This window comes from Bactrocera neohumeralis, chromosome 3 (assembly GCF_024586455.1).
Source record: "Bactrocera neohumeralis isolate Rockhampton chromosome 3, APGP_CSIRO_Bneo_wtdbg2-racon-allhic-juicebox.fasta_v2, whole genome shotgun sequence".
NCBI lineage: Eukaryota > Metazoa > Arthropoda > Insecta > Diptera > Tephritidae > Bactrocera > Bactrocera neohumeralis.
The window spans coordinates 68,001,456-68,289,813 of record NC_065920.1 but is presented as its reverse complement, the minus strand read 5'-3'; the positions used below and the strand labels follow the sequence as shown (position 1 = coordinate 68,289,813).

The 288,358-nt window shown below is 35.1% G+C and overlaps 9 protein-coding genes across 21 annotated transcripts; 7 read left to right on the top strand and 2 right to left on the bottom strand.

Annotated features, from left to right (window-relative positions):
• Positions 1 to 68,026: 68,026 nt before the first annotated feature.
• Positions 68,027 to 128,934, bottom strand: LOC126752452 (ankyrin repeat domain-containing protein 29). 2 transcript variants are annotated; one of them, XM_050463255.1, is made up of 8 exons: positions 128,668 to 128,934; positions 128,530 to 128,564; positions 95,193 to 95,842; positions 78,318 to 78,428; positions 70,461 to 70,658; positions 69,802 to 69,900; positions 68,781 to 69,074; positions 68,027 to 68,715 (listed from the first exon to the last, which is right to left on the bottom strand). In XM_050463255.1, the coding sequence occupies exons 3-8, from the start codon at positions 95,202 to 95,204 to the stop codon at positions 68,506 to 68,508; spliced, it is 924 nt and encodes a 307-aa protein (XP_050319212.1). In that variant the 5' UTR covers positions 95,205 to 95,842; positions 128,530 to 128,564; positions 128,668 to 128,934; the 3' UTR covers positions 68,027 to 68,505. The 2 variants fall into 2 exon arrangements, with proteins under 2 accessions (XP_050319212.1, XP_050319211.1); XM_050463254.1 differs by lacking the exons at positions 128,530 to 128,564; positions 128,668 to 128,934 and adding an exon at positions 114,842 to 115,146.
• A 373-nt stretch (positions 128,935 to 129,307) lies between these two features.
• On the top strand, positions 129,308 to 129,983 carry LOC126752047 (40S ribosomal protein S21). 2 transcript variants are annotated; one of them, XM_050462585.1, is made up of 4 exons: positions 129,308 to 129,429; positions 129,517 to 129,574; positions 129,666 to 129,857; positions 129,925 to 129,983. In XM_050462585.1, exons 2-4 carry the CDS (start codon positions 129,525 to 129,527, stop codon positions 129,932 to 129,934), a joined length of 252 nt encoding a protein of 83 aa, XP_050318542.1. In that variant the 5' UTR covers positions 129,308 to 129,429; positions 129,517 to 129,524; the 3' UTR covers positions 129,935 to 129,983. The 2 variants fall into 2 exon arrangements, with proteins under 2 accessions (XP_050318542.1, XP_050318543.1); XM_050462586.1 differs by lacking the exon at positions 129,925 to 129,983 and having other exon boundaries at positions 129,666 to 129,861.
• A 100-nt stretch (positions 129,984 to 130,083) lies between these two features.
• On the top strand, positions 130,084 to 192,008 carry LOC126752046 (uncharacterized). Of its 3 annotated transcripts, XM_050462582.1 has the most exons (7): positions 130,084 to 131,019; positions 147,531 to 148,294; positions 180,043 to 180,519; positions 180,587 to 180,682; positions 186,965 to 187,374; positions 187,446 to 187,862; positions 189,956 to 192,008. In XM_050462582.1, exons 3-7 carry the CDS (start codon positions 180,058 to 180,060, stop codon positions 190,344 to 190,346), a joined length of 1,776 nt encoding a protein of 591 aa, XP_050318539.1. In that variant the 5' UTR covers positions 130,084 to 131,019; positions 147,531 to 148,294; positions 180,043 to 180,057; the 3' UTR covers positions 190,347 to 192,008. The 3 variants fall into 3 exon arrangements, with proteins under 3 accessions (XP_050318539.1, XP_050318538.1, XP_050318541.1); XM_050462581.1 differs by lacking the exon at positions 147,531 to 148,294; XM_050462584.1 differs by lacking the exons at positions 130,084 to 131,019; positions 147,531 to 148,294 and adding an exon at positions 165,371 to 165,949.
• Positions 192,009 to 209,228: 17,220 nt separating this feature from the next.
• LOC126753177 (uncharacterized) lies at positions 209,229 to 209,854 on the top strand. Its single transcript, XM_050464408.1, has one exon. It carries the CDS (start codon positions 209,322 to 209,324, stop codon positions 209,847 to 209,849), a length of 528 nt encoding a protein of 175 aa, XP_050320365.1. The 5' UTR covers positions 209,229 to 209,321; the 3' UTR covers positions 209,850 to 209,854.
• A 3,329-nt stretch (positions 209,855 to 213,183) lies between these two features.
• LOC126753965 (interferon-related developmental regulator 2) lies at positions 213,184 to 228,892 on the bottom strand. Its single transcript, XM_050465757.1, has 5 exons — positions 228,115 to 228,892; positions 221,339 to 222,035; positions 221,030 to 221,273; positions 217,736 to 217,954; positions 213,184 to 217,675 (listed from the first exon to the last, which is right to left on the bottom strand). Exons 1-5 carry the CDS (start codon positions 228,143 to 228,145, stop codon positions 217,592 to 217,594), a joined length of 1,275 nt encoding a protein of 424 aa, XP_050321714.1. The 5' UTR covers positions 228,146 to 228,892; the 3' UTR covers positions 213,184 to 217,591.
• LOC126753967 (uncharacterized) lies at positions 218,962 to 220,091 on the top strand. Its single transcript, XM_050465760.1, has one exon. The coding sequence runs from the start codon at positions 219,204 to 219,206 to the stop codon at positions 220,050 to 220,052; it is 849 nt and encodes a 282-aa protein (XP_050321717.1). The 5' UTR covers positions 218,962 to 219,203; the 3' UTR covers positions 220,053 to 220,091.
• Positions 228,893 to 228,957: 65 nt separating the features above from the next.
• LOC126753966 (acyl-CoA-binding domain-containing protein 5) lies at positions 228,958 to 233,074 on the top strand. 8 transcript variants are annotated; one of them, XR_007666239.1, is made up of 5 exons: positions 230,005 to 230,158; positions 230,335 to 230,389; positions 231,346 to 231,871; positions 231,945 to 232,521; positions 232,584 to 233,074. XR_007666239.1 is itself a non-coding variant. In XM_050465759.1 (3 exons), the coding sequence occupies exons 2-3, from the start codon at positions 231,404 to 231,406 to the stop codon at positions 232,467 to 232,469; spliced, it is 993 nt and encodes a 330-aa protein (XP_050321716.1). In that variant the 5' UTR covers positions 230,005 to 230,158; positions 231,346 to 231,403; the 3' UTR covers positions 232,470 to 233,074. The 8 variants fall into 8 exon arrangements, 1 of the variants encoding a protein (XP_050321716.1); XR_007666242.1 differs by lacking the exons at positions 230,005 to 230,158; positions 230,335 to 230,389 and adding an exon at positions 228,958 to 229,306; XR_007666237.1 differs by lacking the exon at positions 230,335 to 230,389.
• A 2,475-nt stretch (positions 233,075 to 235,549) lies between these two features.
• On the top strand, positions 235,550 to 236,942 carry LOC126753968 (cyclin-dependent kinases regulatory subunit). Its single transcript, XM_050465761.1, has 2 exons — positions 235,550 to 235,918; positions 235,991 to 236,942. The coding sequence occupies exons 1-2, from the start codon at positions 235,863 to 235,865 to the stop codon at positions 236,157 to 236,159; spliced, it is 225 nt and encodes a 74-aa protein (XP_050321718.1). The 5' UTR covers positions 235,550 to 235,862; the 3' UTR covers positions 236,160 to 236,942.
• Positions 236,943 to 248,136: 11,194 nt separating this feature from the next.
• On the top strand, positions 248,137 to 287,861 carry LOC126754239 (excitatory amino acid transporter 1). Of its 2 annotated transcripts, none has more exons than XM_050466231.1 (11): positions 248,137 to 248,649; positions 273,755 to 274,138; positions 276,397 to 276,492; positions 276,562 to 276,729; positions 276,786 to 276,828; positions 282,884 to 282,926; positions 282,989 to 283,172; positions 283,267 to 283,397; positions 283,458 to 283,887; positions 285,636 to 285,732; positions 285,916 to 287,861. In XM_050466231.1, exons 2-11 carry the CDS (start codon positions 273,957 to 273,959, stop codon positions 285,976 to 285,978), a joined length of 1,437 nt encoding a protein of 478 aa, XP_050322188.1. In that variant the 5' UTR covers positions 248,137 to 248,649; positions 273,755 to 273,956; the 3' UTR covers positions 285,979 to 287,861. The 2 variants fall into 2 exon arrangements, with proteins under 2 accessions (XP_050322188.1, XP_050322189.1); XM_050466232.1 differs by lacking the exon at positions 248,137 to 248,649 and adding an exon at positions 273,413 to 273,532.
• The last annotated feature ends 497 nt before the right edge of the window (positions 287,862 to 288,358 follow it).

Here is a 288,358-nt window from a genome sequence, read left to right as displayed (position 1 = left end):
TCTAATCTTTTAAATTATCGGTCTGAACATGGTATAAAACACAAAACGAAATTCTCGTTTGCTAAGTTCATGATAATTTGTGGATATAACATCAAAATTACAGACGTTAAAAATTATTAGTATTCAAGTGTCGTCTGGGCATCCTAATGGAACCAGATTATATATTGGGAAGCCAAAAAACCTTTTTTCGTATTTTGTCAATAAATGTCGTTGGAGATTTATAGTATATATACAGAGCTAGCAATCACATTGAGTTACACCATATAGTGTTGGAAAAGTGAGATTGTAAGCGTCATTAAACCAAAAAAAGGTTTAAATTCGAGTAAATTGAAAAAAAAAATTACAGTTGTTAAAAAATGAGTGAAAATAATGAAGAAATTCGCTATATTTTGAAATTTTTGTATAAAAAAGGTAAAAATGCCACGCAAGCCACCAACGAAATTTGTGAAGTTTACGGAGACGATGCTGTATCACTTCGTGTAGTACAACAATGGTTCGCTCGCTTCCGTTCTGGAAATTTCGAAAATTCGATTTACACTGATGAAAGTTTTACATTGATGGAATGATGTCTCTAACGAAAAAATGGTAAAAAGTGGTCGACCAAAATGGTACATATTTGTTAATTTATTTATTAGTTTGATATAAAAAATAAGTTGAATTTTGACTAGAAATACGAAAATACTTTTTCGACTATCCAATATAATAAAACACGTGAAAACTACGATTGATAAACTAGATGTGTTGGACTTGTTCTCGTTTCTGAAGTTTCCAAAATAATGTTTTTTTAGAAACAAAATCAAAATCGAATTTAAGAAGAAATATGAGACTTGCAAATAATTAACTTATAAAAGGTACCTACAAGCTTTTAAAATGCAATTTTATTGAAAATTTTACAAACCCATAATGTGAAGACCTCAACTGACTATATATCATTCAGTCTTTGTATGCTTTGATGGTGCTTTCTGCTGAGTTAGTATTGCACATTTAACACTCACAGCTGTACCTTCACACATATTTTAGCCAACTTGTTGTATACTTGAAATACCTGCGGTCGAATTTCTGCGGCATTCCAACATAAACACAGTCATAATCGACAGACTTACACTTATATAAAATTCCACTAAAGAAACGCCGGTTTGGAGGACACCTCACCGTGCGACTCAGTAGAAAGAAAAGAAGAATGTATAAGTGGGACACCAAATTGTTTGTGGCGAAAAATATCAATATCAATCTGTGCAAAAATAATAACGCAATAAATTGAAATTGAAAGTGACAGATTTTGTTCTGAGAGTCTCTCATCATGAAGATTACTTTCATTTTGTTCTTATTCTGCTCTTGATGCCGACGGTTTGACAGTTTTCACAGTATTGGCCCAGCAAATTACCTGATGCTTGAAATAAAATGGTCTTATGGGAGAACGCTTCGATTGTGTAGAAGCGTGTGTAGTTAAAAGCGAATGTTCGTATTGTGGACAAAGTCATAAAAACTGTTTAATAAAAGTTACCGATTACACATAAGACCGTCATAAAGGAAGCAATGATTTGTATGGGAATATTTAGTGTAGCTATTTTTTGCTTCTTTTATGATAGAGAACTTTAATTTCTTGAAGAGGAAATTAGAAAAATAGCTAAGGATATAAGAGATATGAATGATGAGTTATAAATGCAAGAAATTAAATGTAAGGAATACTTCCAAGTGAGAGGACATTGAAGTTTAATACTTATATTTCAACTCAACAACTTATAAGTTAAATTCACTGTAGCATGAGGGAAAATTAAGGCTTAGCGACAGCGGACAGTTTTTTGGAAGAAGTCAGATGTATAAGGTCTAAGGCTATACGCTATAGTGGTCCGATGACGGCTAAATGAGCAGCTTTTTGGGAAGAAAAAGACGTGTGCAAATTTCCAGATCGATTGTCATAAACTGACGTACTAGTTCGCGTATACCCACGGACATGGCCAATCAACTCAGCTCATCATGCTGGTAAGTCTCAAACTTCTAGGCAAACTTATGTAATGGACCATGTGCAAGGTATATACTTTTAATAATAAAAATATAAAGTTAGTACAATGACGTACGATATTATTTATATAACATGTAAAAAAAAAACTAATTTCCCAACATTATAATTATAATCTTGTCACTAATATACTAGTAAGACTTTGTTCATAATTTTAAAATTCTTAATTTATTTAAAAAAAAAAAAAAAAATTATTCTTCTTCCCTCAAAGTAATCCTCCTTAGCCATAATGCACTTGTGCTAACGTTTTTTTTTAAATATCGAAACAGTTGTTAAAGTAAATTTCCGGAAAAGCCTTCGATGCGCGTAGCGACTCCCGTTTAATGTCTTCAAATTACTTAAAATGGTTTCCCCGGAGCGGTCGTTTGGGTTTGCTGAATGGGCAGGCGACAAACAGAGCAAAATCAGGCGAATACTACGGTAGCAACGAGATTCCGGTAGAAAATTTGGCGAAAAACTCATGAAGAATCAATATATTCTACGGTATATTATCGTGTTGCATCTAAGAGTTGTCGGCCCACAATCCTGGTCTCTTTTTACGAACGGCTTCTCGTAAACGACGAACACTCAAATAATATTCCTTGTTAACAGTATGGTCGATCGGCTGGAATAGTGCACCACACTGCGATAATCGAAGAAAACAGTCAAAATAATTTCGCAGGTAATTCGCGTGGTCTTCTCGGCATCAGCTCATCTCTTACACTGTTTCCGGGTCATAAGCATACATCCAAGCTCATCGGCAGTAATATAATAATATGTTTTAGCCGTTTTTTTTTAGCCGTTGTTTTTGTCTTTCGAAAGAATTTTGTGATTTCGGAATCAATCGTGCTTTCACTTTTCTTAGGCTTAAAAAAATATTTCGTGCTATAAAAACCTTAAATACTTTCTTTGATACCCTGATATTCGCCAAATACTATATACATATTGTTTTCATACTAAACACATGGCAAGAACTTATTTTCTGAGACTTGGCACATCAGTTAGCAAGCATTGCCAAACTCAAAATTTATTCTCCACAAAATTCGACAACATATTTGCATAAACGTGTTAGACATTTATTGGCTGAGCGCTGACAATGCGCCGCTAAAAGAACAAAAAAAGTGGAGTGAATAAATGTTTTTTTCTAAAAGTGATGATACATTTTTTCTTTTGTGTGGGCTTATGTCTGAACATATAGGCAGTGAAAATTTTGATATCAAAGCTTCGTTTTTTCTCTACTTTGATTACTTCCCTTTGATTGCTTGCGGTAGTCTCTAGCAAAACAACAAAGCGCCGAAAAAATTGTTTACAAAGTCGTTGACTTGAAACGCCTAGCTCTGCTTGCTTGCGTTTTATTACCCATTGCTTTTCATATTTTTTCTGGTTTTGCATTTATTTTTGTATTTACTTCCTGACACCAACAGCGCTTTGCGCCTAGAAGCACGCTAGTCCAACAGCCGCAGCAGTTAACGCCCACAATATTCTCAAATGAACACTTACAAATCAAATTCACACATATAAATATTCACGTTTGTGTAAGTGTGGATGCGTTACTTCGAAGTTGTGTGTGGTATATGTGGCGCTGCTTGTCCCAAACAGCTAACCAAATTTTCGAATTTCGCAAATGCTCTTCCATTTCACTTGGCACTCGTCCATGGTTCATAAGACCGACAATCAGCCGTCGAAGTAGCCAACCATGCAAATTGAGCGCGTTAAGTGAAAGTAGTGGACGAGCGCCCGAGTTCGCTCGAAAAGACAAAAGGCAATAAATGTAGGTTACAAGTGTAAACGTAGCCGTTTAGGACTAGTAGGGCCTGTGGCGTGTTTGTAACAACCTTGCTTTAGTTGTTTTTATTGTTGATTAACATTCATGAGGCCGGAGTTTCAGCTCAGTCAAGCGAATACACTTTAGATACTGTCTCTTGACAAGTTGTAAATAAACTGCCTCAGATATATACATACATACATACACACGTATATATTTCAAACAAGGCGTTGGGGAAATGAAGCCTAGACCTTGTTTAAGAATTTTTTTGTGATCGTAGATAAGCAGAGCATTGCTCGTAAATAAATAAACAATTTGAGTAAGCATGGCATTTCAATGACAATTCAACTTGAAATGGCAAGTGCTGGGGAGACTTGTAAATAATTCAAGGCTAAGCAAAGTTTCTTTAAGTACATTAAAGGGTTCAATTGCGTATAAATTACTGAAAAAGTGGTATCAGATGATGATGATCTCAAAATCAACTGATTTCAACTCTTTTTTATGTGCATATATGAATCTACTTATATACTCCATTGGCTCAATGAATCGATTAATACTATTGATGAAACTCTAGACCACCTGCAAGATTTTTTCCCAATTTATCAGCGTGAAATAGTCAAAAATTATAAGCATAATGTTGATTCCTTAGCCATAGAACCGCAACTACTCTTGCTCACCTCTTATATTCGTGGAAAAGTGGACTTCCCAAAACTTTTCTGCAACATTTTCAACGATTCAGTAAATATCGCCAGGCAATTTTTTAACTTCGTAACCAAAAACACACACTAATTGACATATGAAGATCAGACCTCACATGAACACAAAAAAATTATACCGATCTAAAACTTTTTATCGGTTTGGTTTGCGCGCGCAGTTCAAATGGACCAGTCTGAATACAATTTGGCCAGACGGCAATTTCGATTTTACATATTCTATTGTATTCAAGGTTTTCTATGTGAAGATTGTTGGTTGGCTGTTTTAAAAAATTAATAATTTTCCAAGATATTCGAAAGCCCCGAAGAGGCCTGAACAGTTTCTCGAATATTTGCATCTTTCAAGTAATGTTTGGAAAAAAATCGTCTACCACCAGCTAACAATTATTGAGTCTTCATCAGTATGATATATGTACTTGTATTTTTATTCGCTTTAAAGTGAATCTTCTGATTTTTTCCGAAATGAAAAATTTATATTAAACCTTAAGGAAGGCAAGATAAAATCCGTTTCATCCCATTTTTAGGAAACAATATTTACTAAAGACTTTACGCTCTCTGCAATACTTACAAATTTCTGCCCCGATGAACAGATTTATGGCCATCGAGCAGCTATTTAACTTTTTGTCTGAGAGACCTCATAAGGCAGGATAGGATCTTAATACCGTATATCACACTATTGATACCGCTACTTTAACTACATCGGCAACGTTTCTAAAGTTTGATATACTTAAACCCTATCCTTCGACAACATTTCCAACGCCATGTTGAAACAAGATTTGTAACCCAAGACCCTTCTTTAAGAAAACATGAAACAACTATTTTTCGATATTTTCGATTAATCTAGTGAATAAGTTTTTGTATTTTTCAATAGCCTCTTTTGATAGATTACGCGTGTGTCGTGTCAAGCTGTCATGTTATTTTAATTCAGTAATTCTGAACAACGTTTACAAATCGTTCATTTTTGTTACGAAATTTCACGTTCTGTAAAGAATATATTTCGCGCGCTTCGCCCAACTTATGTTCAACATATTCGGCCCGCTGAGCATACTAAATATTCGCAACACCATCACCCATCTTGAGACCCTGCATTCATTATTGAATAATATTCGACCAAAAAGCCCACGTCCACCGCGCAGTAAAGAAAATATAACAGCCGTAGCTCAGAGTGTACACGAAGACCGTGGAGAACTGATACGGCGCAGTTCGAAGGAACTCGGGCTGACGTATGGAACAACTTGGCGCATTTTATGTCGAATTCTTAAATTTTAAGCGTACAATACAGATTGTGCAAGAACTGATGTCGATCGGTCATCTCAAGCCACATCGATTCGACCTATGGGCTTTTGAAAAGTTCCAAGAAGATACTACGTTTTCGTGCAAAATTTTGTTCAGCGATGAGGCCCATTTCTGGCTCAACGGGTATGTAACCAAGCAAAATTGCCACATTCGGGACGAAGAGCAACCTGAAGAGATTCAAGGGCTGCCATTTCATCACAAAAAAAAATCAACGGTTTGGTTTAGTTTGTGGGCCTGTGGAATCATCGGTTCATATTTTTTCAAAAAGGATGATGGTGAAGACGTAACCTTGACGGTTATCGCGCCATAATAACCGACGAATTGATGCCTGAAATTGAAGTTAGTGGTCAAGCGATATGTAGTCTCAACAAGACGGCGCCACTTCCCCCACATCGCATCAATCAATGGATTTATTGAGAGAAAACTTCGGTGAGCAGATAATGTCACGTTTTGGGCCGGTCAATTGGCCACCAAGATCATGTGATATCACACCCTTAGACTTTTTCCTGTGGGGATATGTAAAGTCCAAAGTCTATGCGGACAATTCCGCATCGATTCAGGCCTTGGAGCAAAATATCACGCGTGTGGCTCGCCAGTTACAAGTCATGGAAAATTGCACTTAAGGGGGAGCCTGATTTATGAAGTCAAAAAATCGATTTTTTTGAATTTTTTTGGAAAGAAATAAGTATTAAAGCAAAATTTCTAATAGTTATATATTTAAATATCATTCATTTTTGGATAGACATCTTTGATATTCTGCCTATGACCCCGTTGCATCTTGCATGTGCCCCCTTATCTGATGGTCCATTTGAGACATCGCGAGGCCCGGGCAACATTTGAAAGAAATAAATTTCAAAAAATAAATGCAAAAAGTGGGGAACATCGAAATGGTTTGCAATTGTCATTTTTCTGGTAATGAAAATTGTTATATTATATAAAAATAATTTATTTATTTTTGCTATAACAAAATAGTTTTATTTTATATAAAAATAAGATAAAACGTTAACTTCGGCTGCACCTAAGTCATAACACCCTACAAATATAAAGGACTTAGCTTCTTGGTTTTGTTCGATCGGCTTGTATGGAGGCTTTGGTATACGGTATAGTAAAATCAGTTCAAGTAAAGTAAGGAGCGGCTTACTTAATACCCACAAAATTACTCAAAAAACTGAAGTTATAATAAAATATTAACGTAATATAGGAAAACAAACAATAAAAACACCTAAAATAAAAAAAAATTTAAAGTTAAAAACATCACTCAAAAGCTAATATGAAAAATGCAAAGGAACAATAACAGAAAGGGACACTCAGCCGCTTATAAACGCATGAAATATCACGCTCTAAGGGAAAAAAGGCATTATGGGCACACGCAAAAGGATTGCTTGTTGCACCAACACAAAGTGGAAGGAAAATGGAAAACGAGAAAACAAATGAAAATAAAGTAAATTACTTGTATACCCATAAATTACGCATGGCGGAGTTGTAGATGTGCTGTGGTCTTGTGTGGCATTTATATTTTGCGTTGAAAGTTAAGATAATATTATGTTAACTAAAAAGTAATACCCAGAATCGGCCTTGCGTTTGCATGCGCACGAAGTCAAACTTGCTGGCTACAAATATGTTATGAAATACAGTCTTTTGTGTTGTTGTATATTTCCAGACGCTTTGGCTACACTTTTTTGCTGGTATTTATGTACATCCACGTGCGGCCAACGTAATTGAGGAAGCTTGAAAATTAGATACAATTTGGGTTACTCGCGCTATCCGCTCATTATTCGCAAATTTAACGTTATATTCGATATTTTTCTCGACAACAACAACGCCAGTAAAAGGTTTTCTTTTTTTTTATTATGATTCACGGACAGTGGCAATTGCCTTGTGTACACTATTGGCAATTTTGCACCCGAATTACTTAGTAAAATCGTCGAGGTAGACATGGAGAGCGTACATATTATATTCTTTAAGGGCAAATTGAGAATTTTTGTTTTTTTCTTTTTTCAAAAATTCTCAAATTTTTTTTGGCGAATGTTGTTATAGTATCAGTCTTTAGGTGAATAAAAATCCATAATATTTCTTTTAAGGGTTAGCGCTTATGGTCAAACGAAAGTTTCTGAGTACCGTTTACGATTTGACGCAGGGTTATCTCAGCATCGTAACAAATTGAGGAGTCGTAAACGGTCTCGCCATCAACCCAAATAAAACCGAGATAGTTTTCTTCACTAGAAGATACAAGATCCCGGTGGCACCGCTGCCGCAGCTGTCTGCAACCAGCGGATACAGTGAAATATCTATGGTTTTCATGGAAGCCGAATATCGAAGAGAGAGCAAAAAACGCATCGATTGCCTTGTACTGTTATAAGAGGAGCAATTGGAGAAAGGTGGGGACTCGCACCGAAACCATTGTCTTTTATGGAGTATTTACTATGTAGTGGAGGGTTTTAGGAAAAATCGCAGTTGCGAAGATACTCAAAATGTGTGGTGCAATAAGTTCCACTCCAACCATGGCACTTAACGCCATCTTTCACATATTACCCGTAAACATAGCCAGAAGGTGTATGGCTGTGGAAGTTGCCATCAGACTCAAAGAGTCGGTCTAAAAGAACACGTTTCTGAACACTCGAAAGTCCTAATTCACTTTGACTTCATAACAGACCACTTAGATCATGGAGTTGCCAAACCAAACTTGGCTGCTATTTCTCTACCCATATACCGGTGAGGGAGTTGGAAAGAAGCCGTTGAAGGAGAGGGGCAGCGAGCTTCTTCATGGATGGGTCAAAGCTTAGACCTGTGAAGGGGTTTAATGTCAGGAGCTCTCTATCAACTCCAACTTCAAACTTCCTGACTATTACAGTGTCTACCAGGCCGATGTTGCAGCCATTAAGGCAGCAGTAGGTTTACTGCTCCGGAGTGTAGCCTCCTTAAAAGAAGCGACCATCCACTCAGATAGCAGACAGCAGAGCGGTGATACTAGCCTTGAACTCATTAACAGTGCATTCAGCGCTGGTCAAAGAATGCCTAACCTCGCTACCAATAGCATCGAGTGTCTTTGTGTGTGGGTGCCGGGCCATAGTGGAATCGCACGAAACTGTAAAGCTGATGAGCTAGCAAGAAAAGACACCTTCGAACCGCCATCGGTAGAATCGTCTTGTATTCTACTATCAGATAGCTGGGCTTCGCGAAAGTTTGGCCAGCGCTGGGCCAACATCGGTACATGCGCTGTCACAAAAGCCTTTGACCCAAGATAGATTACAAGGGATCGAGTGATATATTTGCCTTCAACAAGGCTAGTATCTACTTAATTGTCGGGGTTTTAACAGGTTATTGCCCTAATGGAGTTAATGCTGTAAGGCTGGGAATCTTACCTGACGCCATCTGCAGAAGCTGAATGGAAAAAGACGAAGTGGAAAAATCTCGACACTTCCTTCTTGAATGTGTCCCGCGCTTGGGAGATAATACTTAAACAGTTGGGAGCGCTTACCTAGTCTCTGGCTCATTCTCCATAAATTTTTCTCTCTCTCTTCTTCTCGGTTTTTGTCACAGTTTATATGTTTTTTTTTTTTAATCTCACTGAACCAAACACAGTTAAGATCACACTGTTTATATCTGACTCTTTTCCCATCCGATTCTGTCCGCGTTCCTCTTGCCCTCTTCGATTCTCAATTTTTACCTATCCATTTAAAAATTCTATGCCTGTTCGTACACCAACCCAGTACTCAACTGATTCAAATATGAATTTGAACTTAATTTATAGACAAGACTTCTGTTCGGTAAAACTTTTTTCATAGAATTATAACACTTTCGTTATCAATTCAAAGCCGATCTACAAACATGCACTTCGCTTTTAGTCAACAGTTTTGTATCAAGCATTGTTCTCTCTTTTAACACCACTATCAGCGAGCAACATAAATATCTTCCCATAAAGCTTACATCGTTTTCGTGATACTGACTACTTCTATTAAGCTTTTATTCCTTATAATTTTTACTATTTTCTTGAATTTCACCTCACTTGTCAGTGCTGATTTTGCGACCCAAATTATGCTCATTATTAAATCAGCATCTTTTTACTAAAATCTTTCTACTGTTTTCCTCGCCGCTTTTCAGTATTTGCCATTTCTTCTACATCCTTGACCCTGATGTTTTTGCTTTCAAATGCAGTGCGAGTAATTAAAGTTTTGCTTCCAGTTCATCTGCTTGTTTCCCTATCCTTCTTCTTCCTCTCATTTTCGATGACTCTGTTAAGTTGTACAGTGGCTTTGTCGTTAGTTTTAACTTTCTCTCTTAATTTTTATTTTACGAAAATACTACATTCACTTTATATACCATTTCGTGTCCTTTGTTGCTGTACTCATAGAATAGTATTTATGGCTTGACCTTTACCTTTTTTCCGTTGCTGAGTACTTGAGTCCTTGTTATAATAGTTAGTAAACCTAAAGTGGTTGTAATGTCGCTGTAATTTTTACTAATGTACTTTTTGTGTCGTGCTCAAAGGAAATTTGCTTGTTTTAGTTGCTCTGGCTTTTTTATTTGTTGTTTATAATCTGTTTGTTAAACATGTGTACGCATTACTCGTACTACTTTTAATTACTTTGCAGTTTTGTATTGAGAATTGCTGTACCTAATGTTGCAAGAAATGTTATATAAATCTTTGGTGGACCAACAGAACTATCAGGATGTTATGTGGTAGTCTCTAATCACTTATGAAACCATATACAATGACCTTTGTTCAGTTAAGTAGCGTGAAACTTCGATATATACCTGGCTTTCTAATATGCATAATATGATTTCTAAGTGTCGTTTCGGCCACTTTTAATTTGTCATGGTCTGTAATTATTATTTTTTTATTGTATTCAGTAATGTCTGTAATTTCATAAAGGAAGAGATAAACGATAAAAAACAACGTTTACAAATTATTAAATTTTATTATCAAAAGAATCGTTCTCCAATTGCAACTTTTGCCTTTTCATTGTCGTAATAACCGCCCATATGTACCCGCTATTAGCGAAGTTGTTGAAAATTTCGAGCGCACATTTTCTTTACATAATGTTTAAGTATCAATAATACAAATAACCGCTCGAATTAAATAATGAAAATATAGCTGCCGTGTTGCTGTAATCCACAATTTGTCGATTCCAAGAGACGTTCTCAGGAATTGAGAATGTCTCAAAACACATCTTGGCGGCTTTTGTGAAAGATTTGAGTTTGTTTCCGTATTAAATTGTTCTCACTAAAGAACTGAAGCTATTGAACTAGCTACCGTAAATGTCGTAAATTTGCTGATTTTGCTTTGAAACAACTTCAAAACAATAACGATTTTTTAAGAAGATCATATTCTCCGATAAGACTCACTATCATCAGAGTGGGGGCGTAAATAAACAAACTGTCTATTCTGGTGCAAAGAAAATCCACAAGTTATTCATGAAAAACCATTACATTCACCTAAATTTGCCAGTTTGTGTGTGTGGTTTTTGTTCTGGTGGACTCAGCGGTCCACACTTCTTTCGAAATGAAGTTAATGACACTATTACAGTCAATGCACAGCGGTATAGATCGATGATAACCAACTTTTTATGCCCTCAATTGGAAGAAATTGATCTTGACAACATCTGGTTCCAACAAGACTGGGCTACGTGTCACACAGCACGTGCAACAACCGAATTATTGCGAAAAAGGTTTGGAGATTCGATTATCTAAAGAAATTGGATGGCCTCCAAGAAGTTTTGATTTACCACCGTTAGACTACTTCTTTTGGGGTTATTTGAAGACATAGGTCTTTAGCAATAAACCAGATTCTCTTCAAGCTTTCGAAGTCAATATTGGTATTCATGACTTACGACTTGATTCAGTGGAAAGCGTAGTCGAAAATTGAGTTCATTGAATTTGCTACTGCAAAAGATGTCGTGGAGGGCATTTGAGTGAATAAAACAGAACTTAATTGCATCGATTACACTTCACATTAATTCGAAATCTTTTGAATTTTCTAAACATTTAGTATATTTTTTTGTAAGAAATAAATCATATCACTCTTATTGGAAACTCCTGTAATACAAGGTCTGTCGCAAAAGTAACAGAACTTTTTAAATATAACTGTTTCTGGTGGCGCCACCTATTGGCGGGTATATAAAATAAAAAGTTTGATCTCTTGTTGACATTTCGTAAAAATTTTAAGACAATTGGATAATTACAATCGATGTTATCGATCAAAAAGTGGCAGCAGCTTTTGGTCATCGGTCGTAAAATGCAAAGAGCAAATATTAAATTTTATTTTAAACTTGGGAAAACGTTTACTGAAACATTTCAAATGATGAAAAAAGTTTATGGTGATCAGTGCCTATCCCGTAGTAATGTGCATGAGTGGCTTAAGCGATTCCAAGAAGGTCGTGAGGACCTCTGTGACGATCAGAAGTCGGTCGTCTTAAGAAGTCAAAAATAAAGACAATGCTGATTTGTTTCTACGATTCCGAGGGTATTGTACACCGAGAGTTCGTTCCACCTGGCCAAACGATTGGTGTTACGCAGCGTCTTTTGTCACGCATTCGTCGTGCTCGACCACAATACCGTGAGGCAGGGTCCTGGCGCCTGTTGCACGATAATGCGCCGTGTCATCGGTCGACGCTTGTCACTGATTTTTTGACAAAAAACTCCAAATTAACCATTAATCACTCACCCTACTCACCTGATCTGGCACCCTGTGATTTTTACCTATTTGGAAAACTTCATTTGCCCATGAAAGTTCACTGGTTTCAGGACATTTCAGCTATCCAAAAGGCGACATTCTCAAAATTCCATATCATTTGAAATGCGAATTGACCGGACTAAAAGCTGTATCGAAGCACAACTTTTGAAAAATATTAATTTTTGTTGTTTTTTAAACTACTTTGAATAAAAAATATAACACTCGAGATTTGATATTTGGTTACACAAACCTTTGGCTACCAGGATACTACATATTGGATATAATTTGTGATTATTACTTTGAACTACTTTGTAACTAGTTTGTGCAATATGTATTTCGACCTTGTGCTATAACTTTCAAATTATATCTGGCTCCTGCTCAGCAAATTCAATTTGAGGGACAAACAAAAAAACCATTCACTTAAGTGGGGAAGTGGCAATAAACTCTGTTTATTTATACATATAATATTAAATAATATACGAATAAAACATTGACAATACAATAACAACTTATAACTTACGAAAACATTACTAATAAAAATAGACTCACTTAACTTCCTTAATTGCACACACGCAATGCTGTAAAGCCCAATTGCAATTGCTGATTGCCTACCAAAATTAAAATACGTAATGATAAATTGCGCTTTGAAACTGACAGGCGGCGAAATTTTGTGCCAGTTTTACCAAAATTGCACGTTACGCGCACCCCCATCAGCAACAACTATTTCACAATGCATACTTGCAGGCGTTCTACGTGCTGGCAGGCGTAACCTCGCTCACTGCGCCGCATTCGTGCCGAAATCTCAATGGCACTTACGCTTAAGCACCGGCTAACTATAATTTTGTGGTTCTTCTCAAAAAAAGAAAGCCCTACGGCATTGAAAGTACTAACTGCTTCCTGTGAAGCCGTGAACATTGAGGTGATTTACTTACATGCAAATAGTATTCTGTTAAAATGTGCAGTTATATGCGGACATACATGTGTATCTATACATATATATATGTATATATATATGCAGTTTTATGTGCAATATAACTCACACGTTCACATTAAGTACACTCATATTAGGCTTTTATGGGGGCTTATCAGTTGGAGGACTTTTGCTGCGCAATTTTCGTGAGTATCATGAAGGATTTTAGTGGATAGTGCCAATATGTTAATTATAAATACTTGGAGCTCAACTGTTGAGAAAGTAATTTTTTTTGTGATTTTTATATGTGCAGTGAAGATTTGTGTACTTAAGTACTCCTGATTTAAGAATTATAATCATATGTAATTTACCCTAAAATCTACTCAAATTCAAAATATGATCTCGTGCGATAGTGAAAAATTTGCTTTGATAGATTGTTGCCCAAAAAATGTCAAAAAACTTTCTTAAAGCATAAAAGGTATAAAAATAACATTATCCTGATTTTAAAATCATTTTTAAAAATAATCTGGGCCTAAGTAAAATGAAAGCACGATTGGTTCCAAAATCCCTCAATTTTTCCGAAAAACAGTGACGTGTTAACAATGCTTTTCGAATACCGGGATGTCATTAAACGTATTATTACTGGCGATGAGTCTTGGATCTATACTTGCGACCCGGAAACAGAAGATCTTCTAATACAAGTATTGAAGGCTTTTCGGGAAATTGAATTTAACAACTTTTTCGGGAATTTGAAAAACCGTTGGCGCAAGTGTATTGGGTTTGGATTACTTTAAAGGGGACGACATAGATTTTGAAGAATAAATTAAAAATTCTGAAATAATGAAAAAAGCCCTTTTTCTTTCATTTTATTATATTTTTTGCTCATAGCAATACATGCATCATTTAATGAAAACTTCACTCGTCAACCATCAGCAGCAATGCAAACCAAAAACCGCATGGTGTTGACCAAATCGCTCGGTTGACAGACTGATGCGGATGAGCGCCCACCGCGACCGCACGTTTGCCGACCAATGTCAACGGCAGATTTTGTTTGCACGAAACCAAATGCAAATAAAAATCACAAATGAAAGCCCAGAGCGGGCAAGTTAAACAATATTTGGTAGAACAATAGCAGCAACGGAAAACAAATACGGCAATGAATAGCAAATAATACCAAAATCGTTGATATGTACTCGTATGTATGGTCCGGCACTCGAAGTGTTACCCATTAAAGTAGTTATAAATTCGGTTTGGAAAATTATTTTTATTTATTTTAAAGTATAAAATGTGTGAAAATAATTATAAATTCAGGACCAATTCACTTTTGCTCGATATGACCACCTTTTGCTTTAACTGTGGCCTTGAGACGATCAAAAAACGAATCGCAAGCTGCCCGAATGTGACTTGCCGGTATTTTGGCCTACTCACGGACAATGGCTTTCTTCAGCATCTCGAGACTGGTGTATTTTTTAATTCGGACCTTGCTCTCCAAAATGCCCAGAGAAAATAATCCATTGGATTCGCAACTGGTGAATTCGAGAGCCATTGTGTGGTCGTAATGAAGTTCGGAACGTTGTTTTTCAGCCATTCTTGGTTCACTCGCGCTTTGTGAGACGGTGCTGAGTCTTGTTGAAACGTCCATGGTTTGCGACCGAAATGTTTGTTTGCCCACGGCTTCAAAGCAGCCTACAGAACACTTTCTCGATAATATGTCGCATTTACTTTGACGCCAGGCTCGATGAAAACAATTGGAGAGCGCCCATCTGCGGTGACAGCGGCCCAAACCATTATTTGTGGTGGGTGCTGCCTCCTGGTGGCCAACCGATGACTTAGGTTCTCGCAGGAACGGTCGGTCAAGTAAACCCCATCGTTTTGAGAGTTTACGAATTGCTCAATTGGAAAAATTTTTTCGTCAGAAAACACAATGTTCGGAATTTGACCGCTTTCGGCCAAGCGAAGCAACTGCTTCGCTCTCTCAAGTCTTACTTATTGCTGCTTCGGTGTGAGATCATGGGCCTTTTGGAACTTGTAAGGCTTGACCTTGAGCTCATTTTTCAATATGCGTTGGATGCTGCGGTCGGATATTTTCAGTTCTTTAGCCATTTGATTGGCACTTCGTCGTGGATTTCGCTCAAGTCACTTCTTCACTTTCCGAACCATCTCACTTGACGTTGCAGTCTTTTGATGACCACCTTCATGACGTTTTGCGATGCTACCAGTATCATTGTAACGAGTGATGGTGCGATAACTAAAAACTTTATTCACATTAAAGTGTTTGAGCTCACGAACAATTGCTGGCTGTGATTTTCCAGCTAAATATAAAGCAATCACACTATTACGTTTGAATTCCATCGCTGATCACTTTTTTTTGCGTTCACTTTTGGCAAAACGGTTTTGTACACTTATAAACCATACTCCGAACAGTCATTCAGCAAATTTATAAACAGCTTATTTTTGTGCGACAGCTGCGCGAACGGTCTGAAGTTGGTTACACTTCGAGTGTCGGACCCTGTATATACATACATATGTATATACCCTGAATTCTCGAAAAAATCGAATTGTTTATATTGAAAAAATTATATTATGTTTTTTTCTCATTTTTTAAATTTTTTTTCTCAAAATCTTTAAGTTTGAATAGTTTTCGAAAATTTATATTATATAAAATTTTAAACAAACCGATTGTTTTGTCAGTATTTTTTTATATAAAAATTTATTTTTTCGGAATATTGATTTTGAAGTATTTTCGAAAAATAAAATTCTATATTCAGTATTTTAAAAGAACATTTTTTTCAACATCGGATTTTTAAAACATTTTCTAAATTTCAAAACAAGTTAATTTAGTATTTTGTAATTTAAAAATAAATACGTATTTTTATTTTTTTCGAAATCATATGTTTGAAGCATTTTCGAATAAAGTTCGAATTTTTATGAAAACTTTTAAACAGTTGTTTTTAAGAGAGTATTTATTTAAATTACTTCGAATTTTGTTATTTATTTTTTTCGGAGAAACATTTCTAGAAAATTATGTTAAACTCACAAATTACCAGCACTCACCTTGACACGGTTTACGCGATGGAACGTAAGCGATTATAATCAGATACGTGTAGGCGCACGGAACGAGTAAGAAAGAGAGCTGGGCGCCGTCCGCCAGTCCCTTTTGGTGATTATGTTGGTGTCCTCGTGTGTGGTGTGAAAGGTGTGGTGTAGATGATGATGAGTTGGTGTGTGTGAGATGAAACATGACGTGTGGTGTGTATGTGTGGGGTTCAGGTGCTCATTTAGCCAATTTCTAAAGCAATTTTGAAAACAGTCTAATTTTTATAAAAGGATTGAAAACATTTTTATTTTTAGTTTTCTTTCCAAACTACTCGCGAAATATTACATTTCTTTATATTTTTTTCGAAATCGATTTATATTTTTAAATTATTTTTGAAAAAAGTTTTCATTTTAAACTTTTCCGAGTGTATTTATATTTTTTTTTTTCGAAATAACTTTTTTAAAACAAGTTTGAAAACCAATTTCATTTCAAAATGCTCACGGAAATTTATTGTAATATTTTCGCAATCGTAATTGTAAAGCCTTTTCCTTTAAATACCTTCTAGTAACTTAAAAAAATACATGAATTTTTATTATTTTCGAGTTCGTATTTGCGTGAAAACATTTGAACTTTGTTATGAAAGTTAGATTGAAATTTAGGAAACAAAGTTCGAATGTTTTTTAATAACTTTTAAAAAGTATTTTATTATTTTGGAAATTTTTTAAATAAATATTTGCTTTTTTTTCCTTCTGAAATAAAAATTTCAAGCTTTTCCCGCTCAAATATTTTACAGTCACGTTTACGAAGAAAATAATGTCTTATTAATAGAGAACTTTTTAAACAGTTTTTAGTTTATTACAAAAATTCCTATTTTATACTAAATTAAGGAATTTATTCGATCAAATCAATTTCGTTAGCTTTGAAATGTCTTACTTATTAATATAATAAGTTTCACTCAGTAATTGCATTTTTAAATTTCATGAACACGTTTGTCCGTACAAAAGATATTAATTTCCCAAAATCACTTAATTTTGCTTAATTTTCCCTAAATAAACTGTCAATTACACATAACTGCATAACATTAGGTCGCAAGCTCGTGATGGATTCTCTTTGTGATTGATGGCTGATAAATTTAGATGAAAAATGCTTATGCTTACCGCCGCGCGAGCAAAAATTCCACTTGCTGCAGAGAAAATTAATTTTTTGACAGTTCAATTACAACTTTTTTTTTGAAAATAATGTAGGTAGTAGAATTACTATCAATATTGCAACAGTGCGTTAACAAGGTTACCGAGCGCACGGTGGATTTGGGTTATTCAGCTTTTCGAAAGACTTCGGGTAGTGTAGTTCATTAAACTAGTACAACAGAATACTATAAAACGATCGCTCAAAAAGGAAAAAAAGATAAATATAAATAAAAGGACGAAGATGAAGGTAAAGATACAAATTGGGAAAGAGATAGATACAGATATAGAGGCTGATATTGATATTAATATTATACTGGTATTGATATTGATATTGACATAAATTTCGATAGAAATAAAAAGAGGGTCAAGGAAGCAGGCAGGAGAATTAACTGCATCTCTTTATCCACAGTGCTCTAACGTATTCTATTTACGAAAAATGTAAGGCACACAGTTTTTTGAAAAAGTAGTTCTTAAAATGCTTCAGAGTTAATTTAGCAATTGACGAAAAAATTATGCAACTTACATCTGCAACAATAAGAAATAAAAATCAAAATTCCAAACCTGGTTAAACCTATACTGAAATCTGAAATTTCTCACTGAACCCAATACCGTTTTTTAAAGACTTTCGAAAATGGAATTAGCACCTCAATGCGCGGTTAGAGAATTATGAGATAGTTGGCGTTGAAGTAAAAATCTATTTAAATTAATAAAGAAACAATTTGAGAGCATCATTACCCTATTTTTTGTTTGAAATACTTAGAAAGCTACTCATAAGTGACCCCTTTCGCGTTCACTACGAAATCGTCTGCAAAAAACAATTTAATTTCAATGAAATTGTGAAAAAGCAATGCACCGATGTGTCTTAATATTTTAGTATGAATTTTACTAGCTGATATCTGGTAAATCCGATGTTACTATAACTGCTATATCCACAAATAAATATTGTAATGAGTGCTTATCAATTATTTTAACTGAAAGGTGCTTAAATAATACCTTCACTGCTTTATAAAGTCCGCATGACCATTCACCAGTATTCCAACAAGAAAAAGTTTGAAGCTTTTCCAATGAAATTAATTTTCAAAATTTCATTTATTTACTCTTGCCGAAAAATTACAAATTCATTGCCTACGGTCAAATCAATCCAGCTTTAGCAACAACCACCAACAAATCACCTAACTGCTAATCGTATCAGCGCTACGCAATTACACCGTTAGTCACAATAAAACACATACGCCGTGTACTGTTGTAGTACAAATGTTTAATGGATTACCTGAGGCCAGCACGCTAATGAGCCCTGCAGCCAGGCTCAAGCTGTGCAAATGGCATAGCAAAAAGCTATGTGCTTATAAACAGACATACAGACACATGCTTATGGTACATGCTTGTTCAACAGAAGCACTTGCACACACATATACTCGTATTGCTACAAGCTGACACTGTCGAAGCACACAGCCACAGGAGCAAGCGAAAATCCGTTCCGCCAATAAATCTGCGAACTGTAGATATGTTTAGTTACCAGCATAAGGCTAAACTCTATAAAATATTTTACGCGTATAAGCATTTGCCAGAACACTTGGGCTATAACTCACTGGCCAGGTGTAAGACGGCGAACGTACCATATAAACTCAAGCAGGCATTTAACCAGCTTTATTGAAGTCAATTTCACTTCTGCTCGCCTTTTTTGTTGTTGTATCTTTGCTTCACACATGTAGTCGTTGTATTTCATTTGGCCTCAATGAAATTTCCAGTTTCCATGCACGTTTGAGACACTGCAACCGCGAAAGTGACACCGCGAACACACATGTTACTCATACGCCACGTAGGTTCAGGTAAGCGGTTGGCGCGCATTTGTCTTATGCGCGTGCATTCTTGTTTTTTGTGCAATTCTTACAGTTCAATTTGCAATCGACGTTGCTGAAATTGTGGCAAAAGCGTTTTGATACATTTTTTATGTGACTTTTAGCAATTATATATGCTTTTATTAACCACTAAAAATTATTATAATATTTTACGGAATTTGGTATTAGTATGAAGTTATACTTTTTTACAGCTGAGATTTATTGCATTTAATTATACTCTCGCAACAAAGTTGCTAAGGAGAGTATTATAGTTTTGTTCACATAACGGTTGTTTGTTAGTCCCAAAACTAAAAGAGTCAGATATACGGTTATATATACCAAAGTGATCAGGGTGACGAGTACAGTTGAAATCCGGATGTCTGTCTGTCCGTCCGTCCGTCCGTGCAAGCTGTAACTTGAGCAAAAATTGAGATATCATGATGAAACTTGGTACACGTATTTCTTGGCTCCATAGAAGGTTAAGTTCGAAGATGGGCAAAATCGGCCCACTGCCACGCCCACAAAATGGCGAAAACCGAAAACCTATAAAGTGTCATAACTAAGCCATAAATAAAGATATTAAAGTGAAATTTGGCACAAAGGATCGCATATAAAAACTACTATAGATATGTCAACCAAACTATGAAATCGGTTCACACTATTTTACCACTGTCTGTGCGTTAACAGACTTCTTCAGAAACACTAAATTTTACGGAAGAATATAACGCTCGCCCACTTTTGAATTCCGGTATATAATCTGATGCCTTCTGCCTTCTCTGTATAATATATAGTACATTAGGAACCAATGATAATAGCGGAATAAAACTTTACACAACTACGGTAGTTGAAAAATATATAAATGACGGATAATGAAATCTCGATTATCACTTTATCATGCGAGAGTAGTAAATGTTCGGTGACACTCGAACTTAGCCCTGCCTTACTTGTTTTTAGACTATTTTTCACGCTCGAATTGAATTTGAAGTCTTGATGTATGGTTGAATTATGGAACCTTAAGCATTTTGGCATTGCCTTATTTTCACGATTTTAGTATTTTCGGGATAAATATCCTTCTTCAAAGCTGTTCACCATTCAATTTTATAAAAATTGCTCAATATGCTGCAGGTCAATGAACTAAAGATTACAGGATTTCTAAGGTGATTTCCGTATAAATGTGTTAATATACGTTATAATTTTGGTAATTTTTACACTAGTATTTAATAACGAAACCGCTCTTGAATACACTTTTGGAGCATTCTTGGACATTTCAGGAGCATTCAACATTTTCTCTACAAAATCTATTCTGAATAGTATTCAGTCAATAAGTATTGATACTGCTATACAAGGCTGGATTAAAAGTCTTTTGAGCTCTAAACGGATACGAGCAGAATGACGATGCTAAAATGACTATGAAAGTCCGTAGAGGTACTCCGCAAGTTTTAGTGCTATCTCCGCTTCTATGGACAACAGTGGTGAATAAACTGCTAAGGAACTTGGATGGCATATGCAGATGACATTGCCGTCTTAACAAAGGGATTATCTACAGACCATTAGCAGTATTATGATCACCACTCTCAATACAGTTCATAACTGGGCATCGCAAGTGGGTGTGTAGTTGAACCCGGAGAAAACGGATCTGCTTGTGTTCACAAAAAAACACAAAATTCCTCTGTGAAGGTTCCCTTCGATAAATGAAGCACCACTCCTTCTCTCAAGAATCATACCAGATACCTAGGGGTAGCCTTGGACAGCAATGCTTTATATGTGTTTAGGCTGATGCTCGGCACAACCTGGGGCTCCACCTATCAGAAGCCAAAGGAAGGGTTCAGAGGCTCGCTGCGCTGTACATAACGTAAAAAGGAGTCGCAAAAAGAAGTACAACTTCAACGGCGGATCTTGAAGTGGTGCTACACCTGCCACCTATAGATCTCTTCGCTGAAAACTGTGCAGCAAAATTGGCGAGAGGACTTCCGGCTGTTGGGGAATTTACATATAGAACCTTTGGACATAGCTAACCACATGATGCCACTCCCGTAGACAGCCAAGTAAGAATCAAGTATTTTGGGAAACAGGGCGGCAGTGGAAAGTGTTGCCAGAAGTAAGCAACTTCACCTCTACTGTGTACCAGACTACAAAGGCATCGAAAGCAATGAAAAGTAGACCAGATTGACAAGAAAAATGTATGGCAAATACCCAAACACGTGATCAACATGCATTGTCTATAGAAGCATCTGGACTACCTGGAGCTACCAGGGTGCAGACCTGCAAAGAAAAATCTAGTTCCCTCTTTACTTTTATTTTGGTAGCAAAAACTAATTTTTCAATGACACTAAAGCTCAAAGATCTCAAAAATTGACCGGGTACCTTTACTAGTGATAGTAGATAGACGGACATATATGGCACCTATATAGTCATCCTGAAGTTTGAAAGCATTTATATTATGTTTATGTGAGCTAGGGAGGAATTAACCAATTTTTTTAATTTTTTACACAAATTCACACTATTGTTAAAACATTTTTTCTGAATGTTAATAATATTTCTCGCAGATTGATAGATTTTTTGGTAAAAATTCAACCACAGGCACCGGGATTAACATACTCAGTAGCTGTTGGCTTAGAAAGTTGTGATCCGATTTTCTTTTTGCGACTCCTTTTTACGTTTTATAGCCAATCTTTAGGAGAATAAAATCCTGTTGGAACAAGTTGCCAGAGTAGGGTACGAATATATTCTTTATTCTCACTTATCACTTATATCATCTGCATTATGTGCTTAGTTTTACTAAAATCTTGTAGCGCATTTAATAATGGTTGAACTTCCTCCACTGGGTTTCATTTAAAAATTCATTGAGTATAATATATAATAGCCATGTCATAATAACCAAATCTACTTTATAACTGTCAACTATCAACTGAAATCCAAAGCCAAAATGTGCATCGCGTGATTAGACGAAATTGCGGAAAGTCAAATATGGCAATGCAGTGGCAATAATTTATATTTCTGTGTGCATACAAATCACGAAAGTTCGAGAATTGTCATAAAAGCATTACGATAAAATCAAAAAGCTGATTATTTAATGGTGCATATTAAAACCATTGTCTATATTTAAGTGAATTTTGCTGCTACTGGTGAAGTTTGTGCTGCTTATTTCCACACAAATACAAAAATATCGGCAATAACTGAATTTTTTGTGTACTTGTATAAGTAGATATTTATGTATATTAGGAAACAAAAATAATACTTTTATCCATGAAATATATATATATATATATTAACAAGTTTAAAACTCCCTTCTTATAAATATAGTGTAATTCCACCATAACTGGTTAACATTTATTGCGCTTGTAAATTTACCCCAGATTGAATTTATGATTATTTATCACGTTTTCCAGCAAAAAACGAGTATGTAAGTATTGGCCATAATTTTTGCTATTGTTATGTTCCGTAATTTACGAGCCATGTCTTGTTGAACATGCACTTGTCGCGACTGTACAACACTTACTTGTGGGGATAAGTAAATTTATGTGTAATGCGATATTTATTGAGTGGCTGGAAATGAAGAAAAACCTAAATAAAAAATAAATATTATTTATGAAACAAAAAATTTGTTTAAAATCAAAAAAAAAGTGCGTTGAGACCCATTTCTAGCTCAATGGGTGACATACCCAACAAACTTTGCACATTTGAAACAAAGAGCAATCTGAAGAGATTCGAGAACTACCATTTCATCAAAAATTGCAATGATTTCGGCGACATTTGGTTTCAACAAGACGGTGCATACATCGCATCAATCAAGGGATTTATTGAGAGAACACTTCGGTGAGCAGATAATTTCACGTTTCCGGCAAGTCGGTTGGTCACCAAGTTCGTGTGATATTACATCGTTAGATTTTGGGGATATATAAAAACCAAATTCTATGCGGTCAATTCACGCCCAAGCTACAAATAGGGACGGATATATTTACACATAATTTTGAAGATATTGGGTATTTGTAAAAACTGTTATTGTTATACAGACTCAAGGCGCTTTGTAGATATACGGCGGTTGTTTTGAACCATACCACACTACAACGGTTCAACTTAAAGCAATATTCACCTCAAACATTTACATGATAGTTGTCGTCTGTCTCACAATATTGGAAAACAACGATCACAGATTAACCACCCAAAATGCCATAAGAATATGTCCATCTAACTCTATTTACCGCTTGTAAGAGGAAAATTATTTTAAAATATTTTTATAATCCTCTTATCTCCTTCGTGTTATCTTTTCTCTGCATCATTAATAATAACGAAAGGGAGACTTTATATATATATGACATAAATAAATTTCACTCTTCACGCTCCTGACAATCCTCAAATCACACTTTGCTTCCATTTACCGTGATCTGTTATATTAAAAAGAGATTACAAACTTAAATATGCGCCTTAATGCGTCTTTTGTAGACTTTGCTGACAGCGCTTTCGTCATTTTACATCATTTACCGTTAATCGCTGCTGTCATTTGAAATTTCAGCCACCCTTGTTCTAGACAAATTCAAATATTCCGCAAAATACTTGACAGAGCTCATAAAATGTTAGGATCATCACCTATTTTTAACACATAATTATATTTTATTGCATGCATTTATTTCAATATGTTGTTAAGATGGTTTTGTTGGTAATTTCAGCTGTTTAGGGGCATTGGTAATGCATGCATGAATAATAATAATAAATTTTTAAGATTTATTGTAGATTTTTACTTTCGAAATAAGAAGTAGTTTCTTTTAAAATTTCAGTTTCGTTCGCGAAAAACTCTTCCTCTAATGATAAGTAATTCGATAAGTCGAAAAATGTTTATAACGTTTCTGCTGTAATAAACTGCTAAATATTATGGACAATAAAAGCAAGGAATGCACCATTTCAGGAATACAAATATTGGGTAACTTTTAGTCGTGCATTGTTCGTGTTACTCTATTTACTTATAAATTCACTCTGTTTTGTTGTTCTGAAGTCAAAATTCTTTTATTTTTTTCCCAAATAGTAAATGCGTTACGATATAGAAGATGAATTACGTGCGACAGCTAATTAGAAACAGTTGTTTAAAGAATTAAAATTCTTCAAGGTGTTAATTTTATTAACAATATTATTGATTTCTGGTAAGGGTGTGTTTCAAAGTTGTGGTTTAAAATATATCAAAATGTATTATTAAAGTTTTTTAATGAGTAAACGCTCCCCGCCCTACGTAGTTACATTTTTGACCTTCGTCAGTCTGGAAAGACGTACAAACAAATTTCGAATCAGGTCAAATGCTCAAAAGAAATTGTTTTCAATGCCCTTAAGCAAATAAAGAATTTTAAAACTATTTCCAAAGTTGCACGCGAAGAAAAACCACGAAAAACTTCAACAGAAATATACCACAGAATTACTACTATCTCCCGAGAAAACCCAAGAAAAGAGTTCCACTGACATTCTACATAAAATTCAAGACGAATATAATGTCCACATATCCAAGAAAACAATTGCCCAGCATTTAGTCGAATTTGGATTTCACGGCAGAACAGCACGCATGAAACCACTTCTAAATAAAATTCAAAGGAAAGAGTGTGTAGACTTTTCCAACGCTTATTGATCTTGGACAACAAATCAATGGCAGTATGTTGTTTGGAGCGATGTAACCTAAGTTAATCACATAGATTCTGATGGTCGATGTTATGTTCGCCGACCAAACTATCAAAAATTTGATCCTCGCTATGTTTCACGCGTAGTGAGTCATGGCAGAGGATCAATCATGATAAATACGTTGACATCCTAAAAACTGTCATTCTGCCATGGACTAAAGACAATTTGCCTATTATATGGAAATTCCAACAAAATAACAATCCAAATCACATAGCAAAGTCAACACAAAAGTTTTTTGTTGAAAATTCCATGAATAGAATCTCTGTTGATGTCAAAAAAGCTGTGGGTACCAATAATATCACAAATATGGATGTCCTTTTTGATGAAATTAGAACGGCATGGCAAGCAACACTAGTGGTGTGCTGTCAGAGTCTTATAACGGCAGGGGATATGAAACAGTATTAAAGTAAAAGAATTAAGCAACAAAATACTAACTGAAAGTAAGCAATATTTTTTAATAGCAGTATTTGTTGCTGATAAAAAATTTTCGTTTCTAATTAGTTGTCGCACTCAAATCGCTGATTCCACACATTTTAGTCAAAATCTTAAAAAAAAACGGATTTTTAATTAAAATTTTTACTATTAGAGGTTAAGTTTAATGTAGGTTTCAATAAAATGAGTGAAAAATTGGTAAAAATAAGTGATTTATTCGAAAATAATTTCATTTACTTCAAAATAAGTCGCGTTTCTAATTAGCTGTCAACGGCTGTATTATGTTATAGAGGTTAGTTGCGTGATCGAACCAACATTATATTTTTAATTATATATATACATAATTTTTATGTATATGTTTTATATATGAAATATGAATACATACATACATATTTGAGAGAATTCAGTTATGGGACTTAGAATGTTTCATACAGCGGTCGCCAATGCTTCCTTGACATGTTACGATGAGTGAATGAATTGACGTACATTTCGAACATTCTTATAAGTGATTTCAGCCAGCACGATTCGATATATTTATTCATTATCAAAAGGTTATAACACTTAGTTTAACATTAACCGCGATCTGCAACCTCTGATTTTACACGTATGAGGAATAAATTAATTAACACCATATTACATATTGAGATCATATATACTACAATTTTTACTCATTTTGTTTCTAATTTTCAAATCAGATGACAACGACCTAAATTTAATCTTTTGAAGTATTTTTTTTTTAATAAATGAAATGAAATGTCATAAACGTGGCAACTTTTTTCAAAAAAAAAAATTTTAACTGTAAAAAATTACAATTTTTTTGCTTTTTTTACACGTAATTTTTGTTCTCAAATACGTGGCAACTCCGCAAACTCTGCCTCTATATCATTACGGGGCGAATTTCTTAAATTTTGTTTTGAATCTTTAATTTAAATATGAATATCTAAAATTTTTAAAAGGTGGCTACTCTCTTTCATTATACACAGCAATTTTATTAACTTATTTTACACCTTACGTTATTTTTTTTGTTTTGATAAATTTTTAAAACATTTGTTTCGATTCCATACCAGTACGTTAAAAGCTTCTATTAGTATTTTTTTGGAATTATTTAGTTTTTAGTTATTGTATGTATATGAAATATTTCATAAAGTTGTCAATTACCTTTATTATTAAAAATTTACTTGCATATTTTACACATAAAACAAAAAAAGTGCCAACTCCTTGTTTTATTTATAATCCTTGAAACATCTGTTTTGCCTCTAAATTATTACGAGAAGAATTCTTTAATTTTTTTTTGCATTTTACAGTTTTTACATGAAGGAAGTTCAACTATTTCTTAATGGTGGCAACTCACTTTCACCAGAATATTAACTTGAAGCGCTAAAAAAGCGTTTATTGTTTTACCAAATAATTAATTTAATTATTTAATTTATTTTTTTCTTCAAAAGAGGTGGCAACTCCGCCTTTTTTGTAAATATTAAACACATTTGTTCTTCTCTCTTTATTCAAAATGCCTTCAGTTTTGTTAATATTTTAGATTCTAAATAAATAAATTCAAAAAATTCCTTAAAGGTGGCAACTCTCTTTCACATATTAAAATTAATATCTGGTTATATTCATATACCTATCTTATTTGCAAATTTTGCACATTCAATTTTTTTAAATAGGTGGCAACTTCGTTTACTTACTACACCTTGTTAATATTTATATGCCCATATACAATGTCATTACTCGAAGAGTTTCTAAAATTTTTAAATTATATTTATTTCATATTTCAATATATGTGTAACACTTTTATTTTTTTTTATAGCCATATTCAACTAAACAAATTTGCTTACAAATTTTTTTAATAAAAATTCATATTAATAACGAAATATTTTGTGCCATAAATATCGAAAACACAGACATCAATAAACTTTAAATTTTAAATCAATTTAATTTTTTTCAATTTCTAGTATCTCTTGACAACTTAGCGCAGCTCATACATTATATTGACTGCTCACAAACGCTGTTTTACTTAGAGATAAGGAAATGTGTCGAAAATCCATAAAAGTTTGTAAAGTTAACAAACCGAAGGCAATAAAGTGCGAAATGAATTAAATTTATATGCAAAGCTATTGGCATTTCTTCTAAGAAAGGAAACTAGGTAAACCAAGCCACAATGGTTGGTGTATCGGGGCGCGTGGGCAAACATAAACAAATTCGCTAGTATACTTTGAGGAGTAACAGCAGCAAACTTTCAGGTACTTTGCAGTGCTTACCTACTTTCTTACGTACTTACGGACTTACTTGCCTGCCTACTCCCACCAATTGTGCCAGCGCGCTCGTCCATGAAAAACAGCACCAAAATGCCACGCTACATGCCACACACTTCAACAATTCAAAACGAGTGTGTGTGTGTGTGAGTGTGGCAAAGGCAGCGAATTATAAGCGAAGTGAAGTCAAAATCAAGAAATTTAAAGCAATGTCTGGGCACTAAAGTAGACCAGGCGAAGTGTGTGGCTGCTAAACAGCGTAGCTGTAAATAGCTGCGGTTGTAGCCGGTACTTAGCGGTGACGCTCTGGAGGAAGCTCAAGAAAAGTAAAAGTATTACAAAGAAAGTTAGGATAAGAAATACAGCGCAACAAAAAAAGAACAGCAGAAAGCGTAAAAAATGTGACGTGGCTCACGCAAGGCATGCAAGGTTGCCTAAGAAAAAAACAACAGATCAACTAACAAGCAAAATATATATAAAAGAAGCTTTCCAAAGTAAACAGGACTTTTTGAATCTAGCGCCCCCTGGTGGCGCCATCTATATGTCGAGTGCGTTAGAATCTGCTATCTTTATCGATTTTCCAGTGATTTCATGACATTTCATAGATTGGAAATGAAGTTATTGCGTTTTAAGTGTCAGTATATTTGTGTTATCGGTGCGAAAATGAGCTTCGAACAAAGAGCCAACATTAAATTTTGTTTTAAAATTGGTAAAACTTTTACCGAAACGTTTTAATTGATGAAACAAGTTTATGGCGATGATTGCCTATCCCGTAGCAGAGTGCACGAGTGGTTTCAACGTTTTCAAAGTGGTCGTGAGAACATAAATGACGATCAACATGTGGGCCAATCAAAATCCGTGATCAACGGAAATTCCATCGAAACTGTGCGTGAATTCATTAAAAATCAGCAGAAATCATCATTGAAATTCATTGAAATGGAATTGAACATCTCCAAAACATCGATTTATCGAACATTTAGGCTTACCAAAGGTGTGTGCACGGCTTGTTCCGCACAAATTGACTGACGACCAAAAATTGCTCAGAATCCAACTTTTGAATTTTATCGATTATTTGCCAAAAAATTTTAACCATTAACCACTCCCTGTATTCACCTGATATGGCCCCGTGCGACTTCTTTCTCTTTTCGGAAAAAATACATTTGCCCATGAAAGAAAGCGTTATACAGACGTAGAGGCCATTCAAAAGGCTTGCACCGGCATACTGACGGCCATATCGGCCAACGAGCTAAAACACTCGTTCGACGTGCTTTTGGACCGTGCTAAAAGCTATATTGAAGCAGAAGGAGACTATTTTGAATAAAATAAATTGATTTTGCCGAAACAGTAATTTGTCCTGTTTACTTTGGAACGCTCCTTGTAGTATGATATATATTTTGTCGAGTTGTGGGTTATTTTATTTGAATTTTAAGCGGGTAATAAAAATTGTTTGCGTTCAGCATGCTTCTCTCTACGCACAGACCATGCTACACATAGCCGTCTCAAGGCAATGTACTAAAAAAGCGTGGCATGAGGCCGCGCAGAAAAATGCAAACAGTTATTTATCGCATTTTCTACGACATGCGACAGCAGTGGCTCTTTATTATCAAAAAAAAATAGACAATTTTATTTTATAAGTGAGTGCTAAACGCATGCTAGCCATCCAACTTCTCTCTGGTCAAATAAAGTTGGCAGGCTCAATACAAAAGTCTATGGCAAACACTTTGACAAAACACTTTGGCAAAAAGTATAACAGACTTTGTTTTCATTTTTTTTATCAACTTTTAGTCGAAATTAGTTTTTATTACTTTAGCTATACGCATTCTTGTTACCATCCAAAATTGGTAGCAAAAATAATTGTTGATATTATTTTCATGAATATTTTCTGTGGTAGCACTTGAAGTTTTTGATGCTGAAAATTATAAAAATTTAATTTATTTAATTTAATTTAATTTTATTTTATTTTATTTAATTTTATTTTTATTTTATTTTATTTTCGTTTTTATTATATTTTACTTTATTTTATTTTATTTTATTTTATATTGCGTATGAGTATCATTTGGCGCAGACGAATTAATCCTTGTTCTGTGTTGTGTATGTTATGTTATGACGGCAGTCATAAGAAAACATGACTGATATATGTACATACACTTCTATGCTCGTTTCTAAACTGATAAGCACATTCTGGCAATATGAGTTTTTCGTTGTTGTCTTTGTTTTTGTAACACTGTGAAGCACTTGCCAAAAAGCTGCTGATAAATGTAGATTAATTGCGGTGTTGCTTTGATTTCATTTTGCACTCATAATAATAAATTGGCATTACGCTATTGTATTTCATAGTAACGTTATAAACATTTCGGGATCCCGAAAATCAACTTTTCATTGTAACTAACTAACTTGGCGTTAGAGGACTTATAAAAAAAAAATTTGAAAATTAAAAAAAAACACATTATATTATGGATAATCCCGAAATCAAATGTCAATCCCGAAAATTCGGGATTATGAAATTTTGGGGTATTTGGTCATTATTAAATTTTTTTATTAAGCACTTAGACATAATATCACTCATAAAAAAATAACATTGAATTATGGATAATCCCGAAATTAATAGGTGATCGCGAAATTTCGAGATTATAAAATTTTATGGTATTTCGCACCATTTCTCATGTTGCAAACTTGTGCCTGTATATTTATACCCCGAACAGGGTATATTAAGTTTGTCACGAAATTTGTAACACCCAGAAGGAATCGTCGGATACCCTATAAAGTATATATATAAATGATCAATATATTGAGCTGAGTCGATTTAGCCATGTTCGTCTGTTTGTCTGTCTCTATATATACGAACTAGTCTCTCAGTTTTTAAGATATCGTTTTGAAATTTTGCAAACGTCATTTTCTCCTCAAGAAGCTGCTCATTTGTCGGAACGGCCGATATCGGACCACTATAACATATAGCTGCCATACAAACTGAACGATCGGAATCAAATGCTTGTATGGAAAACTTTCACATTTGACAAGATATATTCACGAAATTTGATATATGTTATTTTCTAAGGTAACAATGTAATCTCCGAAGAAATTGTTTAAATCGGTTAACTATAGCATATAGCTGCCATACAAACTGAACGATCGGAATAAAGTTCTTGTATGGACCACTTTCATATTTGACAAAATATATTGACGAAATTTGATATATGTGATTTTTTAAGGCAACAATGCAATCTCTAAAAAACTTGTTTAGAACGGATTACTATAGCATATAGCTTCCATACAAACTGAACACATAGTTACTAACAGAAATGCACCTGTGAAGGGTATTTAGCTTCGGTGCAACATAGGTAAGTCTTAACTATTTTCACAACTTTTTAAACCCCTAAAATTATAATGATCCCGAAATGCACAAATTTCTTTAATTTCCAAACGATACTCGATACTAAATTTACTCCTTACCTTATTTGCTTGAAAGTATATACATATGTGTTCATATATTAAGAATGTCTTTTGATTTTCAACTTACATAATCCAGACAAAAATTCAAATTTCGAATAATCCTGAAACTAATAACTTTTTTTAATCGCACAATATGTATTTCGGTACTGTATATCAAAGTTTTCATGTAAAACCCCGAAACTTAAGAGTCCAGGCAACTTTTAGTGAATCTTAGACACAAATATAATCCCGCTTTTTCTCTAAGCCAAAATTCGCAAAGTTTTTTGTTTTCATAATATTTCGGTACTACGCACTAGCCGAAAACCAGAAATTTTCGGGATCCCGAAATTATAATATTTTTTCAGTATTGTAAGCCCTAGCTTTTTGTTACCCAAATTATGTTGACAACTGGGAAAAATATTACTATGTCTCGGCCTCAGACATATTATACGCTGTTTCTTAAGCAGATAAGAATTTGTCTAAGTAAGAAAAGCTAAAATATAAATACATTTGCAAGCTCCACTAAAGTTTATTGAAATGGGATACAGTTTATATTGACCCTATAGCAACTATTAGGTACCGCTATTTGATTTAAGCTAAAGGTCATTTGGGAGCAAATGAGCTCCTTATCAATACGCTCGTAAAGATTTTCGAAATGGTGTGTTTCTTGAAAAATTCTCAATTAATATGAAACGAAATATAAAATAGATATAAAGAAAGGTATATAATTATTATTTTCGTTTCTCGAAAAATTCTCAAATGAAATGAAACCAATATTAAATAGATAAAAAAGGTATATAATTATTCTAGAATAATATCAAGCAATATCGATTTTAAATAACTTCAGAACTAAATTTTGGAATAATCAATTTAAATGATGCCTAGTTATCCCATCGGCATGTACTGGATGGTTGAAGCGAAAACTTTATTTTGAACTTCTGTAAGAGGTCACCAGCGAAAAATATAGAATAAGCATCATGAATCCAAAACGAGGGAAAACACAGCATAAAAATACTCAAGTATGTAGAGTAAGAGTAAGTAAAGAAGAGCTTATTAAAACACACTCGTTGAATATTTTTGCGTTTCTAAGAGACAAGGACTTGAAGCTCAGTAACAGCTCATTTTAGGCTTCAGCAACTCTTCTTTTTGCAAATTAAAAAGGATTAGCAATCTAACCGGAAACTGGGATCTTTAAAACACAATTTCAAGACTAACTATCTGGTTAATTGAAGTAATGTAGAGCTAAGAAAAGATGTTCAAAAAGTATTATCAATCAAGCGAAAAAAAAATTTTAAAAATTTCATTTGAAAGCGAAACGACAAAGAAGACTTAGCAGCAATACATACAGAAAAAGTGATATAAAAAGATAGAAAAGGAAACAACAACAATTTTAAGTCACCTGTGCTCTGCACACTCCCTGGCAACGGGCGCCAAGGACAGCCGATGTGCCATGAAAATACAAAAGAAAACATAAAATCGCAATAAAAAGATGTTCCACAATGAGGAGGCAAAAAGTCGCTCCCGCCAATAGTCACGCTACAAGTCTTAAATGGCTAAGAGAGATTTTATGCCCGCGTAAACAAAGTACTGAATATACGAAAAATAGTCAACGACGTCCTGCTGCGGGGCACCGCTGATCCCTGATAATACCACTAAGTGAATATAGCGCTAAAAGCGAGCATAAGGGTGATGAACAACAGAAAAAACGCGAGTACACACAAAAATAGAATAGCGGAATGCGTGAGCGGGAGTTTAAGTAGATAATGGAAATAAGTGAATGTAAACAGGAAGGAAACTATTTGATGGAGGGATGAATGGATGGAAGTTAAGGGTCAAATTTAATGGAAAGATATGGGTTGGAAGGGCAGACAGGAGAGTAACAAGCAAACAGTTGAGCTAAAGAAAATATTGAGAACTAATTTTATTAAGAGACAAAGAGAGAGAAGAGTATTAAATTGATCTCGTTTATGTGGCAAATTCTTTCACTCAATCCGACAAACTTCTTACAGATTATTATGAGATATTTTTACCCAAGAGAAAGCTTCCGTACAATACCCGCAAGCTCCTGAAGGATTTCATACTTAAACAAGGAAGAATCCCAATGAAAAGATTGGGTAAGGAAGAATTGCGTCGCTTCAAAGTGTCAAACTGGGGATTCCTTTTATTATATAATATGATAAAGAACCGACAGAGTTTTAGGGAGATCTCGTTTTCTCAATGTTTGGTTAGCAAGCATCTACCAGTTAAGTTCTGGTTAACTTAACCAAAATTCATTATTTCGGTAAAGAAGCTTAGCTTAGAAACAGGAAATATGACTCAAGCATTTCAACTTCCAAACTTAAATGAGAACTTGAGGTCCGTGAAAAATTTTGTTCTACAATCCTTAAGAAGACAAATGAAGTCATACAGTTACCAAGTCTGCGGACTATCTTTAACTCGAACTGGCATCCGAAGCTAAATGGATGTTTTTCAAATTTTATACAAGTTCGCTGATCACTTCCTAAACTCGTTAAATTTGTGCATGAAAATAATAATGAGATGTAGGGGTAGGTCCACATATTCCTAGACAATATTAAAGGTAACCGATCTGTGGGTTATAAACTTTGTTAATTTTAGAGTTGAAGCAAGGGCTCATCATCAGACTGTCATCTGCCTACAAGTGCTATTTCACGCTTTCCAGCACAGCATTGATGGGGAGCCCATCACTTACTAGAGACCTTTCATAAGACTTACCAAATACATATTTTTCAAATTTGTATGATCAAATTTGTGACATCCAAAATAAATAGCGAACGAAATTAAATCAAAGTCTCATCTAAAATTTTCTCATTACTTAGTCCTCTTCACAGAGTCTGTACGGCTTTTCAGCTTACTAAATTGACCAATCGCGCCTAAAATGGCTTTACGCTCAATAAAATTTTCACAAAGCCATGTTAGCACAAACCGAAGCAAAGCAATAAAGCGACAGACTAAAGAGGCGCTGAAAGCGAAAAAACAACAAAAAGAAACACAAGTTTCACATGCATTCACTCTTTAGCACTTTTCACATTTACACCACACACAGTTTTTTCGCCTCTTTGGTAGTCACTCGTTGACTTGCTGACACGCCGGCTTGTTGCTGCTGTCAATAGACTACCTGCAGCTACAGTTTTTCTTTTTGATTGCATGATGACCCTGTGTTGGTCAAAGCGACACACGCGGTCTTCATATCCTGTGGTTTAGAAAATGTGTTGTTTATGCAATTTATTGCTGGTTTTGGTGACATGTTATTGTAGGGTGTGGAAAGTAAATAAATGAAATCAACGGAACTGGATTCACAAACATTGTAGAATAGTTATTTGAATAATAAAATGTAGCATCTCTTGTGCACTTGTTCGACATTTTCAATACTACGCTGTAAGCAGCTGGGGTCCCCACAGTATGATACCCTGAAGGCTGTATCGATAGTGAGGCCGCAAAGTCTGTTAAAATTCGCGCCAAGCGCAGGCATCCTTTTGGACTTAGCAACTGAACTCCATCTGGTATCCCCAAACTGGTCTATGCGTGGCTTATTGGCCTATCAGATTAACCTAACATATTTGAATAATAAGAGAAGTGAAAACATAGAATATAATCGATTGTGAGAACCATGCAATTGAATAGAAAAGTAATACATTTGGCCTCAGAAGTTTCATTTATACACATAAGACAGCTCTAAAAGTAGCTCTAGCTAGACCCAGTGAAGTTATTTCTTCTTTTCAAGGAAACTTGAAAAAACTTATTTCGGAAAAATAGTTGAAACAGCAACATAGTTCGATGATCTGGAACTAGTAACAACTCCAACATATGAGAATAAGCCTGCTACATTCTTATTTCATACAACGATATTTTCCAGAATTTTTTTAAAATCATCTTAAATCTAGCGCGTGACTAAAACATCCCCTAAGCACAACAAATTTGAAAATTTCATTGTTTATTTTTGATTTAACTTTCCACTTTCTTGCTCTTTCCACTTAGCACCCGCAGTTTTAGTTTTCAACTCAAATTTCATAAAGCTCTTGTGGCACATAACAGACGAGCAGCACTTAGTACTTGACTCCATTTGCATTATTGTCGGTTAAATGTTGAGTATATCAAGTTACCAACAACAACAACAACTGTGTATGTTATGTGTTTATGTATAGAAAGAAATTTAGTATACAAGTGTGAGCGTTTGATGTTAATAGTTTGGTGACAAGTTGCAACAACAACAAATGTTTTGTATACTGGCAACAACAGCAACGAGCTATTCTACTAATATTTGTTTGTGTAGATAGGATCGGATAGAAAAATAGTATCTTTAGCACTATTTTTAGTTTCTTACTTTCTGCTTTTGATTTATACGAGTGTGGTTGGTAACTTGGAACTCTTCTTGTTGCAAGTTTGAACGCAACTTTCCTAGTTTTTTCGAAGCTTTTGAAAAAGTATATATGTATATGTAATTGATATTTGAATATTTGTTAGGCACTTAGTCCCATTTTACCTCTTATTTATTCTATGAGTCCAACTCTAATGGGCTTTATCAGAAGTTTTTAGGGTTAAAATGCGTTCGGAGATATAATAATGTCTAGAGTAGCCGCTGTTAGAATCTTTTTTTTTTTTTGGAACTGCGTTCGGGCCCAGGCTATCCGCTGCAAATATTAATAACAACACAAATAAAACTCAATTTTTAAAATGTTTTATTGTTAATTATGAATAAGAAATATTAAATTAGGTTATGTTAATATGGTAGGCCAATAAGCTTTCGCGATACCAGATGTAGTTCAGTTACTAGATCCAAGAGAAGTAGTCATCCTTTAAGATGCCTGCGAATTTCAACAGACTCTGCGGCCTCACTATCGATACCTCCTTCAATGCATCATACCGTGTGGACCCCAGATGCTTACAGTGTAGTCTTGCCAATGCGGAACAAGTGCACAAGAGATGTTCGATTGTTTCCCAGGTGCCCTCCTATAGAAATTTCCTGCAGTCTTTTCGATTTGTCAACACCATTCTGCGGGCTTCTGTCGCCACCGGCAGTGGCCAGTTGGTATTCCTATCATGTTCCTACAGTCTCTTCTATCGAGTGCCAATAAGAATTTTCTGTACTTCCGATCAAACGTTTCGCACATGAATTTTGCAGCTTTGCACACAGGTATCTCTTTCCATTAGGTTTTCATTATCTTTATTATACTTTTGTTGAGATCGTCGTATAAACAATGCATGAGTTTTCCAATATTTATCACGTTTTCAGATGTTAACAGTACTTTTTTTGGCAATCTCGCCCACTATTTCATTGCCCTCGATGCCATTGTTGCCTGGCACCCAGTAGAAGTGAAGTTGCTTACTTCTCGCAACACTTTCTACTACTAACCTAATTCCCAAGACACTTTTGGCCGATATGCGATACGAGGTTACTGTCTTGATTGCTGCTTGACTGTCGTAGAGTTTGTCTCTGAAATTTCCCGCAGGTGCATTAGAAGCTAGCTCCGTTGCTTTCGCAATAGCGAAGGTCTCAGCTCGAAATATACTGCAACTTTAAAGGCCGTATGCTTAACTCTGAGTTAAATATTGCCGCTCCAACTGCATCGTTCATTTTCGTGCCATCCATAAAAATGTTTAAAGTATTGCGCGAAGCTAACATACCTTTACGTCAGCCACCTTTTTCTGTCTTTACTTTAAACCTTCTTTCCCAATTCAAAAATGGTTTCATTTAGTTGAAGTTTGCTCAACTTCCATTAACCCACCGAGAAAGAAAAAATATTAAAGTCACCGAAACTCAATGATGTCGTTGAGACCAAGCTTAGTTTTATACAGTTTTCAGGAAGTACTACCGACCGCTTTTATCCGTCAGACCCACTCACTCGCTCCAAAGGCCCGAGTTTGCATCTTGCTTCTAACTTAAGATCCCCGATCTTGAAATCGCATCGTGCGACGATCGCTTGAATAATATGAGAGATTGAACGCAAACTTAGTTCTCTACATCGTGTGTGTTTATCACTAAGAACTATCCGAAATATGTATCCGCTATAAGGCACTGAGTAATTATTCAAGGAATGACTTAGAGTAATTAGCTTAAAATTCCATTTTTAAATCCACAAACACTAATTTTTTGCATAATATTTGACAAGCTTCCTCCAAATCATATCGTTTTGATCTTTCGTAGTGACATAATGAATTTTTCCTGAAAGTTGTATTAACCTCTTCGCCATAACCTAACATTCATATATAAAAATTAATTGCTCCTTAAAGATTGTTGAGCTTCCTATCCAGATTTCCTCTTTTCGGATTTCAACAATTAATGATGCGCGAAAAAGCGAGAGGGTAAGCCAACTTTACATCACGTTATTTCACCATATCTACCAAAATATCAACTAACCATTATTTACTGACTTATCAAATCGACCTCATTTCAACATAAATACAGTACTTTCTACGATTATGTTCAGCTAACGGTATTTTTCTTCCTTATTTACACATCAACACGCTTTGCACGGCATCTCTTTCAGCTTGCTTGCGCTACTTTGCAAACAAATATGGCTAACAGCTATTTGCACTGGAACATTAACGCGGTTGGAACTCCTCATGCATCACACCTTATGTAAACTCTTCGTGCCTGCACCTCATCTTACACGCACAGACTCTAACTAAAAGATATTTACACGAGTCTAACATGTTGTACAATAAATATTACTATAGTGTTCGTTTTTGTTGTTGTCACACTGTTTCTCTTCCCCCTATCGTAGTGTCAGTCGCACAAGTTGTTCTTCATTGTTCTCTTTTAGTTTATCTTGAGCTTTACATACGTTTTGGTGTGCAAGAGGAAGGACTGACACTTTTATTTCACAGCTGATGTTGATATTACCCGCATTATACGGTGAGCTTGTCGTCAGCGCCATTGTTAGTACTCGTCGGTCATTACCAGTTTGTGTAGAACGAATTCTGCGCAAGCATTCAAGTTTAAACATGAACAAGTTGAGGGCAACGAGTGAGTATATATAAAACACGAGTTTAGAATATAAAAGAACCCTAAACCAGATGTCGATCCTAATGTCTTAGCAAATTCGTCGCCGGGAAAACCCTAAACGCCGCCGCACCACATCCCCATAAATTTGTAACGACCTCTCGTCATCGTCATGGAACGAAAGCGACCCTAATATCGGTTAATCTCAACATCTCAGACTCTTCATTAAAATCAGTTATTAATCTCAAGGTACTCGGTGGCATCAACATCAAGGCCAAGGTAAAAAGAAAATGGCATACCACCCACAATGCCCTTCACTTCGCCCACACTGGAACTATTGTCACGCCTCCTGGGCCTACGGCATCTACGCTCGCTGCGCTCGGCTTCTTGTGCACTCAAAAACCAGAAGAGGCCACTCCGCCAAAACATCCAGACTCTTTCACAAAGAGCCGCTCATCTCCCGGCACAGACTACCTCACAATTCGAACTTCAACCACGGTCCCAAAAACCCCTTCGCACATACGCGGAGGCTGCCAAAAACACATCCAAAAACCCAAATCTAAATCCGAACATCGCACAACACCTTCAGGAGCTTTTTCGGGATTTCATCGTATTCACCCTCTTCAGAACTTAATAGTGCCTGAAAATCCTCAACTGTAACGCAAACGGATTCTCCTCCCAAAAGGACCAAACTCCTCGAGTTTACTAGCAAACCTTAGTGATCGCCTCTCTAGTTCTATGACGCTGGTGCATTTAGTCGTACCATGGATAATCTATAACGTACAAATGCTCAACTAATGCCAATAGAACCCCTACGGAACCATGCTTGATTATTATTCAATAAAGCCTTTCTTCTTTGTGAATTTCAAATATTTTGAGATCTTCTTTAAACCCAATATTCAATTTTAAAGTACGAGTATATTTTTACATCCGACATTTCTTCAGTTCACTTAAAAGTCTTGTAAAATGTTCATTCTCACTGCTCGCCTTCGAACGGATGTTCTTAGGCATCAGGATACTTGGTCAAAGACAAGTACTGCTTGAGCCATGTGTAAAAGATCGTTTCTGGCCACTCCCAAGTGAATGGCGATCAGAGAACTTTCCTCACTTGCGTGAACTTCTACACATGACTCCATCCTCCATATTTTTACATTTTCAGTTCACTTAAAAGTCTAAAATGTTCATTGTAGAGTGCATCACAACAAACTCTCCACAAAATTTCTACTTTATTTCTCACATAGTCCCAACTATCACTTTTTTCCTGCTCTCAAACATAAATTTTTCTCTATTATCGCTTTTCATTTTCAATCTCCCAGCGTCTTTTCTCTCATACTCTCCTAATTTCTCATCCCAGTATGTCAAAGCTTCTTGTGCTTTATTTCTCACACGGTCCAAATAAACTCTTTTTCCTGCTCTCTGATACAAATTGGTCTCATTATCGCTCTTTTATTTTCAATCTTTCAGCTTCCACGAGTCCTTACTCTCACACTCTCTGAATTTCTCCTCTCAGGCTGTCAATGCTTCCAGTGCATTTCAGTCTCGTTGTTTCAGTTTTCGTTGTTCCTAGTGGCGTAGCTAGGGGGGGCGAAGGGGGCCGTCGCCCCGGGCGCACCGTCTTGGGGGCGGCAAAACGATCTTCACTGCTGTCAATTCGGGCAAAAATTCCTGCAAATTGTGTCAAAAGTGTACAAGATATAGGGCGAAAATGAGTTTTTTCTATGGCTTTTAAAAGATGTCTTGTAAATTTACTATCATTTTCCTCAAAAACCATATTGTGAGAATTTTGGAACTTCAGAAGATATTTTGTAAAAATTAACTTTTGTTCGAACTAACATGAAACTTGTAGGTAGGTAGATAAAGGGGGGCGGCAGAACATCCTTGGTCCCGGGCGCCCGAAGTTGTAGCTACGCCACTGGTTGTTCCGATACTCATACACAATCATTTGTTTGTCAATATACACATACGAATTGGTACATATGTATGTCTACAGGTTTTTGTATTTGCTCCGATAAGTAAACTTGTATTCATTTTCACCAGCTGATGGTGGAGACTACAGCCAACAGCAACTGTCAAGTAGGCAAATATGTGCCACATGTCCTGCTTATTAATATACAAGCGAATCCCATATGACCCACAAGGATCGGGCAATAAAAACGGAGAGGAAGAATCATAAAGGAAAACATGACATGAAAAAAGTGAAATGGAATATTAGGCCGGACAGAAAAGTCTTTTAATTATGTTAAGACTTTAGAAATAGGAATATTTATTTGCAGAAATAATAACTAAATCGAGGAATTTTAATTCAAAAGACTCAAAAAAAGTTTAAAGATATTATTTCATAGGGCCGATTTCGATTTTAATCATTGTACCGGTCACTATTAACACTCCAATCAAAAGATTCTTCGTTTTGAGGCAAAACGCAGCACACATTATATGGGAAGGTCCCTTTCTTTGTCCACTACTATAACCGACTTCTGTACTGCGTATAGCCATTGATCTCATTATAATTGAAAGCTTATGCAGCATCTATGATTTCGCATTTTTTAGTAGCACTTTTTAGTTTTTAGTATACGCTTGTTTTTCTGAAATACATAAAGTACATTCGGCGATTTTTACGAAGAGTAAAACTATTCAACAAAAAAGTTTCATTAAATTTTGTGTTCTAGTGCCGAAACGTTGAGAATGTTGAAAAACGACTTCGGTGATAATTGTTTTTGATTGGTACAAATTATTCAAAGGGGTGCGAGAGATGGATCAATGAAAACTATTTTCAGGGATAATTTAAGCCTAAAAAAAGTGAAAGCACAATTGGTTCCAAAATCACTAATTTTTTTTTTTTTGAAAAACGGCGTCGCTTTAAGGGGTTATTCTCATGTAATCACTTCGAAAAATCGTTTTTTTTGTATTTTGACAGGAAAACCTACTGAAAACATGCTGTGAAAAATTCAGACCTAAATTCATAGTATTTGATAAGTTACAGCTCATAGTCACCGACGTGTCGTAAGCGACTGACATGTATGCAGCTGCCACGTTTCTAAACGCATTGGTCTCGAATCATCATTTTCTGAAACTGTCATGGTCCTAAAAAAAAAGTATTCAACAGATTGCTTTAAAATTTACATACATTATGTTCTTCCACTCATTTATAGTTATCGTCCCTAACGGATTTGTTTATTTTCGAAAATATTTTCATATTTGTTTTTTTAAACGATTTTTAACGAAAAAAACAAGATTTCCGTGACTTTTTTTTTGAAGTGCGACATTTTTTTCAAATGAAATTGATTATATTTGGTAGGGACGATAGCCGCAGAACTACTGAATAATAATCCATTCGATTTTGTTATTTCAGACAACATGAACAGCCGCTATCACCATGACCAGTGAACTACTTTGTTTTGTTGAGGACTACTTTGATTAAAAAAAATATATATATTAAAAATTTAAAAAACGAAAAAAAAATTGTTTGGTACATTTCAAAATACAAACAAACATATATTAAAAAATTAAAATGATTGAATTTTGTTGTCGCACAAAAAAAATTTTCCCAAAAAGGTAAAATGTATGCGTTCACATGAGAGTACCCCCTTAACATCTGTGAAACAATGCTTTCCGAAGAGTCTTGTATTTATGCTTACGACCCGGAAACAGACGATCAGTTAGCCGAATATCGTGGGAAAGGTGATCCGAACCCGAAAAAACCACGTCAAAGCAAGTCAAAAATCAAGGTTATGTTGACAGTTTTCATCGAGGTGTGATGCAATCCGAATTCCTTCCGACCGGCTAAACTGTCAACAAGTCAACAACTATTTTAGTGTTATGCGTCGTCTGCGCAAAACTATTCGTAAAATGAGGCTGGAATTACCATCCGACAACTCTTGGTTTTTGCACCACGATATGCACCGTCGCATACTACATTGATTCTTCGTCAGTTTTTCGCCGAATTTTCTACCAATATCGTACCGCAGTCACCGTATTCTCGTGATTTAGCTCCATGTGACTTTTGGCTATTCAGCAAACTCAAATGTTCGCTCCGAGGGGAGGAGTATATTCCGGAAATTGACTTTAACAACTGCTTCGAGGATGCGAAAACACGTTGGCACAAGTGTACTGGGGCCAAGAGAAACTACTTCGAGGAGTCGACATAGATTTTGAAGATATTTGAAGATAATTCTCAATTTTGAAATAAATAGGTTTAAAACATATTAAATTATATGAGAAAATAAAATAATTTTTATAAAGAGAAATTCAATTTGCTAATTTTGTGCAGAATTAAATAAATTATCGCAATGAAAAAAGCTCGTTTGCAAATTATATTTGACTAACTATGCACATTCACATATACATATAGTATATAGTATACACTTATAGTACATGTAAGCAACCCCTTACACAGTGTAATTTCATTATTTTCCCCATTTTGAAGTCCAACAGTCACTTGCTGTGAGATTAAAAGCGGAAGCAAAAGAAATTTCATTTCCTCAGCAATTCCGAATGCTGTTTTCATAAGATTAGCAACTGCCATGTTGGGATGCCTTTGCGCTGCGCTGCCAACATGGTAGTTAGTTATTGCAACGCTTACTATATTGACCGTACAACAAAAACCACTGAGCGACACTGCAGCAATGCAAATTAGAATCATGACTGAGCAAATACGTGGAAAATGTGGTAGGCGGCATTAATCAGTCGAGCCATGTTGAGCATGTGGTGCAACCGGCATACATTCATTCATACACACCAAATGCAGCTTTATGTGTGGGAGTGTGCATATAAACATGTTTATATCAAATATAGGGGCATATCTCAGCATGCAGGCAGGATGTTGCCAGCTTTTAGCTCGCCTGATCTCTATGTTTATAGCCGTATTCTGCTGCAACGAACGCCCTTTCTTTCAGCCTTAGGTCCCAAACCAATCAACGCAACTGCCACCATAGCTCATTATGGCCAAAATGTCGGCATAGGCGGAATGTCAGCATGACTTTCACGTTGATGCTTCATCTACTTACCCATTCGTCTGTCTGTGTGTTGGTTCGTCAAATTGTGTGGGCGTTTAATTTCGACCGGAAAGCCGTCAATATTTCCTCATTTCCTCCAGATGGACCAAATGAAGGAGCGGATGTGCATTTATTGCAAATTATAGACCTATGAATATGGGGATATAAGCACATCATGTGACCAACAGCAATGTTCGTAAGCATATTTACAGTTATCTGTAGTAAATATGTAGATCAAATGTAACAAATGAGTGACCAGAGCTGGACGCTTGAAAATTTTTCACTTTATTTTCGGAAATGCAAATGGCACAAAAAATGCATTTAATTTGGACAACCAAATATGGAGAGGGAGGATGGAGTCATGTGAAGAGGAGGATGGAACCACGTGTAGAAGTACACGCAAGTGAGGAAAGTTCTCTGAGCACCATACACTTGGGAGTGGCCAGAAACTATTCTTTTACAAATGGCTAAAGCAGCTTACGACTTCCAGTTTTAGACCAAGTAGCCTCTGGGTAGGCAAAAAACATCCATTTGAAGGCGAGCTAAAAAGAGAAGCCAAACCATACTTCCACAGGGTAACGCGCTGGGTTTGGGACCCACCAGGTAAAAAACGCCCGCAATAAAAGGAAACAACAACCTCGAATGGAAGACCCTCTTTTGATGACGACCATGGCAAATACATTAAGGATTACGATTTAAGAGCGGTTCTTAATTGGGAAGATGCCGTTGCCCAGCTGGTTGACGTCTTCGTAACAGTTAAATGCTGACATCACCGCCACCCAAGAAGTACGATGGACGGGACAAGGACAGAAACAAGTAGGTCCTTGTGGCATTTACTACAATGGCATTATAAAGGAACGCTAATTTGGTGTGGGATTCGTGGTGGGAGAGAGACTCCGTCTTGGAGTTCTGGCATTCACCCCGGTGGATGAACGTCTAGCCACAATCCGCATCAAAGCGAAGCGCTTCCGCATATTGCTGATTCGCGCCCACGCCCCGACGGAAGAGAATGACGATGTTATCAAAGATATTTTCTATGAGCGCTTGGAGGGCACCTATGAGAGCTGCCCCCACCTCGATATCAAGCTCATGCTTGGAGACTTTAATGATAGAATGGGCAAAGAAGATACATTGGCACAACGATCGATAAATTCAGCCTATATGATGCGACATCACCAAATGGATTGAGGCTGATCGACTTAGCCAGGGTCAGAAAAATGGTTATCTGTAGTACTGTATTAATAGATCCCAGTATAGAAAAATTCATCAGGCTACCAGGCTGTCTTCAGATCGAAAAGTCACCAACCAGGTGTTGTGATAGAAGAAAGACACGTCACCAGTGTTTTAGACGTGCGTACGCTGCGATGTCCTAGCATTGACTCGGACTACTATCTTGTTGCAGCCAAGATTTGCACCCGCCTCTGTGCAGCAAAAACATATGTCAACAAACACAAGGGAGGTTTGACATCGAGAAGCTGCAATCATAACAGACAGCCGAACGAGTTTCGACTCGAGTTGTTGACGAGTGCTCTCAGAGAGCAGGAGTGGAGTGAGAGAGGGTATAAGGGAACTATGGGACGACTATTCAAGCTTCTTACGTACAGCTGCAAACGAAACCAGTCATTTTCAGAAAAGACAAAAGAACAGCTGATCGATGACAATGGTGTCGACGTTCTATTTCCTGACCATGAAGAAGTTCGAATAGCAATTACCCGCCTGAAGAACAACAAAGTGGCGACAAGGTGGCGAAAAACTGATAAAGAGCATGTTTTAGCCTCTTTATAGAAAATGGTCGGATGAAAGCATGACCGACCATTGGAATTTAAGTGCGCTCTGATTGATTATTTTAGCAATAGTTGGTTGTAGAAATCTGTATCACGCGTTGTATAATCGCGATCAGGTTACGCTGTACGACGTTAGAAAGCAAAACATTTGTAGTAAAGAAATTTTGCAGACAGTTTAGTAATCGCATGACTCAGTATTGTTGAAGAGCGTTAAGAATGGACACCAGCAAAAAGAAAATGTGGCATATCTTACAGTTTTTCGATAAAAGCGAAAAGGCAAGCCAGGCAGCTGAAAATGTGAATAGTGTTTATGCCTATGAACCCCAATCCTCGAAATCTGTAACCCTCAGTCACCGAAATAATGAATAAAAAGCCATGCGAATCTGAGAATTGCTGCTGAAACGCAAAAAAATCTATTAATTTTGAAAGCGTATGGTTTAATAAAAAGTGGGCCACTTCTCTGTTGAATAATGTCAAGCGGCAACGGTGGCCAAGATTGATGTTCTGAAAGGTTTTCCTATCTGCTCGGTTGAATCAGCAGGGAAGCATTTACTATGAGCTGTTTTCTTATGGTCAAACTCTTACTTCGGTCCTGTATTAGCAGCGTCAGAAAGAAACGTCTAGAAACGTCAGATTTTAGCCAATAGGAGAGAAATTGTGTTTCATCAAAAAACCGCTAGACCATAAAAATCTGTAGCGACTCACCAGAAGCATCAAAAGCTTAGATGGGAACTTACTGGTCGAAAATTCGCCTCAAGAGAAGCTTATGAAAAGCAGTCAGTCAATTTGCAAAATGAAAGCTTACACACACAGCTACTTGAACCGGTATTTACCGACAACTACGAAATATCACCTGAAATTAATTTAATCTTCTCTGCTAACTGCATTTAAATAAGATTATTCGTTTAAATTAAAACACCTGAATCAAATATTCGAAAATTTCATTGCAAACAAATGCTGCAGAAGGCGTTTGCATTGGCTTAGAGACAACTTTGAACTGTGCTACACTGCAAGGCTAAAATCAATAGTTTTTCCAAAACCCTTGAGTGGATTAAAAGCCTAAAAATATGCAAATACAAATGTGTGAAAATGTAAAATGCAAATAAGTGACCAATTGCACATGGAAATTATACAACACAAGCAAGCATGGAAATAAATACATGCAAAATGTTTCATATAAGCAACAGAGGCGGCATATATGTGAGTATACCAAATGCAGATCCCAAACAAGAAAGTGTCCGTAAAGCCTTTGGTAAAATCAACGCAACAAATTGGCTTAACTATACATACTTATATAATTTTATTATTTTGTTTTCTGGGAAAAGCTGTTAAAAATAATCGTCAGTGTCTCGTTATCTCATTAATTGTTCTCCTTTTTTTTTGACACCTAAGCCCCCTTTCCGTAGACCAGGTCACATATGTATATATATTAAGGTGTTTTTTTTTTTGGAACTATTAATTTTTTTCAATTCCTTGGAAATACCCTAAAAAAAATTCCCTGAAAGTTTTAGCCCTTAATATTAACATTAAGGACTGCGCCAAGGCATGTAAAATTTTTCCATTGAAAATACACGACAATCGTGATTTTTATACTCTCGCAACAAAGTTGCTAAGGAGAGTATTATAGTTTTGTTCACATAACGGTTGTTTGTAAGTCCTAAAACTAAAAGAGTCAGATATAGGGTTATATATACCAAAGTGATCAGGATGACGAGTAGAGTTGAAATCCGTCCGTCCGTCTGTCCGTCCGTCCGTGCAGGCTGTAACTTGAGTAAAAATTGAGATATCGTGATGAAGCTTGGTACACGTATTTACTAGCTCCATAAGAAGGTTAGGTTCGAAGATGGGCAAAATCGGCCCACTGCCACGCCCACAAAATGGCGAAAACAGAAAACCTATAAAGTGTCATAACTAAGCCATAAATAAAGATATTAAAGTGAAATTTGGCACAAATGATCGCATTAGGGAAGGGCATATTTAGACGTAATTTTTTTGGAAAAGTGGGCGTGTCCCCACCCCCTACTAAGTTTTTTGTACATATCTCAAAAACTACTATAGCTATGTCAACCAAACTCTATAGAGTTGTTTCCTTCAGGCATTTCCATAGATAGTTCAAAAACGGAAGAAATCGAACAATAACCACGCCCACCTCCCATACAAAGGTTATGTTGAAAATCACTAAAAGTGCGTTAACCGACTAACAAAAAACGTCAGAAACACTAAATTTTACGAAAAAAATGGCAGAAAGAAGCTGCACCCAGGCTTTTTTTAAAAATTGAAAATGGGCGTGGCGTCGCCCACTTATGGACCAAAAAACCATATCTCAGGAACTACTCTACCGATTTCAATGAAATTCGGTATATAATATTTTCTTAACACCCTGATGACATGTACAAAATATGGGTGAAATCGGTTCACAACCGTTATTTTGAATCCATCTGATGCCTTCTCTGTATAATATATACATTAGGAAATGAAAATACAATTCAATACTCAAAGTACACAAATTGATCTAATCTAATTAATTTTACAACAAAATAAAAATATATGTAAATGACGGATAATGAAATCTCGATTATCACTTTATCATGCGAGAGTATAAAATGTTCGGTGACACCCGAACTTAGCCCTTCCTTACTTGTTTATCTTTAAATTTCTATAGCTCAGAAGCATTTTATGGCATCGCTTTGACTTTAGACACATATTCCTCAGAATTGAACACTCTACAAAAGTGCCCATTGCGACAAAGTCGAAACTCACACCGGCGAGGTAGTACGGCGCTCTAAACCTGATTGTTCCACGAAATTCACATTTTCTTGTATATATCTCGCAAATGACAAGAGCTATAGAAAAAATGTACATGACAAACTTGTAGAAAATTTTAGTTGCTGCAAGAAAGGTCCGAGGTCAAAATCGCTATCATTAATACTTCTCGAGATATTCGGCTTTTTAAGTAAGGCTTTATAGAATTTTCATAGATGGTATGCAATAAAAAATCTATGAAAATTCCATACAGCCTTACTTAAAAAGCCGAATATCTCAAAAAGTATTAATGATAGCAATTTTGACCTTGGAGAATCAATGAAAACCATTTTGAAAGATCATTAAGACCTCAGAAAAGTGAAAGCACGATTGGCTCCAAAATCACTCAATTTTTTCGAAAAAAAGCGTCGCGTTAACGTCTGTGAGACAATGCTTTTCGACTACTTCGACGTCATGACACTTAATATTACTGGTGATGAATTTTTAAACCTACGCTTACGACCTGGAAATAAACGATCAATCGGCCGAATGTCGTGGCAAAGGTGAGCCGAAGCCAAAAAAAAACACATCACAGAAGGTCAAAAATCAAGGTTAAGTTGACAATTGTCTACGATTATCGAGGTATGGTGCACTCCGAATTCCTCCCGACCGGCCAAACTGTCAACAAGGAATACTATTTGAGTATTATAAGCCATTTGAGCGAAGCTCTTTATAAAAACAGGCTGGAATTATGCGCCGATAACTCTTCGAATTATTTCGGGGGTTATTCCTCAAAACTCTTCCGCATCCCAGGCAAATAGTTTCGATCTTCAGTAATTCGTAGAGATACCGACTTTCACATCAAAATAATCATTAGTGTATATTTCCATCAATTGTGATTGAGAAGTCCATTCAACATTGATAAGAATAAGTCAATTCTTCTTTACTTATATTGGTTGATCTTTTGTAGGTAATAAGTGTAACGCACGTACTCAGACGCTTAATCATGGAGAGCATAGAATCGAACAAAAATCTGGTATAAATCACATAGACTAGTATAACTAAATAGAAAGATAAAAGCTCTGGTTTATACCACTTATTGTCAGATTTTCGGCAAGAAAGCTTAAAATCAAGGCAGTAAACCTAACGAGTTAAAATCGACCCTAGATTTTATTCTACACCAAAATTAATAAAGTTACTAAGAGGCCTTCGCCAAACTGATTGCGTAACTGTCAATCTTATTAAACAAAAACTTTTTCCAAATAAAGCCCACATAAATCTTTTATTATTGCTATGATCCCCAAAGTTGGTGATTTTCAATGGAAGATCTTCATTGAACTAAACTTGGAGGATGGATGGTATTACACTGTCCGGCACTCGAAGTGTAATTAAAAAACCCATAAATTCGGTTTGGAAAATTATTTTTATTTATTTTAAAGTACAAAATGTGTAAAAATAATCATGAATTCAGGACCAATGCACTTTTGCTCGATATGACCACCTTATGCCTTAACTATGGCCTTGAGACAGTCAAAAAACGAATCGCAGGCTGCCCGAATGTGACTTGCCGGTATTTTGGACCACTCACGGACAATGGCTTCCTTCAGCATCTCGAGACTAGTGTATTTTTTACTTCGGCCCTTGCTCTCCAAAATGGACCAGAGAGAATAATGTATTGGATTCGCATCAGGGGAATTCGAGAGCCATTGTGTGGTCGTAATGAAGTTCGGAACGTTGTTTTTCAGCCATTCTTGGTTCACTCGCGCTTTGTGAGACGGTGCTGAGTCTTGTTGAAACGTTCATGGTTTGCGACCGAAATGTTTGTTTGCCCACGGCTTCAAAGCAGCCTCCAGAACACTTTCCCGATAAAATGTCGCATTTACTTTGGCGCCAGGCTGGGCGTCCACCATTATTTCTGGTGGGTGCTGCCTCCTGGTGGCCAACCGATGACTTAGATTAGATTTAGATTTTGAAAGTTTACAAATTGCTCAATTGGAACAATTTTTTCGCCAGAAAACACAATGTTCGGAAACTGCTTCGCTCTCTCAAGTCTCAATTTTTATATTTCAAATTTTTGTGAAATATGACTTCTATTGCCAATTTAATAGTTCGAATTATGGTGAACTTTGTGTTATAGAAGTTCGAGTTATGAATAGCCATGTGTATAAGTTCACGCAAGTAAGAAAAGTTCTCTGAAACAATTCTTTTACATATGGGTCATTCACGATTTTCGGCCATGGCCCAAGTATCCTCTGGGTAGCTAAAATACATCCATTTGAAGGTCAGCTAAATTAGGAAGACAAAGCATTCCTTTCCAGGGTTGTACGCTGGGTTTGGAACCCGCCATGTAAAAGAAACACCCTCAATGAAAGGAAAAAAATAGCCTCGGATAATTTGACCTTATCAGTGTGGTTTCAGGCCTGGAAAATCAATAACTGACCAGGCGCCAAATCTTTGAAAAGACCCCAGTGAAAAGCATATCGACACACACCATCATCTTCGTCAAAGCTGCTTTTAACAGCACGAGAAGGAAATGCTTTTATGCCGCATAGTCTAAATTTGGTATATCCGCAAAACTAATACGGCCGTTTAAAACCAAATGAGGTTTCAGACAAGGCGACTCCCTGTCGTGCGACTTCTCAAATGCTACGTATGGAAAAATCTGAATAAAGGAGGTACATTATTCTACAAGAGCGTACAACTACATACTAATATAAAAAATGACTAATGAACTGCAGCGGCATGAACGAAGACAACATCTGATGAGTTGACATTATGAGTTTTCGAGAGAAAGGTTTAGCGAAAGATGTATGGTTCTTTGCGCATTAGTGACAGCGAATATCGCATTCGATGGAACTATGAGCTGTACGAAACATACGACGACATTGACATAGTTCAGTGAATTAAAAGACAGCGGCTACGCTGGCTAGGTCACGTCGTCCGAATGGATGAAAACACTCCAGCTCTGAAAGTGCTCGACGCAGTACCCGCCGTGGAAGCTAAGGAAGATTAAGATCACTACTTCGCTGGAAAGGACCTGGCTACACTTGGAATCTCCAATTGGCGTCAAACAGCGGAAAGCGAGAACGGCTGATGCACCGTTGTAAACTCAGCTATAACCACGTAAGGAGTGCCTACGTCAATAATGAAGGTCCTGAGATTGTCCAATTTTTACTCTACTCTGTACACTACGCTGGTTATACTCTCGCAACAAAGTTGCTAAGGAGAGTATTATACATAGTTTTGTTCACATAACGGTTGTCTGTAAGTCCTAAAACTAAGAGAGTCAGATATAGGGTTATATATACCAAAGTGATCAGGGTGACTAGTAGAGTTGAAATCCGGATGTCTGTCTGTCTGTCCGTCCGTGCAAGCTGTAACTTGAGTAAAAATTGAGATATCATGATAAAACTTGGTACATTTCTTGGCTCCATAAGAAGGTTAAGTTCGAAGATGGGCAAAATCGGCCTACTGCCACGCCCACAAAATTTCGAACACCGAAAACGTATAAAGTGTCATAACTAAGCCATAAATAAAGATATTAAAGTGAAATTTGGCACAAAGGATCGCATTATGGAGGGGCATATTTGGACGTAATTTTTTTGGAAAAGTTGGCGTGGCCCCGCCCCCTACTAAGTTTTTTGTACATATCTCAGAAACTACTATAGCTATGTCAACCAAACTCTACAGAGTCGTTTCCTTTAGGCATTTCCATATACAGTTCAAAAATGGAAGAAATCGGATAATAACCACGCCCACCTCCCATACAAAAGTTATGTTGAAAATCACTAAAAGTGCGTTAACCGACTCACAAAAAACGTCAGAAACACTAAATTTTACGGAAGAAATTGCAGAAGGAAGTTGCACCCAGGCTTTTTTTTTTTAATTGAAAATGGGCGTGGCGTCGCCACTTTTGGACCAAAAACCATATCTCAGGAACTGCTCCACCGATTTCAATGAAATTCGGTACATAATATTTTCTTAACACTCTGATGACATGTACGAAATTTGGGTGAAATCGGCTTACAACCACGCCTTCTTCCAATATAACGCTATTTTGAATCCCATCTGATGCCTTCTCTGTATAATAAAACTTTACACAAATACGGTATTTGAAAAATATGTAAATGACGGGTAATGATATCTCGATTATCACTTTATCATGCGAGAGTATAAAATGTTCGGTGACACCCGAACTTAGCCCTTCCTTACTTGTTTTTTGATTTTAAATTCTATTCCCTGCTCTGCTCTAAAAAAACTATATTTGGAAGTAAACTCATCTAAAGCCAAAAAAACTTTACGTTACTTCATTACACTAAGATATTTAACGGCTATTATTACAAGAATACCGCATATTTTACAAAATGTCTTCCACAGTTCGCCATGTCGTATGCGCAACTTTTTTGCTAAAGTGAAATGTTATTTGCCAAACGGTCCAACTGGCCAGAGTCCACGAAATGAAAATAGTTTACAATGCACAAATGTAAAACAACACATGTACAAATTGTATATAATGCATATACTATATATATATAGTGGTATACAAATGGTATATTACCAGCACACATGTTGCAGAAGTGTAACTATCCTTAGTGGCATGCAATTTAAATGGCTTTCGTCGTGAAGTTGTGGCATTACAAAGTTTTAAATGTTGGCCAAAAGTTTTAACAAACGAAAAGCACGTGGACAAACAACAGAAGTGAGGCAGTAAATATTAAGTGACTACATCAAATGGAACTTTAAGCGATATTTGGCAAGTGACACGGAAATAATTTAATTTGCAAAGATGTGGCTGGGAAGATGCAAAGTTTGACAAAAGCGGAAAGCTTACAGGCTAGATAAAGTGTTCAGGGTGGATAAAGTTTATTAAAGATATTCAGTTCGTTCAAAGAAGCTAGGAAAAGTGGCAGGTTGGGTGAAGGGTTTTAAAGCAAGGGTTGCCAGTTTAGACTCTGATCCACATAAATTTTGAAATTATAGAAAAAGGGTTTGCAAAGGTTTGTCGTCAAATTTTTTCATATGAATGAACTTCCCACTGAGCTCATTGATTGGTTGTAGGAGGCTCAAGACTTTCTTTACTTTTTCTCTAAAAAATTAAGACGATTCTGAAGGATCAACTCAGTACTCATGATCGATACATAATTTATTGGAAAATGATTCATTTAATCGTGTACTGGTTAGACTTTTTCCTGTGAAGATATGTAAAGTCTAAAGACTATACGGACAATCCCGTCTTCGATTCTGGTCTTGGCGCAAAATATCACACGTGTCATTCGCCAGTTACTAGTCTAAATGTTCGAACGAGTCATAGAAAAATATAACTCATCGGATGGACCATCAGAAACGTAGCCGCGGCCAACATCTGAAAGAGATAAACTTCAAAAAAAAAAGAATATTATTTTTAATATAATAAACATTAAATTTGAAGTTTTCGTTGTTTTTTTCTTTAAAAAAGTAGAGAAAATCGTAATGGATCACCCTTTATAAATAGTTAAATGAACTATTGATAGATTTACAAAACATAATTCATCACAGTGACAAAGGCTCTTCAACTGCCTCAACATGCCTCTAGCACCGCCTTGACAGTGCTCTTGAGTGCGAAATGTTTTCCTTGACACTTCACTCAAGTACCGCTACTTCTAACCGAAAATAGAGTGTTATTGTTATTCAATTTCACAAACTCTTATATATAAATCTGTACATATGTAATTGAATATTGTTAAGGTCGTTTTTTTATTTGTTTAGTTAACAAGGTTTATTTGTATAAATCGCTGCGGGTGTTTCCTTTGCTTACTTGTTTATACTAGTAAGTAATCCACAGGGTATTTTATCGTGCAGAAAACAAAGGTGGATTAGTAAGAAAAGGACTACTTATTTCTAGAAATTTTTCTTAAACAGTTAAGGCAATCGTTTTGTTGAACACAATGTATAACAATGAGCATATTTTTATGCCAATAATGAAAGCAGAATATTTTTGAGCTAGTGCTCTTAACAGTGTTCCAAGGTAGACGAAGTTCTTTACCAGATAAAATTTATCGCTCATACCAAACTCATTTTACTTGCCTGGTTTTCCAATTTGGATAAACTGAAACTAACGGCTAGATTAGATAGTTCGATGATACTCCATCTTTCATTAAGTTTACCACGAAGTTTCTAACCTCCAGAAGAAAATGTCGGAAACTTTACAATATATAAATTATCAGAGTGAAGAACTGTGTCGATTTAGGCAAGTACGACTGTTTATATGCTCACTAGTCCCTCCGCTTTGAAAAATCGATCTGAAACTTAGTAAACGCTATTTTCTCCCAGAAAGCCATTCATTTTGTCAGAACTGTCGATACCGGTTTACCATAAAATCAAGGTGCCATACCAATGTAGCGCTCAAACTAAAGTACTTAAAGGAAAAACTTGTTTATTTGATAAGGTATCTTCACTAAATTTGGTATAGATTAAGGTGGGCCAAAAATAGTTTTTATTTTTTTTTTCTCTTAGTTTTCTCATCCGACATGACTAAAAACCTTTTGAGCTCTTAATATTAATATTAAGAGGTGCCTCATCGACATTTTCGATTTCCCATATAAATAGCACAGGAAATTTTGCTTTTTTTGTTTGGATTTTTAATGTACACAAACAAATAATCGTAAGCGAGAATCAACACTTATTCTTATAGGAAATTTACCGATCTACAAAAAAGGTCTAGAACACTTTCTGGCTGAGTCAACTCATTCAAAGTTATTCGTAATTAAAGTCCAACAGAAAATTATAAAAAATGATTTCCACAATTTTCCATCTTATATTACAAATTGATGGCTAATAAACATAATAAATCATATATTTTCGATTTATCTCATTTTTATTTAATTTAATGCAGACAAACGGATGGATAGAAAGACATGGCCAAATCGACTCAGCTCCTCACGCTGATCGTTTCTGCTATATACTATTGTGGGCAAAAAGTAGTAAGACTTTATAATTCATACCAAAATCCATTCGTCGATATATTTTTTTTGGGTTGGTATGACTGTGATATCTGTGCGAAACGTCACATTAAAATAATCAGCAGCTTTTAGTATACGCTTGTCTTTCCGAAGTACATAAAGTGCATTCATAGTGCATTCGTCGATTTTACTATGAGTGGAATTATTATTATTAAGAAGTTGAATTAAATTTTGTGTGCCGAAACATTCAGAATGTTTGAAAAGGCCTTCGGTGATATTGCATTGTCACGAGCAAGTATTTTTGATTGGTACAAATTATTCAAAGATAGTCGAGAATGCATTGACGATGAACCACGTCTAGGACGGCCATCAACAACAACTGGTGATCAACACGTCAATAAAATAAAATTTGTGAACAATTTATTACTGGCGATGAGTCTTGAATCTATGCTTATGACACGGAAACAGACGATCAATCGACCGAATATCGTGACAAAGGCGAGCTGAAGCCGAAAAAACCACGTAAAAGCAGGTAAAAAATCAAGGTTAAGTTGACAGTTTTCTTCGATTATCGAGGTATTGCGCACTCCGAATTCCTTCCAACTGGCCAAAGTGTTAACAAAGAATACTATTTGAGTGGTATGACTCGTTTTCGCGAAGCTATTTGGCTGAATTATGGGCCGATAAGTCTTTGTTTTTGCACCATGATAATGCAGCGTCGTATACTGCATTGATTCTTCGTGAGTTTTTCGCCAAATTTTCAAACAATATCGTGCCGCAACTACGGTATTCGCCTGATTTAGCTCCATGTGACTTCTGGCTATTCAAAAAACTCAAACGATCCCACAGGGAAACTGTTTAGAGCCAAAAAAAAAGAAATTTACTTTAACAACTGTTCTGAAGAATGGAAAAAATGTTGGCACAAGTGTATTGGAGCCAAAGCGGGATTACTTTGAGGTCACACTTGTTACTGACAGTCATAGCAACGTAGAAAAAAATATTCAAATTGTAAAATCTTTTGGGCCACAGTAGTATATGAAACTTTCTATTGACTATGTATGCCAACACGAATGCCAAAAACAACTATCTTTATTTGTTATTTAATTCAAACGTTTTTTTATGTACTTAATTTTTCGTAATGAGCCCATAGAAGTTATCTAGCTGCCTGCGTGCAAATTCGATTTGATCTTAAACGCCGATTTCTTACACTACGCCGAAGCCAAGGAGCAACTTTTTACCACCGCAAGGCGAATTCAGTTTTCGAGTTAAGTTGCTCGCATACACAGACATAGTTTGGCCTTCGAGGTGCAGATAGGAATGTGCATTTCACGCTGCATTATTTGCGGTTGCCACCAACAGGAAAGCACTTCATCAATTACCCATGCACCGCAAAAACTTTTACAACTTTTAGCCTACGAAGAATCTGGTCACAACAACTTATTTTTGCTCTTTTGCTGTGGTGGAATGTTTTAATTGGTGGTGGCAAATGCAAATGAAAAGAAAAATTTAAACTTGGTCCTGCACTGGAGTCTTCTTAGTTGACCTGCAGCGAGATAATGAAGCATGCATTAAAAATCAGATAAAATTTACTAAATGAGCGCAGGAAAGTAGTTTGCGCAGTAATTTTCGGCAGCTGGTCGGCCTTGGAAGTTTAAATGGTGTGAAATTTGGCGCTTGGTGAGTTTTTGTGCCAAATTTCTGGGAATAGCTTGTATACGAAAATAAAGGGTGGGCCGAAATGTATTTTTTTAACAGAATAAACAAATAAATAAAATCAGAAAAAACATAGAAATTGTTTGTTTTGTATTAATGTAATATTTAATTTGAAAATTAAAAATATATTTTTTACAAAACTTTATAACAGACTTGCCACCTTATTTTTATTTTAAAATTTTTATATAATTTAATATTTCCAAATAAATTTCTACTCGAATGTCCCTTTTTAATATTCTAATTAACAAATTAATCATAATTTTTCAATTACAGAGTTGCCAACTGTCTCAATTTCGAAATGATCTGTCTTCTAAGAGAATAAAAAATAACAATATAATTTCTCTCGAACCCATTCCTAACAAAATATTTCGGTTTTTAAAGAGATTAGCCAAAATTTTCGAACAGAGTTGCCAACTTATTTTTATTTAAAAATATGTATAAAACCTTAGGAAAGAAATTCCTACTCATACAGTAGAATTTTTCATTATTTTAATTGACAAATTAATAAATTTTTTTTTTATTCAGTGTTCAGGGTTACCATCTGTTTTAATTGCGAAATAATTTGCCTTCGACAATTTGAAATTCATGAATTTGATTGATTTCAATCCGTTTAAAGAATTTTTTAAGAAATATAGAAGCTTTTTGCTTTTCTTTCCTATATACATATGTATGTATATCAACTCTTGAACCTCATTTATATTAGCGAAAATTTATTCGTAGCTACATATTTCATGAATTGTCCAAAATTTCAAGAAGCATTTCACCACAAAACAAATCATTAGTTATTTAACTAACAATACAGAAGAGCTGCTAGTGATGTAATCTTAACTGCATCAGCAGCTGCCACGTACAGCAGAAAGTGCTTAAGAGGCTACAACGCCACAAAGTGTGCAACAGAAAACGTGATTAATGCACATTTTGTTGCTGCCACCGAAACCACCAAGGAAACAAAGTACCGTTTGATCTCAAACTGCACCGTTATAATGCCCTAAGCAGTGAAATAAGTAAATTTGCAATAACAGCAACAACATGGCATCAATGATGCTATCAACTGGCAGCAGTCAGCAGCCGACAACCAACAGCTTGCATTTCACCACTGCCACACCAAATTGATTTTTAATGCCAGTGAAGGTAATACACTCGTAGCAGCAGCAACTCTTCAAGCGTATCATGAATAAGCCAAAGTGGGCGATAAAGACTACAGCCATCGACACCTATACACACACACTCAATGACTGGAACGTCGAGTCCGAAGGCGAGAATGTGGGATTTCTTAACGACTTCGGAAGCGATAAATGGGTTTATTTCGGCTTTGCTCGACTGTTGGCTTTTGAGCCAAAATTACTTGAAGAATTTGCGTTGCTTCACTGAACTTTTGTGGTTATGTGTGTTTGTGAGTATGGCGATGTGTGTATTCGAGTTTGAGAGTGTGGTTTTGTTGGTCTTTTTTAGCAGCAGCTTTTGTTTGTAGCTCAAGTCTATGAATAGGAAATGAGTGTGCAGAAATGGTGCCAAAAAGTATTTCATTCTAAATTTTGGTGGCAGCGATGACAACATCATGTTTTGTAATTTCTTTCCTCGACTTTATTTGTGGGGATCCAATCAGCAGGCATCTCGGATCTCAAGGCTATTCCGGAGAATGACTTCCGTGACGCTTTCAATCCTTGGAAATCGCGCATCGACGCAGAAGGAGCCTATTTTGAAAGTTTTTAAATAATTGTAACGATTGGTTCAATAAATATTTTTAAATCGACTCAGTCCTATTACCTTCTGGGGACAAACCCTGTAAAGACTTGATCTTAATATTACAGTCGATGGCGTTAAGATTCCGACTGTAAAGAACCCTAAGTTGTTAGGTGTGATTTTCGACAGTCTGTGCTCCTTCACTCCTCCCACGACCGCGATTATTTTCAGAGTGTAGAGCCACATCAAAATCCTCAAGTCGGCAGCCGGCAGGACATGGCGAAAACACAAAGAAACGTTGTTGGCAACTTACAAGACAATCGGCAGACCGGTTCTTAACTACGCCGAAACAATATAGTCGTCTGGATGCAGTGAAAAACAGATGAGGAAAGCTACGACCATATGCTCCCAGCTAAAGAGCATAATGAACTCCTCTTCTAGCAGTTTCTGCTAGGGCACTTTCGCAGTAATCATCCCTGTTGACATTTGCTTGGAGCGAAACCACCTCCTAGGAGCATCAAGAGTTCCTTCCTCAACTACGTCGACAACATAAAACAATACACCGACCATACTTCGTACGCAAAAACTTCAGACATGCACTGACCGCCTTTCACAGTGGAGCCATTAACGCCGTCACCGACTCTTCAGTGAATGGCGTACTTGGAGTCAAACCACCACTCGTGGCAGACGAAGAGCTCGAGTTGCCGCGAGAATCGAGAGTGATCATTACGCAGCTTCGTTTTGGATACTGTAGTTGGTTAAACTCATACTTATCCAGAATAGACCCCGCTACTTCAAACATATGTCCAGCGTGCAACGAGTCACCGCATGACTCTAACCACCTCTTTGTATGCCCTGCTAACGAAAAACATCTTACACCCTTCTCCCTTTGGTCGGACCCCGACGAAATAGCACGTTACCTGGGCCTACCTTTGGATGACGTCGATACCAACTTATCTAATCTTTCCCATTCCAATGAGGATTATTTACCCGTTGCCACAATTCAACAACAACAATTTATACGGGTCGCAAAAAAATATAATATGGCTCTAGTAGAAAATCAGGTGTTCTGTTTTGAAAACCCACTCACATCGTGCATACAGGGCCCGACACTCGAAGTGTAACCAACTTCAGACCGTTCGCACAGCTGTCGCACTGGAATCAGCTGTTTATAAATTTGATGAATGACAGTTCGGAGTATTGTTCACAAGTGTACAAAAGCGTTTTGCCAAAAGTGAACGCAAAAAAAAGTGATCAGCGATGGAATTCAAACGTAATATCCGTAGTGTGGTTGCTTTATATTTAGCTGGAAAATCACAGCCAGCAATTGTTCGTGAGCTCAAACACCTTAATGTGAATAAAGTTTTTGTTTATCGCACCATCACTCGTTACAATGATACTGGTAGCATCACAAAACGCCATGGAGGTGGTCATCAAAAGACTGCAACGTCACGTGAGATGGTTCGGAAAGTGAAGAAGCGACTTGAGCGAAATCCACGACGAAGTGCCAATCAAATGGCTAAAGAACTGAAAATATCCGACCGCAGCATCTGACGCATATTGAAAACTGAGCTCAAGGCCAAGCCTTGAAAGTTCCAACCTGCAACAAGTGAGACTTGAGAGAGCGATGCAGTTACTTCGCTTGGCCGAAAGCGGTCAAATTCCGAACATTGTGTTTCCTGGCGAAAAAATTTTTCCAATTGAGCAATTCGTAAACTCTCAAAACGATAGGGTTTACTTGACCGACCGTTCATACGATAATCTAAGTCATCGGTTGGCCACCAGGAGGCAGCACCCGCCACAAATAATGGTTTGGGCCGCTGTCACCGCAGATGGGCGCTTTCCAATTGTTTTCATCGAGCCTGGCGTCAAAGTAAATGCGACATATTATCGGAAAGTGTTCTGGAGGCTGCTTTGAAGCCGTGGGCAAACAAACATTTCGGTCGCAAACCATGGACGTTTCAACAAGACTCAACACCGTCTCAAAAAGCGCGAGTGAACCAAGAATGGCTGAAAAACAACGTTCTGAACTTCATTACGACCACACAATGGCTCTCGAATTCACCAGTTGCAAATCCAATGGATTATTTTCTCTGGGCTATTTTGGAGAGCAAGGTCCGAAGTAAAAAATACACCAGTCTCGAGATGCTGAAGAAAGCCATTGTCCGTGAGTGGGCCAAAATACCGGCAAGTCACATTCGGGCAGCTTGCGATTCGTTTTTTGACCGTCTCAAGGCCATAGTTAAGCCAAAAGGTGGTCATATCGAGCAAAAGGGAATTGGTCCTGAATTTATGATTGTTTTCACACATTTTGTACTTTAAACAAATAAAAATAATTTTCCAAACAGAATTTATGCCTTTTTTATTGGTTACACTTCGACTGCCTGTAGAGAAGGATTTAGAGTATTATACTTAGTATTTTAACTTCTGTACCCTTTATTTGATCGAATATAGCAACATGCTGTTTTCAGATAGAATTATTCTTGAGACGTACAACTCTATCCTAAAGCAAAATCTTCCATCACTAAAGCCATAAAATTAAAACCTATCATTATTTCTATTATAATACTAACTGTTTATACTCTGTAATCTATATTTTGATAACTAACCATCTATTTAATTGGCTCACAGTCCTGTGGGAATATTCAAACACGGCGTAGGGGCATCAGCTGTCTGTACTTGGCGTTGGTTATGTCGATGTCACAAATTGGTTATATTCGGCAACTAATTATGCTTCGTTGGTTACACTTTTCAAAGATAATTAAATAATATTCCACTGAGATTTACCGTTAGCACAAAGCTCAAAATGTGTAGTCATGTAATTAAATGCTAAGCACGTGATTTGGTGCAGGTAATTTCGTCTGCATAACGGTCATAACTTGTATATGTATACATGTACACAAACGTGTATTTGGACAAGTGTACTTATGGGGTCAAAGTTGGTTGCATAGAAATGATTATGGTTGCAAATAACTGTGTACAATGCGGGTAATGTACCGCGTACGTGAAACTGGATAATATTTAATTAGTATTTTGCCAGTCAATACGCATTGAATTTGGGAAAAAATAAACTAAATATTAATTATGATATCACAATAAAGCAAAAGTTGTGAGAGTTGAGTTTTCCACGAATGAGATAATGGAATGAGGTTAGGTTGAAGTGATGCACTTGGGAATGTTTTTGCACACAAAATAAATGGTAGTTACTTTTCAATAGTAAAAGTCGGGAAACATAGATAATGAGTATTGATCCCAGGCAGGGCCAAAGCGAGACGAATCCAAATTCGTATGGTTTGGTTGGTTTTTTTGCATTGCATTTGCAAAATGGTTTTTTTTTTTTGCATTAAATTATGTATAGAGACTATGGTAATAGCAGGGTGTCTTAACTGGTTTCATTCTCTTTATCAATAGTTTTGGGTTCTGGACCTTGTTAAAATCTCATCAGTCGTAATTTTTTTAATGTTTTTGGTTTCATACCCCTGAAATTACGAGAGAGGCGTAAATTATATTTATAAACTGGAAAAAATTGAGAAAAAATATAAAATCCCGAAAATTTTCGGGATCCTGAAAATGGAGTTATCGGTCGGTCGTTTAAAATTCTCAAAAAGAACAAAATTATTACTTTGGATTGATAGACTATTCCGGGATTCCGAAAATGGAATGTACTTATCCCGAAATAACATAATTTGTGGGTCGGTTTCATGCACTTGAAATTCTCAAAGTGACCAATATTATTATTATGGATTGGTAGATTATTACGGAATCCCGAAAATGGAATGAACATATCCCGAAATAACATAATTTGTAGATCGATTTCATACACTTGAAATCCCGAGAGAGGCCAAACTGATATAATATGTAAAAACTGGAAAACTTGCAGAAACAAATATAAAATCCCGAAAATGGAATGTACATACATATCCCGAAATAACATGTACAAATAATGTCGGTTTCACACTTGAAATTCTGAAAGAAAGCAAAATTATAATGGATTGGTAGATTATTTCGGGATCCCGAAAATTAAATGAACAAATCCCGAAATAACATAATTTGTAGGTCGGTTTTATACACTTGAAATACTGAAAAAGACCAAAATTATTATTATGGATTGGCAAATTATTCCGGGATCCAGAAAATGGAATGAACATGTCCCGAAATAACATAATTTGTATTTCGGTTGCAAACACTTGAATTTCTAAAAGAGACCAAAATTATAATTATGGATTGGTAGGTTATTCAAGAGAATAATGGAAATCCCGAAAATTTGCCAAATCCCGAAAGTGTAATGTTCAAGCCTCGAAATAAAACAAATTGTTGTACGGTTTCTTGCACTAGAAATTCTTAGAGATTGCAAATCCCGAAATAATATAGTTCCTAAGTCGGTAGAAATTTACAAATTAAAAAGTTTTCAACACATACACTCTTACTTATATGATATCATATTCATGTCTTCTCTGAACTTACCGCAAAGCTTGCATATCAATAGCGGCTACATTTATGACATATCGAAGACAACAACCAAGCTGTTCAATTGAGGTATCGAACTTTGCTTAGTAGCTTTAAGCTACCAAAACTTACCGCCAGATGGAAACTGGGTGGAAATTTTGTTGTAAATACTGCGTCAAAGGAAGAAAGCTTACATGTGGGTAATTCCAGGAAGAGAGGTGTACCAGACCATCTAATTTCACAAAATACTTTATTATTACTAAAAAAATTATAAAAACAAGAGTTTTTATAATTAATAACTGGACGAGATATTCAGAAAATATTAGAGTAAATTTAGTCTAAGTGTCACACCTTTGGCGAACTAGCAAAGTGTTAGGATTGATACAAATCGTCTTAATAATTTTGTGGTAAACTCAAAACACGTCGTCGATTTATGAGCATCTTTTTGGAGTTTATGGGTAACACAAAGGACGAATATGTGTCCAAGTGAGATTCAGTAACCTATCAGCCCTACAATGACAATAAGACAAACAACCGCTCGAAGTAATCAAAATATTGCTGCCGTTCAGGCAAGGGTCGCTGAAGACCGCAATTTGTCGATTCCAAGACGTTCTGAAGAATTGGAACTGTCTCAAACAACAACCTGGCGGATTTTGAGAAAAGATTTAAGCTTGAATCCGTATAAAATTGTTCTCACTCAAGTACTGAAGCCGTTGGACTACTAGAAACGTCGTGAATTAGCTGATTTTGGCTTGGAACAACTTGAAAACGATAACGATTTTTTTAAGAAAATCATCTTCTCAGATAAGGCTCACTTTCATATGTGCGGTAAATAAACAAAACTGCCGATTCTGGTGCGAAGAAAAAGCACAAACTATTCATGAACAACCATTACATTCACCTAAATTAACAGTTTGGTGAGGTTTTTGGTCTGGTAGTATCATCGGTCCGTACTTCTTTCGAAATGAAGCTGGTGACACCGTTACTGTCAATGGAGAACGTTAAAGATAGAAAATAAGAAAGAAATAAGAAAATAATAAGTAGATCTTGATAACATCTGGTTCCAACAAGACGGGACTACGTGCCACACAGCACGTGCAAGAATCGAATTATTGCGAGGAAAGTTTGGAGGTTCGATTATTTTAAGAAGAAGATTTATTTTAAGAAATTGTGACATTGAATGGCCTCCAAGAAGTTGTGACTTAACACCATTAGACTACTTCTTCTGGGGCTACTTGAGGTCATTGGTTTTTAGCAATAAACCAGAATCCCTTCAAGCTTTAGAAGTTGATATTGAGCATGCTATTCGTGACATACGACTTGGTGTAGTGGAAAGAGTACTTGAAATTTGGGTTCATCGAATTCGTTTTTGCAGATCAAGTCGTGGAGGTCATTTGACTGATATTATATTCAGAACTTAATTATATCGATTGTAACGGGCTTTTCAATAGGACGCTACAAAAGTAGACCGATAGGGACAGCAAACGACATCATATTTTTTCCCGCTCTTTTGACATTTTTATTCAGTAAGGTTTGCCATTTCATCATGGAAAGATATACGATCTAACAACGAGTCGATATTATTTAAATTTGTGTTTTTTTTTTTTTTTGTTTTTTGAAAGGAAATGAAGTGGAAGTTTGAGTAAAGCTTTCACGGGAGAAGCAAACTTGAGCTTAATGAAAGCTTTCATGAAGCATACATTTTTTGCTTAAGAAGAAACTGAGTTTATTTGAAATAATTTTTATAATTTAAATAAATATTCTTAAGCCGTTCTTTCCACGAAACCCGCCAAGGACAAAATAAGTATATTTCGCTAAAAAAAAAACTCATAATTTTTAGTTTTCAAATATTCATAATTTTTTATTTTACTTATCGAATCAACTCTCTATGGACTCAGTTCATTTATATGCGAATTTAAGTACAATTTTAATAAATTACATGTTCAATAACTTAATAAATATGTTAGCGTAAGTTAGTATGTATATGTGTAGGTTATAATGAATATAACGAATTTCAATATTAGTTTTACGAAAAAACAATTTGAAATATGATTTTTGAAATACTTTTCATAAACTGCCTAAATTTTGCCAATGAAATACTACAATTTTATTGCACCGTTCGTTAATTGCTTATGACGTCATCACTTTACATTACCTAATTCACGATATCTTACAATACGCTTAACGGTATATGCGACAAATTTTTTACGCGCCTCGTTGCATTGCCGCCATTATTTACAAAATTTTATTTATTAATAATATTTTCATACAACAATTTATTGGTTAGCAAAAAATTTTGGAAAAATACAATGTTTTTTATAATTTAATAATATTTCTATAAATAATAATTTACAAGGTTCTGACACACTTAATATTTAAGTTTAAGTATTTTGTAAATAAGTTCAAAATTCTTTTTTGTGTAAATTCAAATATGATTTTTTTTTAATATTTCTTATTTGTTTGGTATATATTTAATATATGGACGCATTATATTATATTTTCATATATTTTTTATGAATAATCGAAAGTTTTTGTTAGTGAAATTTATAAAGGCAAATGAATGTATTGTGCTAAGAGTTTAATTTGCGCTCTCTTCTCTTACTTGTCACTCTCACTCTCTCGTTTTTATTGAATATTATTATTGTATAAACTACAGTGTCAAAGTTTAACGGTATTCATGCGAGTATCAGCTTGTGCTTATGTTTTTTAAAGTACTCGAAAATTTAAATTTTTTTGTTTTGGTTTTTTTTGGCGAGTGCGTCAGCAAGTATTTAACCTGATTTCCTAATGCATAAGAAGTTTGCAATGTGTAGCGGTGTAAATTCGGTTATTTTGTTTATTTTTTATTAAATATTTTGACGTGAGACGTACAAATGGTTGCTTGGACAGTTTTGCAAAGCTCACTACGAATTTGGAGGCCTTTATCGCAAACATATCTAACATACTATGGCTTGAGATTCAGAACTTTTAGTTTTTTGCTTTTGTATTTGTAATTTTTGCTATTTCTGCTTGTCAGTTGGCTTCTGTGAAAATCTGCTGAGTTGAAAATTTTATAGCCCAAATTACAAAAAAAAACAAAAATTGAGGGAAATCGGTTTATTATTAAAATTATTTTATGTAATGTAAACAAAAAATAATTTATAAAATTTTAAGAAAATATGATTATTATTTTTATTTTTTTGTTGTAAAAATAATATTATTATATTTTCAGATTTTCCTAATTTTTAACACAAACAAAATAATTCATATTTTTTTTTAAAGTAACGGTAAAAACTAAAAAATATTTAAATTAAAATGAAATAATATTTTGTTTTTATTAATATTTCAATTAAAATAATTAAAAAATAAAAAACAGTTTAAGTATTTTATTTTTTAATATTCTTAATTTTTTTTTGATTTTAAAAATCAGATTAAAATCAGAATTCGCTTTTATAAAAACAAACATAAAATTTTAAGTAAATCTCATTATTATTTTTATTTCTTTTTACTTATACAAAAATATTGTGACTTTCCTACAAATAAAAAAAAAAAACAAATTAAATAATCCAATACACTTATATTTTGAAAAATATCGGCAAAAAATGAAAAGAAAATGACAAATTTTTTAATATACATACATATACATATAAACACAAAAAAACACTGACTAAATTTTTTAATGTACTTCAATACATAAATTTTGTTTCTATATTTTAAAAAATAAAAATTAATATAAAATATTAAAAAATGCATTATTTAAATATAAAATATATTTTTTATATTTTTATATTTATATAAAAAATATTTTTTATGTTTAAAAAAAAGTAAAAAAACAGTTGAAGAAAAAAATTTTCAATAAAAATATTTTTGTTTAATAAAAAATATTATAAAAATTAATTTAGAAAAAAAAATTATAATTTATTTTTAACAAAATAAGTTAAAAAAATTGATAATTGCAATATTTAAATATATAAATATCATTAAACCAATAGTTTTTCTAACGAAAAAGAAAAATTAAAAAAAATGTTTTTCAAAAAAAAAAATTGCAAAAAATATATTTCTAATTTTATCTTTGCATTACACCAAATAAATTATTCTAAAAATATTATTTTTATAAATACAAAAAAAAAATTCAAAATACTTTAAATGGTGGAAATTAAAATAGTTTTTAATAAATTTAAAATAATAATTTTAAATTATTTATATAATTATTAAAAAAAATTCATTTCTTTCGCCAACATTTAATTTAATTTTTTAAATATAGCAATTATACATAAAAATTTAATTTTCTACAATTTAAATTAAATAAAAAAATAAAAATATTAGCTTTAAAATTTAAATTAATTAAAAAAATACAAATATTAGTTTTGAAAAAATTTTTGTTTAAAACAAAAAATTATAAAAATATAATAAGAAAAAAATATATAAAAATATAACAAATTTTTTTTAACGAAAGAATAAAAAAATATTTAAATATATAAATATTAACAAAACAATATATTAAATGAAAAAAGAAAATTCAAAAAATATATTTTTTAAAGAGGAAAAAATTAAAAAAATATCATACTTTTTTAACTAAAATAAATATTATAAAAAGATATTTTTCCTAAGCAAATTTTAAATTTTTATTTTTTGCAATACACCAAAAATAATTTAAGAAAATAATTTTCTAAACTTACATTTGAATATTTAGTGTCTTCATAAAAAAAAATATGGAAATAAAACAAAGTTTATATTACAAAAAAAAAAATAAATAAATGCAATATTATTTTGAAAATGATAGATCATTTACTTCGCCAAAAAATATTTTTTATTTATTAAATTTTTTTTAAATATAGAAAGTATACATATAAATTTAATTTTCTACAATTTAAAATAATTTTTTATATGTAAAAATTAAATAACTAATTTTTAGTTTTCAAAATATATGTTTTTTTCAAGAATAATTTATGTTTGCCCTTAAAAAATTAAACATTTCTATATAATTTTTCTTATTAAAAATTATTGAAAATAAACAACTAAAAATATTGAAATTATGTAAAAAAATTAAACATTCCGATATAATTTTTCTTATTAAAAATTATTGAAAATAAACAACTAAAAATATTAAAATTATGTTCTTAACCAAAAATAATATTTACAAATATTTATATACTTTTATATTATAGTATTTGGAAATATTATTATTTTAGAAAAGTAATTCTTCACTACTTTTGCTATTTGCAACCTTGTTCGCGGAAAAATTATATGAAATTTTTTTCTCAAAAAATATAAAATTTTTTTGTTTTTAATATAAAAAAATATTAAATATTTTTTTAAAAAAATAAAAAAATATTTTTTCTAAAAAAATTAATTTAAAAACATACTTTTCGTATAAAAAAACCTTTTTTGATTTAAATTGTTTAATTTTAATTTTTATATTTTATTTTTAATTTTTTATTGGAATTTAGTTTTCTAAAATTGTTTGATACATGTACAATTTTTTTTATTAAAAAAATCAAAATTGTTGTAATAATTTTTTTTTCTGAAAATAACATCTAAACCTAAAAAGTAAACAACTAAATATATTGTACCAAATATATATACATACATATATGTATATTATCATCATAAACATATTTAGATCAATAATTATGTATATTTACAAATTTAATTCGATATATGTACATACATATGTAATTCATAAAAAGAAACAATAATTCAAGTAAAATACAAATCACACATTTGAGAATAATGCAGAAAATAATAGTTATAGTTTTATATATGTATACAAAAAAATCATTATAAATTCCACATCATACCCACCAACCTCACAATATTTACCACAATTTGAACATAAATTTTTCAACTCAGCGATTCGAACGTAAGAACACATCTCTTTCGCTTTGGCTATTCCATTCTATTTTCGAGTTTTGTTTTCCAAATAATTCTACGCACGATTACAGACACTCGCGCCCACAATTGTATAGCGAAACTAACTAAATACGCTTATATAAATGGCGTTACCCCAAACACCATTGTTATCCAACTTTAACAACTTAAAGCTGCCGCTTGTCTACTCCACACACAATAACGGTATTTATGTGGCCGTACCAGCACGCGCACGCACCAGACGCAAGCGATCCTGCAGATAATCACAGATCGACGAGTATTTCTGCTGGCGCGCCACCTGCAAAGCGGTGAGCCCCTCCTGGTTTTTCTGCAATATATCGCTGCCTGCGGCGATCAGTTGCTTGCACACCGTTAAATGACCGAACATGGCTGCCGCATGCAACGCTGTTTCACCATTCTGTAAATATTTAATTTTTGAAAATTACTTTTTTATTACTAAAAGTGTTAGAAGTTGCCACGTACCGGTAGTAGCCCTAGATTAGGTCTGTGTTTCAAGAGTTCAGTCACAACCGCCGCGTGTCCCTTGTGCGCCGCCTTAAAGAGTGGCGTCGCGCCGTCACAGCGCACAGCGTCCACAAACGCGCCATTTTGCAACAACACTTTGCATATGTGATCGTGCCCCATTTGTGCGGCGATCCACAGTGGTGTGGCGCCATCGATGCGCTTCATATCGGGGTTGGCGCCCGCCGTGATGAGCAGGGATAACACTGTGCGATGACCGTTTTGTGCGGATATAAAAACGGGTGTGGCGCGATCCTGCTTGTTTGAGGAAGAGAAGATGATAACTTTAGACTCAGTTCAGCATTTAGAATAATACAATTATACAATTCTAACGCAACTTAACTTAAATCGAAATTAACTTATTGAAAAAACACTTAACCCTAACTTAAATTGTTATTTCAAATTCCTGCACTAAGCATTGCTTAACTAACTCAATCTTCACGTGATTTAACTTAACTTAACGTGTTTTAACTTAACTTAACTTAACTTTACTTTTTTAAACTTAACTTAACTTAATTTAACTTAACTTAACTTAGCTTAACTTAACTTAACTTAACTTAACTTAACTTAACTTAACTTAACTTAACTTAACTTAACTTAACTTAACTTAACTTAACTTAACTTAACTTAATTTTAACTTAAATTAACTTAACTTAACTTAACTTAGCTTAACTTAACTTAAATTAACTTAACTTAACTTAACTTAACGTAACTTAACTTAACTTAACTAACTTAACTTAACTTAACTTAACTTAGCTTAACTTAACTTAACTTAACTTAATTTAATTAACGTAACTTAGCTTAAATGAATTAAACTTAACTTAATTTAATTTAGCTTGATTTCACTTAACGTAACTTAATTTAACTTGACTTCACTTAACTTAACTTAACCTTAACTTAAATTTTTATTTCGTTTTCCCAAACTAAGAATAGCGTACTCAAACTTAACTTAATTTAACCTTAACATAATTTATTATTTTACCTTCATACACGCATTCACATTGGCGCCACAATCCAACAATTCGCGCACCAATTTCACGTAACCACCCTGTGCGGCGACAAATAGTGGAGTACCACCATCCTAGAGGAAAAGAAATATTACAATCATATTAGACTTATTTATATTTATTGATAAGATGAATAAATTTTTAAAAGCAATAGAAATCATAATGTACGACACAAAAGTTTCGAGGTTATGTGACAAAAGTGTTAACGCGAAAGTTGTAAATCATGTTTGATGCTTGGCCTACAACTTTGCTATTTATGCTTTTCCATAAGATACGTTGTTTTGCCGGAAATCGAACTAAACAGTTTTTAGGCCTTCCAAATTCAATCAACTCTCTCCCTTTCCCTTTTTCTTTTTGCAATCAGATCAGCATTTGCATTTATTTTGCATTTCATTTGTGTTATTTTGTTTTCTTTTTTCAATGAGTTTCATTCTACTGTAACTTTTTTCATTTTTCACCATTTTTAAAAGTTTCAGCACTGAACTAATTTATATATTTGCTTTTTGGAAAACTTTGGTTCTTTTTTAAAATCAGATTTGCTAAACAACTTGAACTTCAACTTTTCATATATTTATTTCATCGTTATTTTTCGTTAAGTCTCTAATATATTAAACAAAATAAATGTTCAACTCACCACCGATGGCGTATCCACACTGGCACCGGCTTTTATCAATATTTTCACCACATCTAAGTAGCCACCCTGTGCTGCGAAAAATAACGGTGTTGTGCCAGTAGCGCGTCGCGAATTTGGATCTGCGCCCTGTTCAAGCAATTCCAGCACACATGGGGTATGACCGCCCGCTGCTGAAAGTATGAGAGGTGTGGTGCCATCCTGAAAAAGAAACACAAAAACGAAAATAATAATAGATAAAACCAGTAGGTATTACTGACGAAAATATTTTAAACTTTTTAACATCTAGAAATGAACACACATGCATAAAACAAAGTTATGATTTCCTAAACAATTAATAGTATTTTCGATATTTTTTCCCCGCTACAATTTATCTAAGTTGTCGAACCACAGCACTTTCAAGTTTTTTCGCATCGAATTTCACCAATTACGCATTCGGTTCAATTATGCAACGCTACCGCAAAATAATGAAATGCATACGAAATTGAAATTTTATCGCCTGCGCCAAATGAAATCGAAGGCATATGAAAAACTCGCTGTAATATTCGCAAAATTATAAAGCGCCGCGCTGCGAAGGTGTTCGTTTCGCCATATCGAATGCACGCAACTGATTTAATTAAACCACAACAAACAAATAGAAATTAGGAAAATCGCTGATACGGAAAATTGTTTATGTGTGTGGTGGGCATGGAATACTAAGCACCTGATATTTACAGAGTTGTGTGGGCTAATAGAATCACGGCAAAAAAAAAATTTAATGAGAGAGTGATAACGTAAAGGAATACCTGAATCTCAAAGAGATTTATTACTTTCTAGAAAAATGAGTATTCCCCACCATCCATGTCTGACTAAATGGGATTAATCTGAGGGTACTACAAACAAGAGTAACTTAGGTAAAATTTTATCAGCTCTGTATATTTAATATAGTTGACTAATTTTAATATTTATTTATAAATATCCAAATAATAAATATGGATTCGAAAATTTACGGTTGTATACATATGTATTATGTTTCGGTCAATATGGCCCAGATTTAAGAACTTTTTTTTTCCAGCCGATCCTCCCCAATCGATGACGATAGTGCGGGCGTTCCATTGCCCGACCATGAGAAGTTCGAATAGCAATTACTGAAGAACAACAAAGCGTCGGAAGCAGGATGGATTGCCGGCCGAGCTTTTCAAGGACACTATTCAAGTAACCGAAAATAAGTTCGACCATTTATCCTAACAGGCAATTCACTTAGACAGCTTATAACACCGTTGAGTTGTGATTGCTAGAACTGACATAAAATTGATTATTGAGATATAGATCGACGAAGCACTTTGAGCCCATCACAAATTAGGCTATGTTAATTTCGGCTATGTCTCCTACTTTGCCGGAATGTTTCAAATTCAGTCTTGCAAAAGATGAATAATGGGACAGGAAGTACGTGGAAGTTTCCCCATCACCTTTTTATGCTTGCATGAATGCCTATTGGATAATGTCCTGTAAGAACGCTTGCAGTCCACGCGAAGTCCATAGACCCAATATTAGAACGCAAGATAACAACAGAGACCAACTCCGACGAAACGGGCCATGAGTACTACGTCTTGCTATCTCATCGACTTTGCAGTTGCCAATAATTTCGCTAGAACCAGGCGCCCAAACGGGTCTGTAGATGAAGTAGCTTGATAGTATATCTAGTGAGAATATATACTCCTTGGCTTTGAACGACACAGTTTGCGAGCTCAACGATAGTATTGCCACTCTACTGTCTGAGTGAATGCTTACCTCCCTAACAGAAGATGCAATTCGGAGCAGTAAGCCGCTGTTTGGGCATGTTCAAACTTCTTAGTGAGTATAACAATTTCGAACGCCCTCCACCAGACGAATACACCATAGAACATTATTGGCTTATCTATCTTAAAGATATATGTCGTACATATTTACTACAGTTATAATTATAGAGGTTTTTTCGGAGTTGCAAAACTATTCCAAAATTTTTGCATTTGATCTATAAAGAGTTTACTTCCTAGTCCTCGCTAAATGGAAATTCCAGCCACCAAATTTTTTACAGCTGTCTAGATGGCTTTTTAATTGCTGGCGCCATATTTCTCCTTAGTTGTCATAACGATTTCGCTCTTCTTCAATTGCTGAAAACTCTTTCTTCTATGATCTCCCAGGATTCTTAAGAGGTATAATGGGAGTGAAGTACAAGGAAACTCTGGTTCGGTTATTTAGTGGGTTTGTTTGTATGGCTACCTATTTATCTCAATTCAGCGAATCACAAATCATCGAGCTACCTATTTGTCTACGTGTTTCCTTAACACTAGAAACTTGAGTGAATGCTAACGAAAAATTTAGCTTCTCATTCGCACAACATCTTACTAATGAGCCAACCATTGATCTATCTGCATTTCCGGAGGTTTCTCGCGCCGAAAGAGTCCACAAAAGCAAAGAAAAACTTTAGCACATTTTCCAGCAAAACACTAAACCAACATGATTAACACATTTGCTTACAAATTTCGCGCGCACCAATTAGCAATCGACTACGAAATTTCACCAGACGCGTTCGCGCAGTCGCAACTTTTCGCATCGCAAACACACACACATGCACACAATCGTGCGGTTGCGCTGCGGCTTTGTGCATTGCATACAAATGAATTTTCGCTTGAGTGCAGTTTTTTGGCATCGCATGAGGCGCTGCGGCACGAAATGAGTGCAGACGTGATTCGATTTGCCCACACCCCGTGCGATTGGAAATTAATGCGAGCCAAAAGCGTAAACAATGAACACGGCGCACACCCGCAAATCCCAAGTTGAAGACAGACAAACGCACACACGGATTGACTACATTCATTCACATATTAATATTAAGTGAATTGAGGTGTTCCCGCCAAAAAAGGCGCTTGCCGTTTGGCATTTGCTTTGGCGGTGAAAATTATTTATTATTTATTTGTGCGCCAAAGCGTGGTAAGTCAGGCGAGGTCTAAGAAAAGCGAAAGTGCAGGCTAATGTTGGGCGAATGCCAATAAGCGAAATTATTATTTTAATTAGAAATTATTAAAAATATTAAATTAACTTCACTTTTTGAGAAAAATATGAGTTAATTTATTTCTCGAAATACAATTATATTAATTAATTAATTCAAACAAATAATAATTCATTGAACGTAGAGTTAAATATAAATAACAAATTAATTAAATTAAATAACAAATTAAAAATTTACTAAAAAAATTCAAATTTAAATTAAAATTTATACTTTAATTACTTTCTTAAGTATTATAATTTTTTTTTATTGAATATAATGGTTCCAATAATAATTATTTAAAGATAAAAATTAGTACGAAATAAATCATTTTATCAAAAAGAACTTTACAATTAAATTTAAAAAATTAAAATCAATAAAATTATTGAAAAATTCAAAATTCTAATAAAAATGATAATTAAATTAATTATTATATATTATAATAATTTTATTAATTTCAAAATGTAATTATGAAATTATTAAAAATACGTTTCGAATTAAAATTTTAAATCGATTAAAACTATAATTAAACAAGTAAGGAAGTGCTAAGTGCGGCTGTCACCGAACATTTTATACTCTCGCATGATAAAGTGATAATCGAGATTTCATTATATGTCATTTACATATTTTTCAAATACAAATTTGTGTAATATTCAAAAATCATTAAATATATATTATACAGATTAGGCATCAGATGGAATTCAAAATAGCGTTATATTGGTTGTGAACCGATTTCGTGCATGTCATCAGGGTGTTAAGTAAATGTCATATACCGAATTTCATTGAAATTTATATTAATTACCAAAAACGCCACGCCATTTTCATTTAAAAAAAAAAGCCTGGGTTAATTTCCTCCGTAAATTTAGTGTTTCTGACGTTTTTTGTTTGTCGGTTAACGCACTTTTAGTGATTTTCAACATAACCTTTGTATGGGAGGTGGGCGTGGTTATTATCCGATTTCTTCCATTTTTGAACTGTATATGGAAATGCCTGAAGGAAACGACTCTTTAGAGTTTGGTTGACATAGCTATAGTAGTTTCCGAGATATGTACAAAAAACTTAGTAGGGGGCGGGGCCACGCCCACTTTTCCAAAAAAATTACGTCCAAATATGCTCCTTCCTAATGCGATCCTTTGTGCCAAATTTCACTTTAATATCTAATATTTATGGCTTAGTTATGACACCTTATAGGTTTTCGGTTTTCGCCTTTTTGTGGGCGTGGCAGTGGTCCGATTTTGCCTGTCTTCGAACTTATCCTTATTATGGAGCCAAGAAATACGTGTACCAAGTTTCATCATGATATCTCAACTTTTACTCAAGTTACAGCTTGCACGGACGGACGGACAGACGGACAGACGGACGGACGGACAGACAGACATCCGGATTTCAAATCTACTCGTCACCCTGATCACTTTGGTATACATAACCCTATATCTGACTCTTTTAGTTTTAGGACTTACAAACAACCGTTATGTGAACAAAACTATAGCAACTTTGTTTATTAAAAATTTTATGTTCGTTGCCTTTAAAATCAGTATTAAAGCCGTCAGACAGTTTTAGTTTCCAAATATTTGCTTCGTATTTTTTTTCAAGAACTTTGCAACTCCTGCGTTTACTATAAACCAACTTCTTGAAAATTATGTATTGATGGGTTTGCTTCTTCCTGGTTATATTCGCGTCGATGTACTTGTATGTACTATATATCCAATTCAAAATTTGATTAATCATCATCATCTTTACTCTCATCACAGTTTTCTGTTATTCGTTCGGTATCGTTATGAGTAAGCGGCCTACAAGTAAAAATCTATGCTTAAATACATGGTATTGCACATGTGCCATGATACATAACTCTTGCAAAAATAATTCGTGTGAAGACCGAATTTGTTATTTGGGCAAGAAATTTTCCAAACTAATAGGAAATACTTACATTTTATTATACACTCTCAATAATTCACAAAAATAATGAAAATTTTGCACTGCAGTTTCAATATATCAGAAAGAATTTTACTCTTTACTACGAATATTCACAAAAACTCATTAAAATTTGCGAAACTCGACCAAAGAGGAATAGTCATAACGCGTAATATTCATTTGGCGAAAAGATAACTGGAAATTAAAAGACGATGTAGCTGCCAAATCAACGAGAAGTTAACATTGCATATTAGGGTGTGTCATTCTGAAGCAACCTTTTTTTTTCAACTGAAAAACAGGCTAAAAACTTTCGAAAATGTGAAAAAGAAAGTCGATTAATCGGAATCAATCTTCAGTAGTCGAAGTCGATTAAGAATCGATTCTTGACATTCGAAAAATCGATTATTTTACGAGAAAACTCGATTTTCGAGTAGAATCGGAATCGAGTTTACCATCCCTACTGGCAGCCATCACGTGCACATATAATAACCTCCGCACAATAACCACCACAAAAAAAATGATTTTTTTTCCATGTAATTTATATGGAAAACAGAAAATTTGAAACAGGCACCTCTTAATATTAATAGGTATTAAGAACTCATCTTTTGAGTGACTTTGATTTTCACATTTTCGAAAGTTTTTAGCCTGTTTTTCAGTTGAAAAAAAAGGTTGCCTCAGAATGACACACCCTATTGCATATACATATATTATATGCAATGCTATGCAACGATGGGTTAAAGTAAAGTTGAAAATAAAATTAATGAAATTTTATTACATTCACAGGGCACCCTTGGCAGAAGGTAGTTCTTTGGCTCTATGTAACCATAGTTAAATATATGTATAATGTTCTATGGAATTTTTATTTGGTGGAAGGCGCTGGAAAGACCACACTCGCGAAAAAATTGGCGATTTATATTGGTACTTAGATGACTGCGAGCCTGGGCATTCTAGAATCCTCGTACACTTTGATTTCATTCCAAAACAATTGGATTACTAGATCGCCGAGCTTGACCCTCGCTGTCGGTTCTCTGCGCACATATCTTCAAGGAAGACAAGATGTCTTGATTCCTTATCCTCGGTATCGATTTATTGTACGCTTAGACTGCTTTGGGTGTCTAGCGAAAGCGGTACTGCAGGAAACTGTAAGGCTGGCAAGCTTGCTAGAACAGATACCGCAGTTTCAATAACTACAGAATGGAAACGAGCAGGAGCTCCGTTGGCTTCTTGTGGTTCACTACTGCACAATTAAGCCACAGACTCAACTCAGTTAGTGTTGGTCAAAAAACAGCAGCTGTGCAGGCACAAAGTCGCTCTGTCTCAGGCTAAATCGTAAGAGATCTAGAGAACTCTTCGCCACTTTCCATGGTTATAGAAGCTCTAACTGGGTACTGCTCGATCGAGACTCATGCAGTAAGCATCTTACGCATGCCAGCTGCATTAACTGTTTGAAAGAAGGTGAGATAGAATCATCTCAGCACTTACTCGTCCAATGTCCCGCTTTTGTCAGATCAAGGCATAACACCTTCGATCTCCTATTTCGTGCACCCAGGTGAATTAACGGGTATATAAATATAATACAATTAATATATTTATACCCTGAACAGGGTATATTAAGTTTGTCACGAAGTTTGTAACACCCAGATCGGAGACCCTATAAAGTATATATATAAATGATCAGTATGTTGAGCTGAGTCGATCTGACTGTCTGTCTGTATATATACAAACTAGTCCCTCAGTTTTTAAGATATCGTTTTGAAATTTTGCAAACGTCATTTTCTCTTCAAGAAGCTGCTCATTTGTCGGAACGGCCGATATCGGACCACTATAACATATAGCTGCCATATAAACTGAATGATCGGTCTTTCACATTTGACAAAGTATCTTCACCAAATTTGGTATAGAATTTTCTAAGGCAACAATGTAATCTCCGAAGTATATATAGCATATAACCATACAAACTGAACGATCGGAATATTCTTTATGGAAAACTTTGCATATATTTACGAAATTTGGTATAAATTATTTCCTAAGGCACCAATGTAATATGTGAAGGGTATATTAGCTTCGGTGCAGCCGAAGTTAACGTTTTTTCTTGTTTTATATTATTTTAATATTTCTAAAACTTTTACAAAAAACTCAGCACAATGCGATCCCTCGCCACTAAAACTGCGGTTAATTAAACCCTAATATGTTTATCTTTGCATGCTTTCATTCTCAATTCAGCAGATAAATTTTTACACAAAAAAATATAAAAACACATCAAAGAATGTGGCCTTGACTCGCGATAACTTACTCGAACAAGTATATACTAGTATAAGTACATACATACATATGTTACATTCATATTTCCACGCTATTTTTAGTACTTCATCCCAAGCACGCACCCTAAACGGAAATATAACGCGCAAAACTGGGGAGAATTTATTCATCAATAGGGGTATTCACGCGTGCGATATTTTAATGTATAAAATTTACTTGAGAGACATACCAGTCACAGAACGTTTACTCCGAAGACATCAAGAGACACAGACACGCAATTTCAGGTCTAGTTATCGTTTAGTTACAAAAGTTTACGGAACAATTTTTTTTTTTTAAATTCCTGGTAATCTTAGCTTGGAATACTCCCTATGTTACTCCAATATCGTCCTAGCTGTTTTATGCCTACGCAGTTAATCCACGCCCACGTGAATACCCTCAATAAGAATTTTAATTTTATTTTTAGCTTTCAAAAGCCAAAGGGTGAGCAGACAATAACAACAAAAACAGCAATGTCATTATTTACGTTCTCTCAGCGCATAAAGTAAATGCCACTCAGCCAACTATGAATGAACGGCAATGCTTCCAATTATATATATATATATATGTAGGTTAGTATATATGCACGTAATAAAAATATGTGTATATATATATGTATATATATCTACAACACCACCACTACTTACCTCATCTTTGCAATCCACATGCACTTTGCCGCTGTCAAGTACGCGCCGCAGGTTGATTTCATCGCCACGTAGCGCTGCCAGATGCAACAGCACATCGGACGGAGTCTCCTTCTGCAATAAAAAAGAACAAAAATAATAATTTAAGTCATAAACAAGAATAAATTATAATACCCATCACAGGTGCATTTCATATAGATTTAAATGGTATAAAAATGTCTTTATCTTGATATTGATTGGTAAGTTTATATGGCAGTTATAAGCTATAGTGATCCGATCTGAACAATTTCTTTAGATAATGTAGCGATGCCTTGGACAATAAGCTGTGCCGAATCTCGGGAAGAGACCTCTTCATATAAAAAAGTTTTCTATACAAGAACTTGATTTTGAGGGTTCAGTTTGTAGGGCAGCTATATGCTATAGTAGTCCGATCTGAACAATTCGTTCGGACAAAGTATCAATATCTTGAGCAATAATCTGTGCCAAATTTCGGAAAGATAACTTATCAAACAAAAAAGTTTTCCATACAATGACTAGGTTTTGATCGTTCAGTTTGTAGGGCAGCTATATGCAACAGTGGTCAGATCTGCACAATTTATACGGATAATATAGTAATGCCTTAGACAAAAATCTGTGCCAAATTTCGGAAAGATATCTCGTCAAAGAAAAAAGTTTTCCCTACAAGGACTTGATTTGGACCGTTCACTTTGTAGGGCAGCTATATGTTGTAATGGTTCGATATCAGCGTTTCCAACAAATGAGCAGCTTCTTGGTGAGAAAAAGACGTGTGCAAAATTTCAGATCGATAACTCAATATATAGGCAGACAAATATGGCTAAATCGCCACAGCTCGCCACGCTAACCCGTTATATACCTGGTATATACCTTACAGGATCTCTATCGTTTCCTTCTGGGTGTGATAAACTTCTTAACATACTACATATACCCTGTTCTGGGTATAAAAGTATACATGTGAGAAAGAACAGCTGAATATGAGAGCTAAAAAGGGGGCACTAAAATAAGGTGAGTGCAATTAAGCTTCTTTATTTCTCTCTTCTCCACATTTAGGCTGTCAAGTCTTGAAGATTGCTATAAGTCATATGTGCAACATCGCACACACATAAATATTTGATTAGAAATTATGGTTGAACATAGAGTGTAACCTGAACCTTTTTGACGTGCCCCATTACACACTCACACACGCACACAACGGCGCACATGTTGCAACATAAAGCCAATAAGGCCTCACGGCAAACCAAATTGTGCACGAAATTCTACTCACATTACAGCAACAACAACAACAAATAAGTACAAAAAGTCAAATACAAAAAAAGCTGCCAACCTCATTGACTCCGTTAGTGCCCCAGTAGCCGTATTGCCTTTAAGAAACAAGCTGCCAATTGCCGTCGCACAGCAAAGGTGATGCAACAGCAATAATGTTTCATATTTCACACAGCTGGTTCTTCTGTTTCTCTTTCTTCTTTATTAAAATCTATAAGACAGCTATTGAGCAGCAGAGCGAGACTGCAGCAGAGGTGGGCGCGGTGCCGGCGTATGCGCCGTTAAATTGCACCTGATGCTGTAATACACCGTACAGGTACGTATGTATGCCGGTGTGTTTGCATGCAGCTCCCATGCGGCACTACCTTCAAACTGGTCACACCAAACAACCGCCTAACCGTGACAGCGACACATTGTTGCTGTGTCATGCGACTGCCGGGCATTTGCCACAACGCGCTTGTTGCAACACAGTTTGTTGTTGTTATAAGACTTGCTAGCTGACATGTGCTGTTGCCAACAAGCACATGTAAATGTTTGTGTCATTGTGCACACTTAAAGTTTTATCGCATCTGTCGCACTGGTGGCACCCAAATTTGCCGCCTCACACATCTGCTCAACAGCTAGTGGAGCTTGTTAAATTCAATGGTTGTTGGGACAACAGCCGAAAGTTATTGTATTTCCCAAAGTTTTGGTTTTAAACTAATCGAGATAGGTGTAATGTTATATATGGTGTCTATAAATGATCAGGATGACAAGACGAGTTGAAATCCGGGTAACTGTCTGTATAGCCGTTGGTCTATGCAAGGGATAGCTATAGTAAAATATGGGATACCCTGATGAAAGTGGTACACATGTTCTTTAACGTTTAAGCGATGTCGGTAAGGTAGACGGCCGTAATCGGAAGATTGCTGCGCCCACAAAGTGTCACTAAACGAAAATTTATAAAGTGTCATGACTAAATTCCAGAATATGGCATAAAACTGTTATTTACTACAATGAATCGCATTAGGTAGAAGTATAGGTAAATCGTCCAAATCCTCTCAGGACAAATATTTTCGATATATCCTCAGTATTGTATGAAAGGGCTTCTAAAAGCCGGCATCAAAATTGTATTATGGGATGGATGAAAGTTCATACTTCACGACATGCTCGACTAATTATTTCGCTTATATGTAACGCTATCCTCATATTTTTATATTACAGTAACAAATTGAGCGAAATCGGACCTATTTCCCATATAACACAATTTTAAATTAATCTTCCACTTTACCGTATAAAAATCAAGCGCCAAAATATTTAATGGTATAAAACTTTACAAAAATAGTGTATTTACGATAATTGTTGAAGCCCTCAGATACCGAATATATGGACCTCGGTGCGTCTGGCTGACTTTTTATAATACAGAAAATATTGGTTAATCTTTAGATATATTATTGAAATGCGACAAGGGTCTTTTCCTGATAAAAATGTAGCCTCATGTCAAAAAGCACAAAAATCGGGTTATAACTTACTCTGGATCCATGACGACTTTAAAACTTTATAGCTTATTTTATGTAGTAATAATATACCATAATATCAAAAATGGATAACATTTACCCATTATAAGAATAATTCCGGCTGGTTTTATACCGAATATATCGAAACATATGTAACAAAATATGAAATACCGCAGCTACCATATAACAGACCAATTGAAAAGTCCCCGACCTACTATGGTAAAACACATTTGTTTGGCAAAATTCGTTTATTTTTTTATTCAACATAGTACCTCTGATATAGCGACTCTCTAACTTTTCGATACCACTTTTGCAGGACGATTTGTCCTTTTCTTCAAAATATGGGCTTCGGTTGGACTTCGGAGTGAAATAATGGAGCCATGTTTCATCCTTTGTCACATATCGATACAAAAACTCGGGTTTACTATATTACACTTAAACATCTCCAAATACTGCTCCGAATGATCTACTCGTCGTTGTTTTTGGTAAAAAGTGAGCTCGCGCCTCACCCACTTTGCATAGAGCTTTCTCATATCGAAATATTCATGAAAGATATGATTTACATGTTCAGTTGATATCTTTAACTTCACTTGACTGTCATTCAAAAGTATTTTGTGGACTTTTTTGATTTTTTCGTTGGTATGAACCTCCTTTGGGCATCCACTAGTGGCGCCATAGAAGACTTTATGCCACATATATCGATCAGAGGGTGGTTTACCTTCATAGAATTGCGTGGAAATATGTTTCCGAATATACTTGAGTAATATCACCAAGTTAAGATAATCAGTCCAATATAATGATTTTCAACTTTTTATCTGACTTTAAAGGATCGTCTTAGTGTGACCTTCCTACAAATTTTTGCAATTTTTTTTAATGTTGAAATTAACTAATCAGTCCGATTTTTTTATAAATACATTCATGACGAATCGAAATGATTTTTTATGTTTATTTATTGGGTGTATAATAGTCAAATAAATTGTTGAAATGACATGTAAAAAAAGGTCCTGTACGATGTTCACGATTGCGGCCGCAATTTTGGTCTAAAACAAATATTTGAAAAATATTATTAATCTGTGGGAAAGTCGCTATCGCCCCATGGAAGTTTTTTCGTTTTTTTGAAATTTGACAAAGTGGAGGCGGTTTGATCAAAAAGGATCGAATTTGTCCCTTTTTTCGACCTTTTTTCGTAGAAAAAAATAGAAATATTTAAAAAAAAAGAATAATGTTCTCTCCAAATTGAAACTAGATATCTTCAAAACTCTTTCTTTGAGAGTTGAAACCGTTTTGAAAAATACCATTCCGAGGAAAACGCGTTTAAAGATTAAAGTCACTATGTTCGCTACCATTTTCCCTTTCTTGAAGAAACGCTGTAGCGACCGTAATAATTTGAATTTCGATTTCAAAATTTGAGAGAATGTTTATTTCTCGAAAATTTCACACTGAGACGATCCCTTATATTTAATCTCTTAGGTTGGGTCTATATGAGATATGCTTATCTCGGATATGATGCAAATTATAATAATGAGACTAAATGAGCCTACGACCTACACTATAATTAAATTAATAAGATGGAACATAATTCTTTTATCCTTTTGTCGATTAATGAATATTGAATTCATTTGCAACATTCCTTAATACAAAATTTTGCCAGCACCTCAAACTACCATATTTCCTCGGCTTCCTATACTATAAAATAATTCTTTTACACTCGCCCTATCTTATATGTTTTTATTTTGTTTTATAAATTCTGTATTTTTGTACAATTTGCTTATTTAATTTTTTTTCTAATTTCTATCATTTTCTTCAACGAATAATTTTTTTCAATTCATTTACATTTTATACTTATTTTAGTTTTATTCCACGCTTTGCCTCAAATATTTAAGACACATTTATAGCATAGCATCAAAGCATTTTGTAAATTACCATTTTCGCCTCTTTGATATTTTCTTATTCAAAGATGTTTGTTGTTGTAGCTTGTAATTCGCCCAAATTTGTAAATATCAGCTCAGCGCAGTATGGCACTATGCCATTTAAAACTATTTTCGGTGTGGCAGTTGGTGGCAAGCAGCTGTCGACGAATTTATCTCATTGTGGAACATTTGCCAATTGCTGTCGAATAAAGATATTCTCAAATGAATGGCAGACTTGAGGGTTCGTTAGCATGGTACTTATGTTAGCAAAGCTGTGGAATGAATGCTTTTTTAAATTTTGAAAAATTTTCTGATTTTTACACATTTTAGGTAGTAAGTATTAGTACTAAAGACCGAAAGAATATCAGACGAAAGCATCGACACCTTAGTTTTTCCATATCATTTATATTTTTTGTAAAAATTGCATTACATTTGCATACATGAACCTCAAAGTGTCGGTCTCCAATTTGCATATTTGTTTTGCTTTGCTATTCTTCACCCTCCACCTGTAAGTTGGACTCATTTGTGGTCAAAGCTTATATTTACCAACAAATCCTCTCCTCGCCACACAAACACCTTTGCCACAAGCCACAGCGGAAGCAAGCAACAAAAAACACTAAAATACCAGCACAAAAACAATAGCAAAACAAAGCATATTAGCCACAAGAATGATAAATACGACGGTGCAGTCAGTTTGTCACAGCCCCAAGCTGTCGGCCGCCGGAAGTGCAATTTTCGAATATTTTATGGGTTCAAAGGAAAGGCAAAAAGCAAAACGCAAAGCGTCGAGGTGAACGGTGTGGGACAACTACTGTTCGTGGATATACGAGTATGCACATAGTTATGTACATACACATTTCAGACTGCGGCGTGCGACAAGACTTCGCTTGACTTTTAAACGCCCGTAAGCGTCTTGAGCACTCCACCGCTTTAATGGCTCAATTTAAACTCTTGTTAATGAGGCGAAATAATTTCAAATTATACTAAATTAAATGAGCTGAAATTGCGAGCGGCGTGTGAGAGGTCCAAAGCGAGAAGAGAAGCATATGAGATGTGAATGAAAATTGATATTAGCGAGGAAGTGCAGCGAGAAAACAAAAGTGAGCTCATTAACTGGACTAACAAAATTATAAAAATTTAAATTACTGTAATGAAAATGTTTGATTCCGCAAAAATATTTCAAAGGTATATAGAAAATAAGTGGGAAATAAAAAAATCGAAAAAACGAAAATAAAATATTTAACTCAAAACGTAAAATTTTTTTATAAATTAAAAACAAAGAAATTTACAAATCAAATATTCAATTTCAGAAGTATTGAAAGTCATTTAATTACGATTAAAAAATAACAAAAATAAGTGTTTAAACTTAAAATTGTAAAAAAATATTTCGAAATATTTTAAATTTCTAAAACCAGTCAAATCCTGTTATATAATACAAAAATTTTGATTGCTACAGTCTGTGAAGACTCAGACCTCGAAAGCGCCGAAAGCGTAAACACAATGGAAGAGGAAGCTCTGCTCTCTGGGAGGTGCAAAAGTGCTAAGTCGGCGAAAGACTTAGGTACAAAACCTAGGGCTAACCTCGTAAAAGAAGAGGGAAAGTTACAAGGCTTAGCTGCAAGTCGAACTACGGCAAAGATGGAAGAAGGCCGAGCATATTATACAACGAGGCCGCCATTCCCATCCTCGGATCCGAGAATCACAAACCAGATCGAGGAAGAAATTACAGCTAAGGCAAAAGGTCGGTTGAAAGTCAAACTACGATGCCAGCGAGACGGTCGAAGAAAAAAGACGACGCAGCAATGCCAAACATCGATCAAGAGAAACCCTCAACGTCAAGGACGTCCAGCGCGATAGCCAAGAGGCATCTATTCGTGGCACTCATCGACCGAAGCAACCCCCTTTCAGAGATCGCAAAGAAGAAATAAAAATCAGTAGAGATGAAACAGGTTAACGCGATCTTTGAAGGACTAGTGGGAGAACCGAGCACGCCTATGCCAACTTTCGATGGTGCGGGATAGTTCAGTGAGGTCGAGATATTAAAATGTAAGGACGACCCCTCACTGCTATGGATAAAGGAAGCGGTTGCGTAGCTTCAAGGGCTCTGGGTGAGAGCCGTTCTGAAAGAAGTGGACCGCAGTTGCATTCCGTTCATACCGTAGGCGAAATTTCTAATACCTCACAAGGTAAAACCGGAGGATGCTCTGCGGCTCCTTACGAGACAAAATCCTGTTGTGCCGATGAAAGATTGGAGGGTGCTAAAGGTAACTAACTTAAGCAAGGTAGATGGCAGCCAAAACTACATCTTCCAAACAAACAAGTCGGCCGAGGATCTAATATATGAACGGTTTTGGAAGATAGCGTGGGACGTAGGTGGCGTGAAGCGAGAGGTGGAAACAAATCTAAGAGAGATTCTAGAAGCCATATTCTCCACGTAGCAGGTAAGCAGAGCCGGCACCTCAACCCGACCCTTGAGGAAACACGAACAAAACAGAGAAGGTTCTTCAAAATAAATCTGCATAGGACCAAAGTGGTTTCTGAAAGGTGGAAAAGCAAAACCCTTGGTGATAGGCGCAAAATTTGAACGGAAAGCAACCAAACTAATAGCCTATGCAGACGCTATGCATTGCTATACTAATGAAGAAGACATTTCTAGATACAATTAGTAATGTGATGTAGAACGCTATAGGAGTCATGCACCGATGAGCGATGTTGGCCAACCTAGAGGTAAATACCGATAAGAGGGTTAGGGTACTCTTTGCTAGGAGGTACAAAATCACGCCATGGAAACTCCCGAAGCTCAATAGAGTTGAATTAGCAATTAAAGAGCATACCAAGTACAGGGGACTAATTTTGGACAGTAAGCTGATGTGGAAAATCTGGATGTGGAGGAGAAATAGGCTAGTGGTGCGCCATACGCCTTTATGAAAATGATAGGATCCACTTGGGGCCTATCACCTGGCCTTATGCATTGGTGTTCCACAGCGGTATTCAAGCCAATCTTACTTTATGGTGCTCTGGTGTGGTGAACAGCTTTGAACAAAATATCAAAATTTCATGCAGGAAACCGATGGAACGAGTACATCGACTCGCTGTTCTGTGTATAACGGGAGCGGTAGAAACCACTCCTACGGCGGCACTAGAAAGGTTGCCCGACATACCACCGACATTGCAGTGAAAAGCTTTGCGGTCGATTTGGTACCCAAACACCAAATGAATTGTCTGTGAAAAATTTAATGGAATGAATTCTCTGCTGAAAGGAAATGAAATCGAACCATTTCTGAAGCGAATGGTAACAGGAGACGAAAAGTGGATCAAATACGACAATAGTGTGCGAAAAAGATCATGGTCTGAGCGTGGTGAATCTCAACAAATGTTCGCAAAGCCAGGACTGAGGCATCGAAAGGAAACATCCACTATGAGCTGCTCCAGGCTAGTCGAACGATTGATTCAACATTTTACTGTCAACAACTGACGAGATTGAAGCAAGCAATCAAAAAAAAAAAGGCCAGAACTGATAAACATAAAGGGATTCGTCTTCCATCTAGACAACGCTAGACCACACACATCTTTGATGACCCTGCAAAAACTGGGCGAGCTTGGCTGGAAAGTTTTGATGCATCCACCATATAGCACTGACCTTGCGCCATCGCACTATCATTTGTTTCGGTCAATTCAGAACTCCCTTAATGGAGTAAAGTTGGCTTCATGAAAGCCTGTGAAAATTACTGGTCGCACTTTTTGCCGAGAAACCAGAAAAGTTTTACACTGATGTAATAATGTCTCTAACGGAAAAATGGCAAAAAGTGGTCTATCAAAATGGTACATATTTGGTTCATTAAGGTTCATTATAATTATAAACAAAAATAAGTTAAAGTTTGATTAGAAATACGAAAATACTTTTTCGACTACCCAATATTTACAGATTTTTACTATTTTTTCTTTACAACTTTTGCGATAATTATAATAAATACTTTAAATGACTTTTCCCAAACTTAATTATTAGCATTTAATATTTTTTCTCAAATTTTACTGCATGCTTTTAAGTCTTCGCTACCCGTGAGTAACGTAGCAAGTTGTAATATGAGAAAAAGATCCATCACTTCATTTTCATTAGCTTACGACTAATAATACCCCAACTCGGTACGGCAGCCGTAATCATTAAATGATTGATGATATGATGCTTTAATTGATTTGTCGGCGAGGAATTGAAGTGCTTTCAGATTCTTTGCTTAATTGATAGTTAAACTAATTTTGAGTGATTTAAAAAATCGCTGATTTATTATAGATGAATTGTTGTTGTTAACTGACAGTGTAGAATTGTAAGTTTGTTACGGAATAATTTACTGAAATTTTAGAAAGACTTATAGATAAAAATTAATTTTTTTGATAATTTCACTAAAATTGTTTCTTTGATTTAATTTGTATTTTTCGTGAATTTTTTTAAGATGCATAAAAAAACAATTTTTGAAATTCACAAGTAGATATAATTTCTTAAGATATTTTGAAGAATTAATATTAAATATCAGGAATTAACTATTTTTTACTTAAGCACTTTTTCTGGTCACCCTATAAGTCATGCAAATTATGCAAGCAAACTCTGTTTACTTGACTTATCACTTGACGTGTGTAGCGCTTATCTTCCAGTATAACCCGCTGCAACTATAAAAATAGTGTTAATAGCAGGAATTTTTCAAAATAATTTCACTTTTTCATAGACAGATAATTCTCAGCCACAGTTCAGCATTTTTATTTAACAAATAATTATACTAGGCACGTACAAATTGACGTCACAATAATGCAAAATGACAGGGAGGGAGCCATAAAGCCACTACAAGTAAAATATAATATCGGGTGATTTTTTTGAGGTTAGGATTTTCATGCATTAGTATTTGACAGATCACGTGGGATTTCAGACATGGTGTCAAAGATAAAGATGCTCAGTATGCTTTGACATTTCATCATGAATAGACTTACTAACGAGCAACGCTTGCAAATCATTGAATTTTATTACCAAAATCAGTGTTCGGTTCGAAATGTGTTTCGCGCTTTACGTCCGATTTATGGTCTACATAATCGACCAAGTGAGCAAACAATTAATGCGATTGTGACCAAGTTTCGCACTCAGTTTACTTTATTGGACATTAAACCAACCACACGAATGCGTACAGTGCGTACAGAAGAGAATATTGCGTCTGTTTCTGAGAGTGTGGCTGAAGACCGTGAAATGTCGATTCGTCGCCGTTCGCAGCAATTGGGTTTGTGTTATTCGACCACATGGAAGATTTTACGCAAAGATCTTCGTGTAAAACCGTATAAAATACGAGCACGAGCTGTAACTGAAGCCGAACGATCTGCCACAACGTCGAATTTTCAGTGAATGGGCCCTAGAAAAGTTGGCAGAATCTCCGCTTTTTTATCGACAAATTTTGTTCAGCGATGAGGCTCATTTCTGGTTGAATGGCTACGTAAATAAGCAAAATTGCCGCATTTGGGGTGAAGAGCAATCAGAAGCCGTTCAAGAACTGCCCATGCATCCCGAAAAATGCACTGTTTGGTGTGGTTTGTACGCTGGTGGAATCATTGGACCGTATTTTTTCAAAGATGCTGTTGGACGCAACGTTACGGTGAATGGCGATCGCTATCGTTCGATGCTAACAAACTTTTTGTTGCCAAAAATGGAAGAACTGAACTTGACATGTGGTTTCAACAAGATGGCGCTACATGCCACACAGCTCGCGATTCTATGGCCATTTTGAGGGAAAACTTCGGAGAACAATTCATCTCAAGAAATGGACCCGTAAGTTGGCCACCAAGATCATTAATTTAACGCCTTTAACTATTTTTTACTTGGGGCTACGTCAAGTCTAAAGTCTACAGAAATATGCCAGCAACTATTCCAGCTTTGGAAGACAACATTTCCGAAGAAATTCGGGTATTCCGGCCGAAAAAATGCTTAAAAAGTTGCCCAAATAATTTCACTTTTTCAAGGACCACCTAAGACGCAGCCGTTCAACATTTTGAAATTATCTTCAAAAATAATGTCATGAACCAATCTAACGTTTCAAATAAAGAACCGATGAGATTTTGCAAATTTTATGCGTTTTTTTTTAAAAAAGTTATCCAAGCTCTTAAAAAATATATTACTTCAGTATATGTACCGCTATGTTAGGTTGCCAGCATAAAAAATGGTAGAAGGGAGTTAAGAGGCACATCTGGTATGATATTAAAAAAAAATCGATTTTTTCAACTTTTGATAGATTATAGCTTTAAAAATGATAAACGGAAATAGTATATCGATATCTCTAATAGTTTTTGAGTTTTAGCCTTCTAAAGTGTAGCTTAAGTGAATACTCAGGGAAAAATCATCCGATCAGTAAAAAGTTGTTTATGCTCGTTTTTAATATACCATACAATTACCAACCAATTTTTTTAACTGATCAAAAGTCTAGTTTTGGTAGACCAAAAACGACGAAAATTTTGAGTAATACTCCACTGTTTTATTTAAACGCCGTCATTTTGTCAATTTTTGTTTTTTTTTTTTTTTGACTGTACGGCTTTGTGAGGGCAATATCTTCTCGTACGGAATTTTTGAGGTTTCATATTAGGACCATCGCACCATTGTTTATTTTTTTGTTTCGGTGAGAAAATGCTTTAAACAAATTATCAGAATTTCATGAAAATTTTGTACAAACAATACGATTTTTCAAAGAACTTTCATTTGATACCATTTTATTTATTTATAAATTTTTCGCAGTAAACATTTTTTAAAATCTTGGCCACTTCTCCTCCCTTTTGGTAGAAATCTCTTAATTCCCTGTGTAATGATTTCTATATTGTATAAACTGTTTTATATTAAAAATTGTTTAATTTAAATGCAGTTGGCAACCCTCATCTGAAATATTATATACAGCTGACAATCCTCTTTCTTGCATTTTTTTTCTTATCATAGCAAATGTGTTTCAATAATTCGTTCGTTTTGAATTCACCATGAATATTGTAAGCCGGTGGCAACCCTTATCGGAAAAATATTTTATTTTCTTTTTCTTTTTTACTTTTTCTAACGTTAGTATTTCTCATATTATAATAGCATTGCATAATTCGCTCAATTGTTATAAAATATGAATTTTGCAAAAAGGTGGCAACCCTCATCGAAAATATTTTCGACAGTTCGCAATTCTTTTCATTTCTAACAGTAGCCATTTTTAAGGCTATTATAACTCACAAATTTTCATAATTCATTAATCCTTTATTCAAATAAAATTGCAAAGAAGTGGCAACCCCATCATTTTTTCATTTCCAACAGATACTATGCAGCTCTACTATAATGCATATTTTCATAATTCGTTAATTTTTTTATTCAAATAAAATTGTAAAGAAGTGGCAACCCTCAGCGCAAATATTTACTACAGTTGGCAACCATTTTCTTTTTCGAACGTGAAGACTTTCCGCTCTATTATGACAAACATTCTTTTATAATTCGTAAGCTTTTTATAGATTAATAGATTAATTGTAAACAGCTGGCAAACCTCAACAAAACTATTTTAACCCCTTGGTAACTCCTCATTTCTAAGCGTTAGTTTTAGTCCTATTATAATTTATTTTTTTATTGAATTAAAATTTGAAACAGTTGGCAACGCTCATCAGTCATATTCACCAACAATATTGACAACTGTTTTCATTCAATTTTTAGCTCTATTATTGAAAGTGGCAACACTCATCGGCAATTTTTTACAAACAAGTGGCAAGGCTCATCATATTCTCTACAGTTGACAACTTTGTTCTTTTAATTTCTAACTCTATTAATATTTATTATTAAATTAAATTGTAAACAAGTGGCAACACTCATCGGAAATATTTTGCACTATAAACCTTCTTGAACATCCTCCATGGCTTAGAAATTTTATGAAACATTTTTTTATATTATACAAATTTTTCGACTAAAAATTTCACACAGGTGGCAATAATTTAACATTTTTCGTGTTTTAAAAGAGCCGGGTAGTCACAAAATTTTTTTTTTTAATTTTACATTCCCAAATATTTGCAAGCTTACTTTTTTGAACTCTCAAAATTTAAAAAAAAATACTAAAAAAATTTAACGGTTACATACAAACTTTCAATATCTTTTTAACTGTCACAACAACTCTTTTTTGTCGTCAATAAAACCTGAAAATATTTGCGAGAAAAATGTACTTTACATTCTATAGCGAATTGCACTGAACTCGTTACATGCAAATTTTACGTTCAAATAAATTAAAAGCAAATTTAAATGCAAAACAAAATAATTTTATTCCAATGATTACAGGTTCAAAGTCAAGCAGTTGACGCTTAATTGCCAACGCGGCTGTGCACTGAATGCACATGTGAACAAATTGAGCAACAAAAAATATAAAATGCAAGTATTCAAATAAGAGGAAAGACACAAAAACGGCGAAAAAGTGGAGCGATAAGACGCTACAAGTAAAAAGACCGGACGAAATTTGCTGAATATATGTGAGTGTTCCATAAAATAATTCATTTATAGCTCGCTGATTACGTAAGAGGCACCTAAAATATTTATCACAAACGAGGAAGGTCGCTGATAAGCGCTCTTTGTTTTATTTCCAAATTTGGTTACAAAATGAACAGCAAGCGACCAATAAATCAATTATTTTTATCACGCGCTATCAAAAGTACATAATCATGCACACCTTCCATTGCAACAAAAATAACCCAAAACGGTAACTATGTACATTCTATATGCCTTCATGCCTCTTACCATTTTCAATGACCTCACCCAACAATATACCACAACACACCTCAAATGTGAAATCAAAATAAATTGTTGTTCTCTGAAATCATTATCAAATGCAGCAGAACATTTCGATCGCGATATGACTGACTCGTGCTCGTGCTCGTAAAGTGGCGTAGTATTACCTGTTAACCGTCGCCCAGTTGCCTCTGCAGTTGCAGGTTATTCACTTGCAGAGGTACACTTTCATACGTACAGACAGCCATTCATAACTATGTACAATTAAGTATATAGTTTTCTGTATATACATACTATATATCACATGACTTCAAACATAGTCTGTCATACAACTGATCGCGATATGCGATCTAAATATCTGATAAATATTTTATTATATTTTCCTCATATTTACTCGCGATATAATATTAGATCTACAATGAGTAGATTCCTCTTTCTTAATCAACATTAAATGTAAACAACATACATCGATAAAAACCGTCGATATCGGATCACTATAGAATATAGCTGTCATTAGATTACATTAAATGAGGACTGCACCGTGATCTGGGGTCTATTGCGCCTTCTAAGTCACAATGTCTCATCTATCCCCAGCAAATTGATGAATTCCGATATACTGCTAGGTACTATTAATGCGAATTGATCCCTATTTGGAAACATGGATCCAAGGGACTTTATACTACGCCTACAGACTGCTGTGCAGTCAATTAGCAGGTGTTCTGGAGTTTCAGACTCCAAGTCACAGAACCGACAATTCGCATAAGAAGCTAGACCCATGTTAACTAAGTGCTTCTTCTTGAGCTTACAATTGCTAGTATAAATTGCGACAAGTAGCCTGAGTTTTGTGAGGTTGATTACATATTTAAACCTTTTAAGGTTGTAACCACCCATTAGCAACTTGGCATGGCGCATGCCTAGGAGTTGTTGCCAATGCTTCTCCCTACCCACTGCTTCATCATTGCGGATTAGCTCCTTTATGGTGTGCGGACCAACCGCAATGTCCAATCACGTTGGTGGATTCTGCGGAGCGAGCAAGCTCATCAGCCAGTACATTTCCGGCTATACTTTTGTGACCTGACACCCAAATAAGGTGCACGTGGTTACGATCTGATAGACTATTAAGTTGTTCTAACTATACAATCCTGCACCAATAGCGACTTGACCTCGTATCCAAAAATCGCTTTGAGTACCGCTGACTATTGCTTAATAAAGCTATACGTTCTTTGCGGTAGTAATATTGGAAGAGGAACTCTACACAGCGACTTATAGCAAAGATCTCTGCTTGGATTATGCTCGGATAGATATGGATAGTTTTGTGCATGGTCCTGCGACTCCTGATTGTACTATCCCTAAGCAGTAGCTTGAGAGCGGTATCGTTCCATTAGGCCTTACTGCTGAAGGTAACTTTAAACGCTATCCCTAGGGAGAAGAGCCAGTGGTATTTCGCCACTTAGGTCTTTCATGCGTTGGGAAGAGATTAATTTCCCTTTGCCAAACCTTTCTGCTGCCATTTGGAACATGACCGATTATGAGGTGAAGCGGTGTGAGTTCCAGCAAGACTTCAAGTACCGCCATCGGACATGTAGGCATGGCACCCGACACGCAGAGGCAGGCGAGTCGTTGCAGCTTCGATACAAACTGATCGATTTAACTCAAGCGCTTGTATGGAAAACTTTTTATTTGACAAATTATTTTCATGAAATTTAGAATAGATTACTTCGATCGGACCACTGCCCGATCATATAAGAATCTGTCTTCTTTAAGTAACTTAAGGCATAAGATCATAAATAACCAAGATGACCGACTGTTAAAACCCAAACTACTCCTTTTGAATCGAATGTTTTATCCATTTCCTCTAAGCTTCAACCGAGATGGTCTTTGAGTTCTTCAGCGATCTTTCTATGACCTCTGTCTACTCATGACGCCTTTCCCAGAGCACATATTTCTATTTAGGTAGCTGGAAGACCCACATAAAAGCAAATTTGATGACCAGAGCTTCAGAAAGTTAACATATGTCAGATTTATGACATGTTCTGTTTGAAATGTGATAGAGCTGGTGAAAAATTCATGAATTCTAAACCGATAAATTCGACATTGAATGGATTCTATATACTCCTTGCATTAATAGTGAAATCACCGGTTGTTTTCACCGATAACTTCCGCAAGGAGCTTTAGGCTTAGTTCATTTTTACTACGGTTCATCACTTAATCTTTGAGTGGTTTCGTCGACTGTCTCAATAAATTCCACAGTTAATTTGGTAAACCTTATTTTCTTAACTTTAACTAGAACTTCCTAATCTTAACTATAACAAATCTGGTAAAATTTTGGAAAATATTTTTTTCGAGAAAAAAATCTGTCTCTGGTTTGCTTTGTACACAAAACTCAATCACAATTAGTTATGTCGATTCATAAGAGATTACGAGAGCTTTTGCTATCTCCCACTGTTTCGATCTTATAACCGTTACTGGAAATTAACTGGTGGACTACTTGCTTAAGACAAGTTTTATATTTTCTTGGCGACCTAACCGAATGTTTTATGACCCTGATATAATTTCTTTATTAGCAACATTTTTAATAATTTTGAAAACATATTCGAAAACAGAAATCATGTGCAACGAATGGCTCGAAATTTTGTGTCACGGCTACGGAAAGGTGAACATGTTGCAAAAGTATTTTGGTGTGTCTAGGAGTCTACTATATCATCGTCCACAACCTCTGCTAATGGCAATAATATCAAAAAAGTCAAGAAACAGTGTTTGAAAATCATTGTTTTGGCATCGGAGAGATATCAGAATATCTCAGTATTTCTTAGGGATCGAGTCAAAACATTTTGGTTAATCTATTAGGTATGCACCGTGTAAACGCTAGATATGAATCTTTTGCAAAAATAACGTCGAGGAGAGGTCGTCATAAGAGATGCTTGATAACGTAGCTGGATTTATGAATATAGCGTCGAAAGTGTTCAACAATCTAGCGAATAGCGCCTAAAAACTAACCGAAACCGGAAAAAACACATCAAAATCGGTCCAAAATTGCAACGCCACGTCGTTTTCTTTGATTACCGTGGTGTGGTTCACAATGAATTTGTTACAAAAAGCCAAAGGGTCAATAGGGAATACTATTTAGCCGCTTTGAGGCGTCTATGTAAAGAAATTCGTCGTAAACGACCGGATTGGTTGGCAGAAAATACATGGATTTTTCGCCACTATTCTAGCTTGATTTTGACTGATTTTTGGTCAAGCACGAACAATAGTCATCGCTCAGTCGCCGTATTTGCCAGATTTTGCTCCCTGTGTCATTTTTCTATTTTCGAAACAAAGAATCCACGACAATTTTTTTGGTCAGTCCGGTTCAAATTTGATCAGTTGGTATTTGAGAGTAGAACTATAGTATTTAAAATATGCATTAAGCTAGGTTAGATCGTAAGGAATTATAACTTACCTTTAATGACATTTTTCTCTGCGTTTCCTTCCAATAACTTTGTCTTGGTTGTATGTAATTGTCGGCAAATGCTCGCCTTCTGCGGCTTAATTAATATTGCACAATTTCCTTCACGCGTTCCAATTCAACTTAATAGCACTCTTCACAAAAGCAATCACAAAAACACATGTAAAGATATGTATATATATACTATATATGTATATTTTTATTTTTACATATGTGTGTTTACATATAGACTCTATAAGTTTTATCACGCTAATTATAGGTCACCCGCTTTTTGCACACCATTCACTCACTAACTCACTTTATGATTATTGCACGAGCACTACTAATAACACTATATGTATACAGATGTGTATGTGTATGTATGTATGCACTTTTATATTGAATCCTAACTAACTTTGCACCTTTCGCCAGAAACTCAGACAGCTGCTTTTGCTTAAATGAGGCATCACTCAGTGCTTATTTTTTTATATTTCTTATTTGTACATGTGTTTGTGTGTATGTGCAAATATACTTATGTATATTAGTTTGTCACTTCACTGCACTTTTGCGTGCATTTACTTCTTGTAATAAGAACGGGGACATTCACTTGTCTGGCTGCGCCGGCGCATTACAGCCATTCACTCGCTCGGACGCTGGCGTCAGAACTGCAAAAGAAGAAGAAGATGTGAAGAAAAAATAAAAAAAAATATTTAGTTAATATTTATGTACATATATTAGGGTGAGCCATTAAGCAACCTATGACGATTTTAAGTATTAAAGTGCAGCTATAGAAAATACTGATAAAAAATATAAGAACTTTTTAATAAAAAAATTCACCTGAGGTAGCGTTTTTAGGAAATGTTATGGTCTACAAGAATCCGCGATTTATAAAATCTTCTCATAAATGGTTCAACAGGTGTGGTATTTAAAAAAAACTATTTTTTTTACTATGTTACCCACAACTAGGGAGAGGCTAGTCTTACAGAGAGCAAATAGATCACTAGATATCTTACGATCGATCTTGGGCCAAAAGACTTTTGCGACAGCACAGGTACTGATGATATCCCAGTGCTGGCCAAGCTTCCGCAAAGCCCAGATATCAAGTAGCAGAGCACAAGAGGAAACGGAAACACCGACCCGCTTTCATTCTAACGATAGCGGTTTTAGGCTGCCTTTCCTTGCTAGCGCAACAGCTTTGCAATTTCCTGGGATTCCAAATTATTACAAAGACACTCGATGCTATTGATAGCGATCTTAGGCACTCCTCAACCAACCCTGAACGCACTGTAAATGAGTTCAAGACTAGTATTCGCCGCTCTGCTGTCTGAGTGAATGATCACTTCTCTGAAGGAGGCTGTACTCCGGAGCAGCAGATCTACTGCTACCTTAATGGCTGCAACCTCGATTTGGAAGACACTGCAATAGTGAGGAAGTCTGAAGCTGGAGTTGATAGAGATCTTCTGACAGTAAACCTCTCCACCAACATTCCCTCCAAACTTGGACCCATTTATAAAGAAGCTTGCTGCCCCTCTCGTTCAACGACTTCTTGCTACCCACAACTTCCTCATCGGTATATGGACAGAGAAGAAGCTTCAGTTTGGCGAGTCCATGATACAAGTGTTCTGGTATTAAGTCAAAGTGTGTGAAGATATCAGAGTGTTCAGTTACGTGTTCATTTAAGAACTCAGATTCTCTGAGTCCGATAGCAACTTACGCAGCCATACACCTTCCGAGGATTTATACGTAGGGTTAAGTGCCTTGGTTGGAGTGAACTTTAGTGCACCGAACATGCTGATGAGCACTAACCGTTGAACTCTCTCGAGTTTTTTACAAGTGTGTTCTTTTCTAGAGCCCTGCACCACATAAAGACGCCATAGAATGTAATGGTCTTGACTACGGTGTCATAGAGCCAGAGAAGCATCTTTGGTGAGAGACCCCACTTTTTGCCAATGGCTCCTTCACAGCAGTATAAGACAATCGATGCTTTTTTTTGCTCTCTTTTTTTTAACCCCAAAATTTGATAATAATTTTTTTTTTTGGCTCACCCTAATAATACACAATATATTAAGAATATAATATAAAAAGTTAAATATACATATATTTGTATGTGTGTGTGTCTGCTGGCTAAAATTATTATATCACCGCTGACAACGGCAACAGGTTTACAATAGCACAAAAAACAACAGCAACAACAACAACAACTAAACACCATAACCAACAAATGCAATCAATGCGCTTCAAATGCCGCAGCTTCAAAGAAAATGTGTAGAGAATTGGAGCACCGCAACAAGCGAGCGCAAGCGCACACACAGCGTTGCACACACACACAAGCAATCACAGATTCCAGTTTTCTTAGCCTCATTTTGTTAAGCGGCTTTTTGCCGTCACCGTCACCGTTTTTGGCTTCATCTTCAGCAGCTGTTGGCGTCTTGCCGTTTACGGTTGTGTTGTGCTTGCGGAAAATTGCAACAAACACTGCAAGCAGCAACAACAACAATGCAGCAAATAGTTGCATTACATTGTTGGCAATCGCATTGTAGTGGAAAATGTTTTGACTTAGTAAATTGCATCGTGCGCGGGTAATTACCAGCCAAAGCGATTAAATACAGATATAGACTACGCGACAGGCCACATTCTCAGCCACACGAACACACACACAAACAGTTATACAAACATCCTTATGCACTCGTAGTTGCAAAAGTTCCCTCGCAACTGCCAAAGTACTTGCAAACACAAATCAGGCATTTGTTGTTGTTTTCTTTTTCTTTTTTCGATTTGCGACACAAATCACATTTCCTGTTACTTTCTCCAATTCCTGGCGCCCTTCTGTCGCTGTCACGCCTTTTGACAGCTGGATAATGCTCACGTAGCTTGCAGTTCATTAGCCCTGAGAAGTGCTAGTTGACTTTATTTCTTATTATTTCAAGCAAACGATAGTTTTTAGTCAACCTTGTAGGGAAAGACTTCCGTGCGACACTTCTTACCTTCCATCTTGCGAGCGAGAGCAATAAGATCAGTTTTACAGCCCCAGACTAGCTCAAATTCTTTCACTATCCGTTATTTCTAACAAAATAAAGGTGAAAATCTTTCATCGTCTTTCTGGCGAGAACTCTTACATACTTGTAGTTTACCGTTAGAACATCTTGAAAAAAATATAACTTTTCTTCTTCTTTATTGGCGTATACACCGTGGTTATAGCCGAGTTTAAAACAGCGCGCCAGTCGTTCTTCTTTTTCGATGTTTGGCACCAATTGAAGATTCCAAGTGTAGCTAGGTCCTTCTCCACCTGATTTTCCAACGGAAAATGCCCAAAGAACCTTAAATCTTCCGCAGAACCTTTCTCTCAAAAACTCGTAACGTCGACTCAGATGTTGTCATCGTCCATGCCTCTGCATCATCTTGCGCGCTCAGATACAGAATTGACGGATGTGTTAATTATCATGATCCAAGACCATATAACTTCAAATGCTCGACCTTCTTTAGAATTTTCCAAATTGCCATATCTTCAAATAAAAATACTTTAGAAGTTGGACGTTATAACATGCATCCTCCTTCGATGGATTCAAAATAGTGGATTAACGTTATAAATGCCAATAAAAGATTTCAGATAGTTTTCTTCACACATTGCGTCAGTTCATTTCGACCACTGCCTCAGTGGTCGCCATAAAGGTTGAAACTCCCTGCGCAGCTTCTTAAGTAAGACTTGTTTTGGTCTTGGTTTAATCAGGCTTTCAGATGACGACCTCTAGTTATAACGACTTTTGGAGGCGGTATAAAAGCCAGCTAAGGAGAGTTGACACATACATATATGTTTCAGAATTCTCAACTCTGACATCGACTTACAATATGTTTAAACTGATTTGGGTTCCTAACAGAAAGCTGCAAAGCTTGTGAGCTTTCTAAGTAAGGTACTTCAGTCCCACTAATTGCATTATGATAACGGAAATGAGGTCCGTTGACTTCTTACGGTAACTACTGCATGGTTGGATCTCAGACCAGCATAGCAGGGGTGAGTCAAGTACTAACAACTTTGCAATCGCAAGTTTCTTCTGACCCAGGGTAAAGCATAAGAGATCTAGTGAGCTCTTCGCCGTCAGCAAAGTCCATATTTCAATGGTTGTAGGAGATCTAATTGAAAATTTTACAGGATGTCAGTTGAATCAGCTGTTTATTATATTAAAATCCTCAGAAAGTTTGAGGAATTCCTAACTGTTAACCTCTTCATATTCCTTATGGTCGATTGTTCAAAATACGCACCGCCAAAGTGAAGAATAAAGCCATAAATAAGATATATAATAAATGATCAGTTTTCTGAAACCACGGCATCTGTCTTCAGTTAGTCTTTATACCAATGCAGCGTTTTCTCAAGAAGAAGAAGGTCGATATCTTCAAAGTTTGTCATACATTATCGCCATACAAACTGAACAATCGGAAACAAGCGCTTGCAGAAAAGTTTTCATTTGACGAATATCTTCACGAAACTCGTCATAGATTGTTGCCTACCAGCACTACAGTGTCGGATATTTTTAGATCGGACTTATATAGCTGCCATACAAAGTAATCGATCAAAATCAAGATAAAATACTCTTTATACCCTTTCATGCTATAAGAAATGCGCATGTGAAAGGTATTATTGCTTCAGTGCAGTCGAGCTTAACGGTTTTTCTGTTTTATATTTTTTATTTCACAGTACTTATACCAATCAATTCCAAAGTCCTTACCATTTCCTACTGGGTATGTTCGTGCTATAAATGCATGTTACAATTTGTACCAACAGCAACGAATCAAAGTTTATTCACATCTGCAACATTTCAACTTTAATTACTTTGCTAATTTATTTGGTTAGCATTTATTATTGCAGAAAAAAGAAAAACAACAAAAAACACAAACTGAAAATTTCTTTGTTCACAAATGTTTGTTTAGTAGCTTTTTACCATGGACTTCCGTTGATGCCTTTTTTACAGCGCTGCCATATAGATATGCTGCCACACAGCCATAAACACACACACACACACTTAAACAGATGGAATGCATTTCCATAAGTCTGCCATTAATTCTATTTGCAGCTGACTGAGCTGATGCATTGTTCGCCGAGAGTGGGCGTGGGTGTGGTTGCTGGTGGGGAGCTCAAGTGCCGACCACTGCAGGAAGCTTGCCACACTTGTCTGTTAACCGACACAGACATTCATATATATAGGTGCATACTTATGTGTGTGTGTGTACATATAAGAGCGGCATATGCCACACGCCCACGCACCTTGTTCCCGAACTCAACTCGTTTGCACTCAAGATTTTCATCCAGATTGTTTATTATTGCAGCAGCGCTACTTCATAACAATGTTTATTGTTGTTGTTTTGATAAAAACACATGCACGCTGACTTTCAAGTGCCAAGATCACGGCTTTCTTGCCACTTAATGACCAGCGTGAACTTCAGCGTTTACGGACAATTGAAATGAAAATCGCTGTTGGGAATTTCGAAATTCAACTTTGAGAAATTTTCAAGATTTAATTTTAATTTTTATTTTTTTTTGTTTGGACCTTAGTATAGGGAACATTTGGCATAAAATCGAAAAAAGAGGAAATATTTTAGGTAACCTTTTGAAAGAAAGCCAGTTTTGACAAATATCGACCCATTACTTCTGACTCTTTGAAGTAATATTAAGATCAAAGATATTCAAAAATCTTTGCTATTTCAGAGAGGAACTCTCGATCGAACAAAAAATATTTACTACCGAGTAAAATTTGTAGTAAGTAAAACCTGCTTGATAGCACACTACTGTCTAAGCTGGGGCAAATTTCTCTTGCCCTTCAAATATATGTTTGATTTCGAGGTTCGAGATTTATCATTCGACAGAGCATTCTTTGGCATATATTTTTTGAAGATTATCTCTTACAAATAATAGGAAGCTTGACACGACTGAAGCGTGATCTGAAAAAAGGGCGATTGAAAAAAATACCTCTACTTAGATTACCCGTTATGAGCGAGTCTTCATTAGTTCGATCTATCTTCCAACATACAGTGCTGATATTTTTGACTTTTTGAATGAAATTGCTTTTTTCTTTGCTTGTATTCTAAGAAAACTTCCACAGGCCTTACTTTATCGACGGTTTCTAACTAGAACTTAACACTGCTATTGTTGCGACTAATATACCATATGATCAAATTTGATCCGGACTGGTCCATTTAGAACTCAACACTGCTATTGTTGCGACTAATATACCATATGATCAAATTTGATCCAGACTGGTCAATTTAGAACTCAACACTGCTATTGTTGCGACTAATATACCATAGGATCAAATTTGATCCAGACTGGTCAATTTAGAACTCAACACTGCTATTGTTGCGAATATACCATATGATCCATTTTAATCCGGACTGGTCCATTTAGAACTCATCACTGCTATTGTTGCGACTAATATACCATATGATCAAATTTGATCCGGACTGGTCTTAGATCCGAATAGGTACACAATTTTTCCTAAATTTACAAGTTTTTTATGTTGATGTGAAATTTGATCTCCATATGTCAATGAGTGGAGGTTTGACAGTTGTTTGTTTACGACGAGAAAAGTTTGTTTGTTTAACCATGGGAAAAAGATAATGAATCACGGCTACGGAATAGTTGATAATGTTGGAAAAATGTTTTTCAGAGTATACATTTTCACGAACACGAGTCTTTGAGTGGCACAAAACATTTACTAAAGATTGTGAGGTCATCGAAGAGCATCGTCTCTTACTAGTCGCCCTCTACCTCCATTAAATGGCGATGACTTAGTAAAACTTAATGACGCGTTGCTTGAAAATCGTCGGCTTGGCAACAGAGGGATAGCAGAGGATCTCAACATCTCTAATGGATCGAATCAATCATTTTGGTTAATATTTTGGATACGAAGTGTATCTGTGATAGATCCGTACCAAAAATCTGAACCTTTGGCAAAAACGAAGGCGAGTAGAGGTCGCAAAAGAGATGCTTGACAATAAAGCTGAGTATCCGACTACATTCATCACACGCACCTTTATTAGTGACGGCTCAAATCCACGTCTGAATATAACGTCGAAAATTTTCAACAATTTAGGGAATGGCGCTCCAAAAATGAGCCGAAACCGAAGAAACCAAAATGCACTGAAAGTTCTAAAGGCCATCCCAGCCGAAGCATACAGGTATAGGTATAACAAGCCTAAAAATTTAATTAAGCATTCACATGCTTGTATTGGCTAAGAGTTCAGATCAAATTTGTGCAGTTAGTATAACAATGAAAATAACATATAACATTTAAACGATAAAAGCATCCTGTTCTAATAGAACGTTGAGGATCCTAATAAATCAAGGGTTGTGCCTGTGGAAATTTCTTGTTATGGCAGAACATGAACTGATAGAAACCTTTAGATTCCATTACAGTATTAATTGTAGTGTTGATTGTATAAGGGAAAGGATATAGGTTAGGTTGGGTTAATCTGGTAGGTCAATGAACCACGCTTAGACCAGTTTTGATCCTTTGCAATGCCAGATGAAGTTCAGTTACTTGGTTCATAAGGAGTAGTCATCCTTTAGGAAGCCTGCGCTTGACACTAATTTTAACAGACTCTGTGGCCTATCGACACCTCCTCCAATGTATAGTCTTGCCAATGCGGGATAAGTGTACAAGAGATGCTCCATTGTTTTTCTGGTGACTTGCTCTAGACATTTCCTGAAATCTTCTCGATTTGTCAATGCCATTCTACGGGCGTGTGTCCCCACCAGACAGTAACCAGTTAGTATTCCGATCATGTTCCTATAGTCTTGAATATAGATTTCGATAATACATACGGAAAAAATATGAGACATGTTATTATGTCAGAGAATTATCATAATCACACCTTTTTAATTGCTCGTGATTCTTCATATCTTGCTCTTGAATATAATCTCTATATCAAAGAAATTTTGTTCTATACTTTATACCTTGTCTCTATTTATAAATTCATAACCAGTCTCCATAAAGTAAGTATGCCATTAGAAAACCAAACAATACATATGATGCTCTTTTTATTGGTTCTTAAATGATCTAATCGATTTCCACGAAGTCAGCAGCTTTACGGTTATTTTATTAGCAATTAAGTAATGAATGCATTACCAACTGTTGCGTTTAGTTGGAGACATACTTTAGGTGCTTCACTATGATTCTTTTCAAGCTAGATTCTAGCTGCTAGAGCATTGGGTAACGAGAATGCAATGCGCTGAATTGTGGGCCTCGCGCTGCGTTCGTGACGAAGATGACGTAATACTGTGCAATTATTAATTATGAATACTAATCAAGTCGACTCTGCTGTAACTAGAAGAGTTTCACCGGAAATGCGCAATAAAAACAGCTGAGCTAGATTTTTTTGCAATTTTTTTTTAACTATTTATTATTGAAATTCGAGTTCTGCTTTTTGAGGTTATAACTAGAGATGTTATTATTTTTAGACAGTAAAGTCAAAGTTAAACCATTGAAAAGTTTAGTTAAGAGAATAGTAGAAGAAGAGAACAAACATAATTCTTACCAAATTATCGTCTATGGAAAAAATATTAGAATTTATACGACAAAAATATGCTTCAGAAAATTTTAGAAAAATTATTATAGTTTATCAAGAATGCACTCAATGTAGTATACATTTCCAAACTCCGAAAAGCTCCAGAAACTAAAAACAAAAATGATAAATCTGATTTACTTTCAAATCAGTGCAGCCCACAGTGTTATATGATCGCTTATAAACTAACTAAAATTTGGTTGATACAAAGTTTGCAACACCATGAAAAAAATGTCGAAGATTCATTTAGCCATGACTTTCCCTTTATCTATATTTAACAATTGAAAAGTCCCTGTCCATTTCTTTGGCGAAATTCATTTTTCTTATTCAACATAGTTCCTTTCATGGAAGTTACACTGCTTATAGCGATCCTCCAACTTTTTGACACCATTTTTGTAGTACGAGTTGTCTTTTGCTTCAAAATAGGCCTTAGTTTCGCCATTCACCTCTTCATTCTGCGAAAATTTCTTCACAGTGAACATTCTTTTGAGGCCTGAGAACAGGAAATAGTCGCGGGGGCCAGGTATGAAGAAATGGTGGATACGCAAGCAATTCGAAGGCCAATTCATGGATTTTTGCCATTGTTTTTACTGACTTGTGGCGCGGTGCATTGTCTTGGTGAAGCAGCACCTTCTTTTTCTTCAAATGCGGCCGTTTTTCGGAGATTTCGTCCTTCAAAAGATTCAATAGTGCTTTGTAATAGTCGCTGGTGATGTTCTTACTTTTTTCAAAATAGTCAATAGAAATTCTACGCGCATTCAAAAATATGGACGCCATTATCTTGCCTGCCGAAATCAAGGAATCTGAGGAAGCTACCATGAATTGACAAGGGTAGGCCTATCTCACATAATATTATGGAAATCCTCAACTATCTTCTGAGATTAATATCTTGGACTTTGTGGAAAGATATTGAAAATATTCGAAGTCAGAAACAAACAACCAGATCTTCTAAGACTCTCCGAACTTCACCCACTTCGAAAGTAATACATGGTAGATATTACTATACTGAGACAACTACCAACAAAGTGGTCATAAAATAATTATATTTCACCTAATACTAATATGTGAATCGTCGGCTGTCTTCTGAGATTAATATCGTGGACTATGTGAAGATATTGGAAATAGTCGAAGTCGGAAATAAACATCCAGTTTTTTTAAAAGTCTCCGAACTTGGCCCATTTCGAAAGTAAATTAATTTGGATATTATTTTTCTGAGGCAGCTACCAAGAAAGAGCAAATCTTCTGCTGTCTTTTGTGTTTAATATCTTGCAATATGTGAAAAGATATTTGAAATAGACAAAGTTGGAAATGAACATCCAAATTGTTAAGACTCTCCCAACTTCGCCCGATTCAAAAATAAATTGAGTTGGATATTATTATTTCATATTAATATGGAATTCTTCGACTGTCTTCTGAAATTCATATCACGAACGATAAAAGAAGATACTGAAAATAGGCGAAATCGGAAATCAACATCGAAGTTTATTTAAGACTTTCTCCGAACTTTGTGGCACAGTGAAATATTCACGACCACTAAAGTTAATCAACTTCGAAATAACAAATTAAAATAGTTTTGGAAAGCATATAAGTAGGTATAAATATCGAAAGCATAATTTTCGAAAGCTCAAAATTTATGTATATATTTCAAAAAAGAATTTCGAAATATGAAGAAATAGTCATTCTCGAAAGTATTTGATTTGAAAAATAGTAATATTCGAAAATGAATAGATTTCAATACGACCGATTTTAAAGCTGCCCACCTTTTTAAGACTTTCTCCGAACTTCGTGGCATTTCGAAAGTTAATCGACTTCGAAATAACAACGTAAACAAGTTTTGAAAATCATAAATATCGAGAGCATAAATTTCGAGAGTTCAAAATGTATACTTTTTAAAATTAAATTTCGCAAACCGTCATTCTCGGAAGTATTTCATATGGAAAGTTATTAATTTTCGAAAATGTGCAAAATTCATTACGCCCGATTTTAGAGCTTCATTATCTTTTTTTTCAAATTTTATATTATAGTTTTTATTAAAAACTTATTTTAATGAAAAAAACTTTTTTCCAAATTTTAACAATGTTTTATCTATACGATACCACTGTGCTACATGCACAGAATAACGAAAGCAAAACTTTTGAAAGTATATAATGAGCATATTTTCAAAAAAAAACTGGAAATATGAAAAAATTGTAATTTTCTAGATTAAATATTTCAATTTTCGAAAACATTCAGAAAATAATCTCGAAAGTATTTGGTATGAGAAAATAACAATATTCGAAAATTTGCAGATTTTAGAACGCCCGATTTTAGAGCTTCCGTTTTTTAAAACTTTCTCCAAAACTTCGTGGCATGGTGAAATTGCCGCGCTTACTTCGAAAGTTAATCGACTTCGAAAATTAAAAAATTGTAATCTTCGAAAGTATATACATACATACATACATTTAATATGAAATTATTTTTATTTTTCATTTATCATTTTTTTATTATACCCTTTATAATTTTTTTAAACATATTTTATTGTAAATAAAACGTATAAAAATATTTTCCAAATTTCATCAATTTTTTATCACCACCATACCACTGTGCTGCATGAGCCTATGATTATTCAAACCATTTTTCTATCAAACAAACGCAACACTGCAACGCATCTTAGGGATATACACACATACAGCCTGCAATTACCACAACAACAACACAGACATCAAATTAATTAATTTTGACTTTGCTTGAGCCTTTGCTGGCAATCAAAAACATGAAAAAGAAGCCAGTAACACCTTTTTCGATTTTATTATTTTTTTACGCGAGTTGCCATGTATTAATTTCGTGTTTCCTCCAGACAACTGATTGCTTTTCGGCTTGGCGGTCTTTTGGGAAATGCTGAGCCGGCTGATCGCAGTGAGTCTTAGTGAGTTTTTTAGAGTTTTTCTTTAGTAATTTTCTATTTTCTAATTTTTCATTTTTTATTTCTTTTTTGCTTTCATTTTTCATTCTTAACCTTTATTCGGCTTCGCAGTTACTGTTATGTGTTAGGTTAATCTTTTTGTGTTCATATTTCTTTATTAACAGCTTTTGATTACTTTCGAATTCCATTGCCGTTATCATTACAATTTCCCGTACCACTGATTGCTTTTTTGTTTATTTGTTTATAAAATGCATGTCTTACAACAACTTCTCTAAAAGTTTTCGTTTGTTTTGTTTTGAGCATAATAATTTATAGCGCTACTTTTCTTCACCTGCTGCAATTCTCCCGTCTCGTTCGTGGATACTTCCCTCATTTTGCTGCGCATTTAAATCTTTTTCGTTTTCGAATTCTTCACACTTGGCTTCTTGCCACAAATCTTATTAGTCTGACGTGAAAAAGCACTCGCGATTTTCCAGCAAAAAGACATGAAAGTAAAGAATAAGGGAAATAAGACTGCAAATAAGCGAAGACTATGTGGTGTTGATATAGTAATTGGCCGCCGTGACGCGCCACGAAGCTGCCATCAATCAGTCCGAGAAATACACAAATACTTTGCATTTGGCGCTTTTGCGTTGTCTCCTTTATTGTTGTTGTATGCTAAAATTTCTATTTCGGTTTCATTGTTTTACTGTTTCTTTGTCGAGAATTCGCCGCCATTTGGTCCAATTGGCATGTGGACTCGACTCTTTCATTAAATAGAACATTTCTCTGACGCGACAAAGCAATGAATGTGTGAAGATCTGTTTGTATTTAGGTGTGTATATATGTTCATATGTATTCCACCAGATATTTGTTTTTGCACTTTCCAAGATTTATTTATGCAACCTTGAATTCGCTAAACGGAATTTTTGAGAATTTTATTTTGTAATTTTGTGTTTTCGTTTCTGTGTCGAAAAAACCTTGAATGCTCTTCTTTTGCTCGCGACTATTATAATAGAATTTAATATTTCGAAATATGACGATTTCAAAACATTTCGATATTTTTTGTATGTCAACGACTAAAAACCTTTTATCATATTGGCGAAACACAAGCATGACAAAGTGTCGGTTTAGTGTGATCTTCCAATGGAAAATCGACCATAAAACATGACCTCACTTAACTTAACACGATCTAACCCAATTAGTTAGAGATATTATATGAAAAGCTATAATATAATTATTACGCCACTTCTAAAATTTTTTTTAAATATTATTGCCTCGCACTTATATAAAATTTTAGGAACTTCCGACTTATCTTTGAAGAGAAAGCCTCCAAAAGAGACTAATTTTGAGTAAAAAATATGTCACGACACATAACAACATGTCGGTCGGTAGGCTCTTTGAATCATTTTGCGAATATCGACCCAAATCTATAAAAAATTTCAAACGAAATATTTTTCTAATGGGTGATCCATTTCGAGGTTCCCAATTTTTTTAATGAAAAAACACAGAAACTTCAAATTTAATGGAGAATGTTTATTATCATTCAAAAGCACATTGTTTGGCGATTCTTTTTTGACTATTATCTCGCTCAATATTTGGCCGCGGCTACGTCTCAGATGGTCCCTCCATTATCAATGACTCGTTCGAACATTTCGACAAAAGGTGAATGACACGCGTGTTGTTTTGCTACAAAGCCTGAATCGAAGTGGGAACGTCTGCATAAACATTAGACTTTGCATATTCCCACAGTAACGTCTAACGGTGTGATATCACACGATCTTGGAGTCCAATCGATCAGCCAAAAACGTGAAATTATCTGCCCACCGAAGTATTCTCTCAATAAATTCATTGATTGATGCGATGTGTGTGAAGTGGCGCCGTCTTGTTGAATCCAAAGACGCCGTTTGACGGTTACGTTCTCACCGGCATAATTTTTGAAGAATTATGGACCGATGATTCCACCGGACCACAAACCACATCAACCGTTGTGTTTTCTGGATGTAATGGAAGTTCTTGAATCCTTTAGGTTCTTCTTTGTCCAATGCGGCAATGCTTATTTCATAGCCATTGAGCCAGAAACGTCGGACCTTCTTGGAACTTTTCAAAAGCCCATAAAGCGGTGCGATGTCGCTTTGGAAGGTCGAGTGGCTTCAGTTCTTGCACAAGCTGTATTTTATACGCTTTCTTTTGTAATATCTTGACGTAAAATGCGCCAAGTCGTTCCATACGTCAGTTCGCGTTGCTGCCAACGGCGTTTTCCACGGTCTTCGGATGAACTTTTTCAGGCGTAAGTGTTTCAATGATGAAATGATAAACAATACTGAACGAAATGACATGACAGCTTGGCATGACTGACGCGCGATTTGTCTAAAAGTACCTACACTTGGATCATCCGTTATAATTAACAATATATAACAAATTAGAATTCAATGAAGTATCAAATTTAGAGATCTGAATTCAGTAAAGTTATAGTGATTTCTTATGTAATAATATAGTGAAAACTTGTGGCAAATATGGTAAACGTTGTGGGTTCGATTTCCGGCTTCGAAATATTCTAGACTACAGAAAAGTCATTCCCTCCTTATTAGAAAAATTCTCTCGTAAATGTCTTCCACTACTCACAAGTGGCGCTAAACGCGTTAGATTCTTCAACCTACTTTAAAGCGTTACTTAGAGCCACACATACATTTGTACAAATATGTATGTATGTATTTACAGTTAAAGCACGGTCTTCTGTTTCAATTAAAGAAGCATTAAAGTTTTATAAAAAGATTCTATACTTTAACGGTGGATTTTTTTATATTAACATAAAAATGCAGTCAAATGCAATATCTGTAAACCGCTTCACACTCGTCACCTTTATGTCATAACATTTCGTTTTTTATTATTGTCACGAATATACAAACTTTATCGGCGATTCAGCACCTCATTATTACAGGAAATTGATGTGAAAAGTTGACTATAAAGATTTTAATTGAATAAATACCACAATTCATTTCATTATTTTCACAGCTGCGTTGCTTGTCTAGCTACTAGTACAGTAAAAATCCAAAGTAACAACCTGAGGAGGAAGACCTGAAGTATTTCCCTGGATTATCTTGCTTCAAGCAACACTTGAAAAGATATAAATGGTCTATGGCTGTTCCATGTGGCGCTGCTCATCACTTAATGCATTTAGTCCAAGTTTTTCCAATATTTTGCTTCTAAAAATTTCCGAACACCCAAAAACCTAGCAATGCAGCTGATCAACTTTTTTTTGAGAGATTCTTATGAGACTAAACCAGAAAACGATTTATTTAACTTCAAAATGTTCTTTTAAGAATATTCAATTTTTATTCACCCACTAGGTACGTTTAAGATTGAAATTATTTTAGATTGAACCATAGCTCAGGACAGCAACATTCTTTGATCGCGTTACACCCTTTACTTAAAAAAGTCTTGCGGTATTTTCGGTAGTTGGCGCTGAAAGCACGTAGTTCTAGTTTTATTCGTCGCATCGTGTCATGCTATACCTTTTTGGAAAGCTCATTTCACGCACTAACACGTGTTTGATTGATAGTCGTTTCTTTTAAGTCGTTCGTGAGTTATAGCGTCGCAAACATGGAGCAAAATAAGAGAAAATACGGCATATTTTACAGTACTACTACGATAAATGCAAAAATGCATCCCAAGCCGCCAATAAAATTTGTGCAGTTTATGGACCCGATGCAGTTTCCGTTTCCACAATGATGGTTTAAACTTTTTCGTTCTGGTGTAGAAGTTCATGCGCCATGCTCCGGAAGGCGATTTAAAATTGCGATAAAATCGCTGAATTGGTCGAAAGAGACCGGCATAGTAGCAGACGTAGCATCGGTCAAGAGCTGGGCATGAGTCATCAAAAATTCATTTAAATTTCAATAAAAAAAAAAAATTAAATAAAAATACCGCAAGACTTTTTTGACAATCCATTATTTCAATGATCCGTTGTGTGTGACGAAATGAACTCTTGGCAAGTCCTCTTGGCTGATCAGATTGAAAATTGAATATTCTTCATTTGTGTTTTAAACGCTATTCTATTGCTTCGGGAGAAGTTTCCACTACTCGGACACATTTGAGAAATTAACAATAGCTTGTGTATACGACACTTGTGAGTACCGGGGACCAAAAGAAAATTATTAAAAGCGCATCATAAAAATATTTGTTAAACTGAAAAAGGATTTCAGAAATAAGAATTACACATACTTAAAGAAAATACTTGCCTCTAATTATGGTTATGCTTCATATGAAAATTTTACTTGTCCCGCATAATTTGCGCAGTCACTGTATATTATTTATTGCTGTCATTAACAAGTGCCAAAAATTTCAATTATCAACATTTTTTAATAATTACAAAAGGCAATTGTCGCCTATACACCTTACATAATACTCCAGTACGACAATATCAATAACTGTAGCTAACGGATGTATGTGTTTTCATAGATATGTACTATAGGTATGTATGTAAGTTGATCTGCTACACTTTAAAGTGCTTCACATACCAATTCATAAAAGTCTTTCAACACAGCTAATCAATCAATCAACAATTTTCGATACTTTGTGTGGCGACACTTTTCATTACTTGTCGCTTGTAAAGTGGTTTCTTATTGTTTTGTTGTTGTAGTACTCTAGACATAACTGCTTTGTACTTGTTTCTAACAAACTGATAAAATTTAAAGCATCATATAATATACTATGTAACAATAACAAGAATACTGTGTAACTTTGCAGTAAATTACCTTGTCGACAGCAACAACAACAATAGCAAACCATTATGGTGACGCTATAACTATAAAAGGCGCACAAGTGGCAAAACTATTTAAAAATGTTTAATTAACAATTAAACGCCAACTGCTGGCAAACAAAGAGACGCACACACTGGCTGGCGCAAAGAGCGAAAATATTTGACAAAATTGTTTATTTATTTTTCAATTATGGTTAATAAAGAGTTTATTAGTGGTGTATGAGAATGGCAATAGAGGCGGCAATTATATGGTTTGAGAAGTACCGCTTTTGGTAAAAAAAAAATTTTGAGGACTGGAAATTTGAGTGAATGATGCAAACTGGTCAAGAAGCAACCTCCAAAAAAAAAAAAAAAAATTTTGAAATCAAAAATATATTTTGAAAGTAAACTATAACATTCTGTCCGTTTACTAAAGTTGGCTTTACATTTTTGTTGAGAAAATAGATTTTTATTGGTTGTCTTCCTCTGCTTCCCCCGGCGGGTACTGCGTCGAGCAGCTCTCAGAACTGGAGTGTTTCGTCCATTTGGACGACATGACCTAGCCAGCGTAGCCGCTGTCTTTAAATTCGTTGAACTATGTCAATGTCGTCGTATATCTCGTACAGCTCATCTTTCCATTGAATGCGATATTCGCCGTTGCCAATGCGCAAAAGATCATAAGTCACCCGCAAATCCTTTCTCATCAGGACAATGCACCGTGTCACAAGAGCATTTTGACAATGGCAAAAATCCATGAACTAAACTTCGAATTGTTGGAGCATCCACCGTATTCACCAGATTTTTCCCCCAGCGTGGCAAGCGTTCTTCATCAAATGAAGAGGTCATAACGGCTGTTGAATCGTATTTTGCAGACCTTCCGGATTCTCACTTCAGAGATGGAATCCATATGACTGGAGGAACGTTGAAGGAAGTGTATTAACGTTCAGGGAGATTATACTGAATAATAAAATGTATTTTGAATCATAAAATTGTGTTTTTCTTATCAAACGACAAAACTTATTGAACAACCTGGTAAAGCTAATATTCTTTTTGAAACTACAGACCCAGTAAATTTTTAAAATATTGTATATTAAGTTCTCTATATAAAAGTGGTAAGGAGTTTCAAACTAATATGGGTAACATAAAATTTGTATGGCCTTTTTAGATCTTCCAGCATTCCGGCCTTCCACGAACAGCTGTTATTACCGAATAATCTAAAGTCTCACTTCCTTCGTTAACGTAGTGTCCTAGCTCCTATCGAATTATTGGCTTGCTGTCTCTAGATAAGCGCTAAAAGGTTTCTAAAAATTCTTTAATAAGCTTCGAACTGAAAATTATGTTTCGAAAGAAATTAATAGCATTATCAACTCTGAATACCCTGGCGATTTTATATTATTTTTCGACGAAATAGAATGAAAATAAAATTTTGAGAAACAAGTTAGAAAAAACCTTGTAGTAAGTATTTGTTCAAATCCTTCAATACAGAAAACAAAACAGAATAGTTTTTGAGTACGTAGATCGTATATGATAGGTTAGGTTGGGTTAGGTTAGGTTAGATGGCTGATCAAAGATCGAAAGGGGACTGCTGTATGTAGTCTTTTATGAAGCCATAAAAAAGAAGAACTCCTGTGTTCGAATGTCATACACTTCAATTAAAAAAAAAAATAATAATAACTAAACTTAAACGAAAAAGCGTTGTATTTAGAATTGTCCAAAAACGAATATTACTTCAAGTTGAAAGGAATAATGTACACGTGTATAAAGTAATCCCGAAGAATGTTCCGAAATATTTAGTTTCAAAATAGTGAAATAATCAATTTAATAGCTTCGTTCTTTCTAATTCAGGTCGTGGAATTTTGCACCTGCCTTTTTCTTCCCGAGAATCTGAACGGTCGGAATAAAGTGCTTGTTTAGAAAGCTATTTTATTTGAAGAGATATCCTCACCACATTTGACATGGATTATATTGCAAGTCAAATCTGCGAACAAATTTTTCGAATCCGACTACTACTAGCATATAACCGTCATACAAATTGGCCTATCGAAATGAAGTACTTGTATGGAAAACTTTTTTATTTAACGAGATATCTTCCCTGAATTTTGCATGAGTTATTTTCTGAATCAAGACTGTAATTTCCGAAAATATTTTTTAGATCGGACCACTATAGAATATAGCTGTCATACAACCTGACTGATCAAAAATAATTTTTTATATGAAAAACTTTTTTATTTGACGAGATATCCTAACTAAATTTGGCATAAAATATTTTCCAAGGCAAAGCTTAATCTCCGAACAAAATTTTCGAATCTCCGAACAAAATTTTCGAAAAACTTTTTTATTTGACGACTATCTTAACTAAATAGCATATATGTTCAGATCGCACATAGTATATAGCAAACAAACTGACCGATCAAAATCAAGGTAAACATCTTTTGATACACTTTTATGCTATTCGAAATGCACCTGTGAAGGGTATTATAGCTTCGGTGAAGCTAAAGATTACTTTTTTTCTTATTTTTATTTTATTTTTTCTTTATAATTTATACTTATAAATTTTATTAATTTCTATAATATGTTAAACAATTTAAATTCTTTGAGCTTAATTTTGTATCATATTTTTACAAAATACTAAATTAATGCACATCAAACAAAACATTAACATTTTTATATTTATAAACTCCTTTTTCTACCACCTAGTCGTGTGTCCGACTATGTGAACACCCCCAATGTGCAGATCTGTATCAACTGCCTTCCTTCCACGCATTGAGTGGTTCAAACGTCGTCTTACCAAATTAGCCACAAAGGAAAAGTTAATCATTAATTATTAAGAGATGATACATTTTTGCTTATATGTGTGTATGTCTGTCGTTATTTATGTGCGCTTAAATGGCAAGAATTTTAAATTGCTTAATTAGACGCACTGTCATCGTCTTTAAATAGCGAAAGTAGTTCGAATATTTTTCAATTTAACATTTCATGTGAACGTAACTTGTTGCTGTTGTTGTTGTTATTTTTACTGGTCATTGGCATTCTCATGCAAATTTGAGATTTATTAAATTTGAATTTTAATTTGGCTTTATTAGAATTTTTTAGTTTTTTTTATTCTCTATTTTTTATGCATCAAATTTTTAGTTTGTTGCTAAGCGCTGATCTCATTTACCAAAACGAAAATTTACATATAGATATGTATTAATTTTATGCAAAATCACACTTAAAATGTATTACACACAACATTAACAACGATCTAGAGAACCAGAGAACTGGGTATCTTGTGCAAATTCATCCAGCAAATACGTCAAAAAACAGAGCATCTGCCTTATCTTTCAACAAACGATATCTTTGTACCTATGTATGTATGTGTAGATGATTGGCAAGTCACATGCATGCATATGTTTGTATTTTTTAGAATTTTCTAATGGTCATTAGTATTTTTTGTTGTATTTTTTAACATATTTCACTACTTATTTTCATTTTTTCAACTGATCTTACCCACAATAAGCACGCGCCCACCCACAACTCGTCTTAACTGCAACCACTTGACAGCTCAATATTTATTTATCACTTAGCGGTCTGCATATACGCCCACACATACAACTGATAAGAGCGTAAAATGCGTGAAACACGAGTTTTGTATTTTTTTTTTTTTTTGTAATTACTTTTAATAACTTTTTCTAGTGACTCGCGTCACGTACCGGCTGCCGTGAGAATTTTACAAACCACCGCACAAACCGTTAATGCATGTGTAAAATCAAAAAAAGCCCGCTCGTACAAGTCAAACGTCGCGTACAGCGCTGTTGTCGCAATGCAACTGAAGCAACTCAAACCAAACAAGCTGGCGCTGGCCGTCGCGTATGATCGTGTTGGGTCGATCGGTGATGAGCGCCAATCGAGTTGGCGCTGTTCGTTCGTAAACAGAGCGCATAGCGCCAAACAGCTGTTGTGATAAGTAAGTTAAGCAAGTGGGCATCCGGCAGTCTCTGGGTAGGCGGCAATATTTTTGGATCATTAAAAGCAAAGCAAATGCAATTCGATACCGATCGTAAGACGAGTTGACGAGACGGAGTACAAAAAAATTGTTTAAATATGACTCACAACAGTTAATTTTTTAATAGGTTCAAAGGAATTTGAATTTACGAACTTAAGCAGGAGTACAATGAAGTCTAATTTTTCAAAAATCGTTCAAACAGACCCAATAAGCTTTAATTATCGTATTATAACCCATAATGGTGTGATGACATTAATGCCTAAGCCTCCTCTCAAGAAATTTATAATTAAGATTTTACTGGTCAACTTGCTGTTTTATAGAAACAGAAAGTTGTTGAGGTATGCACTGAGTCCTATGGTCTATTGTACCCTTCCCTCTTTTTCAAGGACTCACATAGGCCAATCACCCTTATAAACTAGAGGATCATACTAACCACTATGGAATCGATCCATTCCCTGTTAAGATAAGTGGCTCCCAGACTCTTGTTTTTGAGTCTACAGATCGCTATGCACTTTTGCGGACTTCTTGAATAAAGGCTTTGCATCGACTTATACTTGAGGTATTGTGGATATAATCACGATTTCTTTAAGTTCGTCCGAAGCTTATCTTTTAGTTACTTGTCTCTAACTAACTTTATCAATAACCGTAATGGGGTACAGTACTGTTGGATTTGTCCGCGACTAGGCTTTTGGCTACTTGTATCCAGCGTTTCTGTAACTGTAATGATAGTTTGCGGCTCTTCCAAATCATACACTTCTGATCAAACTAAACAAAAGCTTTTTGTAAGCAAATGAGACCACTTGACTTGCTTAAACGAACGAGCCGTCCAAGGCACAGGCATTAAGGTCATAATTGGTTATAATAAACCAATTTGTCCAAAACTGTTTCTTAGAATCTTATCGAATTTGATTATGACTGACAAAAAAACTATACTTTCACTCATTTTAATAAAAATGTAATCAAATATTTCATGGACTTATTATAAGCTTCTGTTGGGTTGGCCTTCTATAGCTTGGCGAAATTGGGGTTTTTCGGTTTCAGTTTATTTTTTGAGCGCCATCAGTTAGATTGTTGAACAGTTTCGACGTCATATTCATAAATCCATGTCTCATCACCAGTAATGATGCATTTAATGAATGTAATGCCTCAGCTGCTTTGTCAAATATCTCTTTTCCGACCTATACTCGGCGCTGTATTTGCTAAAGGTTGTTGTTTTTTGGTACCAATCTAATCTTGAGATCACTTTATACCCAAAACATTAACCGAAATATGTTAAGTGGATCCCTAAGAAATGTTGAGATCCTCTGCTATCTCTCTGTTACCAACACGACGTTTTTAAAGCATTGCTTAATTAACTTTTTTGATCTTCCACAAAGATGGTTAGACGAATCGTATGAGGCAAGTTTTAGTTAACTTCTCGACCTTCACTGAATATTTTTTGCCACTCAAATACTTGTGTTCGTGATAAAGTAGACTACCCAAAAGACTTCTGCAACATTTTTAATGATTTCATAACCGTGATTCCATAGGAAACACAAAACTTAAACAAATTCGCTGTTAAATTGTTTCATGGTAAAAATCGCAGACAAGCTTTTCGCGTCGTAAACAGACAGCTGAAAATCACACATTTATTGACATATGGAGATCATATTTCCTACTATCATAAAAAGTTGGTGCCAATCTGGAAAAACAATTTTAACGACCGGTTTGCGCACGCAGTTAAAATGGAACAGTCCGGGTCAAATTTGATCAGGTGGTATAGAATTAATTCATAGTTTTTTTAGAATTTTTTAATTTCTCAGATTAATTTCATGACTTTGGAAATATGTTTTCTAGTTTTTAGCCCACAACACGTCCTTAAAATGGAACAATCCGAGTCAAATTTGATCAGTTCCTATAAAATTAATTGATAGTTGTCTAAGTGTTTTTGAATTGCTCAGATTAATTTCATGACTTTGGAAATATGTTTTCTAGTTTTTAACCCTGAAATAACCGTTGTCTTGCTCGGTGTGGTAACAAAGTTTGAGGTTAATGTTTTGCAATCATCAAAACAAGTTTATGTCGGTAAATTGGTTTAATATATTGTATTTATCAAAAAATATTGTTATTGTTATTTTAGCCGCAGAAAGCATTTCTGAAGTAATTTGGAGTTATACTGCCGTTTTGTCAGTGCTTGACCGTATAAAAGTCCGGGTCCGTTCCGATTATGTAGACTCGTCTATCGCAGAATTTATTTATTAAATGACCTTACGGTTATTTTACATGGTAAAGTGAGCTTCTCAATAGTTCTTTATGGCCTCTGAGTAGATTATCAGTAAGAATGTGGTAAATGTTAAGTTGGAGAATTTAACATTTTTTGTTTTGAATTAGAACTTTATACAAGGTTAGATTAATAAAGTACCCTGTTCGCTTGTTCCCTATATAAGTAGTGACTCTAATACTACCAGCTTCACTTTGGCAGTATCAATTTACAAACAACTCCAAAAGAGAGATTCAATATTCAATATACTTGTGGTGGGCTTGAAACGGAATGCCATCACAGTTAGAATACGTTTTAGTCCCCAAAATCGAAAGTAACAGTTTTTTTTATTAATCGAGGTCTCGGCCCTGATAGTATTAAACCATCAAAAAAAGATAGTATTAGACTATGTATCTTTAAACAAAAATCATTAATGGGTTGAAAAAAGTCTCGCGGTATTTTTGTTGAATTATATTTTTTTATTGAGATTTAAATGAATTTTTGATATCCAACATAGCTCTCCTATGCCGGTCTTTATTAGGATACGGAATTTAAATAGGTCTCCATCTAATTAAGTATTTAACTTGTTACTCAAAAATATTGAAGGACAGCAATAAAATTTGAACGAAAGCAGTCAGTTAAAATTTTACTTTCGTTAAAGCTCTCTGCAGTATTGAAGTTTCGCATTTAGAGTAAATTTCGAACAATTTTCGCAGTATACGCCCCAAGCGGTCTAAAATTCTTTATTATCTCTCCTGTGACAACCTCTTTTACTCGAAGAGAATTCCTAGTCAGTACTGTCAGCCATATCCAGTGAAATTCTTCATAACCGGCCACCGGCGTAGTGTTTTTGCCCGGCTATGTAAGCTGTCCACATATGATGGCGTGTGTTTTAAACGGTCCGGTTATCAGAGATAATTTGAACGAAATACTACCAAATTAGTGTCCGGTCATTGAAGCGTAATCATATCCGTTTATAGAAATTGGCTTTATATGAAAATATTAATGAAAACGTTGTGTTCATGAAGTTTATCCGGTTATTGGAGGTGTCGGCTCATAAGAACTGTCCGCAGTAGAGAATTTCACTGTATTTGTAATTCAGTTGTTGTTGCACTAGTTATTCTCTGATTGCAAGTGTATGACTCTTCAGCTATAATTTTTTGCTACACACAAAGTTGCTTGGTGCACGAGCAACACGAACGCCCTTGCGCCTCGCCAAACATTGCGCATTTTTCTTGCCTTATCAGCATTTTTCATGCAATTCTTTTGCTATTCTGTTCTACGACAATGCGAGACTTGTTACTGAACGCCATGCTGCTCACTAGAATTATATAATTACCTATGTTGTTTTTATTCGGAAAATGATGCGTGAGACACTTTAATGGCGAGAGCAATTTTATGAACAATTTTCTCGGAAATTATGCGAAAGAATTTTGAAAACACAGCAGTTGTGAAAGTGTAAACATTTACTTCCAAAGAAACTACATATATTTCAACTAATAATATTACTACAACAATGTTATCTACCGCCATAGAACCCTACAAGGAGGAAAGTTTTTAGAAATGTGTTGAACTGCATATTTAGTCGGTTTATCTGCTTTATAGAATGTTAGACAGACATCTTCTTCCTTTTTTGAGTGGCTTTGGCGTGTTGTTTTTTTGCTTTCAGCTTTTTTTTCCCTGCACTCCGCTGATTGTTGAGTTGTTTGCACGTCTAACTCATAAACCCATGTCTCATCGGCAGTTATAATGCTCTCCATGAATATGGAATCGGAATTCGCATGTCCAAAGAGACTTGTTTACGGTACTCATTTTGAAAAAAATTCAGCTTTATCGGAACGAGTTGAGCAAAAATGCGTTTCATACCCAAAATATCCGTCAAAATTATTCGGACGGACTCGCGAGAGATGTCGAGCTCTCTTGCTATCTCTCCAACACTTGTTGATTTTCTAACACCATATCCTTCACTTTTTTAATATTTTCATCAGTTGAAGAGGTCGAAGGTCGTCCAGAACGAGGCATGTCTGCAACGATCTCTCGAAAAATTCTTTGTTCGACATTTTTATCCTCCTTTTATATACTCTCTCTTGCTAAGATCTGTGGACGTTTTAAATCGTCACACTAAAGTTTCACACCGATGCAACCGACTTCATAAAGTCATTATGCCACACGAATTTTAAACATTGTCCCAGTCCGATACTAAATAAAAATCTATAACATCAATGTTCACCCTTAAGGACAATAAAGACATGGATCTCGAGAAAAAAATATTAGTAAAGTTTCATTGAACTGATTCAATCACACTTATAGGTACTCTTGTTAAAGGGGTTGACGCGTACCCGAACACAAGGTAACGCTCAATCGTAGCAAAATCGATCCATTTATAAAGAGAGTGACCACTGGTAATGAAAACTGGATTTACGACAACGTCAAGCGAAAACAGTCGTGGTCGAATAGCGCTAAGCCAACCCAAAAGATGGTCAATCAAATATATTCTTGGTCAGGTTTAATGTTTCATGGGATTGAAGGCATCTACCACGAGCCGCTCTGTTACGGCCAACAATTGTATTGTCTGAAGAGGCAAATCGTTCAGAATCAGACAGATTTCGAAAGTAAGAGAGAAATTGGAAAGTTTTACGCATCCATCTAGATTGTCCGGGCCTGGCAGCAAGTGGTTACCAAAAAGAAAAGATGTTTCACCCTCATTGGTAAAAAAACCCTAACAGATTTCGTGGTTTCCAAGCAAAAAGTATTTCTGTGACTTATTTCCGAAGCGCTTGAAACTTTACTGGACAGTTCTAGAAAATTTGAAGATCCGAGCTAATTTTTCTAGAAAATGTAAAACCAACAAACATATGAAATGTGACTTATGACTTCTTCAGGAGCGGTGCTACTGGAATTTGACTGAAAAAGGGAATATAATTACTTAAGCTCCTCTCAAGACATTTTCGCTAGACTATCGAAGGAACTTTGCGGAAAACTTAACTTCATTTTGGTAGAAATTGGTTTAAGTAAGAATTACAGTTATTTAAGGTATTCAAGTCAATTAATGTAGGGTATTCTACAAAGGTTTTTGTAATCGAAGATTTAATGAGATATAAAACATGACGCCAGTCGTTTTTCCTTTTCGCTGTTTGACGCCAATTGGAGATTCCTAGCGAAGCCATGTTTTTCTCCAACTGGTCTTTCCAACGGAGTGGAGGTCTTCCTTTCTTTCTGCTTCCCCTGGCGTGTACTGCCTTGCCAGAGCTGGAGTGTTTTTGTCCATTCGGACGACATGACCTAGCCAGTGTAACCGCTGCTTTTTGATGCGCTGAACTATGTCAATGGCGTCGTATATCCCATACAGCTCATCGTTCCATCGATGCGATATTCGCCGTGGCCAACGCGCAAAGGATCATAAATCTTCCGCAGAACTTTTCATGTCATATGTAGACGTTCACGCAAGTGAGGAAAGTCTCAGTGCCATTCACTTGGGAGTGACTAAAAACGATCACCGATGGCTCAAGCAGCTCACGACTTTCGGTGTTACATCAAGTAGCCTCTGTATAGCCAAAGAACATCCGTCTGAAGGCGAGGTAAAGTGAGAAGTCAAACCATCCCTACTCAGGGTTGTGCGCTGGGCTTGGGACCCGACACGTAAAAAACTCCGCCTATGAAAAACTACTTTCTAAATGTCTTAGTATAAATTCGGAAGAGAGTTTGGTAATTTATGAGTTATCAAGTCAGGAACATTAGCAGAAACCTTCGTGCTCTATTGAAGTTTTATGGTCATCGCTTTTAAAGGGTTCCAGATCAGAGACCTACTGACAAGAGGAATATTGGCAGGATCCTACATTCTCTATCGTGATTATGTAGTCTTTCCTTTTAAAATACCTCAGATCTCAAATCTCTCAAAGATCAGAAAACAAATCTATATACTAGAAGTCTTGTTAATAGCCTTCGTTCTATATTGAGGTTACGTGGTTTCACTTTAAAAGATTCCAGATCTCGATTTTATTAATCCTAGGAACCTTAGTAACATTCCTCGTCCTCTAATTACACTTTTATGCTGAAATCTCTAATAATCTGCACATTCTCGGCGCTAACGCAGTGGCACTTCAAGCTAAGTAGCTTCTATTTCTGGTCTACCGCCCAGCTCACTTGACAACCACACACAGATATAAACATATATCATATTTATCTCGAGCACACAGAGGCATCCACTTAGATGTTATTACATAAGTGGGCTCCAACGGTCGCCTCTCATGCTGTCGCTGCCGTTGTCATCTATGTTGTTGATTAAATGTTGCATGCAACATCTACCATTTAATTACCCACATTTAATTGCCACCATTGGAAATGAGAAGTGTACACATGTATGTATGTATGTATATATATAGAAGAGTGCATGCAGCTTAAATAATATGTAGCTAAGTTGGCTGGAAATAAAATGTTGGCTGTCATAATTTTCCAGTCACCGCATGCGATTTTTTCCCCACTTTTTGCGCATCTTTGTCGTACAGTGTTGCATTGATTGTTGCAACATTTGTTTGTGCGACTGTGATTTTGTTTTTGTTTGTGTGGCATCCGTTGCATTTGCCGCCGCACCGGTCTGTCCGTCATAGTTGACGCTTCCGTTGTTTGCTCCATTTTCAGACGAGTTTCTGCGGTCTGTCGGTTCATTATTTTCATAATTTTTTCTCGCACAGCGCTCTTGGGATTATGCTGTGAGTTCTACGTGGAGACGTACATATATCTATATACTTATGTATATATAGGTATGTAGGCAAAAGTAAAAATTGAATCACTGCATAAAAATGATGATAATGTTACCGAGCTCTTACGTGCGTCGGCTTGTTGATCGTCTTTCGTTAGTTGTGCAAGTTTATGTCAGAAATGTCACGTGCATTACGTGTGCAGTTATTTAGTTCTTCTTCGCACCAAGACTGGGTGTTTAAGTGAGGTTAAAACAGCTAAAATGAACTTTGATGAAAAAAAATTGGCTTGGACCGAACCCACTTTGGAACCACTCTACATTTTAAAACTAGTACAAACTTGTTTAAGCTCCACCAAGAGCTTTTTATGCCTTTAGCTAGGAGTGAAAAGTGATTAAACAAATCCAAGCCCCCGCTTACATCTGATCAACCTGGACTGATAAAAAACATTTTCAGATTTTAGCCTTCAAATAAGCTTCTTTTAAGCCAATACAAGCATGCCTAATCCAATTTTCTATCACTTCTTATAAGTCTCATCTTGTTAGGTTCTCGTTAGGTTAGGTTAGGTTAATCTGGTATACCAATAAGCCACACATAGACCAGTTTTAGTCCTTTGCGATACCAGATGGAGTTCAGTTTCTAGGTCCAAGAGGAGTAGTCATCTTTTAGGATACCTGCGCTTGACGCGAATTTTAATAGACTCTGCGGCCTCACCATCGATGTCTCGATGTGTATCATACCGGGTCCCCAGATGCTTACAGCGTAGTCTTGCCAATGCGGGACAAGTGCACAGGAGACGATCCATTGTTTCCCTGGTACCCTGTTCTAGATATTTCCTGCTGTCTTCTCGATTTGTCAGCCCAATCCTGCGGGCGTGTGTCGCCACCAGACAGTGATCAGTTAGTATTTTCATCATGTTCCTACAGACTTTTCTATAGTTTGCCAATAGGAATTTTGTGCACTGCTGACCTATCGTTTTGCACATAACTTTTGCAGTTTTTCACCCTGGTAGCTCGTTCTATCGGGTTTTGATATTCTTTACCATGCTTCTGTCGATATCATCATATAACCAATGCCTGGGTTTCCCAATGTTGATCACGTTTTCGGATGTTAGCCGTACACCATTCGTGGCAATCTCGTCCACACGTGCCTTTGGGGCTCGATGGCTTTGTGGCACCCAGTAGAAGTGAAGTTGCTTGCTTCTAGCAAGACTTTCACACTGCTGCCTTGCTTCCCAAGAAATTCCGGCCGATATGCAATACGAGATTACCGCCTTGATTGTTGCTTGGCTGTCGACTGGGCTGTCTGGGATTGTCTGCAGGTGCCAGCTCCGTGGCTTTCGCAATAGCAAAGACCTCAGCTTGAAATTTACTGTAGTGGTCCGGCAACTTAAAAGGTTGCCTTATGCCTAACTCTGGACAGTGTATTCCCGGACCAACTCTTTCGTTCATTTTCGAGCCATCCGTATAGATGTTTAGAGTGTTGCCCAAAGTGGAATCATGCCCGAAAGTTCTATATGTGAAATCTCCTGCTGCCAGTAGCCGTTCGATTTTGCTCCACAGTTTCCAGCAAAGAGGTCTATAGATGGCAGATTTAGTACCAGTTCAAGTCCCGCCGTTGAAGTTGTTCCCGTTGTGCACAGCGCAGCGAGCCCCTACCGACGTAGTTTTTGAAAAAATGTCAGGTCTTTTGGTACGAGCCTAGCATTGACACACTTAATACCCAAGATATTAACCGACATGTATTGGTGCGATCTATAGAAAAATGTTGAGATCTTTTGTTAGCTCTCGGATGCCAACGCGATGATTTTCAAACACTGATTCTTTAAAAACAAATGTTATTGATTCAGTCCGAGTCATTCTTGATCAGTATATAGACCTATTTCCTTCATAATGACCTTTTTTGTACCGCCGTCCTCTAGCGGAGATCGTTTCATCTTCGGTCCCGTTTTCTACAGAAATGTATTGACGGTTCTTCCCAAGAATGAGTGGATTTGTTGGTTTTCTGAACCATTTTGAAAGAAACCATATATTGACTTGAATTTGCTCGAGTCTTACAGAAGTCTTTAACAGGGATCTCAGACTTTAAGCCGATGTCCGTATGAACTGAACGTACTGAAAGTAAAATTTGCGAGTTTTTCAAAATGTTCCATTTGATTTCTCGACGGCAAGGATTGCTAAGTAACCCCATGCAAAAAACTAACTCGAAAGCCACTTTGTATTTCTTTACTTATTTTAGCCGTATCCGGAATTCGTCAAGAGCAGCACAAGGATCCATTCTAGGCCCAGAATTGTGGAATATCAGCTATGACGCTATACTAAAACTTGAAATACTAGACGAATCGTACTTAATTGGCTACGCGGACGACATTGCAGCAGCAATTACAGCAAGAGACACAGAAGCAGAGCGGAGCGAGCTTAATCAGGTCATGATACGAACGCAAGCATGGCTCGACTCACACAATCTCCAGCTCGCTACGGAAAGAAACAGAGCTACTAGTGCTAGAAAATAACACACACCCCTCGAGATAAGTATGCAAACGACTACGGATATTTTTAGGACACAAAAAGCAGTAAGCTACATAAGCGTAAGGCTGAACCACAGATTAACCTTCTGGGTACAAATCCAGCATACCGCAGGAAAGACAGCGAATATCAGCTCCCAACTGAGCAGTCTAATGGCTAACATAGGAGACCCCAGCCAAAAAGAAAAAGAGAAAGATCCTAATTTTAATCAGCATCTTATTATACGCAAATGAGATCTGTGCAGACGTGCTTAAAAAGGAAACCGGCGTAAGATAGTGACTAGAGTGCACCGCTTCACAGCTCTCAGAGTTGCGTCAGCCTACCTAACAGTGTCAGGCCATGCAATATTAGTTATAAGCGCTAATGCCTCAATTGACCTTTTGGCATGCGAACAGAAAAAGCTATGGGAGCTAAAAAAAACATCCAAAAATAACAAGACCGCAATAGAACAAATAAAGTTACAATAGCATGGCAATAAAGATTGGAGAATGAGAGTCACGGCAAATGGACGGCCAGACTAATAAAAGACCGAAGCTTATGGACAAGCTGTAAATTCAAAAAGTCGACTTTTACACAACTTAGCTGTTATCCGGTCACGGATACTTCAAAAAGTACCTTCACAGCATGGCAAATGTCGAAGAGCCGTCATGCCCGTGTGTTCCAAAATAAACAGGACTTTAATAACAAAAACAGAAAAAATAGTTTTTTCAGAAAAATCAATTTATTTTATTCAAAATAGTCTCCTTCTGCTTCAATACAGCTTTTTGCACGGTCCAAAAGCATGTCGAACGAGTGTTTTAGCTCGTTGGCCGGTATGGCCGCCAGTATGCCGGTGCAAGCCTTTTGAATGGGCTCTACGTCTGCATAACGCTTTCCTTTCATGGGCAAATGCATTTTTCCGAAAAGGGAAGAAGTCGCATGGTGCCTTATCAGGTGAATACGGGGAATGGTTAATGGTTAAAATGTGATTTTTGGTCCAATAATCGGTCACAAGATGTTCTTCGAATGTTGGATTCTGAGCAATTTTTGGTCGACAGTCAATTTGTACGGAACAAACCGTGCACACACCTTTCGTGAGCCCAAATGTTCAGTCAAAATGCGATAAATCGATGTTTTCGAGATGTTCAATTCCATTTCAATGAAATTCAGTGATGTTTTGGCTGATTTTTGATGAAAACTGTGCGTGAACAGTTTCGATGGAATTTCCGGTGATCAAGGATTTTGATTGGCCCACATGTTGATCGTCATTTATGTTCTCACGACCACTTTGAAAACGTTGAAACCACTCGTGCACTCTGCTACGGGATAGGCAATCATCGCCATAAACTTGTTTCATCAACTGAAACGTTTCGGTAAAAGTTTTACCAATTTTAAAACAAAATTTAATGGTGGCTCTTTGTTCGAAGCTCATTTTCGCACCGATAACACAAACACACTGACACTTAAAACGCAATAACTTCACTTCCAATCAATGAAATGTCATGAAATTCTCACTGGACAATCGATAAATATAACAGATTCTAACCACCAGGAGGCGCTAGCTTTAAAAGGTCCTGTTTACTTTGGAACGCACCTTGTACAACGACGAAATATTCGAAACGTTGTTTTCCGATTCGATGAGAAAAACGGCTGAAATGATCGATATGAAACTTTCACAGGACTTTCTTAGATATGTTTGTCAAGTAATCTTCGAATGGATTTTGTTTATTATTTCGATATTTTAGCCATTCTGAAATGTACATTTCTTTAGAGATAATTCTGGAAAGCCACCATTGCGGCAAAAATTCAAATTTTAACAGTTCTTCGATAATTACACATTTTCGATTCAGTTTTTGAGATATCGATCTGAAACTTTGAACACGTCTTTTTAATCCCAAGAAGCTGCTTATTTGTTGTAATCGACGATGTCGGATCACTTTAGCATATAGCTGCCATACAAACTGAACGATCAAAATCAAGAGCTTGTATAGAAAACCTTTTTATTGGCCGAGATATCTTCACAAAATTTAACATCGATTATTCTCTAAAGCAACACTACAATCTCAAAAGAAATTATTCAGATCGGTCTACAATAGCATATAGCTATCATGCATACAGATATACCAGAAGCAAGACCTTGTATGGAACATTTTTTTATATGACAAGATATCTTCACTAAATTTGGGATGAATTATTGCTCAAAGAAACTGTTCACTATGGATCTCTAACAGGTCAGCCTTCAGATAAAAGTAAATATTAAATATGTTTTCATAACTGGAGAACATACATATGTCCCCTGAGGTCCACTTAACAAAATTAACCCACACAATTGCACCTTCTTCAGCACTTGAAAATTAATAGCCAACTGAAAAACACAACAACAACTTCACAATGAAATTTGAAACGCAACAATGACGTACGCCAGCCAACTAAACGATTTCGTAGCGCACCACCCTCCGCTTCGCCACCTTCTTGAGCGTTTTCTGCACAACACAGCATTTAGTTGTTTAAAGTTCATTGAATGCGGCGACGACGACACTTTTACGTCAACAATGAACAACGGATTTTGCCACGTAAATGACGTTTAAGCATGCTAAAGTGCTGTAAAAACAAAAACATATGACAACAACAAAAATAAATGCATTTTCATGCAAGCACACGTAGGTGCAGTGCAATCAAAAAGCATTTACAAGAGCAAAAACAAAACAAAAAACAAAGAAAACAACAAAAACATAAGTAAAACAACAAAAAAATACATAAAAACAACAAAAAATACAACAATAACAACAATGCTTACGCTCAAGCGCACTCATTTGCACAAAACTCACTTTAAGCAAATTCATTCTTTAGTTTTCAGCTTGACAAAAGCAATACAACGCTTGAACGCCTCAAAGTAGACAAGGCGTGAGAGCGGAAGTTGCACCAGCAAGCAGCGTTAGAGCTTTGTGATGGACTAAATGAATGACTGGCTGACTGAAAGAATGCTAGGATGCAAGCAGACAACGGAAAAACAACAACAAAAGCTAGGATATAACGGCAGGCGAAAGAGAAATGTACACGCCTAAAAGTAGACTACAAAATTGTTGGCAGAATTTTTACGGCCTTTCACTGCTCCACAGGCATTTGCATATACATACATATGTATTATATATACATACATATACATATACATATGTATGTATATAACACTATATGACGTCGGCGTTAGCGCCGCATGGTAGTCAGTCAATCAGTGAGGCAATCGGCCTAGCGCACATTTCGACAAAGCATTTACAAGCCAGCGTGCAGCCTGAGGTGTCATTTGGCCGGAGCTATAAAACTGTAAAGCAGCGTTAAAATTCCGTTTGCCTTCTTTTGAAAGTGAGTGCAAATGCATCATGGCAACTGCATGCCGTGTAAGCTGTGACAGGGTGGTGGGTAGGCAGTTCGCTTTCGAGGACGACAGGAGTCAAAAGTTCAGTGGATTTTGCTCGTCATTTTCAACACGCGATGTGTTTTTTGTTGCTTTTCGACGGCATTTACATCCCTTAAGATGATTTTTGTTGTTTTTGCATTATCGGTATTTTTGTTGTTTTTTCTATTGCTTATGATTTTTGTATTTTTTGTTGTTATTGTAATTTTTTTGTTATTGTAATTTTTGTATTTTTTGTTTTTATTTTTGTTGTGTGATAATGTGCTGAGAAGGGTTGTCGTTGTTGTTGCTAGCAGTTTTTAATCAATATATTTATTTGCGTAATATACTTAATACTAACCTGTTCAGCGCTTATCATTGATTCTCCAAAGCTTGCTGGCGGATATTGATAATTTTTTTATATATGTAAATATATTTTGCTTTCAAATTGCATAATTTATTAATTTTTATTAATTTAGCTACACTTATCCTTACTCACTTCTCCGTAAAAATATTTGCCTTAGGCATATTTTCTTCCAAATCTTACACAAACGCACCATATGCTTGAATTTTTCACATATTTCACTTCATTCTGTTGAATAATAAAATTTAACGGTGTTTTTTTATTAACTTTTATTTTAAAAACAAATAAACAGTGAATTTTTGCTTGCAGACAACTTTGACTGCTAAGCACAACTGCTCGCCGCAGTGCCTAAAAGTAGACATCATCTTAAGTGACAGTTAAAGTAGCGTTGCCACACTCTGCTTTTATTCTGAAGTAGAAAAATATTTTCAAAAATATTTAATATGTAAAAACTCTAATATAACAAATATATTAAAACGTACTAAATATTTATTATTTAAAAAATATCAATTCTCAATATTAAATTTATATATTTCAAACCAAACTTAAATAAATTCATTTTTGCGAAAATAGAATCAATTGAATATACGTACATTGAGTTTTACTCGTTCTTTTAACTTTTGTTTACTTTTTGTATACAATTGATTATAATTTTTACGTATTCTCTACTTATATACAATTAACATAATTACATATATATTTATCTATTATCACATTTATCTCATTTACTCATAAATTTCAATATAAAAACTCACACATGGCAACATCGCACCACAAAACGTCGACCAACTTCGCAACTGTCAGCGCAGCCAACTAAAATATTTTCGCCTTCTCTTTCTTTCTTTCTTTTTCTGCCTCCATTGACGAGTGTCAGCGAATTTATATTTTTCACTAAATGTAAGCAATAAATGCGAAATAATTTGCAAATTTATGTTTAAAATTTGTGTTAAAGTGTTTAGTAAACATTTGTGTATTTATTTGCAGTAGCAAAAATGGAGAACGACGCCGGCGAGTCTGTAGATTTGTACTGCCCAAGGAAATGGTATGTGAACACGTGTTTCCATAGCTCTATTGGAGCACCACTTGCTTTTGCAGCCTGCTAATAAGCAATTTTTTATTGTGTCGTTTTACAGCTCTGCTTCCAACAGAATCATCCACGCTAAGGATCATGCTTCAGTGCAATTGAACATTGTTGACGTTGACCCCGAAACCGGCCGCATGACCGTTGGCTCAAAGACCTACGCTATCTGCGGTGAGATCCGTCGTATGGGCGAATCTGATGATTGCATTGTGCGTCTGGCCAAGAAAGACGGTTTGATTACCAAGTGAGTGTGCTGAAATGCGTGGCATGCAGTAAAATTTACTAATCGTGTAACTTATTTATTTTTGCAGGGCTTTCTAAATGTAGATAATACAATAAAGTTGCAGTTTTAAGATTTTAACTGAAAAAATATGTGTTTTTAATCATAATGGCATTTTTTCAAGAGCGTTATGAGGATTAAGATCTGCGCACCATATGTTTTAGGAATTGCTTCAGCATACAAAGCTTAGTTGGGGAGTTTTGACGAATTTGTTAACTAAATGTTTCAATATTTTGAAATTTTAATATGTAAATACAACCCTGTTGTTACAAACGAGTCTCGAAAATGCAACCCTGCGGGTTTGCAATTCTGATTGGAAACGAATGACAATTCGTCATAGAAAAGCGCAAAATAAACGGTGAAATGATTTTTCATTGAATGAAAATTCCTCGGCGATGCATATTCGGTGAATGCACGGAGTTTTTCGCCGTCGGCTGCAATTAAACAAAAGAAATTAAAAATACTTCAGAAAAAAAGGCAAGAAATGTTGTAAGCGTTTGTGAGATGTCATAATACAATAATAACGAATTGTTTGTGCGCGAGTGAAGTTGAGTTAGTTGAGAAAAATCGTTTGTGTATATTGGTGCAGTGCACAAGTAAAAATTTAGAATTAGTAACGCTAAAAGCTAACAAAGGCGAATAGCTTTTAATAAATTGTCTAAACAAGTGATATAATTGGAATTTTTTATTAATACAATTGCAATAAGTATTTTAACGAAACGTAGTGCATATTTAACAACAATAAATAAATTTGCACCACTCCTGTGCAAAAAATCGCACCCAAGGCCACTTTGCCCAAAATAGATACATGCAATTGCATCCAATTGGCTAATTGTGCGTGGTCGCTTTTGTTTGAAGCGTTACGTGACACATAAAATATAATTACATACATATGCCAATAAATATTTGAAATTTATAACAAAAATTTGCTGCGAATACATTTTGCAAAAGTTGTATAAGTGCGTTTATTCATCTTTGCCACAAGAGTCTTCATTCATTATATGAAAAACAAAACAAACATCGTCGCACGGGCGTACATTAACTATCCAGTTCATGCAAACGGATTTGTGTAGGGTTTTTATCTACACTTCTCATTTACATTTGCTTGTTCCCACAGTATTATAAGGTAATTTCATTTTACATATCTATGGATGTTATGTTTTTTTATATCAACTCGTGTTGTTTTATTTGTTTATATACACATACTTATCATATTTTATTTTTAGCTCATAAAACCATTCGTATTAGCAGTATATTTACAAATATTGAGGTCATATGTTCCATCTATGCTATAGAGGAAAATATTGTTATCTAAACCTTTTCAAAGAGCAGCTGTTATGCTGCGAAGTATTAAATATGTATATTATGTGTTTATTGCAGAATACGTCGCGTCATAATGACTTTATTGCACAAGTTTATTAAATGATGATACGACAAAAAGCATTAATCTCTTTCGGGTTTCCTAATTAAACCTGTTTAATCAATGATTCATAGGACTAATAATCCGGTTTTTTGCTGCAGTTATTTACCGGCACTTAGGTGACAGAATATTATAACTCTGATTTGAAAATTTAAGCGAACACCATTCGCTGTATTCAAATTTACTTTAAAAGTGGTTTTGAGGAAGTTTTGCCATTAAGACTGCTTTATTCAAGGTTATAGACAAAATATTTTCCTTTCAAAATGCGGCTGAGCATTAATTGTACTAAAGTCATATAAATACATCCTATATGCAAATATACATACATATTCCCGTACTTCATATCACCTTTTCCACGCTTCTAATGCTTTACTTTTGCTTAAAGTTGGACTAAATTTTGTTCGTTGCAAAAACCATCTTTGCGTGTACGAACATAGAAATAACAACTCAAACCAGTTTAAGCCGTCTAGTTTCTTACATTTGCACTGGAGGTTTAAAATTTATTATTTCTACGGTTGAAGTGTAATTGGAAAAGTTTGCTCATTAAAAGAGAAGCAAAAAATTGCACAAAGAAATCTTCAAGAAACAAAAACGAAAAATATAATAAAAAATATTTCTGCAAAAGCAAACGTATACATATGTATGTATATGTAAATACATGTCTGCTTATGATTTAGAAAGTAAAATAAAAAACAAAAATATAAATTTGCAAACAAAATGTTGGTTTATGTTGTGCTTTTTTTCTCCATTTTCTCACTTCGCGAAGCCAAGACGTGATAAATAAATAAACAAAAAAAATCGCGACACATGTTAGTGACGGCAGCGCTGCTTTCTAAGTACACTTGCACCGAGTTTGCACCCGTAAAGCACTTAAAGTGAGCGATGACTAGCAACCAAACGGGTGCTAGTGCACTTGAATGTATTTATCAAAAATATATATCTACATACATATGTAAAATGAGCAAGTTTGTAAGCTCGAAATGCTTGCGGGATATTGTATGTGTTTGCATTTATGAATTTCCAGATATAAATTTACGCGAGTATTTATTTTTATAAAAGTGCATACATATCTATTATTTATTCAGTGAAGAAATATGGAGATAAGCGATCATGTGCTTCACAGTTTCCTAATGCTTTGGAGGATTCATTGCATTTTAGAATTATTATTTATATTTGTTATGATGACTTATTAGTTGTTGTTGAATAGGCCAAATTCGCCATTTGCTTCCATCAGATGAGTCAGAAGGGTTGATTCTTGTGAAGTCAAGTGTTTTTTTTTCTCGAAAAGTGATCAGTTGCGATCACAGTGGCTCTTCAAAATATCTATTGACCCATAAAAAAGTTTAGCCCTTTTAATAGTTTGAATTCTTATATTTTCAATAAGTGCTTCTTCAATCATAAAATATCAGCGAAATATAAACAAATCGCAGGGCTGCATATTTAGGAATTAAAAAGATTTCAATTCAAAAATTAATTTTTAATTTCGATTTAAAATTTATTTTGCAATTTTTTCGTTATAAATTTAATAATTGTTTTTTTTTTTTTTTTTAATTCGATATTAAGGATAAACATTTTATGTTTGTTTTATTTTTAATAGGCTTATAGTAATTAAAAATTGTTTCCTTATTTTTTCTTGTCTTATTTTTAATAAAGTTTGGATGCACGTTTTGTTTTACTTTCAATCTAGTATTTAGGATAAAAATAATATTATTATTTTCGATAAGATTTTTACCGCAAATATTTTTAGTAGCATTATTTGTGGCTATTATTCATGCATCGTGGTTTGCTTGACGAGTGCAACTGTACTTGCGACTTAACACGTCGCAAGATTTATTTACAAATGTGTTTACCTCATACATACATACATATGTACATACCAAAATATATACATATGTACATACATATATTCGTATGAAATGTGACAGTTTTATTGAAGCTCTAAGTCCGTATATACTTGAGTTCCCGCTTGATTAATTCAATGCTGGTGTTACTTGTTTGGAACACTAAATATCAAAAGAATTGTTTCGACTCATTTTAATTACATAAATGAACAAATCGACTTAGCCATTTTCGTCAGTCTGTCTGCCTGTCCGTCCGCCTGTCTGTATACTTATATACGAACTAGTCCTTCAGTTTTTAAGATATCGTTTTGAAATTTTGCAATCGTTATTTTCTCTTCTATAACACTATAACATATAGTTGCCATACAAACTGAATGATCGGAATCAAATGATTGCATGGGAAACTTCCTCATTTGACGATATATCTTCACGAAATTTGGTATGAGTTATTGTTCATAGAAATAATGTAATATCAGGAGAAATTGTTCAGATCGGATTACTATAGCATGTAGCTTCCGTATAAACTGAACACATAGTTACGAAAAGAAATGCACCTGTGAAGGGTATATTAGCTTCGGTGCAGCTGAAGTTAACGTTTTTTTCTTGTTTTTGTTTTTAAAGGAGTTTTGTTACAGAGTGTATCAACTTGACAGCGTTCATATAAACATGATATAAATATATAATATACATATGTATGTGTGAAGCCGCGAATAATTTTATATCTGCATATGACGCCGCGGAAAGGAATGGCAGTAAGAACAACAACAATGGGGTTGATAAACACATACATATGTACATATGTATGTACGTATATGTTTCTTCATATGAAATTATTCCCAGCAGGAAGCAAACGAAGAAATTAATGCACATGACTAAATAAGCATTTACATATTTGTATATATGTACATACTTATGTGTTCATATGTGTATGTATAAATTTGCATAAAGTGTGCAATGCAATGCAAAAATTTAGCCAATATGTCTACAAGTGCATAAACTGCATACATACAGACATGTATGGCTTGGATGTACATATAGGGGATATGAGAACACTACTTGTAGGAATATATACATACGTGAGATGAATTCTTTCATCTGATTAGTTCTGTAATATTTATTTAATTTTAAAAATTTAATTTCTCTCCGCATGCTTCTTGTTGTAGCAGCAGGAAACCGCACTGAAGTAATTTGAAGAAAGACTGCCGACTACGTAGCAATGACTGTCGTGAGAAGGGTTCTACTGCTTTCTGTTGAGTTGCCCTTTCGTCTTTCTCTCCTAATTGAATAGAACATGCACATATTAGAAGCCAACACTTTGTTTTAAGGGAGCTGCGTTAATAATATTAGAACTGGGAGCATAACAAACTCTCTTTACTATCTTCTTCTTCATAGTTTCATATTTTGTTGTTGTAGATTCAAAATTCATACTTTTCGGAAGTTTTGTTAAGGTCTCAGTCGGCCAAGTGCCTGAATATAAATCTTATGGAGATTGGACTCTTCTAATAAACTTAAAATATATATTGTATATCTTACAGCCGGTTTCACGAACCTAATTTAAGTGAAAAATAATTAATGTCAGTATCACCATTTGATTAAGTTTTTATTTAAATGGCCAGCTTTGCCATTTAAATATTATTTAATACGATCATATGCAACTATGTTTACGTTTTGCTGATTTGAGAAATAAATACAATGTATTTGTTTTCATAAATCAGCTGTTACTCTTACTAACATCCCTGCCTTATAATTTTTGTGTCGCCAAATGTGAATAATGGTGAAACGCAGAAAACTTAAGTCCGAAGTTAAATAAAAAATAAAATTGAATTTAACTTAATTTTCAATTAAAAGTTTTCGTGAAACCGGCTATTAGAGTATATAAGCCTACTATATACAAAAATATAGTATTATACCTTTCAGTAGGTTTACATCGGAAATAATCCATATAAATAATAAATCCAAACTTAAGTTTCTTTGATTGAAAATTTTTCACGATAAAATTTTATGCCATTTAATATTTCTCTTCTGGTCTTATATTTTATTATATAATTACACCTTTCATGCATACAAACAATACAGTTAAATATAATTGGCCGAAAAGTATATGCAACGGCTGTCATATGCGCAAATTCAGTCTGTATATACGCCATTGTGCTATTCTAAATAAAGAATTTTTGTCTTGTTGAAATTTCTAGTAAGACTTTAATTGCATTTAATGATGGCTATAAGGAAATTGTGCAATGCTATTAAAATAAAATTAAAAACATATGCATTGTTTATTGTATACTATAGAAAAGGTCGCAGAAGACGAATTGAATATTCCCTCGTTTCAGTAAAAAGTAAAGGTTTTCTATAAATTTTTATTGAAAATAAATTCTTTTGTATACCCTACATAAGGTATATTAATTTCGACACAAAATTTGTAACTCCAAGAGGAAAACGTCGGATAACTTATAAAAATTATATGTCTCTGTCTCTATATACTCCAGCTAATGCTTCAGTTTTTGAGATATCGATCTGAAATTAGGCACCCGCTCTCTACTGTCCAAGAAGCTTCACAATTGTCGGAACCGATATCATCGAACCACTATAGCATATATGTATGTATGTATGTAGCTGTCATAGTAGAGGAACGATTAAAATCAAGTCCTTATAAGGAAAAACTTTTTATTTGGCAAAATCTCTTTACGAATTTTGGCACAGGTTACTGCCCACGTCAGCGCCCCAAATATACTAACGTATTGATCAGATCGGATCAATATTGCATATAGTATGTCGTACAAACTGAACGATCAGAATCAAGTTGTTGTATGGAAAACTTTTTTATTTGACAAGATATCTTCACGAAATTTGGCATACAGTATGGTCTGAAACAATGCTACAGTCTCCGTGAAATTTTTTTAGAACTGATCAATATAGCATATAGCTGTATGCAAACTGAACGATTTTTTTTGTTTTTAGTTCTTTTGTTTTATTTATGTACATTTTTTTATATTTTATTTGAATTTATTTTTTATTTTATTTTTATTTTTTTTCATATAGTTTTAACTTTAATTTTTACTATTTTCTTTTTTTTTATTATATTTTTAATTTTTTTATATAATAACTTTTTTATTTGAATTTTTATTTTATTTTTTTCTGTAATTTGTTTTTTGTTTTTCCTTTTTTATTTATTATTTTATTTTATTCAAATATTTTTTATTTTATTTTATTTTTTTTTTTAATTTATTGAAATTTATTTTTTTATATAATTTTAATTAAATTTTTTTAATTTTCTTCTTTTTTTATTATATTTCTAATTTTTTTTTTTTATAAAATACTAAATAATTTTTTTATTTTTCATTTTTTTGTATTTTCTTTAATTTTTTTGTTTTGTTTTTTTCTTTTTTTTTATTTTTTTTTTTCATCCTTTTAATTTTATATTTTACTATTTTCTTCTTTTTTATTGTTTTTATAATTTTTTTTTATATAATATTAAATATTTTTTTTGTTTTACATGTGTATATCTTTTTAAACCCATGCACACTCTCTTCCATAACAATAATTATCACTTGCATTCAAAAACCCGCGTCCCAGCTATCTATCCGCTGCGCTGCGCAGTTTTCTCTATTCTATTTTTTCTTTTTCCATTTTTTCTACTCATTCAATGTGTAGAAAAAATATTTGCTTGCCTTCTATATGATATTTGCTTTATTCACCAACTTCTGTATTTATCTACATACATATGTACACATATACTTACATATTTTCAAACATATTTGCACTTCATACCCGTGTTTATATTTGCTTTTGATATCAACATTGCAAAGACGTGTGCGAGGGGGTGTAGACGTCAGCGGTGTGTATATACATACAATATTGCCTGGGTACGTGTAAACAAATGCTAAACCCTGTCACAATTGATTTCATATCTTTACGAGTGTTTGTAGTAAATACAAGGACACAATGTGTAAAAATTATTAGTTGAATACCCCATTATTACATTTTTTATAAAAAATATATTTTGTTTCACCAAATTGAGGTGTCGCAAAAATTTTTCCACTTAACCTCTAATTACTGTCAATTTACCCTATATTCTGTTATTTAATAATTGCAGGATTTTGACCAAAATTTGTTTCAAAAGCTCATACTAAGATATTATGCTAGAAATTATAGAAATCCGTGAAGATATCCCTAAGTTATCGCGAACTGTCTAACGAACTGTGATAGTCGAATTTTAGAAGCTTCTTTTGAGACGAATTTTTCTTCAGCAAAATCATTCACCTTAGACAGGAACAGGTCACTTGGTACCACGTCCATACTATAAGCTAGATACATAGTACATAAGAACTACCCAACCAAGCTTTCAGAGCTTCTGGCGATTTAACGATAAGTATGACCTGGCGTATTGTCCTAATCCTCATCCTGGCGTGTTGTCCCGAAACAAGGAACAGGAAATTGAAGAACACCTATTTCTAGATTGCCCAGCAGTTTGTAGCAGCAGGCTCAGGGCACTAGGTTTCATTTACGTGGACAGGGATCACATCACCTCAGTCGCGCCCAGCAAGCACCTGGAATTGTTCAGAGTGCTGGACCTTTGTGACCATAAGTGATATAGGAGAGGGCACAATAGACATAGGTCGCAGCCTCAATTATTTTCTGTCCTGATCGAACACAATTGCTCTCCTACTAGTCATAGATGGCTGGATCTACACGATTGCTACCTTGAGACGGTCCAATAGTTAACAGCAAAAGAGTGAATTTAGAGTTTAGTCGTAGGAGAGTCACTCATAGAAGATCATTGCTTGACCACCGTTCACCCCGGTTCACTGCCTTTCGGCCACGGCCGTTTTCGCTTGTTGTCTTTATTGACTCACTTTATCATCCGCTTCAGATGCTACCACGACAGTCGGGTCTAAGTAACCGGCCCCGATTTATATCCGGCCTAGAACTGTTAAGTCGGCACCACTCGAAATTAATTCAGGAATAATTCCTGCCGCTACAACAACAACATCTACTTTTTATTATTAAATAAAAAATAAAGATTTCTTTCGGAAATATCTTTTTGCGGGGTTGCAAACTATTTGAAAACTGTAATTACAAAAATTAATATTTTTTCTTTTTTGATTCAAAATAAAGATTTCGGCCGGAAATATTTTTCAGCAGGGTTGCCAACTGTTTGAAAACTGTAATTAGAAAAATTAATATTTTTTCTTTTTTGGTTCAAAATAAAGATTTCGGCCGGAAATATTTTTCAGCAGGGTTGCCAACTGATTGAAAACTGTAATTGCAAACATTTTTATTTTTTTATTTAAAATAATGCTTTCGGTCAGAAATATTTTTCAGCAGGGTTGCCAACCTTTTGAAAATTGTGGCTTAAAAAATGAAAATTGATTAATATTTAATTCAAATTAAAGATCTCGGCCATAAATATTTTTCAATAGGGTTGCCAACTGTTTGAAACCTGTAATTAGAAAAATTAATATTTTTTCTTTTTTGGTTCAAAATAAAGATTTCGGCCGGAAATATTTTTCAGCAGGGTTGCCAACTGTTCGAAAACTGTAATTCCAAAAATTAAAATTGATTAATTTTTAATTCAAAATAAAGATTTCGGCCGTAAATATTTTTCAGCAGGGTTGCCAACTGTTTGAAAACTGTAATTGCAAAATTTTTTATTTTTTTATTTAAAATAAAGCTTTCGGTCAGAAATATTTTTCAGCAGGGTTGCCAACCTTTTGAAAATTGTGGCTTAAAAAATGAAAATTGATTAATTTTTAATTCAAAATAAAGATCTCAGCCATAAATATTTTTCAATAGGGTTGCCAACTGTTTGAAAACTGTAATTCCAAAAATTAAAATTGATTAATTTTTAATTCAAAATAAAGATCTCAGCCATAAATATTTTTCAATAGGGTTGCCAACTGTTTGAAAACTGTAATTCAAAAAAATCAGTTTTCGGTCGAAAATATTTTGAGGAGCGTTGATAACTGTTAACAGTGCATCTGTTTTGCTGACACGTACTGTAGACTCTGTCGTTTAATATTACATATGTATCTGTTTCTTCACTCGTCATTTAACACACGTGCTGCTGTAAGTAGATATGTGTAAATCTGTATGTAATGTATATTTCGTATACTACATATATACATACATATGTATGTATATGCATTGATATTATTATCTGCTCTGTTACCACCAAAAAATGTCAAATAAATCAGTTCTCGACGCCCGTCGCTCTTTTATAAATAATAGTCCCTCGTCATTTTCATAACGCAACAATTTATGATCTCACGTCGTTGCACATCAAATATGTATTACATACCTATATATTGTATGTATGTATATGTATATTCTATATCGATTTAATGCTGAAATTGCATTATTTATATGACAATTGTTTGACTTTTCGCATGATTCTTTTCTCCACACACTCACACGAATTTTCCCATCATTCGAAACAAAAGACACGAATATTATAGAATCCTCCTTTTTCCCGCAACTAAGCCCGGTCGCACGATGATGATTTTCGCTGCCGAGAAACTTTCGTCATTTACCGTATTTTTATGCTGTGAGTATCATAACAAAAATGTAACTGTTATGTCTATGAAAGTTATTTAATTTCCGTGGGCTGAGTGTAGGTCAGGAATATTACAAATTCAGACTTTTGTAAATTTATTTGTTGTGTGCAAACAATTTCGTTTAAATGCGCACTTTTGTAATTATTTCGTGACTCTCTAGTAAAAGTTGTAGCATTTTTGGCAATTACAATGTATATGGTATAATACCGTTAAGTCCTTAGATTGTGGAATATACATTCATATGTATGTAGTTCAATTAGACATAATATGATACTTTCGATGTGGAGTTTTTGTAAAAAACTTAAAATCGTTCAGCGCTCATATTTAGATTGAAAGAGATTGAAGCTTTTAAGTGAGCTTTCAGAAATTTAGAAAAAAATTTAGCAAGATTACTAAATGTAATTGACTTTAGTATACAAAAATTATGCTGAAAATTAAAAAAAAATCTAAAAAGCTTTTACATCAATGTTCGACTACTGTGAGCTTTTGGAAAGCTTTCAGAAATTGAAAATGTCATAATGTGGAGCAAAATTGCCGGACTTATCTGACTTTACTTAATGTAAATGCTAAAATGTTTTTAAAGCAAAGCTCGAAAGCTTTGAGCTTTTACAGAGTTTTCATAAATTGCGAAAATAATAAAAATTATTAGACTTTAGTTAGTGAAAGTGTTGCCTAAAAATCATATTTTTCTTAAAAAATGTTTGCAGCAAAGCCTAAGAGCTTTTACGAATTCTTTGTTAGAGCTTTAGTTTTCATATTATATGTATCTTGAACTTATATCTCAATTTAAAAATGATGTTAGAGTCATTTCGGATCATATTAGAGCTTTAAGGAGCTTTCGGCAATATACCAAAATTAACCTGGATTTGTTTCACAGCAAAATTCAAGAACTTTTAGGAATTCTTTATAAGAGCTTTATTTTTCGAGCTTGCCTTGAGCGAAACCCTTCAGTTTCAAAATTAAGTAATAGTCACATTGGATAGCACCAGCGCTCCAGGAAGCTTTCATTAATGGAATAGCCGTAATTGCTTTTATAGTAAATTTCTAGAGTTTTACGATTTCTTTATCACAGCTTTAGTTTTCGTATTGTGCTTGAACGGATCTCTCAGTTTCAAAATGAAGTTATTTTCATTTTGGATCATAGAGTTTTAGGAATGCATTGGTAATGCATAGAAACTCTAGAAAATTGTGGACGGCAGTTAAGAAGCAATCTTCAATCACAATGTGCAGAAAATTCGATTCCAAAAAGTTTCCATAATTTCATAAAAAAGCTTTCACGATTCGTCACTGATATTTCTAAATATACGCGACAGAGTTATGTTCGATGCGACACAAAAATCAGCAAAAATATCCATAATTTTACTTAAAAACTTTCACAGAAAGAAATGAGAGCTTTTATGGATTTGTCACAGATACTTTTGAAATTGACACAACAGCGTTATGTTCGATACAGTTCAAAAAATCCGTTTAAAAATATCCATAATTTCACTAAAAAGCTTTCATGGAAAGAAATGAGAGCTTTCAGAAAGTCGTCAATAAGAAAAAGTAATAATCAAGAAATTTGTTGTTTTGTCTATAATGACCCTAAAGAGGTCTTCTATAATTAAAATTAATTTAAGGTTATATATTAACTTTCCTTAACACCCTGCAGCGAAATATTGCATATAAACCGCCCAAAGGTATGCTTCATTTCAGTCTGCATTGCCAGTGCATCCCTGATGTAACTATACATAGTCTTCAATTAAAGTTGAGTCATGCATGACTGGAGGATATGTATCATACATATGTATGTATATACGCCATAATTTTGCCACGTGCACTACTTTTAATTTACCGTTAGCTCTATTATACTAAAGTACATGAACACTGTGATTTACTTTTATTTATACATTCGCTACAATGTATTGCAAACTAACATTGATTGACGAGCTTTAGTGATTAGAAAGTCATTCGATATATTAATTAATGATGCACATGCCTCAGCACAAGGATCTGCTCATGGCACCCAGGGGGTCGGCAGTGGGGCAAGTAATGTCACATTTACTAGTCGATTGAACAAGTTCGTTGATGCGTTCGAAAGGACAAAAGCACATAATCGATATAAGATTAAAATGTTTACCTCTTTCGATGTCTCTATGAGCTTGTATTCATGTGCTGGCTGGCAGGAGGTCGCACAAAAATTTTCAAAGCCAAGGGGAAGGATGAGCGTAACAGTAATTAATTTTGAAAATGATTTGCAGTAATGAATACCGGTATAGGATAGGATCAGTTCAGGTCGTAAGGTTGACTCTAATCAATAGATCATGCTTCGACACCAATAAACTTTTAATAGTGGTTCACCAGATCCCTAGAGATTGCCAAAGCGTTTTGAGCGTACCACAAATGTGTTAAGGAGATTTATATCAATCCCAGCCACTTCGCTAGGTTCGCCCAATGTGTGTCTACTGAGATAAGAGGATTCTAGCTCACCTTGCCACATATAGCTTTGGAAAAAAGGTGGATATTTAGTCGCACCGCGTGTGAACCTATTAGACAGAGTCCAGTCAGAACATTTAAAATAGCCGCGAGCTTTGCTAAGAACGAGTTGTTGGGAAGACCTCTAACGGTTCCCTCTGGACCAGAAGGATCTCACAGTCGCTTAAGTTCTGGTTGACCAGCGCTTGCTGTGCTCACTGGAGAGCCATAGGTCCAGCAATAAAACGCAAGAGTTCATCGAAGAGGTAGGTTTGCAGTTTCCGCTGATTCCTCTGTGACCGAACACACAAACAATTCTAATAAGAAATAAACTTGATGCTATTGCTTATGAGGTCACCTCTTGATTAATTTTGGGCGCACAGTCTGCGTGCTCAAAGTCAGTATAGCCGCTCGGCTATCGTACGGAATCGTCACCTCTCGGAAGGAAGCGCATTTCGGAGCAGTATATCTACCGCTACCTTGATAGCAGTCACATTGAAAGACGCTGCTGTGGATTGCGAGCTTGAAAGTAGACTTGATTGTGAGCTCCTGACAGAAGAATCCACCTACTACCCTCCCTATTAACTTGGAGCCATCCGTGAAAAAGCTTACTTCACCTCTTCTTCAATGGCTTCGACCCATTCACAAATCCCTCGCAGCTTTCTTTCGGATAGGCACCTGTAGAAAGGCGAGACCGCCGTTAGGCATTACTTCGCAGCGGAAGAGCCGTTAGGCATTGCAGGTGTGTAAGCAGAAAGAAATGCCAGGAGAAGGTTCCGCGATGCAGGGATATTGTCTGGAATGTAATCGAATTCCACTGTGTCTCTTCTCGAGACATCATTGAGTGCCAATGTTGATGCTGTCTTTAGTGCGCCACATATGCTTATGAAGGTCGCTTTTGAACACATGAAACATGATTGGCTCAACCACGGTTTCATGGAGCGAGAACATCACATCATTTTGGTAAGGGCCCATCTGTTGTTGTTGTAGCGACAGATTTCTGCCGAGTTGACAGTCCTTTACCAAATAAAAATCTGGGTCCGTTCTGGTTACGTAGACCCGATTATCGTGGGAACGGTCTCTTTCCATTTGCTCTCTACAGAAGTATAGTATAAGGCGACCGATGCGTCCCCCAAGCATTTCACCCTGTCCACCAGTTGAAGAATAGAGGCTTCTAACGAGGTGGGGGTAACTGTTAGTTCCACATTCCCGGTATAAGGGACTTTTTAACTATCCAGGGCAGTATTTTGAACTTACTTTCTCTTCATTTGATTCTCAAACTCGGTCGCAGGTCTACCATCCGATCAAATTTGAATCAACCTACCAAAAAAAGCTACGTTTTCACGTATTTTAAGACAAATCTGAATTATCGCCTTCAAAATAAGCTGATGAACCAAGCTTTTTCAGCTGCTGAAACGACCTCCAAAGCCGTTTCCGATTGTTTGGTTTTTGGTTTTGGCTCGTTTTTGGAGAGCAATTCGTTAGATTGTTGGACAGTTTCGACGTAATTCGATCAGGTATGCACTGGCGTGCAGAATGAAATGAAGCATACTTTTAGATGATTTATTTATATGCCATATTTCTCTGCAGAGTATTAAAGAATGTTTATGGATAACTTTATTAAGCTACATCATGCCAAAATCTCAAGCATATGGCAAAAAACATATTTCAAGGTAATAATAGTTAACCAAAACCTTTTTTCCGTATGGAATTTGCTAATTACTTTGCGGTAATTTTGAAGCCAAATTGAAGCCAGTTTTACTTGGCGCCCACATTCAATGCCAATCGATGCATAAATACATTGCTCTGATTTATTTTACTTACTCATGTAAATATACACCCATATTAAGCGCCTAAATGCATATTCATATCCACCCACTTTAAGCGCCTGAATGTATATTAAAATCATTTTAAGCGCCTGAATGTATACTACCATATATTTTCATTGTACATTTACTACTACATACAGTTATTTTTTATAACTTTTGCAATTTGAATGCACTTACATAAAGGTAAATATATATTTTTATATGCCACACCCCTCGCTTGGCGCCCCTCAGCCGCTTAGCATACCTCACAGGGTTTATTAAAAAATGTGTATACATAAAAGTATAAATCCACAACGAATGCGGTGAGTGGTTGGTTGGCACAAAATTGCTGGATGACCTGAAAAATTCATTCATGCCAGCAACGAACTGCAACCCACGCTTGCCAACATTTACCGTTCTTTTTTTACTTGCCACTGCCAACGAGAACGCCCTGAAAACACGTGCACTTTTCGCATCAAGGCTGTGCATATGTGTATATGCACTACTTAGGTAGGTGTGTATCACTTCTTACATTTTATGCACCGTTTGCCGGCAGCAGCGCGCCACACATGCGCTTACACACCCACTTATGCAACTCAAGCTCATGCAAGTCATGGCACAACACACACGCTTTTTTCGCTTTTTGTCGACTTTTTGCCCAACAAAGGGGCTTCCGTGACGCCTTGTGCCAATGTTAAGAGTGTGAAATGTTGCATTACATTTTATTTTGCATGCGCCGTGTATATTTTGTACGCTGCTCTTCAGTTTTATTTGAGTTTTTACTTGTAAGCGCCTAAAAGGCGACTTTACAAATTTTCATTTTCACATTTCTAAGGATTCTTGTTATAAAACTCAATTGTATGTGTGCACTAACATGTATGTATATATGTATGTGTGCGTTTGTGGTGCTCTGTTTCTTAAATCTTGTGTATTCCGACTTTGTTGCAAAGTTCTTACAAGAAAAGAATTTTGCAAAGAAAAGAAATGCAAGTTCGTCTTGAAGCACACTTTAACGGTGTAAAAAGCTGTTATAATATGTATAGACTATGTTCTTTCATGCATTGTGCAAGAAATTTTTTTTTATTATACATAAATGTATATATTTAAAAGAAAATTGTATACAAAACAGCTAATCTACTTATGTTGAATTTCTCAAGGTAAATGTGCGTTGTACCGTTACAAAAAATAAACAAAGAGAAAAGGTTTATTTTATAATACCCTTCACCCGTGCATTTCTCATAGCATGAAAGGATATAAAAAATACTTTATCTTGATTTTGATTGGTCAGTTTGTATGGCAACCTTATGTTATAGTGGTCCAATCTGAATATATCCTTGGGGGATTGTAGAGCTATCTTGGAAAATAATATGTGCCAAATTTCGTGAAGATATCTCGTCAAATAAAAAACTTTTCCTTATAAGAACTTGATTTTGATCGGTCAGTTTGTAGGGTAACTATATGCCATAGTGGTCCGATATCTGCGATTCCGACAAATAAGCAGCTTATTGGGCAGAAAAGAACGTATGAAAAATTTCACATTGATAACTTAAAAATAGAGGGGCTAAATCGATTAAGCTTTACCGATAATCAAAATCAACTGACTGGCCTTTTAAAAATCTGCATTTTCGTAGGATCGTACGTATATAACTTAGGATGAAAAAAATGCATAATGGCACTCTCATCAAAAACCATCATCGCTATTGGCAACACACCGATGTAATCGATTTTCACAACCAAAAAATGTATACGTCATAGACAAGAACGGGTAGTAATCACTTGATAGCCGACCCGAACTATTAAGTGGCCGCATTAGCACCTCCCAACCAAGTTCTCGAAGCTTCTGGGAAATCATTATCGATGTATACTAGCTTGACGTTGTTCTGAAGGAACGCTATTCCTGTCTTATGGGATACAACTGGTCACTTCTGGACGATGTCTTCTTCAGACGGCCCAATTATTGACTGGAAAGGTACGAATTAAGAGTTTGGTCGTAGAACAGCAGCTCAGAGTACATGATTCCCTGTCAGTGTCACCAAACACTTTGGAAAACATACCTGACCGTCCTGATCCTGGCTCGGACAGGTGCCGGCTTACTGCGATTTGACCGCGACCGTTTTCGCTTCGTAAGTAATCTTTTTCCATCATCTGCTTCAGAATTGGATAGATTTTGTTGTGATTCTGCGGCGAATTGGTGATGAAATTGCGGTCCGTACGGTTTATGTGAATCAATACATCTGGCATCTGTACTGTTTCAAATCGGGTCACTTAGATCATGGAGGCGCCAAACCGAACTCTGGCGGTTCTTTCTCTGCCCATATACTGACGAGAAAGCTATGGGTGGGAAGAAGCCGCTGGAGCAGAGGAGCAGTGAGCTTTTTTACGGATGGGGTAAAGTTGGTGGGAGGAGCTCTCTAACAACTCCAGCTGCAGACTTTCTGGCTATATTTGCAGCCATTAAGATAGCAGTAGATCTCCTGCTCCGGAGTGCAGGCTCCTTCAGAGAAGTGACCATTCACTCAGATAGCAGAGCTGCGATACCAGCTTTGAACTCATTTACACTGCGTTTAGTGTTGATCGAAGAGTGCCTAACCTCGCCATCAATAGCATCAAGCGTCTTTGTGGTAAGACTGGCACGGGTGCCTATTGATAGTGGAATTGCAGGAAATTGTATAGCTGATGTGTTAGCAAGGAAAGGCACCCTATAACCGCTATCGGTAGAATAGGAGCGGGTCGGTGCTCCCGTAACTTCTATGTGTTCTCCTACAAGATAATTCAGCTTCTCGAAAAAGCCTTTTGGTCCAAAATTGATCGCAGGAGATCTAGTGACTTATTTGCTCTCAGTAAGGCTAGCTTCTCCCTAGTTGCGGGGCTTTTAATGGGTCATTGCCTTATTGGCGTCCATGTTGTAAGGTTTGGAATCTTGCCAGGCGCCATTTGCAGAAGCTTTATGGTAGAAGATGAGGTGGAAACAACTCAACACTTGCTTCTTGACTCTCCCACGGGCGGACTACATATACCAGTTCACGTGCAATCTTCGATCAGCCATCTAATCTATAGGCAATATTGCAATCTTCAAAGAAATAGTTTAAATTGGATCACCACAGTATATAGGTTCCATACAAACTGAACGAACGGAATCAAAGTTTTGTAAGGGGCCTTTTCTATTGTGGCTTTGCTGCAACCGAAGTTAACGTTTTTTCTTGTTTATTTTTTTTTTTAATAATGGTAAGCGCCAACTTTTGTAATAAAACTAAATTCCTGGCCTTAAATTATATCATATGCTGTTTATTTCTTCTCGAAAACCACAAGTCTGAAAAACCAACACATGTATATGTATGAAGTTGTTTTCTAATATTTGGTATCCCCTGCAGGTTCTAGTGAATTGTTTATGCAATATTTAAAAATATTTAAAAATAAAAAATACATATTTTTCGCATGAATTTCATCACTAGCAATGCTCATCAACAACAATCTCATTTCATCCTATCGGATCATCATTATTGATTACCACATTTGTTTATCTCAACTTTTTTCTTCTGCCTACCTTTGAATTCCCGCAGCAATTTATCGGCTTTTCCGCAACAAACGTCAACAACCACGGCAACCGCAACTATGAAGCAAATCAAAACAAACAAACTGGAAAATAATTAAAACAAACATTGGCATGAAAAGAATCTGCACAGAAAAAAATCTATATGTAAATATTGAAATTGCGAATGCGTAAGGCGTACGCCCAGTGAATCCAAGTTAATCTCCACATCAACAATGTCTGGCGGCCACGTAGGCTGCGCGCAACATCTAAGCACCCACACTGACTAACTTACACCAACAACCAACCAACTGTATGTGTGTGCGTGCACGAGACACGCTAAAAATTCGAGAAAAGAAAGAAAAATAAAGCAAAAAATCAGTGCATTGAAAGTGAAACCGAAAATTGTGAATCAAGCGACGAGCTTTTTGCTCGCCCCACGCGGCGCGTCATGATTTCCATTTCATTTTATGCAAATAACAATTGTAAAGAAAGTGCGCGCCACCGCCGCACGCCATGAACGAGAGACAAAAATTTAATAAAACTACAGCTGTTTAAACGTGCATAGGTGTGTGTGTGTGTGCATTTTGTGCAAATCGAAATTGTAAAAGAAAACAAGTGCAACGAAGAACGCTAAGAATAGCACACAGCACCGGACCGAGCGAGCACAGGCCAATAACGCGCTGATGCGCACACACTTTACTCTGCCCCTCGGCGACAGACACCCCACGATTTCAGCCTCGCAACGCCGCAATCTCGGCTGCATGTAAGGCGGGGGCAAATTTTTACGCTGCTGTGAGTATTCTGCATGTCTGCTCGGCGGGTCCAACTTAATTGCTCTTGAGTCTGTTGTTGTTATTATTGTTGTTATTGTTATTGCTTGCATTTGGTAGCAGTTACAAAGGTGTTTCATTTATTGTTATCATTTCGGGTAATTATTTGCTCTCGTGCTTGCATGTTTTACGAGTTACTTGTATAAATACATACATAAATACTAGGGTGGCTCAAAACTATCGATTTTTTCACTTTTTACTCTAAATAATTGTTTGATCGATACCTTAAAAAAACTTTTTTATTTGTAGGAAATTGATTTCTCTACTAAAATGATCGCTTGAAATCTTTCCGTAAACTTCATCGTTCGAAAGCTCAAAAATATCAACGAAAACGTACGAACTTGGAAGCCATTTGATTAGGCTATTTCTCGAAATTAACTAATCGCCAAACTTTGCATGCAATGTGTCTATGTTTAGAAGTGAAACATGAGGCGACGCATTGTCTTGTTGAAAATAGAGATCCGTCTCGATTTCATCAAATTCCGGGGGAAAAGTCGGTCAACATCGTGTTATAACGCTCGCTATTGATGGTAACGGTATTTCGAAAGAAATAACCATGGTTAAAGCTACTAAAGCATTGATAGTGTGCAATCAATTACCTGGTAAAACGTGGGCCTGCAAGCCAAGGAATGTCAGGTGGTTGTACACCATGATCGTGCGACCGGTAGTCACATATGGACCGGTGGCTTTGGCCTCAAAAGCATCGCAGATTTCAGTAGGGCTCCAACTATCGAAGCTGTAGCGATTTGCATGAATCTGCATGTCGGGTGTCATGCGCACGTGCCCGACGGCAGCAGTTGAATTACTGCTTGAGCTCACACCACTTCACTTAGTAATCGGTCAGGTAGCTAGTCACACACTGCTTCAAATGACAGCAGAGGGGTGTGGCAGATAAAAGGTAATCTCATCCCAGCGGATGAAAGACAGTTGTTTAATATAATTGGCTCTTATCCCAACGGACAGCATTACCAAAAGGGTAAACTTCACTAAAAAGTCCAAGGTTATCCTTAGCAGTAAGGCTAAATGGAATGATTCCACTCTCTATGGGAAGTTTTCCGAGCATTTTTCAAGCAGAAATCTTTGCCGGTGCGTAGAGATAAACCTCTAACGAAACTATCGCAATGAATCTCTGTCTATGAAGTCAAATCACAGTCTATCGTAACGTAATACGGTGCACCTAATCTGGCTGGTGAACTGGCTGATGAACTCGCTCGCTCCGTATCATCCACTTACATGGTAGGGCCTGAACTTCTTCATCACGGTGGGTCCTCAAACCTTAAAGGAGCTACTGCGCAAGGAAGAAAGAGTAGGCAGAGAGAGGTATTGGCAACAGCTTCCAAGGCATGCACCGTGACAAGTTGCTAAGGGGGGTTACAATTTCAGCAGGTTTAAATATGTAATCAACCTGCCTAAGATCAAACTCAGGCTACTTGCCGCTTTCTATACAGGCTATTGTAAGCTGAAAAAGCACTTACATAACATGGGCCTATATCCTTGTGCAAATTGCCGGTTCTGCGACAGGGAGCCTGAAACTCCATAACACCTACTAATGGACTGCATAACAGTTTGCAGACGCAGGACAAAGGCCCTTGGGTCCAGGTTTCCAAATAGGGATTACATCACCTCACTAGCACCTAGCAGTATATTGCAATTTACCAATATGCTAGGGCTAGGTGGGTCATTGTGACTTAGGGAAGGCATAATAGATCTTAGGTCGCAGTGCAAACTTCATCTATTTATTTTATCTTATATATTAATTACGAAAAAATAAGATAATGGATAGCGAAGTGTCTTCCTATTAATATTAAGAGCTCATATTTGCAGAGAATTTTTTCAGGTGCCTAAAAATTAATTTTTCAAGGTAGAAAGTGAGAAAAAAATAATCGATTATTTTTGTGCCACAAAGTGTGTATATACATATGTATGTATGTATGTATATATATTATTTTTTTATTTTTTATATTTTTTTTTGATCCACCCTAATGCATACATATGTAAGTACTTATGAACAACAATTTTTATTGTTACTCTGGCATGTCATTCATTTGTCGGCTATTTTGTTTGGGTAATACAATCAATTTTGTAGTTGTTGTTACGTGTTAAATTTTTGTTGCTTGTAATTTCTCAATTATTTACTATTGCTAAGTGCCAACTTACTTAATTGCTTGAGTATGTGTGATAACAAAGTGTTATTACGACTTTATACACCGCAGGCCATTTAACAAAAGGGTATAATTGCTTTGTTCGCTAAAATTTTGTTGTGAAGTGTAAGAATATTATGTGTATAAAAGTGTATCAAAGAGCTTCTTGCTCTCCCAAGAAGTAGTAATCGAACAAACAATCAGTCTAAGTGAAAAAGGCTGGCATAGTCTTAGTACTTAACGGAATGACTGGAGAAAGAGCTCACAAATGGTCCATATAAGTTTTCCTAGTTGTCCTTTCGATTACACACTATCTAAAGCTGCAAGATTCAATGCCAGCAGTTATTGTTCTGAATTAGTGCTTGATCTCTGCGAGACTGTGCAGAACTATAAATTCCGAAAAACCATTGTGGTTCCATGATTAGTAACCTTTAAAAATATTTATCAAGATTCTCATTTTCACATAAAGTATACTTCTAGACCGTCCTTTCAAAGTGTCTTGCTTCGTGTAAACAATCTTCCGAGTGGCACACGCCAGCATCTCCTCTCCCAAAAAAGGGAATAGACATCGTCCACCCACCATGAATTTGTTCCTCCTGGACAAACCGTCAACGTCAAGTTTTACGTGGAAGTCCTCAAGAGACTCAAACGAAGGGTCAATCGAGTCCGTCAAGACATCGCAACCGCTTGGAAGTTGGACCACGACAACGCCCCGGCTCACACCGCCTTTCTTGTGAACAGCTACTTAACCAAGGCTGGCATCCCAACGCTTCCGCAGCATTTTGAGACGACAGAGGGGAGCCAAGCAGCATGCACCTCGGCTTTCAAGGCTATTCAAGAGAATGCCTTCCGTGACGCCTTCAATGCTTGGAAATCTTCGAAGTTTAATCTTAAAACATAAATCTAGAAAGTTATCAAACATTTTATCTGTCGTCTTCTCATCGAATAATTTCCGATTTGCTTCAAAGTTAACTCGCTTTTCCTTACTTCTTACTGTACTTAGGTTCGTTAGCACTACGTTATTTTTCCACTACTTATAATATTGTCAGCGGAATTCCATTGTACTCGCAACTTCGTTGCAAAATACTTCAACGATTTATTGTAAACACATATTCTCCACTTGTAGATATTAGGCTTAATAGTGCAATGCGATTTCGCTCAAAGTGCAAGTGCACTTATGTACAGAAGTGAAAGCAGTTCAAGAATCTTCTACTTGCACCTAATAATTGATTGACGACGAAACGAGCATTGAATATAAAGCGTTGGATTATAATGTATTTAACACACTTCTAACTGTTTTTCTGTTTTTCTCGGATATCAGAAAAACATATTTATATAAACCGTAAAGTAGGCCAGCTGTCATATCAGAAAGAAAACAATCGACAGGGAAAGGGCATAACTATATTTTAAGTAAGAACCTTAAGTGTCTCCAGTTAAATAAGTTTATTTTTTAGCCCCTAAGATTGACTCAAAAATTCTTTTAAAGCTTGAAGGGTTAATGGAAGATGTCTCATCCTACTAATATTATTACAATTCTACTTCTTCTTTATTGGGGTTGATTTGATTTGCCTATAGATAAAAAATTAAGTGGTTTCCATCATAACGTCCGAAAGCACTCTAGCCATTCGTGTGAAATGTCGTCCAGTAGGCTCAAAAAGCTTTAAACTTGAAACGCAAAGTAAGGCCCGTTCTCTTGGAACTTACATGCATTAAATTAAGCACTTCGGTAGTATATCAATTGGAGATTTCAAGTGTAGTCTGGTCCTTCTCCACTTGGTCTTTCCAAAGTAGTGGATGTCTTCTTCTTCCTCTGTACTGTGTCGAATACTCTCAGAGCTGGAGTATTTTCATACATTCGGACGGTATGACTATGTCAGTGGCGTTTCATGTCTCGTACAGCTCATCGTTCCATCGACTGCAGTATTCGCCAACCATGTGGCAGGACAGTTGGATCTACGTATCCGAAACCGAAACAGACCCGAATTTTTTATCCGGTCAAAGACTTTCAACTCGGCAAAATGCTGTCGCTACAACAACGATGAGTGACTTATCGATTTTGGTCTTTGTTCCTCGAGAAAGGAATAATATCAATTAGCGTATTTTAATAGATCTCAGTTCACTTTACACCTTTTTTCTTTGAAAAAGTATAAGGCCTTAAGTTGCGTTTTCCATAATACCCTTTCTTCAAAGGTGATACACTGATTATAGCGACTCTCCAACTTTTCGATACCATTTTTGGAGTTCAACTTGTTCTTTGCTTCAAAATTGGCCTCTGTTTCGGCAATCACTTCTTCATTCGACGAAAATTTCTTCCCAGCGTGTATTCTTTTGAGATCTGAGAAAGGAAAACTGTCGCTGGGACAAATATAGAGAATACAGTAACTGCGGAAGCAATTAGAAGTCCAATTTTTACTATCGTTTTTACTGACTTGTGACACGGTGCATTGTCTAGATGAAACATCACTTTCTTTTTCTTCAAATGCAGCCGTTTTTCGGCGATTTCTTCCTCCAAACGGTCCAATAACGCTTTGTAATAGTCGCTGTTGATGGCCCTTTCTTTTTCAATGTAGTCAATAAAAAATATTCCTTGCGCATCCCAAAATACAGACGCCATAACATTGCCAGCCGAGTGTTACCTTTTTCCATGCTTTGTAGTGGGTTCAATGTATGCAGTCTACTCGGATGACTGCCGTTTGGACATCGGTATGAAATGCTGGAGTCATTTTTCATCCATTGTCATATGGACGCAAAAATTCGGGCTTATTACGATTTAACATCTCCAACCACAACTCCGGACGATTCGGTTCGTCGTCGTTGGTTTTGGTCAAAAGTTAGTTCGCTCTTGCACCCACTTTGTACAGAGCTTTCTCATACCCAAATATTCTTAAATGATTATGATATATGCAATCAGTTGAAATTTTTAGAGTGCCTGCTATCTCTTACAACTTCACTTTACAGGCTTCCGAAATCATTTTGCGGACTTTTTGATATTTTGGTCGGTTGCAAACTCTTTTATGAGTTCAACGCGCTCATCGTCTTCGTTGCTTATTTTACCACGTCTAAACTTAGCATAGCAAACCTTAATGATTTATTTTCCTGAAACAGTCTCCGAAAACTTGTCATCAAGTCAAGTTTTTGCTTCAAATGTATTTTTTCCCCCAAAAAGCAATATTTTATCAATATGCCACTTTACTTTTTTCGGTTTTTTTTTCACAATAACAAGAGTAGATTCACTCAAAATGATAGAATTCATAAACTAGTGATCCAACAGCTGTCAAATTTATGCACGCGACTTTTAAAATTTAGCACTAAATATAAAACGTATGGCTTAAATTTTAGTAGCGCCATCTATGTATGTGTCAAAGCGAGGACTTTTCAATTGGCCAATAATGCAACGTAATTCCACTCGAAATCCAGGAGACGACAGTGAATCTTTACATTGAATTTATGATTCAATTGAATTTATAATTTGATAGATTTTTGAACTAGTTTAGTGGTTCAAAGTAACAGGAGATAATCTTCGTTTTAAAAAATTTGTATATGCCCAGAGTGTAGAAAATATACAAAAAATCGAAGCTAATTGATAAATTTAAGATATTTACACCGAAGCAGAAAAATAACAGTCATTCAAATATAAATATTTATAATATTAAATATAATATTTTTCATGAAAAAATGCACTTTTTCAGGTTGAAAATTTATATTTTCTGCGGTATCTTTGAACAACACATGAAAAGTGATCTAGCGCCTCGTGAATAAGTATTTCCTTATATCAAGTGAACTTAAGAAAGTCAATTGCGATGTTAAAGTCCCGCGTGCTTTTTTGCGGTTTTGCGGAATACCTTTTTGTTTAACATACTTGTATTTAAGTTCACCTTGAGTATACATTAGATATTACATATTCGTATCGATATCCGCAAATTATATTATCGAAGACATGTGACAGTATAATTAACTGTAAAAATAGCTAGATAATGGCTACTAAATTTTATAATCCATCGTGTAATGCAATTTGTGTCAATATTTATTGCTGGAACCGCGAAAGGTGCGATTTATGTACGTCATTAAATATTAAAAATTTTATTGCAAGTGTCGTTGTTTTGATAAGCAGCAAACCGAGTGGTGAGCTCTAACTGACCCCACGTTCAATTACAATGCCAAGGTTAGTTGTTAACTACATATAACTTGTTTTTAATATTTTTTACTGATATAAGTTGCTATTTACTGATAGATTTGTTTACGCTGTGCTGTGCACTATGTTAGGGTGAACCTTTAAAAATGAAATGAAAGTTTTTTTTTTTTGGAAATTTTAAAATTTTTTACAATAATAAATAAATGAGTCAAAATATTACAAATTAATTAGTTTAAAACCCTTTTGGACACTATTCAGATGCGTCACATAAAGGTTAAACTTTATTTTATTTTAACGCTAAAATCAAACCTAATTTTTTCCGTTAAATACGTGTTTGTGAACTTATTTTTTAAAGCGTCAGTGTGTTTAAACTACGAAAATCTACCTAAAAAAGTTTGTTTTAATTAAAGTACCACCCTAATGATTATTGACTTATGCACATATGGAAATAAAGCATCATGTTTATAAATAAATTTAATGTATTTTTTACTATGTGATGCAATTAATTTCGCATTTAACTTATCGCTATTGATTATCTCTTGAGTTAGAAAGTTATTGCTTGAAACAAAATATTATCAACTCTCGGTGGCAAGGTTGTATTTTTATATTCTATATATATACATATATTTTGAAATATTATTTTTGAATATACAAACCTATGTACGTAGAAATTAAATTTATTTGGTTTTTTGTCGATAATTCAGTTGAATGAACTTAAAAAAGTGCTCGTAAAATAAAGTTCAACGTTAATATTTGCTCAGTTCAAAAAATTTATAAGGAAAGAGACTCCAAAAATATTCAGTTAACCCTACTTCAATGTCATTAAAGGACAGATTTTTCTTGAAAATATATTCCAAAATATAAATGCTGTTCGTAAGCTTCGAATAAGAACGCAGTTCCTAAATTTGTTCTTAAAAGACCTGTACATTACCTTAGGCCCTTGCATTGACTAATGACTTTCATTGTATAGGGGATTCATTTCGAGGTTTCCCACATTTTTTATCATTGAAAAGAACATTCTTTGGCATTTATTTTTTGATGATTATCTCTTTCAAATATTGGCCGCGGCTACGTCTCTGATAGTCTATTCGGTCGATTATTATCCAATAATGAATGCTGGGTCTCAAGATAGGTGATGGTGTTGCGAATAATACGCTCAGTAGGCTGATTATGTTGAGTGAGCAAGCGTTACACGAAACATATTTTCTTTATGATGAAATGCTGAATTTTCAAAAATAAAGTTGAACGTTTTGTAAACGTCTGATATTAAGCAAAGTCTCTCTTGGATGATGAAATGCCAAATAATACTGAACAAAAATAACATGACAGCCTGAGAACACTCCCGACTGATCTGATATTGAACAAAGTATTTCTACTGGATCACCCGTTATTAGCCATTATACACTAAAACGAAAATGTTTGAAGGGTTTCTAATTAACTTTCTCGAACTCAGCTCCATCCACTAAGCATCGTCCAAAAGCTGGGTGGTGTTTGACCACAAAACAAATAAAAATATAAATAGACTTGCCACTATAACTGACCATATCATTATGACACATCTAAAAGCACTTGTTTAGTTATTCATGACTCTGACATGTCAACAAAAACCATTGAGCTCCACTAATGTCAACTGTTATAATTTTAACTTGAAGGTGTCACCAATGGAGTACCTACAACACACGCATCCGCCTGAAATTATACCCATTCATTTTCGAAAATCACCAACAATTTGGTGACACTTCAGTGGAACGCAATGGCATTGACTATTAGTGACGCCTCTTTTTTCACGCTTGACGTCATAATGGCACAATCGGGGATACACGCAAAGAAAATTATAAATATGAACCTGTTAAACAATATTTACACTTGATTACTACTCAATCATTTGTGCTGCATACGAAAAGTAACGGAAAAATATGATTTTTATTACAAGTTAACGGGCAGTGGTCGTGTTATGATGGGGAAGTACGAGCTGTTTGCTCGATTTTTGTCAATTGAGCAATTGTGTGATGACTGCTGATTACTGTGCGTCATTAACGAATCGATAAATGTATGTATGTTTGTTTAGACATACAATCGATGATTTATAAAACAAATGGAATACTTTTACAAGAGGTTTGAATATAAATATATTAGAATTAGTAGAATTGTCATATTTTTTGTTTTCTGCGACCTTGTTGCTTTATAAGTTCTATTATGAGTCGAAATTCTTCCTAGCGATCAAAGCAAACATCTGTACATTTAGAATTTTCTATATTGTTGGATGAAAAAATTTATCCGGACGCTGCTTGTATTTCATTTAATAATTTCAAAAAGACGTTGAGAACTGCAGACAGATTTGGAAAATGAACGAAATGAGAGCCACATTGCTTAGTTTAAACTTACATCGACTTTTTGTCGATTTATTGAAAGAACTGCGATGTCGAGGTGTCCATTTAACAGTTTAGAAAATATGCGATAATATTCCCAACGGTCCAAACTATGTATTTTCATATTATGGTGATACTTTTTATTAACCAAAGTACATGAGGCGTCTTCGATGTTGTCTTTTTATTTTTTGTTTGTTAAATTCCATTATTCTGTTAGTTCGCCTTTTCTGCGTTTTGTCCGAAGTTCAGTAATCTTGGCTAGGTTGTTTGAGCTTGACGTTTTGAAAGCGATCCCTAATTGACAAGGAAGAATAGGTCGCTACGAAAACTGATCTCTGAGACGTCCAACATAAAACATTTCGCCAGACCGAGTGATAACCGACAATCAATGGACTTATTGAGAGAACACTTCGGTGAGCAGATAATTTCACGTTTTGAGCCGGTCGATTGGCCACCAATTTCATGTTATAACACAACGTTAGACTTTTTGCTGTGTAGATATTTCAAGTCTAAAGTACTTATATGCGGACATTCCCGTTTCGACTCAAGTCAATTGTGTCAATCGCCAGTTACCAAGTCGAATCTTCAAAAATTAAATGCCAAAGAATGTTCTTTCGAATGATAAAAAGCATTCTCCATTAAATTTGAAGTTTCTGGGGGTTTTCTAAAGAAAAAGGGAACCTCGAAATGGATCACCCTATATATGAAACGATTCAAAAAAAGTCAGTCCCTAGATCTCGAAACCTTATCAAGTTCACTAACCATCCAATGGTAACTAATTATTCTCCTTAGATCTTTGTGTACCCTTTCATGCTATAAGAAATGCTCTGAAGGGTATTGTAGCTTCGAAGCAACCGAAGTTACCTTTTTCTTTGCTTTAAATATAAATATAAAATATGTCGTACTCGCGCTGCTTTGCCTGTCAGGTGTTGGAACTTGTCCATTGTCTAAAGTCCAAAAATTTTCTGATGAATTTCTTCAACATTCATATCACGCTTCATTGCCCAATTATTAAAACATCTATTATCTTTGTCTCCGGCTGCTAAAAATTTTTATTCTGAGTGTTGCGCTTCCAACCAATAGTAATAAACTTTTCACATACGTATAAACTATAGATATATACAGACACTTTTCATTACATTTTCTATGTTTACAAATTTAAATGGGTATGTGCTTTAAATGGTCTGAAGGTCTCATATCAATATACATTCTATACATATGGTATTATACATACTAATGTATCTATGAATATATTTAGTGTAGGTAAACATAAACAGAACGTTCAACTGGCGTGTAACAGTTACAGCCAAAGTTGATATACGCAGTGAACTATGGCTACATTGGATCACCAGACATTTCGTTGTTGTTTTACATACATACATATGTACATATATCATTGTCTATGTTACATACTCACTTACATGCGTTAAAGTATTATCGTCACGGCCACTCCTGAATAATTAATGATAGCTTTGTATATCCAGATCGGTCGTGCAGTCTGTGTTCTCTTCTTTTTATTTATTTCTCTAATTTTCGTTATGCTTCGTTGCCTTATTTGTTAATTTAGCGTTTTATGGATTTTACGTTTTTGTAAAGTATGGAATTGAAAATAAATATTTATAAAAAAACAAGTTCCGACTTTAGAAAAATAGCAAGGGAAAAATAATTTACAACAACTATTAGTTTAGACTTGGTGCAAGTTTACGAAATCAAGTAGGATATTGGAGGTTAGACTAGATCTCTATTTTTTGTGTGTTTTAATGTCATAACATTTTTTTAGGCATCAATATCTTATCATATACTATATAAAATATTTTGAACTTCTGCAAGAAACAACAACTTCTGCTGAAGAGCATGTTATGTTGTGTCTAAGAACTCGTTCTGTCTGTTTTTAAGACCCTAAACTATTATAGCTAAGAGGTTTTGATTCGAACATTGTATTTTCTTTATTCGAACTAGAAAATCTAACATTCCTTTTTTCGAACCTGCGTGAAACGTTCAGTGAAAACGCGTTGACTCCATTTTCGGCCTTTCATTTACTCTTCGACTGAAACTATTATATTCGCGCAGTTCTTTCCTTTAAAATTTGAGCGTATTTTGTTAAAAAAACATGTAGAATATTATTATTCAAAGTATTGCCCATCTGAATATCTTTCTGTCAAATCCTGGAATCCATTCCAAAAGTATTTCGCTAGCTTGGCGGCCAAGAATGAATCAAACCAATTTTTGATATCCTGTTCTCTTATGTACCGTATTTCAGTGAGGGCGTTCTGTATCCACCCGACCAAATAGTTAACAGAAGGGACAAGATGTGAGCTATAAAGCGGTGAGGCGAAACCTTCCAGCCGCTGGATTCCAAACATCTTTTAACCGGTCATGTAACATGAGTCCGTGCTTTCTAGACTTTTTCCGGCAAACGTTCGACCCAAATTAATGAGGTGTTGCCGGTAGCGTTCCTCGTTAATAGTTTCACCCGGTTTTAGAACCGCCTTTGTAATTCCATCAATTACTTTGGCGTCATGGATATTCGGTTTTGTCTTTGATTTGACTGGTTGAACAGGTTTCACTTATGCTATTTTGAGGGTTGTCACAATGCATCCGATTTTAATCACTAGTCACAATCCTATGCTATGGCGACTTCTTTTTGTAAAGAGTGATCCATTTCCAGGTTCCCTACTTATTTAAAGAAAAAACCTTGTTTTTTGAAGACTATCTCTTTCAAATGTTGGCCGCGTCTACGTCTCGGATGATCCATTCGTTGAGTGCTATTTGCGATGGCTCGTTCGAGCATTTCGACATGTAACTGGTGAATGACACGCGTGATGTTTTGCTCCAAAGCCAAAATCGAAGCGGGATTGTCCACATAGACTTTAGACTTTACATAACCCCACAGGAAAAAGTCTATAGGTGTGATATCACACGATCTTGGTGGCCAATCAACCGACCCAAAACGTGAAATTATCTGCTCACCGAAGTAGTCTCTCAATAAATCTATTGATTGATGCGATATATGGGATGTCACGCCGTTTTGTTGAAACCAAATGTCGCTGTGATCACGAGCTTCAATTTCGGGCATCATGGCGCAAAAACGGTCGGCCATTGACGGTTGCGTTCTCACCGGCGTCATTTTTGAAGAAATATGGATCGATGATTCCACCGGCCCACAAATCACACCAAACCGTGGTTTTTTCTAGATGAAATGGCAGCTCTTGAATCTCTTCAAGTTGGCCCTCGTCCCAAATGCGGCTATTTTGCTTGTTTACATACAGATTGAGCCAGAAATGGATCTTTAGCCGTTGATTTGGCTGGTTCGGCAAGTTTCACATATGATTTTTAAGTTGTCTTAATGGATCCATTTCTCATTACTGGTCACAATCCGATGCAAAAAGCGACTTCGTTTTGTAGCTTTCAAGCAGCAATCGTCTTGTATCGTACCTCGACTTCAATTTATACTGCTGCTTTTAAACATTTTGAAATGGCTGCTTGAGTGACTTCCAAAAATCGTGCGAACTCTGCTTTGTTGGGCAACAATCTTCGTTGAGTCATGCTCCCAATCTTCTTCCAAGCCAAACCACTTTTGGCACGTTCGCTCAGCAGATTCAGCATAAACTACCGTGGCGAATCGCATCAGACCTCAGATATGTGAAAGAGAGGGACAAAATTACATATACTGATAAATAGATGAGAGAGAGGGAGAGAGAAAGAAAGAAATCGCGAGTAAGTCTTAATTAAACAGAACAGGACAGAATACCAGACTGAATTGATAAAGTTCTCAAGGTAGTATTTTTTATGTACTCTAAACGTTTCCGGAGTTTTACCTGGGTCGAGCCTGTCAACTCAGCATTTTTTTAATTATTCAGGATAGTAGTTCCCTCATTACCAGCTGAATGAACTCTTCATAATGTTCGTCGGCTTCCGTCGTAAAACTTCTATAATATGGCAGGAGTTTTGTTATAACATTTCATGAAATGAATTTTTATCTCTTCACCGGCTATTTACGACTTCTCATTCATAGGAGTGCACCGTATATAAGTATTTTGTATGTCGAGCATGCTCTGGAATTCTCATTAAGCATATTAGAACGCGTCGACGCATTTAATGCGTGTCCCATTAAAATAATGTTTCTCATGTGTTTTATTTGCAATCACACATTCTCTTATACTGTTGCGCTCCATGCATGTATAATTAGGTGTATGTATGTATGTATGTACAGCTATCTAAGTATGTTTGTATCTACAAGACAGTCTTTTTTGCAGTTAATTGACACATTGCCTTATCGCGTTGACTTTACTCCCACCAGAGTTGCCCTCAAATGTCCTTGAACAAGATAACGACGCGTTGGAAAGTGCCTCCCCTTTTTCCTTTCCTTTCCTACATACACACTATGCGTCGCTCAAATGCTTGAAAATCGCTTCAATTGCGCTAGAATATTCATACTCGCGTTTGACGGTTGATATAATGAAAATCACTCGCTATACACTGATGTACATGCTTGTGCTAAAAAATAGCATTAGTTTATATGTTGAAGCATCTGTTAAAGTATCAAAAATCAGATAATTAAATAGACATTTTTTTGATAGGAAATTTTCTGATTTTGTGTAAAGGTCATTCTTAATACGTATGTCAAATTTTCGACTTGGTTTAACTCAGCAACAGTGAAATGATGAACTAAATTCAGTTTTTGGCGATGAAGCTCCATCAATGCCCAGTCTTTATCGATAGTATGGTGCATTCAATTGAGGTCGTAGATCACTCCAAGACGAATTTCGTGAAGGTCGTCCAAAATCAGTTGTTTTTCCGGAAACTATTGATGCTGTGCACATAATAATATTGCAAGATCGTCATGTGACGATGAAGGAACAGAATACATATGTACATACAATAATGCGTGGACATTTGACTGTAAAAAAATTTTTCCCCGTTGCATCCCAGGCATGTTTTAGGGTGGTAAGGATTAAAACAGTTGGCACCGAGGTCATTCATCGGTAGGCCCAGGAAACGTGCTGTTTCGACAATGTCTCACCATAAGGAGAGAGATGTCAGATGTGTACGGTTAGCAGGACATGCAAATATGTCAGAGTTGATTCTGAATAAGTAGCAGTTTCACCTGCTACAGTTCCAGAACAAAGCTGTGCAAGGATCACTCTCGATTGTCGCGGCAACTCGAGCTCGTCGTCTGCAATGAGTGGTGGTTTGACTCCAAGTATGCCATTCACTGAAAGGGAGTCGGTGAAGGTGTTTATGGCTCATGTCTGAAGTTGGTTGCGTACGAAGTCTAGTCTTATGTCGTCGACATAGTTGAGGAAGGACCTCTTGAGGCTCCTAAGAAGCGGTTCCGCTTCAAGCAGATAACTGCAGGGGTGATTTCTGCGAAAACACTCCAGCAGATATTGCTTTAAGAAGAGTTCATTATGATCCTTCACTGCATCTAGGCAATCATATTGGTGTGCCGTATTTAAGGACTGCCTTGTATATTGCCAACAATGTTTCTTTGTCTTTTCCCCATGTGCTAGCCGGCAACGACTTGAGGATTTTGTTGCGGGTTTGTACTTTGGCAATAATAGCGGTCGTGTGAGGAGTGAAGGAGCACAGGCTGTCGAATGTCATACCTGTGGTTTTAGGGTTATTGACAGTTGGAATTTTAACGCAATTCACTGCAATATTAAGGTCAAGTCTGTACTGTTCCTAGTGAGCACCATATTGTAAAAACGATAAAGCGATTTTCGAGGATTAAAATTAGTTTTTGTTCTCTTCAAAAAAGTTATAGAAACAGTGTTTGGAAGTCCTGGATCAACTCAAGCCCGCACTTAACCCATCATTACATTCTTGATTGCTCCCAGTCATTCCCAACTAGGCACTATTAGTATATTTTTTAGTTTCTTCCACCCTGGGAGTCCTATTTAATGGATCTCCATAATGCCTGGTTTCTAAATAAGATCTCAGAGACAAAACTCATGTGATCAATTATGATATTGAGTCCCTTTTAATGGATTAGGCTACATTTCCTACCTTAGTATACATGATGGTGCTTTTTTTATTGTTCGGAACTGTCCAAACTCAGAACACTTGTGCAAACATAAGTGTTTACTATAGATTTAAGTGCGTACACCTACTATTATACCACGTAAACATTCAACTCTTTATTACAAATATAGAGTGCCAAGAATTAGTCATTTTTTACCATCATGCTGAGGCTTACTTGTGATGTAACTAAAATTTATCGAACTTCGGGTATTTTTTTTACAAAATTAATTACATACCATTTTTTGTTCTATTTTCCTTCTTACTAACTTAATATCTATTTATTACTCACACGCGAATATCTGTGTTTAATTGCACATTACAAACATCGGCATTGTTTTGCTGCCTTATCATTTGTTACATTGGCATTGCTTCAGTAGTATTGATGATTGCGCTAAAATAAAGTTAAAACAATAATAGTAGGTCGATTGATTCTTAGCTGGGGTTAGTAAGTTTTCATAGGTCTGATTTTCTTCTCAAACTTTTCAGTTAATCAGTTTCTTCTAGAATATAAGTATATATATTCCTATATAGAGGTTTAGGTTAGGTAAATCTGTTAGGCCAATACATAAGCCACGCATAGACCAGTTTTGATCCTTTGCGATACCAGATGGAGTTCAGTTGCTAAGTCCAAGAGGAGTAGTCATCCTTTAGGATGTCTGCGCTTGACGCGAATTTTAACAGACTCTGCGGCCTCACTATCGATACCTCCTCCAGTGTATCATACCGTGGGACCTCAGATGCTTACAGCGTAGTACAAGAGATAAAGAGAGAGATCTAAACATTTCCTATAGTCTTTTCGATCTGTCAGATGCATTTTGCGGGCGTGTGTCGCCACCAGACAGTGACCAGTAATTTTGTGTACTTCCGATCTACCGTTTTGTACATGACTTTTGCAGTCTTGCACCCAGGTAGCTTGTTCCATCGTGTTTTGATTTTCTTTACCATGCTTCTGTCGAGATCGTCGTATAGGCAAAGCAAAGGTTTCGCAATGTTTATCACGTTTTCGGATGATAGCCGTACACCATTCTTGGCAATCTCGTCCACTATTTCATTGCCCGCGATGCCTTTGTGGCCTGGCACCCAGTAGAAGTGAACTTGTTTACTTCTGGCAACACTTTCTACAGCCGCCCTGCTTCCCAAGACACTTCTGGCCGATATGTGATACGAGGTTACTGTCTTGATTGCTGCTTGGCTGTCTACGTAGATGTTGATTCTGGAATAGCCTGCAGGTGCAAAGACCTCAGCTTGAAATATACTGCAGTCCATTTTCGAGTCATCCGTATAGATGTTTAGAGTGTTTCACGTAGCTACATAAGTATATACCTTTACGCCAGCTATCTTTTTTGAAAAGCGAAGGGTCATAGTACCAGTCTTTTTACCAACCAAGCTATGCTTTCTATATGTAACTAGTCGTCTTTCTGCGCAGTTTTCAGCGAAGAGGTCTATAGTACCAGTTCAAGAGCCGCCGTTGGAGTTGTTCTTAAAGCTTACGTTATACACAGCGTAGCGAGCTTTTCGGAAAATTTTTCTCACCAACTCTGGGGGCCTATTCTGTAACTCGATTCGAAAATAAATTTACTCGAATTCGGATTTTTTATATTTTGTAACTCGATTTTCGGATTTTCAAGCCAATTTTCCATTAAAATATTCGTTAGCAGGTTTAGTACCAGTTATAGAAGACAAAAACGAATATGAAGTTTTTTTTCATAAAACTTTCACATAATACACAGCGAACGAATTTCGAATCGGAAAATTTTCGAATCGAGTTACAGAATAGGCCCCCTGAACATAGGATTTCGAGAAAAACGCATTTAAAATTGTAGGAGTCGATAACACTTAGTTGAAAAATCTTACAAATACGGCATATCTCCAAAAATATTTGCGCGATCAAATTAAAATCTTCGGATAAATTTCTCAAGTATACAGACATTGTTTGTACTTTCGAAATATAAAGAAAAAAGTCTAAAATCTATCTATAATATGAAGTTTCATTAAATATTTCTGATATTTTTCATAACTTTTGACTTTGTTTATTTTCCATAAGAACAATATTTAATTGGAATCCCCTTTTATGTTATGTTATATGCGTATCTACAGTTTATCAAACATATACATACATACCCCCGCTTAGATGAGTGCTTATCCCAACAAAAGGGCTGCTAATGTTCACATATAAAGTACTAAATAGATACGTAACAAACGCTCTCTCATTTCATATAAATATCACTTACTTTCCAACAGTGCTTTCCAAACTGTTGTGCTATTCTGCTCCCCATTTTCGACGAGTAGTTTGGCTCATTTATAAGCATTCATTCATTCATTAGCATTACACCACTGCATTGGTTCGGTTGCGTTGATTACGCGCTCACCATTTACGCCTTCAATTGTTTCGGGAGAGCGCGATAAGCAAACATAAAAACGATCGATTGAATGTTGTCTACCTAAACGACAACAATTCGCTTAGACCAGTCTTATGTGAGCGATCCTCTGAAAGCGTTCATTTTACGGACTTAAATGCGTCAAAATATTTGAATCAAAAATAGAAAAAAAAAAACAAAAACAACATTTAACATAAAAAACCGAATACAGCGCGCAACAACTCATTAAATTTTAGTTTCGTGTGTGTTTATGTTTGTGTTTGAACACATTATTTTACTTTTCATTCTTGGTGACAGCATAGAGAATTCTATTTCGCTTGTGTACATAGTAAATTTTGACCCACGCGATAAGCGTTTTGTGTAGCGATAAGAGTATTTTTAAAAGTGAAACTAGCCAATCATGGTGAAACAGTGTGTATTGTGAAAAAATGAGGAAATATTGAAAGAATAGATATATATAAATATTTATAAATTATAAAGTGTATATCAAAATAAGTGAAATTATTAGTGCAGCCAATTACTATTTATCAAATGCAATCGCTGTGACCCAAGGGGCGGCAATAAAATGTTCCGGTTAGTGTTCTTGCTCATTATATACTACACATAATATTTTAGCAGTGAATTTAACGTTAAATATGATAATAATTAATTTTATAATGACCTATTTATACCCACCAACCAATCACCAAATCTAACTATATCGATTCGAATTAGTTGTTTCCAAACTTATGACATTGTAGTGGGCTGACAGCGTCATGATATAAAGAGTGGCTCGAAAAGGTTGGATATTCTTGGAACTTTTCAAGAGCCCATAGGAAAGCGATGCCACTTGGGAAGGTCGAGTGGCTTCAGTTCTTACAAACAATACTGAACAAAAATAACATGACAGCTAGACACGACTCACGCGCGATGTGTCCAAAAAAGACTATTGAAAAAAGTATCTCTATATATTTATACTATGATAGTATCTATAAGTAAGATCTGAATTCGATGCTGACAAATATCAAAGTGATGTTTCTAACGACTATCGGTAGGCTAGTCAAAAAGCCTCTACATTTATTCATACCAAGAAAAAGCTCCTTATGATAATCTATGTTACTCGGAGTCCTATTAGAATCCTAAGTGTTATCCTTTGTTCGAATAGAGACAGAAATTCGAGGAAGCATCTACCGAACGGAGTCTATCAAATAAAATAAACAACGTTATTGGTTTTAATGTAGCTAAAAGGCCTTTAAATACACTCAAACTTGTCTCGGATAAGTTCATATAAACTGTGTGTATCGATAAATAATTTTTGCCTAGATTGAATTTTCCCTAGATTGAACTTAATCTCTATGATTGTGTGAAGTTTCATCTCCTTACGTCACTTTAGGTATGGGCAGCATGTCGTGAAGTCATCGAAAACATATCTCAAGCGAGTCGCCCATCCACCGCTGTTAATGACGATAATATCGGTGAAGTCAAAAAAATGGTGCTTGAAAGTTTTAGGTATGAAGCATTTCTATCTAGATTCGTAACAAAAAACTTAATGCGCCGCTAAAGTCTAGCATGATTGTAACTGACTTGTTTGGCCAAACAAGAATCGAGAGCCAACCCCTGTTAATGACGCGTATTCGCCAGATTTAGCCCTGTGTGACATTTTTTCGTTTTCGAAACTGAAAAATCCGTTTTGAGAAACACGCTATGAGTTCATTGACAATTTTGTTTGGTTTATATGAGCCTTTTCAGAACAAATTTGATCTTGAGTGCATTAAAAATAAATAAGAAAATTACACCAATTACCTGCCAAACCATTCCTTATAACTAACCATAAGAATATAAAGGCCGTCGGTGCCCAATGCGTTAAGCTTGAGTACTATTCCTAATATCGTTGATTCAAATCACCTTCGGAGAAAAGTCGAATGGTGTAGAAAAGCTTTTAACGACGAAGAAAATTTTCACAAAACAAAACGATGTGGGCCAAGTTTTTAGAATATTTCGAGAACTTCTTCTGCAGTGACTTTATAGTCATGGAGCGTGTGCAGCAACGCCAGGCCGTTCAATCTATCTATGTTCGCCCTCAGGCACGTTATCATGCCGCGAAGTGTCGAAAAGAAGTGTTCAGAACTCGCATTCGTCACAGTAAGTGTGCAGAATAAGCTAAGAAAACTATGAATTATGGGGTGCTCGTATACATCGTCTACATCGCCGTTCTTCAATGTTTCCAATGCTGTAGTCGGTAACTTGTTGTCTTTTGACTTTTGCTTCTGGCCCCAATGGGACTGCCAGTGATCAGGTTCACCTTTGAGCTTTAAACGTCGCACAACGTTGTCATTATCCAAAAGACATTTGAATCTATCTATCAAATAATCAAGAAGATTTTCCATTTCTTTGGTTTTCAGAGCACACACTTTTTCTGGAAGCAGCAAACTCAGTTGAAATCCAACCAATACTTTTCTCGAAAAGCACGTCTTCAAATCTTCGCCGATTGTATCAAACAGAGAAATTTACACCTTTGTAGTATTCTTCGCAAGTGCTCATGCAGAATTTTTCACTTTTTGTTTGTCGGCCGCAGATTATTGGTTTTTTTTCGTCAACTTTCAGTTCTGCCGCCATTTTTTCGTGTCTGAATAAATGGATCGAAAATGTTCCTCAGCTTTTTGTCTTCGATTTCGGAACGTTACAAGCAGCGTATCTATGATATTTGATGCCTTTACCAGATCGATTGATTCTTTTTGAAGAATCACGCTGAGATAGAATATCACAAAGCTAAAAAATCTCAACTATAAATTTAAATGTGCACAGGGCTGCAATGAGTATCGTTGCTTTTCCCGCTGTCTCCTTATTTTTCCAGTTACTAATTCCTCTATGTTGGAAAACTTGGAGGATAAACCGAACAGAATGTATCAATTGAACATATCACAGATGGAGCTGAATGTAGCATGAATTTTAAATTCTCTATCAAGCCGCGTCGTTTCAAATTTAGCACTTTGTGGATCTGACTGGATTTATTAACAATGTAATCTGCATATGTTGGTACACTTTGTAACTTCAGTGGTATCATAGCATTATTTATTAAATGGAGAACAGTCTTTAATTTTGTTTCTGAAATAAAATGACAAATTTCTGGATTATATTTCTGTTACTTTATATTTTTTCAGAGTAGTAAACTTACTAATAGTCCATGAGGGGTCCATTTCCCCCTCGCCACTGGGATAATGATCTCTATAAGTTATTTGTCAGTATATTCAAAATGAGTAGAGTTCTTTTTAGTTTTTTGACCTGCTAACTATCGCTGACAAATTTGAGACAATATTTTGTGACTAAAGACTGTGTTGTGAATAGTAATTTGTCAGAAATTGAGACTTTACTTAAAAATGTCCGGCATTCGAGGTGTAACCAACTTCAGACCGTTCCCGCAGCTGTCGCACTGGAATCAGCTGTTTATAAATTAGTTGAATGACAGTTCGGAGTATTGTTCACAAGTGTACAAAAGCGTTTAGCCAAAAGTGAACGCAAAAAAAAGTGATCAGCGATGGAATTCAAACGTAATATCCGTAGTGTGGTTGCTTTATATTTAGCTGGAAAATCACAGCCAGCTATTGTTCGTGAGCTCAAACACCTTAATGTGAATAAAGTTTTTGTTTATCGCACGATCACTCGTTACAATGATACTGGTAGCATCGCAAAACGCCATGGTCATCAAAAGAGTGCAACGTCACGTGAGATGGTTCGGAAAGTGAAGAAGCGACTGGAGCAAAATCCACGACGAAGTGCCAATCAAATGTCTAAAGAATTGAAAATATCCGACCGCAGCATCCGGCGCATATTGAAAAATGAGCTCATGGTCAAGCCTTACAAGTTCCAAAAGGCCCATGATCTCACATCGAAGCAGCAACAAGTATGACATGAGAGAGCGATTCATCGGTTGGCCACCAGGAGGCAGCACCCACCCACAAATAATGGTTTGGGCCCCTGTCACCGCAGATGGGCGCTCTCTAATTGTTTTCATCGAGCCTGGCGTCAAAGTAAATGTGACATATTATCGGGAAAGTGTTCTGGAGGCTGCTTTGAAGCCGTGGGCAAACAAACATTTCGGTCGCAAACCATGGACGTTTCAACAAGACTCAGCACCGTCTCGCAAAGCGCGAGTGAACCAAGAATGGCTGAAAAACAACGTTCCGAACTTCATTACGACCACACAATGGCTCTCAAATTCACCAGATGCGGATCTAATGGATTATTCTCTCTGGGCCGTTTTGGAGAGCAAGGTCCGAAGTAAAAAATACACCAGTCTCGAGATGCTGGAGAAAGCCATTGTCCGTGAGTGGGCCAAAATATCGGCAAGTCACATTCGGGCAGCTTGCGATTCGTTTTTTGACCGTCTCAAGGCCATAGTTAAGGCAAAAGGTGGTCATATCGAGCAAAAGTGAATTGGTCCTGAATTTATGATTATTTTTACACATTTTGTACTTTAAAGTAACTAAAAATAATTTTCCAAACCGAATTTATGGCTTTTTTAATTACACTTCGAGTGCCGGACCCTGTAGTGAGTAGAGACTGATTTCTGAATTGCGCTATAAAGCTAACTAAAGTAACTTTTCAATTGACCTATTAATTTTCGAAAAAGGCTATGTCGATAATTTGTTATAACCATAGCTCTGGCGTAGCATACCTCTCCTCCTGTAAAATTAGAAATAGTACATAAAATGTATATATGAATATACCAATTTAATACATACTACATACATACATATATCTACATATGTGTTAGGTGTTTACATATTTATACATTTATACTTATTTTGGAAATTTTACTCTTCACTTAATTAATCTTATTTGAATTATTTATTGTAAATAAAGCGTTCGTGAAAAGCACATAAACATATTTTCTTTGCCGAGTGCTCAACTTATTTGCATAGCTATATACTTTGTTGGCACAAAGCAAATACTTCGTAAGTTCACGCACATACCTAGAAGTAAATGTGTCTGCAGGTACATACATAAACCCATACAAATAAATCGATATTTAATTTTTTTGTATCTTATACCCAAATAGTTTTTTATTTCATTTTGAATGATTAATTTTGAAACTAGCCTTTTCTATTTCTTTTGGTTGAGTATAGACACACATACCTATATACAAGTAGGTACATATCTACTTTTGTGTAAAGTGTGTCACGCTCACTCCTTACTTTACTAGCTTCCCTGCTGCGTTATCTCAATTAATATTGTTGTTGGATTTTACATTTCCCTCTGGCTAGTTTTATTCTATTCAATTCAAATATAATAATAAATATATTCATCTTTCTCTCTATTTCCCACTCATTGCTCTTCTATTTTACTCTCAGTTGAGTGTTTTTCAAAATAACCTGTTCTAATTTGGATTTTTGAGTAGCGCATAGTTTGTGTATTGAGATTACTATAAATTTATATGTATCTACAGACGAGGTATGGATTTGAATTTTGGGTTCAATAACTCTAATCGCTGTAAATTTACTTTTTGAATTTTATTAATTTTTTAAATTAACGAATAATAATAAATAATATTAATAATATTTAAAATAAATAGTTAAGAGAGTGGCGAATAGAACCTTTGTAAAACTTTCGAACATACCGAACAGAGAAAAACCAATTCAAAGACAAATACATATATTTATTTCTACAAAGAAACTTATATTTTCAACAGCGCACTTTTTTGTATTAGGTTAGGTTACTCTGTTAGGCCAATAAGCCACGCTTAGATCAATTTAATTCTTTGCGATACCAAATGGAGTTCACTTGCTAAGTCCAAGAGGAGTAGTCATCGTTTCGGATGCCTGCGCTTGACGCGAATTTTAACAGACTTTGTAGCCTCACTATCGATACTTCCTCCAGTGTATCATACCTCTTAACCTCAGATGCTTACAACGTAGTCTTGCCAATGCGTGACAAGTGCACAAGACATGCGCTATTGTTTCCATGGTGTCCTGCTCTGACATATCCAGCAGTCTTCTCGATCTGTCAGCCCAATCCTGCGGGCGTTTGTCGCCAACAGACAGTGAACTGTTAGTATTCCCATAATGTTCCTACAGTCTCGAGTGCCAATAGGAATTTTATGTACTTTCGATCTACCGTTTTGCACATGACTTTTGAAGTTCTGCACCCAGGTAGCTCGTTCCATCGGGTTTTGATTTTCTTTGCCTTGCTTCTATGACGATCGTCGTGTAGACAATGCATGGGTTTCTCCCATTTCATGTACGTTTTCGGATTTCGGAAAAATTAACATATTAACGTTCATCGAAAAATAATTTTCTCAGCTTAAGTCCATTTATGGCTTATTGGTTTCGTCAACCAAAAAAATTATCGCTGTTGGAGTGTTTCAAGCCCTCATGTGGTTCAAGAAAGGCAATTGTATCCCTAAAAATTTACCGTTTGGTACGGATTGTGTTTTGGCGGCATTATCAGATCTTATTTCTTTCAATTTCTTTAATAATGGTCCATTCCCCACTGTAACATTATGGCCACTATTTTTTTAAATGATTCTCTCTGCCCATAGAGCACACCAAAAAGTGATTTTTTGAGATTGTAACGGGGTCTTGTGGATTATCAACACTGTAACCTGCTACTTAAAATTTTATCTCTCGTTATTTTTGGGACACCCTGTATTTAATTTCAACTGGTTAACCTAAACATTTTGAGATAAGATGTATATATGTAAGTATATCTATTTATTTTTATATAGTTGATTGACAATTTCATAAAGTCATGTACTGCCTTGATAGTGAGTAAGTTAAATTTGCGATGTTTAATATCTGAGCTCTGTTTTGTGTGCAGTTTCGAGTATAAAAATAATTTCTAAAAGTTTACCATTCGATCACAACACAATTTTGAGAGATTGGTGTGTTCCTGTCAAGTCACTTCGTGGGAACTTACTTCATAATTGAGAATTTGAAGGCTTAAAGACAGTTCGTTAAGAATTTAACTCATATTTACCACTATAACTAGTATAAGCAATCAATTGGAACACGCACCTTTACTGTAAATGTGATGTTTGGTTAGGAATCTGTTAAGAATCAAAAAGTGGATATTTTACATATTTTTTCCTTTGTCATATATGACCTTTTTATTAATACCGAACACTAGAAAAATTATAACTATATTTTTATTATGCCAATCAGTATGTGATTTATGCCGGTTGCTTGTTCGATTCGCTACTTTTAAGACGTTGCGAAGACACCTGTTAGTTACTTGCGATTATACGAGATGTTCGCACTAGTAACTAAATATTATATATTAAGAGGTATAATGAGTGCTCGATAGTTATGACCTCCTGTGATAGAGCCTTGGATAATATATATAAGTATATACAAAAAGACTAAATTTTCTTCCAAATTTTGCTTGTTTTGCCGGCTATTATCGAAATAAGCTCCATATTGTGTAAACACTAGACAAAAACTTGCATTAATCAATCAATAATTCTTTAATTTTCAGCAATATGTAGACACGGATAGCCACCGTTCAGTTCACCTACATGCCCAATAAAAACTTCGATAAAAATGACCGTGCTGATGTTTGGTTGAGTATTAAGTGCTAAGCCAACTAGACACCATGGCCGATAGTAGTTTAATGAGTGATTAAATTTTTTTATGATTCATGTGACAATATCGAACGATTTTTTTTTCTTATCTCAAACATTTTCTAGCACCTTGCACACCTGTTGTGGCACCAGATGGTACTTTTTGGCAAAATATGCACTTATGTGTGTGTTTTTTTATTCCACTTTAGCAGTAATTTGTTGATAAATGATATTATGGTAGAGTGAAATATTTATTGTGATAAAAAAGTTCATAAATCGTAAAAATATCGCTGACTTTTTAGATAGCTATTTCCGACTATTATTGCTTCAAACTGTTTGTTTTTGAACTAAAATAAGAAAAACGTCAATTTCGACTGCAACGACTTTACAACTTTACAAGTGCACTTTTTTTTAAATAAAAAAGGGTATAAATAATTTGTTTCTCGATTTTTGTTAGTCATATTGGAAGACAGCTACTATGCCCCACAGTAGTCCGATTTGAAATATATTTGCGGAGATTGTAGCAGTGGCTTGGAAAATAATTCATGCCAAATTTCGTGAAGATAGCTTGTCAAATAAAAAAGTTTTCCATACCGGAACTTCATTTGAAACGGTCCATTTGTAAGGTAGCTATATCCCATAGTGGTCCGATAGCTGCGATTCTTGGGTAGAAAAAGGCGTGTACAAAATTTCAGATGGATATGTCAAAAACTGAGGCACTAGTTTACGTATATATAGAGAGACGAACATGGCTACAACGATTCAGCTCGTGACGCTGATCATTTATATATAAATATATATACTCTCTAACGATTTCTTTTGCATATTATAAAACTTAATACATTGTTTTTGATATAAATACTTATATTTATCAATAGTAAAAGCATTCTGTGGCAGTTTACACGATTAATTTTCGTTTTTCTTCGTACTATAATCCACTTTTTGACAACTTATTTTGACAGCAGTCAAGTTACAGTATTGTTTTATCAAAAGCATGCCATAAACAATGGTTTACAGTGTATTGTATATTATATTTTACGCCTTATAGTAGCGTGTCTCTTATTACAGTTCTTACTGAATGTTGGGGGATATCTGACTTGATAAATAATGTAGCCTTAATAGAGCGTTTTGCATGCATGATTATTAAGTGAGTCAATTAGCTTCTAACCCTAACCCTGCGTTCCATATATGGGAGGTTACCCTTTTGAAAATTTCTTAATCTATCCATAAGAGAGTGTGGTAATTTTTCGATCAAAGCTTATTGGGAATTATGGTATGTTTGCGATGAAGAACTGTCAAGAGTAGTGGAATTGTTTTCATAACACTAAAGAGTAAAGTGTTTAAGAGAGTTAAAGCAAAACTTTGTATGGATAAGAAGCTCTGTGTTGGCATTAGTATTTAATGTCAAAAAACAAAATTATCCATTAACTCGAGTTTGTGCTGTAGGTTTGAAGTTTCTGGAAATAGTTATGTTTACGTACATGGTACACAGGGGTAACTAATACATATTTTTCGATCAATACGCAGTGCTTCAATAAGCACACATCTAATATACATATGTACCATAAGTATTTGGGAAGCGCTAAGCCTTTAAAGATGGACTTCAAGTTTAAGTTAGGCTGGAGCAATTGTGGAGTACTACATATGTATAAGAGCTAAGTGCTCCATAGTTAATAAATAACTGTAGATTGTTTGAAAGTGCAAACACATTTTTCATCAATGTGAGATACAAATGAGTCATCCACAAACCCTCATTTATACCTTTTGGATTGATAATATATAGGTTTCGTGGAGCTCGATCTTTCAAATAGATACAATAGAATACAGGGTTTTTAACAGACATATTTTCTTTGATAATAAATTTCTCATTGAGTTCACCATCTAGGGTGTTGCAATAAAAATTTTGTCAAAAATGTTTTTTTTTATTCAACATAGTTTTCTTCTTCTTAATTAGCGTAGACACCGCTTACGCGATTATAGCCGAGTTAACAACCGCGCGCCAGTCGTTTCTTCTTTTCGCTACGTGGCGCCAATTGGATATTCCAAGCGAAGCCAGGTCCTTCTCCACTTGGTCCTTCCAACGAACTGGAGGTCTTCCTCTTCCACTGCTTCCCCCGGCGGGTGCTGCGTCGAATACTTTCAGAGCTGGAGTGTTTTCGTCCATTCGGACAACATGACCTAGCCAGCGTAGCCGCTGTCTTTTAATTCGCTGAACTATGTCAATGTCGTCGTATATCTCGTACAGCTCATCGTTCCATCGAATGTGATATTCGCCGTGGCCAACGCGCAAAGGACCATAAATCTTTCGCAGAACTTTTCTCTCGAAAACTCGCAACGTCGACTCATCAGTTGTTGACATCGTCCAAGTCTCTCCACCGTATAGCAGGACGGAAATTATGAGTGACTTATAGAGTTTGGTTTTGGTTTGTCGAGAGAGGACTTTGCTTCTCAATTGCCTACTCAGTCCGAAGTAGCACCTGTTGGCAAGAAATATCCTGCGTTGGATTTCTAGGCTGACATTGTTGGTGGTGTTTACGCTGGTTTTATACAAGGATAATACACGGATTATAGCGACCTGCAACTTTTCGTTACCATTTGTGAAGTACGATTTGTCCTTTGCTTCAAAGTATGCCTCAGTTTCGGCAATCACTTCTTCAATCGACAAAAATTTCTTCCCAGTGAGCATTCTTTTGAGATCTGAGAACAGGAAATAGTCGTTGGGAGCCAGGTCTGGAGAATACGGTGGATGCGGAAGCAATTTGAAGCACAATTTGTGGATTGTTGCGTTTTCACTAGCAAACACAGTGCATTGTCTTGATGAAACAGCACTTGTTTCTTTTTCTTCAATTGCTCGGACGTTTTTCGGCCATTTAGACCTTCAAACGGTCGCTCTTTTTTCAAAGTAGTAAATAAAAATGATTCGCATAATAGACCCCATAACCTTGCCAGCCGATTGTTACGTTTTTCCACGCTTTGGAACGGATTCATCGTGTGCAGTTCACTCGGATGACTATCGATCGATTGGCCTTCTGAGTGAAACGATGGAGCCATATTTTATACATTGTCACATATCGACGCCTCGGGTTTTGTGCTTTCACATCTCCAAACACTGTTCCGAATCATAAACTCGTCTTTGTTTTTGGTGAAAAGTGATATCACGCAGCACCCACTTTGCACAGAGCTCATGTCACCACATCTAAACTTAGCATACCAATGGTTTATTTTCCTGGGGCAGTGTTCTTAAATGAAAAAACTGTATACGTCAGTAAAGAAGGAGTATCCGGAAACTGGTGATCGAGCCAAGTTTTTGCTTAAACTGTATTTTTAGCCTTCAAAACGCAATATTTTAATTTCTTTTTATCCATTTTTTCACAATGATTCAACAGCTTTCAAATTTATACACGCGACTTTTAAAGGTTAGGGCTGACTAAAAATCGTATGGATTTAATTCTAGTAGCGCCATCTACATATGTGTCAGGTTATGGACTTTTCAATTGATATGTTAAGTGTCTGTTATAAGGTTCTCGATACCTACATTTCTATCCCTAAGCTATCTCAGCTGTCTATTTTTGCGCAAGTTATATACTTCTTGAATAGACGAACGGGAACATATTGGGTAGTCGAAAAAGTGTTTTCGTTTTTCACATTGTGTCATACCATACAGTGTTGGAAAGGTGAGATTTTAAGCTTTATTTAACCAAAAAAAATTAAATTCAGGGATGTTGAAAAAAGATACAGTTGTTCAAAAATATGTGAAAATAATAAAGAAATTCGCTATATTTTGAAATTTTTGTATAAATTAAAGAGAAGAATGCCACGCAAGCTACCAATGAAATTTGTGAAGTTTACGGAGACGATGCTGTATCAGTTCGTGTAGCACAACAATGGTTCGCTCGCTTCTGTTCTGGAAATTTCGAATAACACTGAAGAAAGTTTTACATGAATAATGCCTTTAGCGGAAAAATGGCAAAATGGTACATATTTGTTTATTTATTTATTAGTATAAATATAAAAAAAAGTTGAAGTTTGATTAGAAATACGAAAAGACTTTTTCGACTACCCAATATTTATTTTAATCATGCATTATCTTGTCATTTCTAAACAAATGATCTATGCAAATATTTGCTTACACCTTCAACTGGAATATACTATATATATATGTATGTATATACAAACATATTCATATATTACAAACAATGCGCGTGTTCGCTGCTACAAGTTATAGTGCATTTCTGTTATCAAGTTGTGTCCACTGGAGGGGACTCTTATTTGCATATACCTTGCATTGTTTGCCATTTTCACTTGACTCGTAATTATGCACACGAGCGTAGTATACAGTGTTATATAGTATGTCTGTTTGTACATACATATATGTATATGTGAAATTGATTACACGCCTTCGTTGCTATTCTAATCGCTACTTTATTTCATTAACTTGCGTATTTACAGGGGTGCTCACACTTTCATAGAAGTATATAAACAAAGCGATTTTTTCTTAATGCTGTCAAACAATATAATAGATCCCATCGCATTGAACCGAACTGAAAGACTATTTTGAATGTAAAGTACTATTTTGACGCCTAGTTACAGTTTGACGCGATTCTGGGCTTAGAATTGCACTATATCGAGCTTTCCAAAGCATGTCTAACCGACTCAATCGACCGGTAAATGTCAAAGTTATTCAGTATTTACCTCCAAACATATTGCACCCTGTATCTAAATGAGCTTGGCCACACAAATTGTTATTGCGATTCTGAAAAAGGTTTTGTTTGCATATTCAACGTTTGTGTAAATTACTAATGCCACACAATTGTTAACCGACTCATCACTTTTGTCACCTTATCGGCGTACGAAAGCCGACGTGTAATACTAATTTCTAATTTAAATTTGCATTTTAGTTTGGTTTCTTTGTTTGTGTCTAGTTTTTTGTCGTTTATTTTTTGTATATATGCCAAGTATGGTACATAGTACTAATGACTTTCTTAAACAGGGTCAAATTATAAGTTGATATTAATTTTAAAGAGACCAAGTACTCTCTAAGCTTTGCGATGCCTCACCTGTCAAACAACACTGTTAATGAACATTTGCGAAAAATGTGTTATATAAAATATATAATGTCGAGCAAAATCTTTCATTGCCTACCGACGATCGCGTCGGCCAATTGAATACTTTTTCTCTAAGGATGGTGCTGCGATTTTAGCATCGATCACTTGTGATAATCACCGAAAGTTGTCAAACAACACTGTTCAATGAACATTTTTTGCCGAAATGAATGTTTTATATAAAATATATAAATGACAAAACGTTCTGAGATGTTATGCTAAAAAATGTCAAACTTTCATTGCCTACCGGGAGCGAATATATATAGCAGCATATGCACTTACTTTATTGGCAATGAAATTTCTATTCAAATATGTCAACTCCCAGCAACACTAAAATTTCTTTAAGTATTGATGAGATAAAACTAGTCTATAGCCGATAAAAGTTTAACCCCTCCGAAAAGAAAAATAGTGCACTGCACTGCAAAAAACAGAGCGAGTTTGTTGATATTTGACCCGTTCCCAGATACGACGGGCTGCCACGTATTTTCAACAGTCCGGTCCACGTAACCGAATGGACCTAAATTTTTATTCAGTCAAGGACTGTCAACTCGGCAGCATTCCACCAAATTACCTCAATGATCTTTTCTCTCGCTACAACAAAAATAATTTAGTGAAAACAAAATTCTAGTCTACATTGATGTGTCAGCCAAAAAAAGTTAAACAATTAACCTGTGGGGGGAAACCGAATATACCTGTGGTAAGGCATGCCTGTCGTAAGAGGCGACTAAAATCCTGGCCACCAGTCCAGAGCCGTATGGAAGCTCAACTGGTAGTAGCTTCGGCTACGAGGTCTGACCGGAGACTTAATTCTGGTACCACGGGGAGCAGGAGCCCTTGGAGGTCACTCCAACCTGCTCATGCGGACTGGCCCCTCGGGGAGTATCGTGGTGGTTGTGGTTAAAACCCAAATGCGGGAAGAACTGACCTTGTCAGTTGAATGTGGAGTTGCATTGCAACCGGGTGCCGGACCCAAAGCACTGCCAATTGGTACTGAAAATGCTTAGCATTCTTAGGGCGCTGATCAACGCATTAATTTTATCCGCTGTGCTTTTGAGCGCCGTGGAGTAAGGCTGTCGTCAGGTACCCACGTTAAACACACCGGATGTTGACAGCAGTGACGTAGGAGCCAAGTCCTGCCGTCCTGCACTACCTGACCCATTTGCCAGTTTAACCAGACTGGAGAAATTTTTATCTTAAATCTAATTTATCTTCTCTATTTAGCTCTGCAGCTCGTATCCAGCAGCTTACACAGTCGTAATAGCTCTGCAGGGATACCAAGTTCAGATTAAGCGGCATAGAGAGAGTATGGCAGCTATAACTTACAGTGGTCCGATCTAAACGCATCGTGCGTTGCGTGGGGCAAGAATCTATGCCAATGTTCGTGAAGATATTTTGTCAAATAAGAAAGTTTGTATAGTTCGCATATATGTATACAGCTGTACGAAGAGACCATCTCTGGTCATTTATATATGTACGTATATACTTTATAGGGTCTCTGACGTTTCCTTCTGTATGATGTAGGCTTCGTGGCAAACTTAATATAACCTGTCCTGTCGAGGGAATGAAAAGATTAGGAAAATTTACAGTTAAATAGATGTTGTTACCTTTCCGTTTGTTTTTTTTTTTTAAAGCGATGAAATAATACACCTCGGGAGGAGGAATACGCAATTGTTCATTCAGCAAATTTATACATTTTCGTACACTTTTTATCGTCTTATACACCTTTTATCTGTTGAAAAATATTAATTTTTTATTTTTATCTTCTGATTGTTAAAGAATTTGCACTTTATTGCAAAATACGCTAAATCATTGTTCAAACAAAAAAAAATAAATTATTAGTTTTTGGTTATGACATCTTTATCTTGAGATTTGATCAATATTTTAACCAATCTATATAAAATACATCAATGTGCCAATGTTGTTATAAAATTTTTTACTAATGTTAAATAAATATTTGTTTAGTTCATGTGTTAAAAAAATCATTATCAAATGTATTTCATATATATTTTCTTTTTATATACTTGCAGGTAGTTTGACGTAGAATGCTATCCAATTTTCACAAATTAATGCGGTGCTCTTCGAGCGTATTGCAATCATCAGCACCTGTGGGTGGCCGCAATGGCGGTGGCGGCGGTGCTGGTTTTGCCGCCGGTATTGGTGGATCCAATTCACCAGCCTCACCTTTTAACATCAACGATGACGATCCCAATATTGCCACTTGCTCGGGACGAGGCGACTGTCTGAATGGCACATGCCTCTGTGAGATCCGTTATGCCGGCGATGAGTGTAGTGGCTTCAATTTGCCATATTACGCCGGCATCTCGGCTGTTTTCTACTTTGTCGCTTTAGTGTCTGTCGTGCAACTCTGCATCTGCATTGTGGCCGAGTATCAACGCTTGAAACAGCCCTCGATGTTGCGCGCCTGTCGGCTTACAACACAAAAGGTCTTATACTTTCTGGTATTCGTGGCAGCATCGCTGCGCGGTGCCTTCTTTACGACACCGGTAAGCCAACGCGCTGAAGTATATAATAATTTATTGTTTTAATCGTCATATTTTTCATTTATTGCAGTTGGATTTACAGCCACAATGGGCCATCACACTGATGTCGGCATATTATCCGATGTTAATGACCTGCGCATCACTCATCGTCTGCATGTGGGCTGAGGTGAGTAATAAACGCTTAAGATTGTACATATAATATATGTATAAGTATGTAGATATGTATGTGTTCTTAATGTAAAATGCGTAAATTTAATATGCAATACAAAATTTGTACGTACTCCGGCTCTTTGGCTCACTTAGCGGAAGCGAAGTAGTGTTTTTAACGATTTTTAAGAGCCGATCTGTCTAATATTTACTATATGAATTGATGCTTATAACCAAATAAGAGGATCCCTTATATGTTCCTAACCTCATAATCAATAAGTAAACTTGAATATATTAGAAAGATTTAATAGATTTTTAAAACATTATCTTGAAGGCCCAAACACTTTGACATTTGTGGCAACAAATTTTCCCAGCACTTCGAACAATTTTATTAAAGCATCAACGAATCGTTAGTTTTAAATCTCACCAGGCACCTAAAATAGTTTACCTTATAGTTTGTTTTTGGAACTTTTGAGACAAAGACAAGTTTTTGGGTGCCTAACACAAATAGCTTTTTGAGTGCAGCTGTATGAGTGCGCAAAATTTATTGTCATCGAAGCCATTTAACTATAATTTCTATGAATGGTGCCGAGTACACAATCCTTGGCCGGATAAAATCCGGGTCCATTCCGGTTACTTACACCTGACTATCGTGAGAACGGAGGAATGTTAGGTGAAGTTCGACGGGCTCTTTGTATGCAGGACTTATATAGGTTTAGTATGCCAGAGTTAATTCCACATAGATATGAGTTTAATCTACTTTGATATTCAGAATAACGTTGCGCAAAGATCACACTGCGAATCGAGCTCATGATCTGCGATGGGCGGTGTTTGGACGCCAAGATAGCCTTTCACTTGTAAGAAAATGAAGGTTTTAATAACTTCTTTCTAAATGGCGTTCAGTATTTGTCTGAAGCACCTGTAAGTCGCGTCCTAAACTACGTCTAATCTCGGTTCCGTATTGTAGGAAAGTTTTCTTAATATTCCTACTAGGATGTGGCTTCTGTGAAAGCATTGTAGCAAGAACTGCTTAGAAAAGACGTTGTCAAGAGACCTCCAATAACTGTCCAGAGTTTGATAAGTCTATATCTTCATCAACTGCGTCTTTTTATTTGGACTTTTTTCTTATACCAACGGGTAAATCCAGCGACAGCCGATCCTATGGTATATAAATAGGCAGAGTCGCAATTTATTCGTCCAAAGACTGTAAAACCTGCAACGTCCTCTAAAAATATAAGCAAAAGCCCTCGGTATCTCTGATTTACAATACTATTGCCATGAGAAAATTTAATTAAAGAATTCAGGTAGTTTATACATCGATCCATCTCTTAATAATAACTTTTACGTCGGAGAACACAAATTTCTTCACATTAAATATATGTATGTGCATATGTATGTATATCTATCCCTTTCGAATGCATATCAAACTTCACAGAGCCATTGGTGTACTATCTGAGCTATTAATGCACATTTTCGGTGATGCATCTGCAGATATTTTGATTTTGATTGAGAAAGCCTCGTAGAGTACACCTTCTTGTGATAACTGTGGTTTTGTATTTATTTGAATTTGTTCACTGTTTATGATGATATAACCTGAACAGGGTATATTAAGCTTGCCGCGACCTTTGTGAAGCACTGAAGGCGCTATAATGTCCGTCTGTCTATATAATAAGTGAACCTAGTGTCTCAGTTTTTGAGGTATTGAATATCTGCAAGAATCGCCGATATTGGACAACTACAAGATATAGTTGCCATACAAACTGATCGATTATGATCAAGTTTTTTTATTAAAAATATTTTTTATTTCGCTCCAAAGGTACCCATGAAGAAAAAAGGTAGACAAATGGCGTCCACGCTTGCAGCAGACTGGTCAACATAAAATAATCTGTCCGTAGATTTCTATCGTCGGAATAATTTTCAATATTTTGAATGCTTTTGAATATTAAACCTCAAATTTCATGATTTTTGCGACAACTTTTTTATGAATAAAATCCTAGTTCGGATGATAGCCACATGTGTGCTGAATCAACCGTTTAAAATTTAATTTATACAATCGATGAAACAGTTTTTGAGAAATCGTGGACGCCAGTTTAAAAAATGTAGTTTCGAGAAAAAGACGTTTGAAAATTTAAAGACCTTAGTCTCTTAATCCTGCAACTTTCCAATTACATTAAAGTTCGGAAAATTATTTTACTAGCACATTTTATGAATGCTCTAGATTGGACTTAAGAAAAAAAATCGATTTTTTGAAACCGCCACACGGGTTGACTCCCTTAAGAACTGCATAAGATATCTTCATATAAGCTTTATTTTAATAAAAAATATTTTTCTTATTAAGTAACCATAATTCAAAAAAAATTGTTGCAAATTAAAGATTTTAAAAAATATGTGAAAATATTCCTAACCCTAAATAATTCGATTAAAAATATTTACTAATAATTTCTTATTTCCTCTTTTTCTTATCTTAATGTCGATTCATACAGAGCACCCTTATCTTACCTTTGGTTTGCTCGCACTCAATATTTTTCAAAGTGAAATCTAATTTTATTTGAATCAATGTGCACTAAACAAATATTTCTTAGGGTTACACATACGTTAGGGTGAGCAAAAAAAAATGTCGAGCTTATATTTTTAAATAAAAAACAGAAATGAAATAAAAAATTAAAATCATTAAGGGGTTATTTACAGTTAGAAGGCCGATAAAAAGCGAATTATAAAAATTTTTTCTTACTTGGTATTAGTAAAAATATTTATTTGGAAAGGAACTACAGCTGATTTCGTGAAAGTAATGTTAAATCGAGTAATTAAGTGAAGGAATAAGCAAAATATTTTTTTTTTTTTTTTTTTTTGCAAAATGGCGGTTTTCAAAAGTAAAAAAAACACGATTTTTGACCTAAAATTTCGGCCTTAAATTGTTTATGAAAAAATATTTATGATTGAGAAAAAATCTTCGATTAATTACTAGAAAATATATTTAAGAAGCTCGTGTTAAAATTTGAGACTAATCGGTACAGCCATTTTCGAGTAATGTTAGCCACCGACTTTGAAATGGTTTCAAGGTAATAAGTCTACCTTGCGGGGATATTTTTTTCTGAATATACATACATAGGTCCATTTAACCCATAAATTTAATATTAATATTTTTTTTTGGCTCAACCTAATGTACATTTGTGGTATATTTCACTCCATATTTCGATAAGAACTAATTATCTATTGGGTTGTTCATTAAGTAATTTCGTTTGATGCCAACAGCTGATCATTTTTGATTGTTTACGCAGCCAACTTCACATTTAACTGCTTTGCTGTTATATATTTGAACAGCTGACATAGTAACGTTTGTTTGTGAAATATTTTCTTAAATTGTTTGGTAAATTTCTTTCCGACAATTTCGATCTTCTGGATGGACCACGTCCTAGAAGGCCTCTTGAAGCCGATGTTGATAAAACAAAGTCGTTGGTCACTGCAAATCGTCGAATAACAACATCTCGAGAGATTGCTATAAGATTAAATTTGTGGTTGTTGTTGTAGCCGCATAAACATTCCTGCAGAAATTTCGTGGAATGGTGCCGAGTTGACAGTCCTTGGTCGGATAAAAATCCGAGTCCGTTCCGGTTACTTAAATCCGACTGTCGTGGGAACGTTAAGATTAAATGTGTCTAACGCGTACGTTCATGTTGCATAATAAAACACATAACGTTTTAATTGCACGAAATTACTTAGTGAACGACCTAATAATTAATAAAATTGAGACATATTAGTAACAGACTGTAAGGCACTCAATTTTATTGCCTTCAGGCCGCCACAATTATAAAAACTTATAGAGTACAGGTAACTCACTACTTATGTCCATGGGTCAGTAACCGCCCTATGGCCTACTGTAATGTGATGTAATGCGCCCAATTATAAAGCAATATTAAATTTTACAACTTTTCACTCATTGAGTTAAGTATTTCGCACTCTCATCCGCCCATTATCGCCGCAGTAGTTGAGTTATCTAAATTTCGGTATATTCGATTAATAGAGTTATATTGAATACTACAACTACAAATTGACAACAACTCTATAGTTCACTTTGAGTGCAAGTGTCCTCGATTTTGTGTTATATTTATGTTTATAGGTGTTTTGTAATCACTGAACCATATTAACGGTATAAAAACACGTCAGGCGGATCGCAGTTGATAATTCGGTACATTTAATTAAGTTTTTTTTTAGTACATAGTACAATTATCGCGGCAATTGGAGGTGTTCTTAGGTATTTTTTTTTTACTTTGTTTATTTTTTCCATTGTTATTTCCTTTCTACGTACTAAAAACAGTAAACATTTTTTCATGAATTTTTATCAGCGCGTTTTATTTATTATGAAAGTTCATATTAATAAATTTTTCATTAACATTCAATAGGAAACTGCCGAATCGCGAGGATCTGCGCGTTTTGAAGTCACTGAAATTAAAAAAAAAGTTAAATATTTTCTATTAATAAATGTATATTTTTTAAAGAAAAACTATGATAATAATAGTGTAAAAATTATAAAAGATAATATATGATGATATGTGGAAAAGTAGAGCAAAGACTTCAGTATCAATTCAAGTGTGCGCTCAATTAAGTGAATTTAAAATTCCGTGAAAATCACCGAAATCATTATTGTGGTAATTTTATTTTTCCAATAAAAAAATTAATTACAATACTTACAATATTTTTCTAAAAAAATAATATAAGCACAAATTTTATAAAAAAAAAAAAACGTCCTGACTGTATAAATATTATTATGCTCTTGCAAAATGTTGCTACAGGGTAGATTGTGACAAAAATTTCCCGAATAAATGATATTTCGAAAAAAATATAATTTTCGAAGTTGGTAGAGCTGTTCTAAAGTACTATGCAAATATGAGCGCGATCTATCAACCAATTCGTTTACAGCAGCTGCTTAAGTCGGTACACCTGAGTAATACGTTGCGATTTTTACAATGGATTAAAATATCGAAGAAAGTATGTGTTTGTTGCGAATGTTGGAAAAGGCTTACGATGATTCAGTTTTATCAAAAACACAAGTGATACAAAGCCTACGAGATGGTCGACCTCTACAACTGATGAAAATATTAAAAAGTGAAGGATATGGTGCTGAGATCTCGTTGAAGATGCTTAGTCAATCAAAGCTGCTGAAGACCACTTTCTTTTAAAGTTTTGAAGGTCTTTTGGTCACTTTTTTTTTGTTGCCTTCAACTCTTTTTTTACTAAAGCCCAGTATCTCTCAATCGGCCGTAGTTCTGGACAGTTCGGTGAATTCGCTTCTTTAGGTACGAAAATCACTCCATTCCGTTAGAACCACTCTAAGGCTTTTTTGCTATAGTGACATGAAGCGTGGTCAGGCTTAAAAACGTGGGCACTTCATGTCGGCTTAGAAATGGGAGCAATCTTTTTTTTAAACATTATTTCACATACATATATTCGCTGTTGATTGTATCCGATGTATTGAATGAGCTGCTTCTTTTGCCACAACTGCAAATTGCCTGTCACACAAGAAATTTCTCTGGAAATTTTGTCACCTTTTTGGCTTTGAATTTTTCAGCAACATTGCCTCGAGGTAGCTGAGAAAATTCCACTAAAACGTAGGTCTCGTCATCCATTATGCAGCATTCGAATTTCTTAACAAAATCGTTTGTCAACTTCTTAGCTTGTTGTTTTGTGGTTTCGTTTTTGAAGGCGTTTCTATCCGGAATTTTCTGTACCTTGGACGTCTTCAGCCCAGCTTCCTTCTTCGTCCTGCATACGAAAGATTCTGAGCAGCCAGCCTTCCTCGCCAATTTCCTACCCGAAAGGCTTAGCTCTTTCTCGATCATGTGGCCTCTTCTTTTTACCAGAACCTTCTTCTTGTCAATACGTTCATCTTCCTTAAAGTGTTTACTAACGCGAGAATGGTTTTAGAGTTAGCCCCTACCTCTTTGGCAATCGAAGAGACTAACTTTTGTCACACATATCTCATTTCAAGATACTTATAATACTGACGCGAACTAAATTAAAGCAATAAAACTAAGTTTAAGTTAATGGCCTTGAATATAAGTTACGAATATTTAAAATTTGATTGTTATTTACTCACAATTTCTTTGAATAATGAATATTGAATTCTTTCGCAACATATTTAATAAAAAGTTTTACCAGCGCCTGAAGTAATATCCGGCGCTTTGATTCCTGCAAGTTGCAAGAGTATCAAATGTTCGGTTACACCCGAACTTAGCCCAGCCTTACTTGTTTTTTTTTTTTTAATTTTCTGTCACTGACCGTATCTCACCGTTTTTATTTGCAGATTTTCCATTTACGCGACATCCGTTGGGAGAAGTCACAATTTCTATCGAAGAGTTTCCTCGGCTTTGTAGCATTTAACTTATTCCTCTACAGCTTATTCGGCGTTGAGGTATTTTCTTCGTTGATTATCAACGATCGGCAGAATTATGCGCACATCTTCAACGGCTGTTATGCCGTACTCTTGCTTATTGTGGTCGTTTTCTTTTTGATCTATGGCGTCGAAGTGTTTTTCAAATTGCGCGGCGGCTTCGTTTACGATCAAACTGGCAAAATACTTGGACCCAGCGAAGCGATTGTAAATGCCTCACAACTGCACCAGTCACGCTTGGGTCTACTATCACAGGCGATTATGTTAATCGTCATTGTGGGCTTCCTCACATCAGAGACATTGGGTGATTTCTGGAAAACAAAGTGAGTTTCACATTAATACTAAATTTTATGAATCAATAAATATTATTTATTTCCACTTTTTGTATTTTTAGGGTGCCAGTGTACTCACGCAATTGGCATGACATTGTCTTCCGCATTGTAGAGATGGGTGTTGCTGTTTGGTTCCCTTGCTGCTTGTGGAATTCAATGGCGCCCGAACAGCTGTGGATCTTAAATCCGCGTAAATTGCTGTCGCGTCAAATTGACCCATCTATACCGACCACATCGGCGGAAACCAAGAGCCTCTCACCCGAGGAAGGTCAATCGTTTTTGACGAAAAAAGACTGTTGGATTTGTTATGATAGTGACAAGCCCGAACCGCTCATACAGCCATGCCGCTGCACCGGCGATGTCAGTTCTGTACATCATGAGTGTCTCAAACGTTGGCTCGTGGAGAGCTGTAGTTCGCCAGATGCGCAGTTGTCGTGTAAAGTTTGTGGTTTCCCGTATGAAATTGAGAAGAGCAAAAAGTAAGTAGTTTAATTAAGTATTTAGGAGAAATAAAATTATTATAATTTTTAACTATTCTTACACTAATAACTAACTATTTAATATTTAGACTAGTTATCATTTGATATTTCATGTCATTATGGTAAAAAACAAGAAAAAACGTTAACTTCGGTTGCACAGAAGCTATAACACCCTTCACAAATATAAACGGTTCATTAAAAGAACTTGATTCCCTTCGTTCCGTTTGTATGACAGCTATATGCTATGGTGATCCGATCTGAAGTTTTTTTTCGGAAATCCTTGTATGAAAACCTTTTTTATTTCAGAGAATATCTTCACGAAAGTCATTCGGTTCCAAGCCATGACTGTCAGGACGCTAGCTGACTCATCAAAATGAGTACAGAAAAATGCAGTTTCAGTTGATGTGTAAGAACTTGCATTGCCGTGGTAAAGAGTGATCCGTCTTCGGTGGTTGGTTTTCTTGTTTTCCTGGCAAGCAGATGGTTCTATACCTTTCAGAATTTACTGTTCTGCGTTGTTCTAGTGGTATGATTGCGACATGTTCAGTTTTTCCAAAAACACCGGGAAGCGTGAACAATTTTTGTTGGATTCGGCATATCTTGAAACGCCCATGCATTCGACTGATCTTTACTTTCGGACACATACGCGTAAATCCACTTTTCATCATCTCTCACGATTTCTTAGATGTTTTTTGAAGCACAGCTATCGTATTTTTTAACTTTTCGCCCGACCAATCAGCACGAGTCTTTTTTGGAGCTATGTACAAATTATATGGGATCCAACGTGTAAATTTTTGTACAGTGCAATGTTTCCACGAATGCCTATAGTTGTCTCTCTCTTACGATGGGTCACATGACATTCTGTCAACATTAGTATGTGCATAACATAAACAGTTTCCGGAACATTAACTGATTTTGAATGACCTTCACGAAATCCGTCTTGCAGTAATCTACGAATTTTCGATAGTTTTCAAGCATAAATCGACCGATATTTCGCGTTCGATATTCATACGAAATGCATCAGTCGTCGCTGGCTTGTTGGCATAGACCATAGACTTCACGTAGCCCCACAGGAAGTAATCAAACGGCGTCAAATCGCACGACCATGGCGGTCAATTGACTGAGCCATTTCGTGAGATAACACGTTCACCAAACTTGGCTTTCAATGAATCGATTGTGACATTCGCTGTGTTCGGGTTAAAAATATTCGGTTATCATTGAGCGGTAGCGATTCCCCATAACAGTAACGTGCCGGTCTTGATCATCACGGAAGAAGTGCGGCCCAATGACGCTTCCGGCCATAAACCGCACCAAAATTTTTTCGAGAAGCAATGCCGACTCATGGAGTACGTGTGGATTGCTGCCTGACAAATACGCATATTTTGCTTATTGACGAAGCAATTCAGTCAGAAATAATGAACCTTATCGCTGAAGATGACTTTTCGATGAAAATCCGGATCATTTTCAAGTTGTTGCTCAGCCCAATTCACGAACATACGACTATTCTGGTGGTGGTGGCGGCTTCATTTTTTGCGTTAGTTTGATCTTGTAAGGATGTAGGCCAAGATCTTGTCGCAAAATTCGCCACAACGACGTTACAGAGATGCCAAACGCTTGAGAATGACGTGTGGGAGACTGATTTGGGTGTTCCTCAATTGATGCGCTAGCGGCAGCAATATACTCGACACCACGGTCACATCTTTGTCTCACTGTCACGGGAACGTTTTGTAAATTTTCTACTAGACGCTCAATTGTTGAAGTGGCAGGACGATTATGACGACCATAAATTGGACGTACATAGCACTCTTAAAGTTGAAACCACTGACTACGAATTCCGGTAGTAAATTTAAATAATTTCGACTCGTTGTTGGTCTTTCCATGATGAAATGGCAAACCTTGTGAAGTGTATTATAGCTACAGTTTAAGCGAAGTAAACGTTTTTTCTTGATTTGTTACAAAATTCCATACTTTATAGGGTCTTGCTAAGCATTAAGGGTTTCAAATCAAAAAAATTAAAATAAAGAATATGATATAAATTGATTTCACTTACCCTCATATCACTTAATATACACATCTTTTCACCAAAATTGCAGACTCGACTGGGAGAAGGGCTTCAACTTGCAACACTGGACCAAGACAATCATACTGATCACGCTGATGTGCGTCGCCGGCGCCAGCGCTTGGGTGGTCATTCAACTGTATGTTGATCCGCTGGTGCGCGTACTCACCGTCGGCATTGCCGTGCTCATTGGCTATGTGTGTGTCAAGTGTTTGGGCGAGAACACAGTGGTGGCATATCAACGCGCCAAAGTCAGCTCAATTAATATAGTGACGAAATCGGAAATGGAAAAGCTACACACCATTTGTCAAGACGTCGGCGAACGGCCAACAACAACAGCGGCAGCAGCGGCGGCTGCAGCAGCTGCAGCCAGCGTTGGACCAACACCAACAACAAGCGCTATGTTAGCCAACACTGTGCAATGATTATGACCCGCTGAGGAGGGGGGCAGCAGTGCCGTTGAGTCGGAGCACACACGCTTGTTGAACGGTGAAGGTGAGGATGAGCAACAACAACTACAACTGCAACGACACGAGCGTTTGGTGGAAGTTGAACAGGTGAATGGGCGGGTGACAGTAGCTGCCACGAAAATAGCACCACCGAATACGATTATTAGTCTGACTAACGTAACAGAGAAGAAACGAAATAAACACTAACTGACTAACGCGGTAATGGCGAGGCGGAGCAAATGCGACAGCAATAACCACAACAACAACAATGACGATTGCGACTATGACGAGACGTGGACGACAGCGCATGCGTTCCGAGGCAAGTTAATTAAGTTGGACAAAGGCTGTCCATATAAACAGCTATGAGTTTACACAACAACAGCAAATTACTGCAGCAATTATGAGAAGAAAAAAAATATAATTATAAAAAATAGAAATACAATAACATTACTCGTTCGGTTTAAGCAACATTAACCAATAACTTTCATTCATACATATATACATCTAAACATACATACATACATATGCATATACACAAGCACAACTTAAAATAACCGCCAGGCAAGCAAATCAATCAAGGTAAAGTAAACAATCGAAGGAGTCAGTAAGCACGAGCTGTGAAGGAGAAGGAGCTACACGGGTGAATATAGCAACGAAAAACAACAATAACAAGAACACGCCCTAGTCTAAACAGGAAGAGCTAAAACAACAACAATATCAATAACTTTTAATGGCCCAGCAAAAATAATGTGAATGGCCAGCTTCTTTTCAACTTTTTTGGAGTCAGTAGAGTGAAATGACTTGACCACGAAGTTTGTGCCAATGGTAATAAAATTTACAAAAGCATCCAAGCACCTCGGCTGGTTGGTGTTATTTTAAGTTGTCGTTTGCGTACAAGCGCGCAACCCTTGACGTTTGTTAAAGGAGAGTAAATGTCAAATTTCTCATACAATCGCGTGCATTTTTCATGTTCATACATAAATATATATATAGTACATACATACATATTTTATAATTTAATTGTATTTACAAAATCAAAGCGAAAAAGTCGTGATCTGCGTCTAATATGAGCTGCATACATATTGGCATCGCATTCATTAATTTCATGTTTCTATACACGAATTTGTTTACTCGATTCTCTATGTTAATGAAAATAGGAATTTTATTATGCATATTTTTTCCATTTTTTTGTGTTTCGCAAACTAAATTTTAAGCAATTTTGTGAAACAATTAATTCTTTTTTCGGCAAGCACTCAAATATCGCAAATCAAAAGATGTTCAAATTTGAAAAAAGTAAATAAAATAAAATAAAAAATTTTATAATATGCCAAATCTACATACATACATACATACATACGAGTACATGCAAACATAAATAAATGCGTACACATTTTCATTACAAAAATTGTGTTGTAAAAATGCAATTTGTGCAAACAAAAACAAAAAATATTTAATATATATAAATATAAATAGTAATAGCCAACAAACGTCAGTATCATTGCAATTGAGATTAATTACAAATGTTTAAGTGAAAATATGAAGTAACAATAAAAGGCTTTCAGAGTACATATAAAATTACATATACAGTACATATAGTCATAACAACTAACACATTAACACAATAATAAAGTTTGACGCGCCAAATACACCACAGTTGAAGGTAACGACGCATTTGGAAATATTTTTAATATGTATAACCTTCTGCCATAAAAACTTTTGAAACCCATGAAAACCTGCAGCTTTGTGTTATAAAAATTAATTTTAAAAAATTTAAAATTATAATTATTAAACAAGAAATAAAAATTATAATTTAAAAAAATCAAAAAATTTTAATTAAAAAAAAAAATAAAAATTATAATTGAAAAAAAAGAACAAAAATATTTTTTTTTAATATATCAGATACGAAGAAATGAAGCTTCATTTATATTCCTTTTAGTTCTTCTTGAACCTAAAAGCACTGATTTACCTTAAAAATTATAATTTATGTTATAAATTCTTTGAATAAAAAACACTTAAAAATTAAAATATTAAAAAAAAATGTTTTTTCGAAAAAAAATATTCAATTTAGAAAAAATATAGCTTAATTTCATTTTTTTTTTTTTTTGTTTAATCCTAAAAAAACTCATTTGCCTTTTTTACCTTGAAAAATATCATTAGTAACACAAATTACTATTTTTCAATTTTTTTATTTAATTGAAATTAAAATTTTGAAGCATTTAGCTTTAGAAAAAATATAACTTAATTTATATATATATTTTTCTCTTTTTGTTTAACCTAAAAAACTGATTTACCTGTTTTACCTTGGAAAATATCATTAATTACGCAAATAAATATTTTTCATATTTTTTTGTATTTAATTGAAATAAATTTTTTGAAACATTTAGCTTTCCACACAAATTTAAATATTTTGACTTAAATTTAAATTTTTCTAATGTTCCAATTAAAAAAAATCAAATTTTTAACTAAATCTGAGTCAATATAATGCAGCGTTTGTCGATAAGGGGTTATATTCACTTTTTAAGTCAGGAAAAACGCATTTTTTTCATGAATATTTTTGAAGAGATATTGAATTTAATAAAAAAAAGGAAATACAAAAAATAAAATAAAATAAAAAAATAATACAGATTAACAAAATTTCATGTAATTTAATAAACAGAAATTAATTTTGAAAATTTTTGGATTCCCTTCATTCTAAAACCGATGTTCAGGAGGACATCCTAAATAAAATTGTCAGGCGCGAAGGAAGATTTTTGTGCTTAAAATTTTTTCTACTGAAATCCAAAAAACAAAAAAATATAATTACTCAAGATGAAGATGATGGTAATAAGCGAAGAACTAGTGAAACTTTTGAACTTTGACAAACACATTCAGTTTTTTTTAAACAAATTTTTAACAGTCGAAATTGTTATAAAAAGTCATTTCGAAAAAACGCGTTTAAACTTTAAAGTTTTGGGAGCTGATTGCACTGATTAAAAAATCTTATAAAAACGCTCATAACTCCAAAAGTATTTGCCGGATCAACTCCAAAATTTCGAAGAATATTCTCAAAGATATCTGTTTTCGATATACAGTTGTACTTCCTGAACTCAAATCGCCATAATCTACAAAAAAAACTTCGTGTTAGAGAGACTTCGAGGTTATGGCAGGAAATTTGTATGAAATTTGACTTCTATTGGCAATTCAAGAGTTCGAGTTATGGAGGACTTCCAGTTATAGAAGTTCAACTGTATATGCGAAGTAAAAAATCGATTTTTTGAGATGCACAAGTGGCTATAACCCCTTAAGATAATGTTTAAGACTTCTTCGAGACTCGACCTCGGTTTTTATATAAATCTAAGCATGTAGACTTTCAAATTACGATAATATTTACAGAAGCAAATTCTTTTTAAGACTTTATTGAAAGTATCTTGTATTGATAGTGCAAAAGATAATGTGCTTTGCTGAAAAAGAAATCAATGCGGTTGCGTTTAATGTGTGTATTTGGCGACTTTTAATATACAAAGCGCATAACTAACATATTTCCACTATTTTATTGAAGGGAAAATTTTTTTAAAATTATTTACACGCTAATTTGAAAATAATAAAGCATTATAATTAATTATATTACAGCAAAATTAGCATTGAAAGTATAAATTATGCATTTTTTTTATTAAAAATTAATTAATTAATGTTTATTAAATTTTTTATAAAAAAATAATTCTTCTCTTTTCTTATTTAATACAATTAACAATATTACTTTTTATTAAAAAATTCTTAGCTGAAAAATGCTTACTATTGAAAAAAATATCTCAACTTAAAAACAAAATTTAACCCAAAAATGTTACTTGCGCTCTTTTTTCATTTCTAACCAGGGTTGCCAATTTTTTTATTAAAATTTTTAAATTTAAATTTTTGATATTAAAATTTTGAACTTTTTTTAAATTAAGATTTTTGGGTTTACAAAAAAAATTATTTAAATGTAAATTAAATTACTTTTAAGGCATTATTTGAAACCCTGTTTCTAACATACAAAATATTACTAAAATAATTAAAAGAGATAATTTTTTTAAACAACTCAACTTACCATCGTCACTTTGCTATTGCTTTTGCTTTAACTTAATTTCAAAACTGCTAACAAAACACTCAATTAAAACAATTATTTATAACGAGTTGCTTGATTACAACAATTATATCGAAAAAATAATGTTATTCACTTTTATTTTTCAAAATAAAAAAAAAGTTATGAAATTAGTTAAAAAAACAACAACAAATATTTATGTATTTTTCGAAAACTAAACTATTTTTATGTTTTTTTGAAGAAAAATTGTATAGTTTTCGAAATCAGCAAACGCTGTGAAGCGAAGTTGAGAATATGCGCTCAAACCTACAGACTTATAACATTAATGTAGCAGCAAATAAAAAACTTACAGAAAAAAGAGAAGTAAATATACTACACATACATATGTTAACTGAGTTCAAAATGCATAGGCAAAGAAATGAACTTGAAAACAAAAAAAATTAAAAATTTAAAATTAAAGTCAGAAAATTTGAAAAATAAAACTAAGAAATTAAAAATAAAGTCAAAAACATTTAAAAATGAAATTGAAAAATTAAAAATAAAATTGAAAAATTAAAAATAAAATAGAAAAATTAAAAATAATATTGTAAAATAAAAATAAAGTCAAAAAATTTAAAAATAAAATTGAGAAATTAAAAATAAAAATTAAAAATTAACAATAATATTGTAAAACTAAAAAATAAAATTTCAAAACTTATAAATACACTCGAAAATATTTTAAAATAGCATTGAAAAAAATTAATAGTAAACTCGAATTTTTTTCAAAAATAGAATTGAAAAAATTTTCTAAAATAGAATTGAAAAAAAATCAAAAATAGATTTGAAAAAAATTTCAAAACAACAACATAAAATAAAATGTAAAAATATTATTGATTTAAATTGCGCATAAAATAATTGCAAATAGTATTCAGTTCGTTCATTGCCCGCATTACACTGTGCAACATAATAAAATTACTTACATAAATGCTGTAAATTCAGTTTCAAATCATCACACATCAGAGTACGAATATTATTTATAATAACTAGTAAATACATACATATACAAAAAAACTTTAAAATATTTAAACGACAACATGTACGTATGTGTGCAAATACTCACACACACACATACATAAATAATATTATTTTTAATACGAATTATATTTAAGTGCTAGTTAAGTTAATATAAATTACGATAATTACAACAACACAACAACTCTTTATTATAGAGTAAAACGAGAAAGCTACAAAAAGAAACAAAGAAAACAACAAATAAATAAATAAACAAAATGCAACCTTGCAAACACGTATTAAAATTAAATTTAAAATACATATTAATAATGAAAATTTAATTGTAATCAAATTATTGTGATAGCAGCATACAATTCATTTAACCATTTAATCATAAACGATATATGCATGTAAGAAATTTTACAAAAACAAAAAGAAAACAAATATTTAAGAAAGTAAGCAAACGTTTGCATTCATTTTAAACAATTTTTAATGGAACAAAGCCAGTGAAGTAAGCTTAACAAAATAATTTTGCTAATAATATATACTGTTAAATGACCCCCCGCCTCCCAGCAGTCGACAATTGCATGTGCGACGCAACACAATTTTGACGCAATCCAAATTTTTTGCGCACTTACAACAAATTTGATATAAAATATTATATATTTACGCTTTGTAAAGTCATTAGCCGATAAGCGTGCGTTCCATCTTTAGCTGGTGTGTCAATAAAGTCTGTTTAGGGCGCTGCACTCAACGTTTTATGTGTCGACTGTGGAAAGTGAAGCTTCTTTGAGCACTTAAATTAGAAAAGCAGTCATGTGACGTTGATTCACCAAGTTGATTTTTCAGAAAATATTTTTCAGTACATATGTACATACATACATAAATCAACACAGTGAAATACTACAAGCATATGTTTTCGGCAAGGCTCGGTAGTCTCATCGGGTAAATTCCAATCAAGTCGATTTTATAGATTCTATGGCATGAGCCCCACAAATCTGTGCCCGATGTCTTCATATGAGTGAGACGAGTTTTGGTATGTCGAGTATTTCGGTCTCGGATATTAATATTCTTAAAGCATACCTTTTAAATCGTTCATAAATCATCCTTCAACCATCGCCAGATGCTCCGTACCTTTGGTTTTGCGTTTGGTGGGTGACCCGAAATTTTTATTCACGTAACAGATTTCAAAATATCAATCCATTTTCGATTTTGGATCCTTGAACCTTAAGTCGCCTTTTCTAAAGTCCATTTGGTGAGAAGGTAAGCCAACAGAAAACATAAGAATCCGAAAATTTTATTCACGGTACGATTTCAAACACCAACCCATTTTCAATTTTGGATGCTTGAACCCAACGTCGCCTTTTCTGAAGTCAATTCCACTAAATCTTACCTACCCAGAGATGCCTGTCCATGTCATTAACATGCAAAGGTTCATAGATTTGAATTCAATGATCAACATTAAATGAGATCATCGTCTTTTCAAGCAATCATTACTGCTGGATTATCCTAGACTCTATATCGGAGGATTTGCAGCAGGAATTCAAAGCAATAGTTTACTTCAATACCAGATACCAACTTGAATATACTATTTATTGCATATAGCATCCGATTAAACTTGACGCGGAGTGACAAAAAACCAACAATTTCTTGTTTTTCTTTATTGGCGTAGACACCGCTTATGCGGCTATAACCGAGTTTGAAAAGTCTCTCATCCGAGACTGTTTTCGTCTTTTTATTGGTAATGTTTTTTACGTGGTTGGTCCCAAACCTAGCGCATAACCCTGGGAAAAAGATATTTCGCCTTCTCACTTTGGCTCGCCTTCAAACGGATGTTTTTTTTTTTGGCTACCCAGAGGGTACTTTGTCTTAGACCATATATAAAAGAATCGTTTCTGGCCACTCCCAAGGGAATGGCGCTCAGAGAACTATCCTCATTTGCGTGAACTTCTACGCAAGGCTCCATCCTCCAAAACAACAATTTTTATATCATCATTATCGCCTTCAAAACAGACTATTTTTTGAGCTGTTTACAAGCCAAATTTTATAGATTGTTTTACAGTTTCCCCGTCGCATTCAGAAATTCAATTAGCAGTATGATGCGTTTGTTGAATGTAGAGTCCTCAGCTACGTTATGAAGCATATCTTTTGCAACCTCTACTCAAAGTCGTTATTGCAAAAGATTCAGATCTTTTAATGTGAGTCTAATTCTACCCAAGTCATTAACCAAAATGTGTTGAGTCAATTCATAGGTGATGTTGAGATCCTCTGCTACCTCTCTGATGCCAACACGCCGATTTTCTAGCACTACTTCTTTAACTTTTTTCGATATTATTGATGGAAGACCCGCATGAGGCAAGTTTACGATGACTTCGTGACCTTCGCTGAATGCTTTGTGCCGCTCGAATGTTTGTGTTCCTAGTAAAGTAGACTCTCAAAAACACAACATTTTGAACGATTCCTTAAGGTTCAATTAGAGGTGCCATACAATAACACCCATAACCAAAATTAATTCGATAGGTGGTATGGTTATGGCCATGGCATTATGGTACGTCACCACTTATTAAAAATTTATATGGTTATGGTTCTTCTTCTTTATTGGCGTAGACATCGCTTACGCAGTTACAGCCAGGTCCTTCTCCACCTGGTCTTTCCAACGGAGTGGAAGTCTTGCCCTCGTTCACAACCGGAAAGGCTTTGAGATGTCCTTACCGATCCTGACGGAGCTCCTTAAATTTTTCGCCCATAATGAAAATCACCAAATAAACTTTTCACGTCCTCCATTGACACATGGAAATCAAACTTCTCTCGAAAATAAAAGAGGTTGTACCAAGCTAGGAAAAAACTTCATCGATTCGGTTTGCGCGCACAGTTTATATGGAGCAATCCAAGTCAAGTTTGACCAGATGGTAAGTTTGTTCTATAGTCTTGCGGTATTGTTCGAAGATAGCCCTTAAATAACCGATCATTCGCTTATAAATGGTTTAAAATATATTTTACAACATATGCTTGACACGCTTTCAACATTTTCAGCACCATTCCCTACATATTTTTTCATGTTTCATTGGATTCAATTTCACTAAATAATACAGGTCACTCTGTGTGTGCAAGTATAGAACCTTGATATACGTCATCAAGTGATATATAAGTCACCAAATTATATGCAAGTCATCATTATGTTTTAAATCACGTTCATGAATCAGGGAACAAAATCGCCGTTGCACCCGAAGTACTCATAAACGCTTTCGAAAGGATCAGCTGTTGCTGACACTGTAATAAAAGATTTCTGTTCGAAGGAACGCGCTCAGCGCATCGCTAGTATTGCGTCACACAATTTTTTCTCTCACCACCAAACTGTAGATTATGGCTATGTTCGTAAATGCATCATGACGCGCATCATGACGATTGCATAACAAACAGAACTGCAATAATCAAGCGTTCAAAAAAGCAACACTTCTATCAACTGTCATACATAATTTCTATCAAATGTTTTATTTTAACGAAAAGTGCAAAACTGTTTTATTTTAATTTTTGTATTGGAATTTAGTTAAATTATGTTAATAATAATTGTATAAATTATTATTTTTAAATTTTTAGTGAAAATCTCAGTAATGCGGAGACGCAGTTATTGCTGAGAGTACGGTTGAATATGTCCTCGGGAAACGACTTTATTGTTTTAATAAATGATTTGTTTTTAGGTATTTTTCTTTTTAAAGACAAACATTTGTACCTACAAATTTTTCTTTTTGACTTCAATACCCTTCTTTTTCTTAAATTTAAAGAAAATCTATCATTTCTTTGCTCACAAATTTCGTCTAGTGTTAGATTCAGCAAAATTTCCATTTTAGTACTATACGCGTTCAAAAATGCAAACAAATGTATCTGCAAATTGTCAAAAATTATATAAGTATCAAACGTCAAACTTGCAGTGTTGCTTATGCTGCAAGTCATGATGCATTTACGAACATAGCCTATCACCGCCACTAAATCACTAAACTGAATCCCTAAAGCCGCACCTCGAGCTTATCTTCAAAATCAGCTCATATACAAATATATAGTACACATGCATAGCTGCAATATAATATTCATAATAATCCAGTGCACTCACAAAATACTACACACGCCATTTAGGTTGCACGGCATAATTTATTTGTTATATAATAAGTGTAATAATTTAAATAGTTGTTATGCTTAAGACACACATGCTTTATATGTATGTAAGCCTTGATTATTGAAAACGATGATAAGAATTGTACACGTTCATAAAAAAAGCAATTAATTATTAGTAGTGGTTTATATGCATAGCATTTTGGAGTTCATACATATTACATAGTATATGTATATATGGTAGATTTTTACATACATATGTATACATATATAATTTCATTCATAAAAAATCTTTACGAAATCCACGTCAATAAACGATATTTAAAAGGGAATTGTTCGAAGGTGTTGTCTTTGTGTGATTTTATTTTTATTTTTGGGGGGTTAATGGGACAATAAAACATTAGTGATAACGAGTTGATGTTGGAATGAGTCCAATTGTCTATAATTGGTAGTTGCTAATAATAGTTATCGAATCCATAAGTAAATCAACCTTCTTGAGTAAAAATAGAAGAAGAGAACTGAAGGAGCTTATCAAAAATGGTATTCAGAAACCAAATCGCATAAGAATTAACGTAGGAAAACAGTCTTTATATTCAAAGCAACTTCTTCTACTTCTTCTTTTTTTGCGTAGACACCGCTTACGTGGTTATAGTTGAGTTTACAATAGCGTGCCAGTCGCTTTTCCTATACCATGTTTGGGGCCAATTGGAGATTCCAAGTGTAACCAGTTCCTTCTCCACTTGGTCTTTCCAACGAAGTGGAGCTCTTCCTGTTCATCTGCTTCCCACGACGAATACTTTCAGAGATGGAGTGTTTTCATCCATTCAGACTACTTGACCTAGCCATCGTAGCTGCTGTCTCTTAATTCGCTCATCACGCCAATGTCATCCTATATCAGTTGCAACCATGAATCTTCCGCAGAACTTTTCTTTCGAAAACTCGTAACGCCGACTCATCAGATGTTGCCATTTCAATGCCTCTGCACCATATATCAGGACGGGGATAGTAAGTGACTTATAGAGTTTGGTATTTTTTCGTCGAGAGAGGACTTCACTTCTCAATTGTCTACTCAGTCCGAAGTAGCACCTTTGATAAGAGTTTTTCTACGTTGGATTTCGAGGCTGACGTACGACTTCGAAGTTATGACTGTTAACAGTGACGAGGGAGCCAAGTTGCGAATGCGACGACTGTTTGCTTGACGACAGGAGATATTTCGTCTTGCCCTCGTTCACTACAAGACCCATTTGCTTCGCTTTTTTGTGCAACCTGGAGAAAGCAGAACTAACGGCGCGGTTGTTAAGGTCAATGATATCAATACCATCGGCGTACGACAGCAGCTGTACACTCTTATAGATTGTACCTTTTCTCGGTTCATCTCTGCAGCTCGAAGTACTATGTTTTCATCAGCAGTAAATTGAAGAAGTCGCACGAAAAGGAATCGCCTTGTCTGAAACCTCGGTGCGGATTGTGGTATGGCGGTATTATTAGGCCTTACTTCTTTCGAAATGAAGCAGGAAATGGCATTGTAACACGATGTTGACCGACTTTTTGGTGCCTCATTTTGATGAAATCGACGCGAACGATCTCTATTTCTAACAAGGCTGTGCGCCGCAACATGTTTCGTGTCCAAATATGGGCACATTGCATGCAAAGTTTGGCGACCTGTAACTTTCGAAAAATGGCCAGTCAAATGACCGTCAAGATCATGAGATGCCTGTAGACTATTTTCTCTGAGCGTAGTTGTATCAAAGGTTGACGCCAATCAGCTAGCAACGCTCGAGAAGCTGGAAGACAACATTCAGCGCACTTTAGTCGAAATTCCAGCCGAAATGCTGCACTTTACATCGAAAATTGGCGTACTCGACTGGAAAAAAATTATCTGCATAACAAAAATGAATGCAGAGCTAATTTTGAGTAAATTTGGCATCACGCCGTTCCTGTTCGTAGATCCTACACCTATAATCGCTTCATTGCCCGATTTTTAATCTGGATTGTACAGCATTATCTGTAAATTCTGGCGAGAAATCTTAGTATAGTTTTATCCATTTATATAAGGGCTAGTAAAAAGATCTCCATAAGTTTTGCACTAAATTTAAGTTGTTTTTGGCGTAGCTAGAACGAACCGATTTGGGTCAAATACACCATTTTACCGAATCTCGTTTCCGTTTTGAAGCTAATTAATGCCAATCTCATAGAAACTCCCGTCACTACTTAAAAAAGCTGAATTTTAGGTGCGGACTATAAAGCAACGTTCCAAACAAGCTCCCGGAGTTTCTGTTGAGTCACTTTCAAACTATATGACCTGAAGTTGTCCTGAGGGAACACAATTCCTGTCCTATTGGCCAAAGCTAGCTTCTTCTGTGTGATTGCTTCTTTTAAACAGTCCAATGTTTGACAGCACAGGTAGGAATTAAGAGTTTGGCCGTAGTGGAACTGATTCTCTTCACAACACAAGCTTATATCATACCGGTGGTTGTGGAGTATTCCGCAGATATCAAACCTTACCGAACTTTCCGTAGTAATCCAGGTAAGTATCGCAAGGGATGTACAGAGGAGCTCGAAAACTTTTAAAATGCCATCACTGACGTCGCCATTGTGGGAATGGTGTTTTTCGGAGTTTAATCTTGTTTAAGAGTATAAGTTGGTGAAGTACTTATAAATTTTAAGTTCAGTCGTCATTCACTTCGATATCAGTGCAGCCATCCTGCCTTTACTAAGCATGTATTTGAAAATAATGATTTCGTGATAAGATTTTATATGTAAAAGGTGATCCAATGAGAGGTTCCTGAATCGAAGCGGGATTGTCCGCATAGACTTTAGACTTTACACATCCCCACAAGAAAAAGTCTAATGGTGTAATATCACACGATTTTGGTGGCCAATCGACGGGCCAAAGTAAAATTATCAGCTCTCCGAAGTTGATTGATGCGATGTGTTGGAAGTGGCGCGGTCTTGTCGAAACCAAATGTCGCTGAGATTACGAGCTTCAATTTCAGGCATCAAATAGTCACTTATCTTGGCAGTCACCAATGGACGGATTATTCCACCGGCCCACAAACCGCAGTAGTTTTTTCTGGATGAAATGGTAGCCCTTGAATCTCTTCAGATTGGTCTTTGTCCCAAATGCGGCAATTTTGCTTGTTTACATACCCATTGAGCCATAAATGGGCCTCATCGTTGAATAAAATTTGATTCGATACCGTCGGATCTTCTTGGAATTTTTAAGAGCGCATAGAGCGAAGCGACTTTAGTTGTTTCACAAGCAGTATTTTGTACGATTTCAATTTAAGATCTCTACGTAAAATGCGCCAAGTCGATCCAACGTCAGTGTGGTCTTCATATATGTACACTCTTAGTTACGGCAGTTATATTTTTCTTCTATATTTCGCGCTGAACGTGATCTGTTCGGTCGAATATTATCCAATAATGAATGCTGAGTCTCAATATTCGTGATGGTGTTGCCCAGTAGACCGATTATGTTGACGATAAGTCGAACGTAGCGCTCGTGATCTGTCAAAAAAGGCTTTTGAAAAGAGTATCTTCACTTGTTTCACCCGTTATATGTCTGATCATAGCGGACATATTATTGGGTTTGGAACAGATGGGAATTACAATAAAATATTGTACAATAAAGAGAATGCACGCCGATGACTAAGAAACACGAGCTGCTAATGTGAAATCCCGACGAATGTAGAAGAGCGATACATTGAGCCCTCAAACAATATCGTCTTAAAAATTGAAGGCTTAAGTTTGCGCTTGTAACTATTTAGCTGCACCAACAGTATAGACTTATTTTGCGGGGAAATGCCGGGTCTTCGAACCATGTAAACGTTATTCACTAAGCATTGAGCACATCAAATATTTCTAAATTGTGCAGCGAGCGGACTAGCGCTGTGTTTCTTAAAAGCTTATCATCTCCTCCGATGAGGTAAAGCTTATAGTCTTTAAGTGGGAACCGAAACTACTTTACACTTTGTAAATTAAATGTAAAAGAAGTAAAAGTTCGTAAAACGAAACTATGCCATACATTTCAGTCATTCAGTTTTTCTTTTTCACAGCACTTAAGTCGTAAATATAAATTTTATGTAAACGTCCTTTTTAATAAACAAAAACCCAACGATTGAGTTCTAAATTTATTTGTTAAACAAAATATACGTCAGCGCACTAGTGTGACTACTAGAATAGAGTGGCTTGGATGTTGGAAAATTACTAGTATTTATATAAAAAATACGCGGCTTATTGAAAAATGTCTTTGGAAACAACATATCAAAATGATTTCAAGCCCTATAATGTTCGATATGATTTTTTGTATTATGCAAATGCCAATGCAAATGCAAATAATGCACAAAATCAGAATCAACAGCAGAGCAAACCATATAATTGGCTGGCGCAATGCAGAGACGGTATACCGTGGAGACGACATGTCGCCCTAGTGGATATCAATGGTCCAAACACAGTGGAATGGATCTCTACACCCAGTTCACAGTATTTCGAACCACAAATCCGTAAAGGTGAACAACAATTGGAATTCGATTGGATGAAAAAGAGTGATGAAAAAGATATGAATGAAGCTCCGATGGTCGCGGATCCAGCTACGCGTAGTGATTATTATCATAAGGTACGCTTTTCACCATGGCAATTCATTTATCCGGAAAATGAAAAAATGCCGCTAGCACAAAGCGATCTCTATCAGCGAACATGTCCTTATAATGCGCAAAGTGTAAAGTATTAGTGCTGTTGGTTCGCAGAACTTATCCGAGTCGAAATTGTATACGAATTATGATATTCAGAATATCATTTAATTTTTTGTCTTGTTCAATTTGGAAATAAAATTTGATGTTCGTGTAAATTAATTACGGTTGAAACAGGGGAAACGTGCGGTTACTTGGTAATGTTTACATGGGATTGACTTCTTCGAGAAAATCCGGTCAAACATCGACACTAATGCTCTCCATCGATACTAAAACATTCTATCTAATCTAAACTGATCTAAGCAATCTAACCCAACTCTTTCTGTACATGCTACAGCTTTAGCTCCGAAACACCAAGGGAACTGTTATTAGTAAATTTGTATGCTTTCTACTCTCAATATCAGGCGCTTTTTTCGAGGAAGTTTAGAAAAATGTTTCTTTCGACTCTAAAGAATTCTCTTACTGGATACATTAGAATAGCTATCCGTATTCTACCCTCAATATTGGAAATATTTTTCAAGGAAATCCAATAAGTTGTTCCGTTCGACCCTAAATAAATCTATCGAATCTAATAATGCTACGTCTTTCTGGATGCAGTCGAACAGCACTCGGTTTTTGCTCCGAAACAGCAAAAGAACATTTACTAGTAAATTTCAATAAAAAGGTTCATTATACTTTTCCGACCGACCGGTTCTTGGTATACTGCTCGAACCTAACCTTACTTTTCGAGCTCTAAATGGGAAAAAGAAGACGAAGACGTAAAATAACGGAGTAAAAAGATCTCGTCACGATATTCGTCCCCTCGCGATTGATCCGTTTAGAATTTTTTTTTTAAGTTTTTGACTAGTTTTGAATCATTGAAATATATGATAATTGTATAAATAGTACATTTCGGCTTCTAGGGTTAATTCAACGAAAGTGTCGACAACTTGACAGGAAACGATCAGGAAAAATGTATAAGTAAAGGGTGTATTTTTTAGACCACGGCTGGCTCGAATACATTCCAGTCGAGAGACGCACTGTTTGTCAATGTCAGGTGTTAATTATCTCGAGTTTATATGCCTAGACAAGCGACTTCACATAAGCCCACAAAAAAAAAAGTCCCGCAAAGGTTTCCTTCATTAAATTGATTGTTTCGTTGACTGTATGTGATGTAGCGCCGGTAAAAGGTTGCCTACATCAACATGCTCCACTCCAGGCATGAACCAGTCATTTATCATGGCTCTATAGTATTCCTCATTGACTTTAAGATTATGACCGGCTTCATTTTTTAAAGTAATATGCGCCATGATTTTCTTGTCCATAGAGCACACCAAACAGTGATCTTTTGAGGTTTTAACGGCGTCTCAACACTCACCATCATCACTCCAAATGCGACAATTTTCTGCATTGAAGTACACATTCAACCAAAAGTGAGCTTCAACGTTGAATACAATTGTCTTGTAAAAATCGGGACCACTTCACCGAACGTGCGACGCGCTTGATGGTCGCTCGAGTTGGATTTTAAAAGCCCGCAAATCAAGATCTTGTACGGCGTCTCTGAGGATACGTAGTGTCTACTAATTTATTCTGGTGGTATGAACGAGCGATATTTTGAAGAACTTCGCTTTGATGCGGATTGTGGCTAGACGTTCATCCACCAGGGTGGACGCCAGGACTCGGCGACGGAGTCTCTCTCCCACGACGAATCCCACACCGAAGTTGCGCTGCTTTACATGACCACTGTAGTAAACCTACTCGTCTTAGTCCTTGTCCCGTCCATTGCACTTCTTGGACGGCGATGATATCAGCCTTTACTCTTAACAAGACATCAACCAGCAAGGCAGCGGCACCTTCCCAATTGAGGAGCCGAACATTCCAGGTGCATGCCCTTAAATCGTAATCCTGAATGCATTTGCAGTGGTCTTCATGAAAAGGGGGGTCTTTCATTCGAGGTTGTTGTTTCCTTTTCATTGGGGGCGTTTTTTACATGCCGGTTCCCAAACTCAGCACACAACACTGGGGAGGGATGATTCGCCGTCTCACTTTAGCTCGCCTTCAAACAGATGTTTTTGGCTGCACAGAGGATACTTGATCTAAACCGGAAGTCGTGATCTGCTGGAGCTATATATAAAAGAATCGTTTCTGGCCACTACCAAGTGAATGGCGCTCAGAAAACTTTCTTCACTTGCGTGAGCTTCTACACATGACACCATCCTCCTTATCATATTAGCCTTGTATGAAATGGAAATGAAAATGAAGTTGAGAAGCTTTAAATATTTATTTCTCAAATTTCTTTTCACAAAACAATATAGGCAAAAATTTTCACAAATCAACAGATGGACAAAATATAAATTCAAAATCAAGCAAAACCGGAATACTATGAAAACCCTTTTCGCATTCTATAGGAACTAGTGGGCACTAATATTCGCATGATGTATCACTTAACGCTGGATGATGCTATTGCCACAAAAATATGTGATTGCGGAACGACAACCTATCGTAATGACTACATACCACTTGCATTGCCGCGCCACAAAATAGACCCACTCTTCCTGAGGGAACGGGAAAATGTGTACAGAAGATGCGCCATCATCGATGTGCATGTACCAAATAAAAATGATCCACACGGACAGTGTGAAACTTGTAAGCTGCCCGATTGGCTACGACTTGATTCGAAGAATATCGCACAGTGTCGTGAGAGAATACTTCCTTTACACATAACAGCCGAACAACATCGTGGCATAAAGGAAAATGTTATTCCAAAATGCGAAAAATTGAAATTGAATCGATTCTATGAAAATTCTATGTCTGCGACATATCCGCAATTATATAGAAGCATTATGGGCAAGCATATCTGTGATGAAACTACAAGGAGAAGCTCACTGAGATGTTACATATGAGATTACAAACAAACTATCTCAAAGGAGACCCTACATTATAAAGGGAAGAAAGAGTGACACAAATGCGAATATTAGTTACGAGTTTTGGAAAATAAATACGTTTTAGTATATAGAAATATATGTGGAACCAGTAGCAGCTCACTGCTTCCAGGTCTCTATGGCCACAGTGTTAAATAGCTTCTTCTGTGCTCCATATGTATTCCCTAAATACTTTTAAGCAAAATCAATAAAAAAAAAACAGTTATCGTCCAAAAAATTAAATATATATGATCTCTCGTGTCCAGTTTTATAAAGATCGGTCTCAACTTAATTCAGAAATTGCTAACTGAGGACAAATTTCAATAATTGTTGAACCAAAGTAAGGTAGGTGTGAGATGAGCTAGAGGTAGGCTAGGGTTGAGGCTGATTGACTTTGCCGGGTTTCGAAATATGGTTATCTGTAGTACTAAATTCCAGCATAGAAAAATTCATCAAGCTATCTGGCTGTTTCCAGATCATGTTGTGATAGACAACAGAGATGGTTGCCGGCCGAGCTAATCAAATACAGCGATGAAGAGCTGATAAGTAGCATGCATCAGATTCTTTGTAGAATGTGGTCGGATGAAAGCATGTTAGACAGTTGAAATTTAATTTTGCTCTGCCCAATCCACAAAAAGGTGAAAGGTTAAAGCCCGCCGTCAACAAACTGATTGGACCTTATTAGTGTGGCTCTAGGCCTGGAAAATCAACAACTGAACAGATATTCTCTATGTGCCAAATCTTGGAAAAGATCCGTGAAAAGAGGAGCGACACACCACCTCTTTTTTTAAAGCTGCTTTTGACAACACGAAAAGGAGCTGCCTTTATACTGCCATGTCTAAATTTGGTATCCCCACAAAACTACTACGGCTGTGAAAACTGACGTTGAGCAATGCCAAAAGCTTCGTCAGGATCAGGAAGGACCGGATTGCCTGTCATCAAACAAACAGTCGTCGCACTCGCCGCTAGGCAACCACAACACTGTTGAAAGTCATAACTTTGAGGTCGTAGATGGCTACATTAGGAATCCCTATTTGGCAAAAAGGAAAAATGACTGACACGCTGTTGTAAACTCGGCTCTAACCGCGTCAATAAAGAATTATCCCTGCTTTGCCGCACACAGTACTAACAAGACACATGTTTGAAACTGTAGACAATTTTGTCTGTCTTGAAATAAGATCGTCAAATCACTCTTGCCAATAAGTGCGACTTTGGGATTAGTAGGCAGAAAAAGTAATGCCCTCTTTTGAAAAACTTAATCGTACTTGGCGTCACTTGAAACCAAAACGAATTTGACCCGGTTTGACATCAAATAGGGTGTATGTTTGGCAGCTGTTTTCTTACGACATGGGAAGTTTATCTGACTATTTTTACCAGGAAAAAAATTGAACAAAGATTATGCATGAAAGTTTGTCTTTCCAATGGAATCATGGCTACGAAACCTCGATAACGCCGAAAAGGTTAAAGAAAGACTGTTTGACAATCGTCGTGTTGGCATCAGAGGTTTCAGAGGATCTCAACATCTCTTATGAATCGACTCTATACATTTGGGTTAATAATTTGGGTATGATGCCTTTAGCATTGACGTGGCAAAAGACGTGAAGCTAAGTATTCTACATTCTCTACTCTACGTGGATATATGAATATGACGACTGGACTGTCCAACAATCTAGTGAATGGCGCTGTTTTCGAAAGCAAAAAACAACACTCGCTGAACGCCATTCCAGTCAGGACTTGTGTATGGATTTGATTGAGCTTTGGTATGCTTGTATATGCTCAAAGTACCCTAAAGATTTGTGTTACATGAAAGTCAGTCCGATTCAAATTTGATCAGATGTAAAATCCAAGAATTCTGAGCATTGGTATCCCTATATTGGATCAAACTAGCCTAAAGACTGGTATGCTTGTGTTAGCTCAAAGTAGTCTAAAGATTTGTATTACATGAAAGTCAGTCCGGTTCAAATATGATTAGAAGTAAAATCCAAGAATTCTTTGCTATAGTTTGACTTAAGGCTCTTTAGAGTTATACTACGTGTTACATTAAACACAAAATAAAGCCAACCTGGAAAATCATGTCTAACACGATATTTCACTTTATTTATTTTTTATAAAACATAAAAATATTCATGAGTATTTAGAGGTTCGATTATTTGAAACCAAATTAATAGTGCTAAGCAAAATAAATATATAATAATCTAATTAAAAAATGTACACCACCTACGACCGTGAGTTTGCCTGGCCTCAAAGGCAATATAATTATAACCTTAAAAGTCTCTACGTTCCCATAAATCCCACAAAAGCGTATGAAACATTAGAACAACGAGAGCAAGCGCTAGAGAAAGAACCATCCGAAAATGACGAGAAGGACAAAGTTGCCGAGTTACCAATGCAATTAGAATGGACCTCAACTTTGCCGTTCGGGCATTTATTAGATCGCAAACTAATACCAATTAATGTGACGAACGAGGAGCAACGGCGCATTGACGAACTGGTCGAGAGCGACGATTTCAATTTCTTGCCATGTCCGCATAAAAAAGCGGATAAAAGGATGGAGGCTGCGGTGCGTTCTATATCAGCACAGACTGGTATTGAATATGATGAACTGATGAAAGATGTTTATGAACAGAGAGATCAATGGCATCAAACGGCTATTGGACAAGCGGAAATTTATATGAGAGATGCTTTCGAAAGGAAGCGAAACGATAAATTAGTAGCAAAAGAGACGGTATTTTGAGGTAGTGGCAGAATAAACTTGTGAAAATATTATTGATTAAGATATGAGAGTGTCATTTATCCTAACTGTGCCAAGATTAATTTTTTTTTTGTTTTTATATTTTGTGGGTCATAATCGTTGATGCAACATTTACCTAACATTCTTATAAGGGTGGCCTAAAAGTACTTAGTCATCCAAAAAAAAGCGAAAAATTGTGATTTATTTCACAAGATAGTCTCCTTGTAGATTGATACCCTAGTGCCAGATCTGTTCCAACTTTTTTAACCCGTCTAAAAAGTACGTTTTTTGAATACTTTCAAAATAGATCCCAATAACGGTGATAAAATCATCATTCCGCTCAAATTTTTGCCCGGGGAGAGACTTTTAAGTTTGCAATCAAGAAAGAGTCGAACGGGTCCAGATGTGAAGTATGTGTTGGATGTGTCAACCGGTGTCATGGTGGAAGAAGAATTTTGTCAACTTTCATTCCTCGCCTTCTTCGGAACAGGTTCGCAAGGTAAAACCTAATGTTTCGACTTTTTTTTTTGGACTTTTCTGTGTACTAATGAATCCATATTTCGTCGACGATCACGAAAAGATGTAGAAACTCCTTAAATTTCAGTTTAAACTTTTGTGAGTCGCTATTGCGCTTGTTGTCCGGAATGTGCAAAGGCACCCATGGCGTCGACAGCTTTTTCATAAAATAAATAATTTGCAACGAAGCAAATTTCGTTCTGTAAGAACATGAGTATCCCATATATCAAGCTTCGTAATCAATCCTAGACATTTCATGTGAGTGTGAACGGTCGCATTAGACAAATTTAATATTTCAGCAATCTCTGGAGTTGTTATTCCACAATTTAAATCGACCAATGACTTTATTTTATTTACATCGGCTTCAAAAGTCCTTCCAAAGGCATGGTGCATCCTCAGGATCGAAATAGTCGGAACGAAATTTTGCTAACTAATATTGGCATTAGCAACACATCTCATAATTTTCGCTTTTCTCGAAATGCATTTTTTTCCTTTTGATAGTTAAACAGCAAAATATGCCGAAAATGCTGTTTTCGATCTTCTTATCTTCGATAGACCACCAAACAAAAACTATTCAAAAAAAAAAACTTTACTAAATCAGCTGTTCAAATATATGACGGTAAAGCGGTTAATTGTGAAGTTGGCAGTGAAAAAATTCAATAGTTAAGATCAGCTGTTTTTTTTCATTGGTACTGTTTTTTATGTGGCGGGTCCCAACACAGCGCACAACCCTGCGGAGGGTATGTTTCGCCTTCTCACTTTAGCTCGCCTTCAAACGGATGTTCTTAGGCTACCCAGAGGATACTTGGTCAAAGACCGGAAGTCGTGAGCTGCTTGAGCCATATGTAAAACAATCGTTTCTAGCTACTCCTAAGTGAATGGCGCTCAGAGAACTTTCCTCATTTGCTTGAACTTCTGCACATGACCCCATCTTCCCTTGAAATCGTCAGTTCTACTCTCTCCACGAAATTGGCAATTGAAAAGGCAAGTTCTTTCTTAATTAATAAAAATCTATATAAGTATAAATCTCTATAAGTCACCCATCATCCCCGACAACAACTGATGAGTCGACGTTGGAAGTTTTCGAGAGAAAAGTTCTGCGAAAGATTTATGGTCCTTTGCGCGTTGGCCACGGCGAATAACTCGGCTATAATCGCGTAAGCGGTGTCTACGCCAATCAAGAAGAAGAAGAAGATCAGCTGTTGTGGTCAAACGAAATTACTTAGTGAAAGCATTTTTTAAGGTTATGAAAAAATGTAAAGTACTGAAAAAACTATTTAATTTGAACGCACCTACGCGACCTTAGAAAAGCGCAAGCCGTAAAATATGCATACACTTGTGCTCACACAATTAAGCCACATGAACGTCATGATATATACAAATTCATAAAAGTTGATTTTATTAAGAAATCGAAAAAAGGTTTCACAGAAATAAAGGAAATGACTTGTATTCATTGTTTTTCAAAGCTGAATTTTAGTATGTATTTTCCGTGCTCATATAATTAAGCCAAAAAAGTGGCAGATAAAAGAATTCGATGTTCTGTTTAGTATAATATTTTGTTGGAAACCCCTTTAGCAAAATCAGTTGCCGACACCGTTTGCTTATTGTACGTACCAGTGTGCTATATTGGTCCGAGGTAATTTTGCTCCACTCGTCCTTTAGGATTTGTCACAATGTAACCTTATTCGGGGCCGCAACTGCCCTCTTAAGAATCTCCCAAAGATTCTCAATTGGGCTTAAGCACTTTTTTGGGTCGTTATCTTGCTAAAAACAAACAAGCTTGTGGTACATCATCGACGTAATTTCCATTTAAATTTTCTGCTAAAATGTCTCTGTACATACTGCCAGTCATTTTGCCCTTAACTGGTACAAGTGGTCCTAACCCATATGAACTGAAGCATACATGACCATACCATGACTGATGATCGACCATGTTTCAGTTTTTTTGTATATCGTGGGTTTAATTCTAGTAGTGGTGGTTGCCTGACATAGCATCTACCATCATTCCCAAAGACATTAAACTTGGTTTCATACTACTAGATCCTCCATACTACTAGATCCTAGAACTTTGAATTTTTTTTGCTGACGCTCTCTCGCAAACGCTAGCCTTCGTTTGTTGTTCTTTTTGATACGGTTTGCGTTGTGCGATTCGCCCATTTAGGAAGTTTTCCTGTAATCTACGGTGGACTGTTTTTGCTGATACACGTACACCATGCTTATATTCCATTTGTGCCCTAATTTCCCTTGATATTAAAAAGGATTCAACATTACTCATCCGTACTATTTATCTATCGTTGTTAGGTGTTGTGTTTCTCGGTAAATTTTCAGCGGTTTTATATTTTTTAATATATTGCAAGGCATTCGTAACCTTTCCACTAGAAAAACACAATTATTCCGGATATTTTCGCAATATTTTTATAACACTCCCTATGGCTTTTCACTCACTAGGAGTTAAGCTTTTATTTTTGCCCATTGTTTAGAAAACTTTAAAAAAAACGCCTTTAAATTAATTCTGTATTATATATTATTCACTTTTTTAATATTTTTTTACGCAAAACTTTCCTTATACTGGCTTAATTATGTGAGCACACACGACTAGACCACAGCAAAACAATTCTAATTTTTTCGACAACTATTTTATTGCTCTGAATATGTTGTTAGCAATTTCGACACAGATAACTGAACTTCTTTCCATACCGTTATATATATACGAAGCTACTTCGATGACTTTATACTCTGGAATGTGATTTTGTCATACAGTGGCTCAATTATGTGAGCACAAGTGTACATAACCTAGAAATAAAACACAAAACAAAAAATATTACGGTCTCCTTTAACCCGTTTTGGTTTTTTATTTTATTTGAATTTGCTTTATTTCAAACTATACAGTCACGCTTGTTTAATTTCATTTAAATTTTTTTTGGTGCCTATGGCGGTTTTTTTTTACTTTTTATTTCAATGTTTACTATTTATGTTTAATATACTCTGTATATACAAACAGCTAAATTAAAAAATAATTCGGCTGCTAATTTATTTATTGATTATATATTTATATGTAGTTATCTTGTATATTTATTTATATGCTATTGTAATATGTGAATATTTCAAAAAACAACAAAAATAAAATATATTTACTTAAACTATTGCTATGTGTCACAATTAAGTAATTGCAATAATGGGTGTTGTGAAAAAATAATAATAATTAAAATACGTGAAATTTTTTAAGATCACAAAACATGCCCGCTGCCAAATATTCAACGAATTTTACAGCCGTAAATGTAGAACAATGCCACTGTGAACGATATATTATTTCAATTTTGACATTTCAACGTTATATATTTTGGTCCTTTAGTGACTTTTTTATTATTTACTTATTTATTATAGTTTACTTGAAATAAATTTTGTGCATTTCAAGAATTAGAATTGAAAAAAATTAAAATAAAAAATTAAAAAAAATTATAAATTAAATAAAAATAATAAGAATATGCTAACAATGAGCACGTTATAATATAGTGCTGCAACTGACTCATTCTATATGCGTGGAATTATAGTCACAAAGGACGAACACATCAAATTGAACCTTTTATCTTAAGAGCTAAGTAATTTTTATTTCTCGCTTATTGCTAGTTGCTTCGGATACACTTAATCAGTAAAAAAATGTGTGTGTTGCATTATATAAATCCAGCAACTTCGGTTACTGTGACAATTTACAGCCATTGCAGGGCAGGAAAAGTAAACATTTATATTTTTATTTTACAAAAACAAAAAACAAAATTACAAAATAAAAAATAAAATATTTTTATTTAAAAAAAAATATTTCAGATTAAAAAAAAAAGTTTACAAAAAAACATTTAAAAAAAAAATATTTTTATAAAGAAACTAGATTTCAGAAAAAAAAAATATTTTTATAAAGAAACAAGATTTGACAATAGAAAAAGAAACTAAAAAAAGACTAACTGTATGCGAGTAGTTAGTCACGTGTTGGTTAGTTAAAAAATCTATTTTCTGCTAAAATTACTAGCTATTTCTATAAGATCTGGATTATCCGATAGAGATAACGTGAAATAGTGAAGAGTTCGAGACTAGAATCAAGTTATAAACAATTAATTATATATGCTTCATAGTACTCATTGCTTTTAATATGGATTTCGAAATTCTAAAACTAACTGAGAAGTGCAAAACAGTTAAAAATAAAGTTCAGAGAAGTTAAAACTAGAATAAAAAAATAGAACGCAAATCCTAAAACCACACATAACTTTTTTTTTTTAATTTTTGAATATTTTTAGCTTGCACTAAGCGCCATCATTCTACCAAGTTTCTTTATCTTTTAGTTTAGTTTACATATGTATGTATACAAGCAGCAAAGCAAAGTTTATGCTACAAAAGTCATCGGTTCGGACTCGTGCATATACATATATCTGCTTAAAGACTATAGCTAGAGCGGCGTTTAACAAAACTAGTTATAGACCAGAGTTGACAATTTTCAAATTTGTTAATTTTTAGACACTTTTTCGACTTTATTAAAATTACCTTAATTATTTGCGATCAATACTGAGAATATAGTGGCGTTGAGAGATATTCTTCAAAGCTGCATAACAATAGAAATTAACAGTAATAAGCTTGCTTTCAGCAACTTTACAAGAAATTTAGGTTGTGATAAACAAACATTAACTTTTGTTGCAAACTTTTGAAATCATTTAAAAAAATAATATACAAAGTTTTCAATTTTTTTTAGGTTATAATCAAAAAAATGTTTATTGTTAATTTACTGTTGTAGGTACCAGTTCGCAGATAAAAGTGTTAAAAAATTAAGGTCAAAATTACTAAACATTTTAACAGCAACTTTTTATATTTATAAGAACTCAAAAGAAAAATCGATTTTTTTTCAAAATTTTTAACACTTCTCAGTCTACGATAAACAAAAAAAGACTTTTTGCAAAAGTTTAACATTTTTTTTAAGGTTAGAATCAAAAAAAAAGTTTGGTTTTTATGAAAAATAGACTTTTTAATTTATGATAAACAAAAATAGTCTTTTTGCAAAATTTCGACACTTTGTTTTAGGTTGGAATAAAAAAATTTGGTTTTTATGCATAATGTTCAATTTTTTTTTGTGTTATGATCAAAAACTTAAATTGCTGATGTAGCTACGAGTTCGCAAATAAAAGGTCAAATCTGTAACATTTAACAGTAACGTTATAAACACTAAAAATAAAATTAGACTTTTTTAAAAATAAAATAAAATTACATTTAAAAAAAATATCATAACATATTCTTTATTTTGTAACAATTTTTAGGTTATGATAAAAAAATTAAGCTTTATGCAAACTTTTGACATTTTTTTAGGTTATGATCAAATATTAAATTCTCTGTTATAGTTACGAGTTTGCAAATTAAAATAGTTAATAATAAATAAAAGTATTTCAGATTTTAACAGCGAAATTTTACAAAAATTGTAACTTTTTGGTAGAGAAAGAAAAAAATTAACGAAAATCAAACAAAATTTTCAGTAATAAGTTTACTCTAATCCCTTTACAAGCGCACTAAAGAAAATTAATCTAAGTGTTTTTTTTTAAGTTTTTGCGAAATTTTGAAATCTTTTTGAGGTTATGAACAAAAATTAAATTTGCATACATACATAATAATAAAGGTCAAAATAATTAACTTTTTAACAGTGGACTTAAAAAAAATATTTTTTCAATAGAGAGAGAAGCATAATTGGCGAAAAAGAAAACAAAATTTGATTAAGAAGAATTCTAAAATATATTGAACAAAACGAAAATTCATTTTGCATACAAATAGTCAATAATAAAGGTCAAAATAATTCGCATTTTAACAGTGGAGTTATTTATTTTTTCCAATTAATTAAAGTAAAAACAAAATTTTATTTAAAAATTAAATTAAATTCTAAAAAATATTGAACAATATGAGCTGAGTGGTTAAAATTGTTATTAAAAATCGTGTTAAATTGAATAACTTGACTTTACAAACGCGTTTGATATTATTCCAGCAATTTAATAAAAGCCTGGCAGAAGACTGGCAACTGACAAAAATGAATCAACTCAACACAGTTTCTCGCTGCCGACTGCTTGACAGCGCCAGTTGGCCAAAATTCAATATAAATTAACAGCTACTTTTCGCTTAGCATTAAATATATTTAGTAATTGGTAAGTTTCATAATATATTATATAATTCTAAATGTTTTTAGGCAAAACGCGCTTACTTGTGCTTATATAATACACATAAACCTATATACATATGTATTTCTGAAGAATTGCAATGCGTTTGTCATTTCATTAACGTTTTTATTTCAGAAGTTACAGTGATTAAAATTAATTCAGCAACAGAATAATTAAGCCAAAGTTATTGTAAGCAAAATATATGCATGTAATATAAAAAATTAATAAAGTATTTAATATTTGTTTTGTTTTTTGTTTTGTAATTTTACAGCTTCTCACTTGTGGAATTTAAGAACGAAACTTGAACATAATAGTTCGTACAGCGTTTGTGGTAATATAGCTCGTATGTTTGTATATATATAAGTATGTATGTAAGTAAACATGTTTAAAAACTAAATAAATTTCAACTAGCATTTGTTTTATATTTTATAAGTATGTAAATATGTATATTGTTTGTAAGTGGTATGTTATATTTACTTGTTGTTGTTGTTTTTTGTTTACTTCAATACAGTTTCATATCATAAAATTGCTACATAAATTTAAGTTAATTGTAAGATTTGCATAAATCTTGTGTACACGAATTCGTTGCAATAAATCCATAGGGGGTCTGGGGGGGAGGTAAAACTTGAGCGCAAATGAAATGTACACGAAAATTCAGCAAAGCGTCCGTCAGTTTGACCGTCAATGAAATTCAAATGGCGCAAAAAGTGACGCGCATGCGTACACCAACTGAGGAATGAGCGCTGCTAGAGCACGCAATAGCGTTAAATACAATACGTTAAGCAACAGCAAGTTAGAAAAATGCAAGTTTTCTAGCTGCCGACGCTTTAGCGCATACATTTTACGCCTGCTGCATGTTGGGAGCAGCAACTAATTGGTCAGCAAACTGCACAAGTGTCATCCTACGCATGCGCCACAGTTGAACCAAACTTCTGGTCGCTACACGGCGCGCCGCCAGTTGTATGTGTTCTCCAAAATATGTTTCGTTTTTCTTTCTTTTTTAACTTAGTTTAAGCGTTCTCTTTTTCTATACTCTAACAATTAGCTGTGTGCCTAGTAATTATAACTGCAGCGTTTGTCGCGATTTTTGCCACGCGTTATTGTGCGTGCCTTGAAGGCGGCGGCGTTTAATAAGTGCTGCAATAAAAGATTTGCGATTAAATTCTGAAAAATATATGTATATATGTGTAGACTTACGCGCTCCAGTTTGGATTGTTTGGTTTTAGCGTGTCCATCATCGACAAGTTTAGGACCTAGTTGAAAGATCTCGCGTATGAAATCGTTCTCTTGCAACTGTGATGTCATGCCTGGACCCATAATGGTGCATAGCGCTGAATATTGATGATGTACGGCCCAGGAATCCAAAACCAGGCACTCAGTGCCAAAGCGAATGTTGATTTCGGGTGATGTATCCTCCTAAATGACGAGGGGGAAAAAGTGGAATTTCGCTTGTTTAGTTGAAAGCGTCAGGCATAAGTATATATGAAAGCGGGTAATGATGGATGGATGTATGTATGAATGTATATTTGATGTCCATGCCAAATAATAGTTTATCCAAAATGCTGATTTTATGCAATATTTACAACAATTAATAATTACACTCGTTCAACAGTTCAGCGACTCAAAGCAGCGGCGTGCATTTCTGCACGTTTTGCAGCACTTATTCAACACATACACAAAACGATATAAAATTTTTGCCAAAAAAATAAAATAAAAACACGTTAACTTTAGTTTGGATGACAGCTAAATGATATAGTAGTCCGAGCTAAATAATTTCTTTGGATATTGTACCGTGCCAAATTTCTTGAAGATATCTCGTCAAGTAAAAAGTAATCCGATCTGAAGAATTTCTTCGAAGATTTTACCGTTACCTTGAACAATAATCCATGCCAAATTTTTTAAAGATAACTCATAAACAACAAAACAGTTTCCTATAGGAGGACCAGATTTGAACCGGTCAGTTTGTATGGCCGCTATATACAATAGTAGTCCGATCTGAACAATTTCTTCGGAGATTTTACCGTTACCTTGAATAATACTACACGCCAAATTTTGTAAAGATAACTCGTCAAATAAAAAAGTTTCCCATAGAAGGACCTGAATTTTACCGGTCAGTTTGTATGGCAGCTATATACAATAGTGGCCAGATATCTACGCTTCCGACAAATGAGCAGCTTCTTGGTGACAAAAGGACGTGTGTAAAATTTCAGAACGATATCTTAAAAACTGAGACGCGTACATACACACATATACAGACTGGTGGACATACAAACGGCCATGTCTAAATCGACTCAACTTATCACGCTTATCATTTATATAATATATTATACATACTATACAGTCTCTCCGAAGTTTCCTTCTGTGTGTTAGAAACTTCGTGGCAAACTCTATATATCCTCTTCGGGGTATAAAAATTATGCTACACAAACTGCTCTTACATGAAATTAATGTCAATCAATATTTTTTTTTTGTATTCCACTTTTATCAAACTCATATTTTAAAATTATAAATAAAAAATATTATTTTCTATCTGGTTTTTCTAGCAAAAAAAAATTCTTGCATAATAAAAAATAAAATTTAAATTGTAAAAAAAAAGGCAAAATTTTTAGTAATAAATTAAAATAGTGCAGCTGTTACTTAAGACTTAAAAGCAAAACCTAGCAAAATGCTTGTAACCACCTACCAACACGACTACGTGCCGCCCTACACCAAACGTTATGAGTTCGTCAAAAAGCTAGACAAAGCGGAAAAGGAAAAAGAGGAGTGTCAATGCATTGATACAGCAAAAATCGAAGTGCCCAAAGCCGCACAAGAGAAGTGCGAAAGCACCGCGGAATGGACTGGCATTGCACCGATGGGACGACTCATCGATCCACGCATCATACCGACCAAACTAACACCCGAACAAGCCGACAACTTAGCCAAAGACACGGATGGCGATTGCTTTAAAGCGCAACCGAATCGTTTTCTGCAAATACTGCGCACTGCCTATCCAGATTTGTATGATCGCCTGAAGCAAATGCCTAAAGATGAACTGAATAGACGTTTGGAGCGTCAACGGCTCTTTACCACATATCAAATTGATTATTGTAATATGAACGAATATCCGGAGGGTATATATGAGAGTCTCAAAGAGAAGGATGACACCGCTAAACTCAACGCAACGAAATTACTGCAGAAAGAGGGCGCTTGCGATGTCTTCCGCGCCAATGTAATGAAGGAATTGGACAATCAAACACGCAATCCGACCATCACAGATCCCTGCGAACACGCGTACAAGCCGTTCAAGATCTCCTTTACGGACAGCGCACGCTTCATCAATAGCGGCAATAATTCGCATTGGCGCAGCAAAGCGTTTGTCACACGCACCAATTTCTCCGAGTATATGGAAACGATTAGCCGCAATGGTTGTGTTATTATGAAAAATAACATACATGATCACAGCAAGTGCGGCAGCAATGGCAAACACTGCCGTCATCCGCTGCTGAATGTGTGCATAAATCATGTGCGCTGAGTGCAGAGTGTGCGGAATGCGTGCAGAACTCAAGTTTGTAACGTGTTTTATTTATTTTTTTACTTTATATGCTTGATAAGTGTCAGCAGTGTTGTCACTATTGTCGGAGAGTCAGTGAATATTTTTTGGTTGACAGTTTGGTTAATGCATACCTGCGGTTTAATTACTAAGGCTATGTACACATATAAACTACCGAATATTCAAGTTGTAATTACACTACTCTGCTCAATGTTAAGGCATTAAGGAAATTTGAGTAAAATTTTTACTATAACAAAATTTTTGAAAAAGAAAATCTAAAAGTGATTTGAGTTTAAATAAATTGTTAAACTAATATTTTGAATTAAAGTTTGTTTATTGTAAGACTATTTAATGCTAGCGACACATGATAGAGGCAAAATTAAATAATTATTAAAAATAAATAGAGAATATTTTGAAATATTATTTTTATATTAAAAGTTTTATTTTAAAGTTCGTTAACAAATTGAATTAAAGACGTTAACTTAAGATGCACAGAAGCTAGACTAAAAAACCTTGCATACAGGAACTTGATTTTGATCGAACAGTTTTTATGGCAGTTATATGCAAAAGAGGTCAGATTTGAACAATTTCGTCGGAAATTGCACCACCACCTTAGATAACGAGTTCCCGCAAGACTCTAACCATATCTATGGTCCGAACCCGTCAAAATAGCACGTTGGAAGACCTCGATTACAACATATCTGAACCTTACAATCTTAAAGGGAACTAGATAATCATTACAATAACAAAAATAACCCCTACCAAATTTGGTGAAGACATCTCCACAAATGAAAACGTTTTTCATACAAGCACTTGGCTCTGAACGTTCAATTTACCACTAAATATCAGTCAACCATTGCATACTTCTTCATTACGCATACTAACAAACCATAAGCACGATTGCGACTTGCTTTTCACACTTGTCGAAAAACAATAATAATATAAAATGTTGCACTTACCTCCAAATAGTGCAGCACATCACGGAATGTAGCGCGTTGAGCTTTGCGATCACGTTTGGCGCGATATTTATGTGAATCAGTGGCTAACTTTTTAACAGCATCGATCAAATCGCCGAGATACTCTTCCAAGAAGTCTTTATCATGTGCGCGACCACACTCGAGTATTAGTGCTAAGGTCTCACCAGCTGCTATGCGCACATCCAAATGTGGCGACTGCAATAGACCCATCAATTTTTTCACCGAGCTAAAAATACGAAATACATAATATTAAATGAATGTATTAATAAAAATTAAAACATTATAACTCACGGCAACATTGGCTGCCCATTGGTCATGAGTGAGACAAAGTCACCCGACGGTATGAGTGTCAGCAGTAAGCCCCAAGCGGACAGTGCTTCGGCGTGTAATGTGCCTGCCTCGGCATTCACCGATACTGGCGATTTTTCATCACCACGCAAATAGCTGGCGCTGAAAATGCCTTCGAAAAATTGCATTAAAGTGATAAGATCGCCAATATCCTCGCCACCGAGGAAATTCAATAGACCCAAGGCGGTGCAGCATTTGGCACGGGCATCGAATGAGACAGCCTTGTCTTGTACGGTGGTCAGCAGACACTGGTTCAATTCTTTTGAGATCTCCACATCACCGCCCAATTGTAGCACCACTAACGGTGCTAGACGTGCAGCGCCCGATTGTTCGGCACCTTTGCCACGTCGTATGGACTTTTCAATGCAATCGATCAAAGTCACCTTGCGATCGTCTACGAAATCGGGCATATAGCGATGCATGAGAATTTCACAGATATTCTGCAAAGCTGTGGTGCGTGTCTGTGCAGACTTTTCAGTGGCATTTTCGAGCGCTTGCATGAATTTTTCCTCGTAACGTTCATTGGATGAGAGCTCATCCATATCGTTTATGGATGAGGGTGCATTCTCAGAAACGTAAGAATACACGCTGGCATTATCGTTGAAGGACTCGTCCTCAGAGTTGGAGTCACCGTTGCGGCCTGTAAAGGAAAGTGAGAAATAAAGCAAATTTTTAGTATATGGTTTGAGCCCAAAGTTGATTTCGTATTAATTATGAATAATTAGAATAATAATAATTGGAATAATATAAATTTGCACAATATACTTCACTACAACAAATTTAGAGCGACCGTATATTTCTTCTACTGCAAAGCTTACGGTCCCAACTATCTTCCATGAATTGAGTTTAAAATGGCGTATATACATATATACTAGGCAATATCGTTCTATTTAACTCTTTGAAAGTCCCCATACGTCCTGCCGCCAAAATGTATCACATTTTATAGTAATGACCAGACCTAATCTTACATATAAAACAAAATGGAGCTTTACAGCATAAAACTACAAATTCCGAGCACACTGTATGTTGTATAGCAGATAACATGAACATTGCGTCATAGGTTTGGTATATAAATGAGAGTTCTATTAAACTTTGCCGCCACACTCTTACCACCCGGCAATAAGTATTCCACAGCATCAGCAGATATGCTATATTTAGAAATGTCATATGATTTGTATACAAAACAATAACAAAAAAACTATGCGTGGGTTTGAATTACACACATACATACAAGTACATATATGTACGTACATCTCTATGCAAACAGCCTACATATATAAAGGCGGCATTGCTCCCAAATAAAAATAAATGAATAAAAATATAAATAAATAATAAGAAAAAACCTCCACTGGGCTTCCTTGAAGCAGTTACACCCTGCACAAATTCGTTTTTATAGCACGAAGGGGTATAAAAATACATTTATCTATATTTTGATCGGTCAGTTTGTATGACAGCTATATGTTATAATGCTTCATTATAGGCAATTCCAGCAAATGAGCTGCTCTTTGGGGAGAAAAGGACAAGTGCAAAATTTCAGTTCGATATCTCAAAAACTGAGCGACTAGTTCGCGTATATAGAGGCGGAGAGGCACACGGAAATCGCTAAATAGATATTTATATATAATAGGATATACGGCGTTTGATTCTGGGTGTTGCAAACTTCATGCTAAACTTAATAGACCCTGTTCAGGGCATTAAACTTGGTAAAAATCTCAACAAATAAAATTATAAGACGTTAAGCACAAGTAAACACAAAGTTTCCTTAATGGTTGGAATGCCATGCAAAAATACTCCGACTGGTGTGTGTGGTTAGATATGGCATGAGTGCTTTATTATACCATTACAACTGCCGCCTACATTCATACGTCAACGGCGAAAAGTCGAGAGTCATCTAGAATTGCATTAGTATTTATATATATGTATGTATGCATGTGTATGGTATATGACGCGATGTAGTAGAAGCGAAGAAGAAGAAGCTTTGGCGCATTTTTATGAATGAATCATCTACGCCCATAAGCATACAAACGGGACCACCAGTCCACGCTAGTAAGCGCACAACTATATGTATGCTTGTATGTAAGTTGCATAGAAAATTCATGAGGCCACATGGCAGTTGGGCGACTACCGCGAGTGGTGAATAAATAAAGTGCAAAATCAACAACAATGTTGTTAGGAAAGTTTAGCAAGGTGTAGGCAAATATGCTTATTTACACAGATATTTGATTGCATAAGATAGTGGGGTTCTATAAATAGGTGAAATGTGTAAATAAAGAGTAGGTGGTGGAATGATTTATTGATAGCACAGTAGTGATTCGAAGGTTCAAACAATTGTTTCTAAAAAACACAATGCAAATTATTTACAAATCTAAATACCAAATTTAAGGAATTACCACATTAAAAAAAATATGCTACCAGAGCACTTGCAAGTAGATATTTATTATTTACAATTAATAAAAAAGTGCAAAGTGTCATATGTACCATAAATATATTGACACTACATAATTTATGATAAAGCGAACATAACTGATGCAATAAAATAAATTGCATGTAAGCGGTCATCAAATTTCAGAGTGTCAATGTGCCCTAAACACAATATATATGCTGATTCGCAATTACTTCAATTCAGATTACTTTGTTTAATATTTTGTGTGGAATTATAACGCTGTGCGACAAAAATCAAAATTAAACAAAAAATGCTGAGATTGCCATATTAAATATAAACAGGGTGCAATATATAGAATATATCGATATACATTTTATTGAATATGAAGATATATGTACATTTTATTAAGCGTTTTAGCAATATTAATAACTTCAGTTACTCAGCTAAAATAATAAAATGGGAATCATAATCAAAAATTACGTTGACAAATGCTACTAAACATTTTTACTAATTTATTTACATATAAAAAATATATAATTCATATTAATATATAATATGTTTGTGAAAAAAGAACCGTAGCTGCTAAATTTGAGTCATTTCACCGAATTTTATTCAATTACACTAATAAGTAAGGTTATACTATACATACGTACAAAGAAATTCATATATGTATGTGTGTATACATACATCATATTTTACTAAATATATATTTTTTGTATTTCTACATAGTATGTAGATAGGCATATCTGTACTTTATTTTGTTTGTAGGTGAACGAATTCTTCTCGGGTATACAACTTGTATATATCCAATAACCTGGCGGCCTTCAACAAAACAATTACCAAAACAATTTATTTAAATGTATTTACTCTTAAACAAGTTTGTTTGCGCTTTGAAATTGACTACAAGCGCTTTCTCAGACACAAATTAAGCTGAATTGAATTAGCCATATCCGTCTGTCACTCTGTATTTATGTAAGTATGCACGTGAAGTTTTCGAGATTTGGATCTAAAATTTTGTTCAAGTTCTTCTCTAGCTGAGAAACTGCTCATTTGTCGGAATTGCCGTTATCGGAGCTGCCATACAAAATAAACTCTTACGCAGTTTTATTCTGGATACTGTAGCAGGTTAAACTCCTACTTATCCAGAATCGACATCGCCATACCAAATACTTGTCCAGATTGAAACGAATCCCCGCCTGACTCTAACCAACTGCAATAGCATATAGTTCTCATACAAACTGGCCGATCAAATCAATTTTAACGTATTTTTATGTATATCATTTTGGTTATAAGAAATGCACTTAAAAGGGGTATTATAACAGAAACGATTTGCGTACAAATTTTTATGACTTTGTTACTAATAACTCCAAATTTCTACACTTACATATATATTTTTAATGAAATTGTGTTACTCGTATTACTTTTCACTTTTGTTGCTTGGCAAGCAGCTTGGCAATCGCAAACTTGCAAAACGAATAGAAAGTAACATTTAGCACACATTTCATTAGATATTTATAAACTCAGTTTCTTAATTGTATATCAGAGGCATACACAAAGAAACTTCCGCAAGAAAGCGATGCATCACAGTCCACCAGAGAAAGAAATTCCAACGCAGAAGCGAAAAACAAAATATCTTTGAATTCATATGAAATAAAGTATTTTTGTATACACATTTATATATGTACTTTCTATGTTTATAGTAATATATGTAAGTGTATCTAAGACATTTCGTTTGCTACTGTGCATTTGGCACAAGGTGATTTCCGCTTCAGCTAAAACGAGCACATGAACCAGAAAGGCGTATGACAACATAGGTGTTTTTATGTTTGCATGCATGCACGGAGTAAATATGTTAGCATATACACGAAATGCGCAATCTCAAATCGTTAAAACACACTACTTAACGGTTTGCCTAATGCACAGGCTGGCTGACGGCTCGGCAAACGAGGAAAATCCCAGATGTTTAAACGCCAAATTGCGAACCATGCACAGCAACAACAATTTTGTGTAAGAAACAAGTTTTACGAACTGAATGTGCAATTGAAACAAATGAAATGAAAAAAAATATCTCTGGCATACCGCATGCCTTACACAAAGCAGCGAACAGCTGATTGCATTTGTTGTGTTGGGAGAGCCGATGACATGACTGCAAATGCAGACTGCTATTAGCCAGACAGACTGGCCTTCGCAGGCATTCTCAGTGCAATACAAATCATACTTAATGTATGTGCATATGTGAATATGTATAAACTGTGTTTGTGTGCATGAAATGAAAGTTGCTGGCCTGGTTGGGAATTTGGCCAAAGCAGGTTCGAGCCAATTTGGTTGAAGTTGGAGTTGTAGTCGGTTTGACAAGTATTAGAGGCCATTGATGTAACTTAGGGTGCAGTTTCGTACATAAACAAACAAATATACATATGTACATACATGAAGGCATGCTTCAAAAATTTACAAAAGTAAAAGGAAAAAAGCCAGCTTGGGTAAATGCGAAGTAGGCCAATCGAAAGAAAAATATGAAAGGATCATTGCATAAGTGAGCTAAGAGGAATGCGGTGTGCATATAGGAGTGTAGAAAAATATATGTGGCTAATTTACTGCTAACGGTTTAAGTACATAAAAGTAAAATTCGAAATATTGACACCAGCTGCCCAAATCTAACCCAGACTGGCTCACTTTCCTATTTCACTCAATTAAATATCCACTAAAAAGAACGTACCGTGATTCTGCTTTAATGAGACAGAATTGGACAGAAAAAGACGTGCGCGAAATTTCAGATCGATTACTCGGTACTGATGAACTACGTCATGCATATTCAGACAGACGGACTTGGCTGAATAGATCTACATATGTATATGTATATACACTCTTTAAGGTCTTCGACGTTTCCTTCAGAATGATACAAACTTCTCTCTTCAGGTTACAATATCTCAAAAAGTATTCGCTATCATACAACAGCTATTGTATTGTTAGTAGAATAAATATAGTACTGTTACAATAACTCAAAAATGGTTCGCTATCGCACAACGGCTATTGTATTGTTAGTCGAACAAATATATTACTTTATTTTCGGAAAATACGTATTTTGAAGATACGCGCTTATCGCAACTTCAACAAGTTTATTTTGTTCAGGAACTGAATACATGATTTTTTGCTATCAGCTAAATTATATACAATGTATATAGTTATATACATATAATGCAAAGGTAGAGGTATGACAATATTAGAACGTACCAATATATGTATGTTGAGATACGTATACATATTTATGCATATACATATGTTTCACTTATTTACCGTGTGCGATACGCAGGCACAAACCAGCTGTTTTCACAAACAAAAATACGTTCGAATTCATACAAATGTGCCAGCACAGCTGAACTTTAAACGTACAAAATTATTATGTATAACTATATATGCTATATTGAGTGTATATAGATTTTATTACAGTCTGCGTGAGCGTGTTGGCAAAGTGTCTATACATACATACATACTCTATCTACTGGCTCACAGATAGAAGCGAACTGTTGCTTCGTTGGCTGGCATTGAAAATTTTTATAAAATTATATAGAAATACTTGTGTATGAAAAAGCATGCTAGAGATTATTACGACACAATAATAATCAAAAGATAAGAATGTGGCGAGGAATATACATGAGCATAAATTTATAACCATATATGTACAAATGTATAGTTTGTTTGTACAAATTAAATATAGTTTTCGTTTATTTTGCGTTTAAAACACAATTTTCTAAAAAATTTGTATTTTTCGATTTGAAAATAGTATGTAAATCAAATACTTTCAAAATTTTTGGCTAAGCAACATATGTATTTATTACTTTAGACAAGAAATTCAATATAATTTGTTTCCGTTTTAGCCACATTAACAACAGAGTGAAAACTTGTTTTGTGCGAAAATAATAAATAGTTTTATTAAATATTTATTTACTAAATTTTACCACGAGATTGTTGCCCACTAAACCATTTTGCTGAAAATCATGAATCATTACAAAAGCAAAAACTACTGTGATAATTACTAATTTTTATAATTTGTTATTTTTTATAAATAAAACTAATTAGTGGGAAATTCAGTGAAAGGGCACAGGCGGGTTATTAATTTAATCTATACGCACACATATGCATATTTGTATATTTTGCTGGTGAGAATCTCCACCACAAGTTCCATTTAGCGTATTTTTGCGAATTTCTTATTTATTGACACTAATACATTGCTTTGTTTATGCTATTTTAAACACATTTGCGCAGAAAAGAATTGCACTTACATGTAAAATACAAAATATACTAATTGAATTCGGAAAATTGCAATTATTTCACTTACCTTTGCCACCTTTCTTGTTGCGTCGCGGCATTTTCTTGTCTTTATTCGACGTCTTGCGTTTAGATTTAGGCGATGTAGCGGAAATTTTGAATGAGCACAAAGAAGCCGTTGTAGAGTTGGTAGCAATCGTATTACCAGTTATAATACCCGTCGTTCTTTTGACTAAATACCTCTGCTTATCGGTTAATATTGTTAAGGAAGTTGAAGTAGATTGAAATCCCTGATGTGATGACAAGGATACGCGCAAATTAAGAATGCCTTTTGTAGCGCCTTGTTTTTCTTTGTCTGCTTCCTGGTTTTGCAGTTGCAGATACTTTTCTATATGCTTTTGAAAGAGTTTGGCGCGCACGTTTGCCGACTCTTCTTCAATTGTTTCCTCTACGGAGGTGCAGCACAAAGCGTGAGCAATGATGAACGACTAACTGCAAGGGACTAGCGTTGACTCTTTTTGAAAGGATTGACAGCCAAGCACGAGGTTATTTAGCGTTTTGTTATTACACTATATTTTTGCGCGGCTATTTAAAATTTAGAAGGTAGTTTTCAAATTATATTTAATTTACGATATTCCTGGTTATTTAATCACTTTTTAAAACTTGTATAAATTTAAAAGTTTTTCTTTGTGTACTTAAATTTTATTTTTTAATTGTCCAAATTTTTTCTTTATTATTTTTTAATTAATTTTCAAAGATTGATAGGTTTGGGGTTTTAAATCCAATTAATTTTGGGAAGGGTAAATTTGTTTAAAGTTGCACTTAATCAAGACGTAGCTATGTAAAAGTTTTGATTCTTCCAATTTTTATAAATAGTAGAAAACTTTTTATATTCGTTTATTTGTTGTTGATTTTTTACTTTCGCAAATTTCACTGCACTACACAAACTCACGCTGTTCAATGTTCCCAAATTCACCGCGTGAAAATTATTTATGCGTTTCAATTCTTGCTCAGCTTCAGTGAATTTCAATGAATAATGCTTTTTATTTTGTTGTTGTAGTTGTGCTTTTGTTGTTGCAACAAATTTCATGATTAATCGCAAGTTTCGAGTTGCTGATAAATTCTGTCTCTGTTTGTCCACCAGATAACGATCCGACTTATTCACAGCACTACCCAGAAACGGCAGAATGTAATCTTCGTATCGACCAGCTGAACCACCTCCGCGTCGAAGAGGGGCGTTAACGCGAAAAATTCAATAACAGGTAAATTTGTGTTAATTCTTTTACATATACCTTCTGCTCTTTAGTCTAAAGTTTTAAAATTTTTGCATCTGTATAATTAGGTTTGGCAATTTCGAAAAAAAAATATATTGTGAAATATTTTTCCGAAGTAGGTATTTCACTTCGTTGTCGAACTTCACAAGGTCGTTCGTCACCGCGCGTCACACTTACTTTTAACAACTTTGTGAAATGCGAAAAATTATTGCATTCGCCGAGTTTAAAAAATTGCTAACAATTTTGCAATTGCAAATTTTTATTGGTGATATATTTTATCAACAATTATACACTGACTGCGAAATAAAACTCCACGCGTTGTTAACTCAATCAATTCATTTACACGAATGAAAAAGCGAAAGAAGAATGCGCGAATTTCTGAGAATTTCAAGCAGAGAACGTACGTTCTCTGTTCAAGATTGACGGGAACGATGAAAGTGAAACGGACAATTTTAATGGGATATGAGATTTAGTTTTCAAAAGGAAAATGTTTACATGTTAGGAAAATGTTTGGATTACTTTTTTATTATTTTATACTAATGCATATTAATATCAAGCAAGCATTTAATTAATTTAAAAATAGTGTAATTTTTTGCAACACTTGCTTGAAATTATGCTTGTCCAACATTTGATTGATGTATGAAAATCAACCCAATGATTGAAAGAAAGAGTGATAACAGAAATAAACAAAGGCAATTTTATTTAGTCAAAAAGAGAAATTATAATAATTATTCTACAAGTTTTAGGCTAGTTGGAAAATATATTGTACAACTTAAAACTGTATATAAAATTATAAAAGTAATTTAAACAAAGCTGAAATTAATTTATACGCAATATCAAGTATGTACAAATGCGAAGTTTCTATTATTAATAACAAATACGATTATGCCTGAAGTGCAATTAACATATAAATTAAATATTAACGATATAACTTACAAAAATGCAAACTTTATAACAAGCCAGGAAGTTTTCAGCATGTATTATTGCTTTAATCGATAAAAATAAACATTTTACAGGTAAAATGTGCTAAAGGAGTGCCTCAGCAAACAGTTGAAGTATTTAGTATAGAAGGTAATACACATTACATGTAGGCATGTAAAACTTTACGTAGTTATATGCCTACATCTGCATACATTGCAAATATGTAGTAATATTATCGAGCGGAAACGCTAGGATGGAGCAAAGGTCGTTTACTGAGTTTAAAAACAGATTTCAGCGCTATATCAAAGGTCGTTAACGCAATAGTATTTGGTTTAATACATTTGAGTATGAAGAAATTGAACAAAAGCATGTCCATAGAGAAAAGGAAAAAACGAATTAAAGTAGAAAATAAAAGCTGATTGCAACAGCAAATATTGAAACTATTGGGAGACCATAAACAGATTCGCTCCGTTAATTTTTGCAAATTTCATAAGTTAAACACTCTTAATCCATTCATTTTCCAGCTGGCTTCCAACAAATCGCTTGCATTAAATTTGTATTAACTTTTTTTTGTAGTACGTGGTCGCTTCTCAGTGAGGTAAAACTTGTCTAGCGACTATTTTTGACCCACTGAAACTTATACCGCTCTTGGCACGTCAGTGCGTAACTTGCCGGGTTCGGATTTAAAGCTTAATGGAAAATGTACGTATAGTTTCCGCGATTGATTGTGCACTTTAAACAAGTAAAGTTTGCTTGACTTATTTGTAAGTTTTTCCACCCCTGGAAACTTTAAAATTCGTATGATTTATGTTCAGAAAATAGTTCGTGTGGCAATATTTATCGTATATAGTACATATATGTGTAGCTCTTCAACTTTCAGCGCACGTAATCTAAGGTTTAACGCCTCTCCCGACATTTAGTGTTATATATTGAACTTTAATACTATGCCTCAATTGATTACAAAATTTGCATAAACTATTTTCAAGTTTTATACATTTATGTGAAGTATTTAATCTTATCACACACACATATATATTTAATAACTTAATTCGAGCAGTTGAAGATTAACTCAGCATTATCTGTTAATAATTCTATACTCATTCCAGTATATCAAACCTAACTAGAAACGCCTTATTACTTCGCAACAAAAATACTGCCGATATAATGGCTTCTATAGAGGAGCGTTTTCAAGCCGCCGTCAATGTGATCAAAGGGTTGCCTAAAAATGGCCCATATCAACCTAGCACCGCCATGATGCTCAAATTTTACGGTTACTATAAGCAAGCAACAGAAGGTCCGTGTCATCAAAAGCGTCCTGGTTTTTGGGATGTTGTTGGCAAAGCGAAATGGGATGCCTGGAATGATAATCGACACTTAGAGAAACATCAAGCAATGGAACGTTACGTCAATAATTTGCGTGAAATAATTGAAACGATGTCATTTACCGAAAACGTACAAAACTTTGTTGGTAGTATTAGTGGCTTGGACAATATAAATTTAGAGGAACTGGATAAGGTTGCACCGGGTATGCGGGAACTTGCAGAATCGCACCCGAATTCCCCATTCAATTCGAGAACGAATAGTCCACAACATGGTGTGAGTTTGAATGGTAGCAGTGGTGAAGAAGATGAGGTATGGCAAATGGTTCTTTATTCTTATGTAGGAACATATTAAATATGTAAGTAATCACATTTACTCTTTTCAGCTTCCCACTAATTCTCCGATAAACGGTTCCGTCTCACTCCATAATCATCTCACTGATAATAATTTAACAAATGGCACAACTGAACTCGATGGCATTAACGCCCCACAAACAAATTCTATAGTTTCTGCAATACCAGAAATACCTGTGACACACTCCACCTATGCTATGTCTAACGGCACTGTGGATCAGTCTGATGATGAATATGGTGATCCGGTGAATATGAATATAGATATTACTGAAGCAATGCAGCATAATTCTGAAATGCTTAAGCAAATTCAAGCCACAGTGCTGCGCATGAATGCAGATTTAGTAGCAGTAAATCAACGCATGAATAGCTTGGAAAAGTTGTTGAATGATATGCGTACAACTGCAGCGCAGAAAGCTACAAACCAAAACAGAGCCCGTGGATACCCGAAATGGTGGCCGTTTGCTGATATTTCACCGCTTTGGTTTACGTTACTAGTGTTATGGCCTTTCGTGATTAGAAGGTTATCACGAGCAGTGACCGCACCACGTCGGAAGTAAAAGCATGCGAAATCGCAAGGTAGAAGATGTCACAGTAGAAATATTACAAATGGTAAGGAATGAAGAAATATACGATGTTTCAAGATATGTTTCTAAATCTTCAACTGCTTGTAGTACATTGACGTTACTGGATGAAGGTTAACATTTGTTGGTAAAGAACGATCTGATACTTTCACAGCTTTACTTTATTTACTTTTACTTTTGCGCAAAATAAACTACAGAATTGATACTTTATATGCGAATTTAAATATGCGCAAATAACATAAGTAATAAGAAAGTGAAACAGCGGTATATAAAACTGGGATCAGGTTTTGTGATGCATTGTAATGTAAAATTTATTTTTACAAGTATATGTTTATATTTTGTATTTTTGCAGCTTATTCTATTGTTTTTTTATGTAGATCCATATGTACCTTTATTCAACATTCCCTAGTGAAATAGGTAGTGCTCAAAACTATCGAAAATAATCTTTAATATAAGCATACTGAAAATGTAATATTCTTTATATTCGTTTTGGTCATCAGCTTTGTTATTTGGTTGTTAGTTCTATTGAATATGTATTGTTTAATGTTTAATAAATACAAGGTGATTTCCAAAAAAAAAAAACAACATGTTTTTTTGGCAAAATCAATTTATTTTATTCAAAATAGTCTCCTTCTGCTTCAATACAGCTTTTTGCATGGTTCAAAAGCATGTCGAAAGAGTGTTTTAGCTCGTTGGCCGGTATGGCTGCCAGTATGCCGGTGCAATCCTTTTGAATGCCCTCTACGTCTGTATAACGCTTTCCTTTCATGGCCAAATGCATTTTTCCGAAAAGGAAGAATTCGCACGGTGCCATATCAGGTGAATACGGGGAGTGGTTAATGGTTAAAATGTGATTTTTGGTCAAATAATCGGTCACAAGCTTCGATCGATGAGACAACAACAAACGCCAACTTTCATCTTCGCGATATTCGGGCCGAACACGTTGAATACGGCGCACCAAACGCTTCAAAACTTTAAGGTAAAATACCGCATTAACGTTTTGGCCGGGTGGAACAAATTCTTTGTGGACAATACCCTTGGAATCATAGAAACAAATCAGCATTGTCTTCCATTCAGCACTCTGGCGTTTCGTTTCGGGATCGTATTGGAAACAGCACGTTTCGCCACCAGTCACAATATTGTAAAGAAAGTTTTTGTCCTTTTTGACCTCATTAATGATGTGCTTCGAATGTTGAATTCTGACCAATTTTTGGTCGTTAGACAATTTGTCCGGAACAAACTGTGCACACACCTTTCGTAAGCCCAAATGTTCGGTCAAAATGCGATAAATCGATGCTTTGGAGATGTTCAATTCCATTTCCATGAATTTCAAAGATGATTTCGGCTGATTTTTGATGAATTCACGCACAATTTCGATGGAATTTTCGGTGATCACGGATTTTGATTGGCTCACATGTTGATCGTCATTTATGTCCTCAATACCACTTTGAAAACGTTGAAACCACTCGTGTATTCTGTTACGGGATAGGCAATCATCGCCATAAGCTTGTTTCATCATTTGAAACGTTTCGTCAAAAGTTTTACCATTTTTAAAACAAAATTTAATGCTGACTCTTTGTTCGAAGCTCATTACACTTACCTTACGATCCTGTACTGTGTCTCAAGTCTCTAAATTTGAGATTTTAAGTTAGAGACAATTTTTGAGACTTGAGACGATTTTGCTATTCTGTAAGTCTGTTATTACACGCGTCAACTTTTGTTGCTAATTCTCGGGCGATTCTCTTTTGCTTTCGCACATTACGTTCACACGAGCAACTTTTGTTGCGGAACTCTGTTCGAGTTTTTTTTTCATTCTCTTTCACTTTACTTTAACCCATTGCCGTTTCTTTCTCCTGATAGGTATTTGGGCCACTCTATCACATACATTAATCAGTTCTGTCAATTAAGAAATACATTATATTTATAATTCAAAATTAAAACAAAGATTATATAACAGACCTTCATATATGTATATCACCCTTTTCACTATCGTCTGAATCAATTTGTATGGCTTCCTCCATACATTTCACAATATCTTTAATTAATTCGATTTTTTCGTCATACTCCATTTTCGAAAATACTCCATTTATGTATATATATTTGCAAATTACTTAACAAAAGATGAAATTAAATTTTTTAAATATATTCCAATTATTAATTTCAAAAAAATATACGCAAATGCAACTATGTACTACGAAAGAAAGAACACGAATGCCGAAAAACGTCGAGCGAACTGTTACAAATAAGAACACAAAGCGTGTTGCTGAACACTGGAAACTCGGCGCGATTCTCCCCTCCTCGTCGCCCCCTCGCAAATAAACCAAGAATTGCCGCAACAAAAGTTGCTGCGTGTAATAACACACTAAGTGACAGTCACAAAATCTATTACGTTTCATTATTCAGAGATGTTTTTACATTTGAATGAAAATAAACATGTCGATAAAAAATATTAAATATTCTTTAACATATCCAAAAAACATAATTATCAATAAAAATAAAAATATATGTTGACTTTGATTCATAATATTTACGAAATCTATGTAAAATTGATTTATTTTTAATTTTTTCGTGTTTGAGTTGCTTACAAAATATAAAAAAACGACAATCGATTAATATCTATGATGATCTTTATTCTCTTATTCAGTATATTCAAAATGGCAGACAAGAGTTCTTTTTGGTTTTGCCACCTGCTAACTACCAGATCTCAAATTTGAGGCAATATTTTGAGACTGACGCTAGAGACTGTTTAGTGAATAATAACGAGTCACAAATTGAGACTTTACCTCAAAATGTCTCAAATAGAGACTGGACTGGTTACAGAATCCCGCTATTAATTAAAAACCTAAGAGATTTGTAAGTTTTTTGTATTCATGTATCTGCCCGTTGCAACTCTGTTATTGTCCATTTTGGTGAACACTACCATTGTGTTTATGTAAATACGCCTGAAGATGTCGCTAATGTTTTGTATCACTGGTACATGGCTATCTCGCATGTACGCATGCTTTTTTACCTTATATAAATGAAACAACAAATTCAAACGGAAAATAAAACGATCGACGCCAGTTTAGCGCCTTGCGGATTTTAATTAATTTTGTAGCGAGAGGAAGAAGCATATATATGTGTATATTTCGCGAAAATTGCTAAAACATAACAATTTAGAAGTTCAAATCAACTGATAAAAGTACAAAAAGTTAACAAACGTATACAAGCGTCAGTTTTTGTGTAAAGCAAATTATCAGCCTTAAAAGCAACGTCGAAACAATTTGAAAAAGGATCTACAGGTTGCCGAACAACTGCACCAGGTGCAAAAAACGTGAAGGAACTTCTGTCATTTGTTGGTATCTAGAAAATTCGCATAAGTCAAGCACCATGAGTAAGGACATTTACTATTCAGATAAATACTACGATGAAAAATTCGAATATAGGTAAATAGTTTTGTTTATTGCAAATTCGTTGTTGATTGTTTAATAAACATGTGTTTGTTTTTAATTTTAAAGGCATGTTGTGCTACCAAAGGAACTTTCGAAATTGGTGCCTAAAACGCATTTGATGACGGAGAACGAATGGCGGTCTATTGGTGTGCAACAATCTCGCGGTTGGATACATTACATGATACATAAACCAGAACCACATATTTTACTATTTCGCCGACCAATACAACAGTAATAATTATACATTACATTACAATACTAATTATAACAAATCAACAGGACCAGTAACCCACCACGTTTTGCTATTGTTAAGATCTCGGGCGTGCTGCACTGCCATAATTTAATTAAAAAATAATCCAAAAAAGTAAATACTCTTAATAATTGCGTTCGCTGTTTCAAAGAAAAACCAACTATGCGCATAAGAATAGTTAAAATAAACAGTAACTCGCCTTTGTGTATTCGTATTGAAAACTCCGTTGTACAAAATGGCTAATAAATTGTAAATATAAAAGAAAAAGGCGTGTGCCGGCCTGCCTGTTGCCTGTTCAATAGCATAGATATTTGTAACCTGATCATGATTGCCATATATTGTATTTTGAAAGCCATCACGGTCTGCAAATATTTTGAATTTTTGAACATACTCGTATTACTACTATTTAAGTTCACATTCGGATTATGTTCAGTTGAGTCTAATCCATTTTTTCGCGCTTAATTTAGCATTATATTTTCATCTACACATTCATTAAATGTATGTATGTATTTAGATAAAAAAATCCTATTTTTTCTGAATTTAGTGAATAGGTTCTCTCAGCATGTTTACAATTCGAAAACTTTATTGGCTAGTGTCTTTTAGTTATAAGACTTTATGAAATAGTAGGTTTATAATTTTTACAATCAAATGCATGCCACATTTATTGATATACAAAATAAGAAGAAATACACTATAAAATAATGTTTGTGATTTCAATAATAATACAATAAATACATATAATCGGCGTTTGTTTCTTAAAATTTAAAATTGACTTTTAATGTTTGCATTTAGCGAGTTAGTGCGTGTGACGAATATATGCGATCACTATAGTGTACATATGTATAGCTGCCTTATAAAGTGACCAACCCACCAGCCGTTCCCACGACAGTACGGTCTACGTAACCGGAACGGACTCGGATCTTTAACCGGCCAAGGACTGCTAACTTGGCAGTATTTTGCCGCTACAACAACATCAACAACCAACCAAATTCAAGTTCTTGTATGTAAAGCTTTTGATTTGTCAAGCGTATTAAAGCGTTGTTGTAACCGTATCTTAATTTTAACCGTATTTAAAGTATTATCCTGTTTTTTAGTTTATAATACATTGAGGTTATGTTACATACATTTAGGCGAATAAGCGTTTTCGTTAATATTTATGTGATTTTGAACTTTTGTCTTTTAAACCTGTTGTATTTAACCAAGGCGCAGCACTGGTATGTCTTAAACCGATTTTTTTTTTACAATTTGAAAGTTGTAGTTATTAAGTAAAAAAAAAATAACATTAAATTAGCTTTAAAAAATGAGAAATACGTGCAAAATAATAATAAAATACATGCTAGTCATTATTCCGGTTCTTTACATGTTCCCACCAGCGGGTGTGCGCTATATTTGATCATCTAAGGGTGACACACATACACACAGAGAATTATAAGAGCGTTGGTTGCAACCCGTTGCGCTGTTATTGCTGTATATGTAAGTACATAATACAATATGAAAAATTGTATATTTTTTACAAAATTAATATATTACATATGTATATGGCTTTTGCTACAACAAATATGTCGCTGTTCACATCCCCTATATACCATACATAATTACATACATATGTATGTATGTGTGTATGTACATATACCGGTGTACTGCAGCAAAAGCTTATTTTATTGGACTAATATACATACATATGTACATATGAAAGTGTGTATGTATACATATATAAACCGGATCTGTCCATCTTAATTTTTTTATGCCATACATTAACAATTACCACCTCTCCGCGCTGCACAAGTGACAAATTTATTCGCATTTCGATTCCCAAATTCTTCAAATCGCAGCCCTACAGTGACCAAGCGGACAAAGTTTTAATGTAGGGAGGTATTACAGTGTATACCATACACATTTTTCTATTTTTTATTGAAAGAAAGCAGAATTGCAAATTTTTCAATTAAAACATTTTGGATTTTCAATTCTGAATTCCAATTTTTAATTTTGATTTTTTGTTACCGTAGTTTAGGAATAGAAAATTTAATTTTTAATATTAAAAAAAAAGTAATTAAATTTAAAAATTGTATATTTGAAGCGTGAAGTTTGAAAATTTAATTTTTAACTGCAAAATTGAAATAAAAAATTGATAAAATTATTCGAATTATGCCATTTGGTTGCGTAAGTTTGCAGAGGCAATGAATATGATATATCCGTCCGAGATATAAGTCAATATGGTAGAATATGCAGTACGTAGGTAAGCGCGAAAATATGAAAATTAAAAAAACATTTTTTTTGTAAATTTTTCATTACAAAATTTTGTATTAACTTATTTTTCTATCCGTTATTTGAGATTCGAATTTGAAAAATATTTGTATTTAAAATTTTCGGGATTACAAAAAAAATTTATTCAAATGTCAAGGGCCGCTTTCTCAGTGTCTGGTTAGCAGCCATCTGTCAGTTAGGTTATGTTAATCTGGTAGGCCAATGAGCCACGCATAGAAGAGTTTTGGTCCTTTGCGATGCCAAAAGCAGTTCAGGTCCATAAGGAGTAGTTGTTGTTGTTCTAACGGATATCTAAACCCCGTTAGGTTGATAAGGATTATCTAGGTTGTCGTCGACGTCATTTAGCGGGAGACCCAGGAAACGTGCTGTTTCGACGGGGTCGGACCAAAGGGAAAAGTTTGTTAGATGAGTGGGGTTGGCGGGGCATGCAAAGAGGTGGCCAGTGTCATGCGGAGACTCATTGCATGCAGGACATATGTTGGTTATGTCGGGGTTTATTCTGTACAAGTAGGAGTTTAACCTGCTGCAATATCCAGAACGACGCTGCGCAAGGGTTTATTAATGAGGAGTACCCATCCTTTAGGATGCCTGTGGATGACGCGCATTTTAACAGACTCCGTGGCCTCACTATCGATACTTCCTTCATACTTCGGAACCCCAGATGCTTACCGCGTAGTCTTGCCAATGCGGGACAAATGCACAAGAGATGTTCCATTTTTTCTCTAGTGCCTTGCTGTAGACATTTCTTGCCGTCTTGTCGATCTGTCAGCTCCATTCTGTTGGCGTGTGTCGCAACCAGACAGTGACCTGTTAGTATTCCCATCATGTTTCTACAGCCTCTTCTTGACAGGGATTGATACCATCGAGACGCATCTGTAATTATTTCATGCTTGTCAATTGAATATCTGCAAGTAGCAGAGACATATACATACCATAAATTACGTCTTTTCCGAAGCGTAATGCCTGTTAATTATGAATTAGACACATCAGCTTCACAGTTCCCAGGAATATCACTATTTCCTGGTACACATTGCAATGTTATTGTGAAATAGGATATTAGATCCACTAAGAGATCAATGCATTCTTTTACTGACTTTGACGAAACTCTAAGGGACTTTAGTGATCTCAAGGCCGCCTGACTATCTGTATATGTACATATATGAAAATATTCCTTGTTGAGAGCACACTTTTTGTCAGAGCAAGAAGGTTTTCTTTAATTGCTCTGATCTTCGCTAGGACACTGCGATGGTTTGGTGGACGGAGGGCAATTTTGGTGTCTAATTTGCTGAAAAGAGCCCATCTTAATTCGATTATGTATTTTGGACTCATTCGTATAGATGCTTTTCCCTGCGTCATCGCTAAGGAACTTAACATTCAAGATCCAACGATTTTGAACCATTTAAATAAGGCTGGCTACAAAAAGGAGCTCAATACTTGGGTACCACATGTATTGACTGTGAAAAATTTAATGGATTCTGCTATTCTTTGCTAAAGCGAAATGAAATCGTACTGTTTCTGAAGCGAATGGTAACGAAAGACGAAATTGGATCAAAAACGACAATAATCTGCGAAAAAGATCTTGGTCCAAGCGTGGTGAAACGCAACAAATGGCCGCAAAGCCAGGATTGACGCCTCAAAAGGTTATGCTGAGTGTTTGGTGGGATTGGAAAGGAATCATCCACTATGAGCTGTTCCAGCCTGGTCCAACGATTGATTCTACATTTTATTGTTAACAACTCATGCGATTCAAGCAAGCAATCGAAAAAAATGGCCAGAACTGATCAACAGAAAGGGCTTCGTCTTCCATCAGGACAACGCTAGACCACACACATCTTTGATGACTCGGCAAAAACTGGGAGAGCTTGGCTGGGAAGTTTTGATGCATCCACCATATAGCGCTGAACGTACACCATCGGACTATCATTTGTCTTGGACAATGCAGAGCTCTCTGAATGAAGTAAAGTTGGCATCAAGAGAAGCCTCTGAAAATTACTTGTCGCAGTTTTTCGCCGAGAAACCAGTAAAGTTTTACACTGTTGGAATAATGTTTCTAGCCGAAAAATGGCAAAAAGTGTCAAAATATAATTAAGTTCATTATAAATATAAAAATAATAATTGGATTAGAAATACGAAAAGATTTTTTCGACTACCAAAGATTTCGTTAGGGGTATGTAGGAATTTATTCTTATAATAAATGACAAAAAACATTTCCCTTTTATGTTTATTCATTAATTTGCAAAATATGGGGTCGACTCGTCTCGTATTCACACCAATACATGTGTGCATTTATATTTCAATACATCTGTGCATGTATTGGTACTCAGTTGAAGATGCCTGCTGCAGTTCACGCACACAAAGCAATTTAAATAACATGTTTTTCTTGCTTAGGTGATCAAATAATTCTTAAACCACATTTAATGCGACAATTTCATAAGTGAAAAGAGCTTTAACAATAGAGTGAGCACTTCCAGAAATTGAAGTAACCTTGAATTTCAAATGAAGTTATGTTAAGCTTTTGAAATCAGCTGCACAAAAACAAAATAGTTAAACTCATAGGTATGTAAATGTATGTATGTATTATGTAATTGTATTGATAGGATGAATACGTCAACTTACATTTTTTTCTCAAGCTTTTTCGAGGTTATGATTAATGTTTGTATTTTAATGGGTGATCCATTTCGAGGCTCCCTATTTCTTTTAAAGAAAAAACACAGATACTTCAAATTTAATGGAGAATGTTTATTATCATTCGAAGGAACATTCTATGGCATTTAGTTTTTGAAGATTATCTCCTTCAAATGTTGGCCGCGGCTATGTCACAGATGGTCCATCCGTTGAGTCCAATTTTCGATTACTCGTACGAGCATTTCGACTGGTAACTGGCGAACGACACGCCTGGTGTGTTGCTCTAAGGCCTGAAGTGAAGCGGGATTGTCCACATAGACTTTAGACTGTACATATTCCTATCGGAAAAAGTCTGGCCGTGTGATATCTCACGATCTTGGTGGCCAATCGACCGTCCCAAAATGTGAAATTATTTGCTCGCCAAAGTGTTCTATCAATAAATCCATTGATTGATGCAATGTGTGGGAAGTGTCGCCGTCTTGTTGAAACCAAAAAACTCCGAGATCAGGAGCTTCTTTTCAGGCATCAAATAGTCGACATCACCGGCCCACAAATCACATTAAACCGTTCTTTTTTCTGGATGAAAAAAGTTTAAAGACGCCGAACTGCAAGCAATATGAAGATGATACTTTGAGTCAAATGCAAATTGCAGCCATGTTGTACAGCAAACAATTTCAGATCGTTTGAAAGCTGTGGGAAAGATCCAAAAGTGTGCAAAATGAATTGAATGAAAGACAAATAAAAAACCGGTAAAAACACTTGTCTAATTTTACTTTGAAGACATGAAAAAATCAGTTTCGTTTCGATTTGTCAGTGGTGACGAAATATGTGTTTACTTTAAGGGATTAAAGTCGAGGTTAATCCGGAACTACCATCAACAGCGACTGCAAAAACAGATCGATTCAGTAAGAAGGCATTAGAACGGTGTGCTATATCATGAGCTTCTAAAACCTGATGAAACTGTTAATACTAATCGCTACAGAAAACAAGTGATCAATTTCAACCATGCATTGAACGAAAAACGAGCAGAATGAGCTCGAAGGCATGGCAAAGTATTTTTGTTACACGACAAAGCAAAATTTATTCAGGATACAATCAATGTTCTTGGCTGTGAGATGCCATCCCACCCGATGTATTTACCAGAGTTGGCCCCTTCCGATTGCCATTTGTTCTCATTGATGGGATACGCATGGCTCATGGCTGAGCAGCACTTCGATTCCTACGCAGAAGTCGAGAATTGGGTGCTTGGGGTTTGCTTCAGAAGACGAACATTTCTATTGGCATGGTGCCCACAAATTGTCAAAAAAGTGGACAAAATGTGTAAAAAGCAATGGTTAATACTTTGAATTTTTTTACTTTTCCATTCAAAACTAATATTTCAAGTTTTCTAAAATAAATTTTAAATGGGTAAAAGCAGTTTCCTGCACGTTTTCTTCTTCTTAATTGGCGTAGACACCGCTTACGCGATTATAGCCGAGTTAACAACAGCGCGCCAGTCGTTTCTTCTTTTCGCTACGTGGCGCCAATTGGATATTCTAAGCGGCCAGGTCCTTCTCCACTTGATTTTTCCAACGGAAGAGGCCTTCCTCCTCCTCTGCTTCCCCCGGCGGGTACTCCGTCGAATATTTTCAGAGCTGGAGTGTTTTCATCCATTCGGCCAACATGTCCTAGCCAGCGTAGCCGCTGTCTTTTAATTCGCTGAACTATGTCAATGTCGTCGTATATCTCGTACAGCTCATGGTTCCATCGAATGCGATATTCGCCGTGGCCAATGGGCAAAGGACCATAAACCTTTCGCAAAACTTTTCTCTCGAAATCTCGTAACGTCGACTCATCGGTTGCTGTCATCGCCCAAGCCTCTGCGCCATATAGCAGGACGGGAATTATGAGCGACTTATAAGTTTATTTTGTTCGTCGAGAGAGGACTTTACTTTTCAATTGCCTACTCAGTCCGAAGTAGCACCTGTTGGCAAGAGCAATCCTGTGTTGGATTTCCAGGCTGACATTGTTGGTGGTGTTAATGCTGGTTCCTAAATAGACGAAATTATCTACAACTTCAAAGTTATGACTGTCAACAGTGACGTGAGAGCCAAGTCGCGAGTGCGACGACTGTTTGTTTGATGACAGGAGATATTTCGTTTTGCTCTCGTTCACTGCCAGACCCATTTTCTGTGCTTCCTTGTACAGCCTGGAGAAAGCACAACTAATGGCGCGGGTGTTGAGGCCGATGATATCAATATCATAGGCATACGCCAGCAGCTGTACACTCTTATAGAAGATGGTACCTTCTCTATTTAGTTCTGCAGCTCGAACTATTTTCTCCAGAAGCAGGCTGAAGAAGTCACACGATAGGGAGTCGCCTTGTCTGAAACCTCGTTTGGTACCGAACGGCGCGGAGAGGTCCTTCCCGATCCTGACGGAGGTTTTGGTGTTACTCAACGTCAGTTTATACAGCCGTATTAGTTTTGCGGGGATACCAAATTCAGACATCGCGGCATAAAGGCAGCTCCTTTTCGTGCTGTCGAAAGCAGCTTTGAAATCGACGAAGAGGTGGTGTGTGTCGATTCTTCTTTCACGGGTCTTTTCAAAGATTTGGCGCATGGTGAATATCTGGTCGGTTGTTGATTTTCCAGGTCTGAAGCCACACTGATAAGGTCCAATCAGTTTGTTGACGGTGGGCTTTAATCTTTCACACAATACGCTCGATTGAACCTTATATGCGATGTTGAGGAGGCTAATCCCACGGTAGTTGGCGCAGATTGTGGGGTCTCCTTTTTTATGGATTGGGCATAGCACACTTAAATTCCAATCGTTGGGCATGCTTTCGTCCGACCATATTTTACATAGAAGCTGATGCATGCTCCTTATCAGTTCTTCGCCGCCGTGTTTGAATAGCTCGGCCGGCAATTCGTCGGCCCCTGCCGCTTTGTTGTTCTTCAGGCGGGCAATTGCTACTCGATCTTCTTCATGGTCGGGCAATGGAACGTCTGCTCCATCGTCATCGATTGGGGAATCGGGTTCGCCTTCTCCTGGCGTTGTGCATTCACTGCCATTCAGCAGGCTGGAGAAGTGTTCCCTCCATAATTTAAGTATGCTCTGGGCATCGGTGACTAGATCACCTTTGAGGGTTCTACAAGAGTATGCTCCGGTTTTGAAACCTTCTGTAAGCCGCCGCTTTTTTTCGTAGAATTTTCGAGCATTACCCCTGTCAGCAGGTTATCAAGCTCTTCGTACTCACACATTTCTTTATTTTTCTGTCTGCAGATGCTTCCCTCTTCAACTCTCGGTATCTATCCCATCCCGCACGTGTTGTGGTCGATCGTCACGTTGCGAGGTAGGCAGCCTGTTTTCTCTCCGCTGCGACACGGCACTTCTCGTCGTACCAGCTGCACGTTTTAGCATTCAAAAATTGCCGTTTTCAAAAACCATATTAAAAAAAATTTACGTACACCGTCACAGTGCTCTGACGCCTATGTATTCGTTCCAACGGGCGTTCCTTCCTCCGAAGATTATGGAAATAATAATTGATAGGTAGGAGTGCTACCCATATGGGCTTAATTACCGCTGATTGCGCCATTTTGATGCACTACCGGAGGTCCTTATACTTTTGCTATCTCGTTCCTTCGTTACGATCAAACCATATGGCACTCTCGATGAGACTACTTACGTCCGTTGTGTTTTTCGTGGACAACCATTCAAGGTTTGGTTCCTTTGGGTTCCTAGTATTTTATATTGGTTTCTTGATAGAGCTGTACGTTTACAGAGAAAGTGGAAAACCGTTCCCTTATTCTCTTCTAGCTTGAAGCTATGGCAAATATTGTTAAATGGTAGGCCCATTTCTAGTATTTTGTATCGGGTTCGTTATAGAGCTGGACGTTTATAGAGAAAGTCCGTATTCCCTTCTAGCTTGAAGCCATGGAAAATATTGTTATATGGTAAATATGTTTTTAGCTCTCAGGCTCTCCAAAGGACCAGTGGTTCAATAAGAACTGTAACTCTGTATATATATATAGTCTGGTTAAGCTGGTTCAGGATGACGCTATGTCCAAATAAACAATAAATTAGCTGCCAATTAATAACAAAAAAATCATAAACAGTTATATTAGGCTGTATTCGCTGCTAACATGTGCTAACCTAATGACGCGCAATGTATATTTTGCTTTCGTAAATTTCATGAATGAAACACTGTGCCGAACAAGAACGAGCCAACTTCACATGAGTACAAGGTCACAGGGAGTAGCTTTTTCATTCACTAATTAATATACATCGGAAAAGAGACATGCTTACATATGTTTACATAAATCTCCGCATCAACTGATTGACTTTGAAAAGATCAATGGTGTGGTAATCCAACACAATCGTAAAACAAATTGCCAGCCGAGAGTGTTAGTGTTGCTCGCGAGAAGAGTGCTACACATAAGCACACATACAAACAAAAGATGTCTATATATAAATGCAAATCTTAAGAAATATTTGCTAACAAATTTTACATGTACACCCTACAATTGGTAAAAGAGACTTGAGGGACAGCGCAGTAATGCTTTTGCTTTCCAAAATGATAATATGAGAAAGCTATATAAAAATATAATTTCATAATAACTTTATGGGAAAAATGAGTTGTTCTCTAAAAAAAATTATGGATTCGAATCACAGATGAGTTCAATTCTAAATTTTAGAAAAAGTTGCTTTTCAAATTCGAATCCCAGGTGAGTAAAATTCTGAATTAAAAAAATACAATGCAAATTTTCTCTAGAGAAAATGTTCGACATTTTCACTTAAAGGGTTACATGGGTTTACGGGTTTCGAAAAATCTATTTTTTTATTATCTCATTTGATTTTACAACACCTCTAGAATATTGTTCTAAATTCTCAAGTTGATCAGAGTAATAGTTTCGGAGATGCAGCCTTGAGAACTTTTACGCGTTTTTCTCGAAACTGTGATTTCTCGAGAACTACTTAACCGATCTTCTTAAAATTTTATATAGGTCTTTGAGATACAATTATTAAAAACTTGGACGAAGGATTTTTCTCGATTACAACAATTTGAAAAAAAAATATTGCGAAGTTTTCAATGAAATTTTAATTTTTTTATAAAAATTTCTGCCAAAAATCCAATTTTTACGTTTTTTTCCTTCGTCCAAATTCTAAGTTCAGTTTCCACTTTAGATGATCATGTAAAAAGTTATCTGCCAACGCGAGTGCATCATTTATCTAAGGGGTCACCGGAAATGGCGTCGCAATGACCGAGGAAACCCATATACCCCTTAAAAAATCCTCAAAAACATTGAGCGGTTTAAACCTAGCAGCACCCTCCATTAGACATTAGTTAGTAATAGTTTTTTTGCCCATCAATTTCCCTTCTTAGGAACATTTAAGTGAAATAGACTAGAAATAACTTGGGGAATGGAAAAAGTTAAGGTCTTAGCTAAGACGACGACATTTGCCTTATGATCAAAAAGAGTCAAAATCCTGAAACATAACAACGAGCCGACGCTAACATGGGAAAGCGGTTAGAACGCTTCCAAAGAAGCGAAACTGGAGGTGGTGGACCACAGCAGTATTCCATCGGTGCCCAAAGCGAAGGTAACCATATCGTGAGTGGTGGATCTGGAACATGCTCTGCCGCTGCTTAAACGACAGAATCCGGACGTGCTGATTAGCGACTGGAGGGTGTTAAGCGAAATCGGTTAACGAAGATCGAGAACAAAGCTACATCCTCCAGATCAATAAAGCGGCAGAGGATATTCTGTACGCGAGGACGTAGGAAGCGAATTCCTTCGCGGACGGCTGCAAAAACACGTAAGAGATGACTGAAGTGGAAAAGGATCTCGGCATAGAAGAGATCATGGCGACTTCACTTGTCCTACAGGAGTTGTAGGTGGAGAAAGAACCCAGTCAGCAGTCTGATGGTCCAAAACCAAGAGCTGAGGGTATTCTAAGTGAACCTCTACAAAAGTAAGATCGCCTCTGCCGAGCTTGCTCTCAACTTAGCGAAGGGTGGCAACGACGTGGCTTTAGTCCAAAAAACAATGGATTACATTGGTTAACGTGGTCGCTGGGCTGAAGTCACAAAACTACACAACATACACTACAAGCATAATTAACAAGGTAAGATCAGCGGTATTGTTGAAAAAAAGTATATTTTCCCATATTGACTCCAGTCTTTCCACAGATAACCTGACGGTTGTGGCAGTGAAGGGTGCCAACCTTTGAAACCATTTGGAATATTTCGAAGTTCCCCAAACATACATATACTTGTATTCAGCCTCAGTCTGCTAGTAAGTAGAGTGCTCACAGCTCACAGAGAAAACCTTTCGCTGCAAACAGAGCTACCTTGCGAGAACCAAATTCAACAAAGCAGAGGGATGTGAGCAAACTAAAACGCTACGAAGCTCATTGTTTCAAAAAACTTTTAGTTATAGTAGATGAATGATGTTGTTGTTGCTTTGTAATTTTGTTTGTTGTTATTTTGTATTTATTGTTGTTGTGATACTACTTGTACGTACTTTACAAGTGTACTCATACTATAATAGTACAATTTTGATGCTTCCGATGATTGAGAACTCAATTGCACGATAGCTGGCCGAGTATCAGCAAGTGGTTGGCCGTATATGCGCCGCCGGTGGGAGGGCGGAAGCGCACACCTACACAGCTACATAGCTACCCATGCGGATACATATGAAGTGTGTACGCCGGCAGACTGTGCGGCATGTAAACATAGCAGCAGCTAAGGGCACAAGAGGGCTGCCCGAGCAGCGCGAGCACACAGACGCTGTTGGCTTAATGAGTTGGTGGGTAGCTAGCCGGTCGGGCAGTTGGTGAGACAGTCGGTGGGTGAGACAGTGAGGTTGTCAGCTAGTCAGTACCGCAGTCAATCAGTCAGTCAGTCAGTCAGTGCGTTAGTCGTGGCTGAGTGGTCGCTGAGTGTCGTTCACACACACATACATATGTACATTTTATATACTCTTACATGTGTAACTGCATGTGCATGGGAGAGATTTCGCTGTTGCTCGACTTTTTCGCGGGCTTTATTGGTAGAATTTGAATTTTGTCAAATTCAGTACCTTTGCAAACGCGTAAGAAATAAGTTGTACGCTTCGCTTGAACGCTCCCAACGCAAGCGATGTTGCTATAAATATAATAATTAATAGAAAATCGGTGTGACGCTCCTGCTTTGACAAATTTTATATATATACATACATACATTATACACATGCATACATATGTGTGTGTGTATATATGTGTTTAAGTACTCTATGTGCAATTAAAATAAATAATTACGTTCTAGCAGAAAAGTACTGGCCGATTACGTTGACAATAAATTATTAAATAAATCAAAAAATATATACATATTTATATTAAAATATATTAAATAAATTTATAATTTTTTGGCATTTTCTTTTTTGAAAAACTTTTGGTTTTCAAGTCGCGCGCAACATACGTGCTTTTCGGTTTTATAGCTTTTTTGCTGCAATTAAAAATTCGAAACGTGCGTCTCGAGCTAAACTACAACGATTACCGCAATTAATCGATTAATTATAACCGAAATATTTGTTTAACAACAAAGACACGCGCCAATTTAACGGTATGTGCTTTTGAATATTGACTACTTAATTAAGAAAATGTAACGGTGATTCATTTGAAAATTTATAAATTTTTTCTGTTAACTAGCAAAAGTTTTTAGGGGGTTATATCCACTTGCAAGATGGAAGAAACGCAGTTTTTCGTGATTTTTATTGGTTTGAAGAGGATTTACATATTTTATAATATAATATTTAATGAATAAAAAATTAAAGTAGATTTACAGCAATTAATGCTCCGCCGGCTCAAATTAAAATTTTCTTAGAATATTTTCAAATATATATTTTGACAAAAAAGTACCCAGATATTGTAAATAAAACGAAATTGTAAAAAAATTATTTTAGACAAAATGGCGGCTTTTCCAAAAAAAAAAAAAAAATTTTAGAAAAGTTTTACTTTTACTTTGATTTCAAAATCGAAATTATTTAAAAATTTTATTTTTTTGTTCAATATCTGACAAATATACCGTAGAAGATCATAGGAAAAATTTTAAATCGAACAATCCAGCAATTTCTGAGCAATTTTCCTCACCAACTTTTGAAAAAGGTTTGGAAGCCGATTATAATAAGTTAAAAAATTCTTACAAAAATCTATACAAATTTCTGCCGGCTGAAACTAAAAATTTTCGGTGAACATTTTCAAATACACATTGTGACAAAAAAGAACTCAAAAATTATCAATAAAACGAAATTGTAAAAAAAAAATATTTTGGAAAAAAGGCGGCTACCTCAAAAAAAGTCGTTTTTTTTAAGAAAAGTTTTACTTTTCAAAATGATTTCAAAATCAAAATTATTTCAAAGTTTTATTGACCTTATATTATTATGACAAATACAACGTAGAAGTTCATTTGAGAATTTCAAGTCGTTCAACCCAGCCGTTTCTGAGCAATTTTCCTCACCGACTTTTGAAAAAGGTTTGGAAGCCTATTAAAATGAGTTAAAAAACGTATCTTACAACTAGCTATAAAAATTTCTGCCGGTTGAAATTAAAATTTTCTGTGAACATTTCTAAACATACATTGTGACAAAAAAGTACACGGAATTTGTAAATAAAAAGCAAAATACTATTGTGATCAAATTGAAAGGTGAATTTTTAATTTATACTTCGCGTGTTTTTCGAATCGGTAAATTTTTTTTTTTAAGTTGATAGTACTGTTGGTGACATCTATTTCACGTCAAAATATTGCCACATTTTCAATTAATATCGTGCCGAAACCACCGCATTCGCCTGATTTACCTTCGCGTAACACCGTTTTAACTCAATTGAGGATATAAAAGCTGAATCGAAGAAAGCTCTGATGGCCATCGTGACGGAGGATTTTTCCAAGTGGTATGATGACTGGAAAATTCGTTGGCATAAGTGTATTGCGGCGGGAAGGTATTACTTTGAATGAGATAAAATGGACAAAATTCACCTTTCAATTTGATCACAATAGTATTTAATTATTCATCAATATTTATTCTGCCGTCCTCAGAGTAATACCCACCAGATGTATTGCATTTATGCCAACGATTTTTCCTGCTCTCGAAACACTTTTCATGAGCACTTTTTGGGATGGCCTTCTGCTCCTTCTGCGAATTTTGTTTTATCGCTTCGATCGACTGAAAACAGATTCCATGGAGCGGCAATTTCAGTTTGAGGAACAAGAATAAAAAATCACACAGAGCCAAATTTGGAGAATACGGTGGTTGATCGATGGTATTCATTGCCTTTTTGGCTTTAAATTCACTTAAAATCTTACTCTTTAAAAAAAAAATTCAGCATTATCAGGACGAGTCGAGCAAGAATGCATTTCATACCCAAAACCATTCGAACGGACTCCCGAGGGATGTCGAGCTCTCTTTCCATCTCTCTAATACTCTGCTGACGATTTTCAAGCACCATATTCTTCACTATTTTTAACATTTTCATCAGTTGAAGATGGCGAAGATCGTCCAGAACAACCTCTCGATTGTCTTTGAAGATTTTGTACCACTCGTAGGCTTGTGGTTTTGAAAAAACTTAATCCCCGTAACGATTCCGCACTCGAAACGAACAAAATTTGAGACAAACTCTTTGTTCTATATTTTTATCCATTGAAAAAATCGCAATTTCCGGGTGCTTTTTCGTCCCAATCTACATAGTTACTATACAAAACAAAAAATAAATTTGTTCGATTTTTTGAAATCCATAAGTGGATATAACCCCTAATAACTAAAAGTAATTTTAAGTGTTGAGATTTTCTTTGACTCAGCAGAACTTTAACTAGATCACAAAATTTACTCATCCTGCTGAAGCTGTGCTGCTCTGTGATGTATGCGTGTGATGTGATTTGAGCTTATAATCTGTTCTGAGCTTATATGATCTAAGCGTATGATGTGATTTCAGCTTATGATGTGATGTGTTCTATGTTGTTGATAGTGAAATGTTTACTTGCCTATCATAACTCTCTTATGAAATTGAAAGATAATGTAAGTCAAGGGCATCATTCAGCTTGAAGACGTTGTGCGCTACTAGTTTTAGTTGCTATTATAGCTTTCGGCGTACGAAAATCACTTGTTACAAATAGAATAAGTGAATTAATTGAGAAAAACGGAGAACTTAATTTAGAAGAATAAGCGCGAGCGTAAAGATCAAGTGTTTGTTTACTTAGTAGTTTGCGGCAGTAGCGTGTTGGAGTGTTGACATTGATATATTTGTCGTGCTTATATATATAAAGGGTGCTTAAACAGCGAGTTTTGGTAATACGAATATCAATTTAGTTTAATTTATTTCAGTGAGCACAAACCAGTGTTGCTTTTGCAGGCAAATTATATTGTAGCTGGTAACGAAAACTAAATATATCATACAGTAGGTGAGAAAATTGTAGCGCAGACAGTTATGTTAAAAAAATGTTTGATTGTTATGTAGAGTTATATAGAATTTTTCGGAATCCCTAAGGAAAGTTATTTTTCAGCGCAAACTCATTTCTTTCTTAGACCAGAAATTTGGAATACCTTCGAAAAAACTTATACGTATGTATGTACATATATCTCATCTATGGTTGAAGTCGCCTGGATTGATGTTTCTAATGCGAGGATATTATAATCATTCAGAAACGGTGAAAAATGTTGGCCAAATTAACTACCAGCTATGTACGTGCGATCTTTGATCAGTCATCTAACCTTACCAACCATCTTACTAGATAACATATAAATTCAATATTTGTATACCCTGAATAGGTATATTAAGTTTATCACGACGTTTGTAACTCCCAGACGGATTCTTAGCAGACCCTATAAAGTACAATATTATTTATGTATAAATGATCAGCGTGACGAACTGCGCCAATTTAGCCATGAATTTATAATTTTGAGTTATTTTTATACTCTTTCAACATGTGGCTACAGAGTATAAAAGTTTTCTTCACCTATGTTGTCTGTATCACCTAAAAGTAATCGATATACATATGTAGATAAGGTTATATATACATATATAAATGAGCAAGATAACGAGAAAAGTTGAAATCCGGGTGACTGTCTGTATGTCCGTCCGTCCGTGCAAGCTGTAACTTAAGTGAGAATTGATGAAGATTGGTATTCAAGCTTATTTTTAGATAAAATCTCATATCTCGAGACCTGCTCGACCGATTTGAACCAAATTCAGCGCATAATATTGCTTTGACACTCCTATAATACAGTGTAAAATTGAGCGGAATCGGGCTAAAATCACGCCTATAGTACTTCCCATACAACACCATGTTATTTTTCCCCTTTCCAGTATACAAATTAAGAATCAATTAAAATATTTGAATAAAACTTTTGCACGAATAGTGGCTTTGTCGTGTGGCACCTTATTTACTAAATCGAACCAAGACTATTCAAGCCCCTATCTATAGTTGACTTTATACCAAATATCTGTCAATGTGTGATATATATTTGAAATCTGGAGAGAATCAGTATGTCTATATGTTAAAAGTGGGTTGAAGCGGGTCAATACTTCACTTAGCCCCCATATAAATATTATAAAGTTTTTCGAGTTTCCGTGTGACTTTATACCACATACATACAAATATCGACCAATACGTGAGTTAACTTAATAAAATAGAGAAAACTTGTTTTTCTATTAACGGTACGGTACATCTTTGTGCTCAGAAGGAGTAAAATCCAGTGAATCTCAAGTTTTTTTTATCATATTTTATTATATTAAATTATATTTATTTTTTTTTATAATAGTTATTTTAATTATTTTATATAATTCAATAATATTTTTTTGTTTTATATTTTTGTATTCATTTATATTTAATTTCTTTGATTTCAATATTTGTTATTATAGTTAATTTTTTTTTTTTACTTTTACAAATAAGTTAATTTTAGTTGTTTTGATTTTATTGAGTTTTATTTAATTTTTTTTTATTTATTTTTTATTATTAATATTATACATACATGCATGTTATTATGTTATTTTGTTTTAATTAATTTTTTATTAATTAATTTAATTTTCATTTTAAATTTAATTTAATTTGATTTAGTTTAATTTTAATTTTAGTTTTAATTTTAACACTTTATTTTATTTTTTATTATTATACATATAGATATATGTATATACATATATTTTTTTCCAATTTAAATTATTTTCATTTAATTCATTTTTGAATTTTATTTTGCTTTATATATTAATTTAGTGTAATTTTATTGCATGCCATTTATTTCATTTAATTTATTTTAACTTTAATTTTAGTTTTAATTATAATTTTAATTATTATTTTAATTTAATTTTTGTTCTAATTTAAATTCAAATTTTATTTTCAATTTTAATTTTAGTTTTAATTTTCATTTAATTTTTTTTTATTTAAGTATTAATTTTTATTTTAACATTGGTATTAATTTTAATTTTAATTTTTTTATTTAAATATTACTTTTTTTTAATTTTGGTATTAATTTTAATATTCTATTTAATTTTAATTTAAATTTAATTTAATTATGTTAATTTGGTTTAATTTAATTTATTATATATTTTTACAGTATTTTTTCATATCATTTTATTTTATTTTTTTATTTTATCTACTTTAATTTAATTTTGAAAATTATTTTGCTTTGTCTTAATAAATTATTTGGTTAATTATTTAATTATTTTCTTTTAATTCCAAATAAATTATTTATTTATATTTTTATTCATTAAATTACTTTCTATTTACTATATAATAATAAAATGTATTTAATTGTTTACCACTTGTTGAAGTACCCTGTTTGTCAGCACTTGTGTAGTACTTTGTCTCTTCTCGAGCGTACTTACACACGTATAGTATGCATGTAAACAATCAACAAAAATAAATAAAGAAAAAAGCAAATAAAACTTAAAAAAAAGCGAAATAGTTTATTTAAGTTTTCATTTTATGAATGCTTTTTTCAAAGTCAGTTGAATGGAAAAATCTAATTTAGCATTTAAAATTGTCGTGCGTGTATAAATAGCATATATGTATGTATGTGCATACATACACATGCTTACAATACATTTGTATGTAAATAGTTTTTGTATTTGCATGCGGAAAACGCCGATTGCAACAAACAAGCAAAAGCACGTGGGAGGGAGTGCCATTGGCAAAGAGTTGTGCATATTCATACGTATGTATATATATATATATATATATATATACAAACAAACCTACATACTGAAATGAAAATTTACATATCCACTTATTGTATGTAACAACAAATATACGCACGTGCCTACAATAAAATATGTTTCAACTAGAAGAACAACAAAATATATGAACACTTGTAAATTATATTAAAGCGCAGTGTAAATATCAGCAAGAAAAACTATGGAAAGTTTTCATTTACCAAAAAATTTTGTTAATATGATTCCTGTATATAAATCTTTAAGTAAATCGAATTTATTGAATACGATTTTATAATTTCCTGGAAGTATAATTTTTAAAATTATTAATTTGGTAACGATTTACATTATTTGTTATTGCTACCGGTGGTTTTAAATGATAAAAAATGTAGTGTTGTGCAATTTGCTCAATCCCGTGATTTCGGTATCTTAATTCAATTAGTTTAAAAAAAAACAAAAAAAAAATGCAAACAAGTAGAACTTCGTAAAAGTGGTTGAGAAAATAAAGTTATAAAAGTAAGGTTATAAAATATCGAATTAGAGTATAAATAAACAGCCATTCCACCATTTAACCTTCCTGTTTTAATATGCATTTATTGGATACCCTTACTAGCTAATCCCGAAATTTTTTTTCACATTTCTAGAAAATGCTGGCTATGCAAGAATCACTATTGAAATTGATGTGATTTCTGTAGAAATAATAATTTTGTACGATATTCTTAGCATATATAGTAAGCAAGAATAATTGATTACATACAAGTATAATTAATCATATTAATTAGTTCATGAATGATTTAACGATATTTCTGCGAATGCTATATATCTTATATATAACTAGTAAGGAAGGATTAAGTTCGGGTGTATCCGAACATTTTATACTCTTGCAACTTGCGTGAATCAAATATTTCAGGCGCTGGTAAAAAATGTTGCGAAAGAATTCAACATTCATTATTCAAAGAAATTGTGAGTAAATTAAAATCAAATTTAGAATATTAGTGACTTATTTAAGGCCATTAACTTAGACTTAGTTTTATTGTTATATTTTAGTTCGCGTCAGCCAATATGATTATAAAGATATCTTCCAATCAGATATGTGTAATATGTGATGTTAACTAGGTGAAAGAGGTTAAATTTAGTATACATAAACCACATAATAAAAAAAAAAACTTTCCATTGACTTTCACTAAAATTTCACACATTTTGTCCAACTTGAACTGTAAAAAGCTGGAGGTACACTCGATAATAAATTTTGAAGTATTTTTATATATGTATGTATATAATAATACTCACTGACCGAAATATTCGGCATAAAACATGATGAAATAATGAACATGATTATAAGTAGTATATGGGAATTCGGGGTAGTAATAACTCGTTTTTATCCATTTTTGTCAACCTAAATACTATTAACATGCCACATACTATTAAAATGTTCACAGGGTTTCATTAAGGTATCTCACATAAAATTGCCAAATATATAGAGTAAAGTCAGCTGTTCGGAAACTCTGAAATTGTATACTGTCATGTGCCGAATTAAAAATTTCAAATCGGTCGAGCAGGTCTCTATAAGTGATTTCACCTAAAAGAGGGGTTTGCCACGTCCATTGTCACATTTCGACCCCGGCTCTTTAAAAGCTGTTCAATGTCATCCAGGACTTTAAATAGTTTTTGATTTATCCCTCTTTTAGTAGTTTTTAACAGTACCGTTATATGGAGAGTGAGCGGGGTTATAGTCCGATTTCATTATTTCCACATCGTCGGTAGGGGTTGTTATAGGATTTATCTTGAGCAACTTCGGTTATTCTAATTTGAACGATTTGAGAGATTTGTACATTAAACCTATAAGAGGGCATTGCCACTCCCCTTTTAAAAAAGTTTTAATCTATTGGTGTTCATTGCTTCTGCGATTTTATACACTTACTTTTTTGCCAAAGAACATGTGTACCAAATTTTATTAAATATCTTAAATTTTGCTCAAGTTAAAGCTTGCACGGACGGACGAACAGACAGACAATCACCCGAATTTCAACTCGTCTCGTCATCTTGATCATTTACATATATGTGACCTGGTCTACGAAAGGGGGCTTAGGTGTCAAAAAAAAAAGGAGAACAATTAATGAGATAACGAGAAACTGACGATTATTTTTAACAGCTTTTCCCAGAAAACTAGTTTTCGCACGTTAGCCCCCTTTTCGTAGACCAGGTCACATATATATATAACCTTATATTTAACTCGACTCTTCTAACGGAGACCTTTTTGGATTACATTCGATGAAATGAATTTCAATTCAAGAAATAAAAATTCAATTTCTGTTGAAATAAATTTCAAAATCAAACAAAATTCAATTCGCAGATATGATTGTTTGTCGAAAATCAAATCATCACAAAAAAAAAATTGTGTTTTAGTTTTTCTCACATGAGAAACAATAATTTTATATTAAAATTTAATTAGTTAACGCTATTTTTTATAGAACACCATTTTAATATTTATAAAGTTAAGTATTTGAGATTTACTAAACTCAGAGAAAAAGTATGATTCTCTTTACAGCAATAGCACTTTTAGTCCTTAAAATATGACTAAATTTTGAAATTTAAAGAAATAGCTTCATATTTCTCATCTTTCCAACACTTTATGGTATGACTCAATGTGGTTGGTAGCACTGGAGATATGCGACTGTAACGACATCTTTTGACAGAATACGAAAAAACTTTTTCGACTACCCAATATATACTATGGTATGGTCCATCTTTTATGACATTATACGAATGATTTAACATTTTTGATACAATAATATGATATGATCTAATAAAGCAATAACGTATGATTAGCAACGGTATGTGATGTGATGATATTTATAAGGGATGTGGTGATGTGATGTCAATAAGTAGTTTGCCATCCAATAAATACTACATAATATTAATAAATTTGATTAAAATTTGTGATTTTGTTAGTCATACATATTTCCCTTATATACATACATATACAGCTAAGTATATAAATATATGTACATATGTATGTACATATATGTATGTAAATTGCATATTTATAACACCTTGAAATTGAGTGGAAGTTTTTCACATTATCACAGATAAATTTATATAGACTAGATCTGTATACTTTACAGCGTTATCAGCCTACACTAAATGCATTAATTTACATGCGTATTTATAAATATAAGTAACACATGCCAGAATATGTGAAAAAATAAACAACATGATTTTTATACGGAAATTTCAAACATGTCAGTCATTTTACGGCTGCATTTGCTTGAAATTAATTTTGCTGCTACTTTTATTTTTGATTGCAAAATATTTTACTTTTAGCATTTAATACTTTTTATTGCGAAAAATATGCACAAGTTTGCATATAATCACACATACTCGTATGTACAGATGAGTGTGTGTGTTTTGGGTAGGTGTGTAGTTGGCTTTCGTTGTAACAACAAACAATTTACATTTTGAACAAATAAAAGTGAATTTCTCAGTAGATATTTAATATATAGTGACAGACAGCCAGACAGGCGAGTTAATGTCAAATATTTTTTTGGTTTTGCATACATATGTAGAAATCGTTGCTAAGGTTTTTGTAATTATTTTTATTAGGGTGGATCAGAAAAAATATTTTTTGCCGTTCGATACTTTGAAAAATAGATTCCTAGACACTTCCAAGTAAGTGTCTACAAGTAATATTTCGGTAAATATGTTTATTAGGGTGGGTCAAAAAAATTTTTTTTTTTTGATATTTTGAAAACTAGATTCTTAGACACCTCCATGTAATTGTCTACAAGTAATATTTCGGTAAATATGTTTATTAGGGTGGGTCAAAAAAAATATTTTTTTTTGATATTTTGAAAACTAGATTCTTAGACGCCTCCAAGTAAATGTCTACAAGTAATATTTCTGTAAATATATTTATTAGGGTAGGTCGAAAATTTTGTCTTCGTCCAATATTTTGAAAAATAGGTTCTTAGACACCTCTAAGAAAGTGTCTACAAGTAATATTTCTGTAAATATTTCTATTAGTGTAGGTCAAAAAAATTTTTGTTTTCGTTCGATACTCTGAAAAATAGGTGCTTAGACACCTCCAAGTAAGTTTCTAAAAATATGACCTTTTTTCAAGCAGTTGGAAGCGAGATATAAATTTTTCTATCTCATAATAAAGAAAAAATAGAAAACTGTAAGTCGGAGTACATTTTTGTTATAATTAAGAGCCCATAGTTGAAGAAATTTTCGTAGAGAAGTCTAAAAATCTATTTTCGGAGTACCAAGCGAACAAAAAAAAACACATTTTTTGACCCACCCTAATATTTATATATTAATATTAAAGATGAGAACTTTCTCGTTACAATTAAGAGCTCATAGTTGAAGAAATTTTCGTCCAACTGTCTGAAAACCTATTTTATAGAGTACCAAACGAAAAAAATTGTTTTTTGACTCACCCTAATATTTACATATTAATATTAATTTAAATTATATTGACAGAATATTATACATAGTGACACAAAATATGTATTAAGTGTGTATACATAGTACATAAACATAAAATTAGAATTTTTTCAGTTATAATGTACTATTTGAGCAGCTTTTGAGTCCATACCACATTTTTGAAGTCCACCTCGTTCACCATAGTTTTTCTGTACGGAAACTAGATAACCAAACAATATATATGTATATGTGTCTTTTATGTCATTTTATTATATTCCAAATGAATAGCATTGGAATAAATAAGTAGTTAAAGCTGCAAGCTTACCCCACGTACAACTAGGCGTATACGTAATGTGTAAGGCATTAAGGCGCAAATAATTTATTCAAACAAACTGACAAAACACATGCATATATAGTTACTTTTGTCAAACAAAATATAAATAATAAACGCATAATTTATGAAAAAATTATTTATTATTTATTTGCGTTGAAATTCTTATGTAACACAATAAGATTGCTTCGCTTGCAAACGCTGCGCTTATCTTGCAAATATTTTATTAACAAATAGTGACTACTCACTAGCAAATATTCACATATATGCATTTATATGCATAAGGGACGTAAGCAAGTGAGTCTGCATACAGTATGAATATTTACAGTTTAACGTAAATGGGTGTGCAAATTAATAGAAGAAGATAAGCGCTACCCTTATGTGACAGTTAAATGTCAAGCCTAAGGTTTTTAAATGAAAACAAAAAATATTAAAAAAACAATAACAAATAATGAAGAGCTGCAGTAAATAAATGTAGTAGTAAATAAAAAGTAGTAAACAAAGCGTAGCAAATAAATAATAATATGTGTTTTAGCAATAAAAAATTATATAAAAATGTTTACTAAAATACATTATTTTCCTAACATTAATCTTCCACCTCAAAATCTAACCGACTTTGGCTGCACCAAAGCAATAATAACTTTCACAGATGCATTTCTTATAGCATAAAAGGGTATAAAGAGGTTTTTATCTTAATTTTGTCCACTCAATATTATGGCAGCTATAGTATATTGTGGTCCGATCTGAACTTTTTCTTCTGAAATTGTAGCGTCAACTTGAATAATAATTAATGTCAAATTTCTTGAAGATATCGCGTCAAATAAAAAAGTTTTCCATATAAGAGCTTGATTTTGAACAGTCAGTTTGTATGACAGCTATATGCTATAGTTATCCGATCTGAACTATTTCTTCTGAGATTGTAGTGTTACCTTGAATAATAGGTAATGCCAAATTTCGTGAAGATATCGCGTCAAATAAAAAAGTTTTCGATATAAAAACTTTAATTGATAGGTCAATTTGTATGGCAGCTATATGCTAAAGTTGTCGGATCCAAACAATTTTTTTCGGAGATTGTAGTCTTAACTTGAAAAATAATACATGCCAAATTTGTTGAAGATACCTTTTCAAATAAAAAACTTTTCCATACAAGAACTTGATATTGAACGGTTAGTATATATGACAGCTATATGCTATAGTAGTCCGATATCGGTCGTTCCGACAACGGAGCAGCTGCTTAGGGAGAAAATGGCATGTGCAAAATTTCTGATCGATATCTCAAAAATTGTGGAACAAGTTCGGCCAAATATTCATATGCTATTATATTCTTATACATACGTACATACGTATGTTATATATACAGATATATAATAGCATATATGTACATATATACGCATACAGGTTTTCACATAGGCATTTCACCATCCTATTCAACACACAGGATGTCAATTAGATGCTCATCATCACCTACATATTTAAATCCGTGATTAAAGTTGTATTTGAATGACGCTGAGGCATCACTTATTTGTGTGTGCGTTTGTGCGATGTCACTTCCGTTTTTACCCTAATCCGCTCCAAATTCCAAACTGAGGTCAGTTTCACACACTGTGCTGTATTACTAAGCAACTACCATATTATTCACCTCATTCACAGGCACTTATGTAATTTGTAATATCACCTACATTTCTACCTACAAATAAATAGGCTGTGAATAAGTATGCATGCTAAAAAAATTGTACACATCATCAGCTATTCAGGTACTTACATCTGTTTGAAATTTTTTCTGTGTGAAAATTTGCTGATTTTTGACGTCATTAAATCTCTCATTGAGAAAAGTTCTGTTGAAAGTAACTCAGAGCAATTAGCTAGCTTTTGAATTCTTGATAAGCTGTTCTAGTAAGGATTAAAAAAATAAATATAAAAAATAATAAAAATTCTCACTTCGGAGGCTCCCAATCTATAAGACCTTAACAAATACAAATGCGAGCTTGACTTTTAATGGTCAGTTTCTTCACAGTTTGAACTGCTGCTTTGGATAAGCCATGTTGAATCTCGTAAAAAGTTTTCTTGTCAAATGAAACAGTTTTCCATTTAAGGACTTAATTCTGATCGTTCAGTTTGTATGACAGCTACATGCTGTAGTGGTTCGATATCGGCGTTTCCGACTAACTAGCATTTTTTTTTTTGAAGAAAAGAACGTGCACAAAATTTCAAGCCAATTGCTCAAAATCGATATTTCTCATCACGCTGATCATTTATATAGTATACACCTTATAGGGTCTCCGTCGTTTCCGTCTGGGTGTTACAACCTTCATGACAAACTTAATACATCCCGTTCAGGGTGTACTAATTCATGCAATTGCTAACAATGTCATTATTGTCTCCTTAATATGCGAACAGTTTTTATTGACAATTAAAATTCATATCACCTTTGCTGAATATGCAAATGTTTAAATGTAATGCTGTAATAATACATTATTAAAAACACTTTGTAAATGAATTCACTTGATTAAATGTCATAAAAGTTGTTTGATTGCACATGAAATTCCAGAAATTTTTATGAAAATATTAAAATTCCATTGACTACTGATGGAGGAGTGGCACATTGCCTAATTACTAGTGATTCATAAGTAAAGCTTTTGTAAGGTTATATCTTCAGATAACCATTCTAAAAATTATTTCGTTAAAACGGAAACTTTGAAAAAATAAACGTATCTTTTTACTAATAGCTTTGCGTTAACGCCGTATAACACTCAAATAGTATTCCTTGTTGACAGTTTGGCCCGTGGAAAGGAATTCGGAGTGCACCACACCTCGATAATCGAACAAAACTGTGAACATAACATTGATTTTTGAGCGACTTTGACGTGGTTTTTTCGGCCTCGGCTCACCTTCGCCATGATATTCGGCCGATTGATCGACTGTCTGGAGGTAGTAAGCATAGATCCAAGACTCATCGCTAATACGTCTTATGACATCCTGGTTGTCGGAAAGCATTGGTTCCTAAACGTTAACGTTAATTAGTGATTTTGGAAACAATTGTGCTTTTACGTTTCTTATGCCCAATTGTCTTTTCGAAATGGTTTTCACTGATACTTCCGATATTCCTGGCATCGTTGGTAAGCTCTTTGACTGTTAATCGTAGATTCTCAAGTATCAATGCCTTTATTTTATTGATATGTTGATCATCAGTTGTTGTTGATGGCCGTGCTGGACGTGGTTCGTTGTCAACGCGTTCTCGACCCTCTTTGAATAATTTATACCAATCAAAAACGACTTGTTCGCGACAAACAATTATCATCGAAGGCTTTTTCCAACGTTCTAAATGGTTCGGCACCAGAAATTTGATTACGCACACTAAATTTAATGGAACTTCTTTGTTGAACAATTCCACTCATCGTAAAAATTGTCGAATAGACTTTAATATGTACTTCAGAAAGACAAACGTATACTAAACACAATTGATTATTTTGAGGTGACATTTGGCACAGATGTCACTGACAGTCATTCCAACCAAGAAAAAAAATATTTCAACGAATGGTTTTTCGCGCGAAATTTAGATTAAAAAGTCTTTCTTAAAATGGTCAAGGGTTAAAGTTCTAGAACTGCATCCTTTGTGCTATAAAATTCTTTACATTATAATGACAAATAATACGGTCATCTCTGAAATAAATAATGTATATAAATGTAACAAGATATTTTCCATTTAAGTTTTAAACAGAATTTCCTGTTTTTCCTTTCATCATTTAAAAATGTGTTGCATTTTACCGTTAGTTACATTTCTTATTTCCGCATTTTTTTATGTATTTAAATTAATGAAGCTCCTTCAATTACATGGAAATAATGTAGACTAAATCATTTAATTGATTACATGACATGCCAGACGACCAAATGCTGCAAAAGTCAATGAGTTGCATTGTTTACATTTTATTAATAACTGCACTTGGTGTCAATGGCAATTTCACAGAAAATTATTACTTGCATGCACTTATAGCATGGGGCGCCAGATGTACGAATGAAATTACTTTTGATTAATATCTAGCCTCTATTGAAATAGTTCTCATTTAGCAAAATGTCGGAAAAAGTTTGACATTCAAAACTGTCAGCTGTTTTAATAATGTGGCATTAAAGTGGGTTAATGTCAAACTGTAAATATGCCATATGAAGTTGGGCTAAATAGTTGTGAAAGTCAAATGAATATTAATTGCAGCTAAGATGGTCTTTAAATCCCTTACTCCACAGCTCTTTTAACGCCTTGTCGATATTTCTCTGATCATGAGAGCATCATTTCTAATACTGTAAGATTCTCATTTTAATTATTTTACAGCAATTACAACAAAACGCATAATAATTAAACCGGTTCAATGTAGTTTTTCATTAAACTCATACAACCATTTTGATAAATGTCGAGCAATTAGTATTACTCGACAACTATTTTAATTTTCATTCAACTGCGCCTCGTAGCGGAGAATGTTTGAATGCAAATATTACAATTTCTCTTCTATATATACTATATATGTATATGCTATATATACATATATATGTATACTATATATATATTGAAAATATGTGTACTGTTGTTTCATTAATATTCACATTCAACGAGTTAATCATACTACAGATCATTGTTGTTGATTATTGGTTAGTTGACTCGATATGGTAGGGTTAGTTGTGTGGTAGCTTAAGTGGGTGTTGTAATAGCGTAGGTCTCAAGTTCAACGCCAAATAAATACATTTCAATTAAGCTGTTTATCGTCGGCGCAAAAACTGCATAATGTAAATAAGTAGACGACTCTGCGCACTTAATAAAAGCAAGTTATGTATTTAAATAAAAAACAAGAAAAAACGCTAACTTCGACTGCACCCAAGCTATAATACCCTCTACAGGTGCATTTTTTAGAACATGAATGGGTATATAAAAAGCTCTTTGGCTTGATTTTGATCGGTCCCTATTGCATATCAGGATAACAAGCTGAGTCAATTTAGCATTGTTCGTCTATTTTTCCGTCTCTCTGTCTGTATACACTAAACAGGTCTCTCGGTTTATGATATACGGATATGGAATTTTGTACACGCCCTTTACTCTCTGAGAAGCTGCTCATTTGTCGAAACCACCTATATAGGACCACTATAGTATATAGCTGCCAAACAAACTTTCCTATCCAACTCAAGTCCTTGTATGGAAAATGTTTTTATTTGGCAAGATATATTCATGAAATTAGTTTAATGTGCAAGACAACGGCAATCTCCGAGAAATTGTTCACAGTCCATGCCAAATTCGTGAAGATACCACGTCAAATGCGAAAGTTTTCCATACAAGCCCTTGATTACGATCGTTCGGTTTGTATGGCAGCTATATGCTATAGTTAACCGATCTGCACCATTTCTTCGGAGATTACATTTTTGCTTTAGAAAATAATCTATACCAAATTTCGTGAATATATCTTGTCAAATGTGAAAGTTTTCCATACAAGAACTTGATTCCGATAGTTCAGTTTATATGGCAGCTATATGTTATAGTGGTCCGATATCGGCAGTTCCGACAAATGAGCAGCTTCTTGAGGAGAAAATGACGTTTGCAAAATTTCAAAACGATATCTTAAAAACTGAAGGACTAGTACGTATATATACAGACAGACGGAAAGACAGACAGACGGACATACAGACGGAAATGGCTAAATCGACTCAGCTCGACATACTGATCATTTATATATATACTTTATAAGGTCTCCGACGCTTCCTTCTGGATGTTACAAACTTCGTGACAAACTTAATATACTCTGTTCAGGGTATAAAAACGATATAAAATCTATATTTAATTATATTCAATAAGACAAAACAATTGCAACTCAAAGAAAATGGCTCACTATTTTTAATAAAATATAAGAAAAACTTAGTATTTTGGAGCAAACTCATGACTATCAATAACTGCTTTGCATCACAGCGGTATTGAAGCTATAAGGTTATCCACTATGGCTTGGATATATTTCTCCATGCCTCCAGGGCCCTTTGAAAAAACTGATCAATATTTGACACATTACGATCAATTCTTTATTTTACAATTTCTCATAAATTTTCTATGGGATTGAGGCCCGGGGACTGTGGAGGCCACTCCATTACATCCACTTTATTCCGCTTTAACCACGATTTTAGCACCTATGCCATATGCTTCGGGTCGTTGGCCTGGTGGAAGACCCACTTAAGTGGCATTTCCCAATCAGCATGTGACAACATTACGGTTTCCATAATGTCTCTGAAAACGTACCGATCCCTGCTACCATTAATACGATGAAGCGGCGCCAAACCAAAAGCAGAAAAGCAGCCCCAGACCATAACATAGCAACTATGTTTGACTGTTTTTAGACAATAGAAATTTGTAAGACGCTTGTTTTGTGGGCGTCGAACGAAACTCACCCCATCACTTCCTACCAAATCAAATTTGGACTCATCACTAAAAAGAACAGTTTTCCACTGGCTTATTGGCCATTCCAGATAATTTTTAGCGCACACTTCGCCTGTCGGTTACTGTGTAAATCAGCGTTATTTAGGCGATGAGCGACTTTATGGAAATTTCTTTTTGAGAAGTTCCGTTATTATAATCATCACTAAAACGTGCTCGGAGTGCTTCACCGATTTTATTTAGAGCCATTACTCTTTTTGTAAAAAAAATTGAAAATAAAAATGTGTTTTCGCAAAAATTCAGAGCAGAAACTATGCTCAGTAAATGTTCTAATTAATTCAAACTCAATACCGTTAAAAAAAGAAACGAACAAAGGAGAAAAGAAACGAACAAAAAAGAGTTTCAATTGTTTTGTTGCGGCGGATTGGCATATATTTGAAATTGTTTTCAAATATAACTGCCAAAAAAAAAAAAGATCGCGATAAACATTGCAAAATATGTAACTTCAATGCTGTAAATTTAAAAACAGGAAACAAAAAGCAATTCGAAGGAAAAAAGGCATTGTAAGATAAAATAATCCAAAACTTTGCTCTAGTTGCAAATGTTTTGTCCGATACTGTAAGTAAAATATTTTAAAAATTATATTAGTTGGAAATACAATTTTAATGTTTCAAACAAATTATTAATTTTTTGTAAATAAAATATATTTTCGAATTTTCAGAAACAATTTTAAATTTTCAAATATATTTTTTTATTATTTTTTCCCTATTTCCACTTTTCAAAAAAAAAATTATATCAATCATTTTTTTACACTGTTTGCTCATTTATAAAAAGCAAATATTTAATATTTGTAAAAAAGTTTTTTTTTCAATAGAAATGTACATATGTATGTACTTACATACATAATATATTTTCTTCAAAAGATCTAATTTCGTACTATATTTTTCAAATAAAAAAAAATCTTTTTTATGCATACACAATTTTCTATCTTCAAATTTTCAAAACTACCTTTTTTCAAAATTTAAAAGTTTTTTAAATTTTTCAAAATTAGTTTTTCCTCAAAATCATTTAAAATAAAACGTTTAAATGTTTTCCACTCTTCAAAAAAAAAATTTTTACATTTATAAAAAGGAAATATTTAATATTTGTAAACAAGTTTTTTTTTGAAAGATTTAATTTCGTACTATATTTTTCAAATAAAAAAAAAATATATTTTTTTATGTATGTATATAAAATTTTATATCCTCAAATTTTTAAAAAAATGTTTCCCAAAAATCATTTGAAAAAAGTTTATTTGTTTCCAATTTTCAAAGAAAAAAATAATTATATCTCTTTTATTTATAGATATATATATCTATTATTTTTATTGAAATTTTTATTTTAAACTTTCTTATTCCAAATTTCCCACTTATCAAGTATCTACTGTATTTTCTCACATTTAAGTGCATTTGCCTATTTCTGTTTGTTATCTTAATGTTTTTATGCATTCATTGGAAAAATAGCAATAACAATGACAAATAGGTAATGCAATATTTTTAACGCCAACGCATTAGAAATTGTTTAGCTTCATTAATGTCAATTAACCTGCTAGTAAAGCGCTTGAGCGAAGAATCTACTATACTATAATCGCCACTTTCCTATTGATTATGTATGTACATATGTATGTACTGCAGTATACAAATCTATCGTTCATGCAAACAAATATTTTAATGGTGTGAATATTACTTTACACACTTTCCAATTAGTATCTATTAAAACAATTATTCACCATTGCGTAGTACAATGCCATATGATAACTGGTGGACCCTGTAGGAAAATTTGCAAAGCTCGCTTGAGTAGTGATCAATTTACATAGGAGTCAGAAAAAAGTTTTTTTAAATTTCCCTGTAGAAATTATTATTTTTTTAATTGAATTCTACTAACTATTGCTGCCTGCCTATGCTTGTTTCATATTAGCAAATAATTGTTTCTAGTGGAAATAAGATCGCTGAACCAAATTGTAGTTATCGAAGAGAATAATTTATAGAGATAAAGTTTGAGAGATGGGGGTTGTAGGTATATGGTATAGAAAAAAAGTGTTAAGTATATTCTTAATCTTATACTTAATCCACTATGAAAATATAATAAATACGAAAACAAACTTTTACACCGCAGTTATAATACCCTTCACAGCTGAATTTCTAATAGCAACTATATTCAAAATTCGTTTTTAAAGAAAAAAACACAGAAACTTCAAATTTAATGGAGAACGTTTATTACCATTCGAAAGAACATTCTTTGGCATTTATTTTTTGAAGATTATCTCTTTCAAATGTTGGTCGTTGCTACATTTTAGATAGTCCATACGTTGAGTCCAATTTACGATGACTCATTCAAGCATTTCGACTGTTAAGTGGTGAATGACACTGAATGTCGCCGAGATCATTAGCATCAATTTCGGGCACCAAATATTCAGTTATTATGGCGCGATAACGGTCGCCATTTACGGGTATGTTCTGGATGGCATAATTTTTGAAGAAATATGGACCGATGATTCCATCGGCCCACAAACCACACCAAACCGTTGTTTTTTCGATGAAATGGCAACTCTTGAATCTCTTCAGGTTGCTCTTTGTCCCAAACGCACTTTTGCTTCTTTATATCTCCATTTAGCCAGAAATGGACCCCATCGGTGAACAAAATTTGGCACGAAAACGGCAGATCTACTTGGAACTTTTCAAGAGCCCAAAGAACAAGCGATGTTGCTGGGGAAAGTCAATCGCTTTCAATTTAAGATCTCCACGGTCTTTGTGTACACTCGTAGCTACGGCTACGTGGTCTATACGGTCGAATATTATCCAATAATGAATGTTGGGTCTCAGCATGGGCGATAGTGTTGCGAATAGTACGCTCAGTTGGCCGATTATGTTGAACATAGGTTAAGTGAAGCGCACAAAACACATTCCTTACAGAACGTGATGTTTCGTAATAAAGTTGAACGATTTGGAAACGTTGTTCATGCGTAAACTTTCCATGATGAAATGCCAGACAATACTGTACAAAAATAACATGACAGCTTGACACGACACACGAGATCACGCGTCAAAAAAGGCTATTGAAAAAAAGAAAGAAAAGAAAAAAAGTTGGATCCACCGTTTTAAATATATCTGACGTCGTAATGATCAACTGAAAATATTTTGCTGACTCTTTTTAGCCAAGTTGTGTGATATATAGTATACCATACAAGTTGCAGTTCGAATTAAGCTTATTTAATTTTATTTTAAGGAAACAAAATCCGGAATTTATTAGTAAAATGTATGACAGATATACTATACTATAGTTGACCGATCTAAACTATATGTTCGAGAGCTGCCTTGGGTAATAATTCATGTCAAATATCGTAAATCTTCTCATATTAAAAGTTTTCCATACAAGGACTTGATGAGTTTGTAAGGGAGCTACATACTTGTATGTATATATTAAAGTTATTTCGATATGAATTATTTATTAGGAGATTGTACCATTGCCTTGGTTAATAATCTATGTCAAATTTGGAGTAAATATCTCATCACCTTTCCATACAAATCTAGATTTGAATCAATCAGTTTGTATGACAGATGGAGCTATGTGTAGAAGCTCACGTACATAAGTGAGGAGAGTTGAATGTCATCACTTGGGAGTGGCCAGAAACAACTCTTTTACTTGTGGCTCAAGCAGCTCACGACTTCCGGCCAAAAAACATCCGTTTGAAGGCGAGCTATGGTAAGAACACGAAATATCCGTCCCCAGGGTTGTGCGCTGGGTTTGGAATCCGCCACATAAAAAAAGACCCCAATGAAAAGAAGAAAACAGCCTGCTGCTGTAAACTCGGCTAAAACCGATGAATGAAGAAAACGTTTGTATGGCGGCTATATGTATGTTATAGTAATCCGAACTAAACAATTTCTTAATAGATTGTATCGTTGGCCCTGATTTGACTCGTTTAGTTTGTATGGCATTAAAACATTATTTTAGTAAATATGTTGAATGAAAGTGTTGACTTACTTTTTCTATTATTAAGATTATTGAATTCTCTCTTACTTAGACGTATTGACTAGCTGTGAGGTTAGTATAGTACACCACATGCATATCCGGTTATTTATTCCGAAAGCAAAAGGGCTTATTAGCAAAGATAGAAAATTATATGAAATGATGTTCGACTCACCCAAATATTAAAACAACCGCAAACATATTAGCTAATTTTTTTAGTGTTTTGCAATTTATGTATTTCTGCTGTTAACAAAAAGAAAAAATATGTTGTTCCTTAGATTTTGTAATGCTCTATTATAATGCGTGTATATATATATAAATTTTTCTATCTGATAATAAGAAAAAATAGAAAACTGTGTAGGACCTATTAGGAACTCATAATTTTTTATGTTTTTTTTGTATGTATGTCACTTTATTTTTCATGAAAATCATATATTTATTACCCTCCTTTTATATTGATTTTCTACTGTCGAAGTACATACTCGATTGAAAAATCTTATCGCTGAAAAACAAAGTTCATAACCTGCTAACTTATTGTTGCGCTGCAAACACTTGTGAAGACAAGCCCCCTATTCTTATTCATGAAAATAGACCACAAACAGCACTATATGGTATTCGAGTATATGTACATATGTATGTATTTATGCGTTTATGTATTAGAACAAGTATAGTTTTTGCATCTTTTTATGTTGTGTGTGCAATTTTGTGCGTCTCGTGTCTTGCTAAAATTAAAATTCACTTAAGTGTATATTCAGGGTCATGCTTCTTTATTTAGCTTATTTATATAATATTAAAGTAAATGTTTTTGTTTCTGTTGATCACCAAATATTGTCTGATTTGGATCCAGGTACATATATCAATTGTTGCGTTGCAAAAAATCAGCGATGGGTTTCTGTTGTTCACGACAGTTTTATGACCAATTCTTACTTTCTTTATCTTAATATTCGAATACTGGCGAAATTTATGAATTAGAAGAAAGTAAGAATTGTTTCTTTGTTGAATCTGGGTTTTAACGGCACTGCTTCCCAATTAAAGCAATGTATCTGTAGGTGCGTTGGTTATCTCCAGAGTATTCTTTAAAGCGTACACTCACACTGTAATATTTTGAAGATCTAAAAGTATAAATGTAGATATATAACATTGTCAATTCCGAACTGGCAAAAGAGGCTACATTTTGAATTTGAATACAAATCTTTATTATAGCTTTCAAAACTTCTTTTGAGCCAATACAAACATGCCAACTTGAATCAACTTTCCATGCACTTGTTATAAGTCTCGGCCTTCAGCGAATTTTGACTTTTTGGCGTACAGCAAGCAGCTAGTTTTGTTGCTATTAAACAACGGTATAGAAAAGTTTTAAAGTATTTTTGTGAAATGTGATTTTTTTGCTTTCTCCTTTACTTTGTTGTACTGCTATTTGGATCTTGGTAACGAATTAAATTCACAAACGCGGCTATCGGGCGATGCCTTTATTTAGCTGACGATCATAATATTAAAGCAAAAGTTTCTTGTTTCTGTCTACGAACTAACCAAATATTACCTGGCATTTGGATCTACGCATTAATTGATTCGTTAACTCAAGGAAAAATCAATGATTTTGGGTTACTGTTATTAAGCTCCCAAACTTTTATAACAAAGTTTTTATCTTCCAATACTTAAAGTGCGAAATTTATGAATTAGAAGAAAAAAGAGGTAAGAATGATTTCAAATTTCTTGAATCTGGGTAAGTAATGTCACTGTTTCTCAATTTAATCAGATGTGGCAGAAAAGAGAGTGGAGACAAAAGTAGTGTTTTGACTTTAGGGTACCGTATATAAGGAGATACATATGTCTATGGTAACAAAGTTGCAAAAAATAATAGAACAGTCGAATTTTTTTATGGGTATCTTTAGGATATTTTCATTGGAACGCCACAAAAGTTTTTTCAGCGGTAAGGCTAAAAATCTTAAAAACATTAGTTGTCAAAAGCACATGTGTGGTGGTAACTCTATACACTTTCTTCTCCACTGTACATTTGCAAACCTGACGCTCAACTACCTCTGTAGTCTTACCTTTCGATGAACCGGAAGATAAAGCCGAGACTGATATCGTTTCAATATTGACGTTCAATATTCGTTTTGTCGATCATCAAGGTCTTATGACTTTTTGGTTTATAAGTACCAAAATGAACCGGCGCTCTAAGCTGTCCAAGCGAGATCTTTTTAGGATCGACCTACTAACCAAACCTTATCAAGCCTGATGCAAAATTGTACGGAAGATATATTTACAAACCCGCCATCACCAGTAATGCATGGGATGAATGTAGATCCCTCAGTTACGTTGTCCTGTATTACTTCTGCGATCTCTATTTCCCGTTGGTTTTGCAAAAGATTCAAGTATTTCGGTACGAGTCCAGCTTTGGCACGCTTCATACCCAAAACATTAACGTTGTTGAGTCGAAGCAGATCTTTTTTTAACTCCTCGATGCCAACACGATGATTTTCAAGCAACATTTTATAAGTTATCTATACAAATCAATGTGGATGGACAACCTGCATGAGGCAAGTAAAAATCGAGCGATAAAATTTTCGTGTTGTAAAGAAAAAGTTGCTAAACTCACAATTACTGTGATCAAATTGAAAGGAGAATTTCAGCTCCTTCAAAGTAGTCCCCTCCCGCTGCAATATACTTATGCCAACGAATTTTCCAGTCATCATAGCACTTGGAGAAATCCTCCGTCGTGATGGCAATCAGAGCCTTCTTCGATTCAACTTTTATATCCTCAATTGAGTCAAAATGGTGTCCTCGGAGTGGTCATGTGAATTTGCTGAATAGCCAGAAGTTACACGAAGGTAAATCAGGCGTATGCGGTGCTTGCGGCACGATATTAGTTGAAAATGTGGCAAAATGATCACGAATAACCAATGCAGTATGAGATGGTGCATTATCACACTTCTTTGTTCAATAAATTCATACATAGTAAAAATCGAAGAGTTCACTTTTAGAGCCTCACAAAACGACGCGTATCTCAAATACTAATGAATATTTTGACAAGAAATTTAGCATGGATTTCACTAACAGTACTACCAACTTACAGAAAAAAAAGATTTACCAATTAAAAAACACACGAAGTACAAATTAAATATTCACCTTTCAATTTGATCACAGTAGTATATGAAGATCAAACTTGTTTTAAACATAAAAGAAGATTATACCAATCTAAGAAAGAATCATATTAAATATTATATTTTGTTTGCACCTGCATTGTATATGGACAGTGAGAGTCAAAGAATATTAGTTAATTATTTCATAGCTTCTCAAGTTTTCAATATAGTAGTTATAAAGAACAGGATTTTATTCAAGCCTCTATAATAGACTCCCTCTTGCGAATAAAATGTAATTTTTCATGCTATAATGTTGAGCTGACAATTTATATACAGATGAGCGTAGTTATATGGTATATTTTAAATATTGTTAACCACTTTTTTCACTGATTCGATATAATGCTCTCGTGGACATACTGATATGCCTACCCTTTGAATATTTTTATTTTACTGTGTGTGTATATTTTTTCTCATTCGTATTTACTATAAAGTCGTCATCTTCATCCGGTTTAAAAAAAGCTGCTAGGGGTTACTTTTCACACAATAATTCTGAAACACAATGGACGTACACAATTAAAAGTGTCGAAATATGCAATTCACTGTAAGCTTATATGTATGTGCTTCTAAGTGTATGTCGTGTGATACTTCCGATGATCAAAAGCGCGATCGCTGACACCTGCTCGTGTCCCCATTTAACCGATTAACACACATTCGCAAAGCGATCGCACATAACTTGACGGCGCGCCCAAGTCATACGACTGTATAGCGAGTAGAGTATATAAATTCTACATTGGTATAACAAGGGTGCAAAATCTGTGTGTGTATTGGGTGAATGCGATCACACGAATGTTTAGAACGGTTAATTGACGACAAAAAACAACGGTCAATCGTCACTAAAGCTACAGCCAACAATCCAACATGCCAACGAGCTGCTGACAAACGACCACTTTGCATAAGTGGAAAATTTACTGCGTGCGATTATAGTCGCGTTCGGTCAGCCATTCGGTGAGGTAAACGAAATAGTATTTTGTGTAACGGCGCACCAATGTTCCTTTGTGTTGAATATGTGAGTGCGTTTAATGTGGTGCTTGAGGCAGAGCCTTAAGGATAATAAATGCAATTTTTGTGAATGAAATATTTTTAAAGAATTTTATATACAAATAAATAAACAAATTGAAAAATATTAAAAAAAAAATGTTTAAGAAAATACTTTCAAAATTTTAAAAAATATTTTTGAAAAATTTATAAACATTTCTTATAAGAAAATTTTTGTATTTTTTACCTACAGTTTACAATTGCACATCGAAGGTGTTCATAACATTTTGTGTTTGTGTGCATGTGCGCGCGTACATGTGTGTGTGCTTTTGATCCTTGCGCACAGCTGATAAGCAGCTTCTAGTCGAAAAAGCAACGCGGTTCTGCCAAATTTCACTTCCTTGTAATACGTTTTACTTATAAAAGTCACAAATAAACAGAAGAATCCATACAAAATGACGCGACCGAAGGAGGATTCGAAGTTCAAAGCATTCATGCGAGAGAACTCGCTTACCATGCTCACAGTAACTGGTGTGTTCCTTGGCGGTTTTGTGGGTTTCATCATCAAGAACAGCACAGGCGAGTGGACGAAGCGTGAGATTATGTACATATCCTTTCCCGGTGAACTTTTCTTGCGGTAAGTATGCATAATATTGGGTAGCCGAAAAAGTCTTTTCATATTTCTCATCAAATTTTAACTTATTTTTTTTTTACATTTATAATAATAAATAAAGAAACTAATATGTACCATTTTAGTCGACCATTTTTTACCATTTTTTCGCTAGAGAATTATTTCATCAGTCTAAAACTTTTCTGTTTTCTCGCCAAAAAGCTGCGACAAGTAATTTTCACAGGCTTCTCTTGAAGCCAATTTTACTCCATTAAGGGAGTTCTGCATTGACCGAAACAAAAGGTAGTCCGATGGTGCACGGTCAGGGCCATATGGTGGATGCATCAAAACTTCCCAGCCAAGCTCTCTCAATTTTTGCCGAGTTACCAAAGATGCCTGTAGTCTAGCGTTGTTCTGATGAAAGACGAAGTCCTTTCTGTTGATCAGTTCTGGGCGTCTTTTTCAATTGCTTGCTTCAATCTTATCAGTTGTTGACAGTAAGATGTAGAATCAATCGTTCGACCACTCTGGAGCAGCTCATAGTGGATAATTCCTTTCCAATCCCACCAAACACTCCAAGCTTCACCACTCTTGGCCCATGATATTTCTCGCACATTATTGTCGTATTTTACCCAATTTTCGTCTCCTGTTACCATTCGCTTAGAAATGGTTCGATTTCATTTCGTTTCTGCAAAGAATCGCAGATGTTGATTTGGTCCATTAAATTTTGCACAGAAAATTCATGTGGTATCCAAACATAGAGCTTCTTTTGTAGCCTGCCTTTTTGCTTTGAGCAATAGTCCAACAAAAAAGTTTTCCAAGCAAGGTCTGGATTTTGATCGATTATTTTGTATGACACCTATAACCTATAGTCGTCCGATAATGGCGATTGTATGTATACAAATTTTCAAACCAATATCTCAAAAACCATGCTTAGTGACTTGTTCGCGTATATGCAGACAGACCTGACGAAATAGACTCAGCTAATCACGGTAATTTTTATATATTATTTTTGGGCCTTAAGTCCATTTTACATGTTAACAATCTAATTACCAGGTACTTGTCCAAAGTCAGCTAATTTCATTTTAGAATTTAATAAATCCACATCTGAAGTTCTCCCACTTAAAAACGTGCCACGAATCTATATTCCCCCCTGCTTATAAGGTTTAGTGTATGATACACGCTTTCCAACACATAAAATACTTCGAGTGGTCCTAATAATCCAACTATTGAGATATTGAAAGAAAATAACAAGAAGGAATATATAACAGTATTTCAACTTCAAGATAAGGCTTGGTTATTACGATCAATCGATTAATATTAACAATTAGCAGAAGAAATCCTTTAAGATTTACTACTGTTAACAAAACTCTATCCAATACATGAAAATTATCCAAAACTAGACGTCGATATTTTCTAAGACTTCTTGGTATACAAAAACCTCTGTGGATGTTGTTGTTGTTGTTCTTGCGGGTACCTAGTTCCCATGAGAATGGTAAGCTAAGTTGTTGACGGTGAGAGATCTAACCCTGTTTAGATCTTCTGTGGTTGTTCAGCTGACCGGTCTATTGAAGGAAAATAACTCCAAGATGTATAGATACAATATACTTAGAATTTCGTCCTCAAAGCTTTTTTTAGTTAGATTTAAATCAATAAAACCAAATGCCTGTAACGGTTTAAACTTGAGCTCAACAACAACGCTCAACAGAAGGAATGATCGTTCTGAGATTTACTACAAAAACTTGATCCAGCTGATATTTTCGTATATAAAAGGCTTCTATAATCTAATTAGGTATTCTCATATAAAATGTTTTCTACAGCGGAAAAGCTTATGCTATAGAGATCAGAGAAATGAGAAACTGAAGAAACCTTTTGGAAATCTAAATTTTCCATTTCATCAATCAACTTTGTTCTCAATACAAATTAGGGTTTCAGTACCAAATTTGTAAGAGCCAAAACCTTAGTCTTTATCCATAATAACTCTCTTAAAGGTGAGGCCACCGACTCCGAATTTCGGCAGTAAATTTTAATAATTTCGTCTCGTTGTTGGATCGTATATCTTTCTATGATGAAAAGGCAAACCTTACTGAAGAAAAATGTCAAAAGAATAGGAAAAAATATAGCGTCGTTTGCTGTCACTATCGGTTTACTTTTGTAGCGTCCCTATTGAAAACCCGTTATAACAGATTATCCATAGATTTTCTTAGACTTCTATGTAATCACTACTTTTTCTATTAAAATATAAACAATACAAAGATAAAACAAATGTTCTACCATATTTTTAGCATGCTGAAATGTTTAATTGTACCATTATTGGTTTCATCCATAACGAGTGCCATTGGTGGACTCGATCTGAGTATGTCGGGGAAGATTGCTATACGGTGAGTGAGAACGAAATGCATGTGTACGCCTATACAATTTTCATATGCTTTAAAATCTATTTTTTACAGCGCTAACGCTTATTATTTTCTCACAACAATATCTGCCGTCGTTTTGGGCATTTGTCTGGTAACAACAATACGACCTGGACAGGGTGCAAAAATCGTGGAAGTGCGCACTGAATCTGTGGATAAAGCATCGAAAGTCCTAACCCCCGATACGCTTATGGATTTAGTGAGGTAAGTGGTGATAAGAAGCGTGAGAGTATTTTTTGATTAATCTTAATTTTTTACAGAAATATGTTTACGGATAATATCATTCAATCGACAATGTTTCAGGTATGTGATATGGTATATTTTTATACACTTGCAATATGTTGCTACAGGGTATAATAGTTTTTTTCACCTAATAGTTGTATGTATCACCTAAGACTAAACGAGATATATATAGGGTCATATATATATATATATATATGATTGGGATAAAAGAACGAGTTGAAATCCGGGTGACTGTCTGTCTGTCCGCCCGTCCGTGCAAGCTGTAACTTGAGTGAAAATTGAGATATCTTAATTAAACTTAGTATGCGCATTCCTCTGTAAAAAAAATTATGAGTTCCTAGATGTGCGTAATCAAACCACTGCTACGCCCACAAAACGGCATTAACCGAAAATGTATAAAGTGCCATAACTAAGCAATAAATTAAGATATAAAAGTGACATGTGATACAGAAGATCGCAATAGCAAGGGGCACCTGTGGGTAAAAAATTTATAAAAAGTGGGCGTGGCCCCGCTCTCTAATAATGTATTTAATATCTCCTAAGCCACTAAAGCTACAACAACCAAACTTGCCCAGCTCAAATATTATAATATGTAACTCCTAGCGACGGTGTGAAAATGGATGAAATCGGAAGATAATCCTGCTACATTTCCATATAACGGTATTGTTAAAAACTACTAAAAGCGCAACAAGCCAATACGCCGGAGACATTAAATTTTACCGCCGAGATGGTATGAGAACGTTTCAAAGTAGCCGTGGTCATAATTCGACGATGGGTGTGGCACTGGGAAACGCTTTTTAATTTATGTAAATTCACATATCTTGTGCATAAATGGGCACGACCAACCACGCCTACTTCCCATATATCACAATTTTGATTCTTTCACTTTCAAGTACACAAATGAAGAATTATTAATATATTTTTGCACTAATCATCCCTTTAAGTCATTGTGCATAAATGGGTGTCGTAAAAAAAGAGACATCCATTTTTTATGTGTATTGAATCTTAAAATGGCGCATCCTAATTTGAGAGATAATGATTGTACCGTCTCCTGGTGGTCTGAAAAAAAATAAAAAAAAGTAGTTTCGAGAAAAACGCGTTTAAAAAATTCGATACGGCCGAACCGGGCTAGGTACTGCGTCACTAAAGTAACTGTAGCTTTTAAAATAATTTTAATTTTTAAAAATCCTTTGGAGGATATGTTCTTAAGGGTCTAAACTTTAAATATATGAAAAAAAATCGAATTTTTCAAAATTCTAGAGTAGAATACCCCCTTAAAGTATGCTAGCATTTGATCAAATATTACCCAAATTCAACCTAAACCAACCAATTAAGGCCCTAGGTAACGAATATGTGGAACCCAGTATCTACTTTTCACAGAAAATATCGGTCAATGTGTGAGATATATAATTGAAATTCAGAGAAAATCTTTTGATGATAGTAGTATATCTGTGTGTCAAAAATGGGTTGAATTGGTTGATACTTCCCTGAGCCCACATATCTAATATGAAGATTTTTGAACTTCCTGGTGACGTTATACTGCATATATCGGCTAATATGTGAGTTTTCTCAATGAAAATTACGGAGGGTATTTACTCATAACAGCCTATTGTGCCTTCTCCTATAGCACATATGGTCACAAAGATCTCGCACTCTGAACAATTCCAGGAGCGTGGCTATGATGATCCCTTTCCACGTAGATGGAACCTAGGACCTTGAGACTGCTTCTACAAATTGCTGGCCAACCTATAATCAAGTGTTCTGGAGTTTTCTGTTCCATGTTGCAAAACCGGCAATTTGCACTAGAGACTATAGCCATGTTAGACAAGTGCTTCCTGAACCTGCAGTGCCCTGTATAGAGCGCGACAAGGAGGCGGAATTGGCCCGGAGGAGGTTGATAATATCTTTAAACCTTGCAAGGTTGTACCCTCCCAGTAGTAGCTTGGCGTGACGCGTTCATGTTGCCATAACAGTGTGGCTTTGTGCATAAAATATATAAAAAAATTTTAGTATGTGGCATAATAATAGTTAGTGGATAAAATCGGGTAGATACCAAAGCAACTTTCATATACTATTTATAAAGATTTTCGTTCTTCTAACAAATCTTATGCCAAATATGTTGGTTAATGGATGAGTTATATATAGTATATGTATATAAAATTGCTAGCATTCCTATCCTCTTTGACGTTTTCTACCTTAAGGCATTTCCCTGGCTTTGATTCCTGCAAGTTTCAAAAGTATAAAAAATGGTCGATTGCACCCGAACTTAGCCCTACGTTGCTTGTTACTGATAATATGGTAGAATCGAGCAATTATGGGTGTTAGAAAACGATTATGCTATTATATGTACGAAAAATACATTGTAATCAGGAAATAACAGTTAATTAGCAATACTCTGTCATATTACACACTATGCGATAAAAGTATGTGCCACAAGCATAACTATGTAACTCGTGTATATTTCTGCCCCCATCAACTCAGCTACATATGTACATATGTATATTACAAATGCCTACAAATAAAACGCGCTAGTGGTACACAAATAACGGTAAATATAGTAATGCACATGCGAAAGGCGAATCTGCACTGCTATCAATTTATTTACAAATTATCCAATTTACGACCGCATGCTTAATTTAACCGAAGTTGATAGTTAGTGGAAGAATGTTGAAATTTGAAAAATAAAATACCAAACACGCACAAATAATATATGTAAATTAAATTGGAATTGCTTAGCAAGAATTTTGAAAAAAAATTACGATTATGTATATGGAATAATACAAGTACTTACCTAATTTGAGTGTAAGCTCTCGAGTGCTATACTATATTGCCAAAGCTAAGTATTGTCTAGCGATCGCCTTCACTTGTGAAATGCTGAGATAACTTTTAGATTTTGTAATTGTACGTAATGGTACTCAAACTGTACTATAACTTAAGCACAAACAAATTTCAAGTGCTTTATACTTCTTAGAGATAATCAGGGTAACCTATTTCGATGAGATAATCAGTTATGAAATTAATGATTACGAATAGATCCGTAGATAGATATAACCAGTTTTGAAGAGCAAATTGTAAATAGTTTGATACAAATAACCTTCAAGTCTCATTTATACATATATGTATGTATGTATGTATATTGAAGTAGATCATAGGATGTCCGATTTTTCCTTCTGGGTGTTAAAGGGTCATCCATTTCGAGGCTCCCTACTTTTTTAAAGAAAAAATACAGAAACTTCAAATTTAATGGAGAATGTGTATTATCAGTTGATAGAATATTCTTTGACATTTATTTTTTGAAGATTATCTCTTTCAAATGTTGGCCGCGGCACCGTCTCAGAAGCTCATCTCTTGAGTCCCATTTTTGATCACTCGTTCGAGTATTTCGACTGGTAACTGGCGAATGACACGCGTGATGTTTTGCTCGGAGGACTTGAATCAAAGTGATCGAAGGTATTTTCCGCAAAGACTTTAGACTTTACATATCCTCACAGAAAAAAATCTAATGGTGTAATATCACACGATCTTGGCGGCCAATCGACCGGCCCAAAACATGAAATTATCTGCTAACCGAAGTGGAATTGGCGCCGTCTTGTTGTAACCAATTGTCACCGAGATGACGCGCTTCAGTTTCAGGCATCAGAGCAAACTAAAAATACTTCCTTTAGGGCATAAAAAATTGTAGAGAAATATGAGTATTTTGAGATTACTGTGATTTAACGATTTCTCCGAATCACCATTTTATTTTTCGAATATTACTTTCTTCCATTCTTTAATTTTTACACAAAGCTTCACTATACCTTACTATTTCTGTCCACAGAAGACAAAAAAATTCGCCATTATGCAAATATTTCATACATATCTACAAAAACAAGTTTCTACTCACCCTTTCACATTTGCATTTGATCTCATCATGTATTGTGGTCCCATTTACATTATTCACCCTATGAGTTGCTAGCGCTTAGTATGCTGCCTGCGGCGCTGCTTATCTGTTCATATCGTATTACGAGTACAAATTGAATTACTTAATCAGCATGATATCCAGCTGGCGCATGAGCAGCTCTGAATACAGTACTGTAATTGGTTTGTGCTTTGTAGGCATCTCATCTCAATTACTATTTCCGAAACGGATATACTCGAGATTAGTATGTTGCCGCATCATAGCATATGCAAAATGGTGTGGTCTGAAAACTATTTATGTTGCGAATTTAATTTTAATTTTGAACAAAATACTGAGCATTCTTTCAAATTAACTAACTTCTCCAAATATAACAGAGGATCCTTTCTTCTCTATGACGTAAAACGTTAGTGTTCTTTAATCTCAGTGCCGAATATGGGACCCCATTAAGTATTATATCATTTCAACTAGCAAGTTCATCATTCGAATATAGTTATAATTATCAAACCTCTTATTTTATATATGTATATCACCATTGCCTTTCAGTTAGGCTCCTGAGCATGCTAATGCTTAATCCAATTTTGGCTAAAAAGTCAGTTACAATCAAGCAGTAATGCTTACCTTGTTGAAAAATCGATGAATTTTCTGCCCAAAAATCGGATCGTTTACGAAGTATTGACTTACCTAATTGCCTTAAAACGACCACGCAATATCCCTTATTGACCGTTTGATGCTTTGGAACGAATTTATGGTGAACTGCACCACAGTAACCAAAAGAAAACGATGTGCATACCCGGTGGCATGTACTCAAACCTTGAACCTTTCTCACTTCCTCGCTGCACGGAACCTAGCACTCTCCCTCAATAAATCCACAGCGACCATATTTACTAACTGGACGAAGGAGCACAGGCTTGACATTAATATTGCAGTCGATGACGTTAAAATTCCGACTGTCAATAACCCTAAGGCTTTAGATGTGACATTTAACAGCCTGTGATCCTTCACTCCTCACACGACCGTAATTGTTGCCAAGGTACACAGCCGCAACAAAATCCTCAAGTCGCTAGCCAGCAGCATATGAGGAAAAGACAAAGAAACGTTGTTGGCAACACACAAGGCAATCGGCCGGCACTACTACTGCATATATGGTCGCCTGGATGCAGTAAAATGCAGACGAAGAAGTTACAGACTTGTTAGAACTCCGGACTATAACAGGATGCCTCTTAATATCTCCCATCCCATTACACAGTGAGGCAAACCACCCAGTTAAAGAGCATAATAAACTCCTTTCCAAGCCGTTTCTGCTTGGGTGCTTTCACAGAAATCATCCATTCAGTCACCTGCTTGGAGCGGAATCGCCTCCTAGGAGGATCAAGAGGTCTTTCCTCATCTACGTCGACGACATAAAATAATATGCCGTCTAGACTTCGAACGTAACTAACTTCAGATATGCACTGACCATCATTCACAGTGGAGCCATTAACATCTTCACCGACTACCTCTTAATAAATTGCGTTCTTGGAGTCAAGCCACCACCTATTGCCGATGAAAAGATCGAGTTGCCGCGAGAATCTAGAGTGACCCTTGCACAGCTTCTGGACGCTGTAGCAGGCTAAACTCCCACTTATCCAGAATCAACCCTGATATATTAAACATAAGTCCAGTGTGCAACGAGTTCCCGCATGACACTAACCACCTCTTTGCATGCCCTGCTAATCCTATCGTCACCATCTCCCTATGGTCCAACCCCTTCGAAACAGCACGTTTTCTGTACCTACCGTTGCATGACCTCGATGACAACTTATCTAAACCTTACCTTCGTAACAGGGATTAGGTACCGCTTACAACAATATGAACATACCCTTGATGTTTGTTTGACTTTGACGCGGTTTTTTCGGTTTCGACTACTTTTTGGAATGCCATTCGATTTTTAGACAGTTTCAGCGACATATTTATCAATCTATCAGTCCATCCAGCCCCGTCATCAGTAATGATGCATTTGATGAGTGCAGTATTCTCGGCGAAGTTGTCAAATGTTTTTTTCTCGTCTTCTACTCGTATTGTTTTGCTAAAGAATTTTCTACAAGTAGCATTGTCCGAAATATTAACCACAATATTTTGAGTCTATTCATAAACAAACAGCTTCCAAACAGAAACTAATTTACATATGAATATAAAAAACGTTGTCTATAATATTTCAACCCAGATTTTATTTTCCAGTATCGCACGGAAATTTTCGAAAACACGAGTATAAGTCCACCAGGTAAGTGATCGGTTATCAAAAGTATGTATGTATGAGACTCAAAATCGTACATTTCTTTACAGTACCCATGGAGGAGTGGGACTTTAAATCAGCACAACGTGAGGGCTCCAACGTACTTGGCTTGGTTATGTTTAGTGTAATTTTGGGCACAACAATCGGTCGCATGCGTGAAAAGGGTCAATTGCTACAAGACTTTTTCACCTCACTAAGTGAAGCTATGATGACTATAACATCCTGGGTCATTTGGTAAGTTTGGCAAGAAGTTAGATGAAAGTTTCGTTAAAGAAAGAAATTTCCATTGTCAGTAAGAACATGTCTGATTTTCACTTTGTCATAACAGGATTTCACCGCTCGGTGTGGGTTTCCTTATAGCTGCCAAAATCATTGAAATGGACTCGATAGCAGCCACTATACAATCTTTGGGTTGGTACTTTATAACGGTAATGTTGGGTTTGTTCCTGCACGGCTTCGGTGAGTTAAAATTGTATGTCGTTCGGTTTCAATTATACTAAATCTATAAACCGTTTATAGGTACCATTGCTGTGATATTCTTCTTGGGCACGGGCACACTACCTTACCGTTACATTGCCAAATTGAGTCAAGTCTTAGCCACTGCTTTTGGTACGGGCTCCAGTTCGGCCACCATGCCACTTACCATTAAATGTCTTGACGGTATTGGTATCGATCCGCGTGTTACACGTTTTGTCATTCCGGTCGGCGCTACAATCAATATGGATGGTACGGCATTGTATGAGGCCGTGGCTGCACTTTTCATTGCCCAATACCGTGAGATGAGCTATTCCTTTGGCAATATTGTTGCGGTCAGTATTACGGCCACGGCCGCGTCGATAGGTGCCGCTGGCATACCGCAAGCCGGTCTTGTAACTATGGTGATGGTGTTGGATACTGTGGGACTGGAACCGAAGGATGTCTCGCTGATTATAGCTGTCGATTGGTTGCTGTAAGTTATCATTTTTATAACTCAGTTCTTCTTTTATATAAACGGGCAGTGGTGGGAAGAAGTAACGTTATATGGTGAGGCTGAGCAATAAAGCTTCGATTCCTAAAGTAAACATATATTAACCAGACTTTATAGGTTTAAATGTAAGTTCAGTAAAGGCTTTAGATTAATTTCTGGTCTGACAAATACTTTTTGAAAGAAACTCATACAATCCGATGATTACCTGCTCACAAATTTGATTGGAGATTTATCCCTAGGATTTCTTAAACAATTTTCATAGCTTGGTCCATTCCAAAACCTTGAAATTTGATTAAAATATTCCAAGTCTGAGGTTCCTACAAGCTAAACGCTGAGGTTAGGGGAAATAAATGTAAAGCGTAATCTAATGTTATATAAGGTAGTTAATGCCAAACCTAAACCTCGAGAAATAATATAGAATTATTCTCGGAAGAAGGGTGTAAACTGCATAAATGGTTTATCGGCAGAATCTAATTTAAAACCCAAAAATTAATATGGAACCACATTAAGAGACAAAATAATGGGTCTGTGGTCGACAGTTCCAACGGCGAAATCTACATATTCACCGACGGCTCAAAGAGTGAAAGGGTGAAATGGCAGGCTTCTTCTGCTGTAGTTCATACACAGAAGGTAAATTCAAACTAAATGACTAACATAGAATTCAGTCTTTCACACTCAAATTCTGGGCATAAAAGAAAGTTCCATGCCCACTTGGCTAACTGCTCAAACCTCCAAGTTCTTAAACCTTATGTGGATAGCTAAGCAGCAATTAAGGCTAACCGTATCACAAATATTAATTTATGCAAGCAATAAATATCTAGATTCCTAGTAGATTAATATTATGTGGGTACCCGGTCATATAGAGGGCAGCTGGAGAAACAATTCTCCTCAGCCATTCAGTTCCTTCAAGGGTTGTGTGAAGCAATGGACAATGTATGAAGAATGGAAAGGAAAACCTCAGGTCTTGGAACACAAGAAATACTGGGCACAAACAAAGTTACTTTGGTGTAGTGTTGATGGAGGATAGGCCAAAAGGCTCGTTCTTCTAGTCAAAAGGGAGCTTAGTAACATTGTAGGAGTCATTGCAGAGCAGAGGCTTGTTTGAAGCAATGGTGCCTAGAAGAACACCTCAGGTCTGGGAAAACAAGCAACACAGAGAACAATACAAATTTACTTTGATGTAGTGTTGATGGTGGACAGGCCAAAGAGCTCGTTCTTTTAGTCAAAAGAGACCTTAGTAACATTGTAGGGGTCAACACAGGGCATCTACCCTTAAGATCCCTTTTTCGAAATAATAAGAAAAATGGATTCAGTCAAGCGCAGAATAGGCACGGAGAATGATAAGACGCTGGAACATTACCTATGCGAATGCTCAGTCTCCAGCCGGATGAGACGGGACACATCCAGGGCTCCCAACAGGCAGGTTGGGTGGAAAAAATATGATGTTTTACCAAATCCACTGAGTTGCTGGATTAGGCTTAATTTGGTTATCATCTGGGAGCCTAATGATTGCCTAAGTGCTGTCTGGTGTTTACCCGCCTCCCATTTTCAACCAACCAAGAGATGAAGGTTTCAGGAATACCAATCAGCATCTTTATAATAGTTTACTATAGTAGCGAAGAGGGAATCTTTGAAATAATTTTTAACTGTAATCCTTCGAGTTGGATATTTTAAAAGGTTATAAATCTGTCCACTGCTCACTTTTGTTTATTTTTAATATCTTTACATAGGGATCGCTTCCGTACCACCATCAATGTCATGTGTGACGCCTTGGGCACCATTTTGGTTAATCATCTATCGAGAAATGATTTGCAAAGCGTCGATCGGGTAAGCTAAATAGTAATTTATTAATATTACAACAAAAAAAATTAAAATTAAGAAAAAAAATTAAAAATTATAATTAAAAAAAAATTAGAAAAAAAAATAAAAATCATAATTAAAAAAAATTTATTTAAAAAAAATTAAAAAATTTTAATTAAAAAAATATTCTTTTAATAAAAAATCTTCTAGTTGAACGCCGAACCCCATGAGCTCCTCGAACTTGGTGCGAATGGGCATGAAACGAAAGAATGAAGACGAACCTTGCCTACCCCTCCCCGTATAAAACCAAAGCCGAAACCGGCGCACGACACACACCGTTAGACGAACATTTGTAGCATAATGTGAGGCGCGTTGTAGCAACGCTATGTGGAGACGTGTGCGTGTGTGCAGCGTGTATGTGCAAAGCAGCGGCGTCAACGCGACGTGGCCAAACAACGTTTTTTTGCCTGTGTCAATACAAATTCTAAACATTTGTGCTTCCAAAGTACAAGTACAGCGAATTTATTTATAAATATGTATTAAAAATAAATAATACGATTTTTTGCATAAACAAATTAATGCATCAAATGCACATGTGCATGTGCCAAATCGCGGTAAGAACAAAGTGACACAACAAAGTTTTTACAAAAAATTGGTTATTTTAAATATATGAAAATTGTAAATAAAAGACAGTTCAAAATTTTTTTCTAAAAATTATTTAAAAATTTTCCGTAATATTTTATTTTCTAAAAATAAAATTATATTTAAAAAATATTAGTTCATTAATTTAATTAAAAGTAATTAATTGAAAAATTAATTAAAATTTAATTAAAATTTAAATTTAATTAAAAATAATTAATTAAACTTTAATTAAAAGTAATTAATTAAAAAATTAATTACAAAATAATTAAATTTAATTAACGTGAATTAATTAAAATATTGAAATTACTATTTTGAATTGAAATATTAATTAATTAATTAAATTAAAAGTAATTAATGAAAGTATAGAAAATAAATTAATTTAATAATTAAATACTGCAAATGCTCAGCATATAGCAAGCAAAAAGCCGCAATTTTGTAGTACAGTTATATGTTTGCTTAGTTGTTGGACACTGTTACATATTGACGAAAGTCGAATAATTGTTAAATAAATACAAAAACAAAAATAGAGCGCCAGTTTATTATACTCAAATGTTGGAATTTTTGAACTCCGTAGTTTAATGGAAAAATAATTGTAATAGCGCAAACATAACAGTTTATTCTATCTGACGTACTCTTTAGTATCAGCATTTACTTTGTATGTATAAGTGACTGTATGTAGCAGAGCAGCAAAAGCAGTTCAAGTATTTACAAAAAAAATAAAAAAAAGCAGAAACAAAAATAACTCGCCAAAAATATGCGCTGTTTTCAAAAATATACATATTTTTAAGCAATTTTAATATAAAATATAAAAAAATCATAAATTAAATAAAAAAAATTTTAATTATAAAAAATTATAATAATTTATGAAAAAATGTTAATTTATAAAAAAATAATAACTTATAAAACAAAAAATTGTAATATAGTGCAACAATTATATTCAAAATTTATGCTATGTTAAAATAGTTACATAAATATGTAAAACTTTCAACCGTACAGTTCAAATTTAACCGTTACAAAGTAAGCAAATAGCAACGATTTCAATACCAAAAGCTCGTTTTGCAATAAATTTTGCCAAATACATACAGATTTACAACAACAGTTACAAAAAAAAATTAAGAAATATTAATTAAATATTCAAATATTACGTGTAATTCACAATTGTTATTTCGCAAACTAAAATCTTGAGTGTTCGTATTAAGAACTTGTAAATACTTAATAGCATAAGATCGATTTATGACAATAACGCGCATCCATATGTCGGCATAAGCGCATGAAAATAAATTAAAATTATTGAAATGTATACATATACACATACAAAAATATTTCAAAATTCAATATTGATTTTTTGGAGCATATAAAGTGCTATTTTCGGTCCGATAAGTGGTAGAAAATTACAAAAAAAAAAGAAGTTATATACTCTTATGTATTAAAATTTGCATTAGTTGCGTAGATAGTGCATAGTGTCATCAATAACAATAAAATTATAAATAAATTAATTAATTAGTTATAAATAATGTTGTTTTATTTGCTGATGAGATAAACAAATCAATATTTTTTAGTTTACTATAATTATACTAGTTATTTAAATATTTTGAAATATTATTAAAAAATTCCTTCGTCCAAGTCTTTAAGAATTGTATCTCAAAGACCTGTGTAAAATTTCGTGCAGATCGGTTGAGTAGTTCTCGAGAAGTCTTGCCAACCGACTTCCTTCACACAGTTTCGAGAAAAACGCGTTTAAAGACGGGGCACTTAGCCTAGCTAGCTTCCAGCGCACAAGTTCACAAGGCTGTATCTGCGAAACTATTACTCGGATCTACTTGAAAATTTAGCACAATCCAGAAGTGTTGTAGAATTTAACAAGTCAATAGAAAAATCGATTTTTTGCACCTATGTAACCCCATAAATCAAATGTGCAGGAATAAAAATTAAAAAAAAGACATATGCCATGGAAGGGTTGTTCATTAAGTTCAAAATTTGTTCTACAAGATTTTAACAGTAAGGGTCTTCA

Coding starts and splice junctions, on each gene's coding strand:
- LOC126752046 (XM_050462581.1), top strand. CDS start 180,058: ATGCTATCCAATTTTCACAAATTAATGCGGTGCTCTTCGAGCGTATTG. Junction 180,520..180,586: donor GTGCCTTCTTTACGACACCG/GTAAGCCAACGC, acceptor CATTTATTGCAG/TTGGATTTACAGCCACAATG. Junction 180,683..186,964: donor TCGTCTGCATGTGGGCTGAG/GTGAGTAATAAA, acceptor TTTTATTTGCAG/ATTTTCCATTTACGCGACAT.
- LOC126753965 (XM_050465757.1), bottom strand. CDS start 228,145: ATGCCGCGACGCAACAAGAAAGGTGGCAAAG. Junction 222,036..228,114: donor CAACAAGAAAGGTGGCAAAG/GTAAGTGAAATA, acceptor TTTCCTTTACAG/GCCGCAACGGTGACTCCAAC. Junction 217,676..217,735: donor AACAATCCAAACTGGAGCGC/GTAAGTCTACAC, acceptor CTTTTATTGCAG/CACTTATTAAACGCCGCCGC.
- LOC126752452 (XM_050463255.1), bottom strand. Junction 70,659..78,317: donor ATGTGGATTGCAAAGATGAG/GTAAGTAGTGGT, acceptor TTTCTTTTTCAG/GATGGCACCACACCTCTCAT. Junction 68,716..68,780: donor CTAATCTAGGGCTACTACCG/GTACGTGGCAAC, acceptor AAATATTTACAG/AATGGTGAAACAGCGTTGCA.
- LOC126753968 (XM_050465761.1), top strand. CDS start 235,863: ATGAGTAAGGACATTTACTATTCAGATAAATACTACGATGAAAAATTC. Junction 235,919..235,990: donor GATGAAAAATTCGAATATAG/GTAAATAGTTTT, acceptor TTAATTTTAAAG/GCATGTTGTGCTACCAAAGG.
- LOC126754239 (XM_050466231.1), top strand. CDS start 273,957: ATGACGCGACCGAAGGAGGATTCGAAGTTCAAAGCATTCATGCGAGAG. Junction 276,493..276,561: donor TCGGGGAAGATTGCTATACG/GTGAGTGAGAAC, acceptor TATTTTTTACAG/CGCTAACGCTTATTATTTTC. Junction 283,173..283,266: donor ATAACATCCTGGGTCATTTG/GTAAGTTTGGCA, acceptor TTGTCATAACAG/GATTTCACCGCTCGGTGTGG.
- LOC126753967 (XM_050465760.1), top strand. CDS start 219,204: ATGCTTGTAACCACCTACCAACACGACTACGTGCCGCCCTACACCAAA.
- LOC126752047 (XM_050462585.1), top strand. CDS start 129,525: ATGGAGAACGACGCCGGCGAGTCTGTAGATTTGTACTGCCCAAGGAAA. Junction 129,575..129,665: donor TTGTACTGCCCAAGGAAATG/GTATGTGAACAC, acceptor GTCGTTTTACAG/CTCTGCTTCCAACAGAATCA.
- LOC126753177 (XM_050464408.1), top strand. CDS start 209,322: ATGTACACCACCTACGACCGTGAGTTTGCCTGGCCTCAAAGGCAATAT.
- LOC126753966 (XM_050465759.1), top strand. CDS start 231,404: ATGGCTTCTATAGAGGAGCGTTTTCAAGCCGCCGTCAATGTGATCAAA. Junction 231,872..231,944: donor GCAGTGGTGAAGAAGATGAG/GTATGGCAAATG, acceptor TACTCTTTTCAG/CTTCCCACTAATTCTCCGAT.